Source organism: Cucumis melo, chromosome 8 (genome assembly GCF_025177605.1).
Source record: "Cucumis melo cultivar AY chromosome 8, USDA_Cmelo_AY_1.0, whole genome shotgun sequence".
In the NCBI taxonomy this organism is placed as follows: domain Eukaryota; kingdom Viridiplantae; phylum Streptophyta; class Magnoliopsida; order Cucurbitales; family Cucurbitaceae; genus Cucumis; species Cucumis melo.
This window is the reverse complement of record NC_066864.1, coordinates 3,048,083-3,327,626: the sequence shown is the minus strand read 5'-3', so window position 1 is coordinate 3,327,626 and position 279,544 is coordinate 3,048,083. Positions and strand designations below refer to the sequence as shown.

The 279,544-nt window shown below is 32.3% G+C and overlaps 38 protein-coding genes and 1 long non-coding RNA gene across 74 annotated transcripts in view; 23 read left to right on the top strand and 16 right to left on the bottom strand.

Moving 5' to 3' along the window:
- The window catches only part of LOC103484736 (putative B3 domain-containing protein At5g66980), a 3,207-nt gene extending 91 nt beyond the window's left edge, over positions 1–3,116 (top strand). Inside the window, exons 1-4 of one of the 4 annotated variants that reach the window (XM_008441984.3) lie at positions 1–313; positions 1,600–1,981; positions 2,081–2,214; positions 2,702–3,116. The exon at positions 1–313 is cut by the window's left edge and continues 91 nt beyond it. In XM_008441984.3, the coding sequence (XP_008440206.1) occupies positions 212–313; positions 1,600–1,981; positions 2,081–2,214; positions 2,702–2,731 (648 nt within the window). In that variant the 5' untranslated portion in view covers positions 1–211 and the 3' untranslated portion in view covers positions 2,732–3,116. Of the gene's footprint in view, positions 314–385; positions 1,254–1,599; positions 1,982–2,080; positions 2,215–2,624 lie in introns of those variants that run through there. The other 3 variants (XM_008441981.3, XM_051088697.1, XR_007823116.1) reach the window with 3 other exon arrangements.
- A 45-nt stretch (positions 3,117–3,161) lies between these two features.
- On the bottom strand, positions 3,162–8,574 carry LOC103484734 (extra-large guanine nucleotide-binding protein 1). Of its 4 annotated transcripts, none has more exons than XM_008441979.3 (9): positions 8,438–8,574; positions 6,721–8,223; positions 6,495–6,632; positions 6,314–6,418; positions 6,039–6,215; positions 5,506–5,683; positions 4,601–4,845; positions 4,297–4,460; positions 3,162–3,939 (listed from the first exon to the last, which is right to left on the bottom strand). In XM_008441979.3, exons 2-9 carry the CDS (start codon positions 8,026–8,028, stop codon positions 3,351–3,353), a joined length of 2,904 nt encoding a protein of 967 aa, XP_008440201.1. In that variant the 5' UTR covers positions 8,029–8,223; positions 8,438–8,574; the 3' UTR covers positions 3,162–3,350. The 4 variants fall into 4 exon arrangements, with proteins under 4 accessions (XP_008440201.1, XP_050944653.1, XP_008440202.1 ...); XM_051088696.1 differs by having other exon boundaries at positions 4,601–4,842; positions 8,438–8,556; XM_008441980.2 differs by having other exon boundaries at positions 4,601–4,842; positions 6,721–8,553.
- A 3,102-nt stretch (positions 8,575–11,676) lies between these two features.
- Positions 11,677–13,520, top strand: LOC103484733 (uncharacterized). The gene is given in 2 exon segments (XM_051088695.1): positions 11,677–12,538; positions 12,541–13,520. Coding segments are annotated over 2 exon segments (1,173 nt in total). The 5' UTR covers positions 11,677–12,084; the 3' UTR covers positions 13,260–13,520.
- Positions 13,521–14,756: 1,236 nt separating this feature from the next.
- On the bottom strand, positions 14,757–16,569 carry LOC103484732 (uncharacterized). 2 transcript variants are annotated; one of them, XM_008441975.3, is made up of 2 exons: positions 16,383–16,569; positions 14,757–16,124 (listed from the first exon to the last, which is right to left on the bottom strand). In XM_008441975.3, the coding sequence occupies exon 2, from the start codon at positions 16,091–16,093 to the stop codon at positions 14,918–14,920; it is 1,176 nt and encodes a 391-aa protein (XP_008440197.1). In that variant the 5' UTR covers positions 16,094–16,124; positions 16,383–16,569; the 3' UTR covers positions 14,757–14,917. The 2 variants fall into 2 exon arrangements, with proteins under 2 accessions (XP_008440197.1, XP_008440196.1); XM_008441974.3 differs by having other exon boundaries at positions 14,757–16,128; positions 16,383–16,568.
- A 2,196-nt stretch (positions 16,570–18,765) lies between these two features.
- On the top strand, positions 18,766–21,041 carry LOC103484731 (mitochondrial pyruvate carrier 1). 3 transcript variants are annotated; one of them, XM_051088694.1, is made up of 6 exons: positions 18,766–19,074; positions 19,149–19,186; positions 19,970–20,072; positions 20,150–20,242; positions 20,328–20,463; positions 20,816–21,041. In XM_051088694.1, the coding sequence occupies exons 1-6, from the start codon at positions 19,011–19,013 to the stop codon at positions 20,853–20,855; spliced, it is 474 nt and encodes a 157-aa protein (XP_050944651.1). In that variant the 5' UTR covers positions 18,766–19,010; the 3' UTR covers positions 20,856–21,041. The 3 variants fall into 3 exon arrangements, with proteins under 3 accessions (XP_050944651.1, XP_016899143.1, XP_008440195.1); XM_017043654.2 differs by having other exon boundaries at positions 18,794–19,074; positions 19,159–19,186; positions 20,188–20,242; XM_008441973.2 differs by lacking the exon at positions 19,149–19,186 and having other exon boundaries at positions 18,808–18,998; positions 20,188–20,242.
- A 1,252-nt stretch (positions 21,042–22,293) lies between these two features.
- LOC103484730 (uncharacterized) lies at positions 22,294–53,757 on the top strand. Of its 10 annotated transcripts, none has more exons than XM_008441967.3 (36): positions 22,317–22,834; positions 22,958–23,042; positions 23,745–25,939; positions 27,662–27,776; positions 30,554–31,372; positions 31,609–31,894; positions 31,968–32,431; positions 32,528–32,663; positions 32,750–32,871; positions 35,524–36,182; positions 36,313–36,430; positions 36,556–36,672; positions 36,886–36,980; positions 39,905–40,053; positions 40,881–40,936; positions 41,037–41,250; positions 43,372–43,791; positions 43,862–44,139; positions 44,321–44,403; positions 44,503–44,583; positions 44,728–44,983; positions 45,100–45,486; positions 45,589–45,706; positions 46,451–46,728; positions 48,404–48,520; positions 48,631–48,798; positions 49,487–49,615; positions 49,707–49,796; positions 49,912–50,018; positions 50,100–50,236; positions 50,380–50,462; positions 50,540–50,635; positions 50,766–50,888; positions 52,658–52,741; positions 52,925–53,068; positions 53,252–53,757. In XM_008441967.3, exons 1-36 carry the CDS (start codon positions 22,551–22,553, stop codon positions 53,585–53,587), a joined length of 9,429 nt encoding a protein of 3,142 aa, XP_008440189.1. In that variant the 5' UTR covers positions 22,317–22,550; the 3' UTR covers positions 53,588–53,757. The 10 variants fall into 10 exon arrangements, 4 of the variants coding, with proteins under 4 accessions (XP_016899233.1, XP_050944650.1, XP_008440189.1 ...); XM_008441968.3 differs by having other exon boundaries at positions 22,318–22,834; positions 45,589–45,685; XR_007823111.1 differs by lacking the exons at positions 52,658–52,741; positions 52,925–53,068; positions 53,252–53,757 and having other exon boundaries at positions 22,304–22,834; positions 50,380–50,427.
- A 7,963-nt stretch (positions 53,758–61,720) lies between these two features.
- On the top strand, positions 61,721–66,205 carry LOC103484727 (wall-associated receptor kinase-like 14). Its single transcript, XM_051088692.1, has 5 exons — positions 61,721–61,755; positions 61,942–61,994; positions 62,340–63,103; positions 64,509–64,586; positions 64,711–66,205. The coding sequence occupies exons 3-5, from the start codon at positions 62,398–62,400 to the stop codon at positions 66,021–66,023; spliced, it is 2,097 nt and encodes a 698-aa protein (XP_050944649.1). The 5' UTR covers positions 61,721–61,755; positions 61,942–61,994; positions 62,340–62,397; the 3' UTR covers positions 66,024–66,205.
- Positions 66,206–66,421: 216 nt separating this feature from the next.
- On the bottom strand, positions 66,422–67,960 carry LOC103484729 (thioredoxin-like protein HCF164, chloroplastic). Of its 2 annotated transcripts, none has more exons than XM_008441966.3 (4): positions 67,517–67,960; positions 67,173–67,391; positions 66,960–67,063; positions 66,422–66,875 (listed from the first exon to the last, which is right to left on the bottom strand). In XM_008441966.3, exons 1-4 carry the CDS (start codon positions 67,718–67,720, stop codon positions 66,593–66,595), a joined length of 810 nt encoding a protein of 269 aa, XP_008440188.3. In that variant the 5' UTR covers positions 67,721–67,960; the 3' UTR covers positions 66,422–66,592. The 2 variants fall into 2 exon arrangements, with proteins under 2 accessions (XP_008440188.3, XP_016899240.2); XM_017043751.2 differs by having other exon boundaries at positions 66,960–67,081; positions 67,517–67,777.
- A 4,157-nt stretch (positions 67,961–72,117) lies between these two features.
- On the bottom strand, positions 72,118–73,121 carry LOC127150605 (uncharacterized). The gene is made up of 2 exons (XR_007823110.1): positions 72,973–73,121; positions 72,118–72,364 (listed from the first exon to the last, which is right to left on the bottom strand). It is a non-coding gene; the product is annotated as an uncharacterized LOC127150605 (long non-coding RNA).
- A 259-nt stretch (positions 73,122–73,380) lies between these two features.
- On the top strand, positions 73,381–76,200 carry LOC103484726 (BTB/POZ domain-containing protein At5g66560). The gene is made up of 4 exons (XM_008441963.3): positions 73,381–73,519; positions 73,612–73,681; positions 73,800–75,128; positions 75,207–76,200. Exons 1-4 carry the CDS (start codon positions 73,461–73,463, stop codon positions 75,816–75,818), a joined length of 2,070 nt encoding a protein of 689 aa, XP_008440185.1. The 5' UTR covers positions 73,381–73,460; the 3' UTR covers positions 75,819–76,200.
- A 2,740-nt stretch (positions 76,201–78,940) lies between these two features.
- LOC103484724 (cold-regulated 413 plasma membrane protein 2-like) lies at positions 78,941–81,048 on the top strand. Of its 2 annotated transcripts, XM_008441961.3 has the most exons (5): positions 78,941–79,103; positions 79,341–79,530; positions 79,604–79,711; positions 79,812–79,882; positions 80,639–81,048. In XM_008441961.3, the coding sequence occupies exons 2-5, from the start codon at positions 79,355–79,357 to the stop codon at positions 80,890–80,892; spliced, it is 609 nt and encodes a 202-aa protein (XP_008440183.1). In that variant the 5' UTR covers positions 78,941–79,103; positions 79,341–79,354; the 3' UTR covers positions 80,893–81,048. The 2 variants fall into 2 exon arrangements, with proteins under 2 accessions (XP_008440183.1, XP_008440182.1); XM_008441960.3 differs by having other exon boundaries at positions 78,945–79,530.
- A 683-nt stretch (positions 81,049–81,731) lies between these two features.
- On the top strand, positions 81,732–83,804 carry LOC103484723 (oxygen-evolving enhancer protein 1, chloroplastic). Its single transcript, XM_008441959.3, has 2 exons — positions 81,732–82,242; positions 82,891–83,804. Exons 1-2 carry the CDS (start codon positions 82,003–82,005, stop codon positions 83,647–83,649), a joined length of 999 nt encoding a protein of 332 aa, XP_008440181.1. The 5' UTR covers positions 81,732–82,002; the 3' UTR covers positions 83,650–83,804.
- Positions 83,805–84,615: 811 nt separating this feature from the next.
- LOC103484722 (CASP-like protein ARALYDRAFT_485429) lies at positions 84,616–87,187 on the top strand. The gene is made up of 3 exons (XM_008441958.3): positions 84,616–85,308; positions 86,569–86,701; positions 86,809–87,187. Exons 1-3 carry the CDS (start codon positions 85,178–85,180, stop codon positions 87,001–87,003), a joined length of 459 nt encoding a protein of 152 aa, XP_008440180.1. The 5' UTR covers positions 84,616–85,177; the 3' UTR covers positions 87,004–87,187.
- A 6,403-nt stretch (positions 87,188–93,590) lies between these two features.
- On the top strand, positions 93,591–94,404 carry LOC103484721 (uncharacterized). Its single transcript, XM_008441956.3, has one exon. The coding sequence runs from the start codon at positions 93,670–93,672 to the stop codon at positions 94,132–94,134; it is 465 nt and encodes a 154-aa protein (XP_008440178.1). The 5' UTR covers positions 93,591–93,669; the 3' UTR covers positions 94,135–94,404.
- A 7,781-nt stretch (positions 94,405–102,185) lies between these two features.
- Positions 102,186–106,910, bottom strand: LOC103484720 (uncharacterized). The gene is made up of 12 exons (XM_008441954.3): positions 106,374–106,910; positions 106,215–106,293; positions 105,261–105,339; positions 105,015–105,098; positions 104,789–104,905; positions 104,201–104,626; positions 103,626–104,029; positions 103,413–103,512; positions 103,255–103,314; positions 103,090–103,176; positions 102,858–102,986; positions 102,186–102,760 (listed from the first exon to the last, which is right to left on the bottom strand). The coding sequence occupies exons 2-12, from the start codon at positions 106,289–106,291 to the stop codon at positions 102,458–102,460; spliced, it is 1,866 nt and encodes a 621-aa protein (XP_008440176.1). The 5' UTR covers positions 106,292–106,293; positions 106,374–106,910; the 3' UTR covers positions 102,186–102,457.
- Positions 106,911–113,584: 6,674 nt separating this feature from the next.
- On the top strand, positions 113,585–123,296 carry LOC103484717 (histone-lysine N-methyltransferase SUVR5). Of its 3 annotated transcripts, none has more exons than XM_008441951.3 (11): positions 113,585–114,244; positions 115,398–115,700; positions 115,821–115,931; positions 117,236–117,346; positions 117,673–120,372; positions 120,794–120,955; positions 121,584–121,700; positions 121,817–121,920; positions 122,008–122,196; positions 122,584–122,671; positions 122,850–123,296. In XM_008441951.3, exons 1-11 carry the CDS (start codon positions 113,732–113,734, stop codon positions 122,931–122,933), a joined length of 4,482 nt encoding a protein of 1,493 aa, XP_008440173.1. In that variant the 5' UTR covers positions 113,585–113,731; the 3' UTR covers positions 122,934–123,296. The 3 variants fall into 3 exon arrangements, with proteins under 3 accessions (XP_008440173.1, XP_008440174.1, XP_050944648.1); XM_008441952.3 differs by having other exon boundaries at positions 113,587–114,244; positions 122,008–122,145; XM_051088691.1 differs by having other exon boundaries at positions 114,099–114,244; positions 115,393–115,700.
- An 85-nt stretch (positions 123,297–123,381) lies between these two features.
- Positions 123,382–125,119, bottom strand: LOC103484718 (uncharacterized). Its single transcript, XM_008441953.3, has 3 exons — positions 124,826–125,119; positions 123,832–124,161; positions 123,382–123,596 (listed from the first exon to the last, which is right to left on the bottom strand). The coding sequence occupies exons 1-3, from the start codon at positions 124,914–124,916 to the stop codon at positions 123,517–123,519; spliced, it is 501 nt and encodes a 166-aa protein (XP_008440175.1). The 5' UTR covers positions 124,917–125,119; the 3' UTR covers positions 123,382–123,516.
- A 3,300-nt stretch (positions 125,120–128,419) lies between these two features.
- Positions 128,420–133,098, top strand: LOC103484716 (BTB/POZ domain-containing protein At3g50780). Of its 2 annotated transcripts, none has more exons than XM_008441950.3 (4): positions 128,420–128,941; positions 129,074–129,155; positions 129,246–130,387; positions 131,773–133,098. In XM_008441950.3, exons 3-4 carry the CDS (start codon positions 129,758–129,760, stop codon positions 132,745–132,747), a joined length of 1,605 nt encoding a protein of 534 aa, XP_008440172.1. In that variant the 5' UTR covers positions 128,420–128,941; positions 129,074–129,155; positions 129,246–129,757; the 3' UTR covers positions 132,748–133,098. The 2 variants fall into 2 exon arrangements, with proteins under 2 accessions (XP_008440172.1, XP_050944647.1); XM_051088690.1 differs by having other exon boundaries at positions 128,428–128,941; positions 129,317–130,387.
- Positions 133,099–137,075: 3,977 nt separating this feature from the next.
- On the bottom strand, positions 137,076–142,684 carry LOC103484715 (BEL1-like homeodomain protein 4). Its single transcript, XM_008441948.3, has 5 exons — positions 142,407–142,684; positions 141,074–142,323; positions 139,672–140,057; positions 138,683–138,743; positions 137,076–137,779 (listed from the first exon to the last, which is right to left on the bottom strand). The coding sequence occupies exons 2-5, from the start codon at positions 142,208–142,210 to the stop codon at positions 137,285–137,287; spliced, it is 2,079 nt and encodes a 692-aa protein (XP_008440170.1). The 5' UTR covers positions 142,211–142,323; positions 142,407–142,684; the 3' UTR covers positions 137,076–137,284.
- Positions 142,685–153,795: 11,111 nt separating this feature from the next.
- Positions 153,796–158,475, top strand: LOC103484714 (protein DA1-related 1-like). 2 transcript variants are annotated; one of them, XM_008441946.3, is made up of 12 exons: positions 153,796–154,129; positions 154,465–154,552; positions 154,754–154,872; positions 155,129–155,219; positions 155,314–155,464; positions 155,668–155,794; positions 155,899–155,982; positions 156,629–156,745; positions 156,817–157,029; positions 157,118–157,180; positions 157,297–157,412; positions 157,925–158,475. In XM_008441946.3, exons 3-12 carry the CDS (start codon positions 154,774–154,776, stop codon positions 158,307–158,309), a joined length of 1,446 nt encoding a protein of 481 aa, XP_008440168.1. In that variant the 5' UTR covers positions 153,796–154,129; positions 154,465–154,552; positions 154,754–154,773; the 3' UTR covers positions 158,310–158,475. The 2 variants fall into 2 exon arrangements, with proteins under 2 accessions (XP_008440168.1, XP_008440169.1); XM_008441947.3 differs by lacking the exon at positions 154,465–154,552 and having other exon boundaries at positions 153,964–154,129.
- Positions 158,476–159,388: 913 nt separating this feature from the next.
- On the bottom strand, positions 159,389–161,901 carry LOC103484713 (lysM domain receptor-like kinase 4). Its single transcript, XM_008441944.3, has one exon. The coding sequence runs from the start codon at positions 161,518–161,520 to the stop codon at positions 159,598–159,600; it is 1,923 nt and encodes a 640-aa protein (XP_008440166.1). The 5' UTR covers positions 161,521–161,901; the 3' UTR covers positions 159,389–159,597.
- A 358-nt stretch (positions 161,902–162,259) lies between these two features.
- On the top strand, positions 162,260–165,119 carry LOC103484712 (transcription termination factor MTERF5, chloroplastic). Its single transcript, XM_008441943.3, has 5 exons — positions 162,260–162,488; positions 162,793–162,924; positions 163,141–163,190; positions 163,314–163,526; positions 163,631–165,119. Exons 2-5 carry the CDS (start codon positions 162,863–162,865, stop codon positions 164,713–164,715), a joined length of 1,410 nt encoding a protein of 469 aa, XP_008440165.1. The 5' UTR covers positions 162,260–162,488; positions 162,793–162,862; the 3' UTR covers positions 164,716–165,119.
- A 622-nt stretch (positions 165,120–165,741) lies between these two features.
- LOC103484711 (uncharacterized) lies at positions 165,742–169,879 on the top strand. Of its 2 annotated transcripts, none has more exons than XM_008441941.3 (6): positions 165,742–166,051; positions 166,390–166,452; positions 168,227–168,298; positions 168,418–168,584; positions 169,177–169,288; positions 169,436–169,879. In XM_008441941.3, the coding sequence occupies exons 2-6, from the start codon at positions 166,411–166,413 to the stop codon at positions 169,655–169,657; spliced, it is 615 nt and encodes a 204-aa protein (XP_008440163.1). In that variant the 5' UTR covers positions 165,742–166,051; positions 166,390–166,410; the 3' UTR covers positions 169,658–169,879. The 2 variants fall into 2 exon arrangements, with proteins under 2 accessions (XP_008440163.1, XP_008440164.1); XM_008441942.3 differs by having other exon boundaries at positions 165,747–166,010.
- A 5,122-nt stretch (positions 169,880–175,001) lies between these two features.
- LOC103484710 (serine/threonine receptor-like kinase NFP) lies at positions 175,002–176,792 on the top strand. The gene has a single exon (XM_008441940.2). It carries the CDS (start codon positions 175,002–175,004, stop codon positions 176,790–176,792), a length of 1,791 nt encoding a protein of 596 aa, XP_008440162.1.
- A 227-nt stretch (positions 176,793–177,019) lies between these two features.
- On the bottom strand, positions 177,020–178,281 carry LOC103484709 (probable galacturonosyltransferase-like 1). The gene has a single exon (XM_008441939.3). It carries the CDS (start codon positions 178,279–178,281, stop codon positions 177,241–177,243), a length of 1,041 nt encoding a protein of 346 aa, XP_008440161.1. The 3' UTR covers positions 177,020–177,240.
- Positions 178,282–186,473: 8,192 nt separating this feature from the next.
- LOC103484707 (uncharacterized) lies at positions 186,474–187,920 on the bottom strand. 2 transcript variants are annotated; one of them, XM_008441936.2, is made up of 2 exons: positions 187,715–187,920; positions 186,474–187,470 (listed from the first exon to the last, which is right to left on the bottom strand). In XM_008441936.2, exon 2 carries the CDS (start codon positions 187,437–187,439, stop codon positions 186,753–186,755), a length of 687 nt encoding a protein of 228 aa, XP_008440158.1. In that variant the 5' UTR covers positions 187,440–187,470; positions 187,715–187,920; the 3' UTR covers positions 186,474–186,752. The 2 variants fall into 2 exon arrangements, with proteins under 2 accessions (XP_008440158.1, XP_008440160.1); XM_008441938.3 differs by having other exon boundaries at positions 186,474–187,441; positions 187,715–187,911.
- A 5,790-nt stretch (positions 187,921–193,710) lies between these two features.
- LOC103484706 (elongation of fatty acids protein 3-like) lies at positions 193,711–195,489 on the top strand. The gene has a single exon (XM_008441935.3). It carries the CDS (start codon positions 193,957–193,959, stop codon positions 194,905–194,907), a length of 951 nt encoding a protein of 316 aa, XP_008440157.1. The 5' UTR covers positions 193,711–193,956; the 3' UTR covers positions 194,908–195,489.
- A 4,180-nt stretch (positions 195,490–199,669) lies between these two features.
- Positions 199,670–201,073, bottom strand: LOC103484705 (calcium uniporter protein 3, mitochondrial). The gene is made up of 2 exons (XM_008441934.3): positions 200,489–201,073; positions 199,670–200,271 (listed from the first exon to the last, which is right to left on the bottom strand). Exons 1-2 carry the CDS (start codon positions 201,023–201,025, stop codon positions 199,828–199,830), a joined length of 981 nt encoding a protein of 326 aa, XP_008440156.1. The 5' UTR covers positions 201,026–201,073; the 3' UTR covers positions 199,670–199,827.
- A 7,958-nt stretch (positions 201,074–209,031) lies between these two features.
- LOC103484704 (geranylgeranyl pyrophosphate synthase 7, chloroplastic-like) lies at positions 209,032–210,336 on the top strand. The gene has a single exon (XM_008441933.2). The coding sequence runs from the start codon at positions 209,033–209,035 to the stop codon at positions 210,164–210,166; it is 1,134 nt and encodes a 377-aa protein (XP_008440155.1). The 5' UTR covers position 209,032; the 3' UTR covers positions 210,167–210,336.
- Positions 210,337–214,117: 3,781 nt separating this feature from the next.
- LOC103484703 (NEDD8-conjugating enzyme Ubc12) lies at positions 214,118–217,634 on the top strand. The gene is made up of 6 exons (XM_008441932.3): positions 214,118–214,320; positions 215,289–215,402; positions 216,471–216,579; positions 216,918–216,996; positions 217,096–217,212; positions 217,308–217,634. Exons 2-6 carry the CDS (start codon positions 215,294–215,296, stop codon positions 217,443–217,445), a joined length of 552 nt encoding a protein of 183 aa, XP_008440154.1. The 5' UTR covers positions 214,118–214,320; positions 215,289–215,293; the 3' UTR covers positions 217,446–217,634.
- A 2,487-nt stretch (positions 217,635–220,121) lies between these two features.
- Positions 220,122–231,782, top strand: LOC103484702 (E3 ubiquitin-protein ligase RKP). 4 transcript variants are annotated; one of them, XM_051088687.1, is made up of 13 exons: positions 220,126–220,321; positions 220,459–220,522; positions 220,790–222,450; positions 223,897–224,712; positions 225,354–225,514; positions 226,446–226,584; positions 227,842–227,925; positions 228,147–228,215; positions 228,740–229,021; positions 229,122–229,253; positions 229,538–229,737; positions 229,863–230,067; positions 230,351–231,782. In XM_051088687.1, the coding sequence occupies exons 3-13, from the start codon at positions 220,954–220,956 to the stop codon at positions 230,645–230,647; spliced, it is 3,882 nt and encodes a 1,293-aa protein (XP_050944644.1). In that variant the 5' UTR covers positions 220,126–220,321; positions 220,459–220,522; positions 220,790–220,953; the 3' UTR covers positions 230,648–231,782. The 4 variants fall into 4 exon arrangements, with proteins under 4 accessions (XP_008440152.1, XP_050944645.1, XP_008440153.1 ...); XM_008441930.3 differs by lacking the exon at positions 220,459–220,522 and having other exon boundaries at positions 220,122–220,321; XM_051088688.1 differs by lacking the exon at positions 220,459–220,522 and having other exon boundaries at positions 220,122–220,321; positions 230,197–230,366.
- A 554-nt stretch (positions 231,783–232,336) lies between these two features.
- On the top strand, positions 232,337–234,299 carry LOC103484701 (uncharacterized). 3 transcript variants are annotated; one of them, XM_008441928.3, is made up of 5 exons: positions 232,337–232,856; positions 233,269–233,319; positions 233,477–233,610; positions 233,709–233,800; positions 233,898–234,299. In XM_008441928.3, exons 1-5 carry the CDS (start codon positions 232,449–232,451, stop codon positions 233,948–233,950), a joined length of 738 nt encoding a protein of 245 aa, XP_008440150.1. In that variant the 5' UTR covers positions 232,337–232,448; the 3' UTR covers positions 233,951–234,299. The 3 variants fall into 3 exon arrangements, with proteins under 3 accessions (XP_008440150.1, XP_008440149.1, XP_008440148.1); XM_008441927.3 differs by having other exon boundaries at positions 233,893–234,299; XM_008441926.3 differs by having other exon boundaries at positions 233,887–234,299.
- Positions 234,300–234,772: 473 nt separating this feature from the next.
- On the top strand, positions 234,773–236,868 carry LOC103484700 (stress enhanced protein 2, chloroplastic). Its single transcript, XM_008441925.3, has 2 exons — positions 234,773–236,056; positions 236,223–236,868. The coding sequence occupies exons 1-2, from the start codon at positions 235,730–235,732 to the stop codon at positions 236,490–236,492; spliced, it is 597 nt and encodes a 198-aa protein (XP_008440147.1). The 5' UTR covers positions 234,773–235,729; the 3' UTR covers positions 236,493–236,868.
- A 1,129-nt stretch (positions 236,869–237,997) lies between these two features.
- LOC103484699 (shikimate kinase 1, chloroplastic) lies at positions 237,998–242,765 on the bottom strand. Its single transcript, XM_008441923.3, has 11 exons — positions 242,427–242,765; positions 242,015–242,307; positions 240,736–240,791; positions 240,484–240,538; positions 240,325–240,397; positions 239,976–240,063; positions 239,064–239,146; positions 238,852–238,981; positions 238,634–238,712; positions 238,410–238,474; positions 237,998–238,273 (listed from the first exon to the last, which is right to left on the bottom strand). Exons 2-11 carry the CDS (start codon positions 242,229–242,231, stop codon positions 238,217–238,219), a joined length of 903 nt encoding a protein of 300 aa, XP_008440145.1. The 5' UTR covers positions 242,232–242,307; positions 242,427–242,765; the 3' UTR covers positions 237,998–238,216.
- Positions 242,766–246,403: 3,638 nt separating this feature from the next.
- On the bottom strand, positions 246,404–250,229 carry LOC103484698 (uncharacterized). 2 transcript variants are annotated; one of them, XM_008441922.2, is made up of 3 exons: positions 249,872–250,229; positions 248,363–248,608; positions 246,404–246,616 (listed from the first exon to the last, which is right to left on the bottom strand). In XM_008441922.2, the coding sequence occupies exons 1-3, from the start codon at positions 249,887–249,889 to the stop codon at positions 246,569–246,571; spliced, it is 312 nt and encodes a 103-aa protein (XP_008440144.1). In that variant the 5' UTR covers positions 249,890–250,229; the 3' UTR covers positions 246,404–246,568. The 2 variants fall into 2 exon arrangements, with proteins under 2 accessions (XP_008440144.1, XP_008440143.1); XM_008441921.3 differs by lacking the exon at positions 249,872–250,229 and adding an exon at positions 249,182–249,335.
- A 2,550-nt stretch (positions 250,230–252,779) lies between these two features.
- LOC103484697 (ABC transporter F family member 5) lies at positions 252,780–258,221 on the top strand. Of its 4 annotated transcripts, none has more exons than XM_051088683.1 (9): positions 252,780–253,839; positions 254,014–254,355; positions 254,906–255,046; positions 255,158–255,334; positions 255,480–255,635; positions 256,613–256,714; positions 256,818–256,946; positions 257,354–257,458; positions 257,905–258,221. In XM_051088683.1, the coding sequence occupies exons 1-9, from the start codon at positions 252,952–252,954 to the stop codon at positions 258,004–258,006; spliced, it is 2,142 nt and encodes a 713-aa protein (XP_050944640.1). In that variant the 5' UTR covers positions 252,780–252,951; the 3' UTR covers positions 258,007–258,221. The 4 variants fall into 4 exon arrangements, with proteins under 4 accessions (XP_050944640.1, XP_050944643.1, XP_050944641.1 ...); XM_051088686.1 differs by having other exon boundaries at positions 252,785–253,839; positions 256,821–256,946; XM_051088684.1 differs by having other exon boundaries at positions 252,785–253,839; positions 255,155–255,334; positions 256,821–256,946.
- Positions 258,222–260,060: 1,839 nt separating this feature from the next.
- On the bottom strand, positions 260,061–262,073 carry LOC103484696 (alkane hydroxylase MAH1-like). The gene has a single exon (XM_008441918.3). It carries the CDS (start codon positions 261,974–261,976, stop codon positions 260,453–260,455), a length of 1,524 nt encoding a protein of 507 aa, XP_008440140.1. The 5' UTR covers positions 261,977–262,073; the 3' UTR covers positions 260,061–260,452.
- A 7,933-nt stretch (positions 262,074–270,006) lies between these two features.
- On the bottom strand, positions 270,007–271,548 carry LOC107990335 (alkane hydroxylase MAH1-like). Its single transcript, XM_051088393.1, has one exon. The coding sequence runs from the start codon at positions 271,546–271,548 to the stop codon at positions 270,007–270,009; it is 1,542 nt and encodes a 513-aa protein (XP_050944350.1).
- A 4,797-nt stretch (positions 271,549–276,345) lies between these two features.
- On the bottom strand, positions 276,346–278,328 carry LOC103484695 (alkane hydroxylase MAH1-like). The gene has a single exon (XM_008441916.3). It carries the CDS (start codon positions 278,220–278,222, stop codon positions 276,687–276,689), a length of 1,536 nt encoding a protein of 511 aa, XP_008440138.1. The 5' UTR covers positions 278,223–278,328; the 3' UTR covers positions 276,346–276,686.
- Between the last annotated feature and the right edge of the window lie 1,216 nt (positions 278,329–279,544).

Genomic DNA, 279,544 nt, shown 5'->3' with positions numbered 1-279,544 from the left:
AATTTATAGAGAAGCACTTTTAAACTTTAAAGGCAGTGGGAAAAAAAAGCTCTTCTGGGAACGGGAAAAGGGGCGGAGTTAAGCAGACCCACTAACCAAATGTGTATTGGTTCTTGCAAGTTCCTATCAAGTGTTCGGTTCAGTTTAACAAATAATTAAAAAGACAAAAATCCATATTTTTTTGGGTTGGGTTTAGGGGTTTCCGTTGTGGATGGCCAAGAGTGTAATGGCGGTAGTGGATCCCGGCAGCAGAATCTCTTCTACCCTTGAGTTCTTCAAGGTTTTTCTCCCCAATTCCAGTTCTCAGCGTATGGTATACTCTCTATTCTGCTTACCTTTTCAATCTCTCTTTTTCTGGAGTTTCATGGAGATATTGAAAAAATGCTGCTCTGTTATGACATGAAATGTTAATAGAATTATGTGAAATAGAAAACCCTTAGAAAACCCTTTACCAACTTCCTCTAGATTTTAGCAGAAAGCAGCGAGATTAGATAATGTCGATAGGTTATGATGGGGTGAGTTTCTGTACTATGGAATGTAGTAAGCTTCATCGTGCATGCTTCTGTCAGTATGAGCAACAGCATTGTTGAGTTTCTTTTGGTCTTGTTTTTCTTGACACTATAAATGGTTTTTCTTTCTTCTCTCTTGAATGCTTTAAATGGTTTAACTTATTCTTTTGGTTGGTTGGAGTTGAGAGAATATACTACGTATATTAAGAATCTTTTCTTCTCTTTTTCTGCTTTGGCCTCTTAAGTGCATTCTTTACAAGCTGGTGTCGTGAGACGTGGACCATATCCTATAAAGGTTTTTGTTTCCTAAGAGCTGCAGTTGAGTTTGTTAAGATTATATTTGGAAAGGAAGGATTAAGTGTACTTTAACTGTTGGAAGGATGAGGAAGATCTAGATCACATCTTTTGGTTTTGTGAATTTGTTAGTTCTTTTTGGGAGGTAAACTTTTCTTGGGAGAACGGTTGCTTTCTATGGCTTGCTTCCTTGCTGGGGTGTTTGTGATCTTATAGACTTTATATTGTGTGTGCTTGGGTTTTTGTACACCCATGCATTCTTTTATTTATTTTTTGTTGTCTTTATTTAAAGAAAGCTATTTTGCTGGCGTAGAAGAGTCCCAGAAAGAGGCTTGGAGTTTGAGTATTACAATTCCTCCTGGTAGGCTTTTGTTGGTTAAGTCTTTTTGTGATGTCTCTGTTTTCTATTATTGACCAATGGAGCTCCCTCCTGTAAGTTCTTGGATCTATGTAAGTTGTGTTGGCTTATGTTTTTATTTGGCATTGTTTTCGTTTCCATTTTTATTTTTCTCAAGGGAAGTGCTCTTCCACAAAAAGTAATGTAAAGGGGAAAGCAAGGGAAACAAAATGTTAATTAGTCTATTTGACATGTTCTTGTTCCAATCGTATTGAGATGAGTTAGTTATTAGGTGAAATCAGTTGAAGTGAGCTCAATGTTAACTGAAAAAGGGGAAAATAAAAAGAAAAAGTTTTGTATTGCAGGTTATGTATGGATATATATATTCATCTCTAAAGTACATATAAGGTATAAAAGTGACCAATGTATCTAAGTTTTGTTCATGGTCTTGAATTGTAGAGTATACCACCTGCTTTTGTGAAGTATTTTAATGGAAGAATACCAAGTGAAGCTATTATCAGAGATCAAAGCGGAAAATCTTGGCATGTTACTTTGGAAGAACTGAAGAATATTGTGTTTTTCAAGGATGGCTGGCAAGAATTTGTCGACAGCCACCACTTGAAACGTGGATACTTTTTAGTTTTCCAATATGATGGGAGTCATGTGTTTGATGTTAAGATATTTGGTAAAAATGGATGCAAGAAAGAACTAGTAGCAAGAATCGGTAATCCTGTCCCGACCGTGAAGGTCAAAGATGAGCCTCTATCAGAGCAAGATTATAGTACTTCCTTAACTCGTAGCAAAAGGAGTGATTCAGAAGTTAGATCCACTGATAGTTCAGGTGACAAGTTTTCATCACCACATTTTTGCTCAACACATTTCTCTGTTCCATGCATAGACATGTATTTAAATACCCCAAATTCTTTTTGGTACTTCACAGCCACGGCCCCCAAATCAAGGAGAAGATCACCATCAAATCTTGAAGAACATAGTCCCTCTAAGACTGCAGAACATATTTCGAAGAAATCGCCAACCTTCAAGCACATAGTTAAGCATTGGTCACATAAAGCCATTGTAAGTTCATTAATCTCGATAGCTTTGTTTTAGCATCAAGTTAACTATGATAGTCTGACATGATTGAAATTGTAGCTTAAACATTGATGTCTGAAACATTCAGGGATTGCATGTAAGATGTCTAAAGTTGCTGATTTTCATAATCTTATAATGCCTTCAACCATGGAAATGTATGTTTTTATTCTCTTTTTAGTTTTGAGTGGTATAATGTGCAGTTAGAAATTCGATGTAAAGACTGAGTTCTTGCTTATGGCATCAATTCATGCGTAGAATTACTCTTACTTTGTTAACTCTTAAGAATAGGCCTTAGTGTTCTTAATTCTTCAACTGACCTCGAAGACTTCAATTTTATCCCAACTATTTCAACTCTTTTGCAAGTTCCACAAATTTGGTTTTTCTAATGATTGCAGCATATTCCCCAATCGGTCATAGTTTCCAATGACTTCTTGTTGAAGCCGAATTTGATTATCATAGATGACATGGGCAGGTCGTGGGTGGTGAAAGCGACACCAATTAGCCGTGGTCGATTTTCCCTGACCACTGGTTGGGGTGCTTTCTTCATAGCAAATAGTTTGACAATAGATGATGAATGTACATTTGAGTTTGTTCTTGATTCGAACAACCTATGTGGAGAACTAAAGGTGAAAATAACCCGAAGCCTGGAAATAACCCAACAAGAAAAACAGACAACAATAGTGCAAGAGGGATGATACCTTTGCCTATGAATCTCCCTGTAAAATAATATGTTTTCACCTTTGCATTTTGCATCTTTGTTTGTATAATTTTGCCTGTAAAATAATATGTTGATGTACTGTACACGCATCGAAGTTTTAGTTAGAATTTTTGGTGTAGGTGGTTGGTATCTATTTTTACGAAGTGCAATGCCAAGGGAAGTAATAACACTGACGAGTTCTTAAAACCTACCTCAAAGTAGGCCCAATATACTATTGAAAATTGAACACTAATTCCCTGCCATTACTACCAAAATGGTATTTTGCAAAACTTACAGCTGCAATTACATATGGAAGGAACAGACTTATCTTGTTCATTTACAAAGCTATCATATGTACAACAACATAAATTAGTATTGGTATTGCATTTGTACCCACTCTACACGCCACCTATGATCTAAAGCATTAGTGAGAAAAAGAGCTTTCCTCTGTGCTATAGACTGAGTACTCACTCAAGCTAAAGTTGGTTCTTTCTTCATCCCACTTCATTATCTCCCTTGCATATTTAAGAGCTGCATCAACACTATGCGGCTCTAAACCCTTCACGGGTGAAACATACAACTTCCGCCCAGTTAATGAGGTGAAGAGTCGTTTGAATTTTACTGCAATGTAGTGGAAACCGAGTTGCCCTAGAGAGGGGCTGCTATTAATATTGTTTTGGCTGTTAGAGCGGTTGCGACTGATCATTGGATGGAAATCATTGAACCACTCGCACCGAGTTAATGGTACCCGTTCAACCTTCTCTTCAAACTGATCATATTTGTTCAGTAATACAAGGAAGTCCATTTGATAGAAGGTCGGATGAGTAACCAGGCTTTCAAAGAATTTTCTGCTAAGTAACATCTTATTCACAGTATCTCCATTTCCGTCGATGGAAAACTGATCGTAGTCACTTAGAGAGACACAAAAAATAACAATCCCAATGTCCTCGAACATCTCCAGCCACTTGCAATTTTCACCAATTCCTCTTGCATGGGCTCTAATAAGTTGATACCTGACAAACCAATCAAAATGAGTACGGATCAGCAATGACTGATGGGTACCCTTAACGCAATATGGAGATCAACACAAACCGCGTAATATAGAGAATCTCATTCTCCATATTCTTTTCTAAAGTACCACACGAATCAGTTTATAAAACAATACTGATATAGATACAAAGAACCACTTCTTTTATGAGGTCCAAGGAGTCGTTGACCTCATTTAAATAAGGAGCCCTATAGCATGAGAACTTCAGTGAAGCTAATTGAAAAAAGAAGAAGAAGCGAAAGGGCAGAGCATGCCAAGGTGTAAGGCACTCATACTTGGGAAAGATAAGTAAATAGATAAACAAACTAGTATTATTACTCACCTAAGCAATGAGCTGTGCTGATCGGCAGTGTCTATATCATCATCAGGTGCAGGTTGTGGAAATGAAAAATCTACGCAAGCAAGCCCATTGGATGAAATAAGACCCTCTGCATATAGGATATCTGAATCCGAAGGTTCATAATCGGTTGTCAATATGTCCACTACCTGAAGGAACACAGAATATTAGAATATATTATGGCTATTACTATATGCAAGATTCACAGCTTTGCAGTAAACCGATATAGAAAAATTAATGGAACATAAAATATTTTGAAGAAGTTCAGACAAATGCTATAAGATCTTACTCTTTCTAGGAAATAATGAGCAACGTTTGGCAGCATTTCCAATTCACTTCCTCGTTTGTAGGTAGCCTGAATAGCAGCATCATTCCACAGCTCTTCAACCAATGGCGCATATTCTCGAGTAGCTGCAGGAAAAATAGTCTCCAAAGTTCCTGATACCATAGTCTTGAGAAGCCAATCGGAGAATGCTTTCAATCTTGGCCCAATTGAGTACATGCTTTTGTCAGAATCAACACTCGAGCTCCCTGCTTTTTAGCCCAAAATTATTTTTCGACAAATCAAATACCAATCTAGCATTTTATATAATAATAATAATGCTAACTACAAACACCAGAAAAGTCTCAACAGTTTTGTACATTACACAGCTACAACACATAGAGGAGCTAAGCAGGCACTACTGTGTAAACAATTAACGACTCCACACTCCAGTCTTCAAACAGTTTAGCATGGTATATGGAAACTAAACAGAGCAAGCCACAAATTGTCTGGAGATTAAACCTACCATTGTTAAGTCACAGAAAAGCAATAACATTCATACGTACAGACATATATAGATAGATATCCTAGAGCTTTTGATGTCTTAAGTAGTGAAAAGTTTTGTATCTATCACTCCAGGCTCAAGATGATCGGTTTTTTGTCCCGATAATCCAGTATGGGGCACTCCCATGGATCCAAAGGGCACCCATGTCTGCCGCAAGGCTTAGACCCAGAAGACAAAAGAATTTTTCCCTCTTAAGCTCGCTATTCAACACTATATTGTGCATTTGACAGATGCTTGAATGAATGAATATAAGAAGCCCAAGTCATTATCCAAAATTGCTGTTCAAGGTAACTAGCAAGCACCTGAACAGTAACTTTGTCTAATGCCGTGAATAGATCATGAGACAATAATCAATAATAACTCCTACCAGCAGGGTCAACTTCATCTGAAAGTTTTTTCCTTATTTCAGCCGAACTGTCTTCCTCAAATCGCTCACGGCCTTCAAGAATTATACCAAGATATCCGTACACATTGCTCTGGATCTTCAACTTAATAATTTCACGCTCCTCTTTAGAGAAAGGTGCATCCTTATATAGAATTTTGGCCTGCAAAAGCATATAGAAAATGAAATTGCCGCAATCAAAGAGTGTAATGTGGACAAAACTGAGACGACTAAAGTAATCGACAGAGTACAGTCAGTTATCTCAAAGATCAAATAACTGGAGCATCATTCTCATAATATAGCCAATCAATGGAACTTTGTTAAGACAATCTAGTGATATGGGTATGTGTTTCGCTGAAATTACTTATCAGGATTTCTTTAGAAATAGTTTCACGGGGAGAAAATTGTCTTTCAGAAAGGGGAAAAAAATAGAACTGAGACCAGAACGATATCATAAAAAGGTAACTACATACGAAAAGATGACACACAGTGTACCCAATTGACGAATTAGAGACTACCTGCTTGAATATAGTACTTGTTCCAGATCCATCATAACCAACTAAAAGCAGTTTTTGAAGACCAAGGTACTCAGGAAAAGTTCTGTAAACAAGGCTGCTGTCTGGTTCCCCAGAATAATTTGAAGATTTAGAAGGAACCGGTAGTGATAACAAAGCACAGACAAGCTTCGTTCCAGCCTAAAATGTAATCAAGAAGTTAAAACAAGTATATGACCAGTTAATGCTACGAATGTGAGCTAAAAGCTAAATTTATAGTCTTTTCCACAAGATAGTACCTTCCCCCATATGTACCCTTTGGTGTTCTTCTGACCCTCCTCCTGGTATGATCCATCCTCATTGACCCAAAAGTGTGGATTGCCAGCACATTGAACTCCAGCCAACTATAATGATCAAATGTTCCCTTTTAGTTTTAGAAGTTAATTAGCTAGAAACAAAGGTTACATTTACGAAATTTACCTGCAGCATCCGGAGCTCTACTTTTGTAATTTCTCGGCCATTTATAAAAATCTTTGTATTTCCATTGCTAGCATCGGCCTTAATAGGCCCACCAATGTTGAGATGAGGTGTAATAATCTTTGAAGGTTTCTGTCCTTCCTGTTATACAGCTTAGAAAGTTTAGTTGCATAACCAGGACTTACGTCTCAAGAAGAAAATAAAAGAAACACAAGGTAATAAGATTCACCTTTCCCCAAAGACCAGAAACTTTGTCGTACCAATAATTTCCTGGTTTTAGCTTCTTTGGTGGATTGGGGCAGGTCTGTAGCATTGAAAGCTCCTCGAAAGATAAAGGTTCCCCATTCACACAAACGTACTCTGGTGGCAGCTGATTCGCCTCACAACACTTCTCAGCCGTCATAACCTGTCGAATCTCCAAGTCATTCAGTAGTCTTTTAAGCATTCTGGGACATTTTCCCAAATTTCCTCGCTTAGACTCATCAATAGGAAAACCTATGCAAGTAACACATTTGCGACCTTCAGGCATTGAACCCATAGCTCTAAGTACGCAGTTGCTACAATACTTAGCATCACAGACGATGCAGACCTCTTTTTCAGTAAACCGGTTCCCCTTGCCGCATCGGTAACAAGATCCTTTCTTTCCTTTTCTTAGCGAATCTTGTCTCATTCGCAGAGTTTCTGGCCCATCCTGACTATACTCTTCATTATATGTATAATCAGACTCAGGGTCAAGAAATGTTACAGCTGACCGCCTACCATCACCACCTCCCTCATTTACAACTTTCATAGATGAAACCCGGGAAGACGGATAGTCTGAACTCAGCACTGATTCTGTAGAGACCCAGTCAACTTGATGGATATCATTGAAATCTATGCTTTCCTTCCGACAATTTGAAGCTCTCAAAGAACATGAGCTTCGCTGTGATTTATTAAAGCTTCCAGAAAACTCCATCGTGCAAGAGCTCCCAGCGTCACCTAATAACTCACAAGAATTTCCATGACTAATCGATGAGCAGGCAAAAGCCCTCGAGCAGTTGCCAACATCTGACAATTCGCCAGAAACAATTTGCCCATTTGAAAACTCCAAAGCACCTGAACTACTCAAGTCACCAGACAATTGACACCCATGATTACCCACTACTCTGTCCTCAAATGCAATAACCGAAGTTGGAGACACAGTTCTTTCAGAACCAGAATCTGATTCTTTCGACAGACACCTGCGACTATCCTCTGTACTCTGATCAAAGGCGATAACAGATGTAGGAGAAACCACAGACTTCCCTACAGCAGGCTCCAACTCCTTAGAGAACTTTTTACTCATAACATCCTGCGCTAAAATCGGTTGAACAACCGGCAAAGACATTTTATGAGTAAACGGAACCTCAGCTACAACAGCAGCCACCGGAATCCGCTCCACGTTGATCGGAAGAGCCTGAGGAAGATCATACGGTACCGGTGGACCTTTATATTCCTTAGCAAACGAATACTGTATACCATCAACAGGATCCGCAACCATTGCCTCCACCAGAGGCATTTCGATCCCGAAAATCTAAGCCCCTAACCCTAATTTCAACTCTAACCCTATTACCAACAAAACCAAATAAACCGGTATATTATATAGCATTTAACGAAGCAACAGATTCCTCCCCTCCCACCAAGCAATTCAAAGCAACGCCAGTGTACCCTTACAAAATCAATCAAAGTATATCCGAACCGAAGCTTCAGCAATCTGTAATCAATCAAAAGCGATAAGGAGGAAAGAAAAATGATCCACAAGCAAGGAAGAAGCTAAAAGGTATGGAGCAGAGAAGTCATGGGACCAAAATTTTGGTAGAGAAACGAAGAGTATGAGACAAAACTGAGCTAAGAAGAACACGCAATAGAAGGATTTAAGAAACAAGGAAATCGAGAGAGAGAGAGAGAGAGAGAGAGAAAAGATGAACCTGGAAAATCCAAATTCGGTGGGGATGAGATGAGAGAACCGCACTGTTTAGGTGAGAGGAAAGGAAAAAAAAAGCTTTTGGAAATGAGAGAGAGTGACGGGAAAGAGAATAACCAGCAGCTGGGTGTTGGAGCCCGGAATCTTTTGTGGTGTAATAAAAAAATATTATTATTTCTTTTTTAATTTTTTTGTTTATTTAAAAAAATACTATTGGTTTAATAATTATATAATATTGGGTCTAACTCTATTCTATTCTATCCTTACAACTTTTATCCATTTTTTTTCCTTTTCTCCAAATATTTGTTTTTCTCGTTTTACCTCGTCTTTCCATCTTTGTCCTTTTTTATATCTCATTTCATTTGGAGGGAAAATTAATCAAATATCCCCTAACATTTATATATAATGTTTATTTCAAATTTTAATCACAATTTCGTTTCTTTATTTATTTTCTTTTACATAATCGTTTTATCACTTTTTAGACCTATCAATAATAGCAATTGATAGTATATTTTTCAAATTAAAAGTTATTAGTGATGACAACTATCAATGATGAAAGTTACAATCATTCAATTTTAAAAAATCAAAAATAAATATTTGAAATGGTAATTAAACATGTGTTTTTTCATCTTTTACCAATGTTTTGTGTTATATATGCAATTATCTTATCATTATATTATATGTGAAATTATTTTTAGCTTAAATATCATTTATACAACTTGTCCTTATTGATTCAAGTTTTTATTGATGAACTTATTTTTCCTATTTAGATTTCGTAGTTGATAGTAATAATCCAATGCTAGTTAAGCCATACAAATCTTAGCTTTTTTTCTTTTCATTCACATATTATCATATTCTTTATATTTCATAAACGGTTGATTTATATCAAGATATATATTAAAAAAAATATGAAAATTAGAATTTATACTTTGAAATCTATTAAAATCGAGAATTAAAGGTTGATATGGAATATTAAACATACTTTTTAAAAGACAACTTTAATATAACATAGCATCTCATCCCCATAAATTTATGATAATATGTGAACTTAAACCAATTAAGATATTAGATGGTGTTGTTAGTGTGAGAATAAAAATATTAAATTGATTAGTTTAAATTAAAAGGCAAATAGAGACCATCCGTTTATATAATAATAATAATAATAATAATATAATACAAATATCAAAATTAGGAAAAGCAAAAACTAGAAAGACTAAACACAAAGCTTTTGAAAGTACCAACAAAACTCAAAATAAAAAAAGAGGTAGAAAGGTTAAAAACTATAAATCAAAATAATAATAATAATAATAAAAAAAAGACCAAATTTAAAATTTAAAATAATCGTTTTTAGCAGCATTGGGGTTTGGGTTGGTGAGGGAAAGAGGAAAAAAGTGGGGCCAGGATAAAAGAGTGGTAGGGGCCCAGTTGGTCCAACAGTGCTTTTGTCTTTTACGGTGAGTTGTTGATATCAATATACCAACAGTGACCAATTCTGTCCCTTTACCCCTCCATTTTTGCCTCCCCCTTTTTCTTTCCTCCAATTCTCCCTCCCTTTTCTTTTCTTCTTCTTCTTCTTCTTCTTCTTCTTCTTCTTCTTCTTCTTCTTCTTTTTTAATTATTATTACAACAAGTTTTAAAGTTGGAGTTTGGAAACTTAATTTTTATCATTTATGAATTTATTTTTTACAATTATTATTATATGTTTGAGTCCAATTTTAATCTTATTTTTATAAATTTAGTTGTGGGTTTTGCATATTTGTGTTATTATTATTGTTATTGCTTTGGTGGCTTGGTTTCTCTCTCCACGGGTATGTTGTGATGGTTTTAAATTTAGACCATGCATTTGAAAGGGAAATGTGATAATATATATATTTTTTTTCTTTTTCAATTTTTAGTAAATTCCCCCAACTTTAAGTTGGATTACATTATTGGGACCTTTTTCTTTTCCTATAGATTAGGTTAGTGCCAAACTTTATATGTATTAGAACAAATTTGAAATAGAGTATACAACAAATTGATAATGCTTCTATTATTTTATACGAGTAAAACTACCTACAATATATGGTTTAGGTTGTCATTAGCTATGACATATTTTTATTTGAATAAAACATTTATAGTGGATCGAACCGTTGAGAGGTTCGAACCTTTAATCCTATTCGAACTTTAAAAAATATCACGTACCTTTAAAGAATTAACAAAATTATGTTTGTTGCATTAATTTTACAGTCAAATGTTTTGTTGTCAATGTAAAATCAAACTAATATAACAAAAATAGATGTTAAACAATGCATAGGAGTTTTAATATAGTTGATCGTCATTTGCATCCATGCAATTCATAGTAATATTTAGATTTAGTACCAAAAAGAGGTATAGTAGAACGTACGATCCTAAGAGAGTTTAATATTGATACAAGAAATGCATAGTATTCGCCGATTAACAAATCTAAGCACTTAACTTAAATATGGCATATATATCGTGAGAAATATGCTTCTATTTAAAATTTCATGAACGTGGTTCCAAAAACAAAGACAATTTACTAGTTCGTACTTTTGTATATAAAATAACTTAGGAATTTGTTACCAACGAATTGTTGTTTAAAATAATTTCTCTTTGTTGCAACTTATTTTATTCTTAAAAAACGTTTAGATTTTATTTCCAGAAGATTAAATTACATGTGTTTAATGTTCATAATTCTAATGGTGTATCCTCAACAAATCAAATATCTTTCTAAGTTTACTTATGGATTTGTCATTTTTTTATTATGATTTAGGATTGTTTTTAAATATGATAAAATGAACTAAAATATTTATAAATATAACAAAATAGATAGATATGGACAAATATGTTGTCTATATTTATAAATATTTTAAATAATGTTGTGATTTAAAATAAAATTTCAATGATTTACCCTTTTATTAACTTGCATCGAGACGTAGAGAAGATAATTATAAAACAGAAAGAATAACTTCCATTATCTTAACGGGACCTAACATTGGGGCCACTCTCCACACAAAAGGTAAATTAGCGGCCAATACTCTAATTGGATTAAGTTGAAAATTTTATTCAATCCAATACCAACCAAACTCCATCTAAAATATACAACTTTCAACCCAACTCAATAAAAAAAAAAAAGAACTACACTAACCAACTTTAAGAATCATGGTTGGACAACTATTTGGTGATGTGTGATGGCCTCACCAATGCTCTGCAATTTCCTGGAACTGAGTCTCTGAAAAGCTTTCTACGTTTGTAGTCGGAGAAAGTGGGAATAGAACAGAGAATATACGATAGTTATGAAGTGTGAGAACTGCATATTGAGTTGGAAATTTTCTTTTATTGAGTGGTTATTTGTTCTTAAAATCCTGGAAATTGTGTTTGAAATCTGCCACAGAAGGCGATGAACTCAAAAATACACACATGCCCTCTCATTCTCTCCCCCCCTGATTCTACATTCTTTTATGAAACTTCATTTTAAGATCGTGTGAAGTGATTGATGGGTGAAGGTTTATGTGAAAACTACTTGTTATATTTTTTAATGGTGAAGACTCAAATGCGACACACATATGGTTTATCGAGGCTAATCTTATTTTTGTTTTTCCTTTTATTGTCTGTTAAATCCAGTGCCAGTGATCCTGGAGTCATTAAGTTGATATGAAATCCAGAGTTATGGATTATTTCAAGCACCGCTATTTACTATCTTCTAGGCAAGCATGTGTTTCCATTTTGGTGAACCAACCTCTAGAAGATTGGCAAAAATTGAAGGTTGCCACTTGTTCAACACTAAGTGTGAAAAAAGTTGAAGAAGGGACATTAGCACATGCCAATGACTATACTGAAGTTCTCCGGAGATGGGGTTGTACTGACAACGATATTGCACAAATCTTTGCACATGGGTCTTCTCTGCACAGGAGTGAAACAAACCAACTACAAAATAATCTCCACTTGCTGTAAGGCCTAGGGATCACATCTCCCGACCTTGTGAAGGTCATTAATTGTCGTCCCTGGTTCCTCGAGTGTCCGATCAACAACTTCCATGAGCGGATTGAGTTTTTCTTGCAAATGTTTGAATCTAAAGAAGTTCTTGTTAAAGCCATTTTAAGAGACCCCTCAAACCTGTACTTTCTCAATATGAAGAAATAGGTCTTAGTAAAAAGGATTTGGTTTGCATGCTTCTATTATACCCCACATTGATTCCAAGAACTTCATTCAATAATGAGAAGATGGAATTCATACAAAAAACGGGGCTCTCACAGGGTGACAAGTTGTTCAAATACGTCGTTACAATCATTTGTATCTCACGACTTGAAACAATTCGTCAAAAAGTAGCCAATTTGAAGAAGTTTGGTTTCACAGAAGATGAGAAATTTGCTCTGATTCGACGATGTCCCCTTATCTTGACTCTATCAGTCGATAAAGTGCAAAGGAACATGACTTTCATCTTGTACTCGATGGAGTTACCTGCTAAAGTGGTTCTTCACTATCCATTTCTATTACGTTTTAACCTGGAAGCTGTCCGGATGCTTCTCGCAGGGAAAGTGGAGGAAATGGGTCTCCATCTGCAGATCAAAGGCCGTTCAATTCTTAGTGCCCTTAGAATGCCAGAGAACAGATTCTTGAAGAAATTTGTTTACAGTCAACCACAAGATGTTGCTGATGAGTTGATGCAGTTCTATCAACGTGCAAAAGCCATTAAGTGTTTGGCAGAAACCTCGAGGAAGAACCGTAATAGACGAAGACGATTGAACGTGCGAAAAACAGCAACGGAACAATTAAGAACTGCTTTGTTTCCAATCAAGATTACAGATGATATTGAAAATGGCAACTGACATTAATGGTCATCAGTTAATTAATTGTTACGAGGCTTCTTGGTAGTATGAATTATTAGTTTCTTTCATTTATTTTAAAACGGAATGTCTAAAGTTCTAATGGTGGCCAGACATTTACAAGTAAGGATCTCAAAATGGAAGGGGATTGCAGAGTCACATGGCTTTCAGGAATCAAAAGGCCTAACTACAAGGAAAAATGTAAAATGTTGAACTACTGATGTATGAAAATTCCATTATCTATACTTCAAGATTTTATTTTGTGCTAACCAATATGATCGTCATAATATCATACTTTCTTTTATTCCTAGTCGATATATCAAGATGATGTCACACCAGTTTACCTAACATGTACTGCTTTTTTTTGGAGTGTTCTATCTAGTTTCTTTTTTTAAGAATCTGGCTTATGGTCTAAAACTGCATTATACCTTTATGCATCAAAAAAAGGATTATTCTGCCGTGTGAAATTGCCATCAAAATAAAGATTGAGGCATTTGAAGTTACGTGCATCATGCCAAAGCATAACTAATTCCTTGAGGAAAAAATATGAGCATTCAGAGAATGGAACTTGTAGCAGACTAAGCCCTTTATTTAAAAGCATTTCCAGAATATGACGGCTTAACAATATTTTTTGTTTTATATTTTATTGATATTTACTTTTGAGTAATTCCTATTGATATATAGGTTGCATTGCTAAATTGGAAGCTCAAATAATCTAAGTCCTCAAAATTTATTGAATTTCTTAGTTATTTAAAAGATAGAAGATAGAGCGAGTGACTAAAAAGAGATCTAAAATTGAAAATATTTACAAATAGATCACGATACAAGTAGTAATCTAGTGTTATCAATTTGTAAATATTTTTATTCATTTTTTATATTTAAAAGTAACTTTTTTTTTTAATTTCAATAAATTGTTGTCATACCTTAAAATATCATTTCTAACCACGAAGGTCAAATTGACTTAAGGCAAACAATTGTTTATTTTATGAAAAAGGAATATACATTGACAAAATAACGCACTAATTTGAATTCAATGGTTTCAAAGATTTTATGATTTGAAGGACAAAAGAGCAAATATTGATACAAACTTATATATAAGAATAAGGAAAAGAACTATAAATTCGCACAAATTACTTCCAAAATAAGAAAAGAACAAAAATTCATGAGAATTATGCAATTTTACTTTATGGAAGGAGTTGATTTCGTTTAGGGGAATATCAGAAGGCATCTGCTGTCAAATCTAAATGGAAATGGAGGAATTTGAGGATTGAAGATGAAGATGACTCCACTGTGTAGAATATAATATTCGTGGGTTCTTTCTTTTAGTTCTTATCTGTAATTTAGTATTAAGAATTAGATTTGATTGTGTATGCTTAATTTCTTATTAGTTGGGAATATCATTTTGTTCACTTAATTTCCTATTCACCAATTCTTCCAAGAAAATAAAAACTTCGTCGTAGAACAAGTGAGAGAACCAGAAAACAAAAAACTCAACAATGGTTAACCGAATTGTTTTTCCTATTTTACTCTCTAGGGGGAAAAAAACGTTTACAAAAACAATCTCCAAATATTCTTCAATGATGCTATATAGTTGCGCTCAAATAAACAAAAAAAGACATGGTGTAACACAAGATACATTCAATTTCTACTCACGACGTACACTACACTTCTGTTCTCAAATTCTCGGCTGCATTGGCGAGAAAACAACAGAGTTTTGATTCCATGGCTAGAGAACTAACCAATTCCCCCATGATTTTCAGCTCCTCGTGAAAATCTGGATGCAACACCAACGAGGAAAAGTTCTCGTCCAACAGTAGTCCAAGATATCTGACAACATCATCAAGTTTGGGAACCCAATCACAAGCCTTCAAACCCAACACAATCGATGCTTTTGGACAAGAAACTGCCTGAGGGAATCTCTCATATTTTTTTAACCATTTCCCCAGGTACTGAATCAAATGAATCATCTCTTCGCGATTCAACTTACTGAGTGCAGACGCAAGAATTACTTCATCAAGATTGGGAGATGCCAATAGATAATGCAAACACAGTTCCTGGGTTGAGAATCCATCATGTGCTAGCATGAGCTGAATTGCAGCCTCCTTTGCCAGATTAGACTTCTTGCCTTTTAAATTTTTATCGCTAGCCTTCTCAATGGCTAGCAATGCTTGGTCTTCCCATTCCTTCCTCACATTAGACATACTGGCATAAGCCTCTTTGGAGGGGCAAAGAAAGTACTTCAGAATGCAGTGTAAATCGGCAGGACCAAAATCTGATGCTTGCTTGATACAGAGACAAAGTAGATCTGACCTCTTCTTCGCCACAAGTTTCAAAATCAAAGTTGAATAAGATGCATGTTTAACAAGCTTATTAACAACAAAAGTCTCCACCAATTCCCAGTCCTCAAAAGCAATACACGTATCGAAAACCAAGTCTCCAACGTCTTTGCTCATCAGGAACCCAAGTTTCTCAATCAAAACCTTAGTGTAACAATTGTCTGATGGACTAACACTAACTACAATTCCGACCCTTTCCTTCATTTTTTCAAGAAAAGCATTCAAAAGGTTTAAAAACTCAGGCTTTGAGAAGCTTCGGTTTTTTAGCTTCTGCTTGAGATTTTCGTGGAATTTTTTCCCCAGGTCAATCACCTTGCAATCGTTTTCCGAAACTTGCCATCCAATGACGGGATTGACAAGAGAAATAGGATCTGGTTCATCAACTTTGGATTTCAAATTGGTAAAAATTTCGTCTGGATTGAGGAGAATGGGGTAGTCAGACTGGAAATCAAGCGAATCGGAGCAAGCGGAGGCTTGCTTGATGATTTCAAGTAAAGTCATGGCGAAATTTCAGAGCAAAACAAGTTGTAATCTATCTGCGGCAAAAAAGAATAATAAAAAAATAATTATGAACCCAATATTCTCTTTAACAAACAAGATGCTTCTTTTTTCATTTTCCTTCTACAATGCACACCAATTTGAAAATCATTTCTTAATAATGAAAGTGACTTTGATGCAGTGAAAGAAGAGTCCCAACACCAATCCAAAAGATTTCTTGACCTCATAAACATGGTTTAGAACGAAGTAACAAATACATGAAGAGAAACATAAGGAAAAAATAAATAAGCACCTGGAGGAGTAGGCTAAGAACTTAGGTGTGAGATCGTGAGAAGAGATGGAGACCGTGAGAAGGAGAACTGAAAACTATGTATGTGAGAGGGAAACGGCGACGGTTAACCGAAGGAGGCGGAGACAGCATAAATCGGTGGGATAAAGGAGGGAGGAGATCCGATTAGGTTTTATAAATTTTTAGGCTAAACTATATATATATAATTTTCCGGATACAAAATTCTTCTTAAAACAATAATTAGCAAATAAAAAAAAATATCAAAAGTATTAAAATGCACAAAATATTTTAAAAATCAAAGAATAAATTTGTGTAATAATATATTTGGCTATTAACACATTCAAATTATCAACCTACAATTTTGTTAAAATATTCTATGTAGTTCTATTATTTTCTTTATTTTCGATAAATCTAATATTCTATATTAAAATGTACCGTTTTATTTATTTTTGTTTTTTTAAACGATATTGAAGGACCGTACGATATAATAACGAGGATACTTCTTTATTTGTAAGGTTTAGGAATATTTTTAAACTTTCAAAAGATTAAAGGTATTTTAAAAAATTTAGTGTGTTAATGGTCAAATCTATTTTTGTTTACTGTGTATTGATATTTAAATACATTTTATTTGGAAAAAATGTTACTTTTGAATTTTGTGAGATTGTTTGTAAAGTTTTATATTTAAACTTTTGATTGGTCGGTGAAAAAAATTGGTACAATTATAAGAGTACTGTTGATTTATTTTTAAGTTTAAAAGTATTTGGGAGCATTTTTAATAGTTAAAGGATATTTATTAAATACACAATTTAGAATTAATAGCTAACATTTTTTTTTAAATGTTAATGAATTGCCTTTAAAAAATTATAACATAAAAGCTGCATGGCAATTTTTGAAAAATGACGCTAATAAAAAAATAATTTTATTTTTAAAGTAGTTTTACTATATTTTGTTAATAATTTCGTTTTTTTTTTTATCTATACGAATCTCTAATAAAAATCAAAAGAATTAAGTAAAACAATCAAAAGAGAGTTATGTATTTTTCTATTATGTCCTAAAAGAGGTGTAAACAAAATATTCCTAATACAAACCTAAAAATATAAGTGGAGATGTATAGTTATTATTTATTTTTTATTGATAATGTTTGTTAAATTTATGTATTGGTTGCCTCCAACTTCTCCCGAGCATATACTCTTTATGTGATGTGGATGTTCAGTGAATGATTTCAATAGCGGGGTTTGGATTATCAACATTGAAAGAAATTGGATTGGGTTGTAAAATTTTAATACATATATTTTGAATTAGGTTGGGTTGGGATTATAAGATTTAGCAACCTATCAACTCGGTTTTATTGTTATTATTATTATTATATATGGAATGAATTTGAATGAACGACTTAGATTTTACACAAATTCAGATTTCAGGTATGATAAACACTTGACTTTACCCTTGTTTGTTTGATTATAATTTTTTAAAAAATTGATGTATAAATATGTAAAAATTCAACTTATATCAATTTTTGTAAACGAAGGTCCAGGCCTTTTTAGCGGTGAAGGTTTGGGAGCATTTGTATCATTTGTGCAACGACATCTACGAGCACCTCTCTTAGTACACCTCTTACCCGCTCTTACATATGGGCAATGCCCATTTTCGCACGATCTATTGGAATTGCAAGTCACCTCCCGAGCATCATCACTAGATTGTGCCGCACGTGGATGAACACTTGAAGAACCTTGGGAAATCTAAATAATAATGAAGAATTAATCAGAAGTTAAATACTCATGTACAACTTAACTAATAGATAAATGGCAATACCATTTTCATTAATCTTGTAACTGGAACTGCAATGTGATAGACCAAGCACCCTAAAAATATACACACACACACATATAAAGCAGAAAATGTATTGTTTAACAGAGATTTTTGGATTCTCTATTCCAAGGTAGATTAGAAATTCAGAAAGAAGGAAAAGAGAAGAAGAAGAAGAGAAAGAAAACAAAGAGAAGATTTTTTTAAAAGAAAACAGAGCTTTAGCAAGGAGAAGAAGAAGTTAAAGAAAACAGAGATTTAAAATCAATAAACTTCAAGGAAAAATAATGAGCTAATTAGTTAAATACGTAAAATTTAATTTACCTTCTTCCTACATTTACAAAAGAATGAACACAAAAAAGTACACAAACGAAAAATAGAATGCAAAATATAATAAATGGCTTTATATAAAGAATTAAATACAATTTTTAAGTATTTACATTTTACGTAATTTTAAAATAAAATTTTGAATACATGAACCGAATGATCGAACCAACCCAATTCATATATGGATGAGTTGGGTGGGGATCTATTTTTTGGACCAGGGTTGTTATTTGGGTTAATTTTACAACGGAGAATCTAAACGGCGCTTCAGCCTAACTAACCCAAAATTACTACGAAAAGAAAAGAAGAGAGAGTGAGAGAGGAAAAAAAAAAAAAAGAAAAATAAGAAAAAGAAAAATAGCCTGCTATCGTTCTTCATCTTCTACTTTTGGGTGGTTTCAAAGTCAAAATTCTCTAGCGGTTCTCCATTATCTCTTGGCCAGATCTCCATCGAATTGCTGACTGCCCTCCGACGCTCGTCTTCTCCAGGTATGATGGACTATGGAGATATTATCTGTTCTCTGTAATGTGAAATTATGGATTCAGCTTTGTAATGTGAAACTGGGTAAGGAAAGGATTTTCACCAGATTGTAAAATGCCATCTTCTTGAATGATTCATTTTCTTTTGGTTTTTGGAAGAGTTCTTTAGGTTGTTGCCTCCTTTTGGGTCTTTCAAGGTACTTAATTCTTTTTTCGCTGCTTCAATTTTTTCTTTTTCTCTTGGTGGTGGTGGGGTGGGGGGTGGCTGATTTTTCTATAGGGATACGTTTTGCTGCGGGGAAACTGGATTATAGGTCTATCTTAGTTCTCCTTTTGATTCCGTGGAAGGTGTGGGAAATTTTGGTGATTTTTTTTTTTTGCCCTAAAATTAAACTTGAACGAAGATCAAGAACAGCTCCGTCGTAGTCAAACCCCCCAACCTGGTGCACGATCTGTTTGTAGAAATGCCACGATCAGATACAATCATATAGATACTGAAAAAAGAAAATAGTAGATATACATCACAAATCTAATTATCTTCCATCAATCATTCTTTCCAAAATTAGGCCACAAACGGACAGATTCACCAAAAGCAAACATCAAAACGTATAAAAATACATCTAGAGTAACCTGGAGAAATAAACAAGTGGAAGAATTTTCTGAATATATTCATGTAAGAAAAAATATGGTAGAATTTATATGATTTTTATCGCATGTAAGAATAAAAATCTTCAAATTCATATGTTACTTGATTGAGTTTCCTTTCACTTGCCACGTTTCTAAAGCTTTCAAACAAGTGTATCTCATGCAATATTTTGTTGCTCTGCATTATTAAAAAAGAATTTTAGGGTGAATTATTCTTTGGTTGGTCATAATCGTAAATGTGTTTTTCTATCCGTTGTTTTTGTCTCACCATAACATGATGTTTCATGAATTTTGAATTCTATGGTCTATTAGTCTGTTCTTATTTATTTTTGTAGAAATCAGAGAATGGTTTCATTCCGAGCATTCTTGAACAGCCCTGTTGGGCCAAAAACTACTCATTTTTGGGGACCTGTTGCCAACTGGGGATTCGTGGCTGCTGTAAGTTTGACTTCAATTTAAGTATCTGTCCTACCATGCTTTCTATGTTGCTTATCATTTATAATTGTTTTTCTTAGTTCTCAATTGTCTTGATCATGTTGGTGGACTCAAACAGGGGTTAGCAGACATGAACAAGCCACCAGAAATGATTTCTGGCAACATGACAGCAGGTTGAGCCTATCTATGTTGAAACTCATTTATCTAGCTTGTCTTTTAGTTTGGTCTAAGTGGTAACATATGCCCTTGTCACTGCAGCAATGTGCGTCTATTCAGGACTGTTCATGAGATTTGCATGGATGGTACAACCCCGCAATTACCTACTTCTTGCTTGTCATGCCTCAAACGAGACTGTACAGTTGTATCAATTCTCACGTTGGGCAAAGGCTCAAGGGTAAGTAACGAACTAATCAACTTCATTCAACTGATGTCTCCCTAGAAGGTCTTTGGCCAAAATAAGTTATCATCTGGCTTTGGTTGCTGGCAAAACAGTACTGGCTGGCGTTTTGTATCATGTTTTTGGACGATAATTATGTCACCTGAAAGTCGTTTTTTTAACACTATCAAGACTATTTAGTATATTTTTTTAAGCCAAAACTTCAGTATTAGCATGTGCATTAACATGTTACGTCCCAGCTTAACTGTGTGAGTGTGAGTATGTCCATGTAAATTGTGGCTGTGATAGTTATTTCGTTTCTTTTGGCAAAGTAATTAGCCTTTTTTTGACATAAGTTACACTCCAATAGGTACTTGTCAGAGAAGAAAGACGAAGCTGCATCTCAGTAGCTTGATGCTATATTCCCACATCCTGTTGTCTCTATAACATTATTTTCTACGGGTTGTAATTTGACTCATTGATAATCATTGTGTATGTTATTTGAAAATATGTCGAGGAAACTACTTCAGTAACACCAGAATGGAATTGGGAATTTTTCTCCCGAGAAGCAATAAAAATTATTTCAGATTTGCCAATTCTGAGTGAACAAGAATATAGTACATGAGTTGCCTTATAATCCTAGCTATAATACTGATTAGCCGACTTACAAGGCATCTAGGGGGATGTCAGATATTAAGGTTTAAACTGTGAGTGTGTTGCTATATGGTATAGTTGGAGTTTGTTAAGTGATGATCACAAGGTTTTGCAAATAAGGGGCTGGTAGCAAGTAATGGCAGCGATCTCGAATGTAAAGGAACCTTTGATGTTCTAAGCTCTCTTTATAATTTTGGGGGTGTTTGTGTTACAGGTTCAGAAATAAGCCTGTTCTGTTCTTTTGCTCCTGTGATAAAGGTTGGCAGGACTACTAAATAATTATTTATTTTGGTAATCATCTCCGAAAATTAAACCTTTTTTCTTTTATATTTCTTACAATGTTATGAACCATTTTTTAGGCAAATTTAAAAAACATAAAAAAGTTATATTTTTTCGATTTTCTAATTTGGCTTGGTTTTGAAAATACTCCTAAAATGTAGAAACCAACAAATGAAAGTGGAATTTGTAAGTTTAAATTTTGAAAAAACTAAAATTGAGTGATTATTAAACAGTGTTAAAGTTATTCGTTTTTGTTCTTTTAAATAGGTTTGGTGTTTAAGGTACTTAGATGGGTTTCGCATAAGGTAAAATATTGGAGTTAGACATTCTCTTCTTTCGGGGTGTAGGTTGTAAAATAGAGTGCAAAATAAGAATGATAAAAGGCATAAATGTGGTTTTCTGTAAAAGTGGTTTTAAATCATTACTTAACTATATAAGCAAAGGGAATCCCTTTTTCCCTTCATTTCTTTTATTTACTTTTTATGTTTCATTTTTTAAAAAGTAAATAAGTAAGTAAATAAAGGAATATGCCGTTGTCATTTCACATCTCAACCATCACAACTTAATCATGTTTGTAGAGATAGTTAGAAAATGAAATCGATATACCTTTAGATAAACAAACAGTATAATTTTTATTTTACCTTGTGGATACATTTTCTTTCAGTAATTTTATTATTTAAAACAATTACCCAACATCAACAATACATACCATTATTATTTAAAAGTAAATGTAAAAAAGCCACAATATATAATTCATTAAATTTTAAAACTTTGTAAGGCAAAGGCAACCATGTGGGCTTATTGCGTCTCCATCTCACACGTTGCCTTTACATTTCTTCTTTTGAAAAACAGTTTGTTTCGATATATTTGAAATTGGATAAAAACTGGATGCCGGGGGACACGTGTGCAAACCGACGGGAGATGACAATCACGTGAGACTCGTCTCGAGTCCTCTATATCTGTCCAGTTAAAACGTCCGTCCGACATTACCCGCCGTTGCATTTAGCAAATAGCAACTTCACGTCTTTTTCCACAAGCTTACTCTTCCTAACATTCCTATTCTCCAAATCCTCTCTTTACGTTTGCAAGCTCGCTGTTTGGGAAAGGAATCACTCTTATATGGAAGAATTACGATTATTGATCATCTTCGTGCTGTTCCAGCAACACTAGCTATGGGGTTGCACAATTTTCTTCTGCGGAGGCTGGTGTCTCTGCTGCAGCCATGGCTGCCAGAGGACTCGGACCTTCAGCTGAATTTTGGGTTTACTCGTTCCACCATCGATGCCCACAAACTTCATTTGAAGGTTTCGTCTTTCAATGAGCTAATTGAGGAGACCGCGACAAGCATGTCCTTCAAAGAGGTGATTGTTGACCGCTTGAGCGTTGTGGTCACTTACTGGCCTTTTCCAGCCTTCGATATCAAACTACATGGTGTCCATGTAACGCTATCTATCAGGTTAGTCAATTGCTACCGTGGTTTTGTGATCATTTGAATTGTAAGTGTTGTTAAAACTTAAATCTATGGTTTCTAGTAAGTGTGGATGGTTACTTGGTATTTACTTGGTTGGGAATTTAACAGGGAGGTGATTTCGAGGGGAAAACAGGATTCGGATATCGCATTTTCTGAAATCCTGAAGAAGAATCTATCTGCTATTGATCCGGAGGTGACGTCTTTTTCTTTTTTCCATTTCCTGACAAATTTAGATATTTAATTGTGTCGGGGATTGCGTTTTATGTAGTGTGGATACTGACATCTTTTAGCTCTTCAAGCACGTGAATGGTGAAGAGTATTATTTGCTTCACATTTCTTGGTTGCTTATCTGTAACGAATTCTGTTAGACTTAAGAAGTTCGAATTTTGTGTCATTGAATTTTTATCGATTTTGGACAACTTTAGAAGGTATGGACAGGTCAGTTGCCCGGTTGAGTTGATCAAAGTATTCAATATTTACAAACTGAATTTATAGGCCTCTTGATATATAATATATTTTCACTTTTGTCTTATTGGGATCAAGGGATATTATGAGCACTCTGAATTCGTTTTTGATTGCCTCGTTTCTGAAAAATAATTTAAAGAACAGTTATCCAGGTAAGAAAAAGCTGAAACTATCTTTTTAATGTAATCTTTACAAATTCAATAGTTTAAGGCTATGAAAACATGAATCGAGGTTTTCTGAAAATGTCATCTTAAATTTCAAATATTTTACTCTTTGATTACTTTTGTTGAACAGAAATGTCATTTACCACTTAAGCCTAGTGCTTTATTCGGTTTCTCTTCTCAAAGAAAAAAGAAGAGAAGAAAAGAAAAGAAAAAAGCCCAGTGTCTCATTCTAACTACCAGCTCTGTGGTTATTGAATGGGTTTCAGGGTGTTACTTTGCATGATCTTATGAAGAGTTTTCTGGACCCTCCACCAAGATACCAGTTGAAAACAGCTTTTAAATATCTACTACTCAAACGTGGTTGCGTACAGATGTCTAATATCGACTTTGTACTGGAGTTCCCAAGCTTTAACTATGTTTTTGGCTGTTCCTTGAACATAAAGTGTCTAAATGCCAAATTTGAAAATCGAAATCACGGATGCCTTCATGAGCTTATACATGCGATCTTAAAACCATTATCACATGGCTGCCTTGCCATCACTGGCAACGATCTTGAGATCTTGTTGAAGTGGGAAACTCAGATTAGTAGAATCTTGAATTTAAAAGTTATATTCAGTCGCTGCAAAATGTATGATCTTCAGCTTGTTGATGTGAATCTTAGAATTCCAGAATTAAGTCTTTCAGTTACTCCAGTTGTGGTTTCGATATATTCAGTATTAAATGGAATGTCATCTAAAGAATACAAATTTTCTAGAAATGGCAGAGAACTTTGGAAACTAGCTGCTCGAAGAATTAGCCACATTACTTCATCGCCAGGAATGTCATGGCATCATCTTGTCACTGTTGTGATGCTGTGGGTACAGTATGTCAATGTCTACGAACTTTTACTGCTATTAACTGGATATCCTATGGCCAATTTGATGAAAAAATTCACTTATAAGATTTCTTCGGATAGAGAACTCTTCACTTTCTTTAAGAAACATTTGATGACAATTCTGGATATTGAGAAAAAGTTACCAATTGGATCCATCGCACAGGGAAGAAAAATAGCACGATATAGAGCCATCAAGAACATTGAAGACAAAAAGGAAGTATCTAGCATCGTCCAGTTAAAATTCTTTTATCAGGTCTTTTCATTGCTTTTATGCATTTGGAAAATGTTATGCAGTATTTTTCGTTTCATAGAAAGATGCATAGTTAAAACCTTGACTCAGCCACGGAAACTGGATGGATGTTTCAAAATTGTACGTCCAGATTCAAATTCACAGTTTTGCTTTATGTTGAATACTGGAAAACTGTTGGTGTCTATTTATCCCCAAGATGACATTCAGCCCCAAATGTTTGAAAACCTTAAATCAAGTTTTGGGATTCCGTCCTTTTTTATTTCTTTCTGTTTTTCCTTTGATTCACTCCTAGTCATGTACATGGTAGATCTTTGTGAACAGTCTCTACTCGTGTCCTGTGATCAATTCAATGTTACTCCCTTACCTTCTGTGAAGGCGTCCAGTGATAAAGTCTGTTCTGTTGATCTCTTAAAGTCTCTTGAAGGGTGTGGGATGGAAGGAGAAAATAATCTGAAATCTATCATTCATGGTGAACCTGCATGGAGCTTTTTTCCTTCTAATGGTCGTGAAATAGATATTGGTTGCAATCAATTCATATTTAAATATTTGGAAGACATGTGGGTGAGATGGAAATCTGTATGCAGGAATCTTGAAGAAGATATGATTGCATATTCAGATAATCCTTGGTTTCTTTGTGAAATTAGTAGCTCAATGACAAAATCAGTGCTTGAGAATTCAAATACTTCATTATGGAAATGCAATTTAGCTTTGGGTAAGCTAAATTTTGTGTTGCGGTATTCGTCTATATTATCAGCAGCTTTGCTCCTTCAATTGGCTTATTTGTGGACTGAGGATGAGCAAAGTCCTGAAGTTTCTTTGCATCCACCAACAGTTGCTGTAGATAATAGGGAAGCCTGTTTGAATAATAAGTATGAGAACTGTGCTAGTCAAATGATGACACCATTGCTTGAAAAGTTACCACTGAAAAACATTCAAGTTGCAATGCACATAGCTGGTTCTAACATCAAAATGGCACTTGGAAAGGACTTCAGTGATGGCGACGAAATATCCAGTGAGATATCCCATAAGGGTGACTCACTCATTGAACTTGATGTGCATGCTGTTGAAATTGCTGTATGCCCAACTTCCAGTTCTGATTTCGCACTTCTAATGGAGGACTCCTCAGAAGCAGACAAAGAACTGGAGTGTCTCTCTTTGAAAAAACCTCATATTTCACCAATCGGTAGTGAAAAATATACATCTCAAGAGTTGGTTTCCCTCTGGTTCTACCTACAACTCAAAGGGTTAAAAGCTTATTTCGGAAGTTTGGATGGGATACAAGAGAAAAACCAAATATTTATTTTTAACCCAATGCTGATCTTATCATCAATTGTCAGGTATGGCTATTTTCTTAATACTTGTCTCTATATGATTGTGGTGGTTCTCCGTCAATAATGAATAGGTATTTATAATAGGGCTTCTTAATGAAAAGTGCTTTCTTTCTCTTAAAAAAGATAATAATACAAAATATCTATTTGCTTTCTCCAGTCTACATTTTAAAAACTTGCGCACATACACACACTTGCAAAGTTACCCTTCTGTGAGTGTTTGTTTACGCTTGATTTATATTTCACGCACTCAGACGCGTATAATGGTTCAACCCAATTAAGATATGTCACCCCCCTTATATTTTGTGAGGATATAAAAGGATTCCCCCTTTATTGAGCATGATTTCCTGTTGATTCTGTTCTAGTCATCTCTCATTACAAGATAACATAATTATGCTCATCAGAAATGAAACTGAAATGGAAACTTTTCACACAGTATTTTTAACAAGGAAACAAAACTTTTATTCATTAATATAGGAGAGCAATATGAGAGGACATTTGATTTTCTTCAATGGTGGCCACTTTTGAACGTCTAGAACATAGAACCAAGGGGTCATCTGATAACATTGCTGTTTTGAGTTTCCAGTTTTTAGAAAAAGCGTTGTTTGATCATTGTTTTTGTTTCTTGTTTCTCATTTTTAAGGATCAATTTCGAAATTGCGTAGAAATTTTAGAAACAGAAAAGGCAAGTTTATGGTTTTCTCCTACATATAAATAAAAAAATGATCATGTTTTGCTTTTAAATGCATGATACGTATCTACAAACTAATTTTCATAAAACAAGTAATGAGAAATGTTTAGTAAACTCGTTTCCATTTTTTTTATTTTTCCAAGAAAATAGAAAAAAACAAGAAACATTTATTGAATGTAATTCCATTTTTCTAAGAGGAAACAAGAAATAAAAAATGAGAAACAAGAAAATGAAAATTCTACTGAATGGGCTCAAGTGTCTTGCCCAAAATTTAGACATTCTTATATCTAATTTACTGTTAGAAAGAAATTAAAATATTCTTAAATTATTTTAGAAACTATTGATTTACTTTGTTGGATAAATGCTGTTTTGAGAGAAGTCTAAGATTTTTAAAAAAGCAAGCATTCTGAGGGAGGCATCTCACATGTAGGTATCTTTTTTGTGTTTTCACCTCAAAGTTTTTTCGGGGATTTTTTTTCAAGATATCAAATTGAATTGGGGTGCATTTATTTGTCCTTAATTCTATTTTGTGTCGTGTTTGGACTTTTTGGATGTATTCTCCTTTTGTCTTTTGTTTCTTCTCTCTTATATGTACCTATGTGCATTTGTAGTCTGCTAGTTGTATTTATTCATTTATTCTCTTTTCTTCATTAATGAAAAATAGTTTCCTTTGCAATAAAAAAGATTATTGATTTACTATGCGTTGGGAATTTCCTACCATGGCTGGTAATTTGAAGAATTTCTGTCAGTTTGAGGATGGTTGGGATACTATGTGTTCATGTGAGTATAAATTGAACTACGTGATTTGTATTTAGATGGCAACCTTAGTATAAGTATGCAAATATATTGTTGACGTTTTTTTTAGAGGAATGCAAACAAGGCCTGGTGCATTCATCACACTATATACCATTGAAATGCAATGCAGTTGAAAGCATGGTTAACATCTCCTTTTAATATGAAAATTTCAAAGCAAATGTTTCCAAGTTTTATTTTATTTTATTTACAAATGAAGTTTAATTTCGAGTGGAATATTTGTGCAGGAAATCTGTTCACTCATTTAGCGAGAATTTCAATGCCTTCTCAGTAGCTTTTGACTGTACAACAACAGGTTTCACTTCTTTATCATATATGGAGGATTTATATCTTCTCATTAAGGTAATTGTTTCTCAGTAGTTTTTAAGTTAATGAGCTACTACTTCATCTAGTTGACTGCATGGCGAGCATGTAATTTTTTCTGAAACATCTATTGACGTAAACTGTACTGCCAAAAAAAAAAAAAAAAAAAAAAAAAACTATTGATGTATACCACCTCTGGGAAAGATGGTTAATATCTGAGCTGCGAATTTCTATGGGAGGAAACTTGTTTGTGGAGAAGTAAAAGGAGAGGAAAAAAGGATATAGTTGTTACGAGTAGGCATTGAGGTCACACGTGAAAAACTTCTTGACGTAGCCTAAGAGATAAAAAGAGAGAAATCTCCAATTATAAAATCAAAGTCTTCACTATGAACCAAAAGTTATGACTAGAAGACAATTTTTCTATTCATAGAGAATGATAAAACAAACTAATGCTTATCCTAGTTAATCAAAGAAACTAATCCTAATACTAATCAATCAAAGAATTAACCAATCAGCTCATCAATCGGGTTTTGTGCTTGCACCTTCAATCTTTTCCGCATCTACAGTGAGTTTTGGGAGCTCAATCGGTTTGCTTGTCTTGAAGTTCTAGATTACCGGTTTTTATTGTTGCTCCTCTTCTATACTTTAAGAGTTTTTTCTCTCCAGATTTGTTTTCCCAGAGGCCCTGTATCTTTCATGCCTTTTCTTCGTTGTTTTGTTTGTTTCTATTGGGTTTGTACTCTCTTGTTTTCTAGCTCTTTGCTCTGTCATTTTATCAATGAAAAATTATTTTTCCTTAAAAAAAAAGACCCTAATTTACTATAATCCTACCACATCATTCTATCCCTCAAAAAAAAAAAAAAAAAAACCCTTGAGTTTTAAAAAGATAATGAAGATTACAAAAGATAAAATAAAATAAAAATGAGTATCCTTGACATCAAAACACGATTAAAAACGCATAAGAAATTTATCTTCCAAGCCGATTGAATATGAGATAATAGAGTGGTTTGAGTTAAGAACTGTCCAGTCGAACAATGTTGAAAACGAGTTGAGTTAATTTTGTTAAAAGTTAGGGCTGTGTTGACAATGGACTTTTTTGGTATTAACCCCTAATGAGAATATTCTGGAAAAGATTTTCTTCCTTTGTCTAAGTTCCGACACCCTTCTTGTATAGCTTATTACCATTAAATTTTTTCCTTAAGTGTATACTTTTTCTTTTTTAAATTCTGGGGTATACAGAAGCTCGATCCTTTCTCTTTAGTCAGTTTCACCAATTTAATCAATGAGAATTAAGAATAGATAATTGTTCTGATCTCATGAAGCAATATGGTATTGTAACCCATAGAGCCCAAATGGGTATTCAATCCAATAAAAATGAATTGAGATCTAATTAAGAATGGTGAACCCAAAAGAGGTGTCATCTTGAGAGGGTATGCTGAGAATTCCACATTGGAAAAACTAAGGCCCATCTCGAGGGTATGCTGAGAGTTCCACATTGGAAAAACTAAGGGACCTTACACCTCTTATAAGATAGATGGTATTCCTCTTATGACCAACTGGTCTTGAGATAGAACCTTATACTATTTAAAATGGTATGAGAGCTATAGTCTTAAAACTTCTCTCACTGTAATTGTTTTAAACCTCGTGTCATAGGTCCAGAGAAAAGTTTTCTTCAAAATCCTCACGTCGGAGGATCTCCAAGTTCATGATGTTAGAAGATTTTCATCTCCATCAAAACAACAAGAAGAAAAACCCAAATTGCCAAGCACTCGAGTATTCACGATAGTGGAGAAACCAAAAAAAAAAAAAAAATGCAGTCAGTGAGTATTATTTTGTTAGTCATATGCCTTCTCCTATTTATGTAAGCTTTAGGGTCAATTGGTGATTTAAGGTAGTATTAAAGCAAGTTGGTTCAGGAGGTCTTGTTGTTCAAACCCTTGCAATAGTACTTCCTCTTCAATTAAAATATGATTTCCACTTGTGGGTCAAGACCACAAATGAGGAGTGTTAGATGATATAATTAAATTTACCTTTACCCTTCAACTTAAGTTTCTTAGTTAATTGGTGATTTAATATGGTATTAGAGGATGTTGTTCAAAGAGATCCCATGTTTATTCCCCTACAATGTTATTTCCTCTCCAATTAAAAAATTGATTTTCACTTGTTGGGTCTTCTTCATATTTCAAGCCCAAAAAGTGTGGGGGAGTGTTAGATGATATAATTTAAATCTGCTTTCACCCATTAGTTTAAACACAAATCCATAGCTTGGAGCCTAAATTTCATCCATTCTCTCCCAAAAGTCCTCCAGATAGATGTTCTATTTGAAATTAATTTTTTTTTCCTTGAATATGTTTTGACCTCCATATTGGTGTTAGGATGATTAATGGGGAACGACTGAAATCCATCCCATGCTTCTTTTCAGCATGCTTTATCTTAAATATTTTATAGTTCTTTTCGTATTGTAATTAGTTGTATAATTTTTTTAACATCTATATTTTTCTTGTGTAATTCATATTACTCAACCAAGAAATATGATTAATGCGATTGGGTAGTATTTTTTTAAGTTATATATTTTTCTTGTGTTTTTTGCAGTATCCTTGGGTTGTTTAAATTCTTTCTAACATTATAATTTGGTTGAATAAACAAAGATAACTTAAAGATAACTAGTTCCAAAGTTATTTTGTTACGGACTCTCCATGCTTGTTAAATCCCTCCACAGATGGTTTGAAGTTGCTGAATCAGAATCTTGCATTTCTTCTCAATTGGATTATGTCTCTCAGTCTTCATTTTCTTACCCGAAGTGTTATTTTTGTCAGGTCATAGGAAATTTGTCCCCTGCAATTTCTTATCTTGGCTCTTGTAGTTGGTATCCGCAGGAATTCATGAAACAAAATATCATGCTCACAAAGCCCATGTCGAAGTTTGAATATGTGAAAGGAGCCTCGATAAGTTGTCATACTAGTTCAATGGTTCATGGGGCCTTTAAGATTAAGCGGATCGATGCCATTCTTCATAATTCCCGGAGGGGTGACACTTTCAAGAGTACTAAGATCTTTTCAAATAGCCAGAAAATGGCAGAGATCAATTCCCCTGATTGTGGAATTTGGATGTCTGTTGATCAGGGTAGAGTCAAGGTAACATGTGAAGAGGATAGAGTTGATATTATTACTGATATCTCTAATATCAATTCATTTATATTTAGGTATCACAATAGTGATATAGATCAATCTGTACCCAAATTTCTGCAGACGCAATTACTTAATTGCAATCTTTACTTCTATCATCAGATTTCTCTTTCTGATTTCATGCTTAAGTTATCTTTGAGTTCACGTAGTGGCTCATCCTCAGAAGGGCTGACGAATATTCACCATAGTTCTATTTCTAGAAGTAATGGATTGAATGTTGAGAATTCTGACATGGCAGTTGATTCTGAGGGGCCAGGTGGACGGTCTGTCTTTGTTCAGGATCTGGACTTTGTTTCACAATTTTCAAATTTTCAGTTGCTTGTAAATATTGCAATTAGTAGGATTCTCATAACGAGGTGCTCAATGTATGACATCTTAACTGAAGCACATCAACTGAGTAAACTTTCGTCAGATCTCTCTGTTGGGGAAGACTTTCGTTGGAAGATTCAGGTGATTGTTCTGTGAAGTAAAGAGTCATTACTTCCCCTTTCTTTAGTTACATCGTTGTTTCTGTTTCTTCCAATCAATTCAATGAAAATATCGTTTATTGTCCAAGTATGGAAGGATGTTTTGATTTACTACACGTCTAGGCTGTTGTCCAGGAAGAATGCTTTGATTTACTAATTACTACAAGTCTAGGTTTCCAAACTGTGAAGTAATTTAACGAACATGGTGCTAACTGACAGGGTGGTGTTATTTTCCTGGAAACATTGGCTTTGACATTCTTTGTTAATTGTTTCCATAAATACTGTCATGCCATTGGGAGTCTTTTGTCTGTGTTGCAATTTTCTGATCAACAAGATAAGAAGGGTCAAGAAATGGCAGAAATCACCAGATTGGAGGAAAGTGCTACCGACAATATTGTTGGCAAGACTACCGACGATCTTTTAAGAGTTAAAGGGAAACTTCTGGAAGTTTTTATCCTCAATGTCTCCAACATTTCTCTTGTTCTCGTAGTAAAAGATGGATCTGGTATATTATGTTCTATTTGGTTCAATTTTAATATTATCTATACCCCTACTTCAATATTGGTTCTTTTCTGCAGATGTGATTCGGGAATTTGTGATTGAAGCTGATGCCAATTTAAAATTTCAATTGGCTGATAATAAGAAAGAACTTAGAATTAGTCTTTCTCACTTGTCAATTCTCTCCCAACAAATTAGGGGAACCTTGCAAAACAATATTCAAATTCCTCACTTTTCTTCAAATTTGTTTTCCCACCCCGCAGCTGGAGAACTTGCTGCAAGTTCTCAGCATGCGAAGAGAGTTCATATAGATAATGATGCAAGTAGTTCCAAACATCCAGTTTCTCATAAAAACTTTTCTGGAAGTAGTCATTTCACTGGGCCTTTTTGTTTTAGCTGTCGGCATTATTTGTTGGAGAACTTAGTCGCTTCCTTGTCAATTGAGAAGACATGTAGGGATGGTATAGGCATATTAAGTAAAGCTTGGGCTGGCAAAGGCTCTTTGTCAGGGTTGGATCTCATATTGTCTCATTCTGAAATACAGGTGAGTCCTAATTTCAAAAAGAAGCTTTGCCAACACCTTTTTGGTTTCTCTTTTGCTTCGTTGTATACTTATGTATATGTTTTTTTATTTCCTCAGGCAATTTTTTTATTGGTTTCATCATTTTCTGGACTGTATGACAAGGAAAAGACAAACAAGCATAAAATGCAATGGTCTGGCGGTCAGCAAGTTGATGCCAATAACACAGAGACATTTACCACCCTTGTTCCTGATGGTATTTTATCATTTGAAGGTTTCTAATTGACAGTGTACAGTTTTGTTTTTGCTATCTTGAGCTAATTATTTCCATTAACTATAAAGGTGCGATTGTTGCAATCCAAGATATCCATCAGCACATGTACTTCTGTGTAGAAGGTTATGACAGATACAATTTAGTTGGTGTAATGCACTATTCTCTTAAGGGAGACCGGGCTTTATTCAGGGTAATTCTGTGAATCTATTTGGTTTATTCAACGTTGGCATGTTTTTCTTTTCCTTCGCTATTAAACTTCATCTTTTTTGCTTAACCTCCTTTTCACTTGATGCTAGTTATAGCATATAGTTTTCAATAAGCCATGTCCTTATATTATTTTGATAAGATATTATAGTTTATATGATGAGAGCTCTTGGGATTTAATGCCTGACCATTAGCTGATATGAAGGCTATTGAAATAGTTGGGCCATCTTTTTCAGAAATAGTTTTATGTCTAGTGAGAATGCTTCTTACAGTAGTCCCAACTTAATTTCTTCTTTATTTCCTTTCAATAACTCATCTTTTTTTCCCCCACTTATTAAGTAGCAATGAAAGAAAGTTTTTCATCCAACTGGATGAAATTGAAATATATAAGAAATATTAATGTAAGACCTGTAACTCAATATTTTCCTTAGTGGCAAAGTTGCCCAAATATTAGAGCAGTATTCAGATGTTGATCTCCAATTTGTTAATTCTTTAGTGTAAGTAGCATATGTATAGAGCCCTACCACTATGTTTGATGACTTTTTAAGCAATAACTTGTCACAACTGATGACCTAGATCCTAGAATGCCTTTCAAGTACCTTAAAGGGTTTAAAAGAGGTTCTTAGAGCATGAAACAAATCCTCTTTGGCTGTGTCACAACACAAAAGAGCCAACTAAAATTATGGTTGAAATCCCTTTGCTTGATAATCTCAAAGAAACGGGAGAAGGCTTTCCTATGCATAGAGTTCAACGAAGTAGTCTCAAATCCCAATTGCTCTCCATTAAAGTGAAGAGGAAGTCCTTTGGAAACAAAAATTTAAGCTGATTTTGCTTAAAAAGGTGACTTAAATACCTTTTTTGTTGGCAGGGTTGTGGCCACTAAATCAAAATTTATCCATTTATTTGAAGCACTCTACACAAAATAGACAAGCCTCCATGTTTTTCTACCTCTAGATTAATATCCCATCTCAGCACAACTATTCCTAGTTCTATTCTTTTTTTTTTTTTTTGGGAAAGGCAACATGTCTCTTTAATGAGACGAAAGTACAAAATACAAGAAAATTGTACAATGAGTAACGAAAACCTTAAGGATCAGCAGGTGCACCTGGACATCTCAACTAGGTTGACACACCCTTAGTGCCCTCATCATCTCCTAAAAAACAATTAAAAAGGTACTTTCCAAGGCTAACACAAAGGCTATACAACAATGACAACTAAAACCAAGAATTCAAAAAGGGGTATCCTTACCAGTACAAGATTGATTAAACGAGAAGATGAAGAAACCACTCAAAAAACGAAAAGCACAATTTATACAAGGCCCAAAATTAAGCTGGAAAAATAAAAGTTCCAAAATTGCTTTCATCAAACAAGAACTTTGGCCTTGACCTTGATTGTTCACGGCTAAAATATTTTGATTCATCTTTAAGAATGCTTTGTTGGTTGTAATTGCTTTATTTGCTTACTATGTCTCTTTGTAATTTGAGCATTAATTTTCTCAATGAAAAGCCTTGTTTCCTTTTCTTTTTACAAGTCTCCATGCCAGATGCAAAAAACGCAATTATTAGAACAACCTCAAGAATCCTTGTTTCTTCTTTTTTTTAGAAAAAGTCTCCATACCAGAAGTAGACTAATGCTCAAAGTACAGAAGAGTTACACAAAGAGCCGTAAGCAAAAACTAAAGGATCAAGAGGCGCCCCAGACATCTAAACTAGGTTGGCACTTCCATAGTGCCCTCATCATTTCCTACAAACTAATGTCAGTATTGAGTGAACCGAGACTAACAAACAACCTTTACAAAGGAAAGTACAAAAAATCACAGCCCTTATAAGAGAAGCGAAATTGAACAATGCAAAAAGCCTTTAACCTTGTACCTAACTAGTGCTTAAAGCAATACAAGAATCTAAATTTAAGTTTTTGGGTCCATTGGTGATTTAATATAGTATAAGAGCAGGTGGTCAAGGACCTCCTCGTATTCAAATCCCTGCATTATTGTTTCCTCTTCAATTAAAATTAGTTTCCACTGGTTGGGCTTTCAAATATTTTAAGCCCACAAGTGAGGGGGAGTGTTAGTGATATATATTTAAATTTGTGGTTACCCACAAGCTTGACAATGGAGAAGAAAGGTCAACGACAAGCAAAGAGGGTGAAAATCCACAAAAAATGAAGCAGAAAACCCATGAATACTAAGATGGAGGCACAACGATGACAATGATGGAGATATCACATCTCCCCTTTTCCATTTGGAGAATGTGGTTTGAGTGGACCAAAAGGGGGCCGTCTCATCTTCCTTCTTCTTAAATGAGCATCTGAGCTTTCTTATGAATGTTGTATGAGCTTAGTGAATACAATAGAATAGTATTTGAGAATTCTCTTATAATTTTCTGTTTTTTGAAGGTTTAAACTCTGAGGGAAACAAGTACAATATTGTTGATTGGACTAATGACCTTACTTGAATAGATTTGTGTTGGACTAATGACCTTTGTCTTTTTCATTATTTCATTGAAAAGTGCGTTCTTTGAAAAAAAATATAGGTTCTCATTTTTCTCATTTACTTCTGTATTTGTGTTCTATGACTTTCCTTTTCATTTGAGTGACCATATTTGTTCCCTAAACTTGGCATATCACTATGAGCTTGCAGGTTGAATACAAGAAAAGGAGGATATCCTCGTCATCGGTTTGGTTCTCCTTGATATCATTGTATGCAAAGAATGCTGCAGGCAAACAATTAAGGCTGAACTGTTGTCCTCAATCTGGAGTTGTAAACATATCTGGCACTGATGATAGGGATACGACACTATGGAGAATATTTTCTTCGACTCCTAGAGGTCAAAATGGTGATACCGACTGGGAAGCATACAACCATTTTTCTAAAAGAAGTTTTTATCTAGTGAACAAGAACAATGACTGTGGTATTGCCTTTGTTGATGGGTTTCCAGAGTTTGTCAGAAAACCTGGAAATCCTTTTAAGTTTAAAATTATTCGTGATTTTCCTACCGTTCATGGTGTTACTGATTATCTTACTGGGACCACTGGAACCACTGGAACCAGTCATGAACAAAATTCAAACCTGGATGAGAGATTATCTGGAACTAAGGAGACGTTTCCAATAATAGATATTTCAAGTTATTTCTCTCTCACCATTGTTCATGACATATCTGACACGAGTGACATATTGCCTCTCATTTGTGGTTGTCTCAGTAATATGAAACTGACCCTACAAATTTCATCAAATAAAACCAGGGTTCTTTGCACATCCACTGCTGAATTACATTATTTTGATGCCCGAAGATACTTATGGTGAGAACTTGTGCTGGGTGGAAGAATGTTGTTACCTTGATGCTAGGCCATTTGAAGATCTATCTTTTGCCCATTCCCTTTAGTTTAATTTCTATTCTTTTTCATAATATTTTCTTGAATTGTAATGCAGGCAATGGATTCTTAGCCCAGTTGACTTTTGCCTTTATTACCGTTTCAGTGCTAAAAGCAGTAGCACAGAAACAATTTTGCATGGGGTTCCTGTGCATATTTATTGTAGAATGAAGGAGGTATTATCTTTTTCTTTCAGGAAACGGTGACTGTCATTGAATTTAAGCAGTTTCTTGACTCTGCAGTTAACCCATTGTTTTTTCATTACACACCTCACTGATATGCTTTTGTGGTATATTGGTAGTTGGACATATCCTTAAATGAGACCTCGCTGGATGTAGTGCTCTTTGTCATTGGGAAACTAAACTTGGCTGGTCCTTATGCCGTGAGAAGTTCCATCATTCGTCCAAACTGTTGCAAGGTTTGCTTTTCATGATGTTAATTGTTATGAAAAATTCAATAAGATGATTGATGGGGTGGAACTTGTAGAAATTCTTGTCTAATAGGAAATTTGATAGATCCAATTGGAGGGAAGAACTGATATAATCATTGATAGACAAAAATTATATGTGAATCTACACAAGTTATACAAAGAATAGACTGGCCTGCATTTTCATCTGCATTTATATGACAGGTAGAAAATCAATTTGGGGTCGATCTTCATTGTCAATTTGACAACAAGAAGAATCTGACAATAGGAAAATTTCAGCATGCTTTCATCTCTCTGAGGTACTTTAATTAGCATATACTTACTTGTTAGCTCTTATTCCGCGCACTTGAATCTTTTTCTAACCTATTTATTTAAACTTTTGGATCTAACTGTGATTTAACATGGGGCCTAAACATATGGGTTCAAATTGTTGTTTCCTCTCGTGTTCGTAGTAATGGTATGGAGTCACTATATTTGAGTCATAAAACAGGTTGGAAAATACTAAAGATGGAATTTTTCATCTAGTTCAGCTTTTGTTTTCTTGAAATGGAAACAAATTTCAAAGATATAATGGAAAAAAGACTATTGTTGTTATTGGGAACAAAAGTGAGGTAAGTTCTCTCTCCCCTCTCTCCTCTCTCCTCTCTCCTGTCCCCTATGTGGTTGCTGGTGTTTCCTTCCAGTCTCCTCCGGGGAGCTTCAAAACATCAAAGGGAGGTAGTTAGCTGCAAAGTAAGCCAGTCTCACTATTGCATTTGGAAAGGGGAAGATTCTGCAGAATTCTATCAGTTTCTGAATACCATCTCCAATGGATTTTGACAGCAATATCAGATTTACTAGGAGGACCAGTTGATAGCTATTTTAAAAAATTTGACGAAATTAACAGAGGAAGATTGAAGATTTCGAAGTTCAAAGCAAAGATCAGCTGGGTCTTAAGCTGTGATTATTGGCCTTATTCAGGGGTCATTCCAATTAAAGAGTGTGATCAGGAGAAAACAGCAGGGCTGGATGTCTTTTTGTAATATGCTGAATAAATTCATAGAAAAAGAGAAGTATGTCAAGCAGTACTCAGGCAATATCTCCAAGAACCCCCTAGCTATTGGCAGACAAACTGAGCTTTGTAGAGAAGGTTAAATCCAATGGTTCAAACAATTCAGTATCTAAGAGTGAAATAGAGGAAGTCAGCGAGGCCGTGGGACAGAGGAAAAGACAGCTCACGGCTGGTCATCCCCCTTCTCCCCCAGCATCAAAGGCAGAAAATCAGAAGCAGTGGGTGATTAAGAACCTGGAAGTCGCTCAAACCAAGTTCGATCAGCTCTGGATAGTTACTAAGCTATTTGTGTTCAACGACTGGAGAGAAATACGTAAAGTATTGGAATCTTTATTTCAAACTAAGATTGTTATAAACCCCCTGTTTGATGAGAACGCTCTCATTAGTCTTGACCAAGGCTCAATCATGGACTAAATCAGAGGAGATGGTTTATGGCAGCACTTGGGTTCATTTCATCTCAAATTTGAACAATCGGACAAACTCAAGCACAACCGAAATGGAAACCGAGCGTTTCCTGCCGATAACCATGAAAGGATTTGGTGGATGGTTGAAAGTAAAAACTCTACCTTTGGACTATTGGTGCTGGAGAATTTTTGGGGTTATTGGAGACCATTTTGGGGGACTCAAACACATAGCCTCAGAGACACTCGATTTTACAAACGTGAAGCTAGAATCAAAATGAAGAAGAATCTTTGTGGTAGAATGACCCTAATGTAGATGGGACTTGAGAAAAAACTCAAAACACCTAGAACAATTCATAAAAAATTTATATAATCTAAACAAACTAGGTGAACACCCTTAAACTGTAGCTCCTGGAGAACTAGAAGGGATTGGTAAGAACTAAAGACTGCAAGCCATTAACAATAAAAGCGAATTTGTCAGGAATCAAAGAAGACATTGGAGTAGTTGCAACAAAATGAATTTAGAACCAATGTCTTCACTTGCAAAAAATATCTCTGGAAGATATAATTTACCTTCACCTATTAGTTGAAGCTTTTGGGTCGATCGGTGAATCAATGGTATTGAAGCAGGAGATCCTTTGTTCAAATCCATGCAATGTTAGTTCCTCTCTAATCAATATTGATTTTTACATACTGAGTTTTCTACATATTTCAAGTCCACAAGTCAAGCAGAATGTTAGATGATATAATATTGAATTTGTTTTCACCCATCAACTTAAGTTATAGCTTAAGCTTTTGGATCAATATGCGAAAGTAAATTTAATATTATATCTCTAACAAATACAATTGTAGGCCCGGCAAATATATCCTTTGAAAGGAACTCCTGTTACGATGGTTCTTCCAAAGGAACTTCTCCTTCTTCACTGCTCACACCTACCACTGATTCCTTGTCATCTTCGGAAGAAGATAAATCTTCTTTAGGGGATGGGGTTTGGATACCTCTTTAATAGATTGAACATCAGATCCACGGAGCGAGATAGTAGATTGGTAAACTTCTTAGGATTCGAAGGCTGATGATTGCTTTGTTCATTTTGTTGTGTAATTTTCTGCTTATGGAATTGTTTTAATTATGTTTTGGTTGAATGGTTTGCTTCTTGTTTATTTTTCTGTCTCCTATGTAGAGTTTTGTATCTATTGAGCATTTGTCTCTCCTTTCATTTCATCGATGGAAACATTTTTTTGTAAAAAATAAAGATTAAATTTTCTATTTTCCAGTTATTTTATTTTATTTTTTTAAAAAAGGATACAAAATTCTTGATGTTCAATGGTGATTTCAAAATCTTAATGCCTGTGGAAAGGAAAAGGATGTTGGAAAGGATTTTATCAATAAACTCAGAATAACAAGCAACCGAAGGCACTTTAGAAGCCTCTAGTAGCAATGGCCGGAAACAAATATAGTAACAACAGCATTCCTTGTGCATCAAAATCAAAACTCAGTCGGCATTTTTGAAACAATTAACTACCTCCAAAAATTATCACAAGTGAGAAAAAGGATTCAATTGTTACATTAGCTGGGCATTTGTTGCTTCACGAAAAACTAGTATGTATTATGTATTTGACTTAGAACACTTCGACATATGATTGTAGTTGTCAGCTACCAGTCTCTTGCAGTATCTGTTTCCATTGCGATAGTTCATATAGTTATATAGGTTCTTTTGTTTGTTTGTCATTGTTTGAGTTTAATTATCTCGGGGTATTTCATGTTTACAAGGCACCCAGGATCACCAGACCAATCTCTTGAGAGTGGACCAGTTATTTCATTTCAACTTTGTGTAACTGAAAATTTTACAACTCCTATCCATATTAGCAAGTTACAGGCCCAAACATTTGCTTGGAAAACAAGAATAAAATCTTTGAAAGGTATTCTCAAATTTCTTAATTTTTTATTACTGGTAATCGACTTGTTTGCTTATTATTGTGTTTTTCAGATAAATATAATATTCTTTATATTTCAAGAAAATACAACTTAGGTCATATACAAGAACTCTTTAAAAATAAGAAAATGAATAGAAATATAGAGGACATAGTTATAACCTATAAGGTAATATGCTTTCAAAACAGTAGACACTATATAGACGATGAAAGTTTTCAAATGGTTTTATTGTAGCTAATTGTGAGTTATAGTAATTGGAAACTTCAATTATTATCATGGGATGCCCAAACATTGAGTGGGCTACAATAGGGTGGAAAGTTTCAAGCCCAAGCTCCCCTAAATCATTGACAATAAATTTTTCTGGTGGTTCATATCAAGTTGCAATTCTGGAAAAACTGATAATGCAACCAAACAACCATAAAGACCAAAGTTAAAGGAGGGAAGGGATCAACTAGATCAATGGAGAAAATAATATATAATTAAATTTGTCTTTCACTCATAAGCTTAAGCTTGTGGGTCAATTGGTACCATCCTCGTTTATCTTAAGTTACTTTTATTGATACTGATGCTTGGGGTCCTAAAATTACAACTCATAGTGGAAAAGGACGGTTTGTTATTTTTATTGATGATCATACTTATTTTCTTAATGAAAAAAAAAAAGAGGTGAAAGACATTTTAAAACACTTTTACAATATGATTGCTACTCAATTTCAAACGAAAATTTGATTTTCATATTCTTAGTTTATTGCTAATTTGAGGCAATTTTCTTGGCGATGCTGCTGAGGGTGTTCATGTCCACTTTTCATTTCTATAGATTCCAAAACTTATCCAGGGCCGCTTATTGTGGTTGACATTTCTCATCATCCCGAGGTAATTTGCATCACTTTGTAATAAATTGTTTCAATTGAGTTCACAATTCTTGAAAATGACTTCACTATAACAACCCTTATGTTGTCCCTCTACTTTGCAGGATGGTTTGTCCATTGTGATTTCCCCTATGACAAGAATACGTAATGAAAGTGGACTAACCATGGAACTTCGATTTCGACGAAACCAACCAAATGAAGATGAATGTGCTTCTGTGTTGCTAAAATCTGAAGATGTGATTGATGATTCAATGGCAATGTTTGATGCTTTAAATTTGTCTGGTGGATCAAGAAAAGCATTAAACTCTTTAAGTGTTGGTATGTGGTAAGCCTAATCTAATGAGATTTATTCCAAGATAGTTTTTCATCATTATGCTGTTTCATTTATTACGTATTCTTTCTATGTCCATGTGAAAGAACGATAATAATAATAATAACAACCTTGAATATTTTATGGTGATTTCAAGTGCACGAAATGACAAGCTGTCTTTCACAATAGGAGGCCTCTATGGTGATTGATACTATCTCGGTGTAAATTTCTTGGATTAAAATTTTAGTTTAACTGGATTTTGGGGTTCCAAAAGTCAGATGCAAGAAGAAATTGAATTTACAGTTCATTTACTTTCTAAAGCTAAATAGTTGCTATGTACTTTGTGAGTACTTGCTTCTATTTTTTTGTTTTCCATTTATTTTGCCGAACATTTCGGTAGGAGGTATATTCAAATTCATAGTTGATTAAAGAATCAATGGAGTAGGAGCTGCTATAACTAGCTAAGTTCCAGATGTAGATTTGTTACCTATAACTCCCGTCAAATTCTTTGCTTACATGGAAATCTTCGGTTTTTAGGTGAAATCACTTCCTCGTTCCTCTCCAGTTAATAGCATATCTTGGTGGTTTTGTCTTGAAATTGAGCTTGTTTTGCAGATTTCTACGGTTTAGGTGCCTAGGTCCTACTGCTTTGTCCTTATGATGTCACATTTTTCTCCTAGTAGTTGTAACTTAGAAGCGGCAATTTATTTGGAGGAGATGATGAGGGCGTCTTAAATCACTAATTGACCCAAAAGCTTAAGTTTATAGGTGAAGGCAAACTTAATATGATATCTAACGCTCCCCCTTACTTGTGGGCTCAAAATATGAAGGTCTGACAAGTGAAAATGTATATTAATTGGGGAGGAAATAATATTACAGGAGCTTGAACCTAGGACGTCCTGAAGTAACGTACTCTGATACCAACTTAAAAATGGGAAGTAAAAATAATGTAATATTATTTCTCGGTTTATTGAACCAAATACAAGGTCTTCTTATATTGAGAAAGTCCAACAACAAATAAAGGAAAAAATAAATAAGGAAAAAATATAGATATAAATAAAAAATAATATTACAAGATAAAAGGAAATTCGACACTCCCCTCAAGTTGGCTTGTAGACATCATCCTTGGCCAGCTTGCTGATACATTTATCAAATTGTCTTTTTGAAAGACCTTTAGTTAGCATTTTCGTTGTTTGTTCTATCATAGGAAGATCTCATATTACATCTGCATCAACCTTCTCCTTTGTGAAATGCTTGTCAACTTTAATGTAGTTTGTCCTATCATCTTTGTCCTATCATCTAGAACTGGATTATGAGTAATAGCAATGGAAGCCTTGTTATCACAATAAACTCTTATGGGCATCTTTGAAGACTCTTTCAGTTAAAGAGGGGTATTTTTGGGTGTGTGTGCTGATCCTCAGTCTATCTATTTGTGTGCTCTCGGAATAATTCATTCTCTTGTACTTTGAGCATTAATCTCGTTTTTATAATAAAATTTGAGACCTGTCTCCTTTAAAAAAAAAAAAACTTAGAAGTGGCAGTTTAAGAGTTGGCATGATTTGTGGTTCGATCCTCACACTTTCAGCCTAATTGGACTTCTTACCTCGTCTGCTCATTGGACTTTCGTTGGTTTTGGCTTTATAGCTTATGTGCTATCTAGTTTTGGTTTCTTTTCAGGAGCTGGTTTGCTTTCGGTATCTTCTCTTTTTTGTATCTCAATGGTGTTTCTTTTCCTTTTGTAGTTTCGTAATTTATCTATCGTCTTGAAGGTTATTGTATCGTCGAGCATTAGTCTCTTTTATTTTTGGTAGGTACAAATTAGTATTATATTGTGTATTAGGCATTAGTCTCATTTCATTATCTTAATGAAGAGGCTTTTTTTTTTGTTTCAAAAAAATAACACGAATAAAAAATGTATTCCTCTTTTTCTCTTAACCTATATGAATAAAAGATCCAAACATCCATGATGGACCAGAAGTCTAGCCTTATGTATGTGAAGCCTGCCCTCAATGCTAGAAACCATCCATTTTTACGTTGGTCTTGGTAAATAGAATCAAACTGCATTACATTTTGATTCTCCCTTCATTTTACCTTGTTCTGAAATTGATGATGGATTCAAAACGTTTCAGGAAACTTCCTTCTTTCGTTTAGACCAATGTTGCATGAGGAATTGATGATTTTTAAGAATTCAAGGTCAGTTGACTGGTCAGATGATTTTAAGGGGGAAAAGGCAGTCCATTTGTCTGGAATTTTTGATAAGTTAAGCTACAAAGTCAGAAAGGCTTTAATGGTTGGGTTGGAGAAGTACTCCTTCAGCACAGCAAGTTGTAAGCTGTTAGTTGATGATGGACGTGAAGACTACTTGCACTTTCTGATTCAGTGCATTGGTAAGGATGTGCATATAATGCTGCCTGATGAATCTGGCAATAGGTCTGATAACAGCCATTCATCTGATGTGCTACAAGTGCAGAAACAAATTTTTCTTCTTCCTACCGTACGGGTGTTCAATTCCTTGTATTCAAATATACATGTGCTTTTAACTGGGACAGGTAAAGTTGAAAATGGTTTTCCATTTGGATAGTTTAAAATGACTTAACCTGTCACTTGATCATATTGCAGATCCTAGCACCATAAATGAGAATTCACTTATAGGATCCGGAGCAACTGTATCATCTAAATCAAAAGCTGATTTCTACGTGAACCCTGCCATTATTCTTTTTACTGTTACTTTAACTGAAATAAATTCAACCTGCAAACCAGTGGATAGTGGTGATTTTATGAAGAAGTTACTGAAACAGAAAAGTAAAGTCCAATACATAGACATCAATCTTGATTTTGGTGGTGGGAAGTACTTTGCTTCCTTAAGATTGGCTCGTGGCGATAGAGGCATATTAGAGGTTATGTTAATATCACATTTTGCTTTGTTTTTCAAACAATAAGGTACATATTGAATACTTAGATATGTTACGAGCTCAAATTTTGCTACAGCTCCGACCCAGAAACTATTTACATTATGCCTCATGTAGGAAACCTGATGTATTTTGATCTCCAGATAACCTAATGCATTTTGAATTGCAGGCAACTCTTTTTACACCGTATACACTGAAGAATGACACAAATTTTAAGCTGCATTTTCTTACTTCCAATAAGATCCATTACAGGTGCATCTAAAAATTGTTCATGAATTACGTGCATTGTTTTACAGCCTGTGCATACCTTTGGCATATTCTGTAACAAATGAATGTCATGGATGTATGCAGGGATGTAGAAGAGAATGGTTCCTGTCCTCCACATTTAGGAATAACTTTGCCTGCATACTCCAGTCGTTCATGGTTCTTAAAGTAAGATGAATCATTACTAGGAAGTATAATGGAATTTTTCCCTAATTCTTTTCTCTTTTATTTCCTCAGTCTCACATCAACAAAGTTTAGTCTTCTAAAATTCCATTTTTTTAACACCATCACTATAATATCTTACACTTACAGGTCCAAGAAGGTGTTTGTAGAGTCGGAAAATTATACATCTGAATCACTACTTGACTTGGACGCTCTATCTGGCTTCACAGAATTAAGCTTGCAAACTCAAGGAGATGGCGTAGTATCTTATATCAAACTTGGTGTTTCATTGGGTTCACTGTTGAGAAATACGGTTTTTCCATCCCAACTTGTTACTATAGTCCCACGATATGTAGTGATTAATGAATCAAAAGAAAATATTACTGTTCGTCAGTGTTATTTACAGGTTTGTAATTCGTTCTTCATTTTTTAGCTACCTTTTCTTCAGCAATCTGGTCACTGTTATTTTTTATGTATTTAAACCCTTTCTTCTTTTTGTTTCGCTTTTGATCCTACATGAAGAGTGATGAAGAAAGCCCAATCCAAGTAGAGAGTAAACAGAAAGTAACACTAAAACTGCAGGAGGGAATCCAGAAGCGTAGAGGATTCAGTCTAGTTGAAAAAATTGTTCAGAAGCATTCAAAATCTATGGATGATTCATCAAAATTTATTAAGTTCTACCTGACTGGCTCTGATTTAAGTTGGTCTGGCCCAATATGCATTGCTTCATTGGGACGATTTTACCTGAAATTCAGAAAGCAGCAAGAGGCTAAAGTTGAATTTGCTGCAGTTCATGTGGTGGAAGAAGGTTCAACATTAAATTTACACTTCCATAAACCACCAAATACCAACCTTCCATACAGGATTGAGAATCGTTTGCTCAACTCTTCTATTACATACTATCAGAAGGTTGTTCTGCTTTTCCATTTTCCTTTCTCAGCAATTAGTGGTGGATGTGAACTACGATATAATGTTGGTATTCTTTTCTATTAATAATATAATAATTTACAGGATTCCGAGGAGCCAGAGGTCCTAGGATCTGGATGTAGCGTTGACTATGTTTGGGATGACCTGACTCATCCACATGAGCTAGTAGTCAAAATTGACGGTACTGTTGTTCAAATTTACGGTACTTGTGAAATATATTTTCCTTTCAAGGTCTATATCTCTGTTCTTGGTACTGGTTTGGTTGTTGATTGCTATCAATGCTATGAAGAAATGAATATAAACATACATTTTATTATTTCTCTCTCTTTTTGAGAAGAGTTCTCTGCTGTTAATTTTGCAGGGAATAATAGCATTTTCCCATTAAATATGTGCAATTTAGGTCTTCGGGAAAGACCTTTTACATATGGAAAGAATAGAGGCAACAAAGGATAAATGTTTGACGATTATTATTTATATAGAACATGATGAAGGGGTTAATGGGGTGTCAATCTAGTTGAGATGTCTGGGTGCGTCTGCCGACCCGTCTCTCTCTTTTTGCTAATTGTATAATCTTTTTGTACTATGAGCTTTTGTTTCTCTTTATTTAATTATTAATAATAGAGACTTGTTTCCTCCTAAAAATATATATATATAAATATAGAAATTCCAGCACCTGCTTTCTGTGAATTTCCAATGACTTGCTAGATAGGTTAAATTAGATTCAGAAAACAATTATTAGATATTTATCTCTACGGCTCTACTAAACAATCAATGACTTGCTACTTAGGTTAAATTAGACGGGGATTGTGCTTCCTTCATCATTCTTCATGTAGGATAAAAAAGAGAAACAGAAAATAAGAAAAGGTTTAAATACATAAAAAAGTACACACTTTTCCATTTTGACATTGGGTGGTACTTGACTTTTTGCTGTTGAACTTACTCGTAGAGAGCCTTCGTGAAATTAACTTGGACAAGTTGCGCACATGGAAACCTTTATTTAAGTCTAGGCTACCAGGAGGCTTGACAAGTCAAATATCTAGAAACTTTAGTGATCCGGAGATTATGAAGGTTGGGTACGAAATATATGCCGATGGTCCAACCAGGGTTCTACGTATTTGTGTGAAATCTGATTGTCACAAAGGAGATTCAGTGATTTCATCTTCACAAAAATTTCAACTCAGAATTTCTAATGTCGCAGTTCACTTACTTGAATGTTGGAGGCAGGTCAGTCTTCTTCTCTCCCTAAACCATTCCATCTCAAGTGTTCGTTTACAAAGTTCAAATATGTTATACCTCAAATTTGGTTAAGTGGTTGGTGTTGTGCTTTGATTTTATAGAATATTATCTAAGTTGGCTTATTGATTCTTTTTTTTTTTTTCTTTTTTGTGCATTTTGTCTCATTAAAACTGTACTCTGAATTTTGAACTTGAAAGCTCTCTCTCTCTCTCTCTCTCTCTCTAAGAATATTTGTCTCGTCTCATTTCTTTTTATCTATACTATTCCACCACCTCATTAATCTATAAGCATCTCTACTCTTTCAAAATTGATTTTCTTATGAAGCTTTGGCAGTATTTGAAAGAAAATTTCTTATGTTTGTTTAAAGAATTCCACATCCACCAGAAAACTTCATATATCTGATTCAGAAGAAGCAATTGATTGTGTCAGTAAAGGGTTTCAGACCAATCAATTTAAATTGTTTACATTTATAAAATTCTTAGCGAAGTATAAGCAGAAAGAGTGAAAAAAGTAATGTCATCTATCATATCTAGCTTCTAAAGTAGGCAAATTTCTAGTTGTAAATGAGGTGGGGGAAGGATATTGATTGAAAGAAAGAGTTGTATTGTTAAAATAGACATTGAAAAAGCATTTGATTGTGAGGATTGGACAGGATCTAGTCTATAGATTGTAGTTGTACAATTGTGTCCTCAAAAGAAAAAAGCATTTGATTGTGCAGATTGAGATTTTCTGGATGTGGAACTACAGGTGAATGAAGATGGAGATTGAGCTGGGGCCAATGGAAAAATGGGTTTGGGAGGAAGGTCATGTTAACAGAGAAAGGGAAAGAGTTGAGAAAAAAAATGAAAATGAAATGTCACTAGAAAAATACTAGACAGTTGTTAGATTAGCCACCTCAATTAAAATTTGCTATATCAATATGACCTGTCACTTTTCCATTAGTCAACTAACATTTAAATTAACTCGTGGACAATTTAGAACTAGCCTTTTAACCTCAAATACCATAATCGCAAACTAGGACTAAAAATGTACATTGCCCTTAAATCATAGAAAAGCAAAAAAAGAAATAAAACTAGTTAAAACTGAAAAAGGAAAGAATATAATCATCTGAATAATTGAATGATCGGTTTATTTATTTCCCTGGTAATTCTTCCATGTTTTGTTTCTCTTTGTTCACTCCCTAGTTGAGTTGGCATCTTTTGATCATTTGTCTCTTTTCCTTTTCTAATGGAAAGTTTCATTTCTTGTATTTAAAAAAAAAAAAAGAACAGTAGGGAGTCGGTAGATCTGGAAAATTTCCAGTCTGAATCTTTCCTATGCATTGTTTATATCTAGAATGCTCATTTGTAACGTAATTTCAATCTTTTCTATCCGACCATGTGTCATGAGTATCACAGTTCTTCCATGTGATTGTAGTTATGGGTACCCATGTCTCATAATTTGTTTTGCTTTGTTTTCCTAGTCATTCATTGTGTTAGAAAGTGTGAATATATAAAATTCATAACAAGTTCCTGGATTGAGCATATACATGTTATTTTGTGGTAAGAAAATGGTTGCGTGGAAGATTGATTCATTGATTTCTTAGATTGACCAACAAATCTTAAATGTGTTATATTTTTTTTTGAAAACTAATGTCTTTGACCTTTTATAATTATAATTTCAGGAGGGATATGGGAGTGAGCCATCAGAATGTAAGCCACTTGTAGCGGCTAAACTCAAGGACATTAGTTTGTACTCTGTGTTCACAGAGCAGCAGAAATATAACCAGATTACTATTCAGGTACTGATTTCCATTAACCTGACATTATCCTGGCAGTTGCTAAGTCATTCAAATAACCACCCATTTATTCTAACAATTTGATCAAGTGCTAATTCGTTCAATTGGTGCAGTCACTGAAATTGGAGGAGAAGAGAGAAGGAGCTACTTTTGCTGCAATGCTTCGTAGGCATCAACTTGATTACAGTGACTCAAATGATTGTGTTCTCAAAATTGTGTATGTCCTGAACTCTACCAGCTTTCAAGTCAAGCAAGTGAAGTACTTCTCTGTCGTTCTGCAGGTAATATTAAGCATTATAACATTGGCCATATTACCACAGGCCTTTAGTTGTCCTCATATGCTGAACGATTGTTTGTTTCAGCTTTCAGGGAATTAAGAATTATGAATAATGTTTATGAGGGGAAAGAGAAAAAAATTAAAAAAAGGAAGAAGAAGAAATGGCTTCTGTAGGGCTGCTTGAAAATGCCGTTTATGGTCACATCAGAGTCTCAACTATGCTCATCTTTAACTCATGACATTCATGTTCCATAAAACATTAGGTTCTAAACATAGACTCCACAATCACTTGCTCAAGAAAGTAAGTCTTCCAGGACAGTAATTTTGATTGGACGGAAGTGGAAATATCGGTATTCATTCATGTGAATAGTTTGTGTAGATAATAAAGCTCATTAAATTACTACACTAATTCAAAAATCTTAATCTACTTATGACTAATTTATTTTTGTGACAATCTCACCTATCTCATAAATGTTAGTAACTATTGAAGTTCACCTCATGAATAAAATAAAGGAAGACATAGAATTACAAGAATTTGAACTTAATACCATAGATTCTAATATAATGTTTCATTTGCTACAAATTTTAAAATTCTAAATTATCATATTAAGATTAACTTCCGTATTTAACTTAGTCTTAACATAATTTTTCCGTGTGACTATCTCTGCTTATGTTAGTGCTAATGTTCACAGCCAATTGATTTAAACCTTGACGAGGAGACCTTAATGAGAATTGCTCCATTTTGGAGAACATCTCTTGCGGAATCAAAAACTGGGAGCCAGCAGTACTATTTTGACCATTTTGAGATCCACCCGATAAAGGTCAGGCTTTATGTTCTCTCTAGTCTCTACCTTGCTTAATCTAAATATTCAACTGAAGGCTGATTATAATTTGAATTATTTATATTTTTAGATTTTTACAAATTTCCTTCCTGATGAATCATATTCAAGTTACAGTTCAACACAGGAGACTCTGAGGACCTTGCTGCATAGTGTAGTAAAGGTGTGCGACTTGACAGACTTGTGCGCTCATTTCTCTTGCACATTCTAACATCTGTAGCATTTCTACTATTACACGCATGCCTTTGTTGATTTTTGCCCTTGTTCTTACTTTGCAGATCCCTACGATGAAAAATGTGGTTGTTGAGCTCAATGGTGTTCTAGTTACTCATGCTTTGATCACAGTACGTGAATTATTTCTTAGATGTGCTCAACATTATTCATGGTAAGCAGAACTTATCTTTGTTTGGTTATATTTTATTTTTTATATGCTGAATAAAATTAAAGTCACATTTTAATGATCCAGGTATGCCATGAGGGCTATCTATATCGCAAAAGGAAGTTCACTGCTCCCTCCAGATTTTATTTCCATCTTTGATGATTTGTCTTCATCTTCCTTAGATGTCTTTTTTGATCCCTCTCGTGGGTTTATGGGTTTTCCAGGTAAAGCAAATAACTATTTTCCAAATTCAAATTGAACCTACCATTTTTTTATCTTTCCAATTGTTAGTTGCATTGATTATCGAAGCTGATTCTATCAATGTGTGTGAATTAATGTTCAATTGCTGTTTGGCTATTGGGAGCAGGGACTTTGAAGTTTATCAAGAAATTTATTGATGTGAAAAAGGGGTCAGGTACCAAACGCTATCTTGGAGATTTAGGACAAACTGTGAGTCTGATAATCTTGGCATACATGTTGATTACACCTAAATGATAAAATCTAATGGGATTTAAACTGATTTACAGTTAAGGACAGCTGGATCGAATGTTATGTTTGCTGCTATAACTGAGATTTCAGACTCTGTTCTCAAGGGAGCAGAAGCAAGTGGTTTTAATGGAATGGTAGATTATCTTTCCATTCAAGTATATTTGTTATTCTTTTTTTTTTTTTTTTTTTTTCCTCTCTACGTTTCACCTAACCTGAAGTAATATATCAAAAATCAAAACTTTGGTTGTTCCTGCCATTTTGAAGGTGAGTGGATTTCACCAAGGAATACTAAAGATAGCCATGGAACCATCTTTACTTGGGAGTGTAATGATGCAAGGTGGCCCACAGAGAGATATCAAACTTGATCAAAGCCCAGGGGTTGATGAGGTAAGTGTGTGGTGTACTAGTCAATGTTGTATTCCTTGCTCGTTATCAATATGGATGACTTCAAGTTGATTGAAGACCTTGATACAGTTCGTAGTTCTTTTATATTTTAAAGAAAATAGCTTAATTCTCAAGAGATGTTTTTGGATTATTTTCCCCTTTAATCGCATAATCAATCATCACACGGTACCCTTACATCTTTTTAAAATTTCATTGTGCACACATGAAACATGATATATAGTTCTCTGTTATATTATGGATGAAATTACACTTATAATTTATCAGCTTCGTTGCCCTCCCAGTGATAATCACCAAAGGAAAACCTGACAGCTTTTGGGATGCTTAGACTTCCGAATGTTCTTCAGAGAGAGTGAGCAAGTATTGCGTATTAGACTAGAGAAATTCCACCATGGATCCAACAAAGAAAATGTCATCTTTGTCCAAAAGCCAAGAGAAATGGTCTTGTATGTAGGAGAGTAGTGAAGGAGCTCACTGCATCCCTCTCTGGTTGGGCACCTAAAGGAAATGGCCCATGCGCTTCCTTCTCTGTTCAACTAATCACATGTTCTACTTTCTTGCTGGCTTGATAAGGCAAAATGTCATGGAAATTTTTGCTTGAAGCATCCTGGTCCTTGTCAGTTGCCATGACAAAAGAAAGCCAGTACCATCCACTGTTTTATTGGTGGTGAGGATAGAAAAAATGTTCTTGAATTTGACAATGCTGAACCTAGGGCCTCTAGAATTTCAATGGTTAACCTCATATCCCACTCAATTCTATCCCCGTCCTCAATCACAACTCTATCAAACTGATTCTTCTTCCTCCATTCTTTGGGTTTGTTAGCTTTAATTTTCTTCCGAAAGATTGGGATTAGAGTTCAAAGAGCCATTATTCTAGTATGTTTCCAAAGCACGATTTGTCATAGGAGATGCCATGGATTTTTACTCTTCTAAAGAATGAGATGTAAAATTGTAAAACTTAAACCCAACGGAGACACAAACTACTGAAGGTACTTCCAACGACCAGATGAACTGGGAGGAGCACAAAAGGGTTATGTTCATACATACATATATATATGATACCACACCCACACACACGCACACACATAAGTATGGTATCATATATCAGTCAGGTACACAAAGGTTGAGCGAGCTTGGCTATTTTCTTTGTATGTTCATTACTAAACTCAATATAATACATGAATTACTCACTAAATAAATTGATTTGTACCATTAGTTATGGTAGATTTGAATGAAACAGAATATTTTGTATTCCGATTATCAAATTATAAGATACAGCCTTATATAGGATATAACGGCTCAATGCATAAAAGAAAAGAATAATAATGAGAATAAAGTAAAATCAAGGATAATTTTACAACTAATTAACTTTTTGTTAAGTACAATTCATGCGCGGTGAGGATTCAAACTGTCTAACCTTTTGGTCGAAGATATTAAATTATGTTCGTGGGTGAAAATATCGTTACATTTATTTGCAAAAAAAACTTCATGTAATTTCATGTAATTATTGACATCTACAGAAGTCTAATGAAGTATAATTTGCTGGAGAAAAAAAAACAAAATAGAAAGGAAAACCATATGTAACACGTGGTAGTAAATGTAAGATTAAAATATTACATCACTGACATCATTGCAGTGTAATATTGTAGAGAAGCATAAATATAACTTCTTTTATCTTCAGGTTGGGGATTTAATAGGTAATATGGTTTATTTATAGTTGCACAACGGTTCTCCTGTTTTTTTTATGGCTGCAGTTATATATTGAAGGATACCTGCAAGCTATGCTGGATACATTGTACAAACAAGAATACCTTAGAGTTAGAGTCGTTAACAATCAGGTATGTCTGGTAGCTGATCAAGAAATTCTTTCTTTATATATCGGTTGACGACTGAGGAATCATTCACTAGAAAATTTCTTCCCACGACCATAAATTCTTCTGATGCGCTATAATCTTTTAATTTGATAACCCTCATAACTAACTAAGCTTCCAGAACTCAAATAATATTGTGTGTGCATTCAGGTTACCCTAAAAAATCTTCCCCCAAACACTCGTCTGACTGATGAGATCGTGAATCGTGTGAAAGATTTTCTTGTTAGCAAAGCATTGTTAAAAGAAGATTCGAGAAAGAGTAGTCGCCCTTTTCAACGTCTTCAACGTGAAAGTGTAAGCTTATCCACTGTCCACTTTCTTGCTGTTACATTTTCTAGCTTTGTTTTTTATTCCTGCAACTGTAACTGGGTATTCAAATGTATGACTAGACTTCCCAGGAGAGTTTAAGCTGTATCTGATATAACTTTGAAGATAAAACCCAGTTACTGACCAATGTTTTCTGCACCTATCATCCAGGAATGGAAGATTGGCCCTACATTGCTAACGCTCTGTGAACATCTCTTGGTAAGTTTTGCTATCCGTATGCTGAGAAAGGGTGTCAAGCAGATTGTAGTCAGGATTCCTCGGAACAAAGAACCGAAATCTGATAGTCAAAAAACCGATCTTGCGTTAGTTCCAACTGACAAGAAACCCAAAGGTAAGTTCGTCTGGACTATGGGAATTGGCAAGTTTATGCTGAACGGTATTTTAGCGTATCTTGATGGTATGTTGTGCCGTTATATCTCTATTCCTATCATACGGCGGATTGTAAGTGGTTTTCTCTTGACTCTCCTTGACAACGACAAGGAATAATTTTTTGTCTGGTCTATATCTGTCCTCTGTATATTTTTTATGATCAAAACAGATTATCTGCTGCACAATGATAAAAATGTTGAGAAGGTTATCTCAAAAGTAGTGTAGATCTTAAAGGTAATTTTCAAAACCGGTTGATTGACATGAATGACATCAAATTTTGAAATATATGATGAAACCTTGTTGATGTGGCCATTTTCGGTTATGGCTTAAACAGATGTGTATCAGAAAAGAATATGCTGAACAAAGTTCCTCTCGTTCATGGAGGAAACTTTACCACGTTGATTGTAGAGTAGACTAGAGAAAGTTTTTCAAGTAGTAGATATTGTCGATTGTTATTAATTCCATTTGCTAATGTTAAATGTATATGAAAAAATACTTCCAATTTTGTATAGCTTTGAAATTCGAACGTTGGAGCTAATTTTTTTTTTCAAATTTGCCTCTAGTCATCATCAAATTTGGCTCCAGGAGATCACCAAATCAGTCGAACTAATTATTTTACTATGATTCATTTTTCTCGTTGGTTTCTTCCTAAAATTAGCAACTTCCAAATTTGATTCAACCCTAAAACCTTCCCTCTACCATAATTGCTTTCTCATTCGCAAAAAAACATTAAAATGCAAACCCTAATTAGGGGGAAAATATAAAATTTACATATGAAATTATTTTAAATAACAAAATTACTAAAAATATTGAAAATATAATTAAATATAATTCAAACATAATATATTAAAATAGACTATATATCTATAAATAGATATAGATAATAGTATATCTTAATATTGTAGGTAGATTATGATACTTTAAATATTTTAGTTTATTTTGTTTAATGGTTCAATTTAGATATCTAAATTAACATTTCGATCTCGTTTTATTAAAACTAGTTTTTTAATTTTAAATTACATCAAAATTAGTTTATTTAACAATAATTTTTATACAAGAAAAAAGAGAATGCTAACTTAGATTAAATTTTTATTTGTAAATATTAACGACAATCCAACGACTAATATCCTCCATCTTACATGTCCGCAATTCAATTTTTTTGATTAATTCTTCCCTCGAATATCAATCTTGTTTAATTGTTGATTCAACGAACAAACATTTTGTGAAGGTTTTAGATATCACAAATTCCCGAGGCTTTGTTTGTCTGTCAAGTTTTGGGGAAAAATATGGAAAATCCAATTGAAACTTTTGTTGAAACATGCAAGCTTTCGAGAGGGATGGCTGCGTGAGAAGCAAAAAGAAAAAAGATTTAGGTTAAGTTTGTTAAGTAACCAAAGACCCACTGATTTTGTAAAACCTTGGGGCACTCAAAACCCACAGGAAAATAAACCTTTGGCATTTTATCACACACAAATCGATATCCATTAAATCAAATTGAAGTCTTCACTTTCTTTGATTCTATAAAAACCCCTCAAATTCTCTGCAACAAGCTGAATAGCTCTCTCTTCCACAAAACGAAAATGGCTTTCGTGATTTCCAAAGCTTCGTCATCTTTCTCAGAGACCGAGAATCCGGGAGATTCGGATCTCAGCCGCAACGACGCCGTTTCGAGCCATGTTCTCTTGAAATCTGCTGGCAAAATGGACAGAGATGTCGTTCTTCGCCGCATTCGTTTTTATAAGCGATTGAACAAAGTGAAGAGGACCTTGGAAAGTCTTGTCGGTAGCGGCGACGGTGGTTCGGAGGTTGCAAATGCGATGGCAGATGAGGCCGAGAAATGGTGGCTGCAGCAGCATGATGTTTTTTTGGGTAATTGAATCGTGGATGGTTTTGGTGATTCTCGATTATTCTCTTCCAATTTGGGTGTGATTTCTTTGATGTAAATGAAATGAAGTTGGATGCATTTGCTTGCGAGCGAATGGCGATAAATGGTTTTAAGGAAAAAAGGGTGTCGGTTAATATAGCCATTCACTCAAAGATTATTAGATATAACACACTTGAAAACTAAATTTAGATCCCTTCTCATAATATATTAGTAGTAGATCATATCATATCGTTGAGAGTAATCTGTTTATATATATATTGAATTGTTTTAAACCTATCGCTATACACATACTATGGTACGATATTTTAAATCTACGATCTTGACCAACTTATACATAAAAAGAAATACATCAATTTCAACTCAAAGAATTGAGCGAAAGACAACAAAATATGAATTGTTAAAGATATAAGAACATAATGTGGAATAATGTTAAAATAGAAAGCAACCATTAATCATCTAAAGTGCACTAGACTTTCTTTAGGTTCAAGGAATTCAAGAACTTCTTTAGATAAGGATTGATCTACAGAAATATCTCGAATGTTTGTAGAATTTAAGATGCTTAACCTTCAAGAATTTAATGCTTATAAATAAGCCAAGTAAAGAAAAAAAAAATCTCCTAAAAGAAGTTGTCTTTCTCCCTTCCCTTCTATATACCATGGATTCAACCACCAAAGTGATAAAAATTGGTTGAAGATTTAATTCGTTTTTCTTTCTTTATATCCCGTACTCTTTTCGTAAAGACCTTCTTTATTATATATATTTGATCAAAGTTCTCATACAATAATAATAATAATAATAATAATAACAACAATAATAATAAAGAAATTTGAAAAAATATTTATAGTGATTGTTTTTCTATAATTTCCAATGGCGTAACCCAATTTTGATATGTCGGTAACAATAGCAAGAGGATTGAATGAAGTGGTGGTCTTTGGGCCGCAACGAACACCCCACCAAAAGCCCAAATACAAAAAACGTCAAATCTCACAAGAAAAAGAAAGGAAAATACAACGCATGTAACTACAAAAAACGCCATTATCGTTCCCATTGCAAAGAAACAATGTAGCTATTTTAATTTTCCTTCTAAGTTACAGTGACATTGCTTCAAGTTCTAGTTTTAATTTAACATCCTAAACTCTTACTCCAAATATATTGTTTCAATATTTATAAAATGTTTTCACTAATATTTCTATATTTAAAAGGAATAGTGATGTTCCTCAAAGCAATTAATGAAAACTCTCTATTTTCATAGTTAAACATCCACAAGCACTGGAAGGGTGTGTTTAGACGATATTGATAGAAATTTATGATTAAATTTACTTCCAACATATTAGTTTATGGCTAAAAAATTTGTGACTAGAATTATTTTATTGATGTATTGTATCGAGTGAATTAAAAATTTAATAAATTCTTGTTATTTTCTTTTTGTAGAATACAAAACTAAAGCTATATGAATGGTTTAGCTAAGAGAGCCTAAGTCAACCTAATCTAACACAGCATGGACACAAAGCGTTACCTTCAAAGAATGGGTAACGGTGATTAACATTGTCTTATATGGACAGAAATTCATCACGTCATTTTAATAAGCTTGAATTTTTATTCCCTTTAACTTATCACTAAAAAAATAAACTAAGAGAGAGAAAAAAAACTTAATTTATCAAATTTATATAATTAGGTAAGAAACTCACATCTAATCCATTAATTCTTCTTTTATATTAAAAATTTACTAAATTTTCGTTTATCCATAGAGAGTTGGTTATCTGTGTGCTTATTATTAAAATAAAATATTACATACAAGATATTAGTCAATTTTTTTTAAAAAAAAATAATAATTTAATGAATAATATATGAAATTTTTATGAATGCTGATGTTAGGGTAAGTTACAAAAAAAACTAAATACAATATATCTTGGTTAGGGAAATTTGTTGTACTAGTTCCATTATGTCTCCCCTTAATTAAAAAAAAATGAAAACTACGAAATGAAAAGATGATAATACTATAGAAATTAGAATAGTCATTATCTCAATGGTAATTTTACTATACACATGATCATTCATTGGTGTTGTAAACCTTGAAATTTTTATAATAATTATCTTATATGATGGATCGTGTGATAAAAATCCTCTCTCAAGTCTTCCATTAGTAAAATTATTTAATTTTCTTAATAAGAAAGAAGAAGAAGAAGAAGAAATAAAATTGAGTAAAGTTGAAAAATAGAAACTTGAAGTTTGATTTGTAGTTTAGATGCATATGGATTGAATTGGAGAGTTCAAACATTCTTATCCTTTTGGTTCATGCAAAGTGCAAAGTCAAAATTGGGGGAATATTGGGGTCAATAATTTTGTCTCTGGGGGTATTTTCGTCCATTCGGAGTTTCCGCTTCACAAATACGGCGGAAGACTTCCACGAGATGTTTTCGTCTCGCCGTGTTTTGCATGCGGACGACTCTCTCAACCTCCCTTTCACTTAATCCTCATTAATAATATTACATCTAACTCATGTTTATTTCCTCTAAAAACATACTTCATTAGTCTAAAACAATAAATATGATTTGTTTGATTATATCTCTTCTTTATTCATCTATCTGTTCCTCCAATCAAGAAATATTCTACGAATAAATTTAACCCAATTTAATTACAAAGATAAGGATGATCAGTCTAATTGCATTTGAAAATTATATTTATATGATTTATCAAAAGTTTTTCCCATATGCTTTTATTGTATATAGTTACTGTTACTATTATAGTATGAGTATTGTAAATCTATTACAATTAAAGTAATTGTTACAAGTATAGTTACTAACTAATCATAAATGGTAACGATTCACGTACAGTAATAATAAGAAGACGTGATACCAAATAAAAGACAAAATAAACGATATCAAATATAACTAAATTGCGTTTACAAAAATGTACGAATAAGTATGATTAAAAGCAATTCAATTACACTTACGATTGGAATCTATTAATACAAAAATGTGCATGATGTATACATCAATAAAATTATAACTCCTTACCGATACACATTTTTGATTAAAAGATCAGTAAACATACACTTATTTAAAAATAAGAAAATGCAAACTTTCTATGGATATAAGATTCTATGAATTGATTTTCTCCTACTAGTCCTAATTTAAATTTTAGAGATAGTTGCAAATATAGCAATTATATTTAAAATAATTAAGTACATAACAACATTTAAAAAAAAAAATATAGCAAAATCTGTCAAAGTCTATCAATGATAGAAGTCTATCAATGATAGAAGTCTATCACACTGATAAACCATAAAAGTCTATTAACGATAGAAATCTATTACTAACAGACTTTGCTATATTAACAAATTTTTAAAAATATTACTACATACTTATTCGTTATAATTATCCTATATATATTTTTTTAATTATATATATATATATATATATATATATATATATATATATATATATATATATATATATATATAAAGAAACAAACAAGATTCACACTTTGTTACATTTTGCCTTGTTAACGTGTTATATATGTATACATTAAACAGATATTATTACCTACTTTATATTTAGTCTAAAATGAGATATAGATTAAGACTACTCAAATTATATCTTTAATATTTTATATAAATCTAATATTTAGTGCTTATGAATTGATCTGTAAATCATATTTAAATTTAGCTATTTCAAGCGTGGTTATAATCCCTATATAACAATGTGGTGGTATGAACATATATTAGAATTATTAATAATCAAAGATATTTTTAATTAGTATTAGTTGGGGTGAGAAAATTTGAATTCGATGCCTTTCAATTATCAACACATATAGGTGCCAGTCACCGGCGGATTTAGCTTAGGCTCAGGGGGCTCGAGTCCCCCCTCAATTTTATTGTCTTTATATAATATATATAAAGAAAATTATTTAATTATTAATATTTATCATTAGCTTAGTGGTTATAGTTTATTTTTCATATTTTTCTTTTAGCCCCCATCATCTTAGTGGGGGCCAATTGAGTTAAAGCTCTTGTGGATGATAATCAAATATTTTAGAATTTAATAGACTAGATAAAACAGTTTATCGAATTAGAATTTAGACAATAATTAAAGTTACTATGAATGAAGTCATTCTTTTACTCCCCAAAGTCGTCTACAAAATATTCAAAGGTTCATGGGACCATTTTCTAAATGCAAAAAAGCGACATCCTAGCACTATATATCTACCAAATTGAGTTGAAGAGTCAGAATGAATATTTACGAGTGGATAGACCAAATCGATAATAACTAACTTATTCAAATAATAGATAATTATTAATGGAAAGATTATTTATTTCTCAAAATTCTTGATTGAACAAAAACAAATAATAAAATCTAAACAAAAAGTGATTATTAGCAATAATGAGCACAAAGATGAATAATAATGGATGGATAAAAAAAAAAAAAAAAAGGTGAGGTGATGGTGTTGTGGACAAAAGCTTGTTTATTGGTCAATTTGTTTATAATTTTTGTGGTTGACTTTCAATATATATTTGGTTTCCCCGTCCACTTTCTCACTCCATGCAATGTCCAATTTGCAATTTGCAATTTGCAATTTCCACTTCCCACCCAAAAATCTGCTCCACTTTTGCCGTTGCTGACCTTTTCTAATATTCCTTTTTACTTCTTAATTTTGAATTTTCTTTACTTAGCTTCAATTTAAAAATAAAATGTTTCTCTACCTCAAATTTCAAAAATATCTTTCCATTTTTTAAAAAAATTAGATGTTATATTAGATTTATTCTTATATAGTATAAAAGTAGTGTTTAAAAATGTGTCTTTGTATGTATTTTTTTTAATATGACTAAGAAGAAATCAAATAAAAATCATGGCACAAAAAGTTGTGAGAAACTTAACAAATAATAATAATAATAATAATAATAACTTAAATCATATGAGAATTAAAGTTCTAACTTATAAATTAATAATACAAATTTGATGTATACACATTTTAGCTTAATACTATTAATTTCTATTATATGGTTTATTTTTTTTTTATTTTTTATTTTTTTTTTGTTTGCAGTGAGTTCTCTCAAAAGATGAAACGACAACCAAATTTAATATATGTTGACAATTTAGAGAGAGAATATGTTGAAAAAAGTAAGTTTAGATGGGAGAAAAGGGCAAACCACAATGATCCTTTTATTTCTTTCTTTCTTTTTTTAAAACCACAAACATCAAAGTCTCCCTCCGTGTGGATAACACTGAAATGAGGCTTTGTAAGGCATAATTTAGGCGCTCTATAATATTCTCTCCTTTTTTCCTCCAAATTTCGTTACTTTTAAGCATTCTTCTCCTTATTCCTCATTTATTTATTTTGCATTGACATTTATACTATACTTTTATCTACATTTCAAGGAGGTCATTCTTTATATTTAAGTCATTTTCATTTATTTAGTCGTGCTTAAACGCTTGAAATGAACATAATTGTTGATTTATCATCTTCACGGGTGTTGTTGTTGTTAAAAAATTATGATTAGATTAAAAATTATTTATATATTTCACTTGATTTTAAATGTTATGGTCTTTGAATAAATTTATTTTATGAAAAGAATAAAAAAATAATTTAAATAGTTGTTGAAGAAGAAAACTGCATGTTAAATATGAAAATTCTTAGTAATTATGGAAATGCGTAATAAAAGAAACATTGCATTTTGAATCTCAGTTTAAAACAAATTGAGGTATTATTCAATTTTAAAATATAGTTAGTTTATGTATGATTTTATTTTTTAAAACAATATGATCAATTTGTTAGTTAATGAAAGCATAATTGATTATACTATATTATTTCATTTTAAATTACACACTCTATTTTTTAAAAAAATTGAAAGAAGGCATCCAATATTAGATGAATATGTATGAGATGGATATCATGATGTGCTTAGAAATTTCTTATCACCATATAAATAAACTAATAATCTAGTTATGTTTTTCATAGAAGTCTTAATTTATCGCTATTTAGGCGTTTAATATTTTAATATCGTGTCAATCTTAGTCTAATAAAACTTCAAATTTTTAAAATTTTTACATGTATTTTCTATGAGTTTCTTAGATGCGTTCAATTGATTAGGAATCATCAATCATATACATTCTCCGAGAAAGAAACTCATACTTTCACATAGGTTTCTTAAACTCTTTATATATATGTAAAGAAAAATAAATAAATGATGTGTAATAGGAAATAAATTAATAATAAGGAATAAATGTTGAAAAATATGAGGGGTATTTTGGTAAATGTGTTGGGTATAGTGGGGGAGAGAGAGTGTATCAAAATGATAAAGGGTACATTGGTCATATTATAAAATGAAAAAACTTTTGTGAAGACGTTCAAAAGTAGAATAAGAGAAGAAGAAGAAGAAGCTCTCTCTTTCAATTTCACGGTTCGTTCTTTCTTTTTCTCAGCTTTCCTTTTCCATTTTCCATCTAAATCAATCAACAAAGCCTTGCGACTCGGGTTGTTCTTTAGAACAATTTTAGGGATCAAATTTTTCTTTGATTTAAACCTAATCTATAAATTTTCATCTGATATCGACTTGAATGATCGTGTCGACCTCTTCTCTCACCAGCTTCCAAGTGTGATCAACAGAGCATTTACTCCCATTGAAGAGCGAGGTCAGAGGTAGAGGTTTCAATTCATTAATGCTATGACCGTAGAAATTGTTCCTTCTTTTTCGTCTATATGAATATGATATGATATTTGCTTCCATCTCAAGAGTATTTATTAGGATAGATGGCCTCCCAACGGCATCGCAGTCCTGCTTTAAATTCTTCATTTAATTTCAGAGTTTTTGTAATTTCTAGGTTATTTACGAAACTTGTTGACAGAAATCGGACTGTTTGATTTGTTCGCATTTGAAAACCTTTCTGAAATTCTATTGTTTTTGTTCAAATTCTGCTGGTCGTATTGGTGAATACGCATTTGATTTTTGTTTGGCTTAGTTTTAAGACAACTTTTCTTTTGCAGGGAGGGAGGGGATGATTCTTTTTGTTGTTTGTTCAGTTGGAGTAAGTTGCAGTCAACTATGACTTTGCATCGAAACTATTTGATCGTTGTAATCGCAATTTTCTCGGCTTCTTTAACAATCGCCGAGGGGTTAACGTCCTGCGAAACCGGTAATTCGGTTCAATTTTTACGCCATCCGTTTGGATTCACAGACGTGAAACCAATCAAATTGAATTGCAGCGAAAATGGCGAGATTCAAATCGGCAGATTCCAGGTTCAGAACATTAATGAAAGAAGTATCCTCATCAAACTTCCTACAGGGTGCAATATCCCTATCAATTCACTCTCAGAACTGTCCAGCAAAAACTACAAGCCCACCCTCCGCAACAGTCTCTTCCTGAATTGTACCGAACAACCACTTCCATGCGGAGTCATGGGGAATTTCACCCTGAATCAGCCGACGGACTGCGGCTTTAAGAGTAATAATATCAGCTGTTTCACCAAGACCGAGCAAAATGGATTTCTGCCTCCTTTAAATAAGTGCCACTCCCTTTTGTCCTCTGTATTCGTTAATTTTACGTCAAATTCGACCACTCTGTTCGAGGTCGAGTTTGGGGTCATTGAGTTAGAGTGGTGGGTCTCACCTTCGTCTGCCGCTCAATGCTCAAAATATGCCAATCGAGAGAACATTACCAGCTCGAAGGAGAACCTAGGATTTCGTTGTCAGTGCATAGAAGGGTTTGAAGGAAATGCTTATGACAACGTCGGCGGCGGCTGCCGGAAAGGTTAGTCGTTGAGTCAATTCGGTGGCTACATTCAATTTATTTCTATTTAGAATAATATTAAATATGAGTAATTTGAATATTCAACGCATTGGGTTGCTGTTTATTTCTAATTTTTTAGTGGGTAGCCTAATATACCTATCTCCAAGGATAAATCGGGAAACTACACGACAAGAAACGGCACATGTTAACCAATTAGAGGTCGACACCTTGTCCTTTCTAGTCAATGCTGCTCCTTCTTGTCGTGGGGAAAGGCCAATTAACCATTTGCTTACTTCCCCATCTACATTTGATTTGTCCGACGGTGGCAAAGATGGTGGTTAAATTCTGTAAAACCTTACTAAAATTAGAAATAGGGTTTTTTATTTTATATATTTCGGAAAGATTTAAAAGCTCCAAATGGGTAGAAAGAATAATCAAAGGCTGTTCGATCGACTTTTTCCCCTTTTTCTCTCCTTCTCTCTCTCTCTTTTTTTTTTTTTGGGGGGGGGGGGGGGGGGGGGTTGGGGGCGCGGGGAGTTTTGTTCAAGATGTTGAATTATATATTTCAAAATTACAATTTTTCCCATTGAGTTTAGAATTTTTAAAATGTCTTTTTTATTTTGAGACGTCTTTAAAATAATGTTGGTTAATGGGAAAGTCAATTCTGTACATTTCTGAAAGTTTGGCTATATGCCATATTGTTGCTTGAGGTGGATATGATTTTAGTGTGAAAAGTCAGAAAATTCATTTAGGTGTGAAAACCGAATGCCATGTGCCCATAATAATAATATTAAAGGGGAGGGGAGGTAGGGAGGGATAAGTGTGATGCTAATTTTTCAAAGTGTCTGAATGATCTAGAATTGGTCAAAGAGAGAATGCATCATCAATTAATTTTAATTTGGGTTGTTTATAACTATAGCTCATAATATGCGCCATAAATGTTGCCAACTTAAGAGTTTAAAATGAGGTTCCTACTCTCTAGGCTTCTGATAATTTTACAAGTCAAAAGAGAGATAGATACCATGGAACGTTGTTTTAGAGTAAAACTGCAAAGTAATTGAGGTGTTTAGACCTTGTGGTGGGGGGTCATTTCTCTACCACAAGCAACAGTACAGTTAGCACTAGGAGTGTAAGACTTCTTTTTTCATTTTTTTGGGACGTTTCTCCAGTTGTCATAACATGCCATGGCGTCTATTCATTATATATTTCCCTATTCGTTGCTCTTGTTCTAATTAATTTTCCAGGACATTCGGTAAATGAACAATTTTTTTTTTTTTTGAAATAGAGAATCAAATACTTAAATATTGCAAGTGAGAGAAGAGCATAAAGCATTGGTCACTTTAGTGTTCAATTCATTATTTGTCAAGCTGTTTATGTCGCTTATTTCATTAATTTGTTGTGCTGCGCTCTTTGGCAATTGCTACAGTTTCTCACAAATGCAACCCTCCAACGTACATAACTGGGCGATGTGGTGGGGAAAGCAAAGTCGCTGCCCTAATTGCAGGTAACTGTACATTATTTCATTTAAATGTAAATAATATGGTATCCATCAGTTGGTAGGGATTTATTATGAAGGAACACGTCAATCGGTTACCAATGGTTCTAACTTAACACAGTTATAATCTCAGGTGTCTTTGTAGGGGCGTTTCTAATGGCTGTCTTGACCCTTATCTGTTACTGCATCCGACGCCGCTCAATGTGTCTTAAAGGTCAGATGAGTGCAAAGCGGCTTCTAAGTGAGGCTGCCGGAAATTCCAGTGTTACTTTATACCCCTACAAAGAAATAGAAAGAGCCACTAATGGCTTCTCTGAGAAACAACGTCTGGGAACTGGAGCCTTTGGTACAGTCTATGCCGGAAGGCTTCACGAGGATGAGTGGGTTGCTGTAAAGAGGATCAAATACAGAGACCACAACAGCATTGACCAGGTTATGAATGAGATAAAACTCCTTTCCTCGGTGAGCCACCCAAATTTGGTCCGCTTGCTTGGCTGCTGCATTGAGGAAGGCCAACAGATCCTTGTATACGAGTTTATGCCCAATGGAACTCTCTCTCAACATCTTCAGAGAGAGCGTGGAAATGGACTCCCATGGACAACACGGCTCACTATAGCAGCCGAAACTTCTCGTGCAATAGCATACCTTCATTCTTCTGTGCACCCACCAATATATCACAGAGACATCAAATCGAGCAATATACTTCTGGATCATGGTTTCAAATCAAAAGTTGCAGATTTTGGTCTTTCTAGACTTGGTATGACAGAAATATCTCACATCTCAACAGCTCCCCAAGGAACCCCAGGCTACGTTGATCCACAATACCATCAAAATTTTTATCTTTCTGACAAAAGTGACGTATATAGTTTTGGAGTAGTCCTAGTAGAGATAATAACAGCATTGAAAGTGGTTGATTTCACTCGTCCCCAAAGTGAAGTAAACTTAGCTGCACTTGCCATTGATAGGATTGGTAGAAACTCTGTGGATGAACTAATCGATCCTTTCCTCGAGCCACATAGAGATGCTTGGACCCTCTACTCTATTCACAAGGTGGCTGAGCTTGCATTCAGATGCCTTGCTTTCCACAGCGACATGAGGCCTTCGATGACAGAAGTAGCAGAGGAATTGGAAAGCATCAGACGCAGTGGATGGACATCAATGGAGGAGCATTTTTGTGCAGCATCATCAGCAGGATCAGCTTGTTCATCTCCTCGTAGTGTAAGCGAGAGATCCATAAGTAGTAGCATAACAATTAAGAAGACCGGGCTGCTTGCAGGACTGGGGAGCCAGAGATTGATAATCCCACCGGAGAACAACCATAGTAAGGACTATCTACCTCCTGTTGAGGAGGTTATGGATAGTTCCCCAGTTTCAATACAGGATCCTTGGTTAAGTGAACAAAGCTCGCCTTCAACAAATAGTTTATTGGGTAATGTAGCACGGTGAAAAGAGAAGAAAAAGAAGAAGAGGAAGATCTTTTGTAGGACATTTAACCTTTTACATTTCACCATTATTTGTGTATCCTACGGAATATCTTATACTGTGTCATTGTTTTTAACCTCCTTATTCAATAGAACTGTAGATGCCAATGCCATTTTCCAAAAAGGTGAAGCATTATTTTGCTCGTCTTTAGGGAAGTTCAGATCCAAGCCGTGGGATCGGCTTTATCTATTCTTGTATTACTTGTTTCATTTTACCAAACATGTACAAAAGTAAAAGTAATGAGATTATCATAATTGAGTAAATAAAGATTGCAGAACACCACAAAAATATGAAGGAATCAACCTGGGTACTTGTTTTTTAATCATTAAGCCCATAAGTAGTTAACATAAAGAGCAAATATATACAATCAAGAGAAGAAATAAAGACTTATTTACTATCAAGAGAAGTTATGTCCATAGTACAATAAACAATTGGATATATGGTATAAGATGGACTAACTATATCTGGAATATCTATCAAAGAGTATTTTGAATTGGCAAATTGACCTAATGCTTCAAAGAAAGGAAGAGAATCTACCCATGACTTCTTGGATCAGAAACTTGGTGTACTTTCCTTGCTTCAGCACTTGAAAACTGACCCACAACACGAGCATGAGGTATCGATGCTTCTCCACGAGCAAGAGCGTCTACATTCTCGAGCAAATATTGTCTTGGAAGTCGACCAACTACATTACCCTCTTCATTCCCCTGTTTGTCTAAAAATGCAAAATGTGGAATTCCCTCAACACCAAACTCATCAAGCTCCTGCTCCCACTTTGTATTATCAACATTAAGCATTACAAAATTCACACGGTCCCTGGAAGAACAAAGATCTATTTACCTTCCTCAAATTCAAACAAAAAAGAATTTCTTGTAAACAAACATTTCCACGAAGTATTACTTGAACTGTTGCTCAACTTTGTATACATCTGGAGCCAATTCCCTACAAACTTCACACCAATCTGCATAGAACTCCACAACGGTGGGCTTCCCATTTGAAAGAGCCTGGATCATCATATGAATCTTCATTTTGAGATATAATTACTTTAATTTGAAATCATAATCAGGTAAAACAAAGAGATTGCTAGAACTATTGGATTCCAAATTTCCAAACCTCTTCATAAGGCAAAGCCGCAGCAGCTAAGTCCTTCAAAGAAACACCAAAATCCAATCGACTCGACGAGAAAAGTGCCAGTGCCGAAACAGTAGAAATTATTGCAATTCGTCTATTGATATCTTTATTGGGAAATTCTGGAAAACCCTGATTACTTGAAGAACTAGCGGCTTGGCCAGTGGTGTCACCGGCTGATTCAGGACCGTCCGACGATTTTTCCTGAAAGCGAGAATAAAATTGAATTGGTTTCGATTTCAGGAAAATTGGGGCTAATTTGGTTGACTCCATGGTTGAAGGAAATTAAGCAAAAACAATAAAAGAAGAGGAGACTGAAGCATACATACCGGAGCGGAGGAAGTGTCGTGCGATTCGGGAAGCGTTTGGCAGGCTAAGGGAGGAAATCGGCGGCGGGAAGATGGAAACCGGGCGGCCGAGGGTTGAAGGAGAGGGTGAGGGATACGTAAACCGAGAGGAATTCGGTGGAGAGTGATGGAATTTGAAGCAGCAAAGCGAGCCATTGGAGATTTACAAATCTGAGGAAATGACATTTTGGGAGTTCATAACGAGATAAGTTTACTCATTCAAATCTTTTCGTTTGACTTTTTAACTTCGATTCATTGAGGGAAGAAAATTTTTGGATTGGGCAGTTTGCTTAGTTTAATCCATTGACCAAAAGTTGACTTTTTGAGAGAAAACAAATTCATAATCAAACATCTGAAAAGCAAAGAAGAAAAAAGAGGGGCCAACAATTTGGTTGAATTCAGATAATTCCTATCTCAAATTTAATAGAGTTGTGATTTCTATTCCCTATTCTATTTCTCAACAATTTATATAGCAACAATTTTTAGTTTTACATAAATCTAAGTATATTTAACATATGAATTTAATATTCAATAACATTAGGGATGTACAACATTGTTGATTTTGAAAGAAAACCTATCACAAAAGTAACTTTGCAAAAACCCAAAATTAACAATAATAACATTGCAAACATAGTTGGAGAAGTTAACCACCCAACTCTTTTTTTGCTAAAATCTTCTAAATTGGGAAAAAAATATATTAAAAAAATTAGAAAACATGACACCATAACGAGGTATAATAAGAGTAACAAACTCTCATGAGGACAATATTAGAAAGAAAGATTATTCAAGTGCCTCACACATACTGATCATCTCATCAATTGTATTCTTTACCTCAGTAAAGTCTAGCAAGCAGATGTTCATTAAGTTCAACACCTCTTTGGCATCAAATTCGACCATATATAAGAGAAGGAAAGAAGGATATTGAGAGAAATAGGATTATTGAGATCCTTGACAATGACTTATGCTTCCCACAATTTGATAAACCATTCTTATGAATTTGGATGAAATTTTCTTTTTTAAATGTTAAGGGTAATTTTCGTTAGGTTGGATTAAGAGCTCAATTTGGATAGTCTCGTAAGAGATGTCAAGTGGCTAAAGATCAAGTGGGGTTGGGCTTGAAAATGTGGGTTGAATTGTAGGTATTGTGAGTTGGAGTTTGTTTGTTCACAAATAATAAAACGGTTCTAAGAAAACATAAAATATTATATTATTGACCAACTTTGTGAGGTTTAGAAATAAATGCACACGTTCTTAAAACTTTGAAACAAAAAGTTTCCTATTATATATGCAAATGAGGGAATTTGAATCCAGAACCTCTTGTCCACAGGTACATATAGGTGTCAGTTGAGCTAAGCTTTTGAAACCATTACGTATATAAAACTTTTGTTCTCTCAACTTATGAGGTGGTGAACTTCTCTTATTTAACCACAAACTTGTTTGAACATATTTTCCTCTACATCACTGTGTCGAGGGTTAAAGAAAGGGCATCTCTTTAAGTAAAAAGGAAACCCACCTCTAATGTCAAGATCGTACAAAAAAATGTAACGTTTTTTCCTATTGCCTCTTCATTCCCACAGCCTAATCGGTCCTAAGCTAGGGGTCAATTTCATCCCAATGTTATCCCTAATTCTCTTTCGAATATTCTGTAAACCCTAATTTAGTTTACACTACAGAGGACCCCACTTGAATTCAATAATAATAGTGTATGTGTTAGTTGTTGTATAATGTTGTGTTGTGGATTGCAAGCAAAGGCAGCAAAGAATATGGAGAGAGTTTCTTGGGAGCCATGTGGTCACTTACCCAGCAAGTAGCAACCCACAAAAGCCCTTAGATGTGTTGTGGGCAACACCCCTCCCCCCAACCCCAACATCTATAAATGGGGCTGCACCGCCCCTTCACTTTAATGCCCCCTTTTATCTCTATCACATTACTACAAATATTAATGCAAATGTTTAATTTGCCTCATACATTCCTAGAAACTACCAACAAAATACACTTTTTTGATCTATATATATCTATATATTCTTCATTAATCTCTCCTCTCATTTCTAAATCTTTTCTTTCTTTCTTTCTTTCTATATCGAAAGTCGATACCAAAAAGAAAAAGAGGTATTTGAAAAATGAGCAAATTAAAAGCAAGTTTATCAACAACAATAATAACAATATTTATATGTATGTTTGAAATTAAAGCATTTTGAATATGGATTATAAGATTATAGTATGTTGAGCTACGTGGTTAATTCTTAGGTATGAAAGAAATAAAGTAAATGAATGGGGGTTTGTATGAATAATTAAATAAACTAAAGTAATGAAAGAATGTGTATTTTTGTGGATTTTGTGCCCCTCAATGGCCATAACTTACCTGCATTTCTTGGGGCTTTGTGCCTCTTTGGATGCTTACGTTTCCTTTCCCCCTTCCTCCTGTTTTCAAAAGTGCTTTACCCACTTCACATTTTTATATTACCACTAACCTGGGAGTTATTAATTAGGATACTTATTTACCACTCAAGATTTCAACTTTCAACTCTATGAAGTTATTGATAAAAATAAATAAGGATATATATATATTTAAAGTAAATACAATTAAAAAAATTAAGTAATAAATTAATAAACCCTTTTAAATAAATTTAAACACTTTTGAACCAATGTTTGTTAAAAAATATTCAAATATTTTTAGATTTCTTTTCTTTGGGAAGAAATATATTTTTAAATGTATCATGGTATTAAGGTTTGATTTCTAGTAAAAAATTAAGTAAAATATATAAAAATGTCGAAGATATTTTGAAGTTCATTATCCTCAAACTTCCACTCTATGTACATAAGTTCAAAACAGTACGGTTAATTAGGTTGTAAAATATGATTATGTTAATTAATAAATAGAGAAAAAAACATTTATAATTTGATAACATAAGTTGATTATTCCCTTAAACAAATAATTAGATTGAAGATTAACATGGGGTGAAAGACAAACCTAGAAAAACCTACTAGATTATTCTTAACTAAAAAGAAATCATATGAAAAGAAAAAAAAAAAAAAAAAGAAAAAAAGAAAAGATTTGGCATTACATTGTCTTTGTTTGTCTTCCTTCTCTTGTTAGAGACTTATTATAATTTCATATCCAAATTCGAAACCATGTGTTTCAATTATTACTTCATTCCCTTCTTACCATTCCTGCAATCCTTCTTTCTTTTGTAGATATATTTTTTTAATTCAATCAAGATTTTCCAACCCCAAAATAAAGGGAGAATAATTAAGGGAAAAAGATTCACTTTTTGAAGTAAGTGGGGTTTGTCTGTCTACCAAAATAATCTAATCTTCTTTTCAATTTTATAATGTTAAAGTTGAAATCATTGCATAATTATGTATTTCTGGCCATATGGTTTGTGCTATTCTATGATTAATACATATGCCTTAATCAACATAGTAATTAATACCCCCATGCCTTTCTTTTCATTTTCTCTAAGATGGACATCATTGCATACCAATACAATACAGCTCCATTATTGGTATAATTCTTTGATTTTATCAATGTTTTTATTTTATAATATTTATCTTTTATATATATATATATCAACAAATAATCTTATTATAGTTATAATGAAAAGATGAATAGACTTTTTCTTTTTTGTTAAGTAGAAAAAAGCTTTTTTTGAAGACAAAATGAGATTGAAATCCAAAGTATTTGGATTCATAAATTTGTTTTTCTTTAGGGTTCACAAAATACATATGACCCCACAGCATTCCCATTCCCATTATATTGGTGAATTGCCTACGGTCTCATCTCATCTCATCACATTTGGGGTAGGCTGCCATTATTATGAGTTCCCTCCTGCTGAGGTCACCCTTACACTTTAGGGGCATTCATAACTCATACGAGCTGTCCCCAAAGATTCTTATCCATTTTTCTTTACTTATCAAACCTATTTTAGAATAACCAATCTAATTCTTTTTCTTTTAAAATAAAGGAATTGAAACTCCCAAACTCCCATCTCATTGAATTATTTTAGACATAAACTTTGTATTATAACTTTTAAAAAAAGAAATTGAAAGGGAAAGTTCCTCCATCTCACAAAGAGGAGAGAGAGCTTACAAGGATTTTGAGCTTATTGAAGTGGCGGAGTGGGTGGGGGTAACGTATACTAAAATATTTAACCACTTACCTAAAGCACCACTCTACTCCCCAAGTTAAATTAAAGAGTTATAATGACATATTATAATTAACACTCATAGGGTTCCATAAACAATCACAATGCTTACACTTACCAATTTTGAATTAAGGGTGTGTTATGTTAGCTTCTCCAAAAATGATTTTCGATGTTTAATAGTCGACCTTTCTTTAAGTTGATTATACATAAAATTATCAAGCACTAATCTTTTACCTCACTTCTATCATAATGACCATCTCTAACAACCAACTATCAATACAATTATTTAATTATTGTAAATATAGCAAAGTCTATCAAATATAATCAATTTACAATTATCCTTCAAATTGCAAATATAACAAAACCTATTAATAATAAAATTCTATCAATGATTTTGTTATATTTGCAATGTTGATATATACATGCTAATATTTTAAATTTAATTGTTATATTTGCAATTATTTATTTCTTTTATCCATCTAATTCAACTCAGCACAATTTGAAGACCAATCACACCGGAAGTTTTCACATGGTGGTGTCTAAATCAACAAATTTCAGGTTTGTATCATACTCTAATAAAAATTATTTTTCACAAAAATAGATGAGAGAGATAATGCAATTAGAAGGACACAAACCTCAGAATCCAAGCTTAATTTTTTTTTCCTTCCAAATGTGAATTCTTCTTCTGAAATTGAAGAATGGAATCTTTTTAATAATTATAACATAATGAAATTTTGAGTAAGAAACTTTCTAATAAGATTTTATTAGATCCAGTCATTACAAAAGGTTAATGACAAATTGGTTTAATGGAAATAAAAGAGTTTCTATTTTTTGGTATTCTAAGTAATAACTCCTCACTCACTTTAGGCAAGGGAGATAAAAATACTTGCAATTATAGAACTGCATCAGTTTTCAAGAAACGGTTCTTTTTAAAAAAGTACAATTTATAATGTCATAAACTTTCAAAGTAACCAATTTATGAATAGCTTAGCTAAAGGATGAATTAATATCTAAAACAAAATTAAAATTTATAAATAATTTAAGAGTTTTTTCCGGTTGTGTTAATAAATAAATAAAGCTGCCATTAATTTTTTTAAAAAATAAATAATAAATAAAAGGTAACCGACGGTCTGGAAATTAGCCAAATACCGAAGCAAGAAACTCTTTTTTATGAGAATAGAAATAAGTTAGAAAATATCCAAAATTCAGCTTATTTGAGGATGAAGAAAGAAAAGAATTGAATGAATTTAATTTGATGGGAGTTTTTGAAATTGGAGTGGGTGAGATTCTGACCTGATTCGTAGACCAAGAGAGCAACGGAGAAAAAAGAAATTTTGTTGAAACCCCATTTGTCGGATCTGAGAAGAAAGAGTTTTTTTCTTTTTTTTTTTTTCTTCTTCTTCTTCTTTTTTTTTTTTTTTAATAACCCTTTTTAATTCCCATTTAGCATTCTTCGGCTTTTGATGATACTCCTCCCCCCATTGTCAGATTTATTCTTCTGAAGAAAGGTAATCGCAACCAGCTAAAGCACAACCAAACATTTTTCTGCCCCCCATCACTCCTTGTTTTTCTTTTTATCTTCTTCTTCCTTGATCCTAAGTCAAGTCCATTTCACCCATACTAAAACACTCCTAAAGGATCTCACTTCTTTCCCTTCGTTCCTTTGTTTGTTTGTGTTTATCTTCTAAACAAACCCCCCCACAGATTTCTGTGCAACAAATGTATCTGGGTTTCTAGTTTCAGGGACTGATTTTTCTTCGAGGTGTAGCAGTGTACAGAAAATGGCTACTGAAATACAAGCAGTACCTGCAGAGAACCCCAGCTCCAAAAGGCAAGCTTGGTGAGTTCTGAGTTCTTATGTCTTCCCCATTTTTAGACCTTTGGTTTAAGCTCTCATTTTAATACTTCTCTTTCTGGGTTTTGTTTTGACAGGTTCTGCACCACCGGTTTACCGAGCGACATTGTCATCGAAGTGGAGGATATGGCTTTCCATCTCCATAAGGTCTCCTCCTGAATCTTCTTGCTAATTTTGTTTGATTAGTGCTTTTCTGTTCTTGGTTGATTTGGTTGTTTCAGATTGTTCCTCTTGAGTTCTGGGCTAATAGTTTGTAAATTTTCAGTTTCCTCTAATGTCAAAGAGCCGGAAACTTCACAATTTGATAACCGAGCAAGAAGCCAATTGCTTTACTCCTACCAGACAGAGTCAAAATAAAACTGCCAAAGCAGAGCCACAGGAAGAAGAAGAAGACGAAGAAGAAGAAGATGAAGGTGAGGAAGATCACTGCCATATAGTGCTCTCTGATTTCCCCGGCGGTTCTGATATTTTCGAAATGGCATCGAAATTCTGCTACGGCGTGAAGATCGACCTCAACTCTTCCAATGTCGCTCCTCTCCGCTGCGCCGGAGAGTTTCTGGAAATGACGGAAGAGTACAACGTAGAAAACCTGATCTCAAAAACTGAAAAATATCTCTCCCAAACTGTACTCAAAAGCATCAAAGAGTCAATTAAAACGCTGAAATCCTGTGAGCCTGTGATGCCTCTAGCCGAGACCTTAAGCATTACGCAGAGATGTATCGATTCGATCGCTTCGAAAGCGCCATCCGCCGATCCAACTTTGTTCGGATGGCCAGTCAGTGACGGAGCCAATAGCGCTCAAGATCAATCGAAGCAGATGCTTTGGAACGGAATTGAAACTGGAGGGCGAAAGAAGAGCGGTGGTAGAGGAAGCAAGGGAGGGTCATGGTTTGAGGATCTCGCCCAGCTCAGTCTGCCTCTGTTTAAGCGGTTAATTTTCTCCATGAGAGATCAAAATGTGAGTTCGGAGATTATTGAGAGCTGTTTAATGAACTACGCTAAGAAATATATTCCAGGTATATCCAGGTCCAACCGGAAGCCATCGTTGCCATCTACCTCTTCCTCTAGTATGCCTACGGAGACTGATCAAAAGGAGTTGTTAGAGACCATAATCAGTAATCTTCCATTGGAGAAAAGCTCAAAAACTCCAACCGCAACAAGGTTCCTCTTCGGACTACTGCGGACGGCCAATATATTGAACGCTTCGGAGGTTTGCAAAGCTGCTTTAGAGAAGAAAATAGGATCGCAACTCGAACAAGCAACACTGGACGATCTTCTAATTCCGAGCTATTCGTATCTGAACGAGACCTTATATGACGTTGATTGTGCAGAGAGGATTTTATCTTACTTTTTAGAGGGACTCGAAGAGAAAAATGCAGAGGTAGCTGAAGTTAATCAAGCTGTAGTCGAGGATGATGGTGCCAGATCACCAGCGTTAATGCTTGTCGGTAAATTGATAGATGGATATCTCGCGGAGATCGCCTCAGACGCCAATCTGAAGGCTGAAAGGTTCTACAACCTCGCAATTTCTCTCCCTGAACAGGCTAGACTCTTCGATGACGGTGTTTACCGAGCCGTCGATGTGTACCTCAAGGTTCGCAAGAAGCAATCTCCTAATTTTCACTCTGCAATTCGTCATTAGTAAATTAATTTTGTAAATCCTTTTTGACAGGCTCATCCATGGATCTCCGAAGCAGAACGCGAGAAGATATGTGGAGTAATGGACTGCCAAAAGCTGACATTAGAGGCATGCACACACGCTGCTCAGAACGACCGTCTTCCACTCCGAGCAGTAGTGCAGGTGTTGTTCTTTGAACAGCTGCAGCTCCGTCACGCCATCGCTGGAACACTCATGGCTGCGGAGACAGTACCGGCGGATACCGGAAGATTCTCGGGCGTATCCCGTCGTGAAACGGAGGAGGTGGAACGGGGAATGGGAGAGCAGGAGGAGGAGGAGGAGGAGGAGGAAATTCCGGCGGGGGCATTAGTGCACGAGAATGGCACGTGGAGAGAGACGGTGAGGGAGAATCAGATGCTTCGCTTAGATATGGATAGTATGAGGACGCGGGTGCATCAGCTTGAAAGAGAGTGCTCAACGATGAAGAAAGTGCTCGAGAAGATCGACAAGGCCGGGGCCCCGCAAGGCAATGGAGGAAGATGGCGAGCGTCGTTGATCAGACGGTTGGGATGTAAGTTCAAAACCCAGGTATGTGATTCGCATGAATCAGCGGTCCTGGATGGCCGAAGAGGACGAAACCAAAACCACAATCATCAGCAACCATAGAAGAACCCATCACAGTGATTATTCCTCAGTTCTCGGGTGGGTCCCACTTATCATTGTACGGAAGACTATAGTGGATGCCACGCAGGCTTACTTACTTCCTCCCTTTCCTTTCTCTTTTTTTTCTTTTTCTTTTTTCTTCTTTCTTTTTCTTCTTTCATTTTGGGGTTAAAAAAATTGGGAGTTGTAATTTTACAAATTTTGTGATTTGGGTAAAATCAAAATCAAATTGTCGCTGCTTCCACGCACCGTTTTGATTGTGGCACGCCTTTTCAAGCAATGGGTAGTGTAGAATAGATTCAATTAAATTAGTATGAACGACGGAACGAATGAGATACCTGTGCCTCTCTCATTGTTATTTGTGAATGAATTAGTTCTTAATTAATTGCACATTGCAATCAATTATCCCCTAATTTTTTATTTTTTATTTTTTATTTATTCAACTCGAACTCTAATGATTCTAATATTGAAGAAACATAAATGATAGGATCAGAATTAAATGAAGGATCAATTTTGTTTTTCTCTAAATATATTCAATTTATTAGATTATATATCATTATCAATAAAAACAAGGTAGGAAAGTTTCATCCTTTCATGTCCGGTTGGATTTGGTACTGAAATTTTAGATCAAATAGTACTTTTTAATATTTCAATTGATTGTGTTTAGTGGGAAATATCATTACAATTGTTTTGAAAAAGAAAAGTACAATTCAAGAAAAGGTCGTAGTTCATTAGTAAAAGTTGTTGGGCCTTGGTGATTATTAATTGACTTTTGAACTTGGGTAAAGCTTTATATAAACCATCAATCATCATCCATTGACATCTAGATTAATATATAAAAATAGTAGGTAAAAAGGGAAGCAGAAGAATGTTAAAAGAAATTAAAATGGTTAGGAAGAGTTAGTAGTAATATGTAATATGTAATATGCAATATGCAAAGGAATATAGAGAAAGGTCTTTAAAGGCGGCGCGACTTTTGAAGAACAGATTTTTCAATTTTAGGTGTAAAAAGCAAATCATGAAATAGAGGCTCTAATAATTGAATTGCATGCTCTTTCTATTCATCCACTCATTCATTCATTCATTCATTCATTCCTCTCTCCCAAAATCAATAAATCAATAAAATAAATAAATTTTTAAAAATTATTTTAATTTTTTTAGTTAATGATTAAGCATTTTGAGTCAAACAAAGCCTATCAACTTTCTACCCTTCTTGTTTCTTCTACCCTCACCTTCATCATTATGTTCCTTTTCTTTGCCTTTCTGTCTCTTCTTCATTTTTTATGCACATTTTATTCCATCCTTTCATGTTAGTAAAGCTTAAATGTTCATACTTACCTTCATACTGCAAACCTCTAAATATCCATTTCATTTCTGTATTTTCAATTCTCCCCAAAGTTTACTCTCTCGTCCCTTCATTATGTATAAGAAAAGGTACATAAGTAGGAAAAGACATATTTCAAAAACAAAGAAAAGCTTTTTAGAGAATGTTAAAGCTACAATATTAAGAACAATTTTATTATCTTCTCAAAGGATGTGAAAAATATGAAAGATGTTAGCTTAAATTTTGTCGTTTAGAGTTACTTTTATCAAAGTTGGTTAAATAATAATCATCTATAAACTAACTGTATATACCTTGACTAATTTTGAGATTTATTAAAAGCATTATGCTAAAATATAAGAAGAAAAATGAAACAAATCTTAATGACGTTTTAACTTTTTTTAGAATATTATAAAAAATTTTTCTCAATATAGAAAAAATATCAAATTTCAAAAGTAACAAAAAAATAACGATAGACTTTATTACTTTCTTCCACCTATAAATTTTGATACACTTTTATAAATATTATTTTAGACGATAAAAAATGTGAATTTTTTTATTATAATTTGTAAATAGTTTGAACTATTGAAGTTGAAATATGATATCTATTTTTAAAATAAGATTAGAATATAATACATTTTGATAACGAAAAGCATGTAGTTGATAATTAAATTAAGATATTGATTGGAGTGAGAATCATAATAGTAAATGTAGTGAGATTTGTTTATGAAGGAGTGAATTTCACTCAACTCAAACCCTAATACAACTAACTCGATACAATTAATTAATTGATTTACTTTTTTGGGAAGATGTAATTAATTTAATTTCACATATATTGATTGTATAGGTGAATTTCAATACAACACTTCTTTTATGTCATCTCTTAAGAAATCGTATCACAAAGGTTAATCAAAGATCAAATCCTTGGCTTAAAATATTCTAAAAAACCACATTTTTTTGTAAAGGGGAAAAAACAACACTTTTAAGTAATGTTCAAGTTTTGGTTAACCGATTTTCAAATAATTTTGATGTGAGATTCTTTAACAAATAGTCGTGAAAGCTATTTAATTATAATTGTTTAAATTTATTAATAAAACCAAAATAAAAAGAATATAACGTTTAGAAACTTAGGGATTAAAAAAATTATACTTAAAACTAAGGATGCAAAAAGAACCAAATTTTTGAAAAACCATCCATTGATTTGGTTCTATTTTATAATACAAAATTGGATAAATTGGATTGTATTTAAAAGAAACTGAAAATTATTGGTTATTTTTTACTAAAAAAATAATCAAAACCAAATTGAACCAAAGACGTACTATATAGTCTTGGATAAAAGTGGATTCGATTATTACAATTACTTTAACTCTGGAGTTGTTGTGTATGTTTGTTATTTGGAAAAAGACACTCAATTATTATCCAAAATAAAAGAAACAAACTATCCAAATTCATAATAATAATAATAATAATAATATGAGAAAGAAAAGCCAAAATAAAATTGAGAAAGGAAAATATCTAATTGTCTGTAAAATCGAAACCCAAACTGAGATCGATCCAATCCAATAAAGAATCAAACTATTGGTATTGTTTTTTGTTGGACATTGGTTTGGATCCTTATTTTATAAAACCAATCAACTCGAATTAGTTTTTGTTTACTAACTTTAGTCTAAAATATATTTGATTAATTAGATATAAATAATAATAATAATAATAAAAGAACAAAAGTCTAATAAGACAAAACTTTCCATCTGCGTATAGAAGATATATAAATTTTGAAAAATATGAGCATAGGTCAAGATTACACACTAATTAAAACTTATTACACTTTTTCAAGATGAAGGAAAAAAAAAATAGATGCATGAAATCCTAAAGATAGAGCTCATGGAGAATTAAATGGCCAAAGAAAAGGAAAAATTAGAAGTAAGGATATGAATATAGAAGATGGACCAAGCAAGCGGAGAATTTGGGTGAGACAGTCAAACCGAAAACTAATCTGATCCGAAACTTCATACCCTTTTTTTTTTTTCTTTTTCATTCTCTAACACTAACTCTGCTGAAAACAAGGAGCCTGACCAATCCCCGTTACATTTTCCTATTACTCAGTTCTTCTCGATTTTAAACTATAAAATGCATTCTAGGTGTTTGTATAAATGCCGCACTGGCTCTTGTTTCCCAAAGCTTTCTCATTTTTCGTTTCCTTGTAGACCCAGAAGCAAAAATGGGGAGGATGGCGTATTTGGCTCTCAATAGTGATCCTCTAATGGAGGAGTTGATTAATTCTGATATCCATGAGCTTAAAATTGCAGCCACTAGGCTTATTGAACATGCCACCAAGCTCGGTGGAAAGGGTCTTGGCACTTCCTTTTTCAAATGGCTCGCTTCCTTTGCTGCCATGTGGGTGCTTTATTTCTAATGTAAGGGCTTTTGTTTTGTTTCTGACATTCTAAAATTTAACATCATCCTGCAGTTACTTGTTGATTTTGGATCGTACGAACTGGAGAACAAATATGCTTACTTCACTTCTTGTCCCTTACATTTTCTTCAGTCTTCCTCAAGGGATTTTTAACTTATTGAGGTGATACTAACTCTGATTTCCTTGTTGGTTTAATTTTTAAGCTTTATCCAAAGGTATTTGAATGTTAACTAATATTGTGTTTCTTCTTGATTTTCTTAAGAGGGGATGTTGGGAAATGGATTGCTTTCGTTGCAGTGGTATTGAGGCTCTTCTTTCCGCGACATTTCCCAGGTAAGCACCATCATTATTTGTTTAGTTTTCCACCACTTTTCTTGTCGATCGGTATCATGTCGCTGTGTATAATAAAGGGTTGTTTTGAATTTATAATACATTTCAATCATTAACTACAAAAAGGTATTTGTCAATCAGTACAACCTTGTATTTGTTGAGGTGACATGATGAATTATTTAAACTTGGCTTAGCGAGTGGTTGATAGAGAATGTGGCTTTGATAGTTGACATACTAATGAAAGAACAAGCTTTAGGTTTAAGAATGTTTTTCCTCTCTCTAAACTTTTGATAATTTTGCCTCTTTTGACCGGTAGTCTCTCCCTTTTTGATCCCTTAGACCATGTTAGGTAATTATTTGATTTTTTTTCCTTTTTCTGAAGATTGGACTTGTAAACACTTATTCACCTTCTAAACATTTTGTTTACTATCTACCTTTTACTAATATTTTCAAAAATCAAGTCAAGTTTTTTGAAAAGTAAAAACAAGTTTTTGTCTTTAGAGTTTGACTAAGAATTAGCTCTTTTACTTCAAAAAGATGCAAAGCATTATGAAAGTTTGGATGAAAATAGCCTTAATTTTCAAAAACTAACTAATTACCAAACGAAACATTAACTTGTAGAACCACATTTTCAAATTTGAAGCACTGCTGATCTTGGTCAATGTGATATGTCATAAACAGTCCGAGCTATGATTAACTTGGTCCTATCTTCAATAGTTCGTTGCAACAAAAAAATGAATTGAAGTTGGGTTTTTGCAGATTGGTTGGAGATTCCAGGGTCATTGATTCTGCTTCTAGTGGCAACACCAGGGTTCTTTGCACATACCTTGAGAGACCACTGGGCTGGGGTACTGATATGTTTGATAATTGGATGTTACCTTCTCCAAGAGCACATTCGTGCATCTGGTGGCTTCAGAAACTCTTTTACTCAAACTCATGGAATTTCCAATACCATTGGAATCGTCCTCCTCCTTGTGTTCCCTGTTTGGGCCATGGTTGCTCGTTTCTTCTAGCTCTCTATACAACTCTCTCCCTTCCCATTTCTTCAATTTTGCAGCTCTCCCTTTGCAAAACTGAAGTAAAAGATTTTGTAACTTCTTTGTTCTTTTCTTTGTAGCCCTCTTTATCTATATATCATCAATATGAGAAATTGAGTTTTTGTTGTTCTACTTTTGATTCATTTTCCAAATAAGACTATTGCAGAGCGTAGGTTTAGAAGTTATATTTTGTAAAAGGATTAATTTAGACTATGATAAAATTAGCGGTACATTAAATTTTACTTTCACTCATCGAGTTAAGTTTTTGAGTTAATTAGTAGACATGATATCACGTGACATCAATGGCGGGGAAGAGTTTTAGAGTGTTTATTAAATTTATCCTTGTGCATTAGTTTAAGCTTTTTGGTTAATTGAAAATTTTCGAGGATTGTGTTCTAATTTGTATTATAAATTTATCCTTATTCATTAGTTTAGGAAATTTACACATATAAGTCGTTGAAGATCGAATTTTAAATTTTATGTTTAGTGGGGTTGGGATTTTTCTAAATAAAAATAACAAAAAAAAAAAATAATAAAAACATAGATAAATTATTATATTCAAAACTGAAAGCTACCAGCCTAACAAAGGTTTTAACGTTAAAATTATTAGATCATGAAATCTTGTAAATGAGAAAAGAATTTGGATGACCCAAAATTGAGATGAAATCAAATAAAATTTGATAATTTTAAGTTTTTGAGGTGATAATTTATGAATTCTCAGTTGATGAAATTAAAAGTTTGAGAGTAAAAATGGATGAATTTAGGAATGAAAATTTTATTTTATATTATTTTAGAAGAAGAAAAAGGAAAAAGGAAAATGAAAAGGGTGGTAAAGTATATCCAAGTAGAGAATGAGTTGTATGCCACGTGGAAGAAATAGAGCCAATGATTGAGGAGGGAATCACCCAATGAGATTTTTCTTATCCAATTCATTATCTTACTCTAACCAAAACCACATAATTATTTGTCCACTCATTTCCCAAACCGTCTCTACTGGCCGTTATAGTTTCGGTATCATTCGCCGGACAAAATTTCATTTCTGCTCTCTTACTCACAATCCAGAGAGGAGAAAAACTCTACACAACAATGGCGGCTTCAGTACACGCCACCGCGGCTACGCTTATGCAACCCTCCAAGTTGGCCTCAAGGACTACCACCTCTCAACTCAGATCTTCTCAATCCCTTTCTAAAGCTTTTGGCCTTGAATCTGCCGGAGCTAGACTCACCTGCTCTCTTCACTCCGATCTCAAAGACGTGTCTCGAAAGTTTGCCGATGCTGCTAAGATTGCCGGCTTCGCTCTTGCCACTTCCGCTCTTGTCGTTTCGGTATGTTCTTATCGTGGTTTCCTTCGACAATTAGTTTGTTGTTATGATTCTTGTTGCTTTAAATTTGCCTTTGGATGTGAATGTCTGTATTGTTTTAGTGCTGAGTGTGTTGATTTGGCTGCTGAATTTAGTTGCTGATGCTGAATTGGGTTTTTGAAGAAAATAATTATAGTTCAGACTTATAATGGGTAGTTGATAATTTCCGAATTTGTTAACTTAGTGGCAATTTCTTGCCAAATAAAGGATCAAAATACTTAGATCCAAGTGGAATAATCCATTTGATTCTATGTGACTTAATAAAGTACCTGTTATTCTTAATTTAACTTGTAATTCATTTTTACATTAATGTCCCGTAACATTTTGGATTATGTTGAAAATCAGTCCACTATATAGTCCACTGTTAATATATAGTTAATGTGTTAGGTAAGTCTTAAATGACTTAAATATGGGGTCTATTAGATACAGACTTTAAAGTTTTAAAGCATAACAGAAAAACAAATCTAAAATTTCAAGGACTTAATTAGTCTGAGTACACTTGATATAAGAGATCTAAGAATGTCTAGACTGATTTAACACTTGATATATACAGGTGTATTCCTACAACTTGGTGAGCATCTTAATTGTTTGATACTTTTCATGTATTTCCAGGGAGCTGGTGCTGAAGGAGTACCAAAGAGACTCACCTTTGATGAAATTCAGAGCAAGACATACCTTGAAGTTAAGGGAACTGGAACAGCTAACCAATGCCCAACCATTGAGGGAGGAGTTGATTCATTTGCCTTCAAGGCAGGCAAATATCAAGCCAAGAAATTCTGTCTTGAGCCAACTTCTTTCACTGTCAAGGCTGAAGGAGTGAGCAAGAACTCCCCACCAGAATTCCAAAACACCAAGCTCATGACTCGTCTAACTTACACACTAGACGAGATTGAAGGACCCTTTGAAGTTGGTGCTGATGGTTCAATCAAGTTTGAGGAGAAAGATGGAATTGACTATGCTGCTGTCACTGTCCAGTTGCCGGGAGGTGAGCGTGTCCCATTCCTCTTCACCATCAAACAATTGGTGGCTTCTGGAAAACCAGAGAGCTTTGGAGGAGACTTTTTAGTCCCATCTTACCGTGGCTCGTCTTTCTTGGACCCAAAGGGAAGAGGAGGTTCAACTGGATATGATAATGCTGTTGCATTGCCTGCTGGAGGGAGAGGCGATGAAGAAGAACTTGCTAAAGAAAACAACAAGAATGCTTCATCTTCAACAGGGAAAATCACTTTGAGTGTGACCAAGAGCAAGCCTGAGACTGGTGAAGTTATTGGTGTGTTTGAGAGTATTCAGCCTTCTGATACTGATTTGGGAGCAAAAGCTCCAAAGGATGTGAAGATCCAGGGTGTTTGGTATGCTCAGCTTGAGTCTTAGGCCCCCTTCTTTCTTCTTTTATGATTGTGTAATATTGTTCCTTGTAAGTTAAAAGAGAGAGTTGCTAAACTTTCTTATGGAGAGAGACGCCAGCAGGGGTTCTATTTTTATCCAAGTTTGCATATAAAATCTTGTGCCTTTTCACTCTTCATAAACATAGATTTGCTTAACTTCATAACTGTCAGAAGAGGAATAGAATATACAAGTGATAGACAATTATAAGTCATGGGAGTTATGTTTAATGTAGACAAAATCATACAATTGTGAAGATGAGACAAAATTTCACAATTGTAAGAACAAGAGATCAAATCATAACCTTTAAGATGATAAATGGTGACTTCTCCACTAAACTATATCAATTCAATTATTCTTATTTTTGCTAAACTATAAAATTGGTAGAGGAAAGAATTCGTAATTTAGTTAGAACAATATTAGTATCCAAGTTGTTTGAACTATGAGGTTGCTTGACATTCCAATCCACATAAAAACACTCTTTTAACCAATAAAAATATTTTCTAATTACTTAATTAAAAAGACATTAATGTCTCAACTCCTTCTCTTGGTAAATTACAATCTCATACTATCTGGTTATAGAATTAAGAAAAAGCAAACCACATATTTCGGTTGCCCAAATATTAAATATATATTAAAATAGAACGTCTTTGTTAAACATCACAATATTTCAAAGTAAATGTGTAATTTAACATAAAATCTTTATATTATAGCCACAAAAAAGGGAACATTGGTATTTAAGTGGAGAAGATAGCGATTCCTTAATGTATGGTCGATACCATAAAGTTATGAAGATGTTTTTGGTGAACAGCCACCTATTTAATTATTAGTTAATTTCCCCATTAAATTAATTTTGATTTAGTTGGTATAATAGTAACTCAACAAATCAAACAAAATAATTATAATTATATATATATATTCAAATTAAAAGGCACATAAAATGGTTGATATGAGTTTTAAAAATAAAATAATTGTTGTGAAATAAAAATTGAGAGACTCCACAGATTTGATTTGAGGGGTTTTCTTATTTGTTATTTCCTTTTACAAATTTCCGCCATTAAAGAAATAAATAAACGAAGACGTTTCAACAAACTCGTCTTTAATGACCCAAATGGTATCAACATTCATACAGTTAATCTTCCAATTATAATGTACTAAATTTATATTTAAAAAAAAAAAAAAGAGAAACCAATAATTTAAATCATAAAATCACAATCAACTTTTCGTCCAAATTCTTCTGAATTTTGTACAGACATCGGCCAATCTGCTTGGAACAAGATCGCGGTGCACCACTGCCGTCGCCGTTACATCCCTTCTCCGATCTTTCGTTTCTCGAGAATTTCATTCTTTCCCTCCACCAAAATTATCAAACCCAAAAAACCCAATTCTATTTTTTCGATTTCGAGTTCTTCAGAGCCAATTTCACTCGAAAATTTTCGAGTCCCCACCATTTCTGAGCGATGAATTTACGATCGGGGAGAGTGGTGGCGTCGGCGTAGAATAGTTGTGAAGGAAAATGGAAGAGTTGCCGGGGGCATTGGGCACAAGCGCAAGCTTGGCCCTTCGTCTTGGTCAGGCGATCTTTGCCTCGGCTTCTCTCTTCTTTATGTGTCTGGAAATTGAGTTCTATAGCTATACAGCTTTCTGGTAATCAGAATTTATTTTTAGCTCTGTTCATTGAGTTCTTAATTTCTCTCATTGGGTTGTTTCTGTTTTGGTTTTCTGATCGTGATTGGATTGAGACAATCCTTGTATCGGCTTAATCTTGCTGTAATTAGCAAATTGTGTTGTATGCATTTTGCAAATTAGTGTATCAAATGTTTGTTACTGCTTATTGGGAATTCTTTGCCATTGGGATTGATTAATGGATTGTTGACAACCATGTGTTTTCCCTACAAGTTGTGAATTTAGGTACTTCTGAAGTCATACTACTTATGGAATAACCTAGCAGCGTCTTCGTATTATATGTTATCAAGGTGACATAGTTGTCTCCTGAAATTAGTCAGAGTTTAAATATTAGGTTGTTTGGAGTATTTCTTTTCTATTGCTATCTTTACGTTGTAAAAAGTATTTAAACGAAGATTAGCCGATCTGAGATGTGATATTATACTAGTGGAATCATTCCAACAAGAACTATGTTTCTTAGGAAGTGAGATTTGGTAATGAACTTTGCATTGGAAACAACAGCTCTAGATGTAAAAGTGTCTTAATGATAAATTTTCTTTTAGCTAAAATAAGTATTATTTGCTATCAGTAACCCAAGGACTGCAATAGACGTTCCTATGATGAAAATATTAGATGATATAATATAAATTTACTTTCATCAATTAATTTAATCTTTTGAGTCAATTGATGATTTAACAATGTATCATAGGAGGTGGTCGATGGGGTTTTACATTCAAATCCCACAATGTTATTTCCTTCCCATTTAATATTGACCCACATGTTGGATTTTCTACATGTTTCAAGCCCACAAGTTCGGATAACTGTTTAGGGACTATAACATAAAGTTAATCACACAAAGTTTTCTGTTATAGTTAGATGAGCTTTGTCTATGAGTAATTAAGAAGTTACATTTTCCTAACTGTAAGAAGCTAATTTCTTGCTTCCATCATCTTCTTCTAAATGTTAAGCCATGTTTTTTTGTTGTCATTGTTATACCCTAGTGGCAGCTATTTCAACATAAGGATAACGAGAAGAAGTTTAATTTAAATTTGTCTGTTAGTTGGATAAGTTTGCATCTTAGGAGGACTTGTGAAAGATGTTCATCCAGGAGAGTATAATATGTGATGTAAACTTGAGCTAATTTTCTGTTGTTTTTCGCCTGTTCATACATACACCTTCAAAAAATATAGAAGATCCAAAATCTCAAGAAAACTTTGTCATTGCTCATGTTGATTCCCTCAGCTATCTGGTGACAGTCATGGGATTGATGGTTCCTTGGAGTCTGACATTGGCAGTAGTAGATGGATATTCTGTTTTTGTTAGGCATTTACCTCCTCAAACAAGAGTAACGTCTATCATCGTCACCGGAGATTGGGTACGGGAGATATTGTGTAGGAGACAAAATATAATTAATATCTTTGTTCTTTTTCTCCTTCTAGTAGAAAATGAAAGAAAAAACATTTAACATTTTCTCTGTCATAGGTTCTATCATTTCTCTCTTTGGGCGCTGCTTGCTCGACAGCCAGTGTCGCTGATATATTGCTCGAAGCTGGGATCTCGTATTGTTCAGCAAAGCTTTGCAGTAGATATCGGCTTTCTGCTGGAATGGCATTCTTGTCATGGTTTCTTTCTTTGGTTTCTTCCCTCTTCAATCTATGGCTTCTTCCTTCTTTGTAGAGTTTATCTTGTTAATGTCATTTTTTGAGCAACTGTAAATGCAAAAGGTAAAAATAAAAATAAAATATGACATTGTTGCATAAATTTATCCAATTCTGGAAACTTGGATTGGATAGTTGTAAAAAGAATTCGATTCAATAATCAAAAGTGCTATGCAAGCATTGAAGATGAACCATTTATGTTATTTTCAATTTTCACATCTGTTGTTCTTTATATATATATATATGATTTTATGGATCTCATCTAAGAGGTATCGATTTCATTCCGAAACCTCAATGGGAAGATCTCAGCCTTTTTCCGCTGGTGATGCTGCCCGGTGCTTTGATTCTCATCCTGGAAATTGAGTTAGGAAGTGGCCCAAAGACCCTTCTTTTCATGGACGGTTCGGAAACCTAGGCTTTCTTCTTCCTCTTTCCCATAATGGAATCTTGATCTTCCTTATTTTGTGGAAGCAGAACAGCATAACCTATTCCGAAATAGGAGATCTATTCCTCTATCTGACCGGGAAACTGAAAGTCAAATGGGGATATCTATATATACATATATACTATATAATGTATTATAGGTGAAATAATATATCGAAATGCTAATTATAATTTTTTTAAACCAGCAAAAAGTTTTATAATTTTTTTTAAGGATTTAGTATTGAAATGCCTTTAGAACATTCTTAAAAATACTGAAGTTGATTTACTAGCTATTTGAAATATTTAGATCAAATTTTTATTTGAGACATTATTGATTTTATGTTTCTTTTGTGATGGTAAATATGTATTATTTTTTTTTAGAAATGGGTTGATATTTTAGTTATATTAAAAAAAAACCAAAAAACAATGTCACTATAATGCATATTACATCATAATAACATTAATTAATTAATTTTGATCACGAAAGAGATTTTATATCAAGTCACTATTGACGTTTTTTTGTGGTAGTACCGAAGGTATAGAAACTCAAACAATAAATCTTATAGCTTCTAACACACTTTTATATAAGTTGAGTAAATTAAAAAAATGAGGAGAAAAAGAAAAAGAAAAAAAAGTAATCATTTATAAGGGATGAATGTGAGAAATTTACTATACTAGGGTAGTGTGTGTATATGTATATCATTACTCAATTTTTATATATGTATTGTATATATGTGTAAGTCGCATCAATGCCCTCTCAAAAATTTAGTGAGATTTATTGACATTATCGCACGTCCATAAATATTAATTAAGCATGATATTACAAGAGTATTATAAATTTTTTCGAAGACAATTTTATGCTAAGTTGGCCATTTTGTAGAGTTTAAAGCATCCATGTTAGATGAAATAAAACAAAAGAAGTATAAACTACAAAATAAAATTTAAAAGTGTGTAGGGAAGAGATGATTTAGATTGATATGCTAATAAAGAGATATTTATATATAAAAATATTATAAAAAAAATATAAAGACAAAATCATTCATCACTTATTATATCTCAGGAGACAAAAATCTTGAACAAAAGCTAAAATAAGATGCTACTTCTAATTAAAATCTCATAGAAATAAATATTATAATTAATGAAAGCTTAAAGAAAAAACAATTAAATGATTGATTAGATTAGATTAGATTAGATTAGATTAAATTAAATTAAATTAAATTGGGGACAAAAAATAAGAAAAATGGGACAGTGCTGTCTTTAAAATATTGTTGATGCAACTCCATAACTTATGGGGAATGTCTTTATTATTTGGTACTTTGTATTCGTTTGTGACGGTGAGAACTCCCCTTTTGTGGGACACCCTACCCTAAACCCTAAATTTTGGAGCCCTTAACTTTTCTACTCTTTTTAATTTATAGTTTTATTTATTTACATAAATCGTATTTTATTTTATTTATAGCCCACCAAATTAAATATTGTATGGAAAACGAAAGGCAAACCCTATGCATGAAACCAAACTTTATAATTTCTCCTTACATATCTATATATATAGTATATATACCTCTCTATGGATAGTTCATGGATTTTAGATAAGATAAGATCTTTTATCTTATTTTTAATTTAAAATATCATCTTAATATTATTAACGATTTTTTAAAAATATATATATTTATTGACATTTTTAATCAATTAATTATCGAATATTAAAAAGTTGCATCTTATGAACATTTGGATGGAGGTGACTTTTTAAAATTTTATCCATGAAACTCATATTCTTTCAAACTTAAAAACTAAAAAGATAATTTGTTGTATACAATTTTTTTTTAGTGAAGGTAACAATTTGGAGTTAAAATAACTAATTTAACAATATGTATTAATTAGCAACCAAAAAACTTACCATTCAAATCTCTCATCCTTATCAGCAAAAAATATAAGAGTACTACAATGTGATTATAATTAATGTTTATGATATTTATTAGTTTAAAACCCAAACACAAAGTTTGGGTTATTTGTGGAACATATCATGTGATTATAGAATATATATGGAAAGAAACCACCACCAATGTTCAAAAATGCATGAGATATGGAAATGGGTTATAAGCCCCAAGTATAGTAATATTGTAAAGTTAGTGTGTGCCTGGTTGGTGAGGTCTAGCATTTGTTATGCCAGCAAATTTCTGCCCCTTTTCATTTATCCATATCATTCATAACACATCAATATATATATATATATATATATATATATATATATAGAGAGAGAGAGAGAGAGAGAGAGAGAGAGAGAGAGAGAGAGAGCATGTGAAGGGCTTAATTAAAATCCTTTATCAACATTTTCACAACCATATAATAATAATTGAGATTTATATTTAAAACACAAAAGGGGTTTTCTTTAAAATGAAGCCTTTTTTTTAGGTTTGGAAACCCCAAGTTGGAAGAAACTGACAATAAAATTTTAGAAAGTAGTATGCCTTTTTTTCCTCCTTTTCTTTCTTTTGTGGGGTCATTAATTTGGTACCAAAAATGAAATAATAATAAGTAATAATTTTGCAATGTATTGTGGTGGGTTTGATGTATCTCATTATTGAGTGGGATTTAGGGCTTTATTGAGGGAAGATTTTGAGAGAAGCTTCTAGGAAGGAATTGGTTTGAAGAGGGAAATCCAATTGTTTGTTTCATTAAATTATTTAATAATTTAAACTATGATTTAGTGTTCATCAATAAATATTTAATTAGTAAATTAGCAAAAAGGGAACAAATCCAACTTTTAAAGACAATGTATATATAATCTAAATAATTGAGATCTATGTGCCATAGAGAACTTCCTTCTATGGATTTAAGAAAAAAAATAGCAATCTTAACTATTTTGAACTATTACATGACGTGCGCAAAAAAAAATTATTAACTAAGAATAATTATGTAATCATATATATCAAATAAGGTTCTATAAATAATCAAAGTTGTAGCTGGAAAGCCCTAACCCAAAAAAAAAAAAAAAAAAAAAATTACAATGCTATATTTAATACTTAAATGGTATTTTTGGGAGTAGGTTACTTCATAAAAAGTAAAAATTTAATTTAATTAAGGTGTAATAATTATAATATTATATTAAGTTAAAGTCTGCCATATTTTATTTTCAATGGATGTTTTGGTATTTTACCAGCTAATGGTGGTCAATGTAATTTTTGGAAGGTGATAGATATAAATTCTAATAAAAATAGCTATAAAAAGAAATCTTTTTTAGTAAAACAATTCTCAAACCAATATTAAAACATGTCACTCGTCAATAATATACAAATTATTTAACTTTAATATGATAAATAAGGCTGAGGAGGGAAAAAAAAAAAGATGAATAAATCATAATATATTTTGATTGGAACCAAAATTCTAATCTTCATTTTCCCCCTCTAATGTACTACTCGTGTATGAAACTTTCAATTAGTATAGTAAATTTGTTTTATTAAATATATTCTGATTTTTTTTCCTTTAGCAGACAAGGATTGAATTTTTTTTGTTTTGTTAAAATATTTTGATGGTGTACAATGTACTCCTTAAATTATAGTTTAGTATATAGCAATTTAGTCATTAATTTAATTTTTATCTTGAAAATTATGGTTAAGCTTTATTAAAAAAGTTTACCTAAATCAATAAACTAAACGATGAAGAATGTTTAGTTTCGATTGGATATTTTACAACAAATGTTTAATAGTTAGATTTATACATATTGAAGTACAAAACCTAAATTATAGATAAATTGAAAGCCATGGACCAAAAATGATTACCGATCTAACATATATAGAATAAATTCTTACCATTATGAAATTCCATAAACCAAAACTGATTTTTAACTGAGATTTTCTATAAATTTAATAATATTTAAAAGTTTGAAAGATAACAAAAATAGATTTATTTTAAATTATTATATATATATATATATATAAGTAAAAAAAAGGGGGGGGGAGGGGGGGGGGGGGCTGAGGGCTGAGCAAGTTGGCTTTCGGCCCAGCAGAATCAGATAAGGTTTCGCCATTTTTTGTCGGATTGTTGGAGCTGCTTGTTTTGTAGATTCCGAGGTCATTTTTTTCACGTGCTTTTTTTTCTTTATGTGTGTGTGTTTTTTTTTAAATTATTATCGTTATTCGTTGCTGTTATTATTATTATTATTATTATTTTAATATTAATGCTACCAATGATTTGATTAAGCTCTAAAATCTGTTTCCATCAGTCGCCGTACTCTAATGATTTTCCTAATCTCGGGTTTATTCAATCAATTAGCATCTCTTTTTATTTAATTAAAGATTCTTTTTTGTTCCTTCACTTCTGCTTTATATGCATAACCAATTCAAATATGGAATGTATTCATTATTCTAACTAATTGAATTGTATTTGAGTTGACTGTATTTATGTCTTTTTAATTACATTTTGACCAATTTTTCAAAAACCATGTATTGGAATTTCTCCTTGCTACATAATTAATTAGAATATAATACAAGAATAAAAATGAGGAATGTATATTTTTTTAATTGATGTATCTCATGTCAAAATAAATATAATTTTCGGTAGAACATTTATGGAATATTTATGACATTCGTGCTTAACATTTTTTTCTTATTTTTGCATTTTTTTTCTTTTTTGTCTTATTTTCGTTGGTCTTATGTAAGTTTGAAATTCAACTGTAACCTCATATAATAAATATTTGTCAATATTGCTTTTCCAAAGTAGAAAGATAATATTATATCCTTTTCAAAAAATTGGTCAATTTTCTAAATCTGGTTACAAATATAATATATTCAACTTTCAAACATTTTGATATGGCACGCCGTGTCTATTTGTGTGTCAACTTATAGTTAAATAATTAGGTTGAAAAATAATGTAGGTGTATGTTCACATTTATTTTAATTAGTAATAAAAATGCATGCATATGTTTCTCATTATCCTAATCATATGGACAAATACAATTTAAAAAAGAGTGAGGAAAATCATGTTATTTAAAAATTTGATACTAAACACGAATATCTTATTGTTTTGTTTATTTAATAAAATAATTTATTAAACCCGCCAAACGAACTGTTAATCACAGGTAGAGATCCAACAATGCTACTTAACTCATATTAAGGCACCTTATAACTACACCCCTGACCTTTAAAGACACACTTTGTTGTAATACATATTTTTTTTTTAGTATAATGAAATATGTGGAGTAATTTAAAATTAGAGACATTTTAATAACTAATGTATAGTATTATATGCTAGATGGTTGCAAATTGTTCTTATATCACGATATTTATTATAGTTACGTTGTATTTATCTTCATAAATGTCTATACCTATACATTTTTCAATGTCCTACATTTTAACTTTTGATATATATGAACAATCAAGAACGCCAAACTATACATACATATAAATTATTACTTATGTCTCACATTTTTAAATTCCATTGTTGTTTTGTCATCTATATTTGAGTTGCACGATAACTTACATAAACTAATTAATAGAACTAGCTAAATCATAACAATTATAAACTAATGGAAGTGTTATTGTTGATAGTTACATGGTTACCAATTAAATTTTAAGTTGAATTTATACTATTAATAATCAAATTAATAAATATTTTTCAACTAATAACTTTTACATAGTTATTATTATACCAAATCATACCAGACTACGTATAATAGACTAATAGACGTATTTAATTTACTAGTTTATAAGAGAAAATACCATATTTATAATTATAAAAATATAAAAAATACAAACTAATTTGTACAAAGTAAACATGTGAAACAAATATTAAGTAAAAAGTAACTCTTACTTGTTGTATGAGCAAGTAAATAACAAATTTAAATGAAAATGGAAAGTAAAATTAATTTTTTTTAAAAAAAAATGTAGACTAAAATAGAATATAAACGGTTACCTTTCCAGTAAAACGTCGAAATTTTACCTCGAGAAAATGAATAATTGACTTGGGTAGGTAATAAATATGATGAGTAGGGTCATTATTGAAAGTACACAACGCAAATCCCTTCCAACCTGTCACGACCGACTCACAGCCTGGCAGTCCCCACTGTTAATTAAAAACAAAAACAAAAATCGGGTCCACATCACTATTTTCCAAATCCTACGTGGCACACGCTATTTGAAAAATACGTAGGCCCCCACCTTCCCTATATATAAACAACGACCAAAGCGTTCCCAAATCCCTAACGCCTCCAATTCCGCCACCCGTCGTTCTCTCTAAGTACCTCTGCCGTGCCTCGCCGCCGTTAATGGGTATTTGCAGTTCTTCGGAATCTGCCGCCGTTGCCACCGCTAAATTGATCCTTCACGACGGAAGTCTGCAGGAATTTTCGTATCCGGTTAAAGTTTCGTACGTTCTTCAAAAGAATCCGTCGTGCTTCATATGCAACTCCGACGAAATGGATTTCGACGATGCTTTGTCAGCTATTAATGACGACGAGGAGCTTCAGATCGGACAGCTTTATTTTGCGCTGCCATTGAATAGGCTGAGGCAGCCGCTTCAGGCTGAAGAAATGGCGGCATTGGCTGTCAAGGCCAACTCTGCGCTAATGAAATGTAGCGGCGGAGATAAATGTGGCCACCGACGGAGATCGGTGTCTCCTGTTGTTTTCACGGTTGAGGAACTCAAGACTCGTAAACGAGTGGCGGCCGGCCGTGGTGGCGCCGGTGGAAGAAAAAAGTTCGCGGCGAACTTGATGGCGATTCCCGAGTGAGGGTCAGTTTTGGAAAATGCGATGGGCTTGTTGTGTAAATAACGGGAAAATAGGGGCTTCGTGGTTTAGGCTTTTTTGATTTGTTTTTTCTTTTAAAGAAAAAATGAAAAAAAAAAAAAGACAAAAACAAAAACAAAACAATTGGACATTTGGACCTGTTTATTACTATTTTAAAAGTAGCACTTAGCATAGGGCATTCCACAAATGAAAAAGATAAATGAAGAATTAGTTTTTCTCATCCATCTTTGATGAGACTTCACATTTTGATGATACCTTTTGGAGGTTGATCTTACAATTTTACCCCCATCTCTTATAAAAATATATACATGCAGCAGACTCTTATGTCCAAATTTGACTCAATAGATAAACCCAAATTACTATCTAACAAAAAGTTGATGTGCTTGTCCCTCTATAATGGTTGGAATAAATACTTTATGGATTTAAATGAAGTACAATCACTCTAACAACAAAAACATAAAGTTCGATAAGTTATAAGTAAAAAGATAACAAAGGAATGAAAGTCCACAAAATCATTTTTTCAACTATATGCTCAAACAATTCCAAAAACTTTATTGTGTCTTTCTTTATTTACGAAAAAGAGTTCCACAATCTTATTGGAAGATATAGTTAAAACCTTGACTACAAAAATTCAGTAGTAGAATCTCTAAATACTGATTCATGACATGTCTTTAACGATATGAACGATGTTCATTCAACAATACTATATTTTTAAAAATTAGAGATTCAACTCTTTTATATCTCATTAACCGTCGGAATGAAAATACAAAAGAGATATCATTTTTCCTATTCTATTTCCAACAGAAACAATTAGATATGGGAAGACTCAATCCTCTAAACAAGGTTTATTTAATAAAATATTTAAAATTTCATCTATTCTAGTTGAGTTGGTGTATAGTGTATTAAAAAGTGTTCACAAACATATACGTATGAAGTTAGATAGATGTTGATATTCACGTCTTGACTTTTTTTAGGTACAAATCGGCAATAAATACCAACTTGCACCGTCTATTCAATCTTCATTAGTTTACATATAAATATAAATTACCATTCCTCTAAAATTTGTGTTCTTTTATATAATTTTTTTAAAAAGAAAATCAAGAGTTTATTTATTTCTATACATTATAAATTAATCTGTAATAAAAACAAAAGTAAAAGAACTAATCATATCACTTTCAAATTATAATTAAACTAATATGCCACCTTAAACATACGTTGGTAGTTAAATCATTCCTACAGCTTTATCTAAAATATATAAATATAAATATATATATATATATATATATATTTAGTAAATCATTTCTTAGTCATAAAACATTTCCAAGCGCTCTGATTAATAAAATAATAATTTTCTTAAATAACAACAAGATCAAAATTAGTCAAAGTCAAACTAAGCAAAAGGTATGAAAGTGGCCTTATGTGAAAAAAGCGATTTTATTTCACTTTCAAACTTCAAAAGATGTTTGCAATTTGCATTATTTGACAATTGCAATTAAATGTAGTTTATAATAATAAGAATCTGATTAATCGATGTTGAATAATTAATTAAAGTTATCCTGTTTTAATTCTCAACGATTCGCTCATATATTGGAGACAGCAAATAATTTTGTAATTTACTCCACAGTCATTTCGGAGAAACTTCCTTCTACTTTACACTTTTTACAGAAAATTAGAGCAAATAAAAAAGAGTAATTAATCTAAACATCATTTAAAAAGTTCTTCTAATTTGGAAATTAGAAATAAAGAAAGCAGTGTCTTTTTGGAGGAGGGTTTAATTATTAAACATATATAGTCTAAGCTGTCAAAAATTTCTTTCTTTTCTTTCATTTTTTTAATCTTATAATTTATTTGGTGTAATTGTAAAATTGTATCCCTTTTGAAAAAGGATACCATCTCTTACTATAACATCGATTGTTGGAGCTCATCATCTTAAATAGTTAACTATTCAATAGGAACAAAATATGTTTGCTCTTGAAGTGTTTTGTTCGTTTCTATTTTTGAATATGTTTTGAAGTGTACCTCCTCCCAAAAGAGTTTCTGAATGTGTGACTAATTATCTGCTCAAACCAACTACTTAAACAGATTCCACCTCTTCTTACTTAGCGTGTGATCAGTTACATGGCAATTGTTCTAAAGATGTTTCCGTCTTGGATGCTACCTAGACAATTCGTATGCATTATTAACCCGACTGCGGCTAATTTGCATGTGTTAAACATACCACTAACCTTCAACCTAAGTTAGAATTAAACTCTCTAAAACTAAATAAAAAAAATAAATAAAGTAAAAGAAACAAAGTTTGTCAGCAATTTGATTAATGTTTGAGAAAAGAAACAAAGGTTTGGAATGGATAGAGGAGGAAGGGGACGAGGAGTGAAGAATATATATTATTGGAAAGAAGTGTTGGGAGGTGAAGAAAGTGAAAGGACACAAGTGATTCATCAATATTAAGAATATGCGAGTTGGCAATATTATCTTTACGTGGTTGGCTTATTTGTTGGAATTTGGGAATTTGGGTCCATTTGCTTCCTTCTTCTTTATGTGAATTTTTTTTTAGGGTCTTAATTAAGGTCATGGCTCTCTGATAAAAATAACCCTTTTTAACTTTGGTTTCCATACTTAGAAAATTTTGGACACAAATGATTTATGATATTGTGGGAAGAAGAGATGACTGTGGACCAGTGATGGAACTCAACTTGGGGTATTTATATTTATATTCACAACCATTCTCATTGAATTATGGGTTTTTTTGTTGTGTTTATGGAGGATTGAGATTGAGGGTGATTGGAAGAATTGGGGTTTTATGGTTATGCATTTAAAATACTTTTAACTATATAACTACTATATATATGGTCTAAGGAATAAAACCATTTTAACTATTCCCTTTTAAATACCATAGCCTATTTATAAATGGGAAATATTTAAGTGCACTTAAACTACACTTTATAAAAATGGGTCAAATCACACTTTTAATTTTTTGAAGAAAAAAAAAACAAAATTTTTAAAAAATATCTTCGTATAAAAAGGAAGGAAATATATGTTAATTGTATTCTACTCTACCCCTAATCATGCCCTCTTTATAGATATTATAAAGTGATAATCCATAGAGATTGAACTTTAAAAAGTATATATCATAGATAATTATGTGTTATGTATACATAAATAGACACAAAAGTTATAATCGTAGAATACAGTTAGGATTAAAAACAAATAACCACTAAACTATTTAATGTATTAAAAAAAATTCATTTATATATATTATATAAAATCTATAAAGTTAAGTGAGACAAGAATCTATTTGATCTATATTAAATCTAATAGGGGGAAAATGTGACCGAATATCGTAGATAACAATTTTTATTAATATAAAATCCTTTAGAAATAATGGAGTAGGTGTTATCTTATATCAGGAAAAAAAAAAAAACCAAACGAGTGGTAATATCATTTCCGTGGGATTTCATTTGCACTTATATGAAAAAAGAACATTATATTTATGTTGTAGAATTTAATTTTTTTTTCAAGAAAAAGTAAAAGTTAATTAATAATAGGTTGGGTAGATTAGGCAGAATTGATTGTACAGTCAGAAGACAGCTGTAGATGGAAGTGGAACCCAATATTTATAAGGGTAAATCAGTAGTTTTCTATTTCAAATAGTATTGTTTATTATATATATATACATATTATACGCATTTATTCAACAAAAAGATCTTCCCTTCCCTAGTTTTATGTTTTCAAAATTAAATCCACGATTACTCCAACTATAATTTTACTGAATCTGGATTTTCGTACCCCCAATTAATAAAAGGCAATGTTAAAAGCTACGTTATGTTTCTAATATTCAGCTTAAAATATCAATTATTTAACCTAAATTTTCATCCTCCAACAACAACTACCATGTAATGACCAACTAACATTTTATCAATTTTCAAATCAATTGATTTATCATCTAAAAAGAAAATAAATTAGCTCAAATTAATTTTTTGCTACTCTAAATCAACATTTAATCACTTGTAATTCTTTTATTATTATTCTCGAAAAGAAACTTAGTAAAGTAATGAATAATTGAAGGAAGAATCTAACTATTTATTTTACTATATAGTTAAAAATTCGTTTAATAGTTATTTCCTAGGATTCTCTGTGTCTGAGATCAAAGAATATAGATATAATTTAATATATATATATAACAATAACATGGAAGAGTATATATAACACTAATAATAATTAGGAAGCTGGAAAAATGAATATACGGTCAACTTGACATTGACTTGACTTAACATTAATTATGTGCAAGTTGGTGATGCTTGTCTCCTAAGCATATCCACGTGCTTTATTTTCAATCAATTTAATATTATGTTACATGAATGTAATACTACGTATACATTTTAAAGAAATCAGAGGAATTGTTATGAAATATCAAAATAATAATTAGAAATATCCACTAAAATCTAACATTACATTTTATCCATATTTTATAAAGTTAAGTCTCCAAAATTTTTCTATCAATATTGATATTCAAAATCTTTTTATAATAAATGGACGTGTTTAATGCAATATGAGAATTTGATCCTTTCATGATTGGTAAATAAAGAGTGGATGGTTAAATAAAATAAAATGATGTTAATATTGAAAATGAAAAGGAAGGAGAGCATTAATTGAATATTTGGGAAATAGAAGATGGGTTTGATATATATTGATGGGTGGAAAAGAAATATTGTTTGGAGGAAGAAATAATAAGGAATGATATAGAGTGGGTTATGGGTTGGTGAAACAGTGGCATTGTACTTTGTTTGTTTTGGTCTGCTTTGGCATCGCATCGGGAATAAACTCTTTTTTATTATATACTCTTTTATTTCTACATATCTTAGTTTTCCTTTATACATTCTCTTTTTTTTCTTCTTTCTCTTTGAATTTATATATATATAATTTAATTTATAACTTATTTAGTTTTTGAGTACCCAATACTTGAAAAAGAAAAATGCACAGTTTCAATAATTAATTAAAAGATAAAGAATTCAATTTATGATAATCAATTATTTGGGAGTTAATTCTATACGAAATATTTTCCCCCAAATGTTACAACTAATTTTATGTTAGTTAAATAATAATTTCATTAAAATATTACAGTTTTAAATTTATATTAAATACAACGTAAAATAAATAAAATGGAGCTGGTACAAATTTTGAAATGATTATTTTAGGAAGTCTGAAAAAATATTTTTTAAGTAATTGTAATAGAATAAAAATTATATATGTATCAAAATTTTTAACAAAATTATAAATATAACGATAAACGTCCATTCTAAATAATAGTCCCGATATAAAATTATATTTTTGTGTTGCTATATATATATATATATATATATATAAAATTCCAAAGCCCACTTTGTTTGTTTGTTTTTCTTTTTTTATTTAACAATTTTCTTTTAAGAAAATAAAAATAAAAAAGATTAAAATTTAAAAATGATCCCATATTAATTGACTATAAATAATTGAAGCAATGGTTTGTGGATGGCAGTGCTCACACATCACAGATTGGATGGAAACGTTTTCCACCACCCAAATTCAAATTTGGATTAATGTGTGTGTGTGTGTGTGTGTAAAATTATTATTATTATTATTATTAGATTGCATATTCATCTGTGTGTTTTGCAATTAAATGGGTATTGTATTGTACCACTCTTTTCTTTGGAATTTTATGAAAAAGGAAAAGAAGAACAAAAGTTTTATAAAATAATAATAAAGAAAGAAGAAAAAAAGAAGGCAATGATGCAGCCTCTACATTACATTATTCCCAAATTTAGGAATTTTTCTTTGTTCCTTAACACTAATTTTACCATTCCATTTCATTTGATCATTTGAATCTATTTAACATATCATTCTTCATTTATAAAAATCCCTTTACTAATTTTAAAATTCTCCCGTCAATTAAAAAAAAGAAATGAAATATATTAACTTATGCCTCACCAAAATTACTGCTTACTTTTCTTCATTTTTGTTTTATTCCCACAAATAATTTTGAGTAAATATTAATTAATCACACAAGAAGTTTATGTTTTTTTCTCTGCTTCTTTTTATATATATTAGTCTTCCTTTTTTTAATCATATATTAATATGGGAACATTTTTAAATTTTAATCTTTTTTATTTTTATTTTCTTAAACGAAAATTGTCAAATAAAAAAGGAAAAACAAACAAACAAACAAACGAAGTGGACATTGGGATTTTTTTTAGTGGATTTTTTCGGAAGGGTAAATAGTTTTATAAGAAATGAACTGAATATAATCCCATGTTGATGGGATATGCTTCGGAAAGCCTTATCAAGTTTTGTATTATTAACCCAAAACGATATGCATATTATTCCATCTTTTTTCTTTTTATTCTATTTGAAAACCAACTCCTTTTTCCATTTGTATTTTTAAAATTCATTTTTGTAATCTATTTACAGTAAAAATATAGATTTCTAATTTCTAATTCAATCATGTTCCTATTAACCTAAATCATCGTTATTTAGTTTGAAAGAAACATAATAAAAAAGATATTGTTTATCCATTTTTTTTTTTGTTGAATAGTTGCTTGTAAAACAAAACTTGTTTATTGTTGAATCCAATTATTGAAATTGGTTAACAAATTAGGAGTTTTAGATTTATTGTTATTTTGGCCAAGAACAAAAGTTGTTGGTCAAATCCTTTACTTGAGAATTGAGTAACAACAATAACCTTTGTGGAATGTTTGGATTTGATGGGCGTAATGTTTATCTAAATTAAATCCTCAAGGAAGGAATGGATTGATAATATTCCTTATCCAATTGGAATCCTATGCTATTTTATAATTCAACCAACCCCAACACAATGAATATACATTTACATACCCTTTTTTGTCCTTTTTTATTTATTCTCCATATCCCCCACTATGATGCCTCACATTTTCTACCTTTTTTTTTTTTGTTAATCCACTTATTCCTATTATTAGTTTTCTTGGTTTAATTTCACGACTTATGTGTCCTATAATGTTAAGTTCATTAATTAAGAAGGAATGACAAAAGTTGGTTCAATATAAAATAAATGGTTATAAAAAGAAAACTTAGAAGATGATTATATCTGTCTAAATATAAACTTCCACAAAAGAAAATGTTTCATGAATTTCAAACCTGTTTTGGAGTGAAAGAAATATGTAATAGTTAGAAGTTTAATATTAGTTATAGAAGTAGTGAGCGTTAAAAAAGTAGCTAAAAGTTACGATTATAGCAACTATAGTTAAGATAACGTATTTAAATTGAATAAATCAATTATTGAAATTTGCAAGTGGATTAAGGAAAATTAAAATTTAAAAGTTTTTTTTTTTTTTTTGATAATCTTTCTTTTATATATATTTTATAAATTATGCCATATTTTTTAACTAAACACATAGAATTCTAAACCAAAACAAATACAAATTTTCACAAAACTTATATTTTATTTATTTTAAATAAATCCTCTAAAAGAATGGACAGGCATTCACTTGCAAATTCAACCCACGATTGATAATGGGCCCCGAAATCATGTTTCGAGGCCCAATACTGACTCAAATTTGGGCTTAACTGAATGACAGGCCCAATATAGAGAGAAATTGGGCTCGGATTTACAAATATGGATCGGAATTAGGTTCAACGTGGACGGTAAGTCCAATGAAGAGAGGAATTACATCCGTTACTCTTAAAATTCTCAATTCATACACAAGCTAATCCAAACCATGTTTAACCAGCTATCCTTGTAATCATAATTCAACTAGTTAATACATTTTATTAGTTCACTTTTCCCCACATCCTGTCTTGAACTTGAAAAAAGAACTTTTGATTACGACATTGATCACAATAACTATGGTAAAGACACAATTAGAAGTTGTATTAAGCATTTTGAAGCAGATTTTTAATTTGATATTGAGAAACGATCCGAGATTCAACAAGGAAACAGATTAATATGGTCTGTTCATTTTCTGCATTGTACTTTCTTCCTTGACCTGGATCTTTGGAATTGAAATTGAACATCTGCACCAATGAACTGATCTATACTAAGGATTTTATAAGAAACGAACTGATCTTCAAACTCAAATTTATTTACAACAAAAAATTTGAAATCTAGATGGTAACAACAATCACATACACAAATTTAAGATAACAAAATCCAAAAGGTAGAATGCCTCAGGATGCTGCCTTATGCTGCTCTTCACCCGACCTGGTTTAGTGAACTTCTATGTACAGAAGGAAGAAAATATGTAGCCCTCCCATTTTTTCTAGACCATTCGAGGAGAGTTGCATTTGTGCAGCAGCTGTTTCACTTCACCATTTCCCTAGATATTAAATACCGAAAAGTGAAGTTGTGCGATATCCACTCGATGTTCTTACGGGACTTCCCATTTTGACATTTTGAAACACTTCTTCTTAGAGATTCAGGTAAAGACTTTTGGATCATTTCCATCGTACCAGCTGTGCACAATCTTGATTCTTTTGCAAATGACTCGACAATCTTCGGTAAAACAACTTTTTTGTCTTTGCGTATCCCGAATGTGGCTCGAATGTATTCTTCTTTTGCTGTCTCTAGCTCCTGCAGAACTCCTTTGGGAGTGTATACACGAACCTGGAACATGGGAAAGTTTAGTTAGATTACAAGACCGCATATGGTTCGTTCGTGTAAGAAACAAAACAAAAAACTTTGCAAAGATGTTTTTCAATACCGCAGGATCCGAATGGCAGCCTGTACAAAGTGCAAAATGTAAAAGGGGTTCTGACTGGTGGATTTTGTAGGCTAGTCGTTTATCTCCGCTTTTTAGTTTCGACTTTGAGGGAATAAGAAGAGAGAGCCACTGCAAACAGAAGAAACTAATCTCTTTATATTGATCATAGAAACTAAGAAACTGTATCTGCATCTTTGTTAATGACGATACTTATTTTTCCCCTATGGCATACCTGTCCAGGCCGAGGCACTCGGCAGCCAAGTATTGAACTTTGTATGGTGTCGACACTGATTGTTTGACCTCCTATGTTATATGCAGCCTGAGTGGAGGAAGAAGTAAGATCATGATAATCATACAGAATTTACAAATTTTACAGTGTCGACAAGATTTATAGTACCTTCAAGAGAACAAACACCTTTTTCATATTGTTTTGTGGTATACCATAAGCCAAGTATGCCTTTCAGAAAAACAAAGTACATATTGTCAGTCTGCCTGTCTTAGAAGAACTAAAGAGACAAAGAATTCCAAGCGTTTCCAGTTATGAAAGATCATTACATGCATCATCAGGGAATTGTGTACGTTGATCCAGAATGCTAGCTTTTCCTCATGATTCAACTTCCTCGGATTGACTTCCTCTAACTTGGATATAAGTGACCTGACAACGTATAAGTATAACCAATAGACATGAGATGCCTAAACAATCACATTCCATCCAAACAAAATCTTCTAGTAATATGACAAATGAGCATCCATCCACATGTTGCTTACCTGAAATCTTGTAACAAGTGTTCGATTTCGATCAATTTCTGACTGTCCCTATAAATCCATGGCACTTCAACCATTGTGCTGTACGGGCCACTGAACTCTTTAAGACCTTCCACATGAAAAGGATTATCCAACCGTATATCAAAAGGTGGATTGTTCTTGAACCCGGGGCTCAACATGTCGAACTGATCTTGTGGAGAGAACGCGCTGATTGGTGACGACGATGAAACTGGAGAGGAAAGACCATGATGTGTTGAAGGAGGATCTGAAAGTTTGCAGTATATGGCTGATATGCACTTCACCATATCTTCAGAAAGACGATTGGCACTCTCAGGAACATGGTCCAGTATTTGAGTACCAAGGTACTCTGCTAGACTGGTTAAATTGGATGAAGCATTCTGAGCAAACTGCAAACGAGGAACCATAAATAAAATAATAAAGATATACGCTTATCATCAATAAGATAAATGTCTTTTGTGGCTCCACATTAAGTTAAGAGAAGTTCTCATTTTTTTGATGATGTCATAAGTACAGCTGAACAAGATTGAGATGAAACAAAAGTTGAATTGGACAGTTACCTCCATCATGGACATTGGTTGAGATAGACAAGGCCGTACAGCTTGGCCCAAAGAATCCTCAGGAAGAGAAATTCTCTTTGAACAAACTGAATAATGAGATAGTGATGACTGACAACGGCGAACACTTGAGTCCAACAGCTTGTCTTCACAAATTCCGCTATATTCCCTTATAGGATTTCCAAAAGAATCGTAGCCAGACTGAACAGCTTTGTCTTCCTTTTTCAATGCAATGTCAGGTACACAATTCACAATATATTTGGCTTTTGGGGAGTTCACAGGTGATTTCAGTTTTTCGTCGGTGGTGGATGGAGACGTGGAGGATATTTGTCCATCAAATGCTTTTCGATACAAAGAGAGAAGATATTGTTCTAAATGTGAAACTTCCAGTTCCAACACTGCGATCTCTTTGATCAACTCAGTGGCTGGCTGTAATCATTAAAGTGGCTTTTAATATGTAGCCATAATGTATGTAGATGGTAGCAGCTTGCAGTAGATTGTATTCAAATTTTAATGTGCATCAATGAGTAGCAACCTTATTTATAGAACCTCATAATTAGCTTTGCTGAACCAAAAATTTTAAGGAGTTACCTTGGGTACTTCAATGTCGGTCGTATTGTCTTGAGAAGAGGATCTATATCCTAATGCATTTTCGAGCGTTGTGCGAACTTTGAACTGTTCTTGCAATCTCTTTTCAAGCTGAAGAATCTACATTACATAGTTAACAAAAACAATGGGATCATTGTTGTGTTTTTGGTGTTGAAATTTGGAAAATCAATTATCAAAAGAAGGTTAGAAAATCTATTTTCTTTTGTACCTCTTGTTTAAGAGAAGAGTGTATGTTTGTTTTTGGGAAGCTTTTCTTCGTCGTCTTCATGGATTCCTCAAAGTAGCTCGTGTCCTAGGACCATATCAAACCCAAAAATTGAACATAAAATATGAGAATATGTTCAGGTTCAGCAGCAGGCTAGTCTTATGAGTTAATACTAACGAACTCTTTTTTTGGCAAAAATAATAACTGTAATTTCTTTTGAAGTAGAAGGCTCATAGAAGTTAATCTGACCAGTTTCATACGATTTGAAGCTTCAAAGGACTTATCCAAGCGTTCTTCCTCAACAGTATCCTTGACCATGTCTAGAAAACTGACAATACAAAAAGAGCAAAGAAGAATTAAAATACAGAAATGGAGAAAACATGACATTAACCTTTTAATTCCCTTTGGTTACACATAATATAAAAATATGTAATTATACTATGTTACGTGAATTCTCTTTACAGAAAAGGAAAAGCAAATATTCCACTATCCAGCACCCATGACCCAATCATTTTATCTATCAACTAGAAAAAATGGTGCAACAAAGATGCATATCAGAAAGATACAGAATATATTAGGTGTTGAACCCTTAACTGGGCCACGATTCGATATTTGCACCAAGCAAGAGCTACAAAAACCGTATGATCCCAAGATTCATCTGTGATGATCTACATATTTTCAGCAAAAATAAAAGGAAGGCATCTAATTTCCCTTCTACAGTCTCTAGATAAGTCATGAATCATGATTCCACAAAATCCAAATTGAAACAGTAAACCAATGCATCCGCATATTCTACCATCTCACCCAATTACAGAAAAGGTAGAAAGACTGAAACAGTATTGAGATTTCAGATCTGAAGAAGTAGAACAAGAGAATGAAGTTAACAGTGAAGCTAATTGTCAAAAGTTTCCAAAACCCATCTCGAAAAAACGGAGATTGAGTAACAAGAAGGAAGAAGAAAAGATACAGCTCTATAAGCAGGGAACCAAGAGCAGTTTTCATTAGACCTCTGATTTCAAAGTTTGGTAAGCCGACAGAAACAAACTCTTAGAATTTTTTACTATTTAACCAACTGAGGACTCATTCCAGTTCAAGCCCACATCGAGTATTCAGAACAAAAGGAATAATCATTACTTACTTACAATAACACTCAAAGAAACAAAGACAAAAGAAAAGAAAACCAGAACAGCATCAGAAGCTAACCTCTTAGAACGCCTGTGCAGTGGCATTTCTCTGTTTTGCAACATGTTTGCACCGTTTTCAGTCTCTTGAAACAGCATATCTGAGAATCAGCTCCAACGGTAAATCACAAGTTGGGTGGGAAGAAGAAGAAGGAGAAGAAGAAGAAGAAGGGTACATTACCATAAACAAACAAGTTGATCACAGGCGGTCAGATTCAGAGCAGGAAGTTGAAGAAGCAAAAGGGCATTTAGAAATCACAAGCTAAACATCAAACCTTTCTTCATTCATTCTCTATATTTAAGCAGAACACAGAGCTTTTGCAAGTGACCAGAAAGCGATGATGATACGGGCGACTTCACGACACGAGCGACTGAAGAAAGCAAGTAACAAAAGAGCTGAAATGGGGTTACATAAAACCCACAAATGCAGCTATGAAACCAAGCTTTTTGACCAATGAACTTGACAATGAAGATGATTTCACTCTCTGAAAAATGTAGTATGGCTTTTGTAAACGAAGGGCTTTTGCATTAAAAGGGAAGAAAGCAGCTGGCTAGGAGAAGAGCTTTAAGTTGAAGAAAAAGAAAGTTAACAAAAACATTCATGCTCAGTAGACCCCTTAAATGTCAAAATGGTGAGAAAGTGGACAACTTTTCACGACCCGCAAACCGAAGATGCAATTACAAGGAGAAAATTAAGCTTAATTTGACTGTTTATAAGCAAATAAAATACAATAAACAGACAAACAAATAACAATAATTCTAATTTTTTGCCATTGTTAGGAATAGAATCCCTCACATTAGACCCCAAATTCCACATTCTCTTCTCTTGTTGGCAAGTCAGTGGGAGTTGGTCACCGATCTCTCCTTCTTTGTCTCTTTGCTGACTTTATATAGTAATTTGTTTCATTTACATTTGTCTCTTTTGTACCATATATTTTTTAAACAATTTTATTCATTCTTAATTTACAAAACTTCTCTGTACCCTAATACCTACTCTGTCAATAATTCATTCATGGCTTGGTTTCCTCTTCATGATCTGATGAAGAAAAAAAACACCAAAAAGCAAAATAAAACTAAAATCAAAACACGTTACTGGCCACATGGGTGGATATCATGTTCAAAATTCAGGAAACATCATTGGTGAAATTTTGAGATTCATCCATTGGGACAAAGGTTACAATTTCCACACACCCTTTTGGATCTACAAATGCAAAAACTTGTCATTTCTGAAGGAAAAAAAAAAATAGATTTGAGAACAACCCCATTAAAAAAATTATAAAATTTTAGTTGATTTGAGAGGTAAAAGCTAGCAAACAAACAGATGGTTGAGGTAAAAGAAAAGTAGGGGGTGACCTCAAAAGGAATGAAAGGGGTGGATAAAGGAGACATTGGATACTTAGAAAGGGGAGGAGGGATTTGTGGGGTTTCACTTTGTCTAAATACCCTTTAATTTTAGAAAAATTTGGAGAGATACCCACAATTGTCTTTCAGCATCCAAGAAACTAACTTTTGTCACAGAATCCTCAAGTATTAAATAAAGGAAGAAAGAAGGAGATTTGATTATATATTTTTAAAATAAAAACCAAAGAATTGACCTTCTCTTACATCGATATACAAAAGAAAAAGAAGAAGCTTGTGCGTGTGTTAGAGCGGTAAGGTCTCTCTTTTTGTCGTCGCATTCACTTGTTTAGCTAAAAGGAAGACTTTTTTTCTCCTTTTAATTTTCCTTTTACTTCTTAAAGATAGAGAGAGAGAGAGAGAGAGATAGAGATAAAGAGTATGAACAGAGAAGAAATTGATCATATGGGAAGTAAGAATCTGATCTCTGCCTTAGGTCCTTAATTGTTTAATGTTGATAGCAAAGTCAAAATCTAGGGAACTGGGTAGTGGCATCAAGTGGGTATTAATCTGATTGGTTAATTCTTCGTAATTTACATTCAAAATCTGATAAAATAGTTGGTTTTGTATAGTTATTACTCAAGTCCACATGATAAATTTTCACATAATTTACTGTTGATTCATAAATGAAAAATATTTGGAATAGTTCGAGACAACCAATCATTCAAAGTATTTTTTAGTATTATCATATTGTACGCTTTAAATATAAGCATTTTGTCATTCTCATAATCTATGATGTTTTATATATATACAAGGATAAACTATAACCTAAACTCTTGAACTTATCTTTAGCTTACTAAATACTCCTTTCTTAATTTTCATAATCACATCAAAAACACATTTTAAATAGAAATCTCGTAAAACTTGTATGCAAAAACCGAGATTTAGAACTATGGGGTGATCTAAATTTTTGTTTTAGGTCATTACCACACCATTTTGTATATCAAATTTTTTTACTAGGTGTATTTTTTAAAAAATATAATGATATATTTTAAACAAATAACAACGTTCAACAACATTTTTTACAATTTACTTAAATTACTTAATATGCAACTTTAACGACACATTCATTTTTCTTTTCTTGTTAAGTACAACAAGTGAAGTACCATAAAAGGTAGAAGATTCGAACTACAAATTTCGTAATTAACAAGACTTTTACATGTTAAATTGAATCATAGTTGGAGTGAAGTGAGTTAAAAAGAAAAAATTAAAAGGTATATGGATGGGTATAGAGAGAAAAAGTAAAGAAAATGGGAGAAAAGAGGGTAGAAGAGTGTTGGTGAGCCAAAGTGGAAGAAAAAAAAGAAAGAAAAGTTTGGTTATAGAGTCCCAACATAAATGATATAAATATTAAAGAAAAGTTGAAAACTTTTTTCCAAATGCATTTGGACAATGAAGTCAATGCCAATCATATCCAGCAAAAGGCATCTCTTTCTCTCTCTCTATCTCTCCACAAGAAATGGATTTTAATGGCTCCAACAGCATATGTTAATGTCAGAAAATGACCATATAATAAGACATATCTCTTCTTGCATTCTTAGTATATCCCCACCCCCTTTTTTTTTTCATTTATCTCTATGTTAATTTATATTTCTTTTCTCTCTCTCTCTCTCTTAAAAAAATTCATTTCAATATGTTCTTCATTTTCTTGAAAAAATAAAAACTTGAATCTAAATGAACTTTTTAGTTTGCTTCTTTTAGAAATGTTGAATGTTACATTGATGTCTAAGTTAATAGGTTTCAATCTTGTATTTAGTATTTTAAAAATATGGATTTCACCTTCTATCTTTTTTGTTTATTTATTAAAGAGAAAATACCGTTGAAAATCTCTTGTTTAAATGTATAAAAAAGATGTATAAAATTAAAAACAAACTACTTAAAATTCAAAATTAAATGACAATTGATTTTATAAATGGTTATTTTTAGTCAAATTTTTACGCAAATCTCAAATTATATAGAATAAATTGAATCTTGTTAAACTATATGGATTAAAATTAAATTTGTAATTAAAAAGAATAAAAAAGAAAGGAGATTGAGATTAATTTTTTTATATATATATACAATATCTTAAAAATACCTACAAATAAACGGTATTCTTTGGTCTAATAGTCTATCAAATATAAACTATGATTTCCATTTTTTTTCCGTAAATATCTTAGTTCATTTAATTCTTTCTCTTTATTGTTTTTATAAATAAATTTTCATTTAATTTTGAAAAGATATTGACATACAAACTATAAATGAAAATAAAAAGAATATTCACATATGTGGGTAAGAATATTTCCCAGTGGCCACACAGAGTTGAATCTTGTGGTGAATCAAAATGGGTAAAAAGTGATCAATGGCTTTATTGAAGTTTGGCAAATCAGCTTTGCTTTCTTTTTCATCTCTTAAAAAGTCTTCACAGTGAAGGCAGATCATTAAGCACATTCAATTCAATTCATATTTTCTTTCCCTCCATCATTTTCTTGTGTATAACAACAGCTACTAAACTTTATATAATAATTGATGAGTTGTAGATTATAACAACTCGAGGGATACAAATAAAAAAATATATCACATTTTAATGAGAAAAATCACAATAATATAAAAACATGATTAGAAAATGTTTAAAGAATGGAAAGTAATACCTTATTGTTCAACGATTTTTAGTATGAATACAACCAAAAAATTTCTTAAGAAGGGGAAAAATTTGACATGTGAACATTTGTATAATTGAATTATGAAAATTTAGAGTGGACAAATTAGAGAAAACTACGTTGAAAATATTATTTATTGAATTATGACAAAACTAAGAGCATTCCTTCCTTTTTGCTTCACCCGATTCTAAGGAGGCAGTACTTAGTGTGTTCCATCCTTTGAAGTATCAATAATGCAAAGTGTTTTATTGCAATATTAATTTTGAAAGTCTGATTATTTATTTATTTATTGGGCAGTTCTATTACTAACTAAATTAAACTTTTAATTATAAATTTTGTGTTGGAATGCATTCAAGAATTTCAGAAAATGTTAAATTGCTTTAACTTTCGATCATTAAAAAAAAAGATTTAGCAGATACTTGGTTGTTGTTTGGTAAATTTTTTGTTTTTTTTTTGTTTGATCTAACGTAAATCTACCGGTGGGAGAGCAAAGAAGAACATCTAGATCAAAGAGAGCATTCAGATGTCAAATTTAGTTATATACATTTTGTATTTGTATCTATCATTCACTTAATAAAAAAAAATCATTCGCTTAGGATACAAGCTCGTATAAAAATAATAAAATTTGTCTTGTAATAACTATACCTATACGATCTTAATTTAATTTAATAGAATAACGATGTAAAGCAAAGAAAAGAATTAAGCTCCCACCAATTTTCTCCTTACTTTTTATACACTCAATTGGGCTTTGATAGTCTCTCCAGAGATTATGCAATTTTGACAAAGACATATATATATATATATATATGCCCCTGTGTATATATATATATAGTATGAATGGTTATTGATTTTTCTTGATAAAATTCAACATAATGTGTGAATGATAATATATATTTATTGACATAGGGACCCCTAGGTGTGTTTTATTTGTAGACTACTATATGGAAACCTAGGTGTCTTATATTTTTAGTATTAGAATAATGCACCATACCTAGTAGAGATAAAGTATTATTCATTGTTTTAAATGGCTACACCTAACATTGATATCACAAGGACACTTAAACTCCAACACATATATAAATATTTGGATGTTATACCAATTGGTGCTTTTATTTAAACCACATCCCTTTGATTTTCTTTCGTTTTTATGAATCTGTTGAAATGTCGATCGCTTCCTCTAATCAATATTTAATTTGACGTTTCGAGTATTAGATCATCGATTTGACGCAAAATTTAAGAGGAAGGAAAGCAAATTTAATATTATAATATCATCTAACACTCTTTATCATTTTTTCAGATTGAAATATGTAGAAAATCCAACAAGTGAAAATCAATATCAATTGAAGAGAAAATAATATTGCACGAGTTTGAACATATGACCTCCCAAATCACAAGTTAAATATGTTATATCATTGATTCATCTAAAGAGTCTATACCATATTGAATTATTGATTGGTCAACAAATTTAAGTCACGAGTGAAGACTCCTTCTCATTTGTAAAAGACCTGATAGATGAGAATTGAAACAATGCATAGCAACGATTCGAAGACAAAATCTCTTAAACCACACTTATTTTAATATCATATTAAATTACTAATCAATCTAAAAACTTAAATTATATTTTTAGGATCAATATATATATTTATAAACGACTTAAATCTTATCTTTTAAATTTTAACGATTAACGAAAACAACTTATAAGATCCTAAACCCTAAAAAATGGATAAGTATCCAAACTTACTATATTCTTGGTGGACCATTGCTTATCCTAAATAAAAGAAAGAATGGAAAACCCACTTTTCTTTCCATAAAGGTACATAAATTACCACTCTTGTGACTTTTGCTTGACATTTTAATCATTTTCTTTTCCTTTTTTTGCTAGTTGTAAAGTCAATTTGAATAAGGCATCTTTTTGCATTCATCTAAATGCATATTCTCGTGCACCTTTTCGATTGTTTAATTTTAACGTAGGTCAAAACGAGTTTAGTTTATCGATAATTGACATGACTTTTTATTCAAGAATCGAAAGACTTGATCCTCTTTTCCACAATATTGTACTAAAAAAGAAAATTTTACGATAAGATTGTCATCTCCAATAATATATGATTGAGAGGTTTACTGAATATGAGAGATAACAGATTCCTACCTTTTCTCTCTAACTTCTTTCAAATTGGCTGACCTAACCCATACTTTTTCATTAGATTGAGAACCTTATTAAGACATGATTTCATTAAAATTATATACCATGCATGCATATAACATTGAGTTATTTGGTTTTATTCAAATCATTGACTTTTAACCAATTTGCACCACTCTTCCATTGCCTATGAAATAAAGCATATGATTACAAGTATAGTCTAATTTTCTTTAGTTGGGAGATTTTTTATGATTAATAATGAACTTTCTCTTTCAATCAAGGACTAAATCCATATCATATTGTTCTTTTATTTTATCTTTGACAAGTTTTAAATAGTAAAATTAAAATTTTAATCTAAATAGTATATATTTGATATTAATTAAGATATGTTAATTCGAAATTACTTTTCCAAATCTTTCCTTCTATAACATTATTCTAACATTAGAATTAGAAAAATGGGTAAGAAAAATGAAATAGTAATTTTTTTTTTTTATAAAAAAACTGGAGTAGTTAGATATGGATGGCTAAAATCTCAGCCCCTTAATTTAAAATCCAATATGCTAGAAAGACTCAAAACAAAAACCCTAAAACAAAATTCATTGGAAATAGAGTTCATTTACTTGAAAAAGTCATCATTAATATTTGAGTTGGCTTTCACTTAGTTCCTTAAATTTCACACCTCTTTTTTTCCTTTTTTAAATGTATATTTTTTTAAGAAAAGAGAAGTATTAAATTGCTCTGTAATAATTCATATACAAGTTAAAAAATAGTATTTCATCTCTTAATCTCTCTAATTCACTTTGATATAATGTTTCAGTTTCTTTTATCAATTTAATTTATCTTTTAAATATGTAGAAAATAATTTTTTATCATTCATAATGTAATTGATGAACCACTCTCAAATATAATAAAATAAACTAATAATTTTATAAAATAATAGCAACATTTTAGCGTAATATAATACTTTATAGATTTTTATCTATTTTTAATAGTTTTCATTATAATGTAGAAGTAAATTTTGACATTGAAATTTTATAAAAATATAGTTTAGGATAGAAATTAAATCATTTTAGATTGTAAAGTAAATTATTACAGAATTAAAACTTATAACCCAAAAGAAAATGAGGGGATAAATACAAATGGTTAGAGATAGGTAAAATTAGAAAAGAAAATAGAAAAAAAGAGAAAAGAGAAAGAAAGGGTAAGAGTGGAAATAAGAGATTAGAGACATAATCGTGGTGAGACTGTTGAGGGAAATTGGGTTATGGAAATTGAGTTTTTTTTTTGTATTTTGGGAAGAAGAATGAAGAAAAAGGAGTAAAGTAAAGATAAATGTTAATTAAATTAGGAGCTTAAGTTACGATTATGGAAGTGGTTCCTTTGTCTGATGTTCAACATGTTGATGAAGAACAACAGCAACAACAACACCACTTTGATTCTGCAACAAAAATTTCTGCAACTTCTTTGTTCTATGATGGCCAATCTTCTAACAACTGCATCGATCTTCAACCGCCGATGCCAAATGTTGAACTCAATCACTTACCGCTGAATCTTGGGGACCCTCAAATTAACACCCAATGTGATTTTCAAGCCCCTCCTCAATTTTTGCCTGCTTCCACCCACTGTAGTTCGGATTCATATTCTAACTATCTCATGGATGCCCAAAAACCATCTTGTGCTTCTCCTGACTCTGAATTTGATGATGCTAACACCGATAATTACTCTACTGAATCTTGTTTAGCATCTGAAAACTCTCGTATAGTTGTGGACACTATTGAGGATGATTTGCCTACCAATAGTAAGCCGGAGGAGTTGTCTGTTTCGGGGCCACAGCCAATGTGGTTGGAAGGGGATGAATCTGTGGCGCTTTGGGTGAAGGTATCTCCCTACCCTAATCTCAAAGTTCATAATTTGTTCCTTCATTAATACTTTTTTTTTTTTAAAAAAAAACTCTTGGGGGAGTTTAGGGGTTTATCCAGTATGCATGTATGTTTAATCCCTTTTTTTATTCTTCTTGTTGGGATGCTGCCAATTCAACAAACTCATAGTGTTACTGTGCGATGCTAATCCAAATTGTAAAGTTACTATAATGCTGTCAAATCAAATCAAATGTACTCTAATTATTCAGTTCTTGTTTGAGTCTTACTCTTGACATCCAACATAAATATAATTAACATTACATGCTAACAGATGATGGTTGTTAGACAATGGGCATATGCTTCTTTTGAAGTTTAAGTGAACTTGGTATAAGACGGGCCACCTTCCTGTTTGTGGTTTATATGTTCAGTTGTCCTCCTAGACTTCCAGCCATTTTAGCAGCCCCCAATTTTCAAGTCATCCTGTCCTGCTTGGAATCTGTGTTTTGATGCATGAATGCACACTCTTGATCAGTCATCTTATTGGATTTATTTTTGGATGTTCCTTCATACATAAAATTTCTAGGAGGGCTCCTATATTATTTTTTAGAAAATAATTCATGGAAACAAGTACCCCATAATTGGTCATGATTTAAGAAACTAGAGATGCATAACTCCTTTTTAGGAGCTGATGGAATTCCTGAATGAGTTAGGTTGTCCTGCTGTCGTTGGATGTAGAAGCAGAAATCCATCTTTGATTTAACTATACTGATGGTCGTCATGTTTTTTATCAATGAAAAGAACATAGCACTGAAGTAGAGAGGTGAGGGAAACAGTCAATAAGCGCACATGTTACAACCATGATTTTGGGAGGAAGGGAAACTTCAATCGGTTAACAACGTCATTAGATGTTACAAACTAAACTGAAACCAGAAATCAATTTTTAAAGGATGGTTACTCAAACATGAACACTAATATTTAGCTTGAAAAAAATGTTTTTCAAGATATTTCCCAACAGCCTATTTTTGTTCCGAACAAGACCACATTCCAGATAATTTTCACTTCAGAGATTTCTCAGTGGTTTTGATTTCTAAAAGTGTCTTCTGTTGTATTGTAGCAACTAATGGATTATAATTTGATTTTATTTTCATTTTGAAAATTCTCTCCAAGTATAGTGGAGAGGAAAGTGGCAGGCAGGAATTAGATGTGCAAGGGCTGACTGGCCGTTATCTACTTTAAAAGCCAAACCAACACATGACAGGAAGAAGTATTTCGTGGTCTTTTTTCCGCACACAAGGAACTATTCCTGGGCAGATGCGTTTCTTGTTCGTTCTATTGAGGAATTTCCTCAGCCTATTGCTTACAAGAGCCACAAAGCTGGTCTAAAATTGGTCGAAGATGTAAAAGTTGCAAGGAGATTTATAATGAAAAAACTTTCTGTTGGCATGCTGAATATCATAGACCAATTTCACCTTGAGGTTTGTATGCAGTCCACACTTCTGTATTTTGTTTATCATTGCAATGAGTTATGAAGTTACTTGAGTTCTTATTTTCTTGCTTGTTCATTTTTGAGCTGTGTTCAATTTTGATTGATGTAGGCTCTAATAGAGAGTGCACGTGATGTAGTGACTTGGAAGGAGTTTGCCATGGAAGCTTCACGCTGTAATGGTTATTCTGATCTTGGTAGAATGCTCATAAAGCTGCAGAATGTAAACTTCTATTCTTCTTGATGGTATATGAGATGGAAATAACAAGCAGTTCATTTTGATTTCATGAATTGTTATTTCCCATTTTTGGTGATTGGGAGTTTTTGCTTCCGAGTGTCTTTTAAACTGAAACTGATTCAGATGCACCTGTATATTTCTGGCCCTTAAATACCTCTTGTTGTGGCATCCATTTGTCATGAATAAATAAAAAGGGTTAGCATAGATTATTCTCAGGAAAGGTAAAGGAGAGGCATGCATTTCCATCTAATAACTTGAGTGCAAATATGATGTGACTGACAAGTTTCAGCAATTACATGACAAAATAGTTAGTGTATGCAATTCACTCCAACTTGGTTTTCTTCAGAAGGAAAACAAAACCGTGTTATTCAGTTAGTCTCCCGACTAATTATCTTCTTTTTGTTCAAACTGGCTATAACTGAATTGATTTTGATTTTCGGTTTTGGGCCTCATTCTAATATTTAGTTTGTATCTGAAAACGATTGTTTCTAGCTTTGGACAGCATATATGACTTGGGAATATCACATAGGTGACTTGTGCAACGCATGACGGACATTTTAGGTTCTATTTAGTTCATGATTTGTAACAAATTTATTTTGGTATGTGTATATATGCAACAGGAAAAAGACTTGTATTTTTTGTATTTCTTAAATTTGAAAATGCACATAACAGCTTAAATTGAAAACTGATTTTTGAATTTGAACTTTGAATAGTGTTGAACTCTGAAAACATAAAAAATAGTTTTGTTTAGCATAATCCAGTATTCTAAAGTTATAAAATTGATTCAAGGTCTATGTCTATCTGTTCTAGGGTTTGCGGATGTTCTATGTATGAAGTTCCATTTTTCAGAAAACTCATTATGTGTTTTCATAATTTTGGAATCTTGAACCTGAAAACAGTAGAAGAATATTACCATTTGTGAAATAATACTCAAATGTGAACTCAATAAATGTGTATCATGGGTTCTAAGTATTTAAAACATCCCTTGTTTCCAAAATCATGGAAATGAAAATGAACCAAACCCCGCCAAGCCTCATTATATTTCAAAAATCTGATTCTAGGCTTTTTGTTTGGCTCAATTGCACATTTTTCTCTTTGTCACCCATAGTTGGTTGTTCAGGTTTATTCTAGGGTTTGTCCCAACTATGCTCAGGGAGTTGGGAAAGTTTTTCTTTTTAAGATCTTTGTACAGTGTTTAAACCCTATGGTTCACCTTCTCGCAAGCTCCTGTATTCCTGTGAATGATTTTTCTTTCGGATAGTGATAAACTAATGTTCTTTCCTTCGCAGATGATAGTGCAGTGCTTCATAAATTCAGATTGGCTTCAAAATTCTTTGCATTCTTGGGTACAAGGATGCCAAAATGCTCAAACTGCAGAAATTATTGAAATGCTTAAGGAGGTAATACTTACGCACTGATTATTTTTATTCCATCGTGTTATTGATGAAGCAGCTCAAATAGCTTGATGGACCCCTTCTTCTTCTTTTAATTCTATTTGATAATTTATTTTGTGGTAACTTTCTGGTAACTTCTCTACAAATGCATGTAATTTAATAGAGACGGCATGAACTGCCTAACTTTTTTCTTAATTAGGAAATAGAGAAATGTTGTATTGATAAAGAAGCTTAAATTATCCAATTTTGATGACCAAAAGCTATTGCCATATCAAACATTTCAATGATCTAGCTCTCTCTCTCTCTCTCTCTCTCTCCTTATATTTTTTTAGGAATTGGCTGATGCTATTTTGTGGGACAAAGTGAAGTCTCACGGTGATGCACCAGTGCAGCCTACTTTTAGTTCTGTGTGGAAAACCTGGAAGCATGAAGTTACAAAATGGTTTTCAATATCTCCCACCCTTCCCATTACGAAAGACAAAGAGCAGCAGACTGTTGAAGCTTTCTTAGCTACAGCTCTCCAAGTTAGCAGAAAGCGACCCAAGCTTGAAGTTCGTCGGGCAGAGGCACATGCTTCACTGGTGGAATCAAAGTGCTCAGATCAAGCTATGGCCCTTGATATTGATTCTGGTTTTTTCAATAACCAAAACAGTTTAAATGCTAAATTAGCATCTGAATCTCACAAAGGAGAGGCAAGAGAGATTGCTACATCAGCCGGTTCACTCAATACTATACCTGGCCGATTGACTGGGATTATAGCTCAAACTGGAAATTTGGATCTAGCCTCTTGCAAGGATGTGGAACTGATGCCTCGAGCTGAAGTTGCTGCAGAAAAATCCCTAACTTATGGTAATAAGAACAGACAATGCATAGCTTTTATTGAATCCAAGGGACGGCAGTGTGTTAGGTGGGCTAATGAGGGTGATGTTTACTGTTGTGTGCATTTGTCCTCTCGTTTTACTGGCAACTCCGATAAGAAAGAACAGACTCGTTCTGTCGAATCGCCAATGTGCCAAGGCACTACTGTTCTTGGAAGCAGGTGCAAGCATCGATCCTTGTTTGGCTCCTCATTCTGTAAGAAGCACAGACCGAGGGGGGAAACAAAAACAGAGTCCACTTCCGTTGGAAATAAGCTTATTGAGAAGCAACATGACATTTATAGTGTAGAAGATGCCAGTAATAAAGAAAATCCCCTTGGGTTGGACGAGGGTGATGTGACCAATAATGGAAACAGCTCGTCTGACAAGCTTGAACATCATGGAAAAGATTCCATCGCCTCAGAGCTTCGACATTGTATTGGGTCTTGCGAACATATTGACAGTAATCCATGTCTAGAAAGCCCAAAACGTCATTCCCTTTATTGCGAAAAACACCTACCTAGCTGGCTTAAACGGGCAAGAAATGGTAAAAGTAGAGTAATATCGAAGGAAGTATTCATGGATCTTTTAAGAGACTGTAACTCACAAGAGCCAAAAATACATTTGCATCAAGCCTGCGAGCTATTTTACAGGCTTTTTAAAAGTATTTTATCACTGAGGAATCCAGTTCCTATGGAGGTTCAATTTCAGTGGGCACTTTCTGAAGCTTCTAAAAATTTGGGAGTTGGAGAACAATTTTTGAAATTGGTTTGTCGTGAAAAGGAAAGATTAAAAAGGATATGGGGATTTGATGCTGAAGATGCACAACTTTCCTCACCTTCAATGGGAGCAGCAACTTCAGGGGCATTATTAACTTCAGGTAATTGCGGCGATGATATGAGTATCAGATGCAAAATTTGCTCAGAAGAATTTCTTGATGATCAAGCACTCAGTGCTCACTTCATGGATGGTCATAAAAAGGAAGCACAGTGGTTGTTCAGAGGTTATGCTTGTGCCATCTGCCTAGATTCGTTCACCAATAAGAAAGTTTTAGAAACTCATGTGCAGGAGAGACACCATGCACCATTTGTTGAGCAATGCATGCTTCTGCAGTGTATTCCTTGTGGCAGCCATTTTGGGAATTCTGAACAATTATGGTTACATGTAGTTGCTGTTCATCCAGTTGATTTTAGATTGTCAAATTCTAGTAGGCGGCAGAATTCTTCTTCTGGTGAGGATTCCCCGGTCAAACCCAAGCAGTGTAAAATAGTTTCTAAGGAAAATGACAACAAGAATGTAGGAGGTTTACGAAAGTTTAACTGTAGGTTCTGTGGTTTGAAGTTTGATTTACTTCCTGATCTCGGTCGTCACCATCAAGCTGCGCATATGGGGCCAGGTTTAGTTAACTCTCGACCTGCAAAGAGGGGATTTCATTATTATTCTTATAAATCAAAGTCTGGGAAACTTGGTCATCCTAGATTTAAGAAGACTAAGGCAGGTGTGTCAAATAGGATCAGAAACAGAACAAAAGCTAGCATGAAAAAACATATTCAAGCTTCAAAGTTACTAAGCACAGGAAGTGTAGATCTTCAACCTCATGTGTCCCAGTTAGCAAGTTCTCGTAAATTAACCCAAGGTTCAATTGTTGCCAAGGCATTTGTTTCTGAGATTCAGAAAAGAAAACTATCTCCTACCAATATTGACATTTTGTCTATTGCTAGCTCTGCCTGTTGTAAGGTCAATTTTAAAGTCCTTCTGGAACAGAAGTTTGGAGTATTACCTGAGTATTTTTATCTTAAGGCAGCTGAATTATGCAGGGAAAAAGGCGAAGTTAACTGGTATATGAAGGGATTTGTTTGTCCCAAAGGATGTGAGACATATCCTCTTTTGATGCCTCATCGAAATGGTTTTGGAGACAACAAGAATGCATGCACTCCTGATCCTAGCAAATGGAAAGATCATGGTTGCAGCTATGTCAGTGGTTCTCACCTTTCAAGCCAGCAGTCTAGGGAAAAGACTGTTGTTTTGTGTGAAGATATAAGCTTTGGCCAGGAATTAGTTCCTGTGGTCTGTGTAGCTGATGATAGTCAAAATGTTGGAGACTCGGTGCCTTGGGAGAATTTTATCTACATTAAGAAACCATTGCTTGATAAATCCCTTGCCATTGACACAGAGGTACTTATCTATGAATTACTTTTTGTCTCAAGGCTAACGCTAAACTGATATAAATTCTTGATTTCAAAGAACTTTTTTTCTTTCTTCAACATGAAGATTGTGTTGAATATATGCGAGTTCTCCCTATTGTGTTTCTGTTCATGACACGTTTCTATACCTTTTCTAATGTTTATCACATTATGATTTAACTACCAAATGGGCTCATTTAAATTTCCTTGCACAATCTGCATATGCATCCTTAGTCAAGAGGCCAACATTATCCATTCATACCATCTAGGATGATCTGTATTGTTCTTACTTTGGCAGGGTTTTAAATGCCTTTATATTACTTCCCAGAATTGTTTTTGACTAAACCTAACTGTGATTATAAATTTTCAACGTACACAATGTAAAGTTACTTTTATGTTGACATCATGTCCAGAGTCTGCAGTTCGGATGTGCCTGCTCTCATTTACTCTGTTCTTCCGAAACATGTGATCATGTATACCTCTTTAATAGTGATTACGAAGACCCAAAGGACATTTATGGGAATCCCATGCGTCGCAGGTTCCCATATGATGAGAATGGTCAAATTATTCTGGAGGTATGTTTTACATTAGTTTCCAGCCAACACAGTCACGCTTCTTGATGCAACAATGTTTTTTGATCTACTGCCAACACTCTTTATATTGTTTATTCTTACCTCCTTTTTCTTACTTTATTTTTATTTAATTTCTAGTTTGTTAAGTTTAATTTTTTAAGGTACATGGACACATTAATATTTCATTTGAAATTTAACTTAATTCAATTAAGGGCTGCTTTTTAGTATAGCAAAATGAACCAAAATATTTATAAATATAACAGAATTTCAGAATCTATCAATGGTAGAATCCTATCATTGATAGATTATGAAATTTTGCCATATTTCTAAATATTTTCAACAGTTTTGCCATTTGAAATAATTTTCCTTCAATTTATTCATTTGTTACTTTGAAGATTACAGATTTGTTTTTTTCGTCCTTATATGGAATATGAATGTGTCCAAGTACATCAAATAAACTTGCAGTCTGTTTTGATTTTGTTCATTCATCTGCTGTTGAATCGTCTTCTCTGGACCATTGCAAAAATGTTGCCCTTGGTTCTTAAAATCTTTAAATTTTATAACCACGTTTCGTCTTGTTCCTACCGTTTAATGTATCGTTTGTCTCAGATTGGGTTTTTTGTTTCTGCAGGAAGGTTACCTTGTCTATGAGTGTAATGAAAGGTGCAGCTGTAGTAGGACCTGTCCAAATAGAGTGTTGCAAAATGGAGTTCAAGTGAAACTTGAAGTCTTCATGACAGAGACAAAGGCAATTCTTTCCTTTTATCTTAATGATATTTCTTTCCTGCTAACTTGTATATTGCCTCTAGTTTCCTAGCTGCTGTTTTCAGTAGTTTCTTATATGAAGTTGTAAAAACAACACAGGGATGGGCGGTGAGGGCTGGTGAAGCAATCATGCGTGGTACATTTGTTTGCGAGTATATTGGGGAGGTGTTGGATGAGCAGGAAGCAAACAGGAGACGTGACAAGTTTGTATCATTTTTTTGAAGTTCTTTTTAAAATCAGTTTCTTATACCTTTTTTTTTGTATATATGATCCAATTTATCTTTTATTAGGTATAACAGCGAAGGCAACTGCTATTTCTTGGATGTGGATGCTCATATTAATGACATTAGCAGATTAGTTGACGGATCAGCCAGATATATTATTGATGCCACAAATTATGGAAATGTTTCGAGATTCATAAATCACAGGTGGGCAGAGATTTGTGTTCCTCATATTCTTTCCACTCGTTCAGACATTTGGTAATTTTACTGTGTATTTCTGAAACTTTTATGACCATTTTAAGACCAATCAACTTGCTGGCGTATTTATTCTCTGCTCGGGGATAGTTTCTTTTGAATTTCCATAAAGCTGCTAATCAGTTCCGTTAGAACCACTTTTACCACATATTATATGCAAGCTACATTATATATGGAATAGGCGTGTGGTGTTCTTTACCTCTTAACTTTTTGATAATAAGATTCTTGATTTATCTAAATTGCATTTAACTGATTGTATTGGTAACAATAATACTACTTAATCATACATCTTGTTACTTTTCAATGTGAAATTTCGAGGGAGTTAATATCATGTATTTTTCAAGAGATCTACTGGTCTACTTTATTACAACTGAATTTCCTCGTTTGCAGTTGCTCACCAAATCTTGTAACTTACCAAGTTCTTGTCGAAAGCATGGAATATCAACGCTCACACATTGGATTGTATGCAAACCGGGATGTAAGTGCTTGGTTTTTGTATGATGGATTTCAGAACATATTGTTAACTTTTGGGATACGTATTCCAACCAAGTTTAGGACCTTCGTTTGATTTTTGACTTCCTTTTATATAACCTAGAAACATTTTGTACAAGCAATGACAATCTCATATTAAGACTCCTGTACATGTATTCCTGCAGATAGCTACAGGCGAAGAGCTGACATTCAATTACCGGCGTGAGCTACTGCCCGTAGGAAGTGGTTGTGAATCTTCAAGTTGCTGAAATCGTATTTGATGAACATGTACAACCTATCATTCGAGGGAAAAAAGACCTGGAGCCTTAAATTTTGGAACAAAGAGCAAGAGAAGTTCCGAGAGCACACATCCTGCACTGTTTTAAGGTTCATTCCCTCGTCTAGCCAAACAACTCCCTCACCCTGGAAATCGGAAAATGGCAAAACAAATTTTCTGTACGTAGGAACTTGTTTCCGGTTGAAAAGATGTCAATGCCCTCTAACCTTCTCTAGTTTGTAGCTATGGATTTATCTTACTTTCACTACTGGACCGTAGTTTAGCAAATTGTAAATGCTTTTTTCCAAAGTTTCAAGGAAGTTTTAGGAATAAATATGTTCCCTTTTTCTTTTTCTTTTCGTTTTTCATTTTGGTTGTTGTGATGGGTGGTTTTGAAAATGTATCATAATTTACAATTGTGGCAGATCATTCAATTGTTATATCAGAACAGATAAATTTTATGGAGATTTTGCATTATAAATTGGAAAAATACATCAACTAAATCGGCCAATGTTGAACTGAAAAACTCTTTCCATTTTTTTGAAGTTTGTACAGTAAGATTTGTTTGACATGTTTCAGAATTTCATTTTGCCCTTTTTCACCAAGAAGAAGAAAATGGGAAGTCCATAACTAAATGCCACCAAACATGCTATTCCTGCAATCAATTGAAAACGTTCTTTAGGCTTAAAAAACAGCATACAGATACCTAAATTTATCATAACTTACACCAAAGATTAAAATAGTTTTTTCAAATACGATTTTTGTTTCCTATACCTTGTTGTTCGTTTAATTTTAGTCTCTCTAATTTCCATTTTTAACCAAAGAGAGAAGAATGAGCTTATATAGCCTTATTTTTAACCAAAGAAAGAAGAATGAGCTTATAGCCTTACCATATGTGAGATGTCTCGGAAACACCCTTTTACTTTTACTTGTTATACGAAGTTTTGGGGATGATGAAGATGCAGCTATCAGATGTAAAATCATGGAGCACACAACCAATCCACTTCCTGTTTTCTCCCTCACCACTCTCTCACTTAAATCTAAAGAGAGAAAACCTGCAATTCCATTCATATAATCCTCTGCTACAACCTTCACCCACAAACATATTCCAACTCCCATTGCTGCCTTAGCAACATTATTCATGGCTTCTAAAGAGACATTCCATTTGAGAAGATTCACAGCACAAGCACAGCCATAAAGTGGAACCCATAAATACCAATCTGCTCAAGGCGATATCAGAATTAGGAAAAGTTATTGAATGGCTTTTACAAGATTTACACTTCTTAGTAATTTAGAATAACGGTCCAAACACACGTTTGAAATATACGTATTCCTAAAGCATTGGTGTTTCATATCCATTAAATAAAAGAGAGGTTGTAATTATATAGCGGTATCTGGAAACATGTCTTGGAAATGCCTTAACAATTATAGTATTATCATAAATATACTAACATAAACGGTAGAAGTCTAAAAATATACACTCCTCTGATACACTTAGTTAATCTGTGATATGATTGTATCATGATGCCTAAATACATACTCTAATTGAAAGTTGTAGCGAGTAGTTGGATCATAGTCTCTTGCTGTAAAAACGGTTGCACATGTTATAGGAGAAATCCACTAATCTACATGTGATGTTTTGAGTTCGAAATACATTTCCTGAATTCTTATATTAAACAGTACAAAACTAGCTGCTGCTTTGTTCAACCCCTCCAATAAGCTTTTGTTTTCTAAATTACATTACTCAAAACACAATTTCAACTTCATAAAATTTTCTGTTGTCAGATCATCATCAACGGAAAGCAGCCTGAGATTTTGAAAAGTTTGGATCTTCGATTCACAAGTTTGTTAATTGAAGGAAAATAAGAGAAGGGTTTGCAATACCAGGATCGTTAAACTGAACAGCTGTGGAATAAGCAAACAAAAACCCCATTAACACAGAGCAGCTGCTGTATAATTTGGAGGGTATTGCCATTTTCTCTTCTTTTTCCCAAGCTTATACGATCGAACAGCAAAAACCCTTTTTGGTCAACGCCTTACCCTTTTGAAATTGGTTTAAATATGGTTGAGTAAACCATAAGTTTTAGTTGTATCAGGCATGGCTTAAAGTTTCTTTTGTCAGTTGAAAATTAATATTGCTCACATGGGTTTGGTGGAAAGTTGATAACTAATCATCTCTAAGGTTTTGTTAATCAAAGTTTAATGGAAATTTGATGCAGATCTTAAAAACTTGAAAAGGGCTTCAGTTAATCAGTGTGTATGACACTTAAAACAAGTTTGTAATGAGGTAGTCCAATTGAATTAAGATTGATTAGATTTCACAAAATCGTTCAATTTCTTGAGTAGTCAAATAATGATGAGTTTTCACTAAATTGAGGAGTGAGAATATAATAAAAAATGATGAAGATGAGTGAGAAAGGAATATATATGGAAATAGAAGGGTACAGGAATGGGCATGCAATGCCTTATGATTTGGAAACAAAAGCATCATTATTCTTTTTGCATGGTCCTTGCTCTGTTTTTGTTTGAGGGTAAAGATTCTTTTATCAAATGGTTTGTGACATTTGCTTATAAATGGCAGGTGAATCAAACAATAGAAAAGTTAAAAACTTGTATCAATTGGGAGTAGGAAAGAAAGCAGTTGAAAATTGCAGTAATTGTAGTAGTTTTACCAAACCAAAAGCTTTCTATGGGATGCTGTAATATGTAACAAAAAGCTACATTAAAATTGGAAGTAATGGAGTGCTTTTCACTCATTTATATTGTGTTGTCTATGTTAGTTCTTTAGCAAAAAGTGAATGTTGTTTAGGAAAATTAGAAATAAGAAATTTTTAATAATTGATTAACATGTAGATAGTGATAGAATCAACCGTAAAGAATTAACACTTATATAGTTTCGATTTGAGGTTTATGGTTGTGATTATACGTATATCTACATGTTATAATCATGTTTTTAGTTAGTAAATGGAGATTATATTATCTTAACTGATAAGATATTCGAAAATAATTGAATGGTCCTAGGAGTACAATAATACAAATATACACTATGCAACCATCCTAACAAAGTAGTTATTAATACCATCAAATGGGTTTTGAGGGAAAGACATTATTTTTGGAGTAAGGCAACTTTCACAACCTTTCTTTCCTCCATAATGTGGCCCCTTCTAGTCATGTAGTCTTTCATAATATGAGGAGAATTGAGTGGAGAGACACAATATACCAATGTTATTGAAGGAGACACCACTTTTCAAGTAAAGACCCACCCTAATGAACACACTTAGTAGGTCTCCAAAATTGGATGGCTATAGATGATGTTGGAATGGTTTGACATTTATGAGCCGACCTAGATAGAAGACTCTAGAAATTGACAATTAACGTTGTTAGAGATGTGTTCTAATTAATGAAATTTGTATACTTCGACAAAATATAAATAATAATTTAATCAAGAGACAACTTAAACATAACTCAACTAGTTAAAACATATATCAAAACATCGAAAAATTAGAGGCTTAAGTCTTACATTTACATTTGCATGTCTCGTTAATGTTAATATACTACAGGGTAGAAAAGGTGTGTTTGTAATTATGTTGAAAGGTAATTAAAAATTAAATAAGAGTATGTTGAAAGGAAACGTTTGCCAACGAGGCCACGACCTATGTAACATTTGGAGTAGTCACCGTTGGCCCATTTTTACACCAAATCACTACTCAATTATTTCCCTCTCCTACCCCATTTATTAATCACAATACCCTCTTTTTCTATTTCCATTCTTTATAAACACATTAAATGAACTGCCTTCATAATTAAATTATGACAGAAGTTGCTTCAATTTTGTATTCTTTTTTATCAGTACTACTCCAACCATTTTGAATGAACAAATATATGTTCTTTTCCCTGCTACATAATCTTTTTCTAGTCTATGTTTGTTGACGATAACGACATTTCGAAACATCACTACAAAAAATATGATATTATCTAATTTAAACTTGAACTATCTTAACTTTGTTTTTTTTTCTTTTGTTTTACCTAAAATATGTCATATATTGCGATATTGGGAATTTGTTGTATGATCTTTTCCTTATCTATTTATTAATCAAAATATTTTATTTGTTTTCTATTTCTATCTTAATTTTTTGTGGTTTTATTTATTTTAATTTTGTATTTGTTTTCTTTCTTTGTAAATATATTGCTTTAGTAGATAAGCTTACTAAATTAAATAGTCACTTAAAATGTTTTATGTTAAAAAAGATCACATCTTACCTTTACTCTTTTGACCTTCGATTAAAATAAGTTCGTGAAATTAGTGTATTTCAATGAATTAAGTTTAACGATAAATGCATTAATTATCATTTAAAGGTTTGATAGTTTGATTTTTACTTATATAATCAGTTTTTTTAGGGCTCATTAGTGGGTTTATGGATAACTTTTTTTTTTTTTTTAACTTAGTATATAAATGTATTTATAGAATAATTTATTGAAAATAAAGATTCGTTTTCATGAAAATGAAAGTTGAAGATGAGAGTGTGGGTTGAAAATGGGCATCAAAATGATAGAGGATGTGATGATTATATTAATTATTTCTTACTTCCATGAAAAACAGAAATAATACCACTCTCAATAATTGCACTCAAAGTCCCATTATAATTCATCAACCACAAAACCTAGAAATTAAAAGGAGAAAAAAAATTAAAAGAAAAGAAAAAAAAAATTAAAAGAAAAAACAAGTCAAAAAGCTTTGCTAAGACGATGTTTCATATTTTGTCATCTGATCTGTTTGCATGATGGTGATGTTGTCTACTCTGTTTTTCCTCTTTATCTCTATTTGCCAAAACTATATTAAAAAGAAAGGAAAAGGAACAAAAGAAGATAGCAAATATCTTCAAGAAGCTTTGAATTTTAATTATAACTTAGAAATATGGGCCCCAAAATGGAATTTTGATTTGGAATTAGAGAAAGAAAAGCAAGTTTTGATTGGAGGAAAGCATTATGAAATTTGAGCTTTGACAAATCAGCTTGCTTTGGGGGAGATGAGGTTGTTTCTTCCCCAATTATTTTAAATCCAACCTACAATTTTCTTTCACAAGATTTTCCCCTAAAGTTTGAATTTCATATTTATTTTATTGGATAAAGTATGCTTTTAATCCTTTGAAGATGATGTTAGTAACTTATTTGATTCTCTATGTTTTAAAAAAAGAAAAATACTTAAAAAGTAGACTATACCTATCTTCGGGCATCGGAAAATAATATAAGAGAATCTATCAAGTTTGTCTTATAAAAAATATTTTTGATTGTTATATATTCCCCTATTTTTATATCTCTAACTCATAGATTAAATTCCATATAATTCAATTTGGCCCACCAAAGTCATTTATGTTGATCCTATAGGTTCTGTATTATGACCATAGCTATCATGAATCTTAATCAAAGTGTTGAACTTGATTTGCAAGTTTTAGAATTTTTTTTATTTTAAAAAAATTAGAGTTAACAAACAAAACAAGTAAGAACAAGAGAAATGGAGTGAAGTTCGTAAGAAGACATTTGCATGTTGTTAGGAATTTTGGACAATCTCCATCATTTCATTTCAATTCTCAAAAATTTTCATCATCTTCCCCCCACCACTCTTATGAAATTCCATAGCTTTCACTGAGGAAATCAAAGAAAAGTGGACTGTTTCTGGACATACCCTTCTCCTCCATTATTGCTCCCACTTTGAGCTCTCAAACTTAGCAATGTCTTTAAGGGCATTTCAGTCACTGCCACCGTACCCACCAAAATGAAAATGAAAGCAAAGAGCATTCTCATTTTGGGGCATTCCTAGAATATCCACGGATGCAACAAACAAACAGAGCCATTTGGAAACCCAATGAAAATTTTAAATTAGAATTGGAAATGATGAGGAAGGGCGTGCCTGTTTGATTACTGAGAAAGCTTTGCAGAGAGACCCACATGGAGATACAATCATCAAAAAGTGAGATGAAGGCAAATCGGTATTGTGATAAAGTAATAATCCATACTCACCTCTTCATTTCACTTTTTCTTCTTTTTCAATTCTTTTTTCTTTTGTGGGTCTTCTGATTTTTTCTTTAATTCACAAAGTTAAAGCATCTCTTCGCTAATTATTTCACTTACAAGGCTTTGTTCGTTGGTTCCCTTGATGCTTGACACCGGAGCTCTCTTTTTAATCATATTACGCTGTCTTGGTTTCGAATAAGAGGTGGGTTTTTCTCAGAATTCTCAGCTCTTCACTTTGACATTGATGTTATTACAGTATTACAACAGATGGTGATGAGTTTTTGGGTTTTAGGGAAGCTTTCAGATTCTCAACTCTGTAAGTTAGCGAATGAAATTCAGTGCGTTTGTGTTCGAGTTTTTTAGGTTTTCTTCATATGAGGTTACGAATCTTTTGGTGATGGTTTGAATGCTAAGAATTCTGAAGCAAATTAGTGGAGAAGTGGCGAAACGAATACGAAGTGCTATTGGCTGGAGATACATTTCTTCTTCCGTTTCATCTTTTTTCTGGATATAGATCGTCTGTCGTCTGATCTGATCTTCTTATATCAGAAAATTATGAATTGGGTGCTTCAATTTTAGTTTGAGCTGCCATTTGTGCATGGGGGTTGTTCGGTTCAAAGCTTGGAGCCTTTGATTCAGAAAGTTGGAGGCTGTAAGTTTCCAATAACTTGCTTTTCTCTTTTATCTTCGAGACAACTTTTTCTTATCTCGATAGATTTTGTGGCTGTCCTGAAGTGCTTTAAATCTTTTGTTCTTAATGATCCATTTTCCCATTGTTAAACAAGCTGCTATAAAGCAATAAAAATGGCTGAAATAAGGTTAGCTAGATTAGAACAAGGCCAAACCAAGATTAAAAATGTGCCAATTGCTGTAACCCCAGAAGGTTTTTGGTGCTGTCCTTCTCCTGTTGTTTTCCAAAAGACCCTCAAAAGTCAAAATCCCCTAAACAAGCCCAAACCTGCCTCCCCTCCCTCAAAGATTCCTGTTGAGAAGAAATCGATCCCAGTGACTGATAGAAAGCCACCGCTTTCGAGATCAAGGTCGGCTGCTGTTTCTGATGATGACCGAAAAGGCAATGCTGATGCTTCTGGCTACAGTGCCCCAGAGGTTGTACCCAGGACATCACGGCCTAAGGTTGAAAATATGCCAAGGAAAATAGCAATTGAGTTCGGTGAGCCAGGGACAAGTAATATAAAGGTCGTTTTACTTGGGAAGCAAGGATTTTCAGTGAAGTTGAGTGTTCATAAAAACGTTTTGATGGATAATAGTTCTTTTTTTGCCAATAAGCTCGCTGATCAAGAAGGTCCTTCAATGGAAATTGGTGATTGTGAAGATGTTGAAATATATGTTGAAACCGTGGGATTGATGTACTGCAAAGAAATGAAGCAATGGCTGATGAAGCAAAATGTTTCTCGTGTTCTGCGAATTCTTAAGGTAAGAAACAAATTCTTATATTCAACATCACAAGATTAAGGATACCATCTGTCTTTCTGTGGATTCATGTTCTTATGATGTTTTTGCTGATTCCTGAATCCTGATTTAAAATTATAGATCACATTTTGATTAATAGAATCTTGTCGTCTAGGAAGGCATGAGATGTTTGTTACCTGTTGTGATCCTGGTTATTCAATAGCGGAAGTTAACTGAAAGATCTTGCTAGATTGTCAATGGAATCATTGAAGTATACCATCACAAATTGAAACCGTTGGCAAGTATAAGATTCTGAGGGTGACTTGCTTCTTTTTTAAAGTGAAGTACACCCTTTACTCTTTAGACCCCTGGGTATCAACCACATAATTGAGCATCTTGCAAACTTAGATAAGTAGTTTTAAGAACTTCAAAGTACTACAATTATGATTGTGTTTCTCTTGAATGCTGTTTAGCTGAATTTTTCTAACCTTGTTCTTAGTATTTGGAGAGAAATGGCTAGGTGATGTTGAGTGGCTATAGTTGAAAGAATGCCATTAGTCTGGCTAGTGGAATGGAGAAGCATTATCATCCCTTTTTCTTTTTTTCTTCTTCTGATATGTTTCTTAAGATCGTTGAAGAAGCTAGTTATAGAATCAAACTAGAACCAAACTATATTGAAATACAAAAGATGAAATCTTACGAGATAAACCAAGTGTTTTGAGGTATTTGAACCCTCCTCTCTTATGATCTTTCATCTCTCTATTACCCTAAATCACTCACTGAAACAACATCTAATTTTCTCCTTTGCCTCTCTGTGTATAACCAAAATTCGTTACCATCTTCCTAACTTATTACTAATAGATCTTTAGTGATGCCTGAATTATGCCCTAATGACTTTCCTATCCACTACGTGTGTGTACATGTTCTTGCTTTCTACTCCATTCCACTTCAAAGTTGCATTTGTTGGTAGGTTTACGTAATATTTCAACACTGTTTTCAAGTATTCAAACAATGTTGGAAAAATATAGTAAGAAATCAGTTCTAATTGTTAAAGCATGTAAACTGAAGTTTGGTAAATACAAGGGTTGCAGGAAAAGCCTTGAGGAAGACGAAGAACAGTATTGGTGCTGACATGGGTCCATCTAGAAATACCTTGCTAGTTCCAGGGCACTTAAATCTATTGAAAGATTTAACGGGGTGGTTTTAATTTTGAATAAAATTTAAGGTTCCTCACAAACGTTTTATCATGTAGTGTTATCTTTTATTGTTTAGGTCATAGCTGTGGCGTATTGTATGTTATTGCTTATACATCTACCGTGCCATATTGAAGATCCTCCGTTTGTTATTATCATGAATTCTTTTAAGTATGTGTGATGGCATAAAACTTACCCTAAAATGCTTGTTTGCAGGTTGCTGAGTTTCTTGGTTTTAAGTCATGCATGCAGTCATGTCTAGAATATTTGGAAGCAGCCCCTTGGGTTGGTGATGAAGAAGAAGAAAAGGTTGTCACGTCCATCCTACGACTTCAAAGTGAAGGCATTGGGGTGAGCCCAGTATTGAAACGAGTGTCTGCAGACGTGTCTAAGCCCCATAAAGATACTCTTTCTCATATCATCGAACTTGTTCTCAGAAGCAATGAGGAGAGAGGCCGACGTGAAATGAAACTGGTAGTACTAAAGCTTCTTAGGGAAAACCAGAGTGTATCGAGCAATGCGAGTTCAACTGACATCTGCAATGAGATCATTTACTCTTCTTGTAGAAGCTGTTTGGCGTCGCTATTGTTCCTGTTCCAGCAGGCGGCTGAAACAGATTTTACTGACAGATCAGTGGACAGGAAAGAACCAGTGCTGAAGCAAATTACTCTAGAGGCCGATAATCTCTCGTGGTTGCTCGAGATATTAGCTGACAGGCAAGCAGCCGATGAGTTTGCAGTTATGTGGTCAAAGCATCAGGAACTAGCAACCCTCCATGCGAAGTTGCCTATTGTCTCTCGCTATCATATTAGCTGCATAACAGCTAGGCTATTTGTTGGCATTGGCAAAGGAGAACTGTTACCAGCAAAGGATACACGAAAATTGTTGTTACATACATGGTTAGAGCCGTTGATCAATGATTATAGCTGGTTAAAACACGGTTGCGGTTCATTTGATCGAAAGGTCGTGGAAGAAGGAATTGGTCGGACTATTCTCACTCTCCCACTGGAGGATCAGCAAAGCATTTTGCTGACATGGTTAGGCAGTTTTCTAAAGGTTGGGGATAGTTGTCCAAACCTCCAAAGAGCATTTGAGGTTTGGTGGCGTCGGACATTCGTTCGACCTTATGTTGAGACACAAGGAAGCATTCACCAGCAAGATTGCTCAATCACGTCCCAGTTGGAGCCCTGAGGATATGCCACTGCCACCATACTTACATAATGGAATATAAATAGAGAAATGTAATGCTGAAGCATTTGCATTTCTCAGTGAGCAAAAGGTGAACAAAACTGACCATTTGTCGGGCATTGTAGGTAGCTGCTGAGTTTATTGCTTAGTTATGATTTATGTTGAATGAATTTCGAGGTCAGTCGAGAACGCTGTTGATGAAGTGAATCGCTGCTCTGTTGTGAGTTAAATTTGTACGTAGTAGTATAAGGTGGACGTGCATTGATACTCTGAATGCACCTTTTATTGAAGTGAAAATCAAAGTGCTGTATGCTTATGCTTTTTCTTCTTTAATGGGAGGTTATGTTATTGAAATTTACTTTGTAACATCAAGATCGAGGCATTTCGGTTTGTTTTCTGTATATTTGTTATGGAACTGTTAATTTAGATCTAGTTTGATAACAATTTGGTTTATCTCTTTTTTTATAATTGTTTTTATTTTTTCCAAATAAAATAGTTGAAATCTTAATCAAATTTCAATAATAAAAGAAAGAAAGAAAGAAGACTACAACACCTAATAAGGATACTCAAGAGTACAAAAAGCTCTGAAATATAGATATATTGCAATATCAATAAAGAAACTATAATTTAGCATAGCCAACTACTCCCTACCAATATTTCCAACTAAGGAAATCCCACAAATTACGAGGGGCATCCTTTTAAATTACTAGACTAAAATGATACTTTAATCTTCCATGTCGAAATAATTAATAAAAGAAAAAAAAAGGTCTTAAGAAAGTGTTTTGCGTAGACTGCATAATGTGGGTATCACAAAATAGATATTTGTAAGAAAGGGAAGTGGACATCGTGAGTTATTGCTTGAGAATTGTACAATATAGAGCCCTAATTAAGTTTGGGCCCAGAAGAAGACGACTACGTCAGAGATGGAGGGCCCATCTCGGCCCAGCCCATGTAGGGCCCAAAAATTATGACAATAAACAGCATAATAATTATGAAAAATAAAAATTTGAGGAAATTGATGTTGGTTTGTTGGTTGGGTTTGGAATCATTTGGCACGTGCCATGTGCCTTCATTTGTGAACAAGACAAACAAACCATTTGATTTTGCACATTCAGACACAAATCCCTTCCCCTTTCAATCCTTCAGCTAATTATTTTTATGTATATATAAAAACAGGTCATGAGTTTTTATTATTTCTCCTCCATCATCTATTTAAGTTAATTATTAATTACTACTCTTTTTCTCTCTCACACAAAACAGTATTTATTTCACATTCAATGAAAAGCTAAATTTCTGACCAACCCAACTTCAAAAGGAAAATTTTAAAAGTAAAAATAAAAAGAAAGAAAGAGTAGACTACTGTCGTGCATTAATTGAAAAAAAATATATATTATAGTAGACAAAAAATAAATGAATTTTGAGCAAAAATATTGAATTCAGTGTCGCATTTGGTTGAATTTTCAAAAGAATTAATAATTGTAAAAGGTTAAAGGTAAGAAAATGACTTATTTTCACCTTATATTTGACAGTAATATCCATTTTAATCTCAACTTTTTAATTTCATTGATTTTAAACTTTAGATTTTCACAATACTCTAAGCTTTTAATTTAATCAATTCAAAATTAGGTTAAAATACAATGCTTTAGTTGGCTCTTCATTTTTCGTTCTTATATTTTTAATAGGAACCAAATTTAAGGTTTTTAGAATTATGTGAATTAAAATTAAACAAATTTAAAAGCATGTGAAACATAATGATATTTTAATATTTAAAATTAATACATTGATGGAAAAAAAAAAGATGATAGTATTGAAAGAAGAAACAGAAAGAGACCCACAAAAATTGGTTGTTTGTGGTGTGAGAAAAGGGCTGAATGGTTTTATCCAATGTGTCTGTGGTATTAAAGAGATGAATTTGGGTAAGAAACCCATATACAAAATCCCAATTATATAAAAGAGAATACCATATTCTGCAGTCAATGGTTAAATCAATTTTAACTTTTTTAAAATTTTTGTGAAAATGAATGTGTAGCTACATCTAGGGTTTTGTGTTCTGGTACAGTTCTTTGTACTATACTCTCTATTTTTAACCTTTCCAACTATATAATACATGATGATGTCTCTTTTTTCCAATTGGTTTTATTTATTTATTTATTTATTTATGACACCAAACTATAACTCTTGGACATGAAAAACATGGTAATAAATACACAACAATAAAACATATACACAATTAATGACATTTGGGAAACCATATGCAGTACTACTACTCCAATTTCAGACTTTCCAATTTCTTTTTAATTAAAAATAATAATAATAAAAATGTTCAAATTTGTCTTTTTTCTTTTTATTTCTATCTTCAAACATTGAAAATTGAATTTGATTGAGATTTATAGTGGTCCTTTTAGACAAATTATTATCGTTATCTTCTTGTTCGAGATGACCTTTGTCTTAATTAGTTTACGTTTTTGGTACGTAGATGGATATGATAGATATAAATTTTCTCACTTCGCTATTGGTACATCGTCTTTCTCTTGTACCTAACTTTATAAGAAACTCTTTTACTTTTAAAAAATTTTAAAATTTGGAAACAGTTTTAATTTTATTTTCTCAAAATAGGAAGTTATGTGTATTACAACCAAAACATGTAACCATAAACTAAAGCAGTTTCTAAATATAAAATAAAATAAAAAATACACATTTTCTTATTACATCAAAAATATTGCATACATTTACATATCGTTAATTTTCTTTTTTTCTTTTTTTTTTTTTATTAATGATAGCTAACTTCAATAAACATCCATTATCCTACCAAACAAAGAAAAAAAGGGGGTTACTTGGTGTTTAGGTAGTGATTAAATAAAAATAATTGAAGTTTTATGGAAAAATAAAAAAAGCAAAAGTAAGTGGCAACACAAAGACACACACACACACACACACACACACACACACACACACACACACACACACACACACACACACACACACACACACAGATATATATATATATATATATATATATATATATATATATATATATATATATATATATATATATATATATATATATATATATTAGGTAATAAGTTATTGTTGCTTTGCATATGATTGTTTTGTGATTTAAGGAAACATATATGGTGGGTTTGGTGACAAATTAATATATATATGGCAGTCAATGAAAACTCAGTAATATATATATATAGTTTGGTTGTTATTATATGTGTGTGGATGAAGATTGGAATACCAAAAAACATAACAAATGTAGCTTTCATGGAAAAGAACTACCAATTTGGAGAACCTCTTTGAAACTTTGAAAGGGAAAAATAAAACTGTTGCAAAGTGTTGCTGATATTTCTTTATATGTTTTATCTTCTGATTGTGACAACTATTTAGTTTGTAATATATTTATGGTTATACTATGATTATGTACTTCTATCTCTTCTCATTTTACATTTAACTTTTACTTTTGGTCCTTATAATACATATGGATATGTAGTTAATTAATGTGATTATTAAATAATGATCGTGTAAATTTAATGAAATTTTTTATTGTATAATATGTATTGACGTGACAATATTGATTTATATATTAATGATATATATAGATACAATGTGGTAGATAGATTTATAATATCCATTTAACCAACAAATATGGGTTCCAAAGTAAGATTAACTTAATGGTAATTGACATGCATTCGCTTCTCCTTAAAATCGAGATATTGTCTTGGATGCTTCTAGTTGACCTTTGTTTTTTCCTAATCCTATTTTTTTATCGTTTGACTTCTCTATATCTTTGTAGAGCATCTTTTTTGGTTGGTTATTGTGCGAAGCTTCTTTTGAACTCTTTTGAGTGTTCGTAATAGACGAATCTTCCGTGACATATCTTCAATCTTTGAAAGATTTTTTGATAATATGCTTCCATGCGTTTAATTGGTGTACTTTTGGATCTCGTTCGATTCTAATAGTTTATTCTTTCTTTCCATTCCATTGGAGAGAATTCTTGTAATCTATTTCATTCATCGACGAAACATTTTTTTTGTTCCAAAAAAGAAAAAGAAAGAAAGAAAATTATAATTAAGTTCAACAATTACAGGTGGAGAATGGAAATAATTAAGAAATAATATTTAATACTATTGCATTTCATAGAGCTCAAAAGGATAGTGTAATAGACAGACACATTCATATAATACCTTATCTTAGAGTACTTCTTTCTTACTTAGAAAAATGATTATCAAAATAATCATATTTCAATTCCACAAAATTACACTCACATTTTACCAGCCCTAGAAAGAGAGATCAGAGAGGGAAAAAAAAAAGATACTTAGGAAAAGAAGGAAAAAAGAAAACCCTACTATACAATTAACAATAATTTAATCAACCCCACAAATTGGAAAGCCCTAATTACACAAAATGCAGCTACATACGTACATTGAGATCATTCAACCATGATACATTAATTAATTTTCTATAAAAACCAAAAAGAAAAAAGGGTTGATTTTATAATGTGGGAAAGTTTTAATAATAATAATAATTAATTTCTTCCTTAAGACTGACCAAAGTCACGTAGAGAGAAAGAAGGATTATCCACGGCAGCGGCGGCGGAGGTGTTTCCGGCATGGCGGAGGCCTAACGTGAGGGACACGTCACCGGTGGCCGTGTTCGTGGTCCCAAATCGTATAAGTGTTGGTCCAGGATTCATGTCAGCCGCCGCAGTAACATCCTCAGACATGGTCCCATAATGTTGTTGATGATGATCTGATCCACTACTTCCGTGTCGCCACACATCATGCAAATCGGAGTAGTCATGCCCCGCCGCGAACTCCGCTGCTACTTCTTCCACGGCTGCGGTGGTTGGATTTTGTGGATTTGTAATGGCATTGTTTTGTGTTTTATTATTATTGTTGTTGTTGTTGTTGTTATTTTGTGGGGTATCCTCCTGTGATTGTTGATCTGTATCGACTTTGCCTTCAAGTTGGTACATTTCTTCCACCATAGGTTTCCACAACCGAACTCTTGCATTAATGAACCAATTTGAAACCTGCCAATTTTTTTCAATAACCAATCGAAACATATTAGTACTTATTATGTCAAATGTGTTTTTTTCCCTTTTTAATTCTAAAATTAAATTAATAAAGGGGATACAGTGAGTAATAATTCTCTTGATAGAGACACATTAATGGCATACGAATTTGGCTTTTTCATGCGCACACATATATAGCAAAAACTCAACAGAGAACGACTTCTTGACAGTCAATTTTGAATTCTAACGACTTAAAATTTATATCTAGCGGTATTGAAGAACATTATATACAATTGTTATTAAGAAGCAGTCAAAACGACGACCTCATTTAATAATTTTTCAATCATATAGAAAGTAAATAAAAAATCAGATCTCCTACATATAAAGGAGAAACACGAACAAATGTGACCGTCGTAATCAATAATTTATTAAAGAATCTCCTACATATCTAGCAGTACTATTATATTATGCATCTTCAAAAGAGATGAAATAATAGAGAAGGAAAAAAAAAAAAACACAAAAGCGTAAAACGAAGGGGACAATACGTCTGGGGATTTTATTATGATCTTCCTTCACACTTTGGCCATTTTCACACACAATGATGTCATAAAAGAATAATATGGTAAAGAGACAGAAGGGAAAAAACAAAGTGTTGAAACTTTCCATTTTCATTCACATTATTCCCATAAGGAACTTGTTTTGTTTCATTCTTTTGTGTAAAAAGAAAATTACTCATATTTATGCAATCCATCCTTTATCAGAAACTTGTCATAAAGATGAGTGGAGATGGAGATGTATACAAGAAATAGTTTTTTAAACTTAGGTGTGCAATGGAATAGATAGGTGTGTGGATTAAGTAGAAAAATGGAGGGTTTAAAAAAAAATTGGAGGGAAAGAGAAGAGAAGAGAAAAAGGAAAAACCTGATTTCTGGACAAACCAGTCTGTCGAGCTAACAGAAGCTTGTCTGCGTCGCTGGGGTACCTGAAGAAAAAGACCATCAAAAATCACAATCAAAGTCCTTCTTTTTTCTCTCAAACATCATCTTATTATTTCTATTTCTTTAATTTCTTTGGGATGTGATTTAACACTCACCATTTTTTTTGTACCTTTTTTCTCTTCGATCATTTCACACTTTCTATATAACCTTACCACCTGCCTTATCTTTTAAAAAAAATTCATGCATGCATTACTCATTTCAGAACTAGTCGGTAATTCAAGGACTGTTTTTACTTCATAGACCCTAATACCATATATATTTAGATAAAAATATATGATTTTCATCCTAAAGTAAATTAGCAATTAGCAATGAGAAGAATAATTCATTAATCTTATAAGTTCGATTCTTAATTTTCCTATGACTTAAGATCATTGATTCTCAATAACAACAATATAAAACTTCTTCTTTCTTGCTAAATTAAAAATAAACCGATCAATTAAGTTCATGAGCTCAACACAAAAGAGTGTGAAATTTCAAAAGTTTGAATATAAGATACTATATACTCACATCAACCCAAAAGATACACCAACCCAATTTTTTTTTTATAAAAAAGAAACCTGTCAAGACTTATAATTTAATAAAAGAATATGTATTTAGGTGCATTATTCTGAAATGTACTGATCTTTTTTCAACTGGAATCAAACAACAAAAACAAAAAGAAACTAAAAAATATTTATAAAAAAAAAAAAGTAAAAGAATTAGGGTAGTCAAAATGCACAAAATATTTTTTTAATGGAAAACTTACAATTGACAGTCATTAAAACCCCAACTTTATGGTGTAATCAATGATGAAACCACGAAAAGATGCAAACTTTGAAGAATAATTAGGAAATCATGAAAAAGGGAGGGCAGTTATTTCAGATTAAAAAAGAAAAGGAAAAGAGAGCAATTATAGATCATAATATTACGTACGGATGAAGAAAATGCTCGAAAAGCCAAGCTCTGAGAATGTTGACAGATCGTTCAGGAAGACCACGCTGTGGTCTCCAAGCTTCTTGTTCCATCATCCCCATTTGATGGAAAGCCCTTTGTTGCCTAAGGCTTTGTTCAAGAAGTTTCAATCTTGGTGTCTCTCCTTTCGTTATTCCAGACCCTCCGTTCCCTCCTTTCTCCCCCAACGCCTCGTAGCTCTGCTTTAACTGCTCCGCTATTGCGTCTTTCAAGCACCGAAAGTGCCTCGACATTGCCTTCTGTGTCAACGTCGTGTACGGCGCTGCTGCCCCGAACCCCATCACTAGGTCGAACGAGTTGACCACCATTTGCATTTGCTCTCGATATAAGTTATATCTGCGTTCCACCTAGATACATGGTTAAGAAAATGAACAAAAGATCAAAATCGATAATACTTAGGTATATTTCGATCAATACTCATTTTTATACATTAGACACATAAAAAAGTTAAAATATTAAAAAATGATTATTGAGTGCGACAAACGTTCAAAGATTAATTTTTTTTTTAATTTAATATAATGTTGGTTGTGTGGTCTCTTTCCATTTGCACCCAAAAAAAAAAATGGAGGAGGTTTGAGTTTGAATCGGTAGAGTGAAATAGGGAGAGTTGGATTTGGCTTTGATTTAGTTTTTAATTAATTATTTTATGTTAGTTGTATAAAGTATTGTGAACTCCTTAAACAAGCAACAAAACGAAAACAATAGATGGTAATTAATTAATTAATTAATGTATATTAAGGAGTGATGAAATAGGATAATTATTAAACATAATCTCCTTAGTGTTTCTCGCCATTGTTTAATTTCTTCTCCAAATACAGCCAAATGGACACACTTTTTGTTTGAATTTCCTTAACAAAAAAAATCCAAAAACAAAGGATTAATAATAATGTATTAATGAAATCAATTGCTTCTCTAGCTTGCTATATTTGGGTCAACTATATAAATATATTTAATTTTATAAACAAACATTTATATATATATACTATTTATGTTTGTTGGTTCATAAGCCAAAAATTGTAGGTTTCAACTGCATATATATCTTTATTGCAAAGTGGATACCAATTAAATCTTGTAGAAAAAGATTAAAAAAAAAAAAAAAGAATTAAATCGAATGAAATCTAGCCCTACAACAACCTGGTTGGATTTTTAGCTAATTATTTTCTTTTGAAAAAATCATTAATCGATGATCAGCCGGCTTTTCAAGTGATTAAAAATTAAAATTTAACAAATACCCAGAAATTAATTGATAAAAAGATGAAATTTTTATGTGTCCTTCTTGACTTTTGAGATAAAGAAATAGGTGAAATTTAGAAGAAGAAATATATATATATATAGGGAGAGAGAGAAAGAGAGAGATTCTTACCTCATCAAGCATGGACAATAGTTTGACCTTTCTCCGTTGATGTTCAATTCTGTCAGCAGCCGATAAGGGAGGTTGATCTTTTGATGTCGAGCCACCGGTAGCGGCGGCGGAAGTAGTGGCGGTGGTAGCGGATTCAGTATTGGGGTTTGGTTTAATATTGAACTTGTTTTTCTTCAATTGAACTTTCCCAACACTGCAAAACTCCTCAAGCAATTCTTGTGCAGGTTTGACATATTTTGAATTCCTCAACACATTGACAACTCCTAAAGATGACCCAAATCCAATTTGAACTTGATGGTTATTGGGATTATTCATTATTTGTGAATTAGCTTGAAAGCTATGAGGAGAATTCTCATTATTCCTAAAAGAATATTGCAAAATTGAGGATGTTGATCCACTTCCTCCATCACCATGGACTTGATTGTTGTTGTTATAATTATACAAAATCCCACCATCCCTAATTCGTAATTCATCCGCTTTCGCAACAGCACCGTCCTCCAAGTGTTGTAAGGAAGAGGAGTGAAGTGAGAGTGAAAGACCTTGACTTTCGACGACAGCGAATTGCCCAAAAGCCGTCGTTTGGTCTCCGACGCCAACCCCACCTTCGAAACCCTGGAGAGGGTTCGCAGGTGGGTTCGGGAGGAGCATGTGGAGAGTGGAGGAAGTCGAGGGTGGCGAAGGGGATCGTGGTTGCGCTTGTGGTGGTGGAGGAGGGTTCATCAAGAAAAGTTGCATGGCCGAGGCCGAGTTGGGGGGGCGTAAAGTTCGGAAATTGTCGGAGAAGTCGACCGTAGTAGCCGCGGCGGAGGGAGTAGTGGGAGGGAAATTGAACATGTCGGATAACATGGTCCCCCCACTAGATGGGGAGGCATAGACATGATGAAGTTGTTGTTGGTGATGGTGTTCGTCTATTCCGACGAGGTGGGATGGTGGCGGGGGGATGGAGTCGGAGAAAGATTCAAGACGGAGCTTGTCAGGGCGGATGTGTTGGGCGGGGAGGGAGGAGGGATTGGATTTGTCAAAGGTGGCATTAGAGAAGGTGAAGATTCCTTGATGATGATAATCGTGGGACATAGAAGAATTGGCACAACTAGTTGCCTTATTGGACAAAATTAATGGACCTTTTGCGATTCCCATATCACATAATAACAACAACAATAATAATTCTTCTTCTTCTAAAATTATTGTTCTTCTTCTTCATCGGATTCAAAAACTTCACATAACAATAATATTAACTTATAATCCCACACCTGAAAATCAAACCAAAAACAAATTCGAATTTTAATAATTCATCAATTAAAAGAACAACAAAAAAGAGGGATGAGTTGAGTACCTGCTGGATTGGGAAGAGTGTAGAGGAAAAAGAGACAAAGTTGTAAGAGAATTGATTGGATTTTCTTTGTTCTTTTTTCTTTTTGTTTTGGTTATTGAGAAAAAAAGAGAGAGAGAGAGAGAATAAAATTAGGGGAAGAATTGAGGAAGAAGAAGAAGAAGGAAGAACTCACTGAAAATCTCTCTCTCTCTCTCTCTCACAAAAAAAAAAAAAGGAGGGTTGCTGTTCTTCTTCATTGCCTTCTTCTTTCTTTTTTACATCTTCACTTTTTTAATTTCTTCTTTTTTATTTTTATTTATTTATTAATTTTCCTGCTCCATTTGTCTCATTTGAATTTGTTTGTTTATTTTATTTTCAGGAAAGAGAAAAAATGCAATAAAAATCTGTAATGTTTTAACATTCCTTTTCTTTTTGAGAGAGAGAAAGAGTGTGTGTGTGTGTGCACACTTTCCAATGTATTTTTCTATTTAATGACATCAATAATTATTTGTTTCATTTATTTCTGTCTTACTCTTTTCTTCCTCTCCTTCTCTTTTCATTATGCCTCAAGCAAACATATTCATTTGGGAAGAAAAAATTGATAGTCCATTCATAGTTTGTTTAATTTGGATTTTCTCTTTTCTATTTTTGACTATTTCTCTCCAAACTTTTTTATTTTTATTTAAATTACCTTTTAATGCAATACTTACAAACATCAGAATCAAAATTCTAATTTTATTTTTATTTAAATTACCTTTTAATGTAATACTTACTACTACGATAATCAAAATTCTAATTTTATTAAAAAAAGAAAAAATTAATTATCGTTAAAGTTAATTTCACTTATATTTTTAAAAATATTTTATCTTGATTTTAAGGTTATTGTAAGATGAAAATTGTATCTTAATTAATAAATTAAATAAAACATAATTAAATGTTTAAGTTAATACATCATTAACTTATAAGTAGTTATTTTCTTTAAAGTAGTTGAACTTACTTAAAAAACACTACTTATGAGTTTATGTATGAATGTATGTATTAAATTAATAAACTCTGCATTATAATGCATTTTTCTAGTTTCATAGGATCCTATGTGCATTAGGGATTTAACCTCATACCTCTTACTTAAGATTATATATTGTACGTCAGTTAAAAGTTATATTTATGTTATGAACATATAAATACACATCTGACCTTTGTTATAAAATTTTATTGTGTAGTATAACTTTCTCAAGAGTACGAAAACTAATTGATATGTTTAAAATTACGTCTATATGCCAAATTGGCATCAATCAATTCAATAGTAAATTTGATTGACCATTAGTGTAGCATCAAATCTCTTTAACCTAACTTGATTTTGGTTGGACAACAGTAATTAAATTTGATTAGTTTTTAGAATGATGTTTGAGCGTTGTTCCTCGCTTCACACAATACATTTAACCGTAAAATTCAAAATAAAACAACAAAAACGTAGAGACCAAAAATGAGTTTAATAACTTGAAACTATTGAGTTCTTTTCTTTTTTTTTTTTTTCTTTTTTTTTTTCCTTCAATGTAATTTTTCCTTTGCCTTGTCCTTTATAAAGGAGAAGATGATTTTGGGACCAAAATTTAAAAGTACAATGATTGAAAATGAAAAATGTAAAAAACTTGGGTGGGAAAATATGATTTAAATTTAAAATTATATTTCAATTTTTTTTATGATATATATTTTATTAGAATTACGGAAGAATAATACCACTTTAAAATTGGACCCGTGATGGTCATTTTAGCAAACCCCCTTTTGGGAACCGAATATAATAAAAGATGGGGACAACACATACTCATCCCAAACCCCTTAAACCTCCAATTACAATTTAGCTCATCCTCAATTCCCATAATACCCTTCTCAAGACCACCATTTTTCATCTAACCAAATTCTTGTAATCGATAGGGCATACGGGTGTTTTGGTCTTTTCCTACATTGTGTTACATATTAATATCTAATATTTTTAGGAAGCCTAGTAAAATATTGGTAGAAATAGAAGTGAACTAAACTGACAAGTATCATCTCACCAGAAAAATAAAAATAAATAACTCATAAGAAAAAAAAAAACCCTACCTCATCTGAACGTTGCTATTTATTATATTTGGAAAGTGAAATAGGTTTGGAAAATTAGGAATTCCATTTTTTTAAGAAAAGGTTAAAACTAACCGAACCATTTTATTTTGATTTTGTTTTGAATTTAGAGTTACTAATGTTCTGAAATAACATTTTTAATATATATAAAATATCTTATATAATTCAGCTACATTTGAGTGGATAAGAGTATTAACACGAAGGCATATGACATATATATATATGTGTGTGTGTGTGTGTGTGTGTGTGTTGGGATTAATACAAAGATTGGGTTTGGTTTGACATGTACGTGTGGTCCAAAAGCAAACATATAAGTGCCCTTTTTTAGGGTTTTGAGATGAGATGCCTTCACCCTTTTTGATGTGGTACATCCTTTGTTTACATTTATTTCTTCTTACCTATATATGCTTCTACATCTAAAGGGCTTAACTATACTAAACTTTACTTAGTTGATCTATTTTCATTGAATTATTCAAATAAATAATTAACTCCTATATTTTTGTTGATCATTAATATATCAAATACCATGGCTCCCCAAGTTAGTTATGTACAATAAATTGAACATATTTAGAGAACATTATTGGTTTTTTCTTTTTGCAACTTATTCCAAAATATGCTGCTAGTGTTTTAATAGAATTCCAATGTATTAAACGATGATGGGTTAGAGTATAATTTTGATTATTAAGGAGCTAGAGAAATATAAAAATAAAAAGGAGAAACAAAACACATATAGATTTAAAAACTAAATTTTAATATATTTTTCTGAGAAGATGGATATGATGGAAACTATCACATTCTAATTATGTTGAAATAATTTAATTACTTAAAGTAAACCTTAATTAATATATGATCATTTATTTAATTTTATAGTAATTCAATTTTTATTTTATTTTTTTACATTAAAAAAAATCATCGTTTTCATATGCCTTTGGTTTTCATTCTTCTAAGTGGCAATGGAAATCGAATAAGATTTTTTTTTTCATTAGAAAGGAAATGATGTAAGATTTTTTATAGAATGCTTATACTAAAATTTAGAAAAAGGAGATTTATTATTATTATTATTTAAAGATAAGAAAAAATTAGAAGCAACTGCAAAAACCGAATTGATGATTGACAGCCCAACCCTTTGGAATCTCACGTGTGAAGTTTTTGGGGTAGGGTCTTCACGTGAATCCCACCCTCCCCTTCACACGCTTGAAAGTTACACCTCATCATTTGCCAATACCTAATTTCATTATGGTTTCAAAAAAGAAACCTAATATAATCTCATTATTATTATTATTATTATTATTATTATTTAAAACAAAAAAGTGAAAAAAAATTTCATACTCCATATCACGTGCAAAGTCGGCTACGCACGTGTGTAAGTCATTAATTGGCTTATTTTATTGCCATTTCTAATCTCGGTCGGTTGCTTACGGTTTTTCTTTTCCCTTTTTCATCTCACTTTATTAATTATTATCTAAAAATAAAATAATATCAATTGGAAAATTGGATATTTTATGTGGGTAGTTGTTGTTGTTGTTGTTGGAAGTTAGATTATGATATGGTAGGCTCATTTTTCTCCCTTTTCCTCCATTTTTTTTTAAAAAAATAATTTGGAGTTTTGATCTTAAAAAAGAAATAATGCCAAATATAGTAGAAATTAAATTACAAATTTAAACGTGAAAATTAAAGAATGATTAAAGAATATAAATTAAAGTAGGTATAGAAAAGATTGATTGTGAGGAGGATATGAAAGAAAATAAATTGTGTTGGTTGAGGAAGAGATTGGTAGATAAAATGAATGATTAAAATGAAAGGCAATATATAATAATTAATATAAGCTTTTAATTATACAATGATATTTTTGCGGGGAAGTTGGTGACAAGTGGAAGTTTTTTTTTTTTTTTTTTAGTGAAATGTTTGGGTGAAGAGAACAAATATTTAATTTTGAGAGAGAAAATAAAAGAAATGAAGATGAGGATTAGAAAAGATCGATGTGAAGTTTGTATAGAAAATTTAATTGAGGTACGAGGAACCAATATTACTCAACAACACAAATATAACAAAATCATGTCTTTGTAACCAAATGTTTTGAAACTATCTAACAATTACAATATTTATATACATAATGTAAATAAATATATATTTTTGGCTCAGATGAAAAATATGTGCATTATTTCGAAAAATTATTTGATGGTAGCCCATTCAGTAGTCAATCTCTACATTTAAATCTCCAGATTGTTGCCTATATGATAAGTTAACGTCAAATTTTTAAAAAATAATAATAAGAAAAATCTAATGGGAGTTTATTACCAACCGTACCTATTCAAATTTAATTACTTTACTTTAACGAAAGATTGAATGAGACTAATAATTCTCGGTAAAGTAAGTTTAATTAAGTTGTATTTGGCACGACCTTTATTCATAGAGACTAAATAGTTATTTGACATGACCTTAGTTATTCTCTAAAAACTATTCATGACAATCTATGCACTTAACAATTCTATGTTTGGATTAGAACTTGGATTTCTTATATATGTAATGGTTTTTTTTTTTTCTTTTTATCTCTTGTCTTGTTATAAATAAATGGTTTTTTCAAAAAGGAAAGAAAACTGGGTTTAAATATTTTTTGTTTAATTTAATCTTCTCTTCCCTTCTTAAGTTTTATGAATTTGTTTGGTTATATATTTTATGAAAATTTGAGCACATAATCTGATTTTTGGTTACCTCTTAATTCATGAACAATATAATCTTCTAATTTTAGTTTCAAATAAATTTAATTAGTGTTTAACTGGATGAAGTTGTTAGTTTTAATTAAGGTTAAAATGAATTTTAATTTCCAGGAGAGAGAGAGAGAGAGAGAGAGAGAGAGAGAGAGAGAGAGAGAGAGAGAGAGATTATTATGGTGGATTGTATAGTTTGGGTTTTTAAAAAGATTATATATGTTTGTTAGTATAGGTAGACATATTAAGAGACAACAAATGAGAAAATAGAAGAAGAAAACAAAAGAGATTTGATTGTTTTATATCTTAGTCAAATAGATTTAAAAAATAGAATATTATGTGTGCTAATCAAGTGATTATTAATATATAATCATATATATGCCACATGTCAATAGATAATGGAACACACACATATTATTATATAAAGCTTGGAAAAGTAGATAATCTTCTTGTATTGAGTTTAATTAAATTATATATATATATATGTTAGTTAGAATTAATTAAAATTAGTGCATCAAAGTGATGGTTAATGAAGGGTTTGCAATGATGACACATATATTAATTAATTTAATGGAAATTAATGCAACCGAAAAGAAAGACAAAATTTGAAATTGCTTGTTTGATATGAAATGAACAAAACAATCAAATGTTTATCTTTTTGGGGGAAAATACAGTGAGGCTTACCTAATGATGGTTATGCTATAACTACCACTTTATAACCCTTTAAATAACCTAACCATATGGATACTCTACTAAGCAATCTCCTCACTTTTTCCTTCCAATTTTACTTTCTCCTCCTCTCTCTCTCTCACATTTCATTTCATTACGCTAAGATATTAATTCGAATCAATCAAAATATTTAAGCAAAATTTCATCTTGATAATAGACAACGATATATAGGTTTAAAATTATGTTATATTCTTTAAATATTTTCAACCATTTTTCACTAAATAATATTTTTAAAAAAATTATAAAAATATAATTATAAGATTATTTATTCAAAGAAAACACAAGTGTGTAAATATATATGTTTTTTGTTTGTTTAATTTGCTTTTTATTTATCTCAAGCAATTAGATCAAACGGATAATTAAAATATAAAATAACTATATTCAAATAGTCACCATTTTGTGTCACCACAAATGAATATAGAAATTTGAACTTCCCAACTTAAAAAAATTGGACTTCATGTTTTAAGTGTAACATATTTAAATAGTAAATTTAGCATTTTAGGAAACATACGCTAACAAATTAAAAATAATGAATTTTGTGGAGGAAAATGAATGAAAATATTGCTATGTCTACTTTTACTAGTTTTTTTTTTTTTCCTATTATTATACAATTATTTTTTCAAAATAATTTTGTGAAACATTTTTTTCTCAAGTAATAATAATAACAAAACAAGAATAATTACAAGTGTGAATATAATACTTAAAAAAGGTGTATCCAAGGTCAAGGAAAAAAGAAAGTATACAAAACGTTTTGGCTCCACAACCAAGAGAAAAAGAAAATGTCATTATTATTTATTCCTTTAGTTTCTACCATTGTGGTCCAAAAATGCGTAGCACAATGCCTATAATTAAAATTAAATATGTCACAGATCAAAGTTTTGAATTCGTGTGTACCCCCATTATTTTATAATGTATATATTAAACAATTTGACCATAGGTTTAAGTTTGCATAAATTGCAAAGTCCAATTTACATTAGAAGTATTTCCTATTTGAAACAAAACTAGCAAAATTCTTTTAATGTACTATTTTATCTCTCCCATACATATTTTATTTACTATTACCAAAAATTTGAACATATGACCTTCTAGTTCATCTAATATAGTATTATATTAAATGGTTTAATGTGTCTTCTAGTGTACTGTCTTATGTGAATATATAAACAAAATAAAATGAGAAAAGTTTGAGTGTCAATTTAGAGAAAGGAAAAGTATGCATAGAAGATAGATAATTAAGAAATGTATTTTGATGTCGCCATCTTCGAGTTCGAGTCCTAGAAGATGAAATTTCCAAACTAATTAATAAAAATATGACATTGCATTACGTGTACTAATGAAAGTATATAGCCTAGTCAACACAAATATGGAAAGTTTGATTGGTAAAAAAAAAATATTGAAAGGAAATTAATTTATTAATTAGACAATCCTATCAAAATTAATCATTAATTATATATGACTAAGACGGTCATGCTCATTGTAGTTTGTTTACGACCACTGTGTAAGATAAGTTTAGGCATGCATGCCTCAACTATTTACCATTAGTTCGCCATATAACAACTTTTTTTTTTTATCATATGGTTTATTTTTATTTATGAACGTAATGTCGATCAAAAAATCAATTCATAACAAATTTGAAGTCGACCTCATATCCTCTAATGAAGATATTATTATTATTATTATATTATAATTATTGAAAACTATTTTTTAAAAATTTTATTAAAACGTAGGACTCATAATAGAATCTAGATCGTAGAAGATGGAATAGATAGATAGGTTGTGTGACAATGGAATTATAGAAGGCTAAGATTTTGTTAATAATTGGAAAATTGGAGGGAAAAAGAAATAGAATAGGAAGAATGTGAAATGATAGGGAATTATGTTTGTATTGGAATTTGTGAGCCAAATCAACAGACCTCCATGTCCTTCTCATCCTCGGTCACTTTCTTCATACTCTATTACATTAACATGGGGACCAAAATTCTCGGACATGTTTTTTATACATAATATATAATCTTATACTTTTCTCATTTCATAAACTCTTACACAATTCAATACACAAACAAAGTCTTCTAAATAATATGTCATAATTATTTGATACATTCAACTCAAACATCGCACTAACATCTAATTATAATTATAATAAGTAGCAATTTTAGGAATAGTAATTGAGTATATAACTAACATTTTAATAAAGTTACAAATATAACAAAATCTATTGACCATAGATTTTTACTCTTATAGTTTATTAGTGATATATTAATATTTACGGTATGATCTATCAATGATAGATTCTTATGATTAATAGATTTTGATAAATTTATTTATATTTGTAATTTTTTTAAAGATGTTGTTATATAGTTAATTATTTTGATTGTAATGACTATAATTACGACAATAATTAAAAACAATTAAGATATTGTATATATTTTTAGTATTCATTTTTCTTCCTTTTTAATCACATCTACCATTCTATTTCTTCCTCTCCTATCTCTAGATCTCTTATTTGTTTCCATTTATGACAATGACAACGCTTGATTTTTATTTTGTGTGTATTTGCCTCTAATGACAACACAATAATGACAAAGAATAGAGAATTTTTCGAGCGCAATCAATCAATGTATAGAACAAAAGAAAAGAAATTTGATGATGCTAACAAACTAATTGCTCACTCCATTTTGAAAAAGTGATCAAATTAAATTCAAAATTCAATACAGTATAGCTTGATATTAGAAAAGTAGAAAAAGAAAAGTATAGCACACTATATTCTTTCATTATCTAGTATGTATGTATGTATGTGTATTATGTATATATATATATTTATATATGAACTTTCTAACTATCGCTTTTGTAAAAAAATTAAAAAAAAATAAAAATAAAATGGGGAGATGAAATAAAAAAAGAGGGAAATAGGGAATATATAATAGAAGAAAAGAAAAGGTGAAAAAGTGGGAAGTGGTATAATATTCGAAGGTAGTGAAAGTTGGGCCTGGCTGGCTGGCTGGCCTTTTAAAAATGTGGGCCCAGGTGGGGGTGGAAAACGACCACTACGACGAGATGATGATGTGGTCCTCAATAGATACACAAAATGTATGTTCCACGTGGCATTGCCGGCACTATGTGGGCCCATGTCCACGTGGTAACCGTGGTCCAAATATGGATTGGCTCTTCCTTTCTCCCTTCCACGTGTTTCTAACACGGAGGTGACAGTCTGTCCTAACCAATGCCCTTTTTTTCCTTCCAAATTAATTAATTAAATTGAGAAAAACTTTTCAATTTTTTGTCTTTATGAAATACACTCCATTATCAATGAGGTTTAAGATAGAAACAAAAATTTCCCATTTTTATTATTTTTCCATCCCCCCATATTCAGTTCTAATTTGGCTCTAAATTATGTTTATTTTCTTCCTCCTCAATATATATATATATATATATATATATATATATATATATATATTTTCAATGTCACGATTCCATCAAACTGATCAAATAAGTAAATAAACTATTTGTTAATTTTGTTACATTTTTTATAGTATTCAAATTCCAGTAGTTTTTAATTTATAATGAATCCAAACGAAGGAGTTGATAAATCTTTTATTATTAACTATTATCGTTTTATTATGAAGATTACAGAATTAATATTATTTATATTTATCTCAAACATTATAATACATTCTTCAATGATCCTTTTATATAGACAATTGAAATTAAATTGTACATAAAAAATGATTATAAATGATATGATCTCAAATGTGTAACGATGGATTGTGTTAACAAAAAAAAATTTAAAGTGATTTTTTCTTCGATGTTATTAGATATTATAAATATATGTTCTAAAACACAACTCGTTTATTGAAATTTCAAATATAATTTGTAAGGTATTTTTCTAAATAGCCCAATTCTTGATTTTTCTATATTTTTTTTACCCAAGGTAGTCACATTCCATACGTATTTATTTTACAAAAGTTACTTTATTTTCTTCCTCTCATGTTTTTCTTTTTAATTAGTAGGATAAAACTCGAGTATGTGTAGATGGTCGACTGTTATTCAAATATTTTCAACTCTTTTATATCAAATAATAATAATAACTTGTATAAAAGAGGATTGTAACTCAAAATTTCCTACTTCTTCTGTTGTATTAGAAAAGGAAACTAAATGCAAATAATTTTAAAACAAAGTTGTAAAGATCCCAATATAAAAGATTTGATTTCTGTTTTGGGATATTTAGGATTTTCTTGAAAAAAGTAGTTATATATATTTAAATGTATTGCTAACATTTTAAATTCACGTGTGTATCACTCTATTCGTATAAGTTACTATAGTAATCCATCTTTGTCGTGTTGAATTAATATAATATTTCTAGTACGTGTGTTTTATTTTATTATCAATAATAATAGATGTTTTTATACAATGTTTTTTCTTAACTTTATTTTTCTTTAATTTTGAAATTAATCGAATATATTTAATAGTTCAAATGTTTTTATAAATGCTTCGGACAATTTTCCTTATTTCGATTGTTTTTTAAGAAAATCTTCTAGACGAGGATAAGAGATTTTTTTAAATAGTTAATTTGGAGTAAAAAATACGTAAAATCGAGATGAAGAAAAAAAGAAAGAAATAGTCAAATGCATAAAAGTTATATACCTAACAAAAGTACATAGATGTGTATGATACTTTAGTACATAATATATCAGTTTTCATCTTCATTTATTGTTAGATGAGTAATGTTGAATAGAGAGGGAAAAAGGTTTTAGTAATTTCTAGAAATTCACTCTATAAATTTCAAAATTATTGGTGGTTTAACTTGGAGGGTGAATTAGCAAATATCTCATTTATTTATTTATTTGGGCTTTTTGTTTGACCCAATACTATTGGGCTATGTGGACCGCCCAACCCATATAACATTGTATAATTTTCACAAGTCACTTATAAAAATGCCTACATTTACATTTCAAGGATCATTTGTTAGACTTTTTATGACAAATATTCCCTAATTCAAGATTTTGCTGTGTTTTTTCAGCTACCTCCCTAATAAACAATATCTAAAAAAAAAAAAACACTATTTTCAGGGGCTATGCATAAAACAAAAATATTAATAAAATAAAATACACAATTGTCAAATTCTTAATCTATCCACGAACTCATAGATGTGTACGTAAAGGTAAAGTGATACCAATCTCCCTAAATGCTCGAGGAGGTCATCGTAGTTAATCCTTGGAAGTAATTGTTGAAATCTTTAGAAACATTGAAGTAAGGAAGACTTGTTTATTTTAACCATTGAGTTGGTAAATTCTACTAGTCAAGCAAAATGGAGGGTTAAAATAATTCTTACTTTCGTATTTTTAACACATAACCTAAATCCTAAGTGAGCTATCAATCCATTTCATATTGGTAACCTAAACATTGTCCAACTGATTTACAGTACTTAGTTGAAGTTATTATTGGTGAACTTCTAATCCTTAAATTGTTTATAGTGCAAATTTTATCACTTCATCCACATTTTGGAGAATGCAGACACATCACAACAAAACAAATGAAGTGAAGTTGTGGAAAAAGAACAAAATCATATATATGGCTTTAGGCATCATCCAGGAACCTTCATTATAGTAAGCGAGATTGCCCTTTGCCAAACCAAACTCTATTGGCAAACTCAACTTTTGGAATCTCATAATTGGAATATCTTTTAGTTACAAATTTCCTCCCTTTTTCCCCTTTTGAAAAGAAGATGCAAAAATACAAATGATCAAGTAGTTTTCATACCCCACCTCTCCTTTTCAAAATGCTTCTCGTTTCATGAACAGTCCCTTCCCATTAAAAAGAATTATTGCTCTTGTTCTCTTGCTATCTCTTTCCAATAAATTATTTAGACGCCGATAGTTTTATACGGTTAGATGTACGAGAGATAAATAATGAAAGTATTTCAATCTGTATCTTGCAATTGTTAAAAGTAAATAATTTTCATAGTTGTGTTTTTTAGTTTCCTTTTTGATCAATGAGTCTTTGGACATATGTGCATGTTTTATGACTTCTTTATGATCTCATTTTGTGTATATAACTTATCAAGTCTCTACCTTTGAGATTCCTCAGTCATTTCCTCTCTCTTTCTCTCTCCCTCTTTTCACTTGACTGAAATCACCTTCTTTTAAACATCATCTCTTCTTCTTGGGTTCTCAATCTTCATTTCAAGCAAACAAGGTATGATTTTTTTTCTCATAAATTTCTTTCTTTTATTATGAATTTCGAGTTTAGATGAATTTCGAGTTTAACTTATATGGGCAAGTAGAAAATAAGTAAAAACATCACTTCTTGGCAATGCTTTGGCAATTTTTCCCATTTTCACCATGTTTTAACTGAAGAGAAGAAGAAAGAAACAAGTTGGGGTAATCTGGTTTATATGATTTTTTTTTTTCAATTTAGAAACTTTTACAGTAGTTTGAAGGGAAAATATTAGAAAGAAACTGAGGGGCTGTTCTTTTTTTTTTTTTTTGGTATGGAGTACTTCTAATGAATGATCTTTTTGTTTTGACTAGTTTATCAGAACAATGAAGGTGTTGAAATATTGAGAGTGTTAAGACAGCAATTAAGGCACTAAACATAATAGATTGTGAAGTGATATAGGTAATATTACTTTGACTTGTGTTCAAATATTTTTGAAGGTCATGGTTTTGAATTTGTAATGTAATTAGATACAAAAAGTAGATGAGACTTGTTTGATTCCTGTTTTAAATGCTAAAGTAAAAAAATGCGATTAGATCCTTAATCTGGTGATTTGATTTCAATTCTTTTTCATACTATGAATAAAATAGTGAATTGTTGCAGGTTGATTTCATCCGTACACTATGGAGTGGACTAGCAATATTGGAAGTACCATAAGAAATAATCACAGCAGAAATGGATATGAGAACTTGTCACTTCTGCACCTGTTTCAACATTTAAATGTAAAATTAAGCAACACTTTCTATATATTTACTCCTTTTTTTTTTTTTATCATTTCTTCTTAAATCCATTGCTTCCAAAATTACTTTTGAAATCATCTTCCGAGTTGTTTTCGGGAGTTGATTTATTGAAATTGTCTCGATTTAAAAAGTCGGTTTTTGTCACAAGTTTTGTTCTAGATCAATGCAACTAAAGGAAGGCACTTTTTGATAGTAACACGGTGGTTTATTTTGTTATATTGTATTAATTAAACTGTAGGGTGGCATATATGATCAAGAGGAAGTTGATTATGCTAAGGCAATATCACTCTCAGAAATGGAAGTTGTAAAGCGGGAAGCATTGATCATTGGTAAGTGATGATGTTAAAGATTCAAGTTTTGTTGCATTTATCTTATTTGATTAGAGTTTGTTCAAGTTCTTGATGAATAATGTTATCATTTTAGAGAAACAGAAGATGAAAGCCATCACATCCCAAATTGAAGAAGATGAGGAGCTCGCCAATGCAATGCAACTGAGCTTAGTCCTGGAGTCTTCTCTTTCAAATGACAGTGCACATGCTTCTTCCTCTCGACCTTTCCTGGCCTCTGAATCCAAGTAAAACTTTCCACTTGTCATATTTAACTTTATGCATGTCTCTTGTTTTTGAATTTCTGCAAACTCTGTCCTCTCTAAATTTGTTTTTATCAATGGTTGACCTGTTTAGGCTTCATCTTAATTAGTACAGAAATGCACACACACATGTTTAACTCGACCACTTAATCGTGTGGTTTTTTTGACACACAGCATGTTTTATGCAGGATACTCTGTGCTGGATGCAACGCCGAGATAAGCATACATGAACATGTTTTCGAAAATAATGGTATTGTTTGGCATATAGAATGTCTCATATGTCATACTTGCAAACGACTAATCAAAGATGATGAGGTAGCTTTAAAGGAGGGAAGAAATCTGGGACTTTGTTAAATTTGTGGTATCCTAAGTAATCTATCCTTAAATTTGTTGATTATATGTCTGATGATTTGTGACAGTTATGCATGTCTGAAAATCGACCTTATCACACATCTTGTCCAAGGAATATGAGGCATTCTAAATGCTATGTATGCAACAACTTTGTAAGTAATTTCAGGTCTTCAATGATTGTGATGTTTGCATATCGATTCTCTTACTAAAATATCAAGCATAGTATCATATCAGTTAAAACTTAGTTGGCCTAGATGTACAAGTAAGAAAAAACTTCAAGAGGTGGTTGAAGAAGTGCTCCTCTTTTCGTCTTTTTGTGAGAAAAACAAAGTGCTATAGCATGCTAGACTTTTAGCTGTTCTTTGGGGTACATGGATAGAAATAACAGAATTTCTAGAGAGGTGGAGAGATCGAGCGAGGAGGTATGGAAGGAGGCTAGGTTTAATACCTCCTAGTGAATGTTCGTTAATAGGCTCTTTTGTAAGTATGGCCTTGGTTTGATCTGGTTGGATTGGAGTGCCTTTTTGTAGTTAGTTTCGATTTATTGGGTCTTTCTAGTGGATTTTTTTAGTGTGCCCTTGTATTTATTTCATTTTCTTCTCGATGAAGCAGTCTCTTTCAAAAAAAAAAAAAAAAAAAAACCATCAGTACTAGTCACTCAAGCACAGTGATTAAAAAAAAAAAAACTATGTAGACGTAACCTCAAAGTTAACGATATCATAGCAGAATGTTCTAATTTCAATATCCTCTTTACCATCATCATCTGCATTTCTTTTTCACTTGTGTTGTTGCTGTTAGATCCCACATAGTAATGGGGTGGTTGAATTTGGAGAGCATCCTTTTTGGGCACAAAAATATTGCCCTTCCCATGAAACTGATGGAACTTCCAATTGTGTTAGTTGTGAAAGATTACAGGTAATTCCCTCTCTCTTTTCTTTTTTCACTCTGTCCCATACTCACAAATGTGAGCTTACTCTTTCATGCAGCCAAAAGGAATCAACTACATTCTACTCAAAGATGGCAGAAGCTTGTGTCCAGATTGTTCTAGCTTCAAGATTATGAACACCAATGAGTGCCAGCCTCTCTTCCATGAGGTACAAGAATTTTTCTCAAGTTTAAACATGAAACTAAACCAAGAAATTCCATTGGGGATTGTTGAAAGGGAAGCATTGAACAATGCCATGGAAGGGGAAAAGAATGTAAGTGACATTGAAGCTTCTCTTTTGGTTCTTCATGGAATCTTACCCTTTTTGTCACACCAATTTGTTATTCATTTGTTTGGATCAGGGACATCACCATTTATCCGAAACTCGCGGGCTCTGCTTGTCGGAAGAGCAAACCATTCCCATTGTTAGAATTTCGATCTCTTTATCTCGATTTAACCTCAAGATATAAGACTGTTTTATTAAAATAATTGTTTCTGAATTGAATTGAATTGCTCTGATCATGATCATTATTGCTATTAGATTCATGAGAGGAAACATATTGGGAGTCGTTCAATCCTTAAGTTACTCACACAGCAACGCAGACTTGTTCGTAATTGTGAAGTTACGGCTATACTCATCCTATATGGTCTTCCCAGGTACCATATTTGTTCAGAACATACAAGAAACTTGTTAAGTTTAAGTTTTTGGGTTGTCATAGTTTGCTAGGATAATAAACTCTTATGTATCTTCACGATAGTTTGTTTACTTCTAGACTAAAATATGTCTGATTATGTTTCTCTTCCTACCATCTTCTCAAACAAAAGACCATTGAGCGTTCTTTGATAAATTATTAACTTCCATACATACTGAGAGCTACAACTTATCTGATTAATGTCTCGTTTTTGAAGTCCGTATTATGTGTCTCCTGATCCTCCAATCCTCCAAATATCTCATAACTAAGTCTCGAAATGCTTGGTACTTTTTGTTCAATAGTCAAGGAACTTCATCTACGCAAGTTAAGTATAGGACACAACTTTAAAACTATTTGTTAGGACAACAAAGACCTTTGCATGTCTTCACTATGGTTCGTCCATTTTGAAAGTAAGGGCATGCGATTGATTTCCCACTTAGTTTTCACATGTCAATACACACATTTCCTTTTATACAGATTGTTGACAGGATCCATTCTAGCACATGAGATGATGCATGCTTGGTTAAGGCTTCAAGGTTATCCAAATCTAAAACCCGAAATTGAAGAAGGTATCTGCCAAGTCCTAGCTCACATGTGGCTGAAATCCAAAATCAATGTGGGATCTGAAACTGCCATGGCTGCTGCTAGTTCATCTTCTTCCCTGCGACCTCCATGTTCAAACAAGGACAAGAAACTGAGTGAAATAGAGAAGAAACTTGGCGAATGTTTCATACGCCAAATCGAACTGGATGCTTCACAAGCCTATGGAGATGGGTTCAGGGTGGGAGAGCAGGCAGTTTCCAAGTATGGTTTGAAGGAAACTCTTGATCATATCAAACTCACTCAAACTTTCCCACTTTGAAAGTTGATATTGTAGGAAAAGAACACTCGGGGATTGATTGTACGACGTTGGTAAAAAGTGAAAACATGTAATAAAATGAATAATCATGCCACTTAAAAGTTCTATATCTGATTAATTTTTAATCATAACCCTCTAATAATGAAGATGTGGAAATGAATTATTGGCACCATGTTTTTCCGAATTTTAGACTTCCCGTGTTTCCAAAGTCATAAGTACAGGTGTTTTAAAAGTTTACAACTCATTATATGAAGGTTTTTTCTTGTCTATGCTTTGTTTTTTGATGTACAAATTGAGTTTGATACTTCTGTACTTGAGACTTTGAAAAGTTTAGTACAGGTGTTTTGAGAAGTATACAACTCATGCTTTGATTTTGTCTAGTAATCCACTTCTTTCTAATCATCTATTTGTTATATTATGAGAAATCATCTAATATTTGTTCAATAGGCATATTTCATGGTTAAGATAACATTTTGTTACTTGTGTTAAACAAAAGGAACTATATGAAATCACATTACGAAACTCAGAGATTGATCAATTTTTTAACAAATGGTAGGAACTATATACGTATAACCATTAGTTAAAGCTAGGAATAAGTTTGTAAAACCCTCAAATTTCATATTTCATGGATGAAAAAAGAAAAAATATTTGTCAAAGGTTTTGGCCTATTGGCAGTTTGTGAGAGTATCTGCAGCTACAAGAGAAGTGGAAAGAGAATCTCTACAAGCGGATAAAGACAAAAAGTCCTTAAAGTCTAAAGCTTCATTGATATAAATCACTCAGAAGAACGATTCACAAATCTCAATCTCTGCTCTTTTTCTCAATCTCAAGACCAAGTTTCAATTTGAGAAGTAGCAGATCCAGCCATGGATATCACTACGAACTACGAAGACCAAGGATTCTTCAGTCAGCCAAATGGAAGCTACTCTAATGTAAGTCCTGTTCTGTTTCCACGTTTACTCTCTCGAAGATAATTATTCAGATGAAGAGTAACATAAAACTAACACGTTGCAATGTAAAAGTCAGGGAGGCAAACCGATAATTTGTGTGGTTTGTTATATATAGACAAATTGAAGAGGTGATTTGTCTTTCCTTGAAAGAGCTTCAATATATGCAAGAGATGTGTTGTATATAGATACGAACGATAGTACAGCTTTGGATTACGAAAATGAGGTAGAAGAATCATACATGATTTACAATGTGGGAAGTATAAGATCCTATACTTAAAATGAACGGCTCTAATTCGACAAAAACAGAATTTCTGATCAGATCTGTTATGAGTTCGGCTGTGTCACACAGAAGTGTCTGGCAATTCCCAAGATAAAGAACTGCTCAAAATTCTACAGAGGGACTGAACAATGTCATCCATGGACGGGCGTTGAGACGGATCCTTGTTCACGCATAGATTAGCGATATTCATCATGAGAACAGCAAGTTCAATGGGAAAGTTACCTTCTAATGAAGGATCCATCAGGTGGGTCAAATAATCCTTCCCATCTTTTTCATCAAGCAACTTTTCAAGAAGGGCAGTCAACTGCAGATTCTCCTTTCTGTGCAACTCCGAAATCTCCTTCCCGGTAAGCATTTCGATTATCAAAATCCCAAATGAATAGACATCAAGCTTTGTAGACACCAAACCATTTTCGAGATACTCTGGAGCCATGTAACCTCTTGTTCCAACAATGTGCATTGTCAATGTAAACTCGCCTTCTTCCCATCCCGCTGATCTTGCCAGACTGAAGTTTGAGATCTTGCCTCTGAAGTCACCATCAAGAAGTATGTTATCCATCTTCAAATCCTTGTGAACATGAGGCGGATTTGTAAAACTATGGAGATAATTTAGTCCCGTTGCGACATCCACAGCAATCTGTATTCTCTGTGTCCAAGTTAAGAATCTGTCATCGTTGCTACCATTTGAATCAATCCAGTCACTCAAGACACCTTTGGCAGCATACTCAAAAACAAGATACCAATGCCCTTCCTCAAAACAAACCCCGGAAAGGCGAATGAGATTCGAATGGTTTGTCTTGTTCAGTAAATTGATCTGTTTCGACACATCTCCATTCATCTTCTTAATAGCTGCAGAGTCCCCATTGATGGTGCCATGATAAACAGACCCTTTAATCAAATGGGTTGAACTGAAATTATCAGTTGCATCCTGCAGCTCTTTAAACGTGTAAGCTTTAACAGATTGAACAACGCTAGATATACTCTCCAAGGTGATAGAAGAAGAATCTCCATCCAACTTTTTCACTGATGGCTTCTCAGTTGATTCAAAGCTATCAATTTCTGTAGTTGTATGCTCAGTTTTCTTCTTCCTTTTCCTCACACACGCAAAGAAAACTACAGCCCCAATTACAGCTGCTAAAACAACCCCTCCGACAACGGCGACAAGGATATAAACCCATGTTCTTTTAGAGGCCGGAGAGGGAGAAGTGGGCAGAGACGGCGGCGGCGGCGGCGGCGATGGCTTAGGCTCCTTCATTCCAGTGCTCGACGGCTCAGTTTTTAGGGGAACTAAAAGAGTGGTAAAAGGGTTGACGAAGGAATTTCCTTGAAGTTCGTTGGCATCGAGAATAATCCCGATATCCGCACCAAATGATTCAAATATTTGAGCGATATCAGAAACAGTATCACCGAATACAACCAAGTAACTCAAAAGGTAATTGAAGCCCATGTCAGTCTGATTCTTGGTGGGACAAGCGCATCTAAGAGGAACAAGAATTCTTTCCCCACCCTTTATACTCGTGACACCAATATTGGGGTTCTGAGATATAAGAGATTGACAAGTGGAGAGACCTTGTAGAGTTTCATTTGCAATGGCAAAGTAAGAATCACCAGTTCGTGTTGTAAAAGAAACATTTGATTGAAGAAACAGACCCGAACAGGAACAAGTGGTTGGAACAAGCACCAATTTCTCCGGCGGGAAAGTGGCAGAGGCGTTGACGGAGTTGACCCGAGAGAGCTCGGAGGGGTCGGAACCTAAGAGAGTAGCAATGGAGGAAACAGAGTTAAATGGAGACCGAGATCTGAAGGTGAGGAATGATTGGCAATTCCGATTGGGGGTGTTGCAAAAGTAACCCAAATTGCCGGTTGAATTGTGGGTGACGGAACAATCGGCGGTGGTGGATCCGGTGTAGGGTTGCTGAGAAACAATGAAAGAGAAGAAGCAAAAAAGAGAAGCAATGAAAAAATGGAATTGGAAGGAATCCATGATGAACTTGGGGGAAATTTTCAGATGGGGTTTGTTCAAAAACAGTACTTATATATTGGAACAGGTCAAAATTGGATGGAGGAAGGAGAAGAAGTGTGTGTTGGGTCTTGAACTTTGCAATGGGAAGACGAAGCAACGCGGGATTTGGCAGTGCTGTCATTGTTTCTTTAGTTGACTTGTATGACATTTTGAAATTTAATATAGAGAAGAGTGGGAAGAAAGTAGTCCAAAAGGGACAAGCTTTGTTTATTATGGTCTTGTTTGGAACAAATTGGTGACTATGTAATCAAACCAAAGATCTAGAGATTGCACAGATGAGAAGTTTTCAAGTTTGAGTAATGGAATAACTCTTCATTGGCGGCTCCCAATTGCCCCAATTTTCATTATGAAGCAACTACAATTGTTTTTTCCTTTTTTCACACTAGAGCAAAGAATATTAAGTCTTTTTTTATAAACACTAACAAATGATTTAGTCGATAAATCCTAGCCTAATAAAATCTCATACTTAATTTTGGTGAGATTTTCTTGTTATAGTACCTTCATAATTACTTATTATAAGTTTAAAAGTAAAAAACTAAATTATTATTTCTTTGTAATTCTTAAATTTCTAAATTAAAAATTAAAAGATGGATAAAAATATTTTAAAAATTTTACTTGTAATGAATTTGATCTAAAAAAAAACTATTTTTTAAGGATATATGTATGTATATAATTATCTAAATCTAGCCCACATGACGTGTGTTGTCTTGTCACTCTCGACTCTCTTACTTTGGTTTACCTTCGTCTCTTCATTCTCTCTTTCGCCCTTCTCTGCCCTTCAATCTTAATCTCTCTTTTCATTCACTGCTCTTCTTCTTCTTCTTCTTCTTCTTCTTCTCCTTCTCAACCATTCTTCTTCAGTCTCTCAGCTTCTATTTCGATTCTCCCACCCATTTTCTCGTTACCATTTCCGCAGAGCTTCAATCTTGGTAAGTGGCTTCCATCCCTTCTCTTCTGCAATTTCTTATTAGAAGACACTTGCACAAAGAATTAGTAAACAAGTCTGAAATTTTGAAACACCCAGAACCGAGGAAAGCTTAATGATTCATATATAAAGATGTAAAGGAGGTCATGTTTTTCTTGCTAGTAATGAAATTGTGGTGTTAAATTTGGCCGACGTAGTTGCCAGCATTTATTCACATTCTATGATTCTTGCTTTTATTGTAACGGAGGGGGTTCACTTTTCTGGGGGAGTTTGTAAATGGAGTTTCTTTCTTTTTGGTTCTTAACTAGCTCTGCGGCTGATTGCACAAGTGGCCGTGCTTTACGCTTGATCGAATTATTGCGCCAATTCTTATTAGAGATGAGAGCTGCCCCCGCCCATATCTCCTTTTTGCCAAATGGTAGTCACATCACTACTCAAAGGTACCGTTTGACTCGTTATTTTTGAGCTTGAATGAATATATCTTCACTTATTTCACAGATTTGCATGTTTTTTTCTCCCGATGGTTTGTTGCGAGATATATTCAGTGAATAATGTTGAGTTAGAATGTGTGCACAAGCTTCCCTTTCTTTGATTCTTTTTCTGTCAATTCTCTCCATACTTGAGAATTTGTCATCCAGAAGTTTTGTTTTACGTAGGGTTCAGGTTTCATTCCAAAGGAAACTCTTTTCTTGCCGAGCAAAATCTGGTTAGTGCTTCAGTTTGAGGTTTCGTTGAGTTGTCATTGACTTCTTGTGGCTGTTTAATCTCTTGATGAATTCGTATGGTCTTTTGACCATGCTAAGTTCTGTGTTTTGATCTATTATGGCAGATTCTGAGATAGATGGATCAGCCAACTTAAAGGTTGTATCTCCAGCCCTTTTAACAGCAGAAAAAGAAGAGGCCAAGGCAGTTTTAACCTTGTTTCTAAAGAAGCAAGGTCTAAGCACTGCAATTGCTGCAAGAACAATAAACAAGTCCGATAGCTTCGTCAACCATCTTGTCTTAACGCTTCATTTGATTCATAAATCTCGGTATCTAGTAGGTTCGATTTCAATGTACTTGTATCACTAATCACATTGAATTTGATTTAGTTGGATATAGACTGGCATTGCCAGAAACTATAACCTAGTGCACATGATTATGCAGGACGAGAGTTGACGACACTTGAAATTAGAGATGCTTTGAATCCTTATCTTGAGTCCCTTTTTGAAGAGCATGGGACTCATCTTGTGCATGCTGTGGAAAACTTTCCAAACCCTCCTATTAAGGAAAAGACTGCTACAACAGTTCCTGTCTCAAATTCAACAATTGACACGAAGAAGCTAAAAGCCATCTCTCGAGTGAGTGAGCTAGATCCTACTGGAAATCTCCGACCAGAGATTCTTTACCTGATTGAGCATGGCTTAAATCTTGATCAGATTAAAGAAATTACTCGCAAATTCCCTGCTTTTGCTTACTACAGCTTGGAGGGAAAAATAAAGCCTGTGATCGAGTTTTTTCTTGATCTTGGGGTACCAAAATCTGAAATCCCTATTATCCTCTACAAGAGGCCTCAGTTATGTGGAATTAGTCTGAGTGAAAATCTAAAACCAACGATGATATTCTTAGAAAATTTGGGTGTGGACAAGAAAAAATGGGCGAAAGTGATATACCGTTTTCCAGCAATTCTCACCTACAGCAAACAGAAGGTCGAGACAACTATTAATTTCCTATATGAATTGGGACTCTCAGAAGAGAGGGTTGGTAAAATATTGACCCGCTGTCCAAACATCACGAGTTATAGTGTTGAGGAAAAATTAAGGCCCACGGCCGAATATTTTCACTCTCTGGGAGTCGATGCTGCTGTCCTTCTGTATCGTTGCCCACAGACATTTGGTCTCAGTATTGAGGCTAGTTTGAAACCAGTGACACAATTTTTCTTGGATAGAGGTTATAGCATGGAAGATGTTAGAACCATGATCTCAAGATATGCAGCCTTGTATTCTTTCAGCTTAGCTGATAATTTAGAACCTAAATGGGATTTCTTTCTAACCATGGGGTATTCAAAAGCAGAGCTAATCAAATTCCCCCAATATTTTGGTTACAGTTTGGAGGGGAGAATCAAACCAAGGTATGCAATTATGAAAAAGAGCCAGGTGATGTTGTTACTGAACCAGTTGTTAACATTATCAGAAAGCAATTTTGACAAGGTGGTAATAAAGAAAGTGAACAAGTTGCTTCTCAAGAATTGACCGACTTTCTACAAGAACTATAGTATTATACCGGGAAGCTTTTATGATGAGATATCTGGCCTTGTAAGTTACTATCTTGCAGTGGCCTGGTCTGCAACAAGAGTTACCGTGTCTCGTGACGACAGAATCGGCTTATAAGAAGGGATTAATACATCATGTGGTTCATTTTTTAATTCTACACTTTTCATCTTACTGTGAACTTCCATGAGAAAGTGTGGATATGGGAAGACGGAATGCTCGGGGTGAGCTTTGTGTACTTGGCCTGGAGATGCCTTATTGAATCTCGATTGATCCATCTCTTTGGTCTTCATTTCCCACCAATGTAATAATTCTAGTCCTTACGTCATAGATTGTACAAAATTTCAAATTTTGGGGAAAATGTGAATTCTATATTTTAAAGATAATCTTTTAATTCTCTAAACATTGTTCAGCATACAAGCATTTGGATGGTTAAAACTGAGATGGGGTATAACTATAATAGATTGGTCCAATGGTAAAAGAAAAATCGATTTAAGGTAATTGTCAATATGAAAGAATACTTAGTGTATGATCTATTATTTAAAAGTTATTTTTATTTATAGTAAAATTTTATTGAACAATTGAACAAGTTTTTCTAGCGAGGTTTAGTGGATTTTTTTTTTACACCAGTGTATGCACAATTCTAACTTCAAGTTGAATTAAATTTGACTTTTTCGAACCATTTTAAAACATAATTAGATAGAAAAAAATATTTATAAATATAATAAAATTTTACTTTTTATTATTATTAACCGTTTGCTAATTATTTGATCAGTTTAAAATAACTTTTCTAATTTTTAGATTTATTTTTAAAAATAGTAAAATAAATTAAAATATTTACAAGCTATAATAAAATTTTGGATTCTACAACAAAAATTGATAAATTTCTATCATTGTTTACTTATAAAAGCATATCAGCTTATCAATGTTATCCTAAATATTTTATCAAATTTATTATTTTTAAAATTCTCATTTTTTTTTACTTGTTTTAGTCCTTTTCGTTTTCTTAATTATTAAAATTTTCTCATAGAAGAAGCTCTATGGTCTAAACCCTCCCTCCCATTTTCAGCCACTGCACACTGCCGCCCCTCTTGCCCGACACCGCCTTAGCAACTGCCGCCGCACACTGCACTCTCAGCTGCCGCAGCTTTGCTCTTCCGACGAGCTCGCCGCTGCTCCTTCCTTCTCACGCTCTTTCGTCTCTCCGAGCAATCGGAGTTACTTATCTCTATATTTCTCTCTCAGAAACACAGAGGTTCAGCCCCTCCACGCCGTTGGTGAGATCGCGCCGCCTTCGGTTATTGTTCAGATCCCAAAGGTTTTTGATTTTTTTTTGATTTTGGTTGATTATCTTCACCCACAGAGAAGAAAATCAAGGTTTTTTGTTTCTAAATTTTTTATCAACCCCCAGTCTAAATGATAATATAAAATTGAGAATGTATACATCACAGGCTAAGGGGGGAAAAGGAAGCGTATTAATCTTATATAAATCAGTTTAAAAAAAGAAAAAAACTTGTTGGAACTGAAAATTTGCTCTCTGTGGGTGAAGAAATTTGTATTTGAAAATATTGATTCTGTTGTTAAGGGAAAATTATTTTGATGTTAATTGTTATCAGTTGAGTGTACTGATAAATATCTTGTTATGATGCGGAACAGCGAGAAGCTAGGACATTGATAATGGCAAGCCAAGCAGCTAGTTCTATCAATGGCAACATGAAGGCAAGCCTTCTGTACTTTTACACTAATACATATTAATCATCTGAAATGGTTGTGGAATGCATATTGGACATTTAAGTTGTGCTTTTGATTAGGCGTGTTCTTTGTCAGTTGGTTTTAAAAATGATAGTGTCTACTCTATCAGCTCTTGTTACACAATCTCATGCTAGAGTTTGGGGAAATGTTTTATGCTACAGTTGGGGAACTGTTTGCTTGGAAACTCTGGTGGACCCGTTTCTGAACTTTATTTGATAAGAAACATTGAATTAATAAAGAAGAACAATATTTGTATTCTAGGTTTGATTAGGGTTTACGTTCTGAACATTTAGTATTTGTCCATGCAATTTATTATAATTGGACTGCATGCTTTTAAATTTAAAGTAAACTACCTTCCGTAGTTTACGTTCTGAACATTTAGAAATTGTCGTATCGTGTTTATTGTTACGTTTTATTCAGGTTATTATGGTGTCTTTATAGGGTAAGGTGGTTAGATTTCCTTATGTCAGATCATTCTTAGTGTTATAGACTTCGAACATGCCTTCCGTGGTGTTTTAAGTTAGCCATTAAATGATATTTTCTCTATGTACTGTTTGAAAATTAAGCTATCTTATGAATTTCGGTTTTCTATATATTTAGTTTTTCTTCATTTTTATTGATAACACCTGCAAGTTTCTTTAAGTTGGATGAGGGGGATTTTGGCATAGGAAATTTTAGAAAAAGGAGTAGGGCCCTTCTCCAAGTGGGTTTTGTAGATTCTATAAAGGACTATTTGGCATCCTATTATTAAAGAGAATACGGATAGGGATTTGGATGATTCATGAAGGAAAATTTCTATAGTAGCTGAAGAAGCCAGCCTTCTTTTCAATGACTTAAGTTACTTATCTGATCGACAAGTGGCAGAAGAATGTAGAAGGCCCTTGGCTGGGCTTGGTACCTGTCTTCTCCAAGGATCCAAAGCTTTTGTACTATCATCAGTGATAAGCACCAAGACACTAATAATTGCTAGATTTTTATCTTTTGAATTAATTTGCGATTTAGAGAAATTTGAAACTGGTCTCATATGAGTGGAGCTGTAGAGATTCAGATTCCGTAAATACCTATTGTTAATAATAAAAGAGGTAGTAAGACAAAATGACCTCTTTTCCCTCTTTTGTAAAGGACCTTAGCATACTTTTTAGAATATAAGTTCTCCCACTTTTGTAGGTGAGCCAAGCAATTTACCCGCGAACCCAATATTAACTTGTAAGCTATTTGAAGGAGTAGCAAAATTCATTTTGTGATCATCGTTGATGGTATAAACTCTGTAGGCAAAATTCCAGGAGATTCCCCTTGCTATATGAATACATTGTGTAGAAGGAGAAGTGAAGACTTAAAAACTGTATGTTGTGTTGATGCACTTCTAAGGACTTTCCAATGGTTGAAGGAGCCTGTTTCCATGGATAATGAAGGAAGTTATGTTGGGATATGGGCGGTTTATTTTAGCACTCAAGTTTCTCTGCTGTTATATGGACTATTTGATTAGAATGAGGAAAATTTTCATTTGGTCCTAAGTTATTAGCCAGGAACTTTTGTGAGAATGAAACAGGAAGGCTTTCGTTTATAGTGGTTGGGATTTTATCCTCAATGAGTTTGGTCTGCCCTTGTGTCTTCCGGATCAGATTGATAGCCGGTTGAATTCCTCTTATTTTACTTGGCCTTTCCCCGGTGTTCTTTGAATAAGTACTTTTGTTATACAAGCACAAACCATTAACATTGCTATGCATCAACAATGTTCCAGAAAGCACTTGCTGGCTTGAAACGCATCAATTTGGAAGGCCTGAGGTGGAGAGTGTTTGATGCCAAAGGCCAGGTTTGAATGCATTATTAACTCTTCACTTGATATTTGGTTTCTCAGATTATGAGATAGAATGTTCAACAGTAGTGATATTTGCTAGAAACAAAGAAAGCTGCTCTAACTTTTTCTACCAGGTTCTTGGGAGATTGGCATCTAAAATATCTACCGTGATTCAAGGCAAGGATAAGCCAACATATACACCCAATCGAGATGATGGGGATATGTGCATTGTGCTTAATGCTAAGGATATCGCTGTCACAGGAAGAAAACTCACTAAAAAAGTTTATTACTGGCATACAGGGTAAGTAAGTACTATATGTTTCTGTAGTTTTACTCAAAAAGTATTGGTCATTGGCACGTACTCTGAAGTTCGCTAATTTATTTTCATCAGTTAAGATTTGATCAGGATTTGTTTTGTTGAAATTTTAGGCAAGATTAGAACTACATTTGTTTTGTTGAAATTTTAGGCCGCATTTGGTTCTTAGTTTCAATTTCTCAAGTAAAAGAGTAGAATTTTTAGCCAAATTTCAAAACAAAACACTTCTCCAAAAACTACTTTTAAGTTTTCAAACCATTGCTTGCTTTTTAAAAACATTGATAAAAATTAGATAACCAAAAACAAAATATCAAATGGTTACCAAAGAGGGGTTTAGCTTTTGGTTAAATCTAAATGACTTAAGGCCTGTTTGGATTACTTTTCTAAGACTTCAAAAGAATTTTCTTCTCTTAAAAACCTTTTTCTAAACTCTTAAAAATTCAATCCAAACAAGTCCTTGATTTCTGTCTGCAGAAAAGTAGAGGAAGGAGATCACTTTAGTGCTGCTTTGGTAATAGTAACACTTCGATGTGCTCTGTGTTTCATTATTTGTTTTCAACTATGCGTGGCCTTGTAGGTATGTTGGGCACCTGAAGGAAAGAACTTTGAGGGAACAGATGAACAGAGACCCTACAGAAGTCATACGTAAAGCTGTGTTACGCATGCTTCCAAAAAATAAACTGCGTGATGTTAGTCCTTAAATTTATTTGGTGTTTAAGATCTTTTGTTACCAATTGAGGATTAGCATCAGTTGTTTATTAAATCTTCATCCTTTTTCATCAGCCATTGGACACTGCAGGACGGGTATTTTATATTATAACTTCTATTTGATGCAGGATAGAGATCGAAAACTGAGAATTTTTGCTGGAGATGAACACCCTTTTGGCGACCGCCCACTTGAGCCCTATATCATGCCACCTCGTAATGTAAGAGAGATGCGGCCTCAGGTAAGACGGGCAATGATTCGAGCGCAAAAGAAGGCCGAGCAACAAGAAAACAGCAAGAGCGAACGAAAGGGAAGTAGAAAGAAAGAAGAGAAGGTAGAAGTGAAGGCCTGATTTCTTCTGCCCTTATGGGAGTTTTGTGTAGATCTGAATTAGTTGGGAATTTGATTGAATTGCATCAGGGCTGTCTTTAATTGAACCGAGTAACTTGGATTTGATATCATTTGTAAAGATATGATGCCCTGTTTGTTCAATGCTTGGATATCCAAGGGAAACGTGTTTAGTTTCTTTTTCTTAGATGCAACTAATAAGTTATTCTGTTGCTATTACACTTTACGATCACTTCCAATTATTCTTTTCTTTTAGAGATGAAAAGACATGGTGAAGTTGTCAGAAACAGAACATAATGTAACAAGATCTAATATTTACTATAATCACTTGTTCAGAAGAGTAATTGAAAGCTAAGATAAGCTTGATCGGTATTGGCTGCATATTTTTTTTTCAATTTTCAGTTGATGGTTCAAATATTTTTTTAGACGTTCATACCTCTACTTATACTACAACTTTTTTTTTTTTTTTTTTTTTTGTAAAAATGCAAAATATAGAACAGCATACTAAACTATGATGTAGTATTAAATTTAATTTAACTGGCGGCTTAAGTTTAGTTCCACTTATGACTGGACAATTTTTAAGATTTTGTTTTTTATTTTTTAAAGTTATAGTATCATCATAGTTGGACAGAATACAAATTAAATTATAAATTTAGATTTTACTTCAAGTTTTTTTTATCCTTGTCAATTGGCATTTAATTTATTTTAGTTCAGGATACTTTGAACAAGAGATTGAAAGAGTAAAGTTACAAACACATAAGATTCAAATATATTAGATATTAGACACAATTAAAATTAGCACGTGTATATATATTTGAAAGTTTAGGTACTAAACTTATATCTCAAACTTTTGTTATTATTAATAAAATCTAGACCTACACTCACAAATGCTTATGTTGAGTTTGAGAAGGTCACCATTGTTTTGAATTATGTTCAAATAAGGCAACTTCTTAACTAGGGTTATCTATTTCTCCCACATCGAAACAACATAAAACACAATTCTTTTTTATTCAACGAATTCCCAACTAAGCTGTCGCCGAGCCTGGTTGCGAGGGCTTATGACCCGAGTGGGGGCATCAAATTGATGGAACGGGAGGTTTCGTCCTGCTGGGCTGGATTTGGCGTGGATTGTTCTGGGCCGCCCATTTCAAGCATGGAGGAAAGCCATGGTGCTTGGGCGGAGGCCCAGGTTCCATGGGCTTCTAGAGCGGGGGGGGAACGCGTGAGGCTGGCTCGACAGAGCAACGACAACCTCCCTCTCCATGCAGTGGAAGGATAACGGGCCGTGCCTGTCGGATCCAACTTGTGTCCCAGTGGGGATGGCCCTCACCGAACCTTCATTTTTTTCTTCTTTCTTTTTCTAAAAAGAAAATCTTAATAGACAGCATTTAAAAAGAAAGGTTTAAGAAGTTGTAAGTTATTTTTTAAGTGAAAGACATTAAATATGCTTAATGTTTAACGAAAATTATAAAAGAAGATATTGTTATGTAATAAATATATAACGCCTCAAGTTTCTTACCCATTAAGGTAACAATGAAAAAGAAAATTGAATCCACCGACAGAATTGTTTTAGAAAAAAAGAATGAAGAAAGAGAAGAGAGGAGAAGAGAGGAGAAGAGATGTACTTTTCCAAAAATTAATTCAAAAACCAAAAAAGTCAAAAGTCAATTTAATAAAAGTGAGCAAACAAACCGCGTTTTTCATTTTTATCAAAGATTCCCTTGTCTTATCAATTCCCTCCCTCCTTTCTTTTTTCCTTTCCAAACTTTGTCACAAATCTATAACGATTTACTTTGGAAGTCATTTCCACTCCCACTGCTTTGTAATTTATGTGAAGTGAAAAATAAAATGAAAAGAAGGATAAGTTTTGAACCATATTTTCTCTTTCTTCTAATTTACTAATATAAGAATCATACTTAGTTGCAAAGTCAATTTACATATTCTTAAAAAAAAAAAATCAATCTTCAACAATATAGATCTTTTTTTTTTTTTAATACAAGAGGTCTTTTATTAAAAGAAAAATCATAGACCTAGAAATGATATCAAAACTTGAGACAGCAATATATATATCTGTAAGGAAACAACACCATTTCAATTTTGGAGAAATAATAATAATAATAATAAAAACTTTCATATAAGTCCCAAAATGTTTTGATTAAAAGTCAAAAATGGGATTTTTATTAACTTTTAATCCTTTAAAACAAAATATTGATTTAAAGAAAACAAATGGCAGTATTAACCAATTCAAATATTAATTAATTTGAAGATGTGATGCTATACTCCATCATTAAACTATTGAACTACATTGAAATTTTTTATACTATAAAATTTTTTTATGACAAAATAATAATCAAACACTTTCTTTTTTAAAAAGAAAAGAAGAAGAAGAAATATCATACACTTTGATAATGTCCAATAAAGTAAGTGTTGGTTTGGACCAGACATATGAGAAAGAGAAAGAAATTCTTTCATAATTGACAAATTCAAATTCTTGGGTTCACATTGCCCACTGCCCAAAAGCCACATGATGGGATCTTTTTTTAACTTAAATATAATTTTAAGTTAATTTTGGTTGTTTACCAATCATTTCATTTCATTTCATTTCATTTACTTATATATGTTTTCTTAATTTAAGTTCCCATTACTCCTCCTTCTAGTTTTCTTTTTTTTAATAAGTATACTGTAGAAGTTTAATTTTTTTTTAAAAAAAATTATAATTGTTCTAAACAAAATATTTACGAATACGGTTGAACGATACTTATATATATAAATGATAAACATTAATAGACTAATATTTCCAATCATCGATAGACACCAATAAATAATGTCCATTACTGTTTGACACTCATATATTGTAACATTTTGTTATAATTAAAAATGTTTTTTTATGCAATTTTGTTATTTAAAATAATTTTTTAAAAATTATCATTTATTAAACTTAATATGTGTATAGAGTCCTTAAATGATTCATATTGAGAAAATGTAACGCAAGAAGATGAAAGTGATCAAACAACTGCAAACATAATTAATCAGTAACTCACCTTTTAAATCGTGGAAACCAGAAAATATATACTTGAGTTAGCAGATTTAAGAATAGTTTAGTAACCTTAATTAGGATAATTAATGACACAGATATAGAAAATAAATCATGATTTTAGAAAGAGAATATTGAAATCAATTATGAAGGAATAGATCTTAAAAAGAAAAGGAAATAATAAACAAAGAGTTAATAATGATAATAAGGTTAGGAGGAAGAATCTAATACATCTCGATTTCCGAAATTTAACGAAAATGAAATTTGAAAGTCAATCTAACGTTAATTAAAAGAAAAGTTATTGATCCAATTATATCATAAATAGAGCATCTACTTTAAGGCAATGTAATTAATTAATGTCCCCTACAAATTTTGCCTTTTATTAGAATCAAATATTGTTCTTTCACATTCAAAATTGAATCCAATGTTAAACCCTTCCTAACCTAAAAAGTCTTATAAAATAACGATGCTGATGGCATAAATATTGTTTTCACCATTAAAAGTATCAAAGGGAAAAAGAAAATGATCATCACATCGTTGCTATTTTTAGGCCAAAGGATCATGGTCACGGCCCACGTGCCACAAGGGGAGTACGAAGATCCTAAGGCTTTCATACTTTGAGTTCAAACTGCAACTTAACCTGAAAGAAAAGTGATAAAACACTCACTATGCTCTAGTTGCCACAAACATTGTTTGAATAAAAACATCAAAACGATAGTGCAAAGACTACTCAATGATACAAATAAGGAGTGTTATATACAATATCAACCGATTAAATTCGACACAAATTAACTTATTTCCATCCTAAGCATCAAAGTATGTGTATGACTGAACTTCATATACTGACATCGAACTTGGGGATTGTGTCTTATAGAACCATAGCTAGGATATGTCTACCATGTCAATAACAAGAATCTTATACTTTCTTAGTATAACAACTAATACAAGAATAAGCCATCCATCAAACTCTTTAAAGAACTAAATTGCTTGATCTATTTGAACGTAGATATATTATACCAACAAATTTAAAATTTGTTACTAAACTACATCTATCCTTTAACAACACTATATAGTTTCTTAATTTATAAGTCTTGTATTTTTTAATTATAATTCATAGTAGTTAAGTGATGTCTTATATTCTTATTGACTTTGGAAAATTGCAGCAGTACTAATTGATTATAGGGTTTCTTGTAGAGTTATTATATTAACATACATATTAATTAATTTAAATATTTAAGTTGCAAGATGGATTTCAATTACATTCCAAGCATATTCTATTTTGTGATGACTTCATAGCAAAAAAAATTACATATTTAATCAAATAATCCAATAGAAATCATACGCCATGCTATTTTATTACAAAGATGACCAATTGATAATATTGTTAGGTCACTCTTTTTATATGAAGGACAAAAGTTTAAAAATAAAATAGAATTATGCAACTAAACTTTCAATCCTTTTAGTAGACTATACACACATATAACAACTAATTATTATACATTGGGTCCCAATTTTAAAAGAATTTATTGTAGATTTAATGCAATATTAAAAAAAAGAACTACCCCAAATTTTGGAGTATACTGTATAGATTTTCAACAATTTATAAAAACCAAACACGTAATGTCTTTATTATTCATCTTAAGATTATAAGTTTGATCACCTTATTTGATATGTTGTTAGTTTTCTTAGTTCAAAAAGAAAGTGTTTGACAAAAGTTAATATACTTGATGAAAAAGTAAAAACGTTAGCTACGATAAGAAACAAAATTCAAGTTTTAAGAATTAATAAAAGAGAAACGTATTAAAATTTAGGGTAAATTGAAATCAAACTCATACGGTATCATTTTAAAACTTGTAAACTAAAAAGATAATTATCCCACGTAGAAATGAAGAAAAATTAACCCATTATAAATCAATATGTCTTTCACTAATCAAGTAAATCTCTCTCCTACTTTATTTTTTAAACTCAAAATCATAACACATACCGAAGTGAACTTTGAAACTCTCCCATCGCTTTACCCTTAACATCATCATTAATTAAGAAATATTACCTTAAATTAATCAGAGAACTTTGCTACCAAAGACATCCCGAAGACATTCAGCCGTCTCAAATAACTCTCTCCCAATTAAACTAACTAAATAAATTGTTGCTTTCATAACCTTTTTGGTTGAATTTTTCCAACTTTGTGATGCAACAATCATACCTGCTCATGATATTAATCATTAAAACCCCCCCATTAAAAAAAAAAAAAAAAATTCTTCTTCTCTGATTGATTCAAAAATACAGAATCTCAAAGCTTCAAGCAATCAAACCAATGGCAAAGCCAACCATTTTTCTCTTATCATTTACACTTCTTGTTTGCTTTACAGCCATTCATGGCAGAGTAGAGATTACAAGTTCTCCATGTGATACTTATGTCTCTTACTTTGCAAAATCTTCACAGTTTTTCGATCTTCACAGCATATCGAAATTGTTTGGAGTCAAAGCTTTGGAGATTGCGAAAGCCAGCAACTTGGAATCAGACAAAACTCCATTGTTTGATGGGCAGCTTCTGTTCATTCCTGTCACTTGTAATTCCACTACAAATGGAAATAATAGCTTCTTCTTTTCGAATATCACTTACAAAATCAACAAGGATGATACATTTTATCTCGTCTCTACATCCTTCTTCGAGAATCTTTGCGATTCTGACATTGTTGTAAAAATGAACCCGTCTCTAAATCCAAACAATTTGTCTGTCGGAGTTGAAGCTGTTTTTCCTCTATTTTGTAAGTGCCCTTCTAAGGAAAACTTAGAACAGGGGATTCAAATTTTTATTACTTATGTATGGCAATTGACTGATGTGGTTTCTGGGGTGAGATCGATTTTTAGCGTATCAAAAGATGCGAATTTGGAAGATGTAAAGGGTGCAAAGTTGACGAATTTTGTAGCTGGTGAGGCTGTGTTTATACCTGTTTCGAAACTTCCTCTGCTTTCTCAGTCTCCTCCTCAGAGGAAAAAGATCAAACACCTTGTGATCGTTATTGGTGGTGTGGCTTTGGGTGTTGGTTTACTCTTGGTGGCTTATATTTGCTTTATTTACAAGAAAATGAAGCTACCCATTTGGGGAAATTCAATTAAAATGAAGATGAAACAGAATGGGCAGCTTATTCTTCCTCCTCCTCCTCCTCCTGTGGTTTCAGATTACTTGGGAAGGCCAATTTTGTATGATTATAAAGTGATAACGGATGCAACAATGAATTTCAATGAGGGGTTTAAGATTGGGAAATCTGTATACAAAGCCATAATCAATGGACAAATCTCAGTGATAAAGGAAGCTAAGCCAGATTCAAAAGAAGAGCTGATGATTTTACAAAAAGTCAATCACATAAATCTAGTGAAATTGGTGGGGTTCTCGTCAGATGACAAGGAGAATTTTTACTTGGTTTATGAATTTGCTGAAAATGGGCCATTGGATAAGTGGCTTTATTCATCATCTGAAGCTTCTTCAAGCAATCTCACATGGAGCCAAAGGTTGAACATAGCATTGGATGTGGCTAATGGGTTGCAATATATGCATGATCACACTCAACCAAGCATAGTTCATCAAGATATCAAAACATGTTGCATCCTTCTTGACTTGAGATTCAGAGCAAAGATTTCAAATCTCGCTAAGGCAAGACCTGCTGTCGATTCTCTGTCCACGAAAGTTGATGTTTTTGCTTTTGGGGTTGTGGTTTTGAAGCTGCTTTCAGGGAAAAAAGCTCTGAAATGTACAGAAAATGGTGAAGAAGAAGAAGAAGAAGAAGAAGAAGAAGAAGTTGGGAATTTGTGTAAGGAGATAAGGGATGTTCTAGACAACGAAGAAAGAAGAGAAGAAAAGTTGAGAGATTGGATGGACTCAAAATTAAAGGATTGTTACCCAATTGAAGGAGCTTTGAGCTTAGCGGTAATGGCGAGGGCTTGTACGCAAGATGAACCTCTGTCAAGGCCAAGTATGGCGGAAATTGTCTTTAATCTCTGTGTTCTTGCAGAATCTTCCCCAGAAAAGGTAGAAAAATCATGGGTTTCTCTTTTGGAAGCAGATGAAATTGGCCATAGCCATAGCCCCATTAGAGCTCGTTGATTTCAATTAACTCAAGTCTGATTCTCATATCTTTTTTGATTTAATATCTTTGGAACAACTTTACAGCCAAATCCCACTTCATTTTTTTTTTTTCTGTTACATTACAGAATATAAGTACAAATTTACGTTTAAACTCCCATTGATACGATTCATTAACATTATCATCAATATCTTTTCTTCTTCTCCAAGTAACTGCAATTCTCAATGACAGAAAAAACAGAGGAAACTGTAATAACAATAATTATTATTATAATGAAGAAGAAGCTTTTTGTTAATAAGGTGTTTTATGTATTAACGTACAACAAAGATGTGGGAAAATCTCTCTTTATAGACAAGATTGAGGGACACCGATACTTAAATCTCCTCTAATCTAAATCTAAAAAAACCATATGAACAAAGAAGTAACTGTAATTGTAATTTTAATTTGTAATTCCCCTGTTTTTTGAAACTAAGATTCAAGAGCAAAGGGTGTTTGTAAGAGATCATAAGGAGCCCAAAGAGCGTCAAGTGGACAAGGCCGGTTCGAGTCAAGCCGAACCCACGGTTTCCCTTTTCCACTCCAATGCAAGAGACTCACCGGACCGGGGTGCAAATTCCGGCATAGTCCTCTGAAATTATCACCACCAAGGCCGTGTTGGTTCCACCGGTGATCCACCGGAGCTATATACCCAGCAAAAACGAGGAGAAATGGAGGGAGAGACCCGAGCTCGTAGATCCGCATTCGTTTCTGGAGCTCCATCCACTCAATGATTTTAGCGGTGTAGTCGCCGGCGCGCCAACGTTGGAGATCTATGACCATAACTCCAGTGTTAAAATAACAAGCATTTCGTCCGGCGAAGGTAAGAGACAGAGAAGGGTTGGACCAGAAAGTGGGTGTGAAATAGGATGTCAAATTAGCGTTGCAATACTCCGGGGCGGCAAGAACGGCAGTTTCCCCAAGTGGGGTAGCAGCAAGTTTAGCAATGTCATCAACGAGGATCAAATCGGAGTCCAAATAGACAACGCGTTTGACACAGTGAGGGATTAAGGAAGCCAAGTAGTTGCGAGCGTAATTTAGAGGAGAATCGAGAGCGGAACGGATGGAAGTGGAGATTAATCCGGCAACGGCAGCGGCGTCAAATGGGTAGACATGGAATTTGAGATAAGGGAAGGAATTAGCGATGGTGAAACGGAGGGAGTGAGTGTCGGTGGAGGCAGAGGAGAGAAAATGAAAGATAATGTTCTGTGGGCAAGAGGAGTGTTGAAGAACGGAGAGAATGGCGGCCATGGAGCCACGGAGATAAGCGGCGTCAAGAGTCATAGCCACATGAACGGCCTGATCGGAACAAAGGAGGTGATCAGGCGAAGAAGGAATGGAGATACAGTTGGGTGAGTTGTAGAATTCAGGAGCTTCTTTGAACTTGAAGGCGGATGAGGTGGGAGAGAGGAGGAGGAGGAGGAGGAAGAGGAAGAGAGAGTGATGGTCGGAGAATGGCGGAGGGCGGGGCATGTTGCCGGAGAAAAACGGAGTTAGAAATGATTGAAAATAGTTGAAAGAAAAGTGAAAGAGGGAAAAAGAGATATAAATGAATGAATTGCGAAAGAGAGAAACACTGCCGCGGTTTCTGCGTCGCTTTCAAGTTCAATTCAACACACACCCACGTTGCCCTCTCGACCAACCCCTTTCCTTTTTCTTTCCTTTTTTTTCTTTAATATATATTTATTTCATGTTTAAATTAGTTTCTAAATTTTTAAATTTGTTAAATGACTTTATGGACCTTTAACCTTTGGGTTTAAAACATCTGTAATATATTCTTCATTTTTAATTTAAATTAAATTAAATCTTAAATTTAATAAGGTATTAAAACTTCAGTTCCTTTTAACGGAGACAACAAAATATATATACATATATTATATTAGAATATTAAAACATTTGGAGATGTCTACATAGGCGCATCTAACTAAATTCTGTTTAGATCATTGGTTTCTAAGATTTACACTTAAAATGATATTTTTGTCATTCATTTTTAATCTATTTACTTATTATTTAGGATAGTAAAAATTCTAATATTTTGTTTAATAAAAATTTTCAATTTCCTTTTTACTTTTTAGATTATCACTTTAGTTTGAATTTAATTCCTATTCGGGATCTAGTAAATCCTTTCAATTTGACATTTTCATTTAGAAGGTTCATATAAGGGAGAAAGTGTTATTTTACTTATGAGTTTTTTTTTTTTTAATATAATACAAAATTCTGCTAATAAAATGAAATTTTATTTTAATTTTAATTTCTCAATCATTGGGTTCTCTCTTCTCTGTAAAGTGGGGGATTGAAAGGGTTGAAATAAATAAATCTAAATTTAATTTAATTTAATTTAATTTAATTTTAAAAAAGAAAAAGAAAGAAAGATAGCGTAATTGAAGACAGCTGGTGACATTTTGACATCAAATTTCAAAGGCTAATATGGTCTTCCTACAACCCCAAATCCTCGAATTAAAATAAACCTTGGCCTTTGGAACAAAACTCAATGTTATTTTCTATTTAAATTATTTTGAAGATAACTCAACAGAAATTGTTTGTATTCGTTATTATACTAAAAAATAATAAGAAGGAAATGAGGTGAAGGATACAAAAAAGATGAAATAAATAATATTAAAATGACCGTAGTGATCCCAAAATATGATGTATTCGTTATTTATTGTATATGTACTTTGTCACAAATTTGGCTTTATTTAGGTAATGCATTTTCTTTCTTCTTATTTATTTATTTATTTATTATTAATAATATGTTCAACTAAATGATTGAGTTGAGCTCTCTCTCTCTCTCTTGTTGAGCCATTCACGTAGAGAAAAGAAAACCCAAGCTCAATTTCTTTTTTCTAAAGGGAAATTGCCATTCAAAAAATAACAAAATTCAATCTTTACCCTAAACTTTATTAATTGCTTATATAGCTTTTGATGCATATATTATTAGCAATACCAAAAATATTTAATATGTTTTCCAATATTATTTGGATATAGTATAAATTCGCTTAGCATCCACAATTTCATATACTTTATCAATTTCATATATTATTAGATTTTTCTTAGATGCAATTTTATTTCAAAAGTACTTTTTGGAGTCATTTTAAAAATCATCTTTTCCATCTTAAAAACTCACATTATACATATTTTTAATTATTTAAAATCAATTTTGATGATATGAAAATCATGTGAAAAGTGTAAAGTTAAATACTTTTTTTATTTTTAAGTCATTAAATACATCTTTAATAATTTTAAAATCTTCTAAAGTCACTTTTTATAGTATAACAATCGAATTCAAAATTTAAAATTTTGCAGTTTTTATTAAAAGGTACATTAAATAATTGTATTTGTGATAGTAAAAATTTCAAAAAATTCAAAACATATATTTAAAATTACTTCTCTACAAATTTTGAGTTAACTTCATTTTCCATTTTTCACTCTTTTTTTTTTTCATTATTATTTTTTAAACCATATTTTGTTTCCATTGTTAGTGGTGGATGATTGCAAATATACAACTAGTCCTTTTTTGAAATACTATTTTCATCTTTAAAATTTTAAATTATTCATTGGGTCTTTTAAAAAATAACTATTTTCATCCTTTCATTTATTAATTTTTTCAATAGTATTTATTTGATAAATGCATATTTTTAAATGAAAATGATAGGAATTACAAAGTTTATATTCCTTAATCCATCCAACCCTCATTGTTACATAAAAAAATATGTTGACGTTAACGTGCTTTTATCCACTCGAAATGACAATTAAAAGTCTAAATTGACTAATAATTTCAAACATTTTTTTCTTTATTTCCAAATGCACGATTAGATATCGATTTAAAAATAACAATAACTCAAATGTTTATTTTTCTAAAAGAAAAACTTAAACTAAAATACCTACATGAGTAGATCTATCCTATCCCTATCTATGTGCTTCAATTTTATTTTCTTTCCTCTTTTGGCACTACTATTTTATTATAGACACCATTACCTTTTTTTTCACCATTCTCTTGAGTTATATTCTATATTTTGACTTGCGATTCTATTTCATTCATTACAAAATTTTATAATTTTGGAGTAAATGATTGAACACATTAACTTTTAAAATTGTAATAAATGTCTTATCCTCATGGGTCGAATTAACTTTTTTTTAATGCTTAAATAAATGGCAAACTTTATGTTTTCAATGGCTTAAATTACCTTTTTTTAGAGATCCGTATAAATTATGAAATATTTATTGGTTATATTACATTATTATATATTTCCATAAAAGGTTACATAACGTTTTTAACTATGTTTCTTTAGAGATTTTATCTATAATTAAGTAGCCTCCTAAATAGTTGAGATTTAAATTCATAGATATTGACATATTGAGTATTTTGAGATTATAATTTGAATTCATGAAAAGAAAGAATACCTATCTTGTTTAGGTTAATTGACAGACAAGATTAAAACTTTTCTAATTAGATTACAAATATTGATCTCTTTAGGTTAAAATATAAAATTTATCGATTATTTTAAAATTGATAATAAACAAAATTAACATTTTAGAAATTAGATAATTTGTAAAATATTGATTTATTAATTTATAAAGATTTTGTTTAGAGTTTGTATTTGTATAAGATATTGAAAGATGTCCATATTTAAATTTAAAAAGAAAAAAAGAAAAAGAGAGAAAAGAGTGGGGGAGGGAATTGGGGGTGTTGGATTCATTAATTCATTCCGGATATTTAGGGTATAGCATTAAATGTGAGAGTCAAAGTGATAGCAGATGTTAGGAGAAGGAAGCATTCATTTCATCCCTAATTTCATCTTTTTTTACATTTCCCCTTTCGCTAAAAACTTTTCCTGGGCCCATCTCTTCTTTCCCACGTGGGAACCACATTTTCCTATTCATTTCATTCTCTATGAGACTCCCCATTCAATTTTTACAACTTTTCAATATTTTGATTTTCGTTTTTATTGCGTTTATGTTCGTTTCAAACTTTAACATTAAATTAATTTAACCATTTGAGTTTTTTTTTTTTTTTTTTAGATTCAATAATTAAAGCGAATTGATAGTGAAATTAATTATAATGATAAAGAATAGAAAGTGACTTTGAGAGAAAAAAAAAAAAAAAAAGAGAGATTAGAGGGTAGTGAGAGTTTTGTGATCCATTCAACAACTTGGATTTATTACCATACCAACAAAAATAACTTTATGAGGCCATTCTTAGTATAAAAAAGAAATCAAATTTTATTATTTATTCTATCATTTTCTACGTTACCTTTACTCCATCCATTTGGATCATACTGCCTTCATGTACCAAATTAAAGCTTCTTCTTTTTTCAAACTATTTTAATGTATTTTTAATTATTAATTCATTTTTCCATATATTACAATCATGGTGAAAACATATATACATATATACAAGTATACTTTTTTAAAGTGGACAATTATTTAAGTTGCACGATATAGATACCATTTGAAAGATATCCAAAAAAAAATTTCTAATATTTGTATACTAGAAAAAAAAAATAGTTTATGACTACTAAAAATATATTTTATCAATTGAAAACAAGATGCTTTAATCACTTAGACATGACTTGTTCGAATAAAGTCTAGTGAATAAAACTTATCATTACAATCGATATAATCGATTGATTGTTTGATGTATTTCATTTTCATTTAAATCATAGTTGTGTCTAACTAAAATAAAATTAAATTAAAAAAAGATGATAAATAATATTTCTCACCCATTTAACAAATAAGGACATGGTTCGTTATCTTGAAATTAATGTGCATATGTTTCATTATCATGAAAAAAGTTAATATTGGTCAAATTTGATGATTAACTTTCTACAAGCTAAGTGTTTATAAAACTATTATTCTCACCGTACGAGATATATTATTTGTTAATTTATTGTTAAATAATACATTTGTATTTGAATTAAAAAAAAATAAGTAAATTTAGAGGTTTATAAATATTATGGGGATGTTATTAATATACATTTATTGAATAAAGTATATTATAATACAAAAAAAAATTAAAATAGAATAAATAGGTTGGAAGGAAAATTGAAAAAAGAAAAAAAAAATGATGCAAATGCATGTGGGAGTGAAGAGTGAAGAGCGAAGAGTGAAGAGATGAAGATGTGATTAGAAAAGAGGTTGTTTGGGTTTGAAGACAGAGTGTGGGGGTGTAATAACAAACACACTTCACCCCCCCATTATTTGTATAGCCTCTCATTAAACAAAACCATGTGCCTCACATGCTCAATTCCCTACTCACCATTTTCCCCAATTATTGTCGTCATCATCATCATCATCATCTAATTATATTCATATTTCTTCTCTTCTAAAATTAATTCAGAATTATTATTGCACCCCAATTATTTAACTCAACCAATAACCAATTTGTGTGTGTGTGTGTGTGTTATATATCATTCTTTGATCCATATATACATCCTTACCTTACAGTAAAAATAGTTATAGAGAGAGAGAGAGAGAGAGTATGATTGTGTTTGATGGTAGTGAATTTAGAGGTTGGAAAGATATATATATATATATATGTTACATTTAATATAGAGTTATATTATTCAACACATTCACACGCCATTTTTTAATTTTGGCATAGGAATCCATATTGTTCCAAATTTATAAGGTCCTACATTGTGTCCATATTCATCTCATCCACATTTTTCTGATTTTTTTTCTTTTTCTTTTTAATCTCATTTAATACCATTTAACCATACTAATAAACTTTTTCTAAAAAAGAAAAGGAAAAAAAAAACGTCGGTTCATTCGTTACATTTTAAATCATAGACGTTTCGTTTTCAAGTGTTTGACCAATTTATAATGGTTTCAACATTTCAATTCAGTTTTTTACCATTTCCAATCTTCTTACTCCCTTACGCAAAAAAAGAAAACAACTTTATACACTTACACCATATTGCAAAATATTAGTCAACTACTAATATATATACTTGTTGTCTTTAAAATTACTATTTGTTATATTTACAATCATTTAACTTCTAACAATAATGAATGCTATTTGGCAATATTGAAACTCGTTAATAATTTGTTTCATATTCTCCACATGAGTAGATAGATGTATCATCGATGAGAATTGTACCCTACCTTGAAACCTCGATATGGGTTTCCATTTTTTTTTCCCTTTTGATGAAGTGAAGACAAACAAATCCCTATATAAATACTTTTTTCTATTAAAAAAATTGTGTTGTCTACTTCTTGATTTTTTGAATCCGTTTATGTATAGTAAATAAACGACTGTTCCTGTTTTTAAAAGTATCCTTTTAAGTTCATAATTATTTGAAGTTATTTCAAAAAGTAATGTGATTAAAGAAAGAAGATAGTTATCCAACTTTCATTATGTAAATATTAATTCCAAAAATATAAATGGAAGAACCAATATTTTATAAGAGATTTGAACTTCCAGAGTAAATGTTAATTAACATTGAACTATACTCGTAAGAAGTAATATTGTCGTTTCAGTACAACAACAGAGAAGTAATATTGAATTAAATTCATTTAACAAAAAAGAAAAAAAAAGAAGAAGAAGAAGAAGAAGAAGTACTTTGGTCTAAGAAAAAGAGGACTAGGTATCATTCAATCATTTAAATTGTGTGGTGTACACAAATTGTACCTTAAAAACAACCATTGCATAAAGAAGAAAAAGCCACAAAAACAAAGGACACATTAAATGGGAGAAAGAACTGTACTTCAAACAATTTCAATGTCTTTGAACTTTTTTCCCCTTCTGCTATTGCTTTCATATTTGTACCAAAGAAAAGAGTATTATGATCATTTTATGTGAATACAACCATTCATTTTTTGTCCTTTTTTTTTATACATATCCATGAAAGTGTTTATAAAGCATTTAGTTTATTTAAATATGTTAAAATTAAAAATTCGTTAAATTTATTTTTTATTAATAATTTTTTTGGAGATAATGGAAAACATAACTTGAAATTATGACAATCGTGAAATCAATAATGAATTCAAATTACTAAGCAAATTGGACAGGCAAGCCCGTAAATGAGCCCACGGCCCAGTGAATATTTCTTTCCTAGTCTAAAATGGAATATTTCAAGAACACAATTGTGAAGAAAGTATCATATTCGACACATTAGAACTGAAATTAAATTCTAACTAAAATGAAATAAGAAATTTAAATTATCTTGATCGAAATTATTTGCCAAATATTCACTAATTGAGGTTATTGAGCAACATTAAAGGGCATTATCTGAAGTAATTATTCGTAGTGACCTTTTATTTTATTATTATTGTTTAACGTGATGAGTGGAGAAAAGGCATTACAATACACAAAGTTGATATATATATATATATATATTTGAAAGGTAAAATTGCTATATTAATTTCCCCATTAGATGACATCAATAATAAATGTATTGACTTGGGAATTAAGCGTGACTTGATAATAATGTAATAGAGTATTTAATTTTCTATTAATCATAAAGGTGCAAGTCAAAAAGTTGATTAGTTTGGCGATAATGAAATGTTAATCTCAACGATTGTTTTAATTAAAGATAATTAGTTGGTTAAAGAAACTTCATAGTTTCTTACCAACTTTCTTGAGCCAACATGTTGGGGCATTGTCAATCTTCATTTTTTAAAAAAAGAGAAGATAAATTAATTACATAATTTTTGGTATGATGTCTAATAATCCATTAACTTTAAAATTGTCGCATAAATCTTCTCAAATAGCTTTTCAGATGTTCAAGATATGATAGGCATAAACTTCATATTTCGTCACAAAATTTATTCCAAATACATATATGAATTATGTTAGACATAACTTGAAATTTGGAGATCCATTGATCACAGAATTGAGAGTATTAAATTTGTTTTAAGTTCTAGAACCACCTGAAAATAAAATTGAAAGTTTATGAACCAAAGACCTTGTAGATTTTGTTAATTCATCTCTAATCATTGTACAGGAGCCAAGACCAATCTCCAATGCCATTACCTCTATGAATACTAAGAACCAATAGCAACTATGTTCCATTGATTTCTCTCATTCCAAATTCCGATTTCTGATTTGAACTAAAATTCAATCAAATGCAAAGTCAATTGCATTCTAGCACATCAAACCAAGCTTTAGTTCATAACTAAAAACTAGTAGATCACAACAAAAATCAAACTCAACAAACGGAAGGATGACCAAGAACAAAGTAATCAAGGAACACTACAGAACTCAACAGTCTGAACTTCCAACATGGCAGAAAACCACCAAGAACAAAGTAATCAAGGAACACTAGAGAACTCAACAACAGTCTGAACTTCCAACATGGCAGAAAACCACCAAGTTCTCTAGCAAACTTAACATTACATCAAAGAGTAATTGCAATGGGCAAAAGTTTTAAAACTAATAATGAATCATAGAGAAAAATCCATAAAAAATTGTAAATATAGCAAAATCTATTAGCAAAAGACTCTTGTTATAGATACAGTCTATTACTAATAGATTTCAAGAGCTTGATCTAAATTTAGTGTTATAGATACAGTCTATTACTAATAGATTTCAAGAGCTTGATCTAAATTTAGTTATATTAGCAAATTCCTTTGCATTTAGTTGATTACTATATTTGCAACTTCTCCTACATTAAAACGATTCATCCAATCAATTGTAATCCAATAAAATAGAAAATGAACTGAACTTGAACAAAATAGCAAAATTTTCACTTTATTACGGTTGGATAAAGAAGTTTGCAGTAGAAAGATGTGAATATGAGAGCTGGTTTGTGCAAAAGAAAGCAACAACCAGAAGTCCTTTGGGACATCCATAACACGAATTGATGGTAAACTCACAGTAAGTTTTATCAAGCATACACACACACACATATATATGACCACAGTATCAGCTAACCTACTTCATAAGGCACTAAATGAAAATCTCTACACTTGTGTAATTTCCATTGAAGTCAAAACATTATCTTTTACCACCAGAGCAAGGCAAGAATTACAAAGACACCAACAAGTAAAAGAAGGTTTTTCAGTACGTTATCAGCATGCTGACCTCGAGTGGACGGTTGCGGAAAATGGTGACCATGACCTCCATGAAAGGTGTTGAATGCATAAGGGTAACCAGAAGTAGTTCCATAAACTGTAGCATCGGGAAATCCATGAAACTGGATATTGAATAAAGATGGGATCAGACCACCAAAAGCAGTAGCTAAAGTGAAATTGCCAATTCTTGCTGATGCCATTGGCATAAAGCCACCAGTGAATCCAAATCCATAGTTTGCAAAATCATTAGGAACAGGAGGTGGTGCTGTTTGAGGTCTTTGACCGGCAGGACGATTTGGAATATCAATACCAGGATATCTATTTAATCTTGGATCAGATGGTATTTTACCCCTACCATAAAGAGGAACCAACTTTTCCTCTTGAATAAGAGCCTTACAAACAGGACATTCTTGACATTGTGAGTGATGATGCAGCCATCTATATAAACAAGGCCAGCAAAAGAGATGACCACAAAGAGTAATAATTGGGTCTTGAGCTAACTCAAAGCAAATATTGCATTCAAAATCACCAGTATCATTATTAGTAGTATCACTGTTAGTAGAGCACGATGGGTTCCGATGTGGCATACTTGTCGATTCACCAAACTCATTCGCCATTTCTAAGTAAAACCCCACAAAACATCAGCAGCTATTAATCACCACAAATCGCAAAACGAAACAAAATCAAAATAAGATCCAACACAACTTCATATCAAGATCAAGCAACAAAAAAAAAATCCGAAAACACAGATGGTAATAAAAACCGATGATTGTAAGAAAATAAAGCCAGAAAGAATAAAATCAGGGAAAAGGGCAGAGGAGAAGAAAGCCCCAAAATCAGAATCACAACGGAATGAAACGAAAGGCAAATAAAGAGAAGAGAGTGAACGGACCTGTGAGAGGAAAAGAAAGGGAAAGAGTGAAAAGGAGAAGGGGTATAGAAAAGAGAATAGTTGTAGGGTTGAGGTGAGAAACAGGAATCTGTGGAATTCAGGAGGTAGAAATAAAAGAAAGGCGTAGAAGAGAGTAGAATAGAATGGGAGGAAGAAGAAGATACGAAGGATTCAACATCAAAGGGATTTGTTTATTTTTCTATTTTTCTTATTTAGTAATATATATAATATATATATTATATTGTAAATTGTAAGTCGACGGATAACAACGTGTAAGTTTGGTCGTCCTATGGAGCATAGCAGAGACCAATACCTGTATTCCAACATTACCATTCTTTTTTTTCTATCTCACTTTACCACCAAACGCTGCGTTTTAAGGTCCCCCAATATGAATCCGACGGCTCTTCTTTATTTCATCTTTAAATATACCCATCCTCCCCTTTCTCCTAACTCTCATCAATTAATATTTCTTTTTTTATTTATTAAATATTGTTTTGGTTCATATCATATGAAGCTTTTTCTTTTTTCTTAAAACAAAAGTTTACTTTTTTTATATATATATTTTTAATAAAACTTAAATTTAGTCAAAATTTATTATATAACAAAAAAAATATATGTCATGCATGACAGTTCAATACATGAATTTGTAGTGTAAATGTTAGTTAGTAACAAAATTCTTTTAATAACTCAACTCTAGATTATTAACGTTGAGATAAGTTATAGATATATTAAAAATAGGAGATTTATGAAAATATTTACACATTATATTTATAAGAAAAATGGAGTGTAATATAATTTTTTTTTTCTCCGGAGGGTAAATAATTTATTTTTCTAATTTTGAAAACCATAAACTAAAATTGAAATATTGAAAAGAGAAGGATTAAAATTATAGACTAAAATAGTAATTTAACTTTTTTTTTTTTTAAGAAAACTATCTTAGTTTTTTTCTTACCGTTTTTAATCATTATTTTATCTCGTGTATTAGTATTTAAATTCTGAATAAAATTAATTACAAATTTTTAAACTAATTTTGTTGTTTTTAAATGATTAGTTTGGAATGTAGATGAGAACAAGAGAAAGAAACGTGTATATAAATTTAATTTTTTTAAAAAAATAAAACTTGATTGTCTAGTGTTTAAATCAAGGCTTTCAATATTTAATAAGTACAAGCTAAGTTACTTTGGATGCATTGACTTTTGCAAAAGAAAATAAATAAATAAATAATGAACACCAACCAATTAAGGTAAATAAAATATCAATACTATCATTTTTTTTTTATGGATGACCAACCAATTTTTATTCATACTTAATACACATCTCAAACCAACCAAAATATTTTGTACTTTAATTTTTATTAGTTCCATTTCATTTGTTGTTTTAATCCCTAATGTGTACCAATCAATTGATATCAATGGGACTTCGCTATTGAAAATTGAGTTGGACCGATCTGGTAGATTAATTAAATGTTTCATAGAGTTTCCAATATATAATGTTACAACAGTGATGATTGAATTTGGGTGCGGAGATATATATATAGGAAATGGAAACTTACTACGTATATTTTATGTATATCATTTTAAATCTTTCGTTATTAAATAATATTCTAATCGATAATCAACTATATATTTTGAAATATCATTTTGGTATAAAATAGTTACATATTGAATTTAAAAGGATAAAAGGAAAATATCAAAATGATTTTCAATATAACCTAAATGGTTTCCTCTTTTCAAAACTACTTACAAACGTGTGCATTGAATAGGTATTTTAAACTTCAACAAACTAAAATTGTGTTTTTTTTTTATGTATAAATCGCAAGTGAATTAATATTATTATTAAAATCAACTGTTTATAACTAAATTGAAGGAAACAATAATTTATTTTCTTTTATTATACATCAACCTATCGTAACATAATCTAACCATATATTATCGATTAAAATGTAATCTATGACGAAAACTTTCATGCAGTCAAACTCCAATAATGACGTGTCCGAACAAATAGAATGGGCCGAAGAAATGTCAAAGGCCCACGTGGGAATTTTGTACGCCAACAAATCACAAACACTTTAGCCACATACTCAAAATGATTTAATTTGCAAAACACAAGTTTCAAAGGTATTAAAAGTAATGTGGGAAACCGCAAATATGTCACATTCATAAATACAGAGATTTGGAATATTTAGAGGCATCTTATCAAACCTATAAATTACCTTTACTTCCATTTGTTTCCCACGTAAATCATTATGAATCAAACAAATTTAAATTGTGTATACATTTTTCAAGAGTGAGTGAATCAATTTAGACTATTTATTATGATTTGTTGTTATTTTCATTTAATCTCATCCAGTACAATTATTAAAAAGTTGTTCAAGGTCAAACACAACGAACACTTTGAGATGAAAATTGAATCTTCTATCTTGGGAGAAGAATAGGAGGTTGCATTTAATTATAGTTAAGCTGAGATTGAAGACTCTTAAATCTAGGTTCAATTCAAGTTCAACTAGGGGTATGGATTGACTATTAAATGAAATTGTGTTTGATGTTATTTAATATATAATAGGAAAGCACATGTTTCAAAATTTAATAATAAAATTATGAACGTAGAGTAAAATAGCTTACATTTTTTTAACGGGTCGTGATTTATCTCGACAACATCGTGGAGTTTTTGTTATACATTACAAGTTCGTAATTCAAAAGAATGGTTAAAGTATATCCAAATAAATCTATCCTCCTGAACTTGTTAGACATAATATATCTACATATTAACACATTTAAACTATAAATAACAAATAAAGTTATATTTTTCAACTTAATTTTTAAAGTTTGAATTTTTACTCTCACATGTTAAAAAAAATAGAATATACCGTAAATCTAGCTTATAAAATTTATCATAATGAATCATTTTGTGGAACTCGATTAAAAATGATTTTAGTGCATGCAAGTATTAATCAATGTAAGAAATATTATTTAATGAAATAATTTTAAAGATTGAGGATATAATATATATGTGTGTGTAATGAATGAGTAAAGACAGTAATTATAGGTGATGTCGGTAGATGATGATATTAGTTTGCATGCAATCCAATCCCTACCCTTCTTCATGTAGTGTAGAGTCTCAATTATTTCAAAAGTAATAAATATTTTCCACCTACCTTACGACATTTAATTTTCCATCTCAACTTTTTCTATCATAATGTAGTATATATTAATCTTTTTTTTTTTTAGATTAAATATATATAACTCTAGATTCTTTTTAAAACAAAATAATAAAATAAGATATAAATAATAATCTTTATATACTACCTTAGAATTATAATATTTTTTCGTCACTTCCACGATAAATGTAAGGGTAAAATATATAATTTGAAGTTACATTATTTTTCGATGAGTACATATTTAAAATTGATGAAAATTAGCTATTTTGATTTAGTATTAAGGACGTGTCAATTTTTGTTTTAAGGTACAATAGATCCATCACGATAAAAAACAATTTATATTTGGTCATATTAAATTATATATACACATACATATATATACATACATATGAGTATATATGATCTTTTTTTTTTTTTCAAAAGCTACAATACCTCAATTTTGTAAAGAAGAAAGTGTAGATTTTGAAGTTATTTAAATTGAAGTTTCTTGATGATGTGAGATTGTGAGTGAACATTTGTGTCGTCACAATTTTATCTCTTTCTACTTTTTGGTATAAATGTTAGGTTATATGAACTACTTACTTAAATAGTGTTTTTAATTCAAACTTAAAAATATCATATTTTGTTATCTACTTTAATCCTATAAATACCTATGTTAAATTTTCGCATTACAAATAAATATTAAGGTGAGTTTAGCTTAACCAATCATGAAATATCACATATTAAATTATATATATTATTATTTTGGTTAACTGTTGTAATCCAAATTAACTTTTGATCCATATTCATATATATTAAAAATAATAAAGCCATCAAACTAAAATATATCATACTCTAAATCTTAAATTTCAAAAAGCATTTTAGGATTTTTCCTACAAATAAAATAGCATATTCACATTTTTAATCAAAAGTATTTTTATTATTCATTTATCACGTATATTTTGTTAGTACAAATGGAAATGAATAAATTTGGATAACACAGCTGAGTAGACATATAAAATATTTTTTTTATTATATTTCTCCAGTTTGGATATTTTTAAATATAATAAAAACTAAAATTATTTACCATTATTACAAAATCTCTTAAATTCTCTGGAAGTTTTTTTTTTTAAGAGATTGTAAATAGCTTCAATTTTTTTAGTTCATAATAATATTTCCATCTTTAAATCAATTATCACTTAATTTCAAATATAATTCAATTTTTAAAAAGCAAATAATTAATGTTTTACGTAGTATTTTCTTACCCACAACTATCGGAACGGCTCTTTATTTACTTTTAGATATTGTTTGATCGATAATATTTCATCTTTGAAAAAATTTCAATACAATCAAATCAATAACCTTTTAAAATTTGGAAGCTATTTAAATAAGCAATAATTAACCTAAGATTTCTGAATGGATTGTTGTAAAATAATCAAATAATTGTTTTTTTTTTTAAGAAAAAAGACATGTTTTAATTTCCTTATTTAAGTTGGCTAACAAATTGTATGTTTAATTACTTGAAATTGCACACATATCCAAGCATTAATTGTGACCATATCGGATAAACATGACAAAATGATCATGTTATATTAAATTAGTTTAGAATAATGCTATATTTTAATTGATTGTCATTAATAAAATGATCTTTGGTTGTTGCATAATTTTTAAAAACTAATGTCATTAAATTATTGCTCTATCATTTGATGACTTAGCTAAGACAATCCAATTATTAAAAGCTGTTAAAGTTTAAATTTAAAGAAAACATGTATGTATTTTATGACTAGAGGTCAAATCATAAGTATTTAATCTACAAAATTTAAATAGTTAATTGTGCAAATTTAATTAATTGATGTATATAGACTATAGTTTTAAAAACATTAATATAATTTTAAAGTTTCTAATTAAGATTGTATGGTTTATTTCGCTGTGAAGGGCGTAGAAGTATAGATTTAAGATAGTTAGGAAAACATCAATTTTGCACCATAAATTAATCAAGAGTTGTATCAATATAATTAGAGATATAAATTGGTATTGATCACAAAATTTAAGTTATAAAAACTAAATAAATACAAAATGGAAGTGTGATGACAAAACTATATTTAAAGGTTAAATTAATTTTGTTTTTGTTGCTATAGTGTTTATATATATATATATATATATATATATATATATATATATATATATATATATATATATATATATATCATTTCAATTTGATATTTTAGGAGATGCATATGATGAGTTTGACATACTTTTAGATGAAGTACTTTTTAAAAGGTATATTTTAAATTGCATTGAATAAAAGTTTGTTTTAATTAACTAAAACACAGTTGTCCCTATTTAGTTACATTTTCTTAAGAGTAGTAGGTGTGATGACAAAGTTTGTTTGGCTGTGTCATATCTACAAAGATTCATAAATGTCCAATGCTACAATTAGTTTTAGTGTAATTAAGTTTGATGTGTCTAAATGGTATCCCCTAAAAAGTTAAATGCCTACAAAAATACTTTTTCTAATAAGGCGAAGCTATTAAGATTCATATTACGAATCAAATTATTTCTCTATTTGAAAATAAAAAAGAAAAAGAAAAAGAAAAAGAAATTTTATGAATAAAATATGAAATTAATTGTAAAAGATACTTAAATGGTAAATTGATAAGATTTGTTATTTGTTGTAAATAGATTTGGTTATATTGGTAAGGGTAAAAAATAATAATAAATAAAAAATATTTGCTAAAAAGAATAAATAAGATTAAAATAATAATAATAATAAAGGAAAGGTACTAAATCTAAACAAATCATTTGAAATGTTTGAAAAGTAAGTGGTAAGGTAACGATTTAATGAAAATTAGAATTGAAGGAGCTCGTGTTAGATAGGTTACACACGTGTGGATGGTAAAAAGAAAGGGTATTTCCATTTCCACCCACACATTTCCGCTAAAAAACGGCCCAAAATTTCTACCTTTTTCCACAAATTCCTTCCCCTCCTCTCCAATTTTGCTCTGATTTCGCCATTCTCATGGCTTCTCCATGATCCTGACGTAAATCCCACCCTCGCCCTCCTCCTCTACCGCCGTCTGATCGTTTCCTCTCAACGTCGACGGCGATGTCTCCCGGAATCATTCCCATCAACGACTTCACCTACTGGCTATCGGAGCACCCCTCCATCGTTGGATTCCGTTGGAGTCATACCCATTCATGGGGTTCCACTTGGTCCTTCCTCTTCTCTTCCATAGCCTTTTACCTCGCCTTCTCCACGGCCCTCCATCTCTTCCTCACCCTCCTCCTCCGCCCCGGCCGCTCTGTCCCTCTTGGTCCCATTCCAGCCATCCATTCCCTCTCCATGGCCCTAATCTCTACTCTCATCTCCGCCGGTATCCTCCTCTCTTCCCTGGCCGAGATCCGCGACACCCGCTGGTTTTGGCGCCGCTCCAAAACCCCCTTCCAATGGCTTCTCTGTTTCCCCTTAGGCACTCGTCCTTCAGGGCGCGTCTTCTTCTGGTCTTACATCTATTACTTATCTCGATTCTTCCATATGTTCCGTACCATTTTCACCATTCTACTTCGGCGTAGACTCTCCTTCTTCCAGCTTTTTAACCACTCGATCTCCACGTTTATGTCCTTCCTGTGGCTTGAATTTTCTCAATCCTTTCAGGTTCTGGCGATTCTGTCGACATCGGTGGTGTACGCGGTGGTTTACGGTTACAGATTCTGGACGGCGATTGGATTGCGAAGGGCTTGTTTCCCTTTTGTTGTGAATTGTCAATTCGTTCTGTTGGGTTGTAATTTAGCTTGCCATGTGGGGGTTTTGTTGCTTCATTTCATGAAAGGTGGATGCAACGGAATTGGGGCTTGGAGTTTCAATTCTGTACTCAACGGAGCCATTTTACTGCTTTTCTTGAACTTCTATCTCAAAATCCATCTTGGGGATACAGAGGATTCTGTGAAGATCATCAAACACCACCACCATCAACCGGCCTGTTCTGGAAATTTAAAGAATCAATCTCTTGGAAGAAGAATGTCTGAATCTGATAATTTCAAAGAGAAGTTCCATTAATCGATTGATTGATTCTGTTTGTGAGGAATGGGAATTGAAATCCCACTTCAGGTTTTGGATTTTTCAAAGGAATTGGTAGGAAAATTTGATGAATGCATGTATGGTGAGAAAGAAAGAAAGAAAGAAAGAAAGAAAGAAAGAAAGAAAGAAAGAGATTTGGTGGTGTGGTGGTGACTCATGACTGCCCGTTTGGAAGCAGCTAAGAAAAACAAATTGTGAAATTTTGGTATTGTAAAGAGGTAAGTAAATATATTATGTATTATGTATATTATTATAAAATTTATAAGTGTATGTGTATAGGGTTGTTCAATGGCTGAGGAAAAGTGTAATGTTTAGGAAAACACACCTCAGGATTTAGGGTTTAAATGATGGAGAAACAATAGAATGATTTTATTTTTTCTATTAAAAAAAAATCTTAGAATCATAATAATAATAGTAATAATAATAATAATATTGTTTGCATCAAAGTTTGAAATTGAAGTGTTACCTTTTGCAGGAAAAATAAACAAAACTAACATGGCACTGAATGTTATGTACCTAAAAAGGGAGAAATTATTATGAGATGTGCTTCCTACTTTCTTATTCCCTCTCTTTATGTGATTTTTAACTTCTCACTTAACAATTCCTTCGTGTCTTCTCAAAACTTTCTTTCTTTTTTATTATCCAAATATTTTCTTTTTCCTTCATAGTGATGGGAACATTTGACCATAGAGCATAGCATTTTTAAGATTCCATTGTTATTCCTTTTGAACAACTTTAATTACAAGCAAACGATCTTTATTTTTCTATGTTTATTATTATATATACATACACTCACCCACATGAAATGGTCCCTTTAAAAAGGACGTGGGAAGATTATTTTTCCCAATCTTTATTTCGATAACTTTGGTACTGTGTCAACCCTTGATTTGCACAGATATGACATCGATACTTCGACGTATATCAATATCAACATACATGAGTAAGTATAAACCTAACATAAAATGTATTAATAATTATTGATATAACTATGCTCATAATGGACACCCACAACACCTTATTTGCCTCAACATGTTAATTTTAGTTAGTTCATGAATTTTGAAACATAACAAATACTTTTTATATTTTACGTTATTTTGCTTTTAAGTTTTAACAAAGAGATGTTGTGGTTCCTACCACATAGTTTAACACTATAGTCTCTACTGCATAAACGTTGGAAGTATGGAAATTCTTAAATATTCATTATACCTTAATGTGTATAATTTTGCATTTTTTTGTAACATGATGATAATCACAAGTGTTATTCTATATTTTATATGGAAAGATTGAAAACGTCAGAACTTAAACATGACTCATATATTGTAAATCAAAATTGTCAAAATTTGAGAATTTTCTACTTTCATATATGGTTGTATTAAAAATGTTATTATGGGATAAGATAAGAACCTTATAGGTATATAAAATAAGAGACTTATCTCTTAATAAATATATTTAATTTCTTTTAATTCAATTATAATTAAGTTTTAAGGGAAAAGAGATCTTAAATATTCAGATAATTAAGTAAGTTTATAATCCAGACTCACAACCGACATTTCAATCCTCCTTCACTGATAATTTGAGCCCTCACATTTTAATCGATCGAGGATATTTCTAATGTTTAAATTGACTTTTCTATTGGTTTTTTCTTCAAAGAAAAGTATTTGTTCCACCAATATATATTATATTCAAAACATAATTTATTTATGAGATTCTGTTCGATAATAATTTTGTTTTTTTGTCTTTAAGTTTCAAAAATCGAGTCTGTAAATACTCCTTATCCTTCTCAACTTATTACTATGTTGTCTGCATTTTACCATTGTTTTCTTTATTAAAAAAAAAAAGTCAAGTAATCTTGAAAAATTATATGTTGATAATTCTTAAAATCGTGCGTTTTTATTTTTTAATTTTGGCTAAAAAATCAATTTTTTGCTAAAGAGAATAGTAAACCATTTTAAGAAAAATATAAGCTTTTTCTTAATTTGATGCCAAAAAATTGATCGACCGTAAATTTGTATTACAAGAGAAAATCATTCGAATAGTTGTAAGACAAAAGAATTTAAGGGTCAATAGTCATGTCAGTTTTGAATCTATGAGTAACTTAACAATAGAAAATAATAGAGAATTTTTGACCTACCTTTGAACTTTGACTTTGGTCGTTTAGACAGGATAACAATATGTAACTAACGTTTGGGCTCAAACTACCTCTCTTCATTTTTTTTTTGAATTGTTGAGTTAATGCTCGTTGAATGGTCACACTACCACCACTTGAAGTGTTGTAACCCATGTTTAAATGCATTACCCACTCAATTTAATTCACAACAATTATGTTATGGACTCTTCATTAAGCATTTGGATGGTTTCAAACTCAATCACTCCAAGATCTTCCATTGTGATTCCTCAAACTTCCATGGGTCCAACAGAGATCTACCATGAGTTCTCCAAATCTTGTACGTGACTTAAATTTGAGTTGTTCCTAAGCTCTTTCATGAATATTTTGAACTACCATTTAGCTTTTCATGAACCCTCTAAGCTCTAACTAGCTAAGCTCCTTCGTGGGTCTTCTATGCTACATTCAAGCTCTCCATGAGTCTACCATTAGACTCTCTAGTGATTTTTTTTAGCTCCCTTTAAATTCTTTTATAGGTTTTTTTCTAAAGTATCTCATGAGTTCCCTAAGCTAAATCTAGACTTTGTATATAAGTCTTCTATCTCTCTAGAGACTCTCGATCTCCACTGACTCAATGAGTAACCTACCCATAACATACTTAATTTTCAAAAAGCAAAAAGTATGAATAAAGTGTCCAACAAACGACATAAACTTTTTAAGATAAAACAAAAACGTTTCTAATTTGTTGTTGACATCATGGTGTCTTTATTGGAGGTGGAGAGGTCTTCTTTATTATTTATAATATTATTATAAAACTTTTTTTTTTAGTTAAACATCATCGTCAAATTATATCATTTTTTCCAACTTCAATTTGTCGCCTTCTTAATATTAAATTCTACACTACTTTTGATTATTTACGAATATCCTTTATTTGTTTATTTTATTTAAAAATAACTAATAATAATATATTTTATTGTTTATTATTATTATAATAATAATTCTAGAAAGATTATTTTAAACAACAAAGCTTCTAAAATTATCACAATCTAACTATAATAGACCCGGATAAATCAATAACTTGATTTAATGTAGTAAATCGTAGTAATATTTTGACTTATTTTATTATATTTATATAAAAATAGGCTCAAATAAAATCAAATCCTTTTGGCAAACAATTATTTCCCTTGAAATCTTTAATAAGCTAACACTCTTAACCAAACAAATATTTCATTTAAAATAAAAATCCCCAAAGTGATTATGATCGACAAGAAATAGATTAGAAGAGTTGTAAAAAAAAAAACTTTTCACACAAAAAAAAGTTATAAAAAAAACAAAACAAAACAAACAAAATATTTACGTTATAGAAAATGAGGTGCGATTAATTTTTGTTTTTTAATAATTTTTTTCTACGAAATATAAATAGTTTTTTTAGTTATTATTTTTGCAAAATCCCTTTAAAATAACTGAGTGATAAAAGAAAACAAGAAAGATAGAAAACATGCAAAGTCATGTGAAAATCTTCAAGACATCCACTAGATAGAAACCAACGCAGCTAAGTTTTATGGGTGTTTTCTAAACTATTGGGTAGTCTTGTTTTGGTTAAAGTTTATCATATCTTTTTTCTACTTTTATGTTGCACCATAAAATTAATTACTTTACTAACATTTTGCCAAAACGTAGTTTGAAGAGCTTTTCATAACTATCTGTCTTTTGGGGGGAAAAAATTAAAATAACTACAAAAGAATTAATACGAACATTTATTCTTAATTTTTTTAAAAAAAGAAAAGTAATTTGAATAAAATGAGAGGATAATTTATATAGGTGAGGATGAGAAATAAAAGCAAATCAATTATTATTGTTAATGTGGGACCATGTTTGGTTCCTCTTTCAACCTACTTTGTTGGGCCAATTAAAATGAAGCCCCAATATACATCCTTAGCCCATAACTTAACTAAACCTTTCAAAGACCTCTTTTAAATCCCCATTGACATGACTTCTTCTGCTAACATCTTTTATTGGTGGAATTGTAAACAGTGGCTAAGAAAAAATGTCTGCTTCAAAGTTTTGCTCTAGCAGCTTTGGGCCATTCAGTGATGTTTTGTTTTTATTCGTAAAAACTTCTTAAAGTCATAGTATATTATTGTTCATTATTAAGAATTCATAGTTTGATTAAATATATTGAATCTATCCATTACATACACGAGCACATACTTAAGAGGTGTCTAAGTATATATAATTATTATATACCATATCTTGTAGTGTTATATGGTTGTAATAATTTTGTTACCGACTATTGGTTTGTTTATTCTTATTGATTCCAAAAATATGTTTATTAAGTTCTTTGTTTATATTGTCTCCACAAACCTCTATTCAAAATATTTTGATCTAGAATCACAAATTATATAACCTAATTTTATTAATCGTGTAAACTTATTTATTTGAAAGCAATTAGCGTTTTCATATATGTATTTTTATTTTAATTAAACTAATTATTTCTCTTCTTCGATGCAACCCCTTTTGTTTGTAGGACATTTAAAAGAACCTATTAGATGGTTTAGCTCTAAATTAATTAAATTAGTGAAGGAGAGTATATTATTAATTGTAGGTATCAATGTTAATGACTTAAATATAGGATTATATTTAAGAGTTACGTTGATGAAATTCCATTCCATTCGTTGTATACAAAATGCTCAAAACTCATCTCACAAGAAGGTATAGAAAGTATAAAAGAAATATTTTTTTTTTTTCAAAAGATGAATTAATGCTCTCAATTTTTGTACATATACTCTCAAATTTTATAAAAAATGATGATATGTAGAAGTCAAAGGATTGGAATGGTGTCCTCTGAGGCGATTGTATTTATGGATATCAAAATTGTGGAGCTTCATGAGGTGCTTTTGCTTAGCCATGAAGCGGGTTTGGTAAATCCCTTCAAAAGAAGGCTCTTTGGAAGTGGTTAGAAAGAAGGCATAACCACCCATGAAATATGTTGACGTTATGAAGTAGCAAATAGGCTCCATTACGTCCCAAGTTAGCTCCCAAAATGTTAGCCTCATAAGGGCAGCGGTTTGAGCTACCAAAAACCCAAGCCCCCAACGAAGCTCACGACGGACTTGTTGGTCGGCCTCAACGTCGATCATGGCCTTCTGCTTCTCCATTTCTTCAAGCTCCTCATTGCCTTCTGAGCCTTCGTTGTTCATTAGTAGAGTGGGAATCAAGCTAGCAATTGATTTCGCCATCTATATACAAAAGTTAAAAACACAGTTGGTTAGAAATGTTAATATTCATATTCATACAACGTTCAAATTTAATCAAATTTTATATATATATATATATATATATATATATATTCTGAGTGTACCAATTCATAATTAAATCTTAGTTGTTGGATTTTTCATTAAATTTTAATCTTGATCGTAAGTTGTTTAATTGATGGGTTGATTTAACGGCAACTACCTGCTCGGGATCGAGAAACACGAGGTTCCCCAAAACGATGACGGCACCGGAATGATCAAGCCTCTTAGCCAACTCAACGCCATACTCTTCATTATCATCCCAACAATCTTCTCCACAAATCCGAACAAATTCCTGATACGTAATCCAACTCCTAGGAATCTCCTTCAATTTCCTCTTCAATCTCACCACCTCCGTCAATTTCACTAACTTCCTCGTCTCCTCCACCGTAAGTCCTTCCAACTCCGAAGGAACCGACGCCGGCGCCGTCGTCGGAGGCTTCAGTCCATCTAAAAGAATCCTATCGCGGGAAAATAGCTGTTCCATCACATTCCCCAATCCGACGGGAAGCGATCGGGTGAATGTGGAGGGAGGGGGAAAATTGGGTTTCCGATGAAGGAAACGACGGAAAATTCCATGGTCTCCGGGATCAAGAGGGAGGTTATTGGATATATGGGGGCGGGGATTGGGGGAATTTCGGAAGAGTAGGCGATTGGCGGCGTTGAAGAGACGGCGAGGGAGGGCTTTCTTGGATGCCATTTTACGGAAAGGAAATAAAGTTGGAGAGTTTGGAAAGGGGGAATGGGGTGAGTTAGAATTAATTAATGTGGGTATTGATTATATAGGTGTCCCGCACCGCATCCGCACGCCGCATCCTCCTTTTTCCTTTTTCTTTTAGCAAAAGGTTAAATTTACAATTATATGGGAAATTCAAATTATAACAACTTATAAAATTTTTAAATTAAATGCTTAATTATATTATTTTTAATTTTGTTTAATTGGGTTACTCTAAACCCATTAATTATAATCTTTTTATAAATTATAATGTATATGTTATAATAATATAAACAAATTCAACCAAACTCAATCCAAATTTGAAATTAACCAACCAAATTTTTTTGCAATTTGGTTTGTATAGTCTTATCATCGGCATTGTTGTGTTATTTGGACACTCCTATTTTTTACTATCTTTATCCCTTATATATGGCTAATTGTCAAATTTTAGGTCGTGTTTGGTACTATTTGATTTTGGTTTCTAGAAATTAAGTTTATGAATAATCATATCCGTTTAAATTTCTTGATTTATTATTTACTTTTTACTAATAGACTTCAAAATGTTAACATGAACTCAGCTCAATCATACCTCTTTAAACCTGAGATCTCTTGTACCCGAAGACAAGAGGTCTCACTCACGTCACATTATAATACCTTTAAAAAAATTAAATTTAAAATTATAATTTAAAATAATACAATTTAGATGAGAATATAGCTGAGAAAATATACTCAATTTTTAAAAACTAAAATCGAAATAGCGACAAAATCTTAATGTTTTGGTTTAAACAAATCTAAAAATTGGTTTCCATAGAATTTATTTTGTTATTTTTCAAAAAAGTAAAATAACAGGTTTATTTAACTAAAAGTTATGATTCTTATTTAACTAATTTTGATATGAACAAAATAAATAAATTTAGTTTGTTAAGATAGAAATTAAAGATATATGATGGAAACAACTTTTTTTTTTTCTCTCTTTTCTCTATTTCTAGAAAATTCCTTGTTATCCCTAAGATTAAATGTGAAAATAACTTTATCTCGATAGAAGTCAAAGAATTTATACTTTATTTAAGGAAGTTTATGGTCAAAAAATTTACATCTCAATAGGTTTTATGACCTGCGTCATCATCTTGTTAATGAGTAACTGTGTGTTTGATCTAAAAGATTCAGTTTTGATCTTATCCCAAAAATTTATCCAAAAGTTTAAACTTATTTTTGAAACGATTATTTGACTATTTTATACGTTCTCATATTGATCTATCATCAGCTGTAACTAAACACCTAAAAAGTTGAAATGTGTTTTGGTTTCTCAAATCATGTTCGTTTTTCAATTTCAACGATATAATGCCTATTACATAAAAAGTTGTTTTTTGTCCGTAATAATCAATATCTACTCCTAAAATAAAAATCAAACAGTCGCAAAAATTACTCATAGGTGAAAATATATTTTATCTTATTCGACTTATTCAGTAATTTAATAAAAAAAAAATAAATGAAAAACAAAACTTTCATTTTAGAAAAACGAAAAACGTCAATTTTAACCACAAATTTACAAATTTATCAATTTGAAATTTAAACTTAGATAATTAAGCACCACAATAATTTCAACTTTAAAAGTATTGTCATCTCTTCCTTTAAGTGGAAGAAAAATCATTATTCAAGGAATACTATATATTTAATTAATATAAAATCAATAAATTATCAAAGAATTAGTTCTGTTGAAATTTACAATTTTTTTTTCTAGAGTTAAAAATTAAATTAAAATTTGAGCAAATTTAATTTCAAATGAACAAATCTTTATAAATTGTCATAATTTTTAAAATCAATAGGTATAGATATTTTGTAAAATTTGTATAAACTAAAGGATAAAATTGTATTCATAAAAAATAAATATAAAAGGTAAAATACAAATATTTTGTTAGTAGATGGAAAAAGGTTTGGAATGATTCAATTAATGTGGTTTAAATTAGAGATTATAGATTCGATTATTTAAGATAAGGAGGAATTAAAAAGGGAGAAGAAAATTAGTTAATTCAAAGTAATTTAATTATAATTATGTAAAACAATAGGGAGGAGGCTGGCTACGGTTCCTTCGTTGTTGGACACGCTTCACACGTGTAATCTAGTCGCCTTAGATGCATCCTTATCCCTATTTTTATTTATTTTGAGGAAAATCCCTATCTCAATTCGTATTGGCTACTCCCACTATAATAATTGCACCTAATTTTAATTTATTATTATCATTCTAATATTTATCTATCTTTTTCTCTTTTGACTTTTTTTTTTCTTTTAAATAAACAAAAAATTGATTGTATTGCTTTAATTTTCAACCACTAATGTTAATCTCTTCTGGAATTTATTTAATGAAAAACATCAACACGTTTTATTTGATTTTTCTTCTTCTTTCTTTGTTTTTTTTTTTTTGGGTTATAATTTGCCACCTTATTTGTTAAGATAATGTTACTATTCTTTTATAGTTTATATGTACAATATTGTCAGATTGTGTTCAAATAATAATTCTTTATTACAACCATTTAAAAAAATAATTCAATAAATATAATAGATAAATATTAGACGTACAAACAATTCAAGTTCATGTAGTTTAAAGAATGATTAAATTCTTTCTTTTAAAATCTTAAAAACTAAAATTTTAACTTTTTCAAATCATACAAATCAAAATTTGTAATTTAATCTCCATTGTAATAAAATTTAACTTACAAAATTGAAAATGCTAAGAATCGATAGACAATCTAAGACTATCTTTGAAATTACTAATTTCTAACTATTTGAGAATGATTTTAAATGGGATCAAGAAGATATTGTTGTTTATAAGTTTTTGTTGGAGGATGAAATAGATTAATTGGTGAGATTAACATAAGTAGGTGGATATAGATTTGGAAAGGAGGAGTTTGGAATTATTTTGTATTTTTAATATTAAGCAGTAGGGAAAAGAAGATGGAATTAGAATAAAAATAATATGAAATAGAAAAGGGAGGAATTGATCGGATGGGTATGACACCCAAACGTGTCGCCACATACCACTAACCTTTTGACCAACGCCAACACAACAACAACAACAACAACAACACCCGCCGGTGCCGACTCCAAACAAAATTTCAAACTCCCATGATCCCACACCTTCAAACACCCTTTCGATTTACTGAAGAGAAAAAAAAAAAGAAAAAAAAAACAATGTTTTTTTATACCATTTTTATAAAATAAATAATTGATAATTGACCTATTAAATATAACTTAAGTTTTACGTTTAATGAACCCCTAAAATTTTGATTTTATTTTAGTAGGCATGTGATTTAAGAAGAAGAAAAAACATTGTTGAATAGGTCAAGTTATTAATTAGCCTTTTCCAAATTGGAAAACCTATTAATTAAATTGAAAGGTTAGTGATCTATTTAACAATTTTACGACCTTGGAAAACTAAACTAATCATTGACATTTTCTTTAATACAATAAATATAGTAAAATGTATATAAGAGGTTGAAACTCTAATTTAAAAGAAAATCTTACAATTTGTCATTTATGATTGAAGTAATAATTATTAGTTTAATTTTAAACTATATAGCATTTGTATCTTTGCCAATTAACTATTAATTAATATGTCATTTTGTTACATCTGTTTGTTTCTTGTACTCAATTTCAAAACAATTTAAATGTGTCTTTTGGACTTTTATAGGGTAATATGAATTCAACTCATTTATAGTTCACCACCTTCATACGATATTGGCAATGTATGTTTGTTAGGATTAAAGATTTTACTAGATAGCGTTGAGCTCGTAAAGCCATTATCATGCTAACGTGTTATAGAATTGACAAAAAAAAAAAAAAAAAACATAAAACATAAGAAAATTGAGACACATGTTTAAGTTGTTCAATGGCTAGCTACGTCAACGGTAGAAGGAGAGAACAATTTTATTAGAAAATATTCACTATTTAGATGCGCTTATAAGATTATAGAGTTTATATAATACAAATTCTCTAAGTTTTACGATCAAAATAATAAATAACATAAATATAACAAATTTGAATAGAGTAAATATATATGAAACTCCACTAGTATCTAATGCGTATGTCAAATAATATCAATACATGAAGTTTGAATTAAGTAATTATTTTTTATGATTTAAAAAATAATATATTTTGTTGTTGAGTTTGCTAGAGAGTTTGTTTTTGATTTGTCATTGTTTGAATATCGTTAAAAAAATGATATTTTTCAAAAGTTCAAAACCAATTAAAATCATACTATTTTAAAAATAATGTTTACGATAAAAAGTCATAATTAGACAATCTAATGGACTCAGTTTATCTATTTGTTTTTCCCACTTTATTATTTTATTTTGAAAAAAAAAAAGATCATTATTTTTAATCCAAAGTTTGTAATTTTCTTTATGCACTTAAGTTTGAAAAATATAAATTATCTCTAATATATCTATTTTGTAAACTATATGATATTTAGTATGTTTAATTTGAGTTTAATATTTGTTTAGTTGTTACTTTAGATTAACCAATGTTTAATTATTATTTATTTTAATTAATTAGTTAATTGTCTTATTTTCACAATTACTTTAGATTTAACTTGACGGATAAATTTAACTTGTTTGGCCATAGATTTCACCCATTACCTCAATTGCACTACAAATTTAATTAACTATTGCAATCTTAGCCTTTAACTTAACAAGAGCATGACAATTTTGACCTAAGTGTTTATTGAGAAATACATTAATAAAAGTATTCTTATGCTTTTGATGAATTATAAAAGATAAGTATGGTACAAAATTAGTGAGACTAAAACAAACTATGTTATTAATTAAAGCTGGACTATGGTTAAAGCTAGTGAATTTTGGCAAGATTATTGAAGGCTAATTTGTGAAGAACTTTGATGTTTATTACTAAGAAATGAGCAACTTTGATTTTGTGGGCCATACTTCCTTCAAAGCCCAAACCCATCTTGGCCCACGATGCTATAAACCTTTGGGTTAATTAATTGAAGTAATAACTACAATTTCAGGGGTTCCATCCATCACATATTTTGTTTGATTCTCATTTACGTCTCAATTTCTATTCTTTTCATTTATTCATAAATTTGACCTATTATCTCGGTCCAATGAAAATTTATGATATGGTATTTATATAAAAGTAAATAAATAAACAAACGAAGTAAGAAGATTTAAATATTGTAATCGAAGTAGGTTAAAATTTGAAAAACAAATTGTTCCAAAATATGTGAAAAAGATGAGTTTATGTGTGTTGTGAATAGTGAAATAAATGTGTATCATGACCTTTCATTTGAAAACATGCATTAGTAGAAAGAGATTGAGAGTGGGGAAAGTGGGATTGATGTTGAATGAATTTAATGAAAAGGCAGCCATGATTGAATTTTATAGATTTTCCAAGTACAACACAAAGTCAAAAATATTTGGATTCTCGTTTTTTATTACTATTCTTTTATTCTCTTCAATTTTAAATTAAACATTATAAAAATTAATATAATTTAATTGTCATAATTATATTTATATTATCAATTTTAAATTAAGAATTTTGATTATCTTTGTTTCTTAATTTTTTAGATATTTATTATATATTTTAGAAAGAAAATAAATAATAAAAACATTCCTTTAATTTATGTTTTCTTCTCTTCCTTAATTTATGGAAGAGAGACCTCGAGTTTGTTGTTTCCAAAATTTATATGCAGTTTTGGAAGTTTCTAAAACGCTTGTATTTTTCAAAAACTAGAACTAACAACTTCTATAGTTTAATCTCTATCTAAATATAATTTCTAATGCTTTTTAGCATTGATAAAAGAAAAGCCAAAATTAGATAAATAAACTATCCGACAATTTTTTTAGTTCTCAAATCTTGGTTTAGTCTTTAAAAAGATCGGTTAAAAAATATGAATAAGAATAAATAATCGTATAAACAAAAAATGTTAGTACGTTGAACTTATAATTTTGTTACCATACCATGAATAACCAATTTTAGTAAAGATTAAATTGAAAGAAATAGAAAAATAATTGGAATCATTTAAAATTTAGGAAGTAGATAGACATGATGTTTATTTATTTATTTTGGTTATGTATCTATGTAATTTATTTTTTATCTTCTTGAAGTAGATAGGTATGATGTTGAACCTTATACTTCACACTAAATTTATCAATATTCATAATGAAAACAAATTTGTACCGATAGTCCCAATTCTTCATTTACGTGTTGAATGAGAAAAGATTCCATTTTCTTCTTAAATGACTAATAATGGGATATTAATTTCCTTGGGGAGGGAAAGGAAATTATTATTATCATTTTGTACTAATTGATTAAATTTTAAAAATTGGATAGAGATTGGTTGGGAAAGCAATTAAAAGGGGTGTTGGGGTTTAAATAAACAAAAGGAATGAAAATGAAAAATCCAAAAGCGTCAAAAAGTAAATGCCAATTTAGGTAATAAGTTTACAAAATCCAAATTGCTATGCTTTGGCATCTCCTCGTTGGGCACTTCAAACGATGCTCTTTTATATATATGTATGTATATAAGATTCCCTTTTTCTTAATTAACAAATACTCATCATCAAAATATTCAATTTAACGAAGATATTAATAAAAACATCGATATATTGTTATTATTGTATTCACGTAGATGCTAATACAATATGTTAGAATGTGTATACATTATTTATGGAACTTAACATATTTATCATTTATTTTATATTAATGTAGAAGTACATTTCAAATTATTTGTCTAACACTATGATTCAATTTATTTCACGAGTTACATGGTTTGAAACTAAATACATGTAGCTTTCTTTCCTCTTGCATTTTATTTCATATATATCTTTTATTAAATTATAAAACTTTTCTCAATAAAATTTATGAATCTAATTCCGAGTAAAAATATATAAGTATTTATGTCTTCTAAATTTCTTATTTTAAAAGTTTTGCATGTCCATATACATATATATTTATAAATTTCTTATTTTTAAAAGTTTTGCATGAACATATATTAACATATGTGTGTGTGTCTTGCATGTCTTTTTTTTTTTTTTTCCTTTCTCTCTCTCTCTACCAAACAATTAATTTCACACCTATAATTTTCTTAATCATAAATTTCAAATTTCTATATTTTAATTCTTAAATTTACAAATGTTTCATAGCTCAAATTACTATTTTACTCCATTGATTTTAAACAGTATATAATGCCCACTTCTATCCCATCAAAATTTTAATTTATATCTTATAAATCAATTTAATTTAACATTTTATAAAATTGGAATTTAGAAATTTATTGGAACTTCAAAGCTTTGAAGACCAAAGGAAAACATTTTTAATTGAAAAATTATTAATTTTTTGAAGGAAGAAAAAAAAAAGGTCTGTTGTCAATTCTTCTATTTGAAAGACACATATGGACGAATGAAAGATATATAACAAATAATTAAGATGTCATTTTCAACACAAAACAATAGAACAAAATAAATGTTTGCATGCCTTTTTTGGCCCTTTATAATAATTACATTGAAAATATAATTGTTAACCATTTACACCCTAATTTTAATTACTATTTGGTTTTTAGTTTTAACCTTTTTCTCAAACTATGTCTACAAACATCACTTCCCCCCCCCCCCCCCCCCCCAAATTTATTACTTTATTATCTGTCCTTTTACCAATATTTTATAAAATCAAGTCAAGATTAAAAATAAAATAATAGGATTTTTTAATCTTTAAAATTTGATTACATTTTCGATAGAAAAAAAATGGCAAAACAAAAAGAATTTAGAAATAGCATTTAAAAAACAAATAAACAAATGTTTGGAGAGTAATTATAAAAATATAGTTTAGTTGTTAAATTAAAAAAAACATAGTTGGGATTTTGAACTATGACGTCAGAATGTTTTGAGGTCCACATTCCCTATATAAACTCACCATCTTCTTCACTCATTCACTCTCAAATAAATTAAACAAAGAAGAAGAAGAAGAAGAAGAAGATAAATTATGAGCTCCTCTTTTAATTTTACAAACCCATTGATACACAGCTCCTCTGTTTTCACCAATTCTCACAAATCCAAATCCAAATCCTCTTTTCTTCTTCATCCATTAACCTCTCCTATTTCTCTTCTAATTCCTTCCAAATCCATAAAAACTCCTTCCTCTCGCCGCCCTCTATCCGCCGTATTAACCACAGAACAAACAGAGCTCCAACCAAAACTTGAACAAAATGATGACCAAAACCCCTCCTTCCGTTTCAAGGACTACATGATCCAGAAGGCTAATTTAGTCAACCAAGCTCTCAATGACGCCGTTTCTCTCCAGGACCCACTCAAAATCCACGAGGCCATGCGTTACTCTCTCCTCGCCGGCGGAAAACGGGTCCGTCCAGTACTCTGTCTCGCCGCATGCGATCTCGTCGGTGGTCCTGAGTCCGCGGCCATACCGGCTGCTTGTTCCATCGAAATGATCCATACCATGTCGCTCATCCACGACGATCTTCCATGCATGGACAACGACGACCTCCGGCGAGGTAAGCCGACGAACCACCGTATGTTCGGGGAGGACGTCGCGGTGCTTGCTGGTGACGCGCTTTTATCTTTCGCTTTTGAACATATGGCGGCGGCGGTGACAGCGGCGGGGGTGTCGCCGGAGAGAGTGGTGCGGGCGATTGGGGAATTGGCGAAGGCGACCGGATCGGGAGGGTTGGTGGCAGGGCAAGTGGTGGACATAGAGTCGGAAGGGGCAAACGACGTGGGATTGGAACTTCTTGAGTACATCCATGTGCATAAGACGGCGGCGCTTCTGGAAGCCGCAGCCGTCATCGGAGCAATCGTGGGTGGCGGAAGCGAGGAGGAAATAGAAAAACTTAGGATATTCGCCCGACGTATCGGACTGTTGTTCCAAGTGGTGGACGACATTCTGGATGTGACGAAATCGACGGAGGAATTGGGGAAAACCGCCGGAAAAGACGTGGCGGCGGAGAAAGCGACGTATCCGAAATTAATGGGAATTGAAAAATCGAAAGAATTTGCTGAAACTTTGAGGGAAGAAGCCGTTGAAGCGTTGGCCGGATTCGATCCGGTTAAGGCGGAGCCGTTAATTGCTTTGTCCAATTACATTGCTTATAGGCAAAGATAAAACAAATTAATTATTCGGACGGGGCTAATCATCATTTTGCACCGTTGGATTTTAACATTATAAATTTTCGAATTTATATCCAACTAAACTCAATATTTATGATGGTCTCGTTGAATAATTTAAAAAATATAATATAAAATAAGTTTAATGTCACAGTTTGTTGTATCTGTCCAAACATATTGGTAATGATGTCATAATTATCAGTTTCTCTCTTTGAAACCATACTAACTTTTTATTAATAATATTATTATTTTATAAACATCTATGCTTTTGGATAAAGTTCATTTTGGCGATTGTATATGACAAAAGAATTTTGTATCTAATTTAATGCTTAATCGTAACTCAAGTTTGCATCCAATAATAAGTACTAAGTAAGTTGATATAAAATGATTAAGCTTTATGATTTATAATTTTTTTTAATACATATGAATAGACGTGATCGCATTTTTTATTTAAAATAATTTTTCTATAATTTATGTGTCTAAAGTGTTCATCTTATAAAATATAAATATAATGTTTTTTTGTGTGTGTGTGTGTGTTTATTGGTTTTACAATTTATTCAGTGAAATCCAACAAATTTTCCATTGAAAGAAGAAACAATGTATTTGGTTGAGATGAGAAGCAAATGAAAAAATGAATGAATGGTTGATGTTTCGAGGAAGTAAGATGTGCCTAAGCTGTATTGCTGAGCTAATTAATTAGTGTCAGATTACTTTCCATTTCCATAGCATCCTTTTATTTACCTAATATTCTACTCAAAATTACAAATTTTTAAATTAGAAAAATGCTTTTAGAAAAAAGATAAAAAAAAGTCTTTTCTCTGTATGTACTTTCATTTAGACATTTTTTTAGTAGGATGAATAATTAGTTGAAAATAATTTTCACATTCATTCAAACCAAAAAGTATCGATAACTCAACACAATTTATTAATTTGTTTATCTTGTGTTTATGTGTAATCAATAGAATTTGTTGTTTAAACTTTAAAAATGTCGAATAAATGATGATTGAGTTGTAAGTGAAGTTGTTGAAATATGTTTTAGTTAAAAGTATAACATTTACTAAATTGAATTATACTAAAATCTACCCATTAGTTAAATATTTTGTCTTCTTTATTAAATTAATAATAATGTTCCCTCACACGTTTTCATGAAACTCATATTTGATCATATAACATTTTAAATTTCTAACTCCTTCATAAAAACAAATACATAGCTTTTAGCTTTAATAAATGAGTCGAATTACATTCTAAGTTAGAGTTAATTTTCTACCCCTTTAAATGTTCCAAAATTTCAAAATTCCCTCCATTTATGATCTAACAATAACCTTCATTGGAACCCATAATTTCAATCGTAAAATGTTTTTTATTAAATGTTTAACTCCTAGGTCCACCAAATTATAAACTTCTTAGTTGAATTGAATATGTTAAATTAGAAGAGATTTGAGAAAACAAAATTAAGCATATTTGATTTGTTGTTAGACATTTCTATTATATTTTGTAATCCGCCCTCTATTATTGACTATACACAATTTAGATATCAACCAATTTTTTTAATATTCTAAATATAATTTTTCTTTTTCATAAATATTTTTAAAACTTAAAGAAAAAAAAAGTACAGTTTTAAATTGCCAAGCGGCCGTTTGAGATCTGGAAATTTATTTAATTTTGTTTTTTTGAAGAAAAAAAAACTAGATATATATATATACAAAAGCGAAATACTTGTTACGAAATATAAAGATACGACATTTATCGATTATTAAAGAAAAATAAATACAAAGAATCATTTTTCCCTAATGACTGTGATATAAATTAATCATAAATGTGAAGACAAACATTTTTTTTTTTAAATGTGTCTAATTAAGTTTGTAGTTAAACTTGTGAAGTCAAATATAATATATACATATAGATATATTAGAATTCTCACCACTTATTTCTTATTTTTAATTCTAAAATCAAATTTAGATTAAATTGATGATTGTGGGTGATGAATAAATATTAAATTATAGTGTGAAAATGAAGATATTGACAAACTTTTATTTTTCTACCAATTGATCCGAGTATACATTGATGATAACAAAATTTTAAAAGTAAGACTAAATGAAGAAAAACATATTTATTATTTGTTAATCTAATCTCAACTTATTATTAATTAGTGTTAAAAAAAACGTATTATTAATTAGTATTAAGGGAAGAAATATATGGGCAATGGAAAATTATAAGTGCCATTTAGTTGGCCATATAAAAAATGAGTTAGTTTTTTTTAAAAATAATTGGTGTTTTTACCTATGAAAAAATATTGGACGGAAGAATGAAGAATATAACTTTCACAAAGCTCTAAAGAGATCAATAGACCGAATCTTTGAAGTTTTAGAACTCAAAAAATTACGATTTGCTCTTCCGAAGTCAAGATCTCCACAACACAATTCATAATAAAAGTTAGAGATTCAAGAGAAAATTAAAAAAGATAACTCATCTGAAAACTATAAAAATAAATGAATATAACATATTTATTATTATTTTTAGAATCAATCTTTTTTTTTTTAATACGACAGGAATGTTTCTCTATTTAACAATAACACAGCAGTGGAAGTAAACAAAAATTGACATTGGTATATATAAAAACAGAAAAATTAAGTTTTACACCAAAATATATGATAAAGGAACTCCAACGTCACTAAATTTTCAGTTCTGTAGATTTGTCGAAAAGAAATCTATGAAATTGACTCGAAGATTTTTCCTAAAATAGATATTGGATACCATTTTCAAAATTATTTATTTATATTCTTCAAATTTAAAATATAGTAAAAAAAGAGAGAGAGAGAGAGAGAGACCAATTATCTTAAAATATTTTAAATTAGTTTATAGTCGAGCACCTTCCTAGTATCATCTACTGTTTTATAATAAATTATCTAAATAGAATAAAGTCAAAATAATAAAATAATTATGTTCATATGTTTTTAGCTTCATGACCTACTTAAGGGAGTTTACGATTGAATCGTGAATTATATTTAAACTTCAAATGACATATTACATTTGTATATATTATGATACAAATAGACATAAATAACAGTTTTGAGTAATTATACATCGAGTTACCTTCTAGAGTTTATTATATGAAGCATGCGAGTGATGTAGTTAGGTTGTAGAGGAATGTTTGGGCAATTAAGTGTTGAATCCGGATTTTAAATTCGAAGTTAAGACATGATCGAGGGTATCAAAGTAGAAGTTCTCAAAACGTGGTTTTGAGACAATCTACGAGAAGTTAGACCTAGAGCAATTATGATGAATGATCTCGACGAAACCTCTTCTAATAAAGCTGCATGGGAAATAGTGACAATTAAATGTTGAATCCATATTTTTCTAAGCTCCAATACTCAACGTAGGTAGAATTTTGGTAAATCAATAAAAATATTTTTGCTGCAAAAAAACAAGTAAATATGTTTCCAAATTATAGAAGACAATTTTTTGAAAAAGAGGTTCATTTGTAGTATAAGATTTAAGATTTAATATAAGCGTCTCTTCAAAAAATATAAGCAAAATATTTATACTCTATAAACAATTTTTTTAAAATAAAAGAAAAAAAAAATAGTACCCAAATCCTAACAACGTAACAAAAAGAGGATAAAAAGGAAAAGTACGTGGAAAGAAATCGCAAAAAAAAAGAAAAAATACAGATAAAGAAATAGGAGTAGGAAGGAAAATAGGAGTAGGAAGGAAAAGAGGAAGGACGAATATTTGTTGGTAAATATTTGAGTGATTCCTTATATTTAAGAAAAATGGAATATAAATAGAAGTAAAATAGTGAGAGTACATAAATAAACAAAATTGAAAGCAAAAATAAAAAAGGTAAAATGAAGTTAGTAATTGAATGGGGTGATTAGAGGGTAAAAGTGGAGGTATGGTTTTTTAACGATGGATAGGATACTGCGATATAATGATATAATAATTGAAAATCTGGAAAAGCAGCGTAACAAAAAAGCAAAATAAAAATTCGTCGATTCTACCAGAGTCCAATCGAAGCCTAACTTTTTATTTGTTGACCTCCGTAGGGCTCACCCACGCTCGCCAAACCGCCCACCTTCCTCTCTCCCTCTCCATTTCCATTCTCTTTCACGCCTCTGCAACTCAGACCTATCTCCTCTCTCCTCTTCACAGGTTTGATTTCTTCACAGCCCCTTTTTCCTTTTCGATTTTGGGTTTTCTTCCTATTTCTTGCTCCCTTTCACTTCTTGTTCCGAAGGATTGCTGTTTATCGCCTTTTTTCTTCATTGATTCTGTCTTCTCTATTGGGTCTTTGGAATATCGGCTCTGGATTGTTTTCTTGTAATTAGAGAGTAATTATGTTTTGATTACTCGCGGAATCGCATTGTAATTGTGTTGGCTCTGGTTTCAACTTTTTTTTTTTTCGTTTTATAACTCAAGATTTGAATGTTCTTATTTGTCTGGGACGATTTCTAGTGTTGGGATTGTGGATAATATGATTAGTTTCCATTCGAGTGTTTTCTTTGTGGATTATGTCCGGTGGGTTTTGTTGGTATGTTCGATTCTAAGTGGCATGTTCTTTGTTGAGAGGTTTTGGGAGGATCAAGAATCTCAACCCTTTTGACTTTTTTGTTTGCCATGGAGATTTAGTTTGGGTTTCTATAGTCAATTCGGAATTGGGTTTATGTTGGATCTTAGTGATGTCACAAGTCCATGACTCAGCTGTGTGCTTGAAGAGGTTTTGTTTGAACGCATCCGCTCTTTCCTGGAAGATGCAGATTGCCTTCATAGGCTGTTCTCTTTATTTTGTTGTAAAATTTTTCATTCGAGAGGATCGGAAGGGTTTTTGAAGGTTTGGAGGGAGGGAGACTTATTTTTATTTCTCTAATTGGATTTCCTTAAATAAGTTGTTTAGTAAACTCTCCCTCTTTCTCTCTCATAAATAACATTCAGCTAGGGCTCATTTTTCTTGATGCTGTTATGGTATTAGTAGCCTATTCTATGGTGGTTTGATCTTGTTTTTTCGTGGCATATTTGTGTTGTTTCATTCTTGTCATTGAAATTTGGTTTCTTATCCTTAGAGGTAATTTTTTGAAATAGCATAACATTTGCAAGGGGTGTAATTGCATATTCTGCTGCAGGAGATATGATTAAGCTATTTAAAGTCAAGGAGAAGCAGAGAGAACTTGCTGAAAATGCTAGTAATGGGGTACCTACAAAGAAGCAAAGTGCTGGGGAACTGCGTCTTCATAAAGGTTGGGTTATTAATAGGGTTTATTGAAAACTTGGTCTCGTTAGAGGTGATGAGTTGTTTGAAACTATATCAATTTGGTTTCCCATATATGAGTAATGATTATGGGTCATACATTTGAAGGTTTTTTTTTTTCTGTGGATTAGGCATTGTCACGCCAGTCATTTAGTATGATATATTGCGAACTTTAGTATATTTTTTATAATCTAATTTCTTTTTGATTGGTTTGAGACTTGAAGACTTCATGTACAAACAAGATGTCTTATATGCAAATACCATGTTTCCCCGTATGTGTCACATCCACATATGATAGTATATAATTATTTTATGTTTACAAGGATCCTGAGTTTATATAGAGACAGATATCCGGTCTGCATTTTCCATCCTCTTGATTTGCTTGTCCTGGCTAGGAGTCAACTGGAATGTTCGAGTGCATTAGAATTTTCATGTATCATGGTCCTAGGCTAACCTCCATTGAATTTTATATTATTATTTGATTGTTTAGACAAGATTTTCATAGGTAATTTTGTGGTAGATATTGATTGGAATTTAAATTTATCTGTGAAAAATTTTGAGATACATGGTAATTGGTGCTTGAGAACACAAAGGTTCTATAACTTTGCTTGATGTGTGATGAAATGAGGAGTGAACCCAAAACTATCTTTCCAGTTATAAGATTGTTGGCCAATAGAAGTGAATTTTGATCTCTTCCCTTAATTTAATCATGAAAGAACCTTGCCACAGTTCAACTGAGATATGTGTTATTAAATCAATTCACTTGATCGGTACTGGAAATTTTGCTGGTCTTGTGAAAAAGGCGTTTCATCCCAAGACATTATCTGTTTCTAAGATGTTAATGAAGTTTGTGATCATATATGATGTCGTCTTATCACATTTAGTAATGTTGGGTTGGGGGCATGATGTCCCAAAGAATCTTGATAGCTAAAAAAAACATGATTGTAGATGCCCTGGAGTGATCTATTTTGCATGTTTTTCTTATTTCTGTTCATGTATTCTAATTTGAGGGAGAGCTACTTGATAGTTAGTTATGTTGGTGCTTAATCTGTTACAGATATTAGTGAGCTGAATCTACCAAAATCGTGTAACATAACCTTTCCCAATGGCAAGGATGACCTCATGAACTTTGAGGTGTCAATACGACCTGACGAGGGATATTATTTGTAAGTATTCTCTTTTCTCCTATGTTCACACTCATGCAATCTCTTATGGTGTGGAGAATACTTTCCTCGCCTTGTTAATTTATTTCATCTAAACGTCTTAACTCTGAACCAGAAATAAAAATGGAAACTAACACAAAATATTCTTGATATATAGAAAGAAAATTGTAAGTTTCCAATCAGTTCAGGAGCATTGTACTCTCCCACAGACTAATTCTAGAAAATTGCTAATCCCAAATTCTCTTGCTCCATCTGTTTATGCCTTCCGGCTTTCCTAATAATAATTTTCTCAATGTTTACATACAAATATTCCTAACAGCTCGCTTTTCACAAAATTACAGAGGAGGCACGTTTTATTTCTCCTTTACAGTTTCCCCCATCTATCCGCATGAAGCACCGAAAGTCAAGTGCAAGACAAAGGTAAACCTGAGTGGCTTCTTACCCACAGCATTTGATCCTTTCAGTATAGAAAGCCTAAGGGAATATTCTCTATATAGTGATTACTTATACTTTATGCAGGTTTACCATCCAAATATTGACTTGGAAGGAAATGTGTGCCTCAACATTTTACGGGAAGATTGGAAGCCTGTTCTCAATATTAACACTGTTATTTATGGACTCTACCATTTGTTCACGGTATGAACAAAGCATGATTAGTAAATGGTTGCAGTATGATGAACTTTTAACATCATAAGCTGACCCCTTACCTTGTTTTGGCGATGTCCTACCAGGAACCAAATGATGAAGACCCACTGAATCATGAAGCTGCTGCAGTTCTAAGAGACAACCCGAAGTTGTTTGAATCTAATGTGAGAAGGGCTATGGCTGGGGGTTATGTGGGGCAGACCTTTTTCGCACGATGTATGTAACTCACTCTTTATCCTTCACGTTCATCTTTTCCTGCGCTGTATGTAGCTAGCTTTTGTCTCTTGGTACATTAAGTGCTTATTTAGAAATATCCCATCCATTCACCTACGTTTGTGTTAGCCCAATGAACTTAGTGGTATTAATGTGTATCATTTCTATATTGTCAATTAACATGGTTATATTTTCCTCAATATTTTGGATGGAAGCCATGGCAATAGGGGCTGGCATAGTCTTTCAATCCTGATTTTGTTTAGAGAACTTCCAAATTTGTCTCATTCATCATCCCTATGCTATGCCTCGGCCTACTTCTGGCCGTTTGTTTGATATTCAAAAAGGAAGCTGCCAAGGGAGGAATGCTTAGGTAATGATGTTCCATGTGGTTCTTGTATTCTTTGGAATTTGGATCCCCACCCACCAATTCTTAAGTTGGAAAGATGATAGAGGATTGAATTAGTGAAAATAATCTTCTCTAAGTCTGTAGGATCAGATGAGATGTGATATCAATCGAATTATGAATAAATTGGTTTAGATACCGATAGACGATTGAATAAGTAAAAATAATCTTCTCTAATTCACTAACTCTCAAATGTTACGGGATAGGATGAGTTGGTTTGTGACGTAAGTTAAACTATGAACAAGCGGATTTAGATACCGTTGGAAGATTGAAACTAATATTCTCTTAAGTCACTTTTGACTCTCAAATGTTATAAGCTGAGATAAGTTTTGTGACATTAGTCGAACTAAAAACTATGAACAAGCTGATTCCGGACATGGGAAAGATTGAATCAGTGAAAATAATCCTCTTCAAGTCACCTTTGGCTCTAAAGTATCGTGAAGGAATGGGTTGTTCTACAACACTAGTGGAACTAAACAAGTTCATTAGTGTATGTATACGTGTGAACCGAAAGGCGTTTAGATAATGATTGGGCCACAAATAGGAAAGGGCGGCGAAGGCGTAGATAATGAAACGTAAGTTGTAATACCCTGCGGTGGCATCTTCATTTCTTATGGTAGACAAACCACGCTTTTCAATTTTTCTTTGATTTTGATTTCTTATGAATATAGACAAACATAACACATGGACAACATGCACTAAACAGATTCCAAAATTAATATTCCTAAAGTGATTTCCATTGGAAGACAGCGTTGCAATGATAAGACCTCTCCCTAAAATTATTTCCTTTTTAATCAAATAATTGCTGCCTCGAAGAAACAAAAATCGTAGAACAGTCAATTTATTAAAATATACGTCAAATTGCAAAAAAACAACCGATATTTTCATATTCATCCAAATTTTAAAATTGGATCTTTAAATTTCTACCATCTATGGATATAGAATTTAATTTATTTTTACTGGTCTAATTTTTACCATTATCATAAGTTTGGGTGTTAAATTTTAACACTTACTCGCTTGTTCTTATTGAAAGCTCGAGTCTGTTATAGCAAAGGTCATCCTAAAAGGGACAGTTTTGTAATTTGCTATTTTTTTTTTGAAAATGTATATATTTTTTTTCAAAAATGGTAAGAATAGTTGACAAACAATTGTAGGGATATTATAAAAAGTTTTTCAATGGAAATGACATTTGCTAAAAATTGGGTTGACTAACTTTTTGGAAAAGGGAATAAAAGTTTTTTTAAAAAAGAACAGAGAGTATTCAAATTACGCGTGCTCCCTATACATATCACGTAGGCCGTCAGATGGGGCCCTGAATTGACGGTTCTGAATGTTCCGTACACGTGGCGCGCATTCTGCCCATGCAACAAATTTCTTCCCTCTTCTTGCTTCACTGTTCCTCTTGCCACCACTCTACATTAATATTTACCTTAAATTGGAAAATCCTTCCACTTTTACTAAATTCCCAACTTCTATTCCACAAATAAATCAATATACGAAAAGTTATATAAAAAAAAAATATATGAGAATTAACAAAATATGTATCTGTAATAATTTTTTTTTCATGAAGTGTAAATTTTTTTAAATGGGTTTACCGAAGTTTCCTTCAATTTCATTAAAAGTTAAAATAATCACATTGTATGAATTTAATTACAAAAGATTTTACAAACTTTGACAATTACACTAATTTTATCACTCCATCATTGCATATGTCCTAATTGGATTTAAGATCACGAATTCTATAATATGGTCTCAGTTATACTAACTAAACAATATTTTGTGTACTAACACTAGAATACTTAAGCATATTCATCTTGACACTTGATTGATATGAATTTTTTGTAAGTCGACTCAAATGATAAGGTGATAAGGAAGAACAACCCGATGAGATATGTGCACCAACTAATCGGAAAATAAATTTTATAACGAGTGAAACTCTAGTTAGCTTAAATTATAAAAAGTTTTCTCATATAAAAAGAATTTCCAAACTCGTGGGATTGAAAATCCGTTTTGCTTTTCCTAATAAAATACCAAAAAGATAAGAATTTCCTCCAATGCTGTCAAGCCACGTATACAATTGTTCATCTACGAGGTTCGGATTAGGCATTTAACGACAAATGGAGGTTCGGCTTAAACGACGTTAACGGAGGCACAGCCCAACGGTGGCCGCGACCGTGAGTAAATTCGCGGGTGATTTTGTTGTACCCGCCACGTCATCATGGGCTAATTCTGACACGTGTCATCCTTTCCAAATTAGGGTTTCCGGGTTGGCGTTCTCTGGTTCGAGGCAACTGCTTCGTTTGTGCGGTTCCCTCTTCTTCCTGACATTTTGGCACAATTCTTTTGCAAAATCTTTCTCTCCCTTTCTCTGGGTCTCTCTCGCTCCAATTAAATTTCCACTTCAACTACTTTGCTCCTTTCTGCCATGTCTACGCCGCCTCCACTGTTGCACCACATCACTAAATAACTGAAATCTTATACCCTGTAAGCTCCCATCTCCTTGCGTGTTTGATTTTATCTCTTGGAGGTGTAATATAACTTGCTTTTGTTTCTTCTCTCTTCAAATTTGTGTCTCATAGGTGTGTGTGTGTGTGTGTGTGTTTTGGGCAATTTCATCGCAGTTTGGCAACCGGCAGGGCGATAAATTCTGCCACGAGAAACGGGCACTGTCTTTTCGAGTTTGTGGTTGTTGCGTTTTTAGTTTTAGTTATTTTGGTGTCGTTCTAATTGTGGATTAAAGATGAGATGTTTTGCTTAATTGCATTTCACGTGTTCGTATTTGGGATAGATATGCCTAAACTGTAGCTTTGCAAGGGGTAATTTTAGGTGATCGCTAGTTGAATTTGATATTTTTCTTTTGATGAATCGAGATATGGTGTGTTCTATCCTTGATGCTTGGTGTTGAAGTTGTATTTTTCTTTTTTAAAAAATTAATTGAGTTGAATACTCCAGGATCACGGGGATGCTTGTCTTTCAGAATTTTGAGTTGGTTGGAATGGGTTAATATATTTGGAGGCCTGCTAGGCTGCTAAGGAACCGTACTTGGATTTTTTATTTGTTCATCATCATTTCTCGTGTTTGCCTGGAGTTGGAATAAATAGCTTATCTTCGGGCATATGGCAGAAGACAGTCCAAGGATTGGTGGGCTTTCTTCTGGATTGGCTGTTATTTTAAGTGATAATGATAACAGAGGGAGTTCATCCAAAGGTAGGTGTTTTTCATATTGTGATGAATTCAATCATCAATCCGTGGAGCGGACACTTGAATATGTGTTTGGTCTCCCCAACAAGTCCATTGATCCTCTGACTAGTCCAGTTGATACGGCATTTATTCGCTCCATAATAAAGAATAGGTTTTCAGAACTTGCTCGTCCGATTGCCCGACACGGTGTGGGAAATGGTATATGTATTGTTGATAATGGCTTGGGATCTAATGTAGTCTGTATCGAGAAAGTCAGCATCTGTGGTGATATTAGGATAGTTAAGCCGCCATTACTTGTGGAAAGTTTTTCGATGTTCAGCAGTGCTAGGGCTAATGCTTGTGTCTGGAGTGGAAAATGGATGTACGAAGTTATTTTAGAAACTTCAGGTATACAACAGCTTGGGTGGGCAACCCTTGCTTGCCCCTTTACTGACCATGAGGGTGTCGGTGATGCAGATGATTCCTATGCTTTTGATGGCAGAAGAGTTCGCAAATGGAACAAGGAGGCTGAGAGGTATGGTCAGTCTTGGGTTGTTGGTGATGTCATTGGATGTTGTATTGACTTGGATAGAAATGAAATATCGTTCTATAGGAATGGCATCTCACTTGGGGTTGCATTTTCTGGGATTCGCAAAATGGGTCCTGGTATTGGATATTATCCAGCAATATCTCTATCTCAAGGTGAGAGATGTGAAATAAATTTTGGTGCACACCCTTTTAAATATCCTATTGATGGCTACTTGCCCCTTCAAGCACCCCCATCGATAAACAGTTTTGCTTCCCATATGCTGAAATGCTTATCAAGGATTTTGGAAGAGAAACGCATAGAATGCCTTGAGATTAACTCCGTTGAGAAACTAAGGAGATTGAAAAGGTTTGTTTCAGTTGAAGAACTATTTCATCCTGTCTCTATTGGGATTTGTGATGAATTCTTCTCTGCACTTGAAGTTGATGCAAATGGTATTGAGTATATTGGACGGGGTCCTTTTTTTTCATTCATGATGGAAGTGTTTGGACAACAGCCACCACACAATCACTCAAGCTTAGATAGAATTATTGATGTCCTCCTAAGATGTCAAGGCTCTCTTGCATTATTTGAGCATTTAATAAATGCCCTTTCATGTAGCTGTAAAACATCACCACTAATCTTAACTGAGTGCCCATATTCTGGATCCTATTCCTATCTTGCATTGGCTTGTCACATCTTCAGACGAGAAGAATTAATGGTGCTTTGGTGGAAGTCAGTTGATTTTGAATTCCTCTTTGAAGGGTTTTTATCACGGAAGAATCCAAATAAGCAGGATCTTGAGTATATGATGCCCTCGGTTTGGTGGCCTGGTTCACGTGAGGATGTGTCATACGAAAGTAGCATGGATTTAACTACAACAGCTCTATCTGAAGCAATAAATGAGGTACTCCTTCAATTCCACTCTTTTTTCCCTTCTCTTTGTGGCATTGAGACTATGTATGTTAATATTCATTGGCCTCCATTGAGTTGACGTCTCCTGTTAAATTGATAGTGCTGTTCAAGTGAAAGACAACTAGGATATGCTTGTGCTCATACATGAGGACCAAAACTTTGAATTATTACCATGGATTGATGGACATCCTTTTTAGGATATGAAGTACTTGATAATTGAATTATAGCTAAACTCATTGATGGAAGGGTGTGGACCTGTGGTTATCTGTTCTATTCCCATTTGGCTCTCTCTTTTGTGCTTAAGAGAAAGATCTTAATAATTCATCCACTTTCCCCGCCTCCCATCTGCTTCAAGCATTGCATTATACGTTGTTGGTCTACTTGTTTTTGAGTAAGATAGGAAGCTATGGGTGCTTTCAATATTAAAGCATCTTCTTGGACAGCATATCCATTATCATCCCCTTCTTTTTTTCATAACCATATATCCATGCCATATAAAACTCATGAAAACATTGTTAGTTTGCAATGCTACTCATTTTCTTTTTCTTAATCTGATTGCCTATTAATATTTGTGATGCCAAGAGGTACTTATATTTGATGGCTCTATAGAATTAAGTTTAATTGGTTTTTTCGTTCTTTATTATTTTTTCTGCTTTTTAAGTTTAATAGCGGAATATATGTGAAATTTTATCAAGCTGTGCTAAAAATAAATGTGGGTTCGGGTCCTTACCTTTGTTAAGATAAAATCAAACTCTTCAACCTTGTCTTGTTTCGTTTCATTTTCCTACCAAAGCCTAAAAATTGCCAAGGTAGCAGTTTAATTCGTTCTCTAATCCTCTATATTGCTCTGATGTGTGGGACGGAACAAAAATCGAGTAGGCCACACGTCCCTAGGTTCATGTCCTGGTGGTGGTCAGATGGCACATGTTGGCCAAACTTGAGATTTTGATATGGGTGGTGACTAATGGCTATTCCAAACTGACTTGAACTCTAGATCTTTCTATTGAAGGAAATCTCTTGTCCATTTAGCTTAGATTTCAATTTTTGAAGCAAATTATGTGGATGACCGGGAAGAAGTTGGAGGCAGGATTTAAGAAATATGTTTAAGTCGAATTCTTGGTTTCTTACTTTGTTGCTCTATTATACTTTTAATTTTGTTGCTTCGTTGCTGAACCTGACTCATTTTTGCATATTCATTTTAAAAAACGTTGAACATTTTCTCTAATTAATTTCTACCATCTGCCACTGTTATTTATCATTGAAAATGAAATGGATGTGTTTGGGGCATCATTTGATGTGGTCAGTATAACCTGCTTTCCTCCTTACTTACTGCATCCTTCTTTTGAGGGCCTATCTTGGGTAATAAGATCTAAACTGACTCAGATGTAGCTTCGGTTTAGTCTACTTTCAATTTTATTATTTTATTTTTGGTTTGAAGATTGAGGAGAAGCACAGAGATCTTTGCCGCCTTGTCATTCAGTTCATTCCACCCACAACATCTCCCCAGTTGCCAGGTTCAGTATTTAGAACATTTTTGCAGAACCTATTACTGAAGAACAGAGGAGCTGATCATAATGCATCCCCTTCTGGAGTTTTAAGCAATTCAATTGTTGTTTCTCTATATGCTGTGATACTTCACTTCTTGTCTGAAGGATTTGGAATGGGCAGTGTTTGTGACTGGTTGAGAAGTAATGAAAGTGATGGCCCTGATACTGGTTTTCTTCATAGAGGTGGGCAACGCAGTTTCCCTGTATATTTGTTCTTTAAAGATGAGTCCCATCGAACTGTCACAGCTAGGCTTGGAGGTTCATACAATCATATATCAAAATTACATCCTCATGATCAAGAAGTGGAAGTAATTCATTGGGAGGAAGGTTGCATGGATGACCATGAGACCAGAGTAACTCATTCCACCAGGCAGAAGCCATGTTGCTGTTCAAGTTATGATGCTGAAGGCATGAGGAGTTCAAAGGATCCTATTAAGCATGCTATCAGAAATTCTCGTGGAATTCCTATGCACGATAGATCTGCTCATGTTGCTAGTGAATGTAGTGCTGGAAATTTGAATGATGAAATAACTGACAAACCAAGTTCAAGCGATCAATCTGATGCACAGTTTGGGTATTGCTCAATGCAGCACATGAGGATTGTACCAAGAGAGACAAATACATCTTCAGCTACATTAAGAGAAGAAGAACTTTTAGACTTCTTGCTTCTCTTTTATCACATGGGACTTGCACCAGATTTTAAGCAGGTATTAGACAGATGCATAATATTCTTCTTTATAAAATTGTTAGGGTTGATCCCTTCTTTTCTCCCTGTCATATAACTTTGAGGATAGATATGTCATGTATATTTTTCTCTCCAAGCTTTTTGTTTAACCAAGCTATTTGCCTCTCTCCCTTCTTTAGATACTTGACTAAAGGATGTATTCTCCTCGTGATGATTTCAACATTGTTCCCTTTTCCATTGGTTTTTCCAACTCACTTCTCCTTGAAAAGACCATAATCATTCCCCAAAATATTCCCCATTCCCTCTTTCAACATGATGCCTCTTCGAACTAAGATGCACCTCTTCACTTTATCATTTCATAATGTTATAATTAATGTAAGCCATGCATCCTACTCCGAATCCTCCTGCACCCAGTTAGTTCATCCTTTGATCTGATCCCCCTTTTCTTTTTTTTTTTTCCTCGTATGAAACAAAATGGGGGGAATGAACAGTCTAAGGCCACGGTATAGGAAACTCCATCCCACAAAACTACATAATCGTTGATGGTAATAAGTGCCTATTCTGCTGCCTAGGTTATAAGAACTGTTAATTTTTATGTGTAAACCGGCATATAAGTCCTTCATTTTATATTTTCTAATATTAACAAAGACGTCTTGTTTCCAGGCATCACATTACATGTCACATCAATCTCAGTTAATAGCTCTTCTTGAAGAAACTGATAAACAGATAAGAGAACGAGCTTGTAGGGAGCAAATAAAGCGTCTAAAAGAAGCTCGTAGCACTTACAGAGAGGAGGTGATTGAATGTGTCAGACATTGTGCGTGGTAAGATCATCGTGATGAATATTGGAAACTTCATTACTATCCTTTTGTAATTATTTTTTGAAACCCTGTCCAATCTCTAATTAAAACGAAGAACAAGCATCTAGGACCAGCATCTAACTAGGAGGAACTTTTCACTTCCTTATCTATCCATTCTGATCGGGTATTTTTGCTACTTGTGGTATTGTTTATATATGTCAATTACAGTTGCCAGTAAAAGAGATTTTTGCATCTTCCCTTTCTTACATGGAATGCTTTACTTATCCATTCTTTTAAGATAGTGCCAGTTATAGGGCAGTTGGGTTATTTTCATGGTCAAAATTTCACCTGCACATCATTCATGTTCCTTCCAAGGCTCAAATAGTGCATGAATCAGTTAGTCATTTTTTCTTTCTCGTGATTTTGGTCTTATCCTATGGTACAGCGTTCTTTCGCAGTTTAACTTTTGTTGGCTTTCCAAGAGAATTTTATTTATATTGTGAGATACTATTGGAAGAGATGTGAGCAGTGGGTTTTTTTTCTCTGTCCAAGTTTTGAGAATTTGCAGTTCTCACCTTTCATTAGGATATTGAAAACAAATAGAGAATTGGGATTTGATTAGAACAAAACTGTATGTCTTCTGTTGGTCTGAAAATACGAAGAATGCTCTTGATCAATTTTTAGAGCTTGTAATTTTTTTATCCTCCACCTGGACAGTTTGTCTCAATTTTTTCTTTGTGTATTACTCTCTTTTAAATATCTATTAGTGTTGGATACAAACACGTGTATGTATAATGAAAGTGGGACAAGGGAGCTTGTTTTGTAGTTATATTTTACATGGGCCTGTATCGTTGAGCTTCAATTTTTCCCAGTTTGTCTTCTGTAAAATTTGTTTGTTTCTTTTTACTCATGCTCTAAAGTCTAAATACCTTTTTCTGTCTTTTCTTCATAACAGGAATCGCATTTCTTTGTTTTCCCAGTGGAAGCAAAGAGGAATGTATGCAATGTGCATGTGGACTGTTCAGTTGCTTCTCGTTCTTAGCAAAATGGATTCGATGTTTATTTATGTCCCTGAGTTTTATGTGGAAGCACTGGTAAATCACCCTAGTCAATATGCCTATTATGTCTAATGTCCAGTATGCCATGTTAAATTTTGTTGCTTCTGTTAATATCTATATTTTAAGTTTTCTATAAGATGCAAGTGTCTAAGGTTGTTTTAATCTTCAAGTTACTTTTAGTAGCCTAAAAAATTTAAATTTTCACGATATTTCACTATAGATTTAGAGGATTTGTGAACAATTTAATAGTTTCTTAAAAGCACGTGATAGATGTGATTTTTTAGAGCTGCTAGGAGAGGAAGTACATTATTTGAAGGGTTAATTATCACTTTTTGCCTCTAGAAAACAATTTGGTTCCTGATCTTTGATTCTTAATGATTTAAGAGAACTTTCAATTTTGTAGCAATCTAGTCCTTGACTTCAGTATATAACAATTTAGTTTTCTTACTTTCAAATTTCCAACAATTCAATCCATTCAGCATATAATTTCATCAAAATTAAATATTTACTTTCGTAATTTAATGATTTAGATTTTGTAGCTGATAAACCTATTGAGTCCCTAATTGGTTTATTGTATCTATGTACAAAATTTCATTAAACCTTACAATAATTTTGATGGAATCCGGTATGGTAGAACAGAAATACTGATTTTATTGATGTATTAGAATAGGAATTACAGAGAAAATTGAATTGAGAATCTCTCAATTCAATATGCTAGGGCTGAACCTCTTGCTCTCCTTTCTCTCAAGGATGAACAAGCCTAACCAATCTCTCACTCAAATGATAACTAACTCTCCCGCCTAAACAGATAGCTATTTATACTTTCCTCCGACTGACTTTCCTAACTAACATTTTACAGCTCATTAACAGCTACTTCACTCTCTTCATTACCCTTCACATGTGCGGTGCTTCTTTTACCTTCTCAACTATATTGTAGGATAATGGGAGGTCTATCAAATTTTCACGATGAAAACTAAATCGTTACAAATTTTGAAGTACATGACTAAATTGGTGCATACTATATGATTCAAGGACAATTATTACAAATTTGAAAGTACAAGAATTAAATCGTTACAAATTAAAGCTCAGACAGTTAGAAAGTCATTAGAAATAAAAGCTCGAAGATTAAATTGTTACTCTCAGTAAGATCAGAATCAAAAGTGATTTTCAACCTTATGTAAATTATTGATGATTGTTACTCTGAAATTCATTACAAATTAGCCTTATGTAAATTTTTAACCTTATGAAAATTATTAATAATGCTCTTACCACTTTTGTTCTGTCTTTTTACAGGTTGACTGCTTCCATGTGTTACGCAAGGGTGATCCTGCATTTGTACCTTCAACCATATTTCTCAAGCAAGGACTTGCGTCATTTGTATGTTTTCATTTTCCCATTTTCATATTTATTCGTAAATCCCAGCTGTGTGTGGATACAGCTCATAACAAAATATTACATTTGTACTATATTATCTTTCTTAGACGAATCCTGTTACCGATTTTCTTTTACATTAAATGTTTACTAGTTTCTTTATCTAATTTGATAAAATGCCTGATGATCTTGTAATTCAATGTATTGAATTTTGTTCTTAATAACAGGCAGGTATAAAAAATGTGAAGATTGATATCTCCAACACTATTGTAGTTTTTTTCCCTTCAGAATTACTTGTAAGCTTGTAACATATCTGACTAGACTAGCTTATTGATTTATTACATTTGTAATCTGTGAAGAACTGGCAGGTGGAACTTTGTGTTTTGCTGGAGTTCTTGCTTCCTTTGAGTCCCAATATTTTGCTTCGATAGTTCATTCTTCTATTTTTTTTGTAGATAGTTTCCTTTCAGTTTTGTCTATTGAAGTTTAAACTTGAAGTTAAATGACTTTCAATATTCAAATTGGAGATTACATAAGAAGTATTTATCTTATTTGGCAATAAAATGGATATTACGTCTCATGTTTTCACGATCATTGTCCTTTTGACGTTTTCATTGTTTACCTTCCTCCCCCTAATATTGATATTGGCACCTGACGACTCCTTTTGACTTCCAAATTCCAACTTATTATCTGTCACTATGATGATTTCCTATTAATCAGGCGACATTTGTAGTTAATTACTTAATTATGTTTTTCTTTTCTTTCCGGTATAACCAATCGACAGGCCATACTAGATTCCTGATGGTTTTCTATTTATTAGGTGACATTTGTAGTTACTCACTTCAATGACCCAAGGATATCAAGTGCCGATCTAAAAGATCTGCTTCTTCAGTCCATATCTGTTCTTGTTCAGTACAAAGAATATTTGGTCACTTTTGAGAGTAACGAGGCAGCTACACAAAAGTTGCCGAAGTCATTGCTATTAGCATTTGATAACAGATCCTGGATTCCCGTGACGAACATTCTTTTGCGACTATGCAAAGGTTCTGGCTTTGGTTCTTCAAAGTATGGAGAATCGTCGTCGTCATCCATCACATTTCAGGTAAAATGATCTTTCTTTTCCCTTTCCCTGTAAGTCCTATTGTTAGTAGTTTCTCTCATCATCTGTTTTTTTCTTCATCCTACCCTCCTGCTTTATGAAGATACTACTACGAGAGGCATGTGTCACGGATGAAGGGCTGTTCTCACCTTTTCTTAATCGTTTATTCAATACTCTTAGCTGGACTATGACTGAATTCTCAGTTTCAATTCGAGAAATGCAAGAAAAATACCAGGTACAGTTATCTTGTTTTCAACATAGTAATAACCCTGTTCCCTTTCTGCCAATAAATGTATGTGGAAAAAATTCATATTGCTTGGAATGAAAAGCTGATTCATGTGAAATAGGACCTGTTATTTCCCCTGAAGTGTGCTTATATTATCTCTTTTCATTATTTAATCACATACGTGCTGGAGAGGAATATGCCTTTCAAGTAGATGAAGTTTTTGTTTATTACTTAGTTAGCTGATCATATTTTGTAGTATCATCATTTTAATTGTCATATTAACTGTCTTGCAGGTACTAGATTCTCACCAAAGAAAATGCAATGTCATATTTGATCTTTCATGCAATCTGGCAAGGGTTTTGGAATTCTTTACCCGGGAAATCCCTCAAGCATTCCTGTTAGGATCTGATACGAATCTCAGAAGGTTGACTGAGTTAGTACTTTTTGTGCTGAACCATGTAACTTCAGCAGCAGATGCTGAATTCTTTGACTTGTAAGTTTTAGATTAGTTGGAGCAAATTTAGTTTATTCTGTACATTTTTGAAAATTTGAGGAATATGTAAATGATTGCATAACTACAATTGAAGTCTGCATATAAACTTTCAATATTATCTGCAGGTCTCTTAGACGTAATGGCCAATCTCTAGAGAAAGTAAACAGAGGCATGATATTGGCTCCTCTGGTTGGTATCATCTTGAATCTGTGGGATGCTAGTGCTGAGCTGAAGTACAAAGAATACAATGACATTGTTGGTATTTTCGCTAGCATGGAATGTCCAAATACTGTAAACTGTGGATTTCGGCTTCTGTTGGATTACAACTGGGTTAGCTCTCTCTCTCTCTCTCTCTCTCTCTAACTCCAGCCATAGCAGAAAAAAAAACATATAAATAAAAAAGAAAAGGAAAAGAGAAGAGTTTCTCATAGGACAATTTTGGTTGGACTGACTGTGTAGGCCAAAAGGATGGAAAAAATCCAAGATGCACCCAAATATTTTTCTATATTGAATCCTCTTCACTGGTGTGCTTTTGTGTTTTGTGCAGTATTCGTGAATGAGATTTTTTTTTCTACTGAATAAACTATTAATTCTCCTCAGTGACATTTTACAGGCTGGTTCCTTTAGAGGGGATGGTTATGTTGCACAACTTGAACGGCTGGAGAACTTTTTAAGCCTTCTTCTTTATAGGATGGAGTCTTTGGCTCTTGATAACTCCGCATTTGATGACCAAACAGATGCTAGTGACAGCATATGCTGCATCTGTTATGCAAGTGTAGCTGATGCATGTTTTAAACCCTGCTCTCACCAGTCATGCTATGGTTGTATTTCCAGGCATCTTTTGAATTGTGAGAGATGTTTCTTTTGCAACGCAGCAGTGGAGGACGTTTTCAGGGCTGGTACTAATTAGACATTTTAGTAAGTATTTATGTTCCACACTATTGAAAAAAAGAAAATAAGACAGCACCAATTTTGGTGGTGCAGACCTGGCAACCAATGAACTTAATAGGCGCAATCATTGTGCTGATACAAATGAGGTCCTATCAGAGGAGGCAATTATTTAATTAATTATTATTACTTTTTGGTACCTTTTTTTTTGGGGGGGGGGGGGGGGGGGGGGGGTTGGAATAGAAGATAGTTTGAATCAAATTTAAACATGTAGCAATATAGTTGTATAGGTGTACAAATTGGGTTATATGTCAAAGCATATCCTGGTTAGGGAATTTTGTAGTAAGTTTGAGGGGGAATATTCTGTATATATGAGATGTAAATACCAAGGAAAGTACTTGATGACTCCCCTTTTCCTCTCTATCACTTTCTCTGACTTAGTGAATCACTATATTTTTTAATCATACCATAATTATCCGTAGAGACCCATTGCTCAAAATGGAGCTCCTCGTTTTGGATTTCTCAAAGGGATTTGACTATAGCCTACAGAATTCCTCTGATAATCAGTGAAGGATTTTAAAATGAAGTAGCGGAAAAAGAAGAAGGCTAGCTACCATCAAAATCTCATTCTGGTTCAAGAGCTAAAAAGATAGAATTATGTAGCTGGAAGTGGCATTTTCAACAAAGTACATCTTCAAAAAGGAAGGTTTGGCTGTGGGAACAGATTGCTTCTCTTCCGCTGCTTGCATGGATTGAAGTTTGGTTCAAAAGAGGGTTGCAGTGCTCGTGCTCGTGCTCTTCCTTGTTGTAAAGGATATGCTATCAACTTCAAGGTAGAGATGGAAGTTGTAAAGTCATAATGCCTCCAGGAGAAATAGAAATCCAATTTTGGACATTGATCTTTGGATGAAAGGAAGTCTTGTGAGAAAGTGAGCAAGTGTGGCTCTCGGATGCATACAAAGTGAGTTCTCTTTGAGATCCCAGTGTAAATATGTTTCATTAGCAGTAAAAGCTATCTACCATGCACCATTATGATGAGTGCAAAATATTTCCTTCATTTGGAATCCGGTTGTCTCCCCCTTATAAAATAGGGAACTCATGTTTTAATGGTTACTCAAGTGAATCTAGAGATATAGCTCTGATTATTTAGCTTTAAATTCTGCATTTTGGAGTAATCGGTGACCGTTTGATAAACGCAGAGAATATTTCTTGTCACTCTCCGTTGGTAATACACACACACACACATATACTCTGAACTGTCTAAGGTGTGTGAAGTATGGTTTTAAGTTTAGAAATAAGAATACAAGGATGGCTCTACATTATTTATTGTCATAAAGTTTGACCAAAAGTGAGGAGGATGATTTTTCAGATCATGGTTTTGTGCTCGTGGATATCAGGACGTTTAAATTCACTTTTTGATGAAACTTCTTTTTCTAAATATTATGTTAATACATGACATGTGAGTAAGATAAGCCATTGACTTAGTTTGATCCTAATCTTTGACCAAAATTTAGCTTATTTTTCTCGAAAGAAACATTCCAATGACGGAGTTCAAATCTTAAGCCTTCATCGTTGATTTAAACTCATGGTGAATATATTTGTACGTTATAAAAAAGTTAAAAAAATATAAAAGAAATGATGGATCTATGAATCTAAAAACTTAATTATTAAGAAAGTAATGGAATTATGATAACCTTTTTAAATGAGATATCTATGAAAATTGAAAAATATAAAAAGTTGGAACATTTATAAGACAAAAAAAGAAAGAAAGAAGTGAAGTTTTTTTTTTTTTTTTTTTTTTTTTATATGTATATATTTGGGCTATGGTGGCCCTTAGGACTTCAACAAGCAGGCGGTGTTTTGGCAGGCCCATAACCTTCACATCCTCTCGGCTATGCCCAATCTTCCGATCTCGGAGATTGCTGTACAGAGAAACAACGGCGGAAACAATGTTTACAGCTTTGGAAATAACACCACCGTGTCCGGCGGCGAAGCTTAATGTCGTTCGAGCACTTCCAAGTGAATTTAAATTCTACCGACTACCTTACAATCTCGGCCTCCCTAACCGTCGACTTTCTTTGCTTTCGATACGAGCACAATCGCTATCTGATCCTTCGACTTCATCGCGTTATACGGACACTATTGGAAACTCCTCTCCAGCATTTCTTCAATTCCCTCGGTGCACGCTAACTCAACGCCACATCCTTGTTCTCAATGTCGTTGCCTGCGCGGTAATTCACTCCTTTTAAAATCTGATTTTGAATGGACTTTTCGATGCGATTAATTCATACAGGTTTAGTTTCAAGTGGTCATTATTGTTGAAAGCATGAGCTCTAAAATTTTCGGTCGCTTTCGCTTTTCACTCAGACAAAATTGAATTTGAGAATTTCTATTTACGTTTTCCAGCGGTAATAGTTGGAAATATGCGAGCATTACGTTATTTTGTTGGTAATTTGCTTTACTGTGGTATTAGGGCCTTCGAAAACAAATGATGCCGAGAATTTCTGCTAAAATTTATAGTTATTGCTGAGAGTAATTCTATGTGTAGACTTCTTTGTAAAGCTGCTGAAATCTTATTTGGCTTGTACTTTACTGGTAATTGGGATATGTTGCTCATAACTATGCATTTTCACATCTTTGTAGACGGCTATTTCTGCAACCTGGCTCTTTTGTTCTGCGATCCCCACTCTTCTGGTTTGTATTCTTCAACTTCGATTAGGAGGAATGTTTTCAATTTAACTTGATGTGTCTTATAGAAATGGCTATATTTCCTGCTGTCTTAGCATTAATCTGCCGTTCCTTCAATGCTTCAAACTGATAAGGTGTTGTCCGCAACATTTTAATTTTGAAGGCATTCAAGAGAGCAGCCGAATCATTAGAGAAACTCATGGATGTCACGAGGGAGGAACTTCCAGGAACTATGGCAGCCATTCGGTTATCTGGCATGGAAATCAGTGATTTGACCATGGAACTCAGTGATCTTGGGTTTGTTCACCTCAGATTTTAAATTCTTTTGTTTATTTGGTAACTAATGTTATATGTTGTAAAGAACAATACACAAGACTGATTAGGTATCTTTGCAGCCAGGATATCACCCAAGGTGTGAGAAGTTCCACTAGAGCTGTTCGAGTAGCTGAAGAGAGATTACGCCGCTTGACAAACATGTCTCCAACAGGTTTTCTTGTGACTTCTTTGCCATTTATTCCAACAAAAGTGAGAGTATTGGATATTAGGCAATGAATTCGTTTTTCACTTGATTAGCCTCAGTGCAGGAAATGACAATAACCAATCTGGGAGTGAAGGGAGCAGATCCAGTTCTGGCTAAAAGGGCAAGAGACATTAAGGAAGGGATTGTGAAAGGACGTTCCATCTTCCAATTATTTCTTTCCATTACAAGATTCTCTCGGCTGGCCTTGAATTATTTTAGCAAACGAGGTAAGAAGTAGAGTAGTTCGAAGTTCAAGATTCTCGATTATAATTTGATCAATGTAAGTAATTTCCTTTCCCTCTGAGTTAACAAGTTTATGTATCGTTCCAATTTTAATCGGATGTCTCTTATGAATTTTCCTTCAAGAATCATTCTCAAGGTTTTTTACCCTTGTGATGATGCGTCAAGTGTCTTGAAATTTGATTGACCACCATCAAAATGAAGGGAAGTTGCTTTCAAGTTTTCATTTTTTGTTATGTCTTTTTGTTGCTATTAGATGATTGGTTTATCACACATTCTTGTTGGTTGCTGTTCTTCCTAGCATTGGACTTCTTTTTCTGTTCACTTCTGGACCACAGGAAAGGAGAGGCTTATAGCTTATGTGCGTGGAGGAATTTTAAGTTGTGATTACCAAAATACTATAGGAAAATCATGTAGTTTCTTTACTTTGAGTCGATTGCATGATTCATTCGATGATTATTAAAAAGGCAACCACATTATGGTGGTGGCTTCGTTGGGTAATTTTAACGTAAAAGTAACATAATAAGGAAAAAGGTTAAAAAACACTTTTGGTCGCTAAACTTTTGTGAAAATGACAATTTAGTATTTAAACTTTGATTTGTAACACAGATGTAAAAGAAAATCATCAAAAGTAGACGATAATTTTTATTATTTTATAGCAAGAAATCTTATTAAATTTTGTAATAAATTTTATTGATAGGGACTGCATCGTTATAGTGACTATAAATATTGTCATATAGTGAAGTTCGTGGACTAAATTGTTTAAAAAATCGAAAGGAAATAAACCAATATTATTAGTTTCATGAAAGATTAGAGACCAAAACCTGAATTTAAGGAAGAAGTAAAAAAGAAGAGAAGTATAGTTTTAAAGGAAAGGGTTTTATTATTGGGAATGAGAGAAAAAGGATAGCCATATAAGTCATTGGTTTGGATTTGAATATATCGTATCCCAAATTTATACCTCTTCATGAAGGATAAAGGATATACGTTATTTTGTGGCTGTCATGTCAAACTTCAAATGAATTCAAGAAAGAAACAGAAAGCCCATCTCAAACTCAAACAAAAGGTGTGGAATGAAATCTGCTGAAGTTCTGAAGCCAAACTTGGAAGACGGTCTAATTTTGTCATATAACAATAAATACCAAAGAATTAAACCTAAAGCTATCTCATGAGATTAATTAAGATGCTCGTGGATTTTTGGGAGGAAAATAGGTGCTTTATCTACTAATAGAAATTGTCAGGGTAAGACTATACCTCTTTAAATAAAATTGTTAAAACATATATTCTTAATTGAGAATTTAAAATTCTTCACTTACATATGTGTTATTTATTCTGGTTTTCTTTGATCAATCCTAAATTTCGAATGCCAAATCTTTGAATGTACTTTATATGTCCATGATTTTACATTTGTCACTCATTGTCTATCACTTTATTACTAAAAATTGTAGTAATTGCAATTATTATTATTAGGATAGATTAAAAATATCTGTATGCGCTAAAATAGAAATAAAAATAAAAATTGAAAAGAGCGTTAGCGAACAAGAAAGGCGCCACGTAATATCCTTCAATCACCTCTTACGTGTACGCAAAGTCCGTTTTCATTTCTTCTTTTTCACTATTCATATTCTTCCAAATATTTCTCTCCAATCTGCTTCCATGGCTGCGCCGCCGCGCTCCGTTCACTATCAATTCCGCTCCTCCTTGCCCGACGTTCCCCCACGATCGCCGTCTCTTTCCGTTTCCCTTCCCAAACTTAAGCCTGCCGATTCGGAAACTACCCCAAAGATCGTTCTGCAGCCTCGTTTATGCACTCTCAGATCCTTCGGATCCGATCCGCTCGTTCCTATCAAGACTAAGAGAGTATCTACTCGAGACGATGCTTCAAACGACGAAGTTTCTCCGTTCTTCGTGACTCTGTCGGAGTACATCGAGAGTTCGAAGGATAGCCATGAATTCGAGATCATCTCCGGCCGCCTCGCTATGGTGAGTTTCATGTTTCGAATCTTGATCTCCCTAGTGACACTTCAATTTTCGTATACTTAGAGAAATTAGGGTCTACAAATAGCCGAATTGATTGAACTCGAATGAGATAGTTGAAATCACTGTCGCGAGGCGATTTCTTCCTTTCTTATAGTCCAATTCTTCGCAGATTGTGTTTGCGGCGACTGTAACAATGGAGGTAGTCACCGGAAATTCAGTATTCAGAAAGATGGATCTGGAAGGGATTGAGGAAGCATTAGGAGTATGTTTGGGGGCCGTTACCCTGGCGGCCATTTTCGCTTTCTCCTCCAACGCTCGAAACAGAGTAGGTCGAATCTTCAGCATCAGCTGCAATACCTTCATCGATTCGCTTATTGATCAGATCGTCGACGGTCTTTTCTACGAAAACGACACCGGCGATTGGTCCGACGACACTTGAATGCTCCGGCGTTGGAAACAGAGAGGTAAGTAATTTGTGTATATAAATTATTAAATACAAGTGGAATTGAAATACATTCAATTCAACGGTGTAAGTAATTTATGCATACGTATATAGATGAACTTCATCTGAATTGAGAAAGAATCTGAAATAGCTAAAGGGTTGAGTAATTTTGATTATGTTTTGTTATTCTAAGCCCAACTATTTCATGATTGAAGAAGTTCCACTTCTTTTTAGGTAAAAATTTAGAGAAGAATGCATGAAATGTAAAATCATACTAAGCTTTTATAGTGAGACATTGCTATTTAGGCAAATGTCTATATATATATATATGCATGTGTGTGTGTATATACATACATATGTGGAATTATATGCACTTTCTTGCCTTTTGGTTTTGGACGTCTATGATGAGAAGTCTCTTGAAATGGATGGTAATCATTAATTACTTACTATCATGTAATCGTTTATATTCATTTTTTTACTTTTTTTTTTTTTTTTGTGGAAACCATTTGATATTCTAATCAGATGGGAAAGAGTATAATTCAATAGATGTTAGTGCTCAACTAAGAAAAATATATTGAATCATTTGGTGGTTCTTTGGGTAATCTATATCATCTAAGTTATTTCTCAAAGTACTTTTTATTTATTAAAAGTCAAAAAAATATATACTTTGAGTAATTATGGTAATAATTCAGTTCCCTATCATAAAAAATATCAATTATACGTAAAGATTTTAGTTTATTGAAAATCGCTGATTTGCCTATTTTATATATAAAAGGATATTAGAATCTTTACCTCCCATTCTTATTTTAATAAAGAATCTTTATATCCTTTTTTTTTTTATTATTATTATTTTAATACAGAACCATTGCATCCTACTCTTATTTTAACTATTTTTGTTCGTTTCTATTTTAGCCTGGGATGTTTGGGTTATTACGTATGAAGTTATTCTTTTTCTTGTGTGTATGGACGAAACATGGCAATCAAAGGATAAAAATATATCTGAATCGTTGACAACAATTCATATCGAGTGATGACATAGAAGAGCGGAAATTGTGTATTTTTGTAATGTGAGTATGATTTAGACCATATGCTTTGTCCCATCACAACTATTTGGGTCGAATTAGTCAGGCAACAAAGTACGGCCCCTTTTTGAAATGTTAGAATGTTGATATGTGTTTAATAGTACTATATGGCCATCTGTTCTTTAGCATTGAAAATTCACAGTCGGGATCAACTTCCTTTTATATAAATTTTAATTTTGTTTAAAAAGGTGAAATGTTTAGAGAAATATGCAATTCCACCTTCGATATTTCAAAAATGTTCAAACATCAAAACTATATTTGAACTATTTCACAGTTAGATTGTAGGTAAGTTTTTTGGATCATATTAATTTAACGAATTGCAAACATAGATTACCGCCAATAGGTTTCCAATTAATGATTTAAATTGAAACTTATATTGGTCATATTTCAAATGCAATGGACCATCGTACGAAAATAAAATTGTAATCAAACAACAACACGTAAATTATAGGTTACAACTCCAATAGTTTACATATTTATTTGGTATGTCTTTGCAACTATATATTTATATAGACACAAATTTCATTAACCTCAAAATTTTCATACTACACAACGCATTAACATTTCAAATGGACCGCATCGAAGGAGCACTTACCATCCCATGATTATACAATGAGCTCAGAAGCAATGAATTCCACGTTAAGTTGTAGCATAATCATCCTTCTGTTCTAGGAAGTGCCGAATTTGTACAAGCGCCTGAAAAGAATAAGCCTTAAATTCAATTAGTGTGTAAAATAAAAAATTTGAAAAGGACTCCAAATTTACAAGGTTATCTCCTTTTAATCGAATTTAGCAAAGAACGAAGATATAGATTAGACAGAAAGAAAGGAACCTCTATAGCAATATCTGCAGGTGTAAGATTACAAACATCTGACAACCCTAGCTTGTCAGCAAGACCTGCAAGTTAAGTTAAGAGAAAAAAACTTGATTTTAAGTTCTAACAATAATATTGTGACATTGGTGGGAAAAATATCGAGTAACGGAGCTTTATTTAACTTCTATGTTTCCAGAAAGACAAAGGATATCAAGATATATCAAGATTTCTTTGTTTCGTACTTCCTAAACAAACTTTGGCATTGGCGTTGGCATATGCATCACCCCTTTCCTCAAGAAGGACCGACAATCGTCTGAAAGCCTGAGCGAGAATCAGCAGATTAAGAGATGTATTAGGATTAAGGATGACAAATTTACAACTGAAAAAGCAATAAAGCTTTAAATAAAGAAAAGTGAGTAGTTTATGGATAAACGTTTCCTCATGGAGAACGATTCACCACCTTCATGTAGGCATTGCCTGACTCGTGGTGCAAGAGGGGGCGAGAATCAGTACCTACTGCAGCAATTCTCTTTGCCAAGGCTTCCAGCGGCACATCTAGCCAGATGCTAATCCCATTACGCATATATTTCCTACAGTCAAATGGGATGACTCTCAACAAAAACAGATAAAACTATTGAACAATTAGAAAGTGTCAGTGTCCAAACAAATTACCAGTTAATAGGCCGAACAACAATACCTCCACCAGTGGAGATAACAAACCCGTGCATCAATGATAGTTTTTTCAATACCTCAGTCTAACAGGAAAACCACTGTCACTTAACTTTGATCTGCTATAACAGCTCAGAGTTGCAAAACATTTTACTTAGCTGCTTGAAACCATGGCAGCTAGAAAGGGAAATAAGACAGCAATTGTAACTAGGTAGAGTTGGTGGCAAGAATGGCTACGAAGCATCATGTTTAAATATCAGCATAGATTTTGAATATTTTTTAAAATATCGACCATCCATTGATGGTTAAAAGTTCCATGACTAATTATAGTAAAATAAACAATCATACTGGACATTAGTCGACGAATATGCCCAATATATTAATAATTGGAAGACACAAAACAGATAACTATGGAAGGGTGTTAGTGGGGTGGGTTGAGGGGCTTAATTGCAAGACATTTTAGACCAGACACAAAAGTTCAAGTTGACAAAATTTGTCCACCCCAAACAATCTCGAATTAAATTAATGGACCAAACTCAACCAAAACTACCATACATTATATGAACTTAAACTTGGATACATTTGGTCCAATCCAAACTAAGTTTAGTACTCATGAACTAACGCAATCTAGGGGGTAATCTATATGTAGTAAACCAACCCATAAAAATTTTCAACTTAGCCTAACTGAAAAAAAAACATACCGCCTTTGAGCATCCCTAATTATAAATCCAGAACTTTTTCAATTCCCAGAAAAGAGGAAGGAAAATCGCATGGTCACATTTGCCCCTTCTAACTTCTCAAGAGTTCAAATATTTACTCTAATGAAAATTATCGTGATGCACTGTACTTCCCACATTATACTTGGTTCGTAAAAACATCAAATAATGTAGATAGTAATGTCCTAGTAACACTAACCTCCTTATCCCTGAAAAAAACCTCGCCATGAAGCTTGAAAATGTCAGCCACTGATGTTCCACCAACATCTTGCTCCACCAATGTATCGCTGATCCAGATATGTGATGCATAATTAATAGGAAAGGATAACGCTCACAAAAAATTTGGACCAACACATTTGTGCTCAAATAGGATGCAAATTAGAATGCCTAATTATCTATAAATAGCATAGGAAAAAAAAACATATATTGCATACAATATCACTTCAAAACTGTTGTTCCAACGCAGTCCAGATTTGTAATAGACCTTGGATGCTGGAATAATGATGTGATGATGAAATTCTTTGATAGCTAGCAATTAAATAACAAACCTGTCAGAGAATGTGTAACCCAATTCTCTCGCTAGAATCTTGCCTATGGTTGTCTTTCCAGAGCCCATCATTCCTGGAAATCAGCATTCAGAAAGATTTAGTATAGCATCCGAGCACAAGAATTCCAATTATAAAGCGTAAAAGAAAAAAGACACTAACCAACTAAATATATGCATCGTCCATTTAGAAGGGGCCGGACCTCTTGTGACTTGTTCTGCACATTTTTCCAAATTCTAGTTAGATAAACTTCCGAACTTACACAATAAAGATCCTTTCAAATCCCATCTATTACGGTTTGAAGCTATTTAAGAGAGAGAAGAGTGGATTCCATGAATCAGAAAGAAAAGCTCATATTCCACATTAACACAACGCTACTGAAGGTGTAAACATATAACAAGAATTCTGCTTGACCTTTAAAAGTAGATCTTTGTCGAAGGGATGAAAAATTTCAGTTTCCAATGTCAAATCTACAAAAGGAATATTGAAAAGCAACAAGTGTAAGATCAATTGATTACTTGCAAGCTGTAGACAAGAAAGAGGAAGACAAATCGTTCATCCATCATCATGCATGACAACAACAAAATAAGAAAACAAAAACCATGTGCTGGGCTCTCAGCCTTTCAAATGGCAACAAAGTCACTAAGGGTATCATACATGATAATGTGAAAGAATGTGGATCCGCACTTCTCCTTTAAAGATTTGAAGGCACTCAAAAATCCAACAGAAAACATCTAAATAAAGTATTTACTCACTCAGAAGCCTATTAAATAAGAAATATAATTACAAGGAGGATCAGTTGCTGAGATGCATTTTATTCCAAAATTTTAAGACAAGTGTGAGACCATTTTATAGATACTTCAGGTGAAAGACTCAAATACCTAAAAACACTATGGAAAGGTTCATTTTGTTTTTTGTTGCTTTTGTTTACGTAGAATGTAAAGTAATTCTTAACTCATTGGCCAAAACCAAGGGTTAACACTGGTCGATTCCACTTAGAAAGTGAACAATGTGAATTTTTCTCTGTCTCGTTATGCTTTTCAGCGTCTATCTACTTCAGTTCAACAGTGAGCCCAATCCCACGATATCAAAAATATTTCTCACTACTCAAAAGTTTCAGTTAAAAGTTAAAACCATGACAGAAATCTTATTCTCATTCAAATCTAATTGGTTTTAGTTAGCACCTTCTCTAAATCTACCCCTATTTGATCTAGGGGGACCAATTGCATCGAGAAAAAGCCACGCAAATTTCTGAGCATGATATCAAGTTCATTTTTCAAACCATTTCCAACATGTTACCAATTAAATACTATTATAGTACAATAAGCATGAGAGATGTTGATGTCATAATAATGCGAAAGGTTCTGTTGCAACTTCAGAAAAAAAAACTGATGATAACATAACATGATAGATGTAGAATTAGACTGCTTCAGACAAGTTATTCAATTATACTGTTAAGTTCGCGCATTCATACTATACGATTATGATTCATCAGAGACACAAGTTAATTCAGAACAGAAAATGGATGCAAAGGACTTTACCAATCCAAATACTAGTACTACTCCAAAAATTAAAATAAAATAAATATGAAACAGATCAGAAGTCCCCACTATAAATCAAGTTCCGCCAAGAAAAGCAATAGAGTATATTCTCGCATTTCTAACCACACTAAAACTCCAGAATCTCACGCTACCTGAAATATTCTCACGATAACAGGAAGTCTCCACAGAGACCGTCCTGCATCGATTCGAAAGCCTCAGAGGTTGCTGAAAAGCCGAAACAAGCCCTGGAAGCTTCTGCCGATCAGAAATTGGCTGAAGAAATCGAACCGAACCACTCGGTTTCCTCACAACCGTTCCGAAATCAATCCGGATTGATAAATGCTGCAAATGTCCAAAGTTTGCCTCCATAGTCCCTACCAAACCACCTCTGTCCCTCAGCTACCTGGATTATTAACCTTTAAAGACAGAGATACCCACAAACGACCTGCAGGTTAAATCGAATACTGATCAGGCGGAGAAATTGCAAAAATTAAAAGAATAAAATCAACGCCAAATTGCAAAAGAGAAGAATCATAAAAAGGTGAGAGAGGCAAAAAAAGATACCAGAAGAACAGGTGTCGCGGTCAACGATCGGCAGCTGTAGAAATATGGAATTATTACCGGAGTGGAAAGAATCGGACGCGGCGAATTCTCAAATGGAATCAAATCATGTCAGGTAGCACAGCAGAAAGAGAAGGAAGAAGCGGAAACAAGATGAAGAAGAAGAACATAGGAAGGACGGGGAAAGGGAAGAGAAATAAATGGAATCAGAAGCAAAAGCGAAGCAGGAGATATGGAATGGGACAAAGAGAAAGGAGTTGGCAGTGTGATCCATATATATAATGTGTCTACTCGTCAGAAGTTTCAATGTCACTGCTATCACAGTATTGATTTTCGTGCGCTTCCCTTCCTTCCCTCCTCACATTATAATATTTGTTTCTTCTTCTTCCGTCCTTCAAAAAACAAAAAAAATACAAAAATACAAAAATAATAATAACAATAATAAATCCTAAAATATTTCTTCTCTCCTCACAATAATAAATGATAAATTGAGGAAAAAGTTTGTAATTATAAAAATTGAGTTCTTAAACTTTGGTAAGACAAATTGGATTTAAAAAAAGAAAGATAGAATCCCAAATTTATAAAATTTTTATTATTAAGTAATTTTGATAGTCCAGTTTTAACCTTTTATTGTAATTGAAATTTAGAGGCTTTGATTGCCATTATCGTTCTACTTTAAAGGTGATTAAGGAATGAAATTTGGTAAGAACTAAGGTAGGTTGATTTCAACTTGTGTCAAAATTTAATAACTTACCCACTCCCATCTCTACCCAAATTTTTATCATGTTGTATTTTTCTTATCTATGTCGAGTTAGAGAGAAAATCGAGAGATGGTATTCGAGATTGCGTTGTGAAAATCGACATTATTCATTCTAAAAGTTCTAATGTTTGGATATTTAAAATCAAAATTGGTTTGAATTTCCTAATAGTGGAAGAAAAAATATAAAAAAGAAAGTATTTAGAAAGATGTAAGAGTTTGTTGTGGTACGTTGGGAGTTTAAAGGTGGGGTTGGTAGGTGAGGTTCAGGCAGTTGGGTTCATGGGGGTAGGTTTTTGCACTTTATGCAAATCCACCTTCTAATGCGTGCCACGTGCCTACCCAATGTTTTCTTTTTTTCAATTTTTATTTACTAGAGAAAAATAAAAACATCCCAAACCACAATTTTGAAAATGTCTTTTTTAAGTAAGAAAAATAAAAAATAAATATTTTGCCACATAAAAATGGCAAAAATACTAAAACTCCTTTTTCCAAATAAATAAATATATATGTGTGTGTGTGTGTGTGTGAACTTTGTGGGTCAAAAATGATTTTTTTTTTAATGTGTATGGTTGGCTAATTTATTAATAGATTTTCGTTTAGACTAGCTGCCATTTTTTTAATTGTCCATACCCACTTCAAGATAGGTTGGGTATTAATTTATTGTATGACTTTTTAAATCTCTCCAAAGTATTATAACTCTATACATGAGGAATAAATACGCTTATGGTAGCTTATACCTTAAAAGAATTGGCTTAAAAGTAATTCTATTTGACTACTCAAAAAGAGGAGAGTAAGTAATCTTTTATAGAAGATATACGACGTTACTTTCTTTGTGTGTGTTGGATTAAATTAACCAATTCTGATATTGAATTAAGCGTCATAATGCAATAGGCTCATTGCTGAATCTGTGCAATAATCTCTTGTATAGGTAAATTCAGACAAAGTCAATACAAAACTAGAGGGGGGGAGGTCAAAGGACAAGGTCATCAACCGCACAGAACGTGATATAAGTGCCTACAATATCCATAATCCAAACAGAGAAACAATAAGGGGTTTTTGTGTCGATGACCAATTCTAAATGTTTTAATGTAGAATGACTTGATTCTGTAAAAAAATAGGAATTAACTTTATACTTATGTTATAAAGCACTAAAGAACTTGAAACTCCTTCACATCCATTGCAAAATATATGAATTCTTAATGTGTTTCGTATATGCATTGCAACGTTTTTCTTTTTAAAAAATTATCTATCAATCTTTTGTGATCGTGAAAACAATATATCAAATGCTACAAATAGTACTATGGTACTTGCAAACATACGATGGTTGGTAGCTTCTAAAGATTGACCAAAACCTATACGTTTGGTCCCTTTCTCAATCATAGTTAGAGAAAGAGCCAATTTACCTACTCCGATCCCATCATACCTACCACCACCAGGCCCCAAGCTTCAACCTTTTTTTTCCCACACGAATCGAGACCAACAAAGCAACTACCAAAAAACCACTTAGTAATGTAAATTTTGTTTCTTTCTTATTTTCCCTTTTCCCCTTTTTTCTCCTTCCCTTGCCTCTTTATGGTCCTCAATGTATTGTCCTTTTTTTTCCCCTCTTTGTGCACATCATTACTTGTTGCACATGACTCATATCACTCCTACCAAACTATTGTCAACTTTATATGTATAATTTTAATTCGTAAGTACATCAATTCATGGACTTTCTATTAAAAGGTGTGGCTGTAAGGAGCGTATTTTCACCTATGGTAAAATTAAGTCTGAATATGATGTTCAAGTGAAAAAATTAGACCAGTTGGGTAATTATTTGATCTTTTTGTTGTTTAGGTTTTGTTATTTATTTTAAGAGTATTTTCAATATCGAAACTAAAAAAAAAAAATTACCAAAAACTTGTTTTGTTTTTTTAAAATTAGCTAAGAAATTAAATGTGAAATGAATACCTAAGGAATATAAAAACCATATAAGAAAAAAACATACTTTTTAAGAAGAAAAAACAAAAAATCAAATTATTGACAAACAAAAAAAAACACAAATTTCAAAATAGGAGAACTATCATTCTACAAGTTTGTCCATAGTAGTACTGAAAATAAAATCGACAAGTTTGGTCAATAAGAATTCTACAATTGACAACCGAAACAAACATGATTGATATCTTAACCAAATTATACGTAATATCCCTAAAATTTGGGGTAGGTTTTGATTACGAGTTTTCTGATTCTTAACTAGCACAATTATCCAGTGATTGCTATTAAAAATGGCAAGACGGTATCCAACAAGCGAACCAAATTTAGGTTTTACCTTTTGAAATAAGCAATTTCGAATTTTCACATGAATTTAGTAATCAATTGACCATTACCAAGTTGATATCTTAACCAAATTATACGTAATATCCCTAAAATTTGGGGTAGGTTTTGATTACGAGTTTTCTGATTCTTAACTAGCACAATTATCCAGTGATTGCTATTAAAAATGGCAAGACTGTATCCAACAAGCGAACCAAATTTAGGTTTTACCTTTTGAAATAAGCAATTTCGAATTTTCACATGAATTTAGTAATCAATTGACCATTACAAGAAACTTGTCAACCATGCAGACAATTCACAGAAATGACAATTTTGAAAGGGCAGTTGGAAATCATATGCATACATGAGATGCCACGTTACTACTATGGCTTGAGAGACCGAGCCCAAACAACCTAAACCCAAGGCTTTTACTTACATTACTAAAGTACCTTTTTTCGATAAATCTGCAACGTTTTATTGTTACTTGTGACACCGACCCAAATTACCTAAACCCAAGTACCTTTTTACCAGGGACACGTTTTTAGTGGTCGAGGAATAGACTATTTTAGATAGAGTTATAGTAATTTGTGTTAGAATGTAAAAAAGAAGAAACGAAAGGATAGCAAATAGAGTTTTTGAAATAATATTTATTATAATTAAAAACTTGTATATTATAGCTGTACACTTTACTATTATATTTGGTGCCCAAAACATAAAAATATGATATAATAACCCACTCCAGTTGGTGCATCAAATTGGCCCTAGGGTGTTTGAGACTGAAATGGGCTTTAGCAGACTACATGTTTAAGATTCCAGATATTTGGTTAAACCTTAAGTCAGAGGCCTAACACCCCTCAACTATAATAATCAACTAGTGCTTCAATCGCCAAATGGATTCTATAACTAAAGGATTAATTAGAGACAAAAATAATGAAACAGAGCCATCATACAAAATCCAAACATATAATACAGTTGTTCTGATTCAAATAAAGGAGAATAGAGGTATTCGTACCAAAGCAATTAATACAATGACATTTAGACTTACAAGTGAGCCTGCAGAGGTCATCTTCAAGACAGACCTTACTTAATTCAATTAAGCTTTCACGCAGCAGTTGAAGCAACTTAAAATGCTCTTTCTTGTCTGCCAGAACAATCAAAAGCATAAATATGTAAGAATCAGACAAAAATGGACACTTTTCCATAATTGCTCAAAAACGAATGAGGTCCCACTGTTTTTTACAATTTAGCCAAGATTTCATACCAAATTTTTTTTTAATACAAACAAAGTTGACAGCATAACGTAAAATATCGAACTTCCAAACCAATTAAAAATCTAAAACATAATTTTAGCTGATAATAAAATAAAAATAGGATCGTAAAAAAGTACTCAATTATTATTTCTCATTCCATTTTTGGCTAGGCAAACCAACCAGCACCTCATCTATACTATAGGAATTTAGAAATTGGTTTGTGCGAAGCAATTAATGAGGTTTGGTGTGGTGCAATTAACTGTTTCTTAATGGAACTTATTACTCTTACTCGTAATTTAACACCCCATTAAACGTTATATTTAGAAAGAAATTAATGGAGATGGTATGAAAAAACGTAGTCCCATACACGAAACATAAACAGAGGGTGATCCAGATGGGTTAAATGTCAGCATACTGTGGCTGACCCTCCAAATCCAAAATAACATCACCGTCCCTTTCAATTGAAACCAAGAAATTTACACGTAAGACTACACCACATCGGGAGGTCGGTCAGCCACAATAAACCAACATACCAAAAACATCTCGAGCACCTTTTATTTAGCTAATTAAACTACCTAATTGAATGACTATTACCCCAATTTTAATCTATGACAAATGTGGCAGCAAAAACCATACGAATGCCCACAATTAATGCTTACTAGTGGGTTAGGGGCAAAGGCGACCCCTCCCCCCCCTCCCCCCCCCCCCCCCCCCCCCCCCCCCCCCCCCCCCCCGATTAATGCTTACTTGTTTCCACAAACGCAACTTTAAGTCAACATCTCACCTCATTCTAATCGAACAATACACACTATCCACATAAAATCTGAACGGTGCATAATCTAAAATCACAAAATGCATTCAGCTTCTTAAACAGTTTACATTTATTTTCCAATCGATTGGTTTTATTATTCTTGTTTAATTTGTATGCCATGAACAAGGCCTAAGATATATTATTACAGAGCACAAACACGATTCTCTTACAGAGAGTAAATAAGAATTCTCTTAAAAAAACTGAAGCATGCTCGAGCTTGTTAATTACGCAGACATCATTAATGGATGCTTCACTTTGCCAATATAAGAGTTGAACTTCTAATTAATCTAAATAGCGACACCAATGGTTAACTCTGGCAGTTAAACGATGGAGAATGAACCACATTGAGTAGATTTCAAAACCATCGTGATATGGAATAGAAAGACATATGCTCGTCAAAAAATATATAAAAACGCAAATATGACATGTCACTGGGATCTTCTTTCAAAATATATGTGTAACTAACAATAACAACTACCTCAGCCTACAATATTTAGGATAGATCTAATATACAAATAGTTAAAACTTTCAATAGCTTATTCATCATAAAATTAGATGACACTTTAGGAAAATATTTATTTTGTTGATTTTTCCTCAATCAATAGCTGTATCCACAAGTTAATAGATAATAGCAAGCAGCATGGACCCACAAGTTTGACAAAGAACCTTCACGGCACATACAACACATTGATGTAACCAAACCCAAACCAAACCAACAAATTCTTGAGTTGTCCAAATGTATTGGTTTAGAAGAACATGCAAGTCCCTATCAAACAATAAAAAATAACCAATATGAAATTTTAGGGAGGAGGAGCGAGAGTCTTACCGGTGGGGGGTGGTGACTCTGATGATGATAAGGGTGATGATTATCAGTAGGGAAAGAGTCTGTTGTCGTTGGGGGTGCGGCTTTGGCAATCAGCTCCTCTTCATTTCCAAGACTCGCCCGAGACACATCTCTCTTGTTCTGTTTCCTATTTTCCCTAAGTTTTGAGAAATCAAGCGAGTAGTCAGGCAGCTGTCCCTTCTGGTCCCAGTCTCCAAATTGTGGCACTGAAAGCCAGGGAGCAGTTTTCTGTAGAAAAAAAAGAAGTAACGTATCTCAAAGTTGAAGCCAAGAATGTCAGAAGTTAGAAGTTAAAACAACACGAATTAAAAGTTCTACAGCTTTTCAATTTTCTAGAACTAACATTTTTTCAGTATAATAAACGTGGGATGAAGATCCAACCTCAAACCTCTAGAAAACCATGCCAATTACTGAGCTAAACTCATTTCAGCTCTAACTGAAGTATTTATTGTCACCTAAAGGCTAAAGCCTAAAGCATACACCACATCAGAGGTTTGCACATAAACCTCTCATTGTCTAATTTATTAGTCTTGTCTTATTAGTAATTTAGTATTCACAAAAGACAATGAGCATAGAAATCTAATTGCTATCTTATTGGAGCCAGAAATTAAGTTTCTCTTATAAATCAAATTAAAATTTGATTCGTTATCAGCAGAGTGCAATAATTAGATGAATTTTCCAATTTCAAAGTCAGTGACAGCAACTTTTCTAAAATTCTATTCTTCAGTCTTCAGAACATGCTAAAAATAAACAAATAAACAAAAAGTCAATAGTTGAAATAGAAGAGCGGCTGAATGAAACCTCTCGGCTAAAGCGTTGAAATTTTGGAACCATAGGAAAATAATCGGCAAGAGGATGGAGGAAAAAGTTGATAAGTTTGACTGCTTCCCAGCTTAGAAAAGTAACATGATTGCCTCCGTGAATTAATCATAAACGGTTAAAAAGCAAAAGCATATCGCTAATTGCTCCCGTGACAAAAACAAATACGTCCAAATCCAAACAAGGTAACTAACAAATCAAATTATGTTTCTGAATTTTAAAAGTAATGTGAGAAAATCGGACCGAAAGAGGCAGAAATATAAGGTAAAAAAAAAAAAAAAAAAACATTTCCAAGGAGCAGAATGGAAGGAAATACCAGTGCATGTGCAAGATAAAACGCCACGAAACCAGCGATGATTTCGCTCAAAAGAAACAAATAACAGAGCAACATTTAATTCACAGTTTGACCACGAAAAAAACACTGATACTAAAAAAACTATACTACTTCTATGATCGTGTTCATCAGGCGAGGTTTAAACACCAAAGAGACAACAATCGCAGCTCTTCCAAAGTCGCACCGTACAATTAAACTCCGATCAAGAAATCTACGCATTTCCACTCTCTAACTAGCAAAGAACAAAAGAAAAAAAAAAACCTAGGTTTCTCACGGAAACAAGCATCCACAAAACAGAACAAGAAAATCACAAAAAGCACCAAAGCAAAAACAACAACCTCCTTCCGATCATCCATCTGCAAGTTGTCAACGAAGAACACCGGACAAGAAGACGATTGAAGCAAAAAAGAGGAGTTTCAAGTTCTATACTAAGCGAAGAGGATTGAGAGTGAAAGCGTAGAGCAGAAGCAAAGAAGAAGCAGCGGGCAACGACACTGCGCAATTCTTATATTCTTCTTCTTCTTCTTCGTTTGATAAAAGTAAAAAAAAAAAAAAGAAAAAACTAATAAGACTCTGTTGAGTCTATATATATATAGGTGTCCGAATTGACGATAATGGGTTTCCGCGCCTTGCAATATTACGATAATGCCATTTATGCACGCACTAGTCTAAGTGGCCTTCGCTGTTTCTCAGGCTTTTACAGTTGTATGTTTAGGCTTACACGGAATAAATATATAATGGATATCATGGCGCTTACGCGGACTACAAACGATTGTGGATTTGTCCAAAACGACGACGTCTTCTTTTATGTAAGATTGGGAAAATTTTGTTGTACTATGATTTGGGTTTACATTATTCAAACAAAATATTTTAGGTTAATGTATTATTTTGATCTAATTCCAATCTTTAATTTTAGTTAATGTATTTTCTAATTCTTCTTAAATTTTAGTTCTTATTGTTAGTTTTTTGTTAGACTTTTTAAAAACATTCTTTACATGTTATATCTTATTTCACATAAATTATTGTTACTAAACTTATTATTGAATCGATTTGGACTAAATTTGAAAATTAGAAAAAGGAGATATAAAGAAAAATAAACTAGTTATTACGGAAAATGACAAGTTTTGTCTGGATTAAAAACAAATTCATATGTTCTTTTAAAAATTAAAAGAAAACGTTTAACGTTTTATAAATGTTTTGAAACTATTTCAGTTTATAGATTGTGTATTCAGAGCATGCTTTGTCTTGCAAGTAATAATTTATGAGAGTTGGTTTATATCTGATAAGAAAACACCAATTCTATGACTTATTAACTCCATTGATACAAAATTTATCATCCATTAAACAACTCTACTTCTTATCCAAAACGTTTCTTTATATAAAATTCATTAAATTGGGGTGTGACAATGGGTAAGAATAGTGCGATGGTTCTCACGTTTTTGTTTCAAGTTATTGCTAATTTACTACATTGGTTTTTTAGCCTAGATTTTGTCCAACATTTTAACGAATGTTGACTTTAATTGTAATTTAGAAGATTTAATTCTAAATCACAAAAGCAATCATGTGTGGATAAACGTATGTATCATGTTCCAACTTAGATTGGAAGGATCATTTCATTTTGAAACGATGGGACAATTATATTCCAATGATACTTAGTTATGTTTGTAGTACCAAAATCTCCATTATAGTTTTACAACTATCTATTCTACCATTATGATTATACCATGTTAACTTGTGGCTGTGTAATTTATTCACAATATTGACAAAAACCAAGTATTAAAAAAAAGCATAAATGTCAATACGTATTGATTAAAATAACTCATAAATTATTCAGTTTTATTCAAATGCTCAATCTTTATAAATATATATTTATTTAGCTCATATATGATATGGACTGACGAGAAACCGAATTATAATAATGCAAAAAACAATCAATAAAACTATGACATACATATAATAACATTAAAGAAAAAAAAAATCAACATAAAAAATAAGCAGGGAATTTCTCCACATTCAATTAATCATTGTTGGGAGGTGAGGAGGATATGATTAAATTTTAGATCAGAATATATACCGAAGACATCCTTTGACTTGAGCTCACCTCTAATTGAGATATCCAAAATTTGATGCAAATGGGCTAAGGAGCATATCAGTTGGGGTCATGGCCTTTTTGACAGATACTCAAACATCAAATATACAAGCAGCCCATTTGTTTTCAAGTTTCAGCCAATCTAACCCTATTTCCAATTCAACGATAAATCATATTCTTGTTAATTTATCAACAGTGCTTGGGTAAAGATTGAACCATGAATGTTAGTACATTCCTCGTAAATTTTGGCATGAATTTGAAATCTGTCAAGAGAAATTTATACTTTTTATTTAATCTAGTGAGACTAGACTTTTCAATATTTGACTAGACTTTTTTATTATTTGTTGAGAGTTGAGATAAGAATAGATTAAAAATAACAAAATCTAAATAATATTAAAAGCCAAAATTCTATCAATTTAATTTCGTCTGTATTGAAGATTGAGGCGTAGATCATACACATGAAAAAGACTAATTAAAGAGGAAAACAGAAAGAAAAAAACTCTTAAAAGAAGAAAAATCAAGGTGTCTACGAATGTGAATACGTGGATAGCAGAGATCCACGAATAAGGTGAAAGGTGGCAGAATGTCATTGGATGGGATGGGCCACGCAGAAGCAATCTAGCTCAACGGGCACCACAAAAACTCATATTTGACGAACTGGGCTTTATCTCTCCCGCGGGCCACAAAATTGCAATCTTTACTTTCCTAATTTATCGTTCTTTTTTTTTTTTTTTTTTTCCGTATACTTTTCATTTCTTTTTAAAATAAAACATTATTATTATTTAGATTAATATAGACTACTATAGATTCTATACTCATATTTTTCTGTAATCCTAATGTTGATCTAATATAATATATTATGGTAATTAAGAAAAAGAAATATTAAGTGGTCTAATAATTAACCTAACAAGATTATTATTATTAGTATGTAGAATTATGTTTTTGTTTTTAGTTTAACCGAGTTGAAGTTTCTTTCATCGTTAATACATACTTTAATCAAATTTTGATTTTTTAACTTTTGAGTAAATTATTACTATTTATGAAAATGTAGAGAAGAAACGAAGAAAATGTAATCATTGTTTAAAGAAATATGAATATTCTTATTTTTAGAAAAAGAATTAAAAAAATAATAATGGAAAATATAAAAACAAGACAATCCGATAATTTGATAGAATCATGGGCTAAGCGCTGCTCTGAGTTTGCCGTTGAAGGAGCTCGCACTTCTTTTCCGTCTCGCAATCTTCTTTGATTTGCGAGTTCCTTCCATTCACCAACACCCATTTCTTCTCTTTCATTTCTATTTATTGCTGTTACTTCGTTTTCGTCGACATGGACTTGACTATCAAGCTTCATCATCTTCACCTCCGCTCCAGTTTTCTCACCGGCTCACCTCTTTTGGATTCTCGGAAGACTCTATTTGGGTCTTCTCAGCATCACGCTTCGAATCGAACAGTCCCACAATCCATTGGAGGTAACTTCAAAAGTATTAGAGCTAGTGGTTTACCCAATCCTAGAAGAGCGAATTCTAGAATTGAAGCAGTGGCCGTAGAAGCATCGGTTGCGGAAACTTCGACCAAAGATGATATTGAATCTTTGTTTTCCAGTGATTCTGTGGATGAATTTGTAGATAAACGTGTATTTAAACAGTCAAATGCTGGAGATTCTCGAATTTCGTCAGGTGTGAAGCTTGAAAATGTGAGTAAGAGCTATAAGGGTGCGACGGTATTGAAGAACGTGAGTTGGGAAGTTAAAAAAGGGGAAAAAGTTGGTTTGGTTGGTGTAAATGGTGCTGGAAAAACGACGCAAATGCGGATTATTGCTGGTCTCGAAGAGCCTGATTCAGGGAATGTGATGAAGGCAAAGGCGAATATGAAAATTGCATTTCTGAGCCAAGAATTTGAGGTTTCTTTGAGTAGGACAGTGAGGGAGGAGTTCCTGAGTGCGTTCAAAGAGGAAATGGAGATAGCAACAAGGTTGGAGAAGGTTCAGAAGGCATTGGAAAGCGCAGTGGAGGATTTACAGTTGATGGGGAGGCTACTGGATGAGTTTGATTTGCTTCAGCGGCGAGCACAAGCAGTTGACTTAGATGAAGTGGATGTTAAGGTCAGTAAGCTGATGCCAGAACTTGGATTTTCTGAGGAGGATTCAGACAGGTTAGTGGCATCTTTTAGTGGGGGGTGGCAGATGAGAATGTCGCTTGGGAAGATCTTACTTCAGGTATATTTGCACGTGGTCGATAATAATTTGATATTATCACTCTACTTCTTGCTTATCACTAACCGTCTGTTTAAATTATAAGTCTACTTCTTGTTTTATACCTGTCTTTGATCATTATATGTCAAAGTTTCGCAATATACCGAGGGAATTATAGTCTTCTGCCACTCTCCGCAGGAGCCAGATTTGTTACTGTTGGATGAACCTACGAATCATCTTGATCTTGACACTATAGAGTGGCTTGAGGGTTATCTCAACAAGCAGGATGTGCCAATGGTTATCATTTCACATGACAGAGCTTTTCTAGATCAGCTGTGTACAAAAATAGTTGAAACTGATATGGGTGTATCAAGAACATATGAGGGAAATTATTCACAATATGTTATTTCAAAAGCTGAATGGATTGAAGCTCAAAATGCAGCATGGGAGAAGCAACAGAAGGAAATTGAACAGACTAAAGACTTGATAAGTCGGCTAGGTGCTGGAGCAAATTCCGGGCGTGCTTCCTCAGCTGAAAAGGTACATATAGTCTTCCTTATAGGTACAAATGTGATCTGAGAAGAAGCCATGCCAACGGGTTGTTTATCATGTGAAAATTACATTCTTAATACATGTTCATTATAGTTGGCACCATTTGACAGGTACCCTGCATTAGATGTACTTAGTTTGTATGGATTTCCCTACCTCTTATCTTTCTTGCAACAACCTATAAATTTCTTCTTTCCTGTAAGAGCTACGCAAATCTTCTCTTACGCAAATATGTAGGATGTGATATACTTGAAATGTGCCGCTTAATTGCAAATGCTGTCATCTAGATCACATGCCATGTTCATCAATGTATGCTTAGCTGCCATGAGCTTATTACATATTCTAATGAACCTGCATGCCACTTGATTTCTTCTTTTTCTTCTTCAAGATACCACTAAAAAGAGTGCATTTGCCTCAAATACTCTGCTTGGCACTGGGTGGGCGTTTTTATATCTATGTTGGGTGGGCCAAATTCTATTTTCAGCAACATCAGCGTTTCTGCTAACATCCCTCTTCTGTTCTCTCTCACTTATATCAACAGAAGTTAGAGAGGCTTCAAGAAGCGGATCTTGTAGAAAAGCCATTTCAAAGGAAACAGATGAAGATTAGGTTCCCTGAGCGTGGGCAGAGTGGGAGAACTGTGGTGTCAGTTAAAAATTTGGAATTTGGCTTTGAAGATAAGGTGAGTTCATGAAGTTCTATTAATAATAGAGAGGCTTCAGAGTGATCAGATGTTTTTTAATTTAGCAATCTTCATATTCATATGTTTTTTTTGGTTTTGGCGTGGCAGCAGTTGTTCAATAAAGCAAATCTTATCATTGAAAGGGGTGAGAAGATTGCCATTCTTGGCCCCAATGGATGTGGAAAGAGTACACTACTAAAATTGATAATGGGTTTGGAAAAGCCAAACGGAGGTGAAGTTCTGCTTGGGGAGCACAACGTGTTGCCTAATTATTTTGAACAAAATCAGGTATCCTGCAATTACTAGTATATCACCTCTATCGATCTGTAATAACAGTTTTTCTCATTTCATTGCTTACATCTATAATATTTTTGGCAGACAATTTTATCCTATGGGCCTAATCTCTGTGTTGAAAATTTGAACTCTTGTTCAGGCTGAGGCACTTGATTTGGAAAAGACAGTGCTTGAGACAGTGGAGGAAGTTGCGGAGGACTGGAGAATTGATGATATAAAAGGTCTCCTTGGACGTTGTAATTTTAAAACTGAGATGCTTGATAGGAAGGTTTCGTTATTGAGTGGAGGGGAGAAGGTAATCTTAAGTTACAAACTATCTTTGAGATTATGCTTGTTTTCTCGGTACCTTGTGAAGTATGGAAAGTTTTATATTCCCCAACTGATGTCTGGAATACAATTTTGGGGCAACCGACTCCACTATTTACTAAGTTACTAACTATAAGTCTACGTCCAAAGTTAGCTGAATTTCTTAGAGTTAGTTTCATATTTTTTATATCCTGAGGATTGTGGTAGGGTCCGGTTAATACAGATTTTAACTTTCTTATCATAGATGATTTACGAGAAACCAGGATCACTTCTAATAGGTTAATCTCAATCGGGAGGTTAAAGTTCCTTGGCCAAGTTTAGATTTTTCAGGATTATGAGGTTGTCCTTCAACTCTCTTTGGCTATCAGATGGATGTTATTTTTGACAGTTTGCTGGTGAATTCTTATTCTTCAATTTTCGGTCGAATCATATTTGTCCTACTAAGATCGATGAATGAATGTGAACTAATACTTTTCCACAATGACAAACTTTAAACCCATTGGATTTGGATTTCTTAAGAAGTTTGGAAGAATGCTGCAAATAGGAAAAAATATTATCATCAATTAAAGTTAATTTTTTTAACATCTAAAATAGTATTATATTGGATACTTCCTCAATAATATCCATGTGCACTTCTGAGTTCATTTTGGCATTTGTCTTTTCTGATTAGGTTGCCCTGGTTTTTTCTTCGTCGTAGTATGAACTGTTAGCCTTTATGTAACTGGCAGACTTGATAGTTGAAAAGTCTTTGAGTAATTATTTGAATCTCTTCATACTTCTTTTCTCACTCTCCCTCTTCTTCCGTCCCTCCAATTCTGTCTCCCTTTCTGCGTTGCATAATTCCTATTTTAGTTACCGTCAGCTGTCATTTTCTGTTTGGTGTATTGTCTTATCCCTTTGACATATAACTGTATCATTTGATTAAGGCGTGGCACGATATCTGAAATCTGTACTATGTTTTTACAGGCACGCCTTGCATTTTGTAAATTCATGGTAAAACCATCAACGTTGCTGGTATTGGATGAACCGACAAATCACTTGGATATACCTTCAAAAGAGATGCTCGAGGTTCAATTTCTTTTTTACATTGAATATTAGTACATCGGATATGCCTTTACACTTGAAATATATCATATTCAACTGCAATCTCAATCTCTGATTATCTTATCAGGAGGCAATAACTGAATACAGTGGCACTGTCATCACTGTTTCTCATGATCGTTACTTTATAAAGCAAATTGTAAATAGAGTCATTGAAGTTAAAGACGGAAATTTACAGGATTACGCGGGTGACTACAATGTAAGTGCTTCAGCTATTCACTTATTTATCATCTAATGCTTCAGGGTTCTTGAGGTTCAAAGAAATATTTTTATCTAAACCCCATGATTAAATCAACCTCTCTTGAGACTTCAATTGATGTAAATGTTAATGGATGAAAATTCCTCCAAAATATTTTGCATTTATTGGGATTGATATGAATGATTTCATACAAAAACCTCTTTTCCTAAAATTCCTCTTCTACCTTTTCTCTAACCATAGTAGAGTTTGCATGAATTCATAAATTTCTCCATCAATTACTTCCCCATGTCGTGTAATTGCTTATAAAACCAGATAATTACCATGCATTTTGTGAAACTGTTGCTGATGGTACGGTTAAGAATTATGTCAGTAGATTCTTACTTGATACTGTTTGTGGTTTACAACAGTATTATCTGGAAAAGAATCTGGACGCCAGGGAAAGAGAGCTAGAACGTGAAGCAGAGCTTGAAGAAAAAGCTCCTAAGCTTAAAGCCAAATCCAAGATGTCTAAGGTACAGTCAGTCAGTAACGTTTAAAATTAGCGCCAATTACCAATTTTCTTAGCCCTTAGCGCTGGCATAAAATCAAAGGAAAGCTGGACTTGTGACTTAAACCCAACCCCCTTAATTCTCCTCTCAGTCGGGTTGGACAGAAAAAGAAAAAAATGTAGGAATATAATAGCAAAGTTGCCTCTGGAAAAGGAAAAGGTTAATTAAAAATAACTTAGAAATATGTTATCTGAGCAAAACCAAACATTATTTGATTATGAATGATAAAAATCATGTTTCGGAGAGATTTCAAACACCTCAAAGAACATGTCGTAGTCTTAGAAATCCAAATGAATGGCATTTGAAATCATATCAGATGTGAATCATGTGATTGCTTTCGGTTTTCATTTTGAAAGTAAATGATAAGGTTAATTTAATTTACTTCCCTCTATCCTTTTGTCACTCTACAGGCCGAGAAGGAAGCACGAAAGAAACAGAAGATGCAAGCATTTCAGCAAGCGAAAGCGAAAGCTAAATCAAAAGGACTAAAGAATGCGAAGAGATGGAATTGAATGAGACATATTTTTTTAAAAAAAGCTCTCATCAAGAACGTTATTTGTTGAAACTAATGATACTGATAGAAATTAGAAAGCCTAGGAGGAGTAGCACACTGTGAGCCAGATTCCTCACCTTTGTCTATAATGTATAAATAGAATCATAAGCTCTTTATTTGGATTTCTGTAATGGAAAATCTTATCCTGTGTAAATTCATGTTGTTTTACATGCATACTGTTCCTATTTTTCTTCTTCCTCCTCCAGTGGTTTAAGAAAAAATTTAAATTTAGCTGAAGTACAAAAAGTACTAGTTTCTCAAGGACTCCATTTTTTTTTTAAAAAAAAAAAAATTTACATGTTTGTTTTTTCACCTTCCAGATGAGATGACAACTCAGTGCCTGTTTGAGAAAAGAAACTATTCATCTTTTTAGATATAGTTGTTCTTTTAGATTTTATAGAACAAAAAGAAATAAAAATAAATGGCAATAATTTCATAAGAGTTTGATCGTAAGATCAATAATATTTGTAGGGATTGGTGCAATTTGTAATACTTAATGGCTTTAGGTCGTAGTGAAATTCCATTTATAGACTAATCACAATTAACTGCTATTATAGATGTAATTAGATTGTTTTTCGTTGTGATTATTTAAAACTATAATTATTGTCTAATTTACAATTATTCTTATGGTTTGAATCTTAACGATAAAACAATGATGGTAACTATAACCCAAACCATAACAGCAACGGTTTAATGTAATTTTCATAAAGAAAGTAATTTTTTTCTCTTTTTAGATACTTTGATCCCAATCTCGATAGGCTATTAGATCCGTGGCTTTCAAGCAAGAGCGGTATTCTAAATTGATCCTTCCCTAAAGAAGAGATCCAACTACAACAATCAGAATGATTACTTTTCGTTTATCAATCGAATTGCGGCTTTCATTTATGGACTCAAACGTGGGTTTCATATATCAGTACAAATAGAGAATACAAGTAGATAACACAAAACGCATTCACATAAAATCTACATTTTAATCTACCATTAATTTGTTTCAATTGAACTTAGATAAATACGACATAAACCATGAAATTTTATAAGTTTAGATGACTTGATTAATCGAATCGAAAGTTTTTGAATACATGACTACTACATGTATAACTATTGAATGAAATGTTTTTCATAAATTAAGTCTAACTTACTTGGGTATAGCTGAGAGAGATGTGATCATATTAATTAAAAGGTAAAAAAAATTTAATCAGTTCCACCTCACACATCTTTCAAAGTTGAAACAAAAAACAATCGTACAAAACCCAAAAAGAAGATCGTGACTTGTGAGCTTAAATTTCTACACTACTTTTTTTTTGTTTAAAAAAGTATAAAATAGGATATTTAACCAAAATAAAAATACTTGGATCCATTCAGAATCACACAACCTAATTATTTATAATTGAAGATAAGGCCAGAAAGAAGTTAGGGTGACAGAAAAATGACATCTTTTGAGAAGGTAAAGAATTAGAAAGATATTTATGTGAAGAAGGAAGTAGACGAGAGTCTGTTTGATAGGAACTTGTGAGGAACCTTTAGTTTTCGACAACTCCAAAACGGCTCTCTTTTCTAGGAACCTGTCGGCCTTCCAAAGAAATTAGATGACTACTACAATTCAATCCTTTTTCTCATCATTCTTTTTTCCTTCCCTTTTCACTACAACAATTATAAACACGTACGTACCTAAAATTAAATATTTACAGAATTTTAGTAACTTTGCTAAACTTCCGCTAATAGATATCAATATCTAAAATTTCGTTATATACTATAAATATTTTCAAATAGTTTTATCATTTACAATAATTATTTTTATTATTTATTATTAAAGAATTAAAACAAACAACGAAATAGAGCAACGGTGGATTAGGCTAATTTAGAAGACGCTTTAAAATTATAAAAACAGTAATGATATAAATTAATTTCGAAGTTAAAAACTTGATTCCGAATCTACCAATTCAACCTCTAAACACCCATTGCAAATTTATTTAAATTTGTTAGAACCAAGACTGCATCACATAATGCATAAAGTAGAGACAATGTTTGGTATTTTAAATGATTTGTGAGCTACTTAGTTGAGGAAGTGGATTTATACATAGATTAAAACCAAGAAATAGCTTTACTTAAAAAAACAAACAAACAAAACATATCATCCACTATTACAATAATAATAATAATAATAATGATATGCTACCCACCACATTCCATAGAAGCTTTTTCCATTTTTATTTCTTCACGTGGTTATTATTTTTAATATTTTGTTGCTATTTTTTGTTTCAAGAGAAAAAAAAAAAATACTAACTTGTTTTTATTTTTCATATAAGTAGGGAGGGTGGATTTTTTTAAAAATAATTATTTAAAACACAAATTACTTGGATGTGGTTGAATTGAGAGTTGAAGAAACTGGCCTAGACTTTGCTTCTTTACCATCTCTTTGTAACATTGACCTTGAATCCATGTTTCATATGAAGAATGATGGAAGGATTTGGAACAACTTTATGCCCTATTTGTTGAATGATGTTGTAGTTATGAATAATGGTAGCTGCAACTATTTTCATCTCAGTAAAAGCCACTTCTTTCCCCAAACAAGTTCTTGGCCCTGCATTAAATGCCAAAAATTTATAAGATGGCACATGTTTGATACTTCCCTTCTCTGAAATCCATCTCTCTGGCTTAAACTCCAAGCAATCTTTCCCCCACACTTCACTCGTTCTTCCCAATGCATATAATGAAAACACAATCTTTGTTTTCGGTTTTATGTGATGACCACTTGGGAGTTTATCGTGTTGCGTAGCTACCTTGTGTTGAAATGGAACTGGTGGATATAGTCTAAGTGCTTCACACAAAGCCCCATGAAAATAAACTAGCTTCTTCAACTCATCAATCGAAAATATCCGCCATTGATCATGAGGTTCGTCTGTTGGAATCGTTAGTTTGAGCTCTTCTCTGATCTTTTCTATGACAGTTGGATTGTTCGAAAGACAAAAGAAAAACCAAGAGAGAGCTGAACTCAGAGTATCTCTCCCTGCGATCATGAAATTTAAAACGGTGTCTCTCAGAAACTTATCATCATCGTTGTCTATACTACTTGTAATATATGATGTAATCAAATCGACTCCTTCTGTCTGCTCATCACCCTCTTCTTTCATTTGATTTTGCAAGCTCTCCCTTTTGGAGGCTATCAATTTACCGACGGTTTCATCTATGGTATCCCAAGCTTGCTTCATCCTCATGGGCGGTCCAATCTGGAGTTTGTTCTGAAATTTCCATATTTTCTTAGGAATAAAATGTCGGAGAAAAATGACTTCCTCTGCATCATCCATGGCCTTGGAAAAAGGAACTTCAGGTAATTCAAGAGATAAACTTTGAAGGTCAAAGCCAGTGACAAACATACAAGTTGAATCAAAAGAGAACCTTTGAAACAAATCTTGCAAATCCAACACTGACCCATTTTCACAAGCAGTTTGAAGAACAGGAACAAGCCCAGATTTCACTTTCTTCAAAGTAATTTTCTCCACGAATTGAAGATATTTGTGATCATGGACCAAGGAATGAGCAGTTTTTCGTAGGTTTTTCCAAACATCAGAATCAGAATTGAAAATCCCATCTCCCAAAATTTCAAAGATGTACTTGAAATCAGGGCCTTTGGGGTATCGCTCAAAGTTGGTGCTCAAAATATGGTGGATGTTTGAAGGGTCGGATGTAAAGAAGAAATCAAGATCAGCAAACCAAGCACCTTTGAAAAAGAAAGTGGAAGACGAAAGACGTAAAATATGAGTGAAATGGTCTTGAATTCTATGCAAATTGCAGAGGATAGTGAGAGTCATTCCGAAAAAAGGCAAATTCCAAGGAAGTTCATTATATTTCCACTTTACAGATAGAAAAATAAGGACTAACAGAAAGGGTATGAAAGGGAGAAGGATTTCTAGAAAGCTTATGGAAGCCATTAATGGAGCTCTCTCTCAAACTCAAACTTGGTTTTGGGATGGCTATGAAGATGGATATGTACATAACATATATAATATATATAGTGGAAAATGGGAATAATTGGGAATGAATCTTTGATATCAATAGTTATATACAGTGCATGGATGAAATATAGAAAGATCTTGGCCGTTCATCAAATGTGCAATAGAAGAAGATAAGTTTTTGGAAATGATTTGTGCATTCCATCCAAAATAAAGTTAGATAGTTCTTAGGAACATGTTTGAATCCTTCTCTAATTTTCAAAGAAAAAAAATGAGTTTTTTTTTTAAAAAAATATTTTTTCTTGGCCTAAATAACTAGTTAACTTTTTTTTTTTTTTTTTTTTTTTTTTTTGGTTTTAAGATTTACTTCATATTGGATAAAATTGATCTATAAGGTATACGTGAACTTCAATTTTCAAATTTTATGGAATGTTTTGTTTCAATAAATGGAATAATTGAAATGAGTGATATTATGTTTGGATATGGAATGATTTGCACTTATTTTTTTCATTAAAATAAACAAACTATTGAACTTCCAACATATTATTTGAATTAAATTGCCATTTGATTAACTAAATTGGGCTCAAGGTTAGGGTTGTTCGGATCATCTAAAACAACAGAAGTTGTTAAAAAAGGGACCGAACTCATTCTTTTTCCCTAATGTTTGCTATTTAATTAGTCAATAGAAGCTAATTTAAATTAAAGTGTTAATAATACTTAACATATTTGAATATGAATTTGGTTTATTAAAATAAGGTGGTTAATACATATTGTGTTTGTTGATAATTTTACTTGACTATGATTGATTTGTTATGCATTTGGTTTATTTAAATAAATTTGTTAATATTGTGTTTGTTTTGTTTTAAAATTGTTAATATTGTCCTAAAAAATTGTTTTAAAATACTTTTAAAGTCTACGTTGAAAGTTTTATCGATAAGTTTAAAGGAAAGAGTAGTTTTTACCCGAAATGTTGGTATGAAATAATTAATCCATTGTGGAGTAGTGTTGAGAGTACGTACCCTAACAATTGTGTGTATGAAGAACTATATGCCACGTAGACAATTTAATGAGCTCATGCTTCGTCCATTTGAATTCTGTGGACGATTCAATATACACCTAAGCATGACATCTTTTCACTTGGCTTTTTCAATACTTATATAAACTATTAATCCATAATATATGAAAGATAACAAATAAAAGTCAATAAAAAATAAAGTGTTTGTAATTCAAGATTTATTCGATTTTAGTCTAACTATTTCGATTTTCCATAAATCTTAAATTTGATTTACAGAGGTATTTAAATGTGAATTCTTTTTAAATTTGGCCAAAATACTACTTTTAACAATAACTTTTTAAACGAGCAAATAAAATTATAGTACACGAATATACAAACATAATATGTTTTAGAGTAAAAAACGATAATAAGTAACAATATTTGTATATTGATTTTTGTAAAGAACAATAAACTAGTAAGTATGAACGATTAAATTATTCATTTATTAAAAATTTAGAAACTAAAATGGGATATTCAAGAATTGGGAAAACATTCAAATAAAACAAAACTCCATCTGAGACCATACTTTCAGCAATTTATTATCATTATGACTCTTTAATTAATATTTTTATTTAAGACATTTCATAATTAGTGTGAGCAAATGAAAGATTATCAAAACATTACCCAAACTCAGAAAGAATGAGAGAAATTTTCTTGAAACAGAAAGCTAAAGGAAAGAAAGTTGGGCAATGAAGCAAAAATATCAAAGATGGTATCAAATTTGGTACCTTACTTTAGTCCACCACTTTGTTCCATACATTTTCGTAATGTATATTCATAATTCATCTTAAATAAGATTGCTATCCTGTGCCCAATCTAATCAATTCTTTAAACTTTTTCTCTACATTTCTCTCATTTGAATTTAACGTTTGATCATTATATTTTTATATGAACCAATCATAAAATAAATCATTTTTTAATTGTTGAAGAGATTATTATTATTACTTTATTATTATTATTATTATATATCATATATATTGTTAAGATGAGTATATTTCAACTAACTATAAATTTGATATCGTCAATTTCGAATTTAGATATTAATCCTTTCGTCTAGTCTAGTTCACGTATTATATAAAAAAAATCATAAATTTCATTCACCCATTTCTAAAAATCCAAAATTCTCATATATAATAATATTTAAAATAATGAGACCCTCACATTGATAAATCTTGACACTCATAATTACAATATAATTGTAGTAATTAAACATCCACCAATGGAGGTTAAATTTTTCCAATTATTATAAATTTTGAGGGTTTAATTTTTAAAATAAGTTTAAGGAAGTAATAGTTGCAATTACCACCGTACTTTTTTGGAACATTATTTTTACCATTTAACTCCTAAAAGCTCATAAGTTTTAACCTAATTCATTATTTGTGAATTATGATTACGACACCATATATATCTATTCAAACCTCTCCAAATATGTTAAATTATACACCTAATTATCCTTAAATAAATAGTTATTATTGTTTCAATGAGTTTGACTTTAATGAAAATTAGCACGATCTTTCTTTCGTAGAAGTAAGGTTCAATCTAATTCTATCGGATCATTGTTATACTAAAAAATAATAAAATAAATAAATATTTATTATTATTTATTTAATCAAACTATGGATATGTCAAATTCACTCAACGATTATTTATAACTATTTTTAAACATTAGAAACTTAAGTGTTCCTTATGGAATCTACACGAATCTCAAACGTTTTTGGACCAAAAGTGTAATTTTTCAATAAAAGTAAAAGTTACAATAAAATCAAATGGAGATACAATCTTAAAAGTTGTGTGATTTGATAACCATTTTGAAAAAGAAAACATCAAATATAGTTGTGAAAGGAGTCATAGTTTACCAAAGTATTAAAAACATATGGGTTTGGCTGAACTAATTAACTCAAACGCCCCACCACTTAGCCGTAATCCAAATGCACCTCTTTGGCTAGAGCTTTGACTTTGGTGTGAGCCCCTATACTCCCACTTTGTAATTTGGGGAAAAAATGTTGGATGAATAAATGGTCTTGAACAACCTTTAACTTTAAAAAAACAAAAGGCCTAATTTAATTTATTGAATAAGACTAATTAAACTAGTCTATCCGACGTTGAATATTTGATTTCATCCGCTATAAATGTTAGAGAAAACGTAGGAAGTTAGGGGCCTTTTATGTTTGAAGTTCTCAAATTCATTAAGTTAAATCAATATATGTTTGGATAGAAACTCTAGATTTTGTGTTTGAAAATGGTTTGGTTTTAGGGTTATTTAATTCACATTGTACAATTTGATTGAGGGGATTTCTTTGCCTAAATTTGGATCAAATGAAATAACCGAATCCAATCTTAGTGGTAAGTTCATGTTGAATTCTCAAATGTGAATTCTAATGTAATAGTGACTTAGTTAAAATTCTAAAAAATGCCCTGAAATAGAATGAAACTAGAGTATGTTACCTTAGCTCATTTTCTCAACACGAAGGAAGAGATAAGTAACATGAACTAACCCAAGAGAGCTTAGAAAATAGAGAAGAAGACGTAAAAAATGGGGCGGAAGCGGAGATAGACCAAGTGGCTGCGAAACAAATTATTATTATATAAAATTTGTATCGACATTCCGACATTAGGGATAGAGCGATGATACTAAACATTAGAGCGCTACGACACTATGTGCTTTTCACAAATAATGATGCGTCAATACTAGGCAGAAGCCACTTTTGGCGTTTCTTTCCATATTTCCATTCTGATTGGTGCCATTGATTTCATTTTCGTCCAATTTAGCTCCAAATCGAGAACAGCATCGGATTCTACCTTTAATTGGCTGATAACGTATAAAGTAACCAAATAGAGATATAAAATTGTATAATGTTTTTAAATTAAGTGAAATTAGATAACACATTTTCGATGCTATCACATTTTATAAAATCATAATAGACTTATGTTTTATGTTTTAAAGGCAGAATTATATTAGAAAAGATAGAAAAAGAAGCTAATAAAGTGATTTACGTCGTAGATATCCAATTCTGTTTTGTTTTAAATTAAAATATGCATTATGTAATTTAATTATACAAAATTTCACGAAACAATAATAACTCTACAATTTTTTCTTAAAACATAAAATCCATGCTCATAAATTAGTTAATATTAGTTTATATTGAATCTAATATTTTACCGTTTATAGATATACACTTGAAATCTAATTTGTAAATATGGTACTAAACACATATTTCATAACAGATTCAAATCCAATTATTACTTTTTCTATAAAAGAAACTGTAAATTAACATGACTTTAATAATTGCATTTAATTATCCATCTTCCCTCCTAACTCACCATTTGCACGTTTCTCCAATATCAATCAAAAGTTTGTTATTGGCACCCACTAAAAGTTGGTTGGAAGAGTTATCATTAGTAGTGGTACAGAAGGTAGAAATTATAACCATTATATAAATTTGAGCATTAATTGCTTTTATCGTTTTAGGTTTAACTCCTACTGAAGGGACAATTTTAAGAGTTTGGATAAATTTGAGATTGAAAATTTTGAATCATGGAATTGTAACTACGAACATTGTTTGTAATTTGACCATAACAAAAATAAAAAGGAAAGAAAGAGAAGAGAAGTGATAGAAGGAAATGTAAGGGTTTGATAAAAGAAACAAAATATGACAGAAGAGAGATATATGTGAGATATGGGCATAGAAAGGGAAAATTCAGGAAAGGTTAGGGGATAGGACGAAATATTAGGACAAAAATCGTGTCCAATGCTGTAACTAAAATTGTTTGATAATGCTCCATTTTTTTCACAACACATGTGACTTTTGTTTGTTTCTTTGTTTCTTCTCTTTTACTTCAATCCCAAAGATGTCATATCATCTAACTTTACTTAAACCTTGCTCATTTCAAGGATACACACACATGCATCTGATAAAAAAAGGAAGCATGAATATTCATACTAATAACAATGTTTTTTTGTACTTAATTTCAAGTCCATCTCTTTGTAACCTTTGACCTTAAATCCATGTTTCATATGAAGAACAGAAGTTTTTGGAATAACCTGATGCCCCTGTTTGTTGAATAATATTGTAGGCAGCTGCTACTATTCAACTCAGTGAAAGCCAGTTGTTTAATTTTCTCAAGAAGCAAGTTCTTGGCCCAACATTGAATGACAAGAATTTATAAGATGGAACATGTTTGATCTTTCCATTTTCAGAAATTCATCTCTCTGCCTTAAATTCCAAGCAATCTTTTCCTCACACATCGCTCATCTTCCCTATGCATATATAGACAACAAAATCTTTGTTTTGGGTTTTATGTGATGACCTGATGGAAGTGCTTTATATTATGAGTCCACCATTTAGTGCTTTATATATATATTGATATAAAATAGAATGACATCTTTCTATATAAGAAGATATGCATGTATACCTCCCTGTGTTACATGACATGATGTAATTTAATTTTGACTAGAAGAGATGATTGATATTTTAGTAAATGGGGTTTGTACCGATACGACTATCCTATATATCATTACGAATTTCTGAATCGAGTTTTGAAAGTAGCCAGCTAGCTCATCATTAAGATTAACCTCCTCCAAACTTCTTCAACGAATATTATAAATTAGATGTAACCTGAATATATCATTTGACAGTAATGTTGATAAACTACCCACTTGCTCATTTATAACGTCAGTCCTATTGCTCTTTAACTCCAACACTTTTCCAACCTCTCCTCCTTCCTTAACTATCTTGTATTATTATTGTCATTATGTTTGCAATAAAGCTCTCTCTGTTGAGCTCCAGTTGTGATCATTCTCTAAAGTTCTTTGTGCTAAAAAAAATTATATAAAAAATATTTCAGAAATATGAAGTTTAGAGTAATTATAATGGATAGCATATATTCCATCAATTGTTAAATTGGGTAGCATATATATATATATATATATATATAAAAGTGAAATAGTTGAGGGAAAGAAGATATTATTAAGGACAAAACCCCTCCATTTTCTTATAATTTTATGAATTTTCTATAGACATGTGACCTTTTTTTTTTTTTTTTTTTTTTCATTTGACCTGTAAAAGTGTCATGTCAATTTAATTAGTTTTAGTTGTGGTAGTTGAATGTCTCCTTTCATTCCTTCAAAAAATATTTGTGAAATTTAAAGAGATATTCTTTGAAATAACACTTGGGTTTGAAATTTATTTATAAGTATTTTGAGAAGATTCTAAATCTTGTATTAGCATGTAGATTTACCACATGTATTAGTAAACGTAACAGTTATTTAAATAAAAATTAAAAAAATTAGGATAAATTTAAAATTGGTTTAAGACTTGGTTTTTTAAAAAGAAAACCAATGATTGAAATATATATACAAATGTATCAACTTCGTACAAATTTGAAAAAAAAATTATATTTGCTTAACAAAGCAAAGCATTTCAAATGCATAGAACTATTTATAAAAAGAAAGAGATGAATATATGTATCTATTTGCTTGTTAATAGGATTTGAGAAGTGTAATAAACATTGTTAGTGTTTTCGTGGGTTAGGTTGAGTTAAGTGTAAAAGTTTTTTTAATACAGTCTAATTGTCCGAATTATAAATTTCGTCAACCTAAATAATCTTTATTAAAAAATGAACCTTAAGTTGTTGGTTCGAGTTACCTATCATTTATTTAAATTTTTATTCTAAAAAGAAGTAAAATGTTATTATGAAAAAATTGATTTAATTATTTTTATACATGTAATTAAGATAACCAACCCAATTTCAATTCATATAATAAACATTTTCTTTCCAAAGTGTTAAAAACTATTTTTCAAAGTTGTACTTGAAGCATAAATTATAAAAAATAAATAATGAAATGAACTAAAACAAAAATAAATAAATAAATAAATAAATGTACATATAATCATATCATGTGTAGAAAAAAAAATAGTTTAAAGTTAATAAGAAATTCAAGTTGAATAATTTAAAGTTAAATTATCTTAAGTGAACCTATGAACCAACAAAATCTATAAAATTTTCATTTACTTGAATCCAAATTCAAAAGAGCTAATCATAGACTTTCAACTAATAATCTTAATTTTTCTTAGTCAACTAAATAATGTTTTTGTTGGGTTATAATTATGAATCCTAAATAATTCGAAATAATAATTTAGTTGACTATTTTGTCCATGAGTTAACCACGTGAGTATTTTCTAGTTTATCTAGTTTATTGAATGCCCCATTTATTATAATTTAAATACTTTGTAAGTTGTCACCCACTGTACATCTTTAAATTTCTTTTAAGACAGAGACTTTCAATTTTCAAACTCCTTTTTCTATTCTTTTCGTTTGTTTTTGGAAATGAAAAACTCCTTCTTTCTCAAGAATCGAAATTAATAAACCATAAATCATGTAATCATAAATGTAAATGCATAATAGTAGTTTCTTTCTTTCTTTTCTTTTTTTTTTTTCAAAATGTGATGCCAGTACGTAGCTTTAAATATTCACATACGTACTCACATTTTATTAAAGAATTTTGCATGCCAAACTCTTCTCTCGCTTATGTAAGAGTTATTATATAGTACTTAACTAGTAAATAGTTACAATGGATAATAGTTTTAAATGCTCAGATACCCACATGATAATAAATGCATACATATCCACATCTTAATTAATACCTTAATCACCTAATGTGCACTTAGTATCCTTTTCTACATTTGAATAATAACTCGAATGAGTGAACAGTCTTCATGAAGTTTAGTCAACTAAACAATTCTCATGAAAGAAGGGACATAACAAGAATATTATAAAATTACATTTGGACAAAATAGTCCGAAACTGATTTAACACAACATTATGATAAAGTTTTACATTTCAGAATAAAAGTTACTTTAGAAAACATTACAATCCTATTTACAAATTCTTTTATTCTGTAATTAATTTGATGTAGAACAAACTTATTGGAAACACGTAACTCCTTTGCCCCATTTCAAGTCCATCTCTTTGTAACCTTAACCTTGAATCCATGCTTCATATGAAGAATAATAGAAGCATTTGGAACAACCTGATGCCCTTTTTGCTGAATAATATTATAGTTATGAATAATGGCAGCTGCTACTATTTTCAACTCAATGAAAGCAACGTGTTTTCCTAAGCATGTTCTTGGCCCAGCATTGAATGCCAAGAATTTGTAAGATGGCACATGTTTGATCTTTCCATTTTCCGCATTAATCCATCTCTCTGGCTTAAACTCCAAGCAATCTTTTCCCCACACTTCCTTCATTCTTCCCAATGCATATAATGAAAACACAATCTTTGTTTTGGGTTTTATGTGATGACCACTTGGGAGTATATCATGTTGCATAGCTACCTTGTGTTGAAGTGGAACCGGTGGATATAGTCTAAGTGCTTCACACAATGTTGCATGGAAGTAAACTAACTTATTTACCTCTTCCATTGAGAATACCCGTTGTTGAAGATCACAAGCTCCATTTGTTGGAATCGTTGTTCTGAGCTCTTCTCTGATCTTTTTTACGACGGTTGGATTTTTTAAAAGACAAAAGAAAAACCAAGAGAGTGCTGAACTTAGAGTGTCTCTACCTGCAATCATGAAATTTAAAACGGTGTCTCTCAAAAACTTATCATCTTTGTTTGTATTATTTATCATATATGATTTGATCAAATCAACTCCTCCAGCTCCTTGCTCATCTCCCTCTTTGTTGACCTGATTTTTCAAGCTCCCCCTTTTCAAGGCTATCAATTTGGCGATGGTTTCATCTATGATTTCCCAAGCTTGTTTCAGCCTCATAGGTTGTCCAATTTGAAGTTTCTTTTGAAATTCCCATATTTTTTTAGGGAAGAAATGTCTGAGAAAAATCACTTCCTCGGCATCATCCATAGCTTTGGAAAAAGGAACCTCAGGGAACTCGAGTGATAAACTTTGGAGGTCGAAGCCGGTTACCATCATACAAGTTGAATCAAAGGAGAATCTTTGAAACAAATCTTGCAAATCCAACACCGATCCATTTTCACAAACACTTTGAAGAACAGGAACAAGCGCTGTTTTCACTTTCTTCAATGTAATTTTCTCTAAGAATTGAAGAAAATTCTCATCATGGACCAAAGAACGAGCTGTTTTACGTTGGTCCTTCCAAGCATAAGAATCAGAATTGAAAATCCCATCTCCCAAAACTTCAAAAATGTACTTGAAATCAGGGCCTTTTGGGTATCGTTCGAAATTGGCACTCAAAATATGGTGAATATTTGAAGGATCAACGGTTAAGAGGAAGTCCATACCTGAAAACCAAACACCTTTGAAAAAAAAAGTGGAGCCAGCTTCTTGTATGACTTCAGTAATACGATCATGAGATCTGTAGAAATGAGTAACAACACTTGGTGTCATACCAATGATTGGCCAGTTCCATGGAACAGCTCCATGAAAATTTCTTCTCCAAATACGACAGAAAATTATGAAAAGAAACAGTATGATCAACGCCAAAAGGATGGTAGCTGAAAAGTTGATGGAAGTCATTGGAGCAATCAATTTGCTTTTTGTAAGTATTAGTGTAGAGGAGCACTAAATTATATTCACAATCTCTAGAATTTGTATGTTATATATATATTTCATAACTTGACATAGTTTGAAAGGTGGGTTTTGAAGTTGGATTTTCTTTCTGGATTAGAATTAGAATCTACACATACAAACTAATCGAGGGCCATTTGGGTATAGATAATATTTAAGATTTGAATGTTTAGATTTTAAATGTCTGAAAAGATTGATATACGTATCTGTATTATACTATTGTTCGAAAGTTAAATATTTATGTTCAATTTAGTAATAGATAAAAAATTAAATTAAATAATTACTTAATTAAGTGTTAATGATTTTTAATTACTAAACAAAAAACAAAAGAACATATTTTAACACATAACTAAATTAATTACTAAAAACGAATTCGCTCTAGATAATCCACCTTTAGTGAAATAATTTAAATTAAATAGTTAAGAGAAGATATAAGTATTAATGGAAATTTATTCGGTCTAAATAAGATATTTAAATTCAATAATTAATTAAAAATCATAGAGATAATCCACCTTTAGAGTGTGTCCACTAGAATCAACCCTTTGAAGAACTTAATTCAGAACTAAAATGAAACAAGATAGTTTCATTAACAAATAACATATATTGGATTTCATATATACAATACAATATAATATAATTAATAGAAAATTTTAATTAAAAAAAAAAAAAAAGAAGAAGGAAAAGTAAAAATAAATTTAGAAAATTCAGGAGGGGTGGATTCTTGAGTCAAATCCTAATTTAATTATGTTGACTCGAGTAAGACTATTTATTAGGGAGCAATTTTAAATGTCGCAAATTCTTACCCAATTTCCACATGACGTTTACGGGCTATTACACAAAATCTAAGAACATTTATAATTAAAAGATTAAAAACCATATAAACACAAATCAAAACTTTCAATACATATATAAACTTGTAATTCAAGGTTTCTCTTAATTAACACCTTAACTCACTCAAACCACTAACCATAATGGATTTGGACATTTGTCCGACTTTTTTTTTTCCTTTTTTTTTTTTATCGAAATTTCGATTACGTTCTTTGCAAAAAGATGTTAAAGTAGAATTAAAATATAAAATTTATAAAATCTACACTTTATAAATTGTAAATTATTTGGCAAACTTTGCGAAATGTAAATTATCATTAACTTATTGCAAAAGATTTGTGTTTTACATATATTATGAGTTGATCAGGATTAGTTAGAGGAAAAAATAATTGAGAAACTATGATAAATATGAAATATATATCTTGCCAATTTAATTTAATAAGAAAAATAAAATTCTAATGGAGAAACGGTCATGGATGTTTAAATTCATATAATTATAACGAAATAATTATTGACGAAAAGGAAAGAAAAAATGATTAAAAAAGAAAAAAGAAAAAAGAAATCAACGAGGGTAGACAAATAAAAATAAAAGGAAAGAAAATTATTTTAAATTACAAAAACTTGTAAAAATATTTATAGTGAAAAACTTACAAATAAGATTCATTCCAATCTAATTTGCGTATTAGGAGAAATTTTTTCTTTAACCAATGGTTGCATCTAAGAAGTTGGTTTCTACAAAAACGAAAAAATTTCGTTGATAAAAGCAAATGTTGACACATTTAGTTTATACGAAGCTTGCCGACACAACGTGTTCACTAATGACAACGCTTAGCCTTTATGTGTTGAAATGTTATTTTAAAATTTTAATAATTGTCGAATGTAAAACTAATAATTATTGATTCAAATACATCAACTAAGGTCTCTTTCCGTTTGAATTATAACATAAGTTGAATTAACATGAAATTTTGAGGTTTTTGTTAATATTCTCTCTTAAAATGTCCTTACAATTTCCAATTTGATATCTAACGCTACTATACTTATTAAATATTTTTAAGATTTTATAATCAAAATTTATAAGAATGACCGAATTAAAATTAATTTTCTTACGTAAAATCTAAATTTACATTGAATAGAATAATTGTTTTAAATATATTAAAATAAATAAATTTAAAAATAGATGAGAGGTAAAAAGTGTATTAGTATTAAACACAAAATTTAAAATAATTTAAAGATAATAGTTTTTCTAAAAATTAAAAAGAAAAAAAGCAAATAAACACAAACGTATACGTTAATGGATAAACTTGTAATTCAATCTTTCTCATTTATGTTATGCCTAAACCCTCTCAACCTACTAACTATAATTAATGGATTTGGACATTTATCCAACTTCCTTTCTATACTTTTTATTTATTTTATAGTAAAATTAACTATTTTATGACATGTTTGATTATATTTTATAAACATCTTTAACCTACAATAGTTTTCCTTTTTTATATATTATTTAATACAATATATTAATTAACATATAGATATCTATCTATTTGAGTTGTACTTATAGATAGAAGTACACTAAATTATTATTATGTTAATGATATTTATTAAAAATATTAATGGTTTAAATTTTAGTATTAGTTTCAATAAAGAAAAGTCAGTTTTATTCACTTTTTAACTGTACTTACATTTAACTACACAATTAAAATGATTCTTTCCTAATTAATTAATTAATTATTTTATGGTTTTTTAAAAAATAATAATAAAAAAACCATTTAAACTCTAAAAAAAATCTACTTAAATTAAATGTTTTATCCAATTTGTTACTTTGATAATTTCGCTTAAATGAAGTTATCAAATGATTATTCACCCTAATCTTATTCTAAAAACGTTTATTGTCGATTTTTTTTTTTTTTTTTTAATTTTCTGTATTTGGGAAAGAGAAAAAAATAGTTTTCAAATTTCTATAATGGTAAAGTTTTCTTCTCCTTTGTTTTTTTTTTTTCCTTATGCATGCAAAGGAAAAATTGCAACTAAGTATTGCTGTTTGAAAATTATGGAAAACTGTAACACTAATAATTATTTTAGTTAACATCAGATACTATCTCTATTATTTATTTTTCTTTTGAATCAAAAGTTTATTACCATTATCACTAATCTTGAATTTTGTGTCTCTCTAATCTATAGAAAGTGATGGATAAATTCATGAACTGTTTGACTTTATGTTTATGTTTAATAATTAAATCTGTGCACTTTCAAAATGTTTTAGTTTTGTGTTAAATAACTTTGTAAATTTAAATTTTATTATTTTATATTTTGAAGGATTCATAGTCTTATTGATCCAACAAATAAAAATTACATAATTTATTTTATTTTGATTATATCTGAAATTCAAAACTTATATCATAGAGAATAATTAAATTTTAAATCTATTGAGACAATTAATTTTAAAAAGAAATTTGTTATGTATGAGAAATGTTAAACACGTAAATTAAAATTTTAACAGTAATAATTCTTTGAAAATTTGAAATCCGAACTAACACAAATTAAACCTTAATCCAATCATTGTCATTTATGTCTTTAACTCTTTCAACCTACTAACTATAATGGATTTGGACATTTATCCAACTTTCATTCTCTCTTTTTTTTTTCTTTGTTTCGTTTCTCAAAATTGAATAATTGTTGGTTAGTTATGTGCTAATGAATGCAAATGACTAGTTGAAAATTTATGACCTAGAAAGAAAATTGAGAATAGGATGTATAATGCCTCATAATTAGTTTTGATCTTAAGGAGAATTTAATAACAGTAGAACATAATATAAAAGTAAAACAAATATGAGAGTAACCTAATTTTAAAAATAGGTTCAAGATGGGTAAGGTGCAGACTCGAGAGAGTTCTAATAAACAGAAATGAAATTAAACAATCAGATCAGACCCCAATTACATATGAAATACGCTTATTAGGCTTTAATGTACACAAATAAAATCTAACAAAAAAAAAAAAACAGATATTTACATATGAAATAATAAGAAAGTAGGGATAACTTCGTATTTTTAAATTGGTTAAATTTATAACCCAAATAGTCCAAATAAAATATTCAGCTCAATCGAATCTAACCTAAAATAAAAATTAACTTAACTCAATCTTTACCATTTAAATCGGAGGAGTCTGAATTGTTCGAGTTGTCAGATTATCTGAACATCTCTAACATCAACGAAAAAGAAGTGATGAGAACAAAAACACCGAAGAAAAGAAAGAGACAGAAAAAATGATTGATCAAATAGAGATTCATCGGACATAGAAGGAGAGGTGGAAATAATTGAGAGATTTTTTTAGTTGAGTTGTAATTATATATTTAAACTTTTAAAGCAAAAAGCTTTTCTCTTACATTTATCTAAAATTTAAAATTAAATTCTAAAACATATATTTGTATAAAGTATACCGATAAGTATAAAGGATTTAATTTTTATTATTTGTAAATCTATTTTTATAATTATTTAATTTTAAAAAGGCCAGTTTTAACTTTTTCCTTTTTTAGATATTTTAGAAGTCAATTATTATTATCGAAAGTTATAAGATATGATTTATGTGTAAATGATTTTATAAAGCCACTCCTATCTCCTACATTCTTTTATCTTCGAAACAAACTATTGACTCAATTTGAGTCATCTATTTGAGGGAGGATACCAGGAGATATTTCAAAATTCACAATCCTCTCTCATTATTTAGACATTAGTAAATTGATTTGATATTTTAAAATCCACAATCCTCTTCTATTATTTAGAAATTTATTGTAAATTGATTCTATTGTAATTTTACCATATTCACTAATTTGTAATTTGTATAAATAGAAAGGAAGTGTAAGAAGGGGGAGGAGGGAAATTAGGACAAAAAAATTGTTTTTATTACATATGCAAAAGAAGAAAAAAAAAGTGTTTTACTTTGTTCATGCAACAATGAGAAAAATCTCAAGATTGTCTTTTTATAAAGGTATTACATTTCATACCATATGTAAAAACTTCGACATTACTATTATTACTGTAACTGATATGGGTCCAAATCAACATGAGTACCCCAACAACATTAAACCATGAGAAGACAAAAGACAAAAAAAAAAAAAAAAAAAGAAAGAAAGAAAGAAAGAAAGAAGAGAGTACCATCAGAACATTATATATAATCCTTTACATTTTCTTTTATTCAATACCTATGTAATTTTACCTAAAATAACTAAACAAAAAACTTGTAATTCCTTCTTCTTTTTTAACTTCTTTCAAGTACTCCACCTCTTTGTTACTTTGACCTTGAATCCATGCTTCATATGAAGAATAATAGAAGCACTTGGAACAACCTCATGCCCTGTTTGTTGAATAATATTGTAGTTATGAATAATGGCAGCTGCTACTATTTTCAATTCAGTGAAAGCAACATGTTTTCCTAAGCATGTTCTTGGCCCAGCATTGAACGCCAAGAATTTGTAAGATGGCACATGTTTGATCTTTCCATTTTCTGAATTAATCCATCTCTCTGGCTTAAACTCCAAGCAATCTTTTCCCCACACTTCACTCATTCTTCCCAATGCATATAATGAAAACAAAATCTTTGTTTTGGGTTTTATGTGATGACCACTTGGGAGTATATCATGTTGTGTAGACACCTTGTGTTGAAGTGGGACTGGAGGATATAGTCTAAGAGCTTCGCACAATGTTCCATGCAAGTAAACCAAATTATCCACCTCTTCAAGGGAAAATATCCGCCTTTGATCATAAGCTTCATTCGTTGGAATCGATGTTCTAAGCTCTTCTCTGATTTTTTCTACGACGGTTGGATTGTTCGAAACACAAAAGAAAAACCAAGAGAGCGCCGAACTTAATGTATCTCTACCTGCAATCATAAAATTCAGAACGGTGTCCCTCAAGAATTCATCGTCGTATTCTATATTTGTAATATATGATGTGATCAGATCAACTCCTTCTTTGTCATCACCACCCTCTTCTTTCATTTGATTTTTCAAGCTTTTCCTTTTGGAGGCTATCAATTTAGCGATGGTTTCATCTATGATTTCCCAAGCTTGTTTTAGTCTCTTGGGCTGACCAATTTGGAGTTTCTTTTGAAATTCCCATATTGTTTTAGGGAAAAAGTGTCTGAGAAAAATCACTTCCTCTGCATCATCCATAGCCTTGGAAAAAGGGACTTCAGGGGATTCAAGTGATAAACTATGAAGATCAAAGCCAGTAACCATCATACAAGTTGAATCAAATGAGAATCTTTGAAACAAATCTTGCAAATCCAACACTGAACCATTTTCACAAACACTGTCAAGAACAGGAACAAGCCCTGTTTTCACTTTATTCAATGTGATTTTCTCTAAGAACTGAAGAAAACTCTCATGGCGAACCAAGTGATGAGCCGTTTTACGTTGACTTTTCCAAACATCAGAATCAGAATTGAAAATACCATCTCCCAAAACTTCAAATATGTACTTGAAATCAGGGCCTTTGGGATATCGCTCAAAATTGGCACTCAAAATATGGTGAATATTTGAAGGGTCGACTGTGAAGAGGAAGTCCGTACCTGAAAACCAAATGCCTTTGAAGAAGAAAGTGAAAGCAGTTTGTTGTAAGACTTCAGTAACACGATCATGAGGTCGGTGGAAATGAGCAATAACAGTGGGTGTCATTCCAACGATTGGCCAATTCCAAGGAATGATTCCATGGAAATCCCATCTCCAAATACGAGAGAAAATGATGAAGATTAGAAAGGCTATAATAAATGCAAAAAGGATGGATGAAAAATCGATGGAAGCCATTGGAGCTCTGCAACTCAATAAACTTATTAGTTGGTTTGTTTTGTATTGTTATGAGTTTGGATATACAATGGACACTCACCTCTCCAATATCCACCATTCGTACGTTAGATCTATATATATATATCTTATAAATGTTGATAAACTAATTAGGCCATATTCTTTACTTTCCTCAGTGGCCCCATGTTGTTGTTTACATATGTGTATATGTTGGATCATCTAATCAAACGTGGGGTCTATTACTAAATTTGTAATCAATAGAAGTAATTGTGAAGTTGATGATAACCAATATTGCTATGCTTGAAAATTGTGGGGGACCTCCTAACTTTTTTTTCATGCACTTGTGAACAAACTTTAATTTAATTTTTCTATTAAGTAACAAGTTATAGATATTGCTACATGTTATAAGAAATTTAAGAATTTAAGAATTTATCTTAATTAATGTTATCGTTATATTAAGATTTCTATATTTTCATTGTAGATTTACAAATTAGAGAAAAGATTTTTTTAAAAAATATATAATAAAAATTAAAACAATTTACATATTATAGAAATCCATCCAATTCTTCAGAATCTATTTAATTTTTTTTATCTATATTTTGCTAGTTTCATTTTTTTTCTTTTAAATTTTTATTCGTTGTTAGGATTTGAATAGAAATTATTTTAAATTTTAGAATTTAAAATAACAGAAATGATTTCAAAATCTTATTTATTTAATGTTCGAAACATTTCAAATTAGACAAATTAAATTTTGTTATTTGGATACTATGGAAATTAAAAAGAAAAATATAACATTATACTTTTTTTTCTCTTTTGTAATTTAATACTTAATAACTTGATTACTCTATCGGTAATTATAATAAATCATGTTTATAATATTCTTAAACTATAGTTTTCATCAATACCAATTCTCCATAGGCGGTAAGGTTTCGAGTTTTCGTTTTATTTTGTCTAAACCCTATTTCACTATTTCACTCTCTCTTCATCCTTTTCCAATTTCCAAGATTTCATTAAGATTAATAATACCCAGCTTGGACTTGCCACCCTTCGTCATTTTCGTCTAACACAATTGTTACAGCAAGATTTCTTTGATAACAAATGATGATAATAATAATATAAAACTTACATATGGTCTAATAATATTTTCTGATATTTTAGATTCTATTTTCTTCAAGAAAAAAAAAAGAAAAAAAGGGACTGAAATGTTGACAAATTAGAGCATTTTGATATGGGAAAAGAAAACAAAGAATTGAAATTAGTAATGATTAATTAGTAGAGATGATAATTGAGACAGGTTACCAAAGTTCATTAAATGACAATAAATA

Bases quoted from the DNA above. Each gene is read 5' to 3' on its own strand.
- LOC103484734 (XM_008441979.3), bottom strand. From the start codon at position 8,028: ATGCCTCTGGTGGAGGCAATGGTTGCGGATCCTGTTGATGGTATACAG. The intron at 6,419-6,494 runs GTAAATTTCGTA...TGATCATTATAG, and splicing joins TAGAGCTCCGGATGCTGCAG to TTGGCTGGAGTTCAATGTGC. The intron at 4,846-5,505 runs GTAGGAGTTATT...TGGGCTAAAAAG, and splicing joins AGATGAAGTTGACCCTGCTG to CAGGGAGCTCGAGTGTTGAT.
- LOC103484732 (XM_008441975.3), bottom strand. From the start codon at position 16,093: ATGACTTTACTTGAAATCATCAAGCAAGCCTCCGCTTGCTCCGATTCG.
- LOC103484731 (XM_051088694.1), top strand. From the start codon at position 19,011: ATGGAGATATTATCTGTTCTCTGTAATGTGAAATTATGGATTCAGCTT. The intron at 19,075-19,148 runs GTAAGGAAAGGA...GGTTTTTGGAAG, and splicing joins GCTTTGTAATGTGAAACTGG to AGTTCTTTAGGTTGTTGCCT. The intron at 19,187-19,969 runs GTACTTAATTCT...TTATTTTTGTAG, and splicing joins CTCCTTTTGGGTCTTTCAAG to AAATCAGAGAATGGTTTCAT.
- LOC103484730 (XM_008441967.3), top strand. From the start codon at position 22,551: ATGGGGTTGCACAATTTTCTTCTGCGGAGGCTGGTGTCTCTGCTGCAG. The intron at 25,940-27,661 runs GTATGGCTATTT...ATATTTGTGCAG, and splicing joins ATCTTATCATCAATTGTCAG to GAAATCTGTTCACTCATTTA. The intron at 32,432-32,527 runs GTGAGTCCTAAT...TTATTTCCTCAG, and splicing joins TGTCTCATTCTGAAATACAG to GCAATTTTTTTATTGGTTTC.
- LOC103484727 (XM_051088692.1), top strand. From the start codon at position 62,398: ATGACTTTGCATCGAAACTATTTGATCGTTGTAATCGCAATTTTCTCG. The intron at 63,104-64,508 runs GTTAGTCGTTGA...CAATTGCTACAG, and splicing joins CGGCGGCGGCTGCCGGAAAG to TTTCTCACAAATGCAACCCT. The intron at 64,587-64,710 runs GTAACTGTACAT...TTATAATCTCAG, and splicing joins AGTCGCTGCCCTAATTGCAG to GTGTCTTTGTAGGGGCGTTT.
- LOC103484729 (XM_017043751.2), bottom strand. From the start codon at position 67,720: ATGTCATTTCCTCAGATTTGTAAATCTCCAATGGCTCGCTTTGCTGCT. The intron at 67,082-67,172 runs GTTTGGAAATTT...CTCAAAATGAAG, and splicing joins CGGCTTTGCCTTATGAAGAG to ATTCATATGATGATCCAGGC. The intron at 66,876-66,959 runs GTAATACTTCGT...TTGTTCTTCCAG, and splicing joins AAAGTTGAGCAACAGTTCAA to GGACCGTGTGAATTTTGTAA.
- LOC103484726 (XM_008441963.3), top strand. From the start codon at position 73,461: ATGGCTACTGAAATACAAGCAGTACCTGCAGAGAACCCCAGCTCCAAA. The intron at 73,682-73,799 runs GTCTCCTCCTGA...GTAAATTTTCAG, and splicing joins TGGCTTTCCATCTCCATAAG to TTTCCTCTAATGTCAAAGAG. The intron at 75,129-75,206 runs GTTCGCAAGAAG...CCTTTTTGACAG, and splicing joins CCGTCGATGTGTACCTCAAG to GCTCATCCATGGATCTCCGA.
- LOC103484724 (XM_008441961.3), top strand. From the start codon at position 79,355: ATGGGGAGGATGGCGTATTTGGCTCTCAATAGTGATCCTCTAATGGAG. The intron at 79,531-79,603 runs GTGGGTGCTTTA...ATCATCCTGCAG, and splicing joins CTCGCTTCCTTTGCTGCCAT to TTACTTGTTGATTTTGGATC. The intron at 79,883-80,638 runs GTAAGCACCATC...GGGTTTTTGCAG, and splicing joins CTTTCCGCGACATTTCCCAG to ATTGGTTGGAGATTCCAGGG.
- LOC103484723 (XM_008441959.3), top strand. From the start codon at position 82,003: ATGGCGGCTTCAGTACACGCCACCGCGGCTACGCTTATGCAACCCTCC. The intron at 82,243-82,890 runs GTATGTTCTTAT...ATGTATTTCCAG, and splicing joins CTTCCGCTCTTGTCGTTTCG to GGAGCTGGTGCTGAAGGAGT.
- LOC103484722 (XM_008441958.3), top strand. From the start codon at position 85,178: ATGGAAGAGTTGCCGGGGGCATTGGGCACAAGCGCAAGCTTGGCCCTT. The intron at 85,309-86,568 runs GTAATCAGAATT...TGATTCCCTCAG, and splicing joins TATAGCTATACAGCTTTCTG to CTATCTGGTGACAGTCATGG. The intron at 86,702-86,808 runs GTACGGGAGATA...TCTCTGTCATAG, and splicing joins TCATCGTCACCGGAGATTGG to GTTCTATCATTTCTCTCTTT.
- LOC103484721 (XM_008441956.3), top strand. From the start codon at position 93,670: ATGGGTATTTGCAGTTCTTCGGAATCTGCCGCCGTTGCCACCGCTAAA.
- LOC103484720 (XM_008441954.3), bottom strand. From the start codon at position 106,291: ATGCTGTTTCAAGAGACTGAAAACGGTGCAAACATGTTGCAAAACAGA. The intron at 105,099-105,260 runs GTCAGATTAACT...ATATGGTCCTAG, and splicing joins CTTCAAATCGTATGAAACTG to GACACGAGCTACTTTGAGGA. The intron at 104,906-105,014 runs GTACAAAAGAAA...TATGTAATGTAG, and splicing joins ACTCTTCTCTTAAACAAGAG to ATTCTTCAGCTTGAAAAGAG.
- LOC103484717 (XM_008441951.3), top strand. From the start codon at position 113,732: ATGGAAGTGGTTCCTTTGTCTGATGTTCAACATGTTGATGAAGAACAA. The intron at 115,932-117,235 runs GTAAACTTCTAT...TTTCCTTCGCAG, and splicing joins TGCTCATAAAGCTGCAGAAT to ATGATAGTGCAGTGCTTCAT. The intron at 117,347-117,672 runs GTAATACTTACG...ATATTTTTTTAG, and splicing joins TTATTGAAATGCTTAAGGAG to GAATTGGCTGATGCTATTTT.
- LOC103484718 (XM_008441953.3), bottom strand. From the start codon at position 124,916: ATGGCAATACCCTCCAAATTATACAGCAGCTGCTCTGTGTTAATGGGG. The intron at 124,162-124,825 runs GTATTGCAAACC...CGCCTTGAGCAG, and splicing joins TGTTCAGTTTAACGATCCTG to ATTGGTATTTATGGGTTCCA. The intron at 123,597-123,831 runs GTAAGGCTATAA...AATTGATTGCAG, and splicing joins TCCGAGACATCTCACATATG to GAATAGCATGTTTGGTGGCA.
- LOC103484716 (XM_008441950.3), top strand. From the start codon at position 129,758: ATGGCTGAAATAAGGTTAGCTAGATTAGAACAAGGCCAAACCAAGATT. The intron at 130,388-131,772 runs GTAAGAAACAAA...GCTTGTTTGCAG, and splicing joins GTGTTCTGCGAATTCTTAAG to GTTGCTGAGTTTCTTGGTTT.
- LOC103484715 (XM_008441948.3), bottom strand. From the start codon at position 142,210: ATGGGAATCGCAAAAGGTCCATTAATTTTGTCCAATAAGGCAACTAGT. The intron at 138,744-139,671 runs GTACGTAATATT...CTTTTTCTTCAG, and splicing joins TTCGAGCATTTTCTTCATCC to GTACCCCAGCGACGCAGACA. The intron at 137,780-138,682 runs GTTTTTCCTTTT...AAAAATTGGCAG, and splicing joins CTGGTTTGTCCAGAAATCAG to GTTTCAAATTGGTTCATTAA.
- LOC103484714 (XM_008441946.3), top strand. From the start codon at position 154,774: ATGGAGTGGACTAGCAATATTGGAAGTACCATAAGAAATAATCACAGC. The intron at 155,220-155,313 runs GTAAGTGATGAT...TTATCATTTTAG, and splicing joins GCGGGAAGCATTGATCATTG to AGAAACAGAAGATGAAAGCC. The intron at 157,413-157,924 runs GTACCATATTTG...CCTTTTATACAG, and splicing joins ATCCTATATGGTCTTCCCAG to ATTGTTGACAGGATCCATTC.
- LOC103484713 (XM_008441944.3), bottom strand. From the start codon at position 161,520: ATGGATTCCTTCCAATTCCATTTTTTCATTGCTTCTCTTTTTTGCTTC.
- LOC103484712 (XM_008441943.3), top strand. From the start codon at position 162,863: ATGAGAGCTGCCCCCGCCCATATCTCCTTTTTGCCAAATGGTAGTCAC. The intron at 163,191-163,313 runs GTTAGTGCTTCA...CTATTATGGCAG, and splicing joins TTCTTGCCGAGCAAAATCTG to ATTCTGAGATAGATGGATCA. The intron at 163,527-163,630 runs GTTCGATTTCAA...ATGATTATGCAG, and splicing joins TAAATCTCGGTATCTAGTAG to GACGAGAGTTGACGACACTT.
- LOC103484711 (XM_008441941.3), top strand. From the start codon at position 166,411: ATGGCAAGCCAAGCAGCTAGTTCTATCAATGGCAACATGAAG. The intron at 168,585-169,176 runs GTAAGTAAGTAC...GTGGCCTTGTAG, and splicing joins GTTTATTACTGGCATACAGG to GTATGTTGGGCACCTGAAGG. The intron at 169,289-169,435 runs GTTAGTCCTTAA...TATTTGATGCAG, and splicing joins CAAAAAATAAACTGCGTGAT to GATAGAGATCGAAAACTGAG.
- LOC103484710 (XM_008441940.2), top strand. From the start codon at position 175,002: ATGGCAAAGCCAACCATTTTTCTCTTATCATTTACACTTCTTGTTTGC.
- LOC103484709 (XM_008441939.3), bottom strand. From the start codon at position 178,281: ATGCCCCGCCCTCCGCCATTCTCCGACCATCACTCTCTCTTCCTCTTC.
- LOC103484707 (XM_008441936.2), bottom strand. From the start codon at position 187,439: ATGGCGAATGAGTTTGGTGAATCGACAAGTATGCCACATCGGAACCCA.
- LOC103484706 (XM_008441935.3), top strand. From the start codon at position 193,957: ATGTCTCCCGGAATCATTCCCATCAACGACTTCACCTACTGGCTATCG.
- LOC103484705 (XM_008441934.3), bottom strand. From the start codon at position 201,025: ATGGCATCCAAGAAAGCCCTCCCTCGCCGTCTCTTCAACGCCGCCAAT. The intron at 200,272-200,488 runs GTAGTTGCCGTT...TTTTGTATATAG, and splicing joins TGTTTCTCGATCCCGAGCAG to ATGGCGAAATCAATTGCTAG.
- LOC103484704 (XM_008441933.2), top strand. From the start codon at position 209,033: ATGAGCTCCTCTTTTAATTTTACAAACCCATTGATACACAGCTCCTCT.
- LOC103484703 (XM_008441932.3), top strand. From the start codon at position 215,294: ATGATTAAGCTATTTAAAGTCAAGGAGAAGCAGAGAGAACTTGCTGAA. The intron at 216,580-216,917 runs GTAAGTATTCTC...ACAAAATTACAG, and splicing joins CCTGACGAGGGATATTATTT to AGGAGGCACGTTTTATTTCT. The intron at 217,213-217,307 runs GTATGAACAAAG...ATGTCCTACCAG, and splicing joins GACTCTACCATTTGTTCACG to GAACCAAATGATGAAGACCC.
- LOC103484702 (XM_008441930.3), top strand. From the start codon at position 220,954: ATGGCAGAAGACAGTCCAAGGATTGGTGGGCTTTCTTCTGGATTGGCT. The intron at 222,451-223,896 runs GTACTCCTTCAA...TTTGGTTTGAAG, and splicing joins TATCTGAAGCAATAAATGAG to ATTGAGGAGAAGCACAGAGA. The intron at 229,254-229,537 runs GTACAGTTATCT...ACTGTCTTGCAG, and splicing joins AAATGCAAGAAAAATACCAG to GTACTAGATTCTCACCAAAG.
- LOC103484701 (XM_008441926.3), top strand. From the start codon at position 232,449: ATGGTGGCCCTTAGGACTTCAACAAGCAGGCGGTGTTTTGGCAGGCCC. The intron at 232,857-233,268 runs GTAATTCACTCC...ACATCTTTGTAG, and splicing joins TCAATGTCGTTGCCTGCGCG to ACGGCTATTTCTGCAACCTG. The intron at 233,611-233,708 runs GTTTGTTCACCT...GTATCTTTGCAG, and splicing joins ATGGAACTCAGTGATCTTGG to CCAGGATATCACCCAAGGTG.
- LOC103484700 (XM_008441925.3), top strand. From the start codon at position 235,730: ATGGCTGCGCCGCCGCGCTCCGTTCACTATCAATTCCGCTCCTCCTTG. The intron at 236,057-236,222 runs GTGAGTTTCATG...AATTCTTCGCAG, and splicing joins TCTCCGGCCGCCTCGCTATG to ATTGTGTTTGCGGCGACTGT.
- LOC103484699 (XM_008441923.3), bottom strand. From the start codon at position 242,231: ATGGAGGCAAACTTTGGACATTTGCAGCATTTATCAATCCGGATTGAT. The intron at 239,147-239,975 runs GTTAGTGTTACT...TTTTCCTGTTAG, and splicing joins TTTTTTTCAGGGATAAGGAG to ACTGAGGTATTGAAAAAACT. The intron at 238,713-238,851 runs GTGGTGAATCGT...ATTCTCGCTCAG, and splicing joins CAGGCAATGCCTACATGAAG to GCTTTCAGACGATTGTCGGT.
- LOC103484698 (XM_008441921.3), bottom strand. From the start codon at position 249,214: ATGGTTCCAAAATTTCAACGCTTTAGCCGAGAG. The intron at 248,609-249,181 runs GTTTCATTCAGC...TTTTTTCTACAG, and splicing joins TTCAACGCTTTAGCCGAGAG to AAAACTGCTCCCTGGCTTTC. The intron at 246,617-248,362 runs GTAAGACTCTCG...TTGTTCTGGCAG, and splicing joins AGAGTCACCACCCCCCACCG to ACAAGAAAGAGCATTTTAAG.
- LOC103484697 (XM_008441919.3), top strand. From the start codon at position 252,952: ATGGACTTGACTATCAAGCTTCATCATCTTCACCTCCGCTCCAGTTTT. The intron at 255,335-255,479 runs GTATCCTGCAAT...ACTCTTGTTCAG, and splicing joins ATTATTTTGAACAAAATCAG to GCTGAGGCACTTGATTTGGA. The intron at 256,947-257,353 runs GTAAGTGCTTCA...GGTTTACAACAG, and splicing joins ATTACGCGGGTGACTACAAT to TATTATCTGGAAAAGAATCT.
- LOC103484696 (XM_008441918.3), bottom strand. From the start codon at position 261,976: ATGGCTTCCATAAGCTTTCTAGAAATCCTTCTCCCTTTCATACCCTTT.
- LOC107990335 (XM_051088393.1), bottom strand. From the start codon at position 271,548: ATGACTTCCATCAACTTTTCAGCTACCATCCTTTTGGCGTTGATCATA.
- LOC103484695 (XM_008441916.3), bottom strand. From the start codon at position 278,222: ATGGCTTCCATCGATTTTTCATCCATCCTTTTTGCATTTATTATAGCC.